The following is a 288,358-nucleotide window of genomic DNA, read 5'->3' as shown; positions in this document are numbered from 1 at the left end:
GGTGGGGGGGGGGGGGGGGGGGGGGAGCTAATGCTGAGTAGAAGGAGACGCTTCCTCCTGTATGATTAAGAATTCCCTCTGTACTTGAGACCCACTGCTTGATCTTAAACTCTCCAACTCATTCACTCATCCCTTGTGGGCACTTCCTTAAGTGTTTCCACTAAGTTAGCACCAGTTTGGTTGCTCCTTTCTTCTCCTCTCTAGTGAAATAGGTATCAATTCATCATCCACTGATCTTTCACTGGATGGCCAAATGAGTATCTTGAGTTGAGGGATACAGGGGTGTCTGAAAAATTCCACAAATCTCAGAGCAACCTGCCCTATATAACTTCTTTATCTCCAAACCCTAAACTATCCTTCTTGCAAGAGACAAGGCTCTAGAGCAGTGGTTCCCAAACTTACCCCTGGAAGACCCCAGCCAGTTGGGTTTTCAGGATATCAACAGTAACTAGATATAAGACAGTTTTAAATGCATTACTATGCAAATTGATCTCATTCATATTAATTGTGGATATTTTGAAACTCTGACAGGCTGGGGAGTCTCCCATGGCAGATTTGCGAACTACTGGCATAGGGGAACTCAGGCTATCTTCCTGATCTCAACCCATCTCTGTTCTCACATAAAAAGATGGGAGGAAAGATAACAATTACTCTTCAGGTGTTATCTTTCCATGAATAATGCAGCTTGTGTTATTCATGCATTGCTGTAAAAAAAAAATCCCAAGTTAAGCTGTGTTTTTGCCAAACAACATATGTTACTGCCAATTAATGCATGTTAATTAGTGAACAATGTGCACTATTGCCATAACACAGCTTACTAAACAGGGCCCTAAATTTTACATTTACAATCAAAAACGTGCTGTGACTATAAAAGTTTTCTTCTTTACAGTGGCTGCACCATGGCATGTCTTAGGTGAAAGTTCTATATAAGAAAAAGGAATGGATATCAGATACCTTTTCTGAAGCAAAGCTTCTTATGCCAGTTAGCTGGAAGGGCTGTAATGCAGTTGGCAATTTTTTTCTTTTTATTTTGGTGGGAATATCTACAAGTGCACGGTATATGCAAAATCGTGTATTATCAATTAGCATCAGAATTAGAAACTTATAAGATTTGAAGGCAGGACTTCAAGAGGAGCAGACTGCTTCTTTGCTTAGTGGCCTAAAGTTTTGGCACAGGGTAAATTAAGGTACCAGGGAGAATGAGTCTGATGCTAAGGCCAATAACCATAATCCCAGAGAACCTGATTGATTCTTTGACCTTAAAAAGAGGTTGCTGGGAATCAGAAACTGCTTCTCGGCAATGTGAAGACTACCTGGACTGACATCTATAACAAACTCCATCTCTGCACTAAGCTATGGAGGTATTTTACCGTGAAATCATGACAACTTAATTTCTTTGCTGATACTCTAACTCAGATTGAATTTAGTATTACCTGACTTGCCTACCACTGCTACTGCCAGACCAGCCATTGGCCAGCTATATAACCTGAAGTCCCCAACCCCAGCTGGGACCCCAGCTTCTTGACAGAGCTCTTTGCTGCGCTGTCCCAGTACTTAAGATAACCCTGGGTTGAGAACCTAGCATTTGTTTTAGAACTATCATCTTTTTGGTGAATCTAAACCCTGATATTACTTTGATGGTATACTATCAATATAATTAAGCACACAATGGTGGAGGCTACACTAGTCTTAGCAAGAGTCTGGAAATAACAGAGGACATTAAATAAATCCACCTAGCTATTTAAGATGTGAGAAATCACCACCATAGAAAAGCTGTGATGCTCCATTAGCTTGATATTTGATTATTTATTTATTTATTTATGACATTTATATCTCACATTATCCCAGCAACCTGAGTTCAAAGTGGCTAACAATACAGTGAAATCACATCACACTAGACTATAATAAATGGAGGGACATTTTTGATAGTGCGTCTAAGTCAGACTTCTGACATTTTGTGCTAAATGTACCAAATCCAAATAGGAAATACAGTGGGGGAAATAAGTATTTGATCCCTTGCTGATTTTGTAAGTTTGCCCACTGACAAAGACATGAGCAGCCCATAATTGAAGGGTAGGTTATTGGTAACAGTGAGAGATAGCACATCACAAATTAAATCCGGAAAATCACATTGTGGAAAGTATATGAATTTATTTGCATTCTGCAGAGGGAAATAAGTATTTAATCCCTCTGGCAAACAAGACCTAATACTTGGTGGCAAAACCCTTGTTGGCAAGCACAGCGGTCAGACGTCTTCTGTAGTTGATGATGAGGTTTGCACACATGTCAGGAGGAATTTTGGTCCACTCCTCTTTGCAGATCATCTCTAAATCATTAAGAGTTCTGGGCTGTCGCTTGGCAACTCGCAGCTTCAGCTCCCTCCATAAGTTTTCAATGGGATTAAGGTCTGGTGACTGGCTAGGCCACTCCATGACCCTAATGTGCTTCTTCCTGAGCCACTCCTTTGTTGCCTTGGCTGTATGTTTTGGGTCATTGTCGTGCTGGAAGACCCAGCCACGACCCATTTTTAAGGCCCTGGTGGAGGGAAGGAGGTTGTCACTCAGAATTGTACGGTACATGGCCCCATCCATTCTCCCATTGATGCGGTGAAGTAGTCCTGTGCCCTTAGCAGAGAAACACCCCCAAAACATAACATTTCCACCTCCATGCTTGACAGTGGGGACGGTGTTCTTTGGGTCATAGGCAGCATTTCTCTTCCTCCAAACACGGCGAGTTGAGTTCATGCCAAAGAGCTCAATTTTTGTCTCATCTGACCACAGCACCTTCTCCCAATCACTCTCGGCATCATCCAGGTGTTCACTGGCAAACTTCAGACGGGCCGTCACATGTGCCTTCCGGAGCAGGGGGACCTTGCGGGCACTGCAGGATTGCAATCCGTTATGTCGTAATGTGTTACCAATGGTTTTCGTGGTGACAGTGGTCCCAGCTGCCTTGAGATCATTGACAAGTTCCCCCCTTGTAGTTGTAGGCTGATTTCTAACCTTCCTCATGATCAAGGATACCCCACGAGGTGAGATTTTGCGTGGAGCCCCAGATCTTTGTCGATTGACAGTCATTTTGTACTTCTTCCATTTTCTTACTATGGCACCAACAGTTGTCTCCTTCTCGCCCAGCGTCTTACTGATGGTTTTGTAGCCCATTCCAGCCTTGTGCAGGTGTATGATCTTGTCCCTGACATCCTTAGACAGCTCCTTGCTCTTGGCCATTTTGTAGAGGTTAGAGTCTGACTGATTCACTGAGTCTGTGGACAGGTGTCTTTCATACAGGTGACCATTGCCGACAGCTGTCTGTCATGCAGGTAACGAGTTGATTTGGAGCATCTACCTGGTCTGTAGGGGCCAGATCTCTTACTGGTTGGTGGGGGATCAAATACTTATTTCCCTCTGCAGAATGCAAATAAATTCATATACTTTCCACAATGTGATTTTCCGGATTTAATTTGTGATGTGCTATCTCTCACTGTTACCAATAACCTACCCTTCAATTATGGGCTGCTCATGTCTTTGTCAGTGGGCAAACTTACAAAATCAGCAAGGGATCAAATACTTATTTCCCCCACTGTATATCCATTTCCTAAAAAAAAGAAAAACATCTACCTTTTTTTCAAAAATACTATTTTGAATGTTTTGTGCATTTATCTTTTTTGGCCATTAAAAAAAACAAAAAACAAAACACACAATCAGCCACTGAGATGTAGGAGGGGGCCAGCATTTTTAGTAGACTCCCCCAGACATCCCAGGAGAGCAATGGGGCACCCTAGGGGCCACTGCTGTGGACTTCACATAAATACTCCCAGGTACACATCTCACAATTGCTCCTTTATCTTGTCTGCTGAACCCTCTAAAAGCCATCCAAAACCACTACCCCAAAATATACACCACTATAATAGCCCTTATGGGTGAAGGGGGACACATATATGTGGGTACAGTGGGTTTCTGGTGAGTTCTGGAGGGCTCACAGTTCCCACCACAAGTGTAACCAGTTCCCACCACAAGTGTAACAGGTAGAGGGAGGTATGGGCCTGGGTCCACCTGTCTACACTGCACTGTACCGACCACTACACTACTCCAGGGATCTGCATGTTGCTCTAATGGACCTGGCTATAACATCGGAAGCTGTCATAGAGGCTAGTAAATATTATTTTTATTCACATTTTTTGGTGGTTGGGGGGGGGTCAGTGACCACAGGGGGTGTCATCCCTGAATCCCTCCAGTAGTCATCTGAGCATTTAGGGCATCTTTTTGGGCTCTGTTTACTAAGCTGTGCTAAGTGTGCACTAGCGTTTTTAGCATGTGCTAAACGCTAGAGACATCCATAGGAATATATGGGTGCCTCTAGCATTTAGCGTGTGCTAAAAACGCTAGCAGTCCTTTGTGTCTTATTCATTAGAAAAACAGGTCTAGAGCAAAATGCTGAAGTTCTCACCCTAGACGTTTTGATTTTGTTCCATTATGGCTGTAAAATGTCCACGTGGTAGGCCCACCCTAATCCTGCCTTTGAAACGCCATCTACATGCCCCCTTGTGATTTGGATGTACTGTAGACAAAATGCATACACAGAATACCGATTTGAACGTTTTGAGAAGAAATCCATCCAAATGGTGCTTTATGACACTTTTTGGATGTTTCTCTCTTTTGAAAATGAGCTTCATAGTACATTGCAATAGGAAGATAAAGTAAAAAAACAAAAAACAATACAGAACAATGAAAACAAAGATTCAGTAACCAAAAATTGACTAGGCAGGGAGATCAGTATCCACACCTAAAAATTTCCCAAAGAGGAAAGTTTTTAACATTTTACAGAATATCATGTAATCACACTGATCTCTAGTTGACTTCGGCAAGGAGTTCCAACATTTCGTGCCATGATAAGCAAATCCTGCTGCAAGAACTGGTTTGTAAACAATTTTCTTACAACTCGGATAGTGAAGCACTAGATAATCTCTAGTCCCAAGAACAGCATTACGTAGTGCTCACCTCAGTGATGTGAACTATACGAATTGCAGTGATTAAATGTGCTAATGACAGTAAGTATTCAAAGTTGTTAAATCACAAAAGAATTGTGAAAAATTGCAAAAGGACTTTATAAGACTGGGAGACTAGGCATCCAAATGGCAGATGGCATTTAATGTGAGCAAGTCCAAAGTGATGCATGTAAGGAAAAGGAACCCAAACTATGACTACATGATGCAAGGTTCCACATTAGCAAATGGAAAAGGATTTAGGTGTCTTTAGAAACATAGAAACATGACGGCAGATAAAGGCCAAAAGTCCCATCCAGTCTGCCCTTCCTCAGCAACCACTAACTCCTCCTTTTCCTAAGAGATCCCATGTGCCTGTCCCACGCGTTCTTAAATTCTGACACAGTCCTCGTCTGCACGACCTCCACCAGGAGGCCATTCCACGCTTTCACCACCTTTTCCATTTAAGAGTGTTTCCGCAAATTCCTCCTAAACCTATTTCTTCTTATCTTTCTCCTATGGCCTTTCATTCCAGAGTTTTCCATCATTTGAAAAAGGCTCACCTCTTGTACATTAATGCCACTGAGGTATTTAAATGTCTCTATCATATCCTCTCTTCCAGCGTATACATTCTTGCACTTCTTAGCACTAAATCTTAGTTGCCAATTTTTGGACCATTCTTCAAGCTTCACTAGATCCTTCGTCATGCTAACCACACCCTCAGGGGTGTTCACCCTGGTATCATCCGCAAAGAGACAAACCTTACCAAACAATCCTTCCATAATATCACTCACAAAGATGTTAAAAAGAGCTGGCCCAAGGACCGACCCCTGTGGTACACCACAACAACATCCTTTTCCTCAGCGCAAGTTCCATTTACCACTACCCTCTGTCTCCTCCCATTTAACCAGTATTTAACCCAGTCAGTCATTTTAGGTCCCATACTGAGGACACTCAGTTTATTTATCAGTCGCCTGTACGGGACCGTGTCAAAGGCTTTGCTAAAATCCAAGTACACCACATCCAGCGCCCCTCCCACATCCAACTGTTTGGTCACCCAGTCAAAGAAATCAATCAGATTTGTCTGATATGACCTGCCTCTAGTGAAGCCATGCTGCCTTGGATCCTGCAGTCTGTTCAATTCAAGAAACTTCATGATCCTCCGCTTTAGAAGCATTTCCATTTGTTTACTCACCACCGAGGTCAAACTGACAGGTCTGTAATTCCCAACCTCCTCCTTGCTTCCGCTCTTGTGCAGAGGGACCACATCTGCCCTTCTCCAGTCCTCCGGGACCACTCCAGACTCTAAGGAAGCATTGACGAGGTCAGACAGCGGAGCCACCAGAACATCTCCAAGTTCCTTGACTACCCTCGGATGTACTCCATCAGGCCCCATCGCTTTGTCCACTTTTAGTTTAGCTAGCTCCTCACAAACAGTCTTCTGAGAATCGGTCCTGTTCTACCATACATCCATCCACCTTAGCATATGTTTCCTGAGGTCCTATCCCCGGCTTTCATCCGTGAACACAGAACAGAAATAACTGTTAAGCAGTTCAGCTTTATCCTTATCGGCTTCTCCATATTCCTCCCTCTCAGCTTTGAGCCTTACACTTCTTCCTGTCACTTACATATCTGAAAAACATCTTGTTCTCCAATTTTACCGTATCGGCTGTCTTTTCCTCAATTTGTCTCATCGCTTTCCTGACAGCTTTTCCAGCTTCTCTTAGCGTTTCCAAATATTTTTGCCTGTCTTCCTCTTTCTGAGTACTCTTGTAACATATGAAGGCTAATCTTCTTTCCCTTACCTTTTCAGCTACTACATTTGAGAACCAGAGCAGCCTTCTTTTCCTCATACATTTATGTGATTTTCTAACATGATGAAAGGTTGAAACTCGCTGCTCAGTGTGCAGTAGCAGCTAAGAAAGCAAATACAATGTTAAGAATATTAGGAAAGGAATGGAGAACAAAACTGAGATTATAATGCCTTTGTATCACACCATGGTGCGACCACACCGCAAATATTGTGTGCAATTTTGATCACAGCATCTCATAAAAGATATAGCAGAATTAGAAAAGGTACAGAGAAGCATGATGAAAATGATGAAGGAGATGGGATGAGTTCCCTGAGGAATGGCTAAAGAGACACGATTCTTCAGCTTGGAGAAGAGACAGCTGGGGGGAAGATATGATAGATGTCTTTAAAATACTAAGTGGAGTGGAATGGGTAGCTGTAAATCATTTCTTTACTTTTTCCAAAAATACAAGGACTTTGGGGCATGCAATGAGGCTACTATGTAGTAAATGTAAAACAAATCAAAGAAAATATTTCTTCACTCAGTGGGTAATTAAACTCTGGAATTCATTGCCAGAGAATGTAATAAAAGTGGTTAGCCTAGCAAGGTTTGTAAAAAAAGGACTTTGGGGCATGTAATGAGGCTACTATGTAGTAAATGTAAAACAAATCAAAGAAAATATTTCTTCACTCAATAGGTAATTAAACTCTGGAATTCATTGCCAAAGAATATGATAAAAGTGGTTAGCCTAGTAAGGTTTATAAAAGGTTTAGACAAGTTCCTAAAAGAAAAATCTATAAGCCATTATTAAGATGGATTTTGGAAAATCCACTGCTTATTTCTAGGATAAGCAGTATAAAATCTGTTTTTCTGTTCTGACATCTTGCCAGGTACTTGTGACCTGGATTGGCCACTGTTGAAAACAGGATACTGGGCTTGATGGCCCTTCGGTCTGTCCCAGTATGGCAATGCTTATGTTCTTATGATCTATGTGGATGCATACTCTACATATCCGTGCTTCAAATATTTGTAGAACATGTAGCACACATTACATGTATGTTTTATCATAAGGCATGATAGTCGATAATACAAATCTGAGATTGAGGCCCAACAACGCATCTTGTGTCACTGTGTTAACTAAATAGTAGCAAAGGATAACAGCTGTGACAAAGTAGAAGGACAAGCACTGAAGATCTCTGACAGAGGAAGAGAGGGGCTACAAAGCTGAGCAATTGATGTGGATAGGCATACTGTATAAGCTGTATTGTCTTTATCTGTCTCATGTTTCTATGGTAACTACAGGGGATCCATCATTCCAATCCAATCAACTGTACTGTCAGATTGAATACTGCTGGTAAACTGTGTGGAACTCATCCATTTCTGTTTAATATTTATAGCCCTCCTACATTGTGCCTTCAAAGTTTTTTCAACTTCCTTTGGTAATGTATTTTAAGCCAGTCTTGCAGTACTTTGCCTCACCCAGTCTGGTTTTCAGGATATCCACAGTGAGAATGCATGATAAATTTTCATACCCTGCTTTCACTGTATGCAAATCGATCTCATGCATATTTATTGTATATATATTCAAGAACAGACTAGCTCAGGTGTACTCCAGGGGAACTTTGTAAAATATTGTCTTATGATACCTGATATTGTTCTCATCCAGTATTTAAACTTCACTGGGGTTAGTCACCCATTTTAGTTGCATTCCCAAAGAAAATATTTGTAAGAGATATACCAAAATTATAAAATACACAAGGAGCATACTGTTAAGATATGTTCTTTTAGCACAGGTAGCAAACACAGAGCAAGAGCTGGAGTGGCCTAGTGGTTAGAACACTGGTCTTGACATCCACAGGTGGCTGGTTCAAATCCCACTGCTGTGCCTTGTGATCTTGGGCAAGTCACTTAACCCTCCATTACCTCAGGTACAAACTTAGATTGTTAGTCCTCCAGAGACAGGGAAATACCTAGTGTACCTGAATATAACTCACCTTGACCTACCACTGAAAAGATATGAGCAAAATCCAAATGAATAAATAAAGTAACAGAATCACAAGTATGTCATAAAAGATCTGTTGATTCCAAAAAGTGAAAACTTGAAATACAGTGGAACCTTTTTTGGAATAAACAGATTTTATCACATTCTTGTGACTCCATTGCTTTGTTATTTTGGACCTCACTCTAAGTTTGCTGTTTGTGATCTGTGAGGATCTTGCTGTACTCTTTCCTGACTGGATTTTTAGCACAGGCCCCATTTTATGTGCAATGAGACCTAGTTACTATAACAGGAGTTAACAGTAAAATAGCATATCTTAACGGTAGCCCACATTGATAACTTCCCCCCTTAGTGTTACACAATGGTGTGTTTCTCCTTTCCTCCATTCATAGCCATGGGAAAGTGTGTCTCAGTACAGTAGCAGAAGATGGGTGAGTGGGAGAGGAGTTATAGGGATTGAGAAGTAACTCATGATGTGTGTGTGTGTCTATGAGTGGTAGGGTACGTATATTTATCTTTATGAACGCATGCTGAGAGGCGATGATCTGCAAGCAAGCTAAGAAGCAAACAACACGAAGCAGACCAACAGGTATAGAAGTAGACAATGTATTAAAACAAGCATCTGATGTGGCCATGTTTTGCCTAAAAAGCCTGCATCAGGGGTAGAGCTATTGATTCAGATATATAAATTAATTATAAACATGCAAATATATAGTAAATCATATCAAAGGTAATTTCAATAAAACATACATATATACATATAAAATGATCAAATAAAACATAGAATTCAAATAATATAATTGTGCAATCTTGAAATATAACACGAATAGAACAAACCTCTGCTGTGTGGCATGCAAAGAAAACAAACAAACCACATTGATAAGTGTACAGACTGTGCATAAAGGGGAGGATTCTATATATGGAGCCTAAAAAATCCACACGGAAAACATTTCCGCCTAAAAGTATTCTATAAGCAGCACCTAGATGTAGGCGCAATATATAGAATATGCTTAGTTGATATCCCAGCACCTAAAACTATGCGCGTCCATTTACATCAACAAAAACATGGTGGACATCCCAGTGCATAAATTTAGCGCACTGGGCCATATTCTATAACTATGCATCTAAATTTTAGAACGCCCATGAAACACCTATTTCTCCACCCATAACCATGCCCCCTTTTGCCTGCACGTGTTAGAACTTAGGTGCATTGCATTACAGAATATGCTTAGCGAGCGAGTAGTGTGAGTAAGGAGAAATTAGGTCCTATCTACTAATTTGCTTTTCTTTTGTCCTTCCGGACCAACCCAGAATGACTGATGGGTTATGCACGCATACCAGCAGGTGGAGACTGAGAAACTGATTTTGAGCCAGCGAATAAGAACCCTGCTCAGCCCCCTGGAAGCCTCAGTATTCACGTATCAAAGCACTGGGAAAGACAGGAACTAGACATCTCTGCGCCAGTCAGTTTACACAGCCATCTACAAACAGGCACTGTTGGCAACTGTTGAATAGTTTGACTACACCAAATTGAAAGATCAATATCAGTAAGGTACTTATGTGCAACCACATAGTACCGGTTGTGTAATTGGTCAATTTGTTGTGTTTTTTTTCTCAAATAATTCTCCACAGAGACAAGAGCGAACGGAACCACCATAACTACCACACCACCGAACCGAACGGAACCACGTAGCTGCTGAAACAAATCGAATACCGCATAGGGAGGGCTCTGGGCCAGTTCAGAGGGACTAAAGGAAAGCAAATTAGCAGGTAGGACCTAATTTCTCCTTCCTTAGCATCCCTCTGGACCGGCCCAGAATCACTGATGGGAAGTATCAGAGCAGTAATCCACGGGAGGTACCTAATAGAACCACTGACACGCTCCTGACCAAAAACTGGACATCTATTCAGCAATCCAAACAACAACAGATGTCAGGAATCCCTGAGTACAGCAGTGCCAACCTTTGCCAATGGCACCAGAGAACGATCCATTTAAGAGGAAAGCTGCCTTCTCACAAAACAAGAAGGAAAAAAAATATCTCTGAAACCAGACACAACCAAAGGAGCTCTCAAGTCACTGAACAAGGACCACCTGAGACCCCTCCGGGCCTTGTCACTCTCCCCCTTGAATGTGAGGAAGCTACCCTACTGTGTGCACAGCCAACTTACTCAAGGAACAGGGATTATGTGAATCCCAGGCAAAGCCAAGAAGAATAAGGACCCTAAACTGGAAATATGAAAGGGCAACCAGACCTTTTGCTGAAAGAAAGGAACTGGTCCACCTTATGTTCCTATGGATCCACAACACAGAAAGCAGGGGGAATCTGAAATATATATAAAGAGAGAGAGAGAGAGAGAGACTCCAACTGGGTCCCCTAACTCGCCGAGGAAAGCAACCCCAAACCAAAATATCCCGTCTGCAGAGGAAGGTACCCCAAAAGAATGAGGAGGGAGAGTAAAAGGCGAAAGAGAGCATGAAGCAGAGCAAAAAATCTAAGGTTGAAATCACAAGGAGTGACAAAAGGACCCTTCGAAAGACTGAAGAGAATAACACTTCACAACATCCGAAAGACTCGTAAAGAGCCTTCCAAGGGGAATCCAGAAAGAAGCTAGCATTGCCACCTGACTGAAAAGGAAACAAAGGCCATTCCCCAATCCAACCATTCTGCAACAAAGAATAAATCAAGAATCCCCTGAACATCCCATGTGGTCCCGCAGAACGGCACCGGGCAACCCCATGGCCATCACATTGATCTCCAGAACGTCCCAATAGATGACAGAAGGCAAGGAAGAGTGATGCCTGGAAGCAAGTCCCTTAACCATCACTTCCTGAGAAAAATCACCATCACTTAACAGTGCCTCACCAGAGCCATGAAAAAAGACAAATGAACTGGACCAGACACAGCCATTGGACCTGGAAGAAAAGAACTATCAACTTGAGAAGAGGAAGAAATTATTCCACTACTGGACACTGCAGCACCACAGAACAAGGATGCCCAAAGCAAGTCCCTTAACCATCACTTCCTGAGAAAAATCACCATCACTTAACAGTGCCTCACCAGAGCCATGAAAAAAGACAAATGAACTGGACCAGACACAGCCATTGGACCTGGAAGAAAAGAACTATCAACTTGAGAAGAGGAAGAAATTATTCCACTACTGGACACTGCAGCACCACAGAACAAGGATGCCCAAAGCATACCGGAACTAACAGCAGAACTAAATACTGAGCCTCTTCATCCACTAGAAGCCCCGGCCTAACCAAAGCAAGGAATGGCAATCAAACAGGAGCCTCCCCAACCCACGAGGGATGCTAACAGCTTCTCGAGGCAACCAACCACCAAATATATGAGGAGAACAGACAACTGATCATGCTGCACCGACAGATGACAATGACCGACTAACCTGGCAGAACCGTTATGCCGAAGAGAAGCTGAAAACTTGTGGTGCAACAGCCGAATCACTGCACTTGAGGAATCTGAGAACGTTCCACCAGCTGACTCCGAGAGTGGACCCTACATCAGAGAGATGTCCATCCCAGTTGCAGATCAGCCGAGACCAGCTGCCTAACGTTTGAAGGAACGCAACTGTGGTGACCACTCCAAAAGGAAAGGTGTCATCTGGGTTAGCAGGAACCCCGGAGACAAGATAACATCCATGTAGCGATAGACCTGTAGAAAAAAACAAGCAGAATTCACGGGGTCAGAATACAACTCTTAGGCCTTAACCCTTGCGAAAAATGATGGCGCAATAGCTGAGGAAGCCAATATGTCCCCAGATACAAGGGCAATAAGAAAATAAGAAACCAACATCTGATTCCAACCTGAGGAAAACCCACCAATATCTCAAGCACGGCATCCTGGTAAGGTTGCAAGCATCCATGAAGCTACAAGAAACTTGTATCCTGCAGAAAAAAGAATGCTTAAAATGGCAGGAAAACTTGGCTGATCAAAAGTACGAAATCTCCACTGGCTCCTTCTGCTAATCCCTCCTAGGTCTACAGGCTTGCACCTAGAATGAGTTAAGAAAGCTAAGGGGAAGGCTATAAGAGTACTATCGATGAAGGTATTGCTTCTGAATAAAAGGCACGAAAGGAACCTTAACTGCCTCCGGAGACTTAGGGGATTCACCATAACATTGTGTGGGGGACACTGCCCAACTTTTTGGATAATTGTGACTTATGGGCTCATTTTCAAAAGAGAAGGACGCCCATGTTTCGACATAAATCGGAAGATGGGCATCCTTCTTCACAGGGTTGTCCAAATCGGTATAATCGAAAGCTGATTTTGGACGGCACCAACTGCTTTCCGTCGCAGGGACGGCCAAAGTTCAAGGGGGCATATTGGAGGCGTAGCGAAGGCGGGACATGGGCGTGCCTAACACTTGGACATCCTCGACTCATAATCGAAAGAAACAAGGACGTCCCTGACGAACACTTGGACGACTTTACCTGGTCGTGTTTTTCTTACGACCTGTTACGTTTGTGGAGGAAACAGCGAGCCCTCCAAAACCCACCAGAAACCCACTGTACCCACATCTAGGTGCCCCCCTTCACCCGTAAGGGCTATGGTAGTGGTGTACAGTTGTGGTTAGTGGGCTTTGGGGGGCTCAGCACACAAGGTAAGGGAGCTATGTACCTGGGAGAAATTTATGAAGTCCACTGCGGTGCCCCCTAGGGTGCCCGGTTGGTGTCCTGGCATGTCAGGGCAACTAGTGCATTACAAATGCTGGCTCCTCCCACAACCAAATGGCTTGCATTTGGTCATTTCTGACATGGATGTCCTTGGTTTCCATTATCACCGACAATCAGAAACAACCAAGACCATCTCTAAGGATGACCAAATTTCTGGATTTGGGCATCCCTTACCATATTATCAAAATGAAAGATGGACGTCCATCTTGTTTTGAAAATACGGGTTTCCCCACCCCTGGATAGGGACCTTTCGCGAGGGCGTCCAAATCAAAACGAGGATGTCCCTTTTATTTATGCCCCTCTTAGTGGATTTAAAAGAGGAAGAACCACCAGAACGCAGCAGTCATTCCCCCACATTCTGAAAGAAGTGTGGTCTCAACCAGGTACTAGATCCTGAAAGATGACAAATGGGCAAGGAAGGAAGTGACTGGCCACCATCTGCAAACAGATATATTTATGACTCCCCTCTTGCAAATAGAAAGGAAGTGCTAATGGAGAAAATAATCATGGAGTTGAACAGAATTATAAAGTACGGTTCTTTCAAGACAATTTATGAACTGAAACCTTCAAATGCAAAATACATAGAAGCACCGAAATGCTCCAAAGTAGTGATGACAGAAGAAACTGTGATTTATCTCACTTATCTGTGACTAAAAACTTGTTAACGATGAATGATGTGCACTGTTGTGATTTTGAACACAAGGAAAAGACTGGCTCACAGATACAGAAAACAAGAGAAAGTGAGCTGCCCTTGCAGACTCCTGTTGATAAAAGCTTTCCTTCCCCAGAGATATGTCTGAAAAAGATGGTACAGTACATAAAAGAGAACCGGTCCTAGACTCCCCCCTTGATTACAGTCCGAAGCTAAACAGATTACTAAAGAATGAAGAAAAGAACTCCTGAATAGTGAATGAAGACAAGCTATGCCCATTTTCTAGCAAAACAGAAAAATGACCTTAAAGTCCTGAAGTTATCCAAAACGTTTCAGGCCATAGTCAGGAAGCAAAACTCTTTCAGGAGAGTTGGAATCAGGAGCTGGATGGTTATGCTGCACAAGCTCTGCCAAATGTGAAAATTCAGGTGCAAAAATCATGTGCAAATGGATAGAAATCAGGAGTAAATAGAAACGAAGGGCTAAGGACAACACATCCTCTTAGATCTTTCTGGGCTGGTAAATAACCATTTCCTGCTGAAAACTGGAGAGAGTAAAGCCCAGCCAAACCAGTTGTCAGACCTTGAATGTAAACAGACCCTGAATGTAAACTAACACCCTTGGAGCCAGCAGAAAAGACTATAATTCCAGCTAATTATACAAAGGGACATAAATATTAACTACACCACTAAATTAGGGATTTGCTATTGTAACATTCAGATTCTGGTATCTAAAAAGACCCAGGCTGGAAGTATTGCTCACCAGATATTTCCCTTTGCGATCAGAATACAGAAGAAAAATCAAAACCCCAGTGAACCACACCAAGGGCTTAAGGAACTGCTGGTTCTGAACCGAACCAAGTGAAGGGTTCAGTTCAGAACCAACTGCACTGTCCCCCTGGACATGCACAACAACCGAGACAGCCCTATGTCAGGGAATGGGCCTGACAGAGATGTCAACCCTCTTACGCAGGGGACTCTCACACACACTAATCATTTCTATAGCGCTACTAGACGTACACAGCGCTGTACACCTGGACATGAAGAGACAGTCCCTGCCCGACAGAGCTTACAATCTAATTAGGACAGACAAACAGGACAAACAAGAGATAAGGGAATATTAAAGTGAGGATGATAAAATAAGGGTTTTGAACAAGTGAAAAAGGGTTAGGAGTTAAAAGCAGCATCAAAAAGGTGGACTTTTAGTTATAGGAGCTACCCACACCTTACCAAAACAGTACTTTTAGGCTTCCGCTCTGAATCACCCTCACCGCTGAGGGTGCCTCAGAGAGAAACAAGGTTGAGAGAAGATTAATGTGCCTCAGCATACTCAAAATGCTAGTCTTCCAAGAGCTGATCCTTCAAAATTGCCAAAGTGGTCCCTGTGCACCTCCACGCACATTGTCCATGTCAGGTAAGACACCCCCCAGGAAAGGTCCCAAGTGAACCTCCTACCAGGGTTGGCAGATTGGAACAAAGGTCCCCCCATCAAGAGACCAAACTGTGGAGGAAATCACCCCCTGGGGAATCCTCACCACACTAGAGTATGGAGGGAAAGTAGCAGTCTGTTACAAAAGCCGCTAGGCCTGCTCCAATACCGCAACCGGCACAATCAAGATGGCGGAGTTCCTGCCTAAAAGAGCCCGCTCCTGACAGCTGCTCGCTTCCGAGCCAAATTCATTACCGCTGCAATAGCAGAAACCTCAAAGTCGGAAATTTGTTTTACTCACACTAAGCAAAACTAACTGAAGCAGCAGGAAAGCACACCACTCAGAGATCGAGCATCAGGACAACTGCCTGCCAAAGGATGAGTCCACGAACACCATCCGGAGTCCAAGACTCTGCAGGGAGACAGCCACGACAGCAGACTAACACCATTTCACCGCCCTGCTGAAAACAACAGTGCTGAACTGCCTCTTTTTTCTTTGAAACAGTGGCTGTTCCCCATGGCTCTGCAAACACCCTTCCCTCGAAGAGGTTGAGGACAATTATGGACCGAAATCCACCCTGGGCCCAGAGGCACTCAGGGAAACCTCAGGGATGGGAGGGGGAAGGGACTCAGACACCTGAGTTTAACACCCCCGAGAAACAGAGAACCCCCGCGGGCCTCAGCCTCTGCCAGCATATTAAACAAATGGCGCACAGATGCAGAAAAGAGGACAGGAAGGCAGAAAACGTTAAGTTCCCTACCATAACTAAGAGAATTATGTGCCTCTTCCACAATTACATTGCACTGCTCAGAAGACAGAAATTAGAAAAAGATTAGAAGAAGAAAATCCTTCAGACCAAGGGGCTCACCACATCTACCACCTGCTGGAGACTCAGAATACTGAGGCTTCCAGGGAGCTAAGCAGGGCTCTTATTGGCTGGCTCAAAATCAGTTTCTCAGTCTCCACCTGCTGGTAGGCGTGCATAACCCATCAGCCATTCTGGGCTGGTCCGGAAAGATGCTAAGAAAATTTTAATTATTGCCAATTAGTGCTCATTATTATGTAAGTGCTATTCAGAGCACAGCACAGAGAGGATTCAAAGTACAGAACAAAGTTCAAATAGCAAAAGAAAGCACCAAGAGCCTTCAAAATTGGGACAAAGTTCCTTTATTTGCATAACTTGGACAACAACCTTCCAAAAATGACCCAACACGAGCCATGTTTTGACGTACAGTGCCTGCGTCAGGGGCATAAAAGTTGTAGTAACCAAATGTACAGTAACAAAACTTGCTCCTTTGCACATGTATTAGAATAAAAGGCAGTCCCTTTGTGCTTCAGTCAGTGAGTCAAATAGCTATTAACAATGTTGATTGGCTTGTTAAGCCAATTAAGTTATGCAGGTTGTTAGGGAATATGCTTGGATTTCAGCACGGATCTCTAGGTGCACTATATAGAATCTGGGGGAAATTGGCTATAATAGCTGGAGGTGCAAGAAACAACAAGCTAATGTGAAAACAATGATTTGTAATGCAAGCATCATTACACTGAATTATATGGAGTTCTCAAACATGTCTATACTATCAAGCAGAAGGTAGCACCAGAAAGGACACATGCCTAAAGGAGAACTAGAACAAACGTCCCCTAATAGCAAATTTCAATCCAAAACAACCTAAAATTTCAAAAGAGTTTTAAAAGTAATTAAACTTGGTAAAAAATAAGCAATATTTTGCAATATTAACAAAAACACACTAATAATTTATTGGCTTAAAAGTACTCACAATTAAAGCACTCTTTCTCCAGAGCAGTAGCACTTCTATTCCACAAGCAGGAATGACGAATCCCCCATGCTGGGGAATAGTACTAGCTTATAAGTCTCCAGCAGAGGTCAAGGGTCCAGTAAAAAAGAACTTCTTGTAAAACTTAAACTAATAAAAATGAATCCAAACCAGCATAAAATCTCAACGGATTGTAAAAATAATGCCTGAAAAGTGCTCATATAATAATAAAATGTCAATTAAAATGCTCTAAGATATCAAATTATATTGATCTTTTTAAAGAATTCAAATCTTAACATCAATAGCAAAACTGAATGCAGCTGGTCTGCTGACCTGGAATCGCCATTTTTTATTTTTTAGCAAAAAATGCTGGAAAATTTGCTTTAAAAATGCTAAAATAGTGTACATAAGTATTGCCATACTGGGAAAGACCAAAGGTCCATCAAGCCCAGCATCCTGTTTCCAACAGTGGCCAATCCAGGTCACAAATACCTGGCAAGATCCCAAAAAAGTACAAAATATTTTATGCTGCTTAACCCAGAAATAGTGAATTTTCCCCTAGTCCATTTAATAATGGTCTATGGACTTTTCCTTCAGGAAGCTGTCCAAACCTTTTTTAAACTCTGCTAAGCTAACCGCCTTTACCACATTCTCTGGCAACGAATTCCAGAGTTTAATTACACGTTGAGTGAAGAAAGATTTTCTCCGATTCGTTTTAAATTTACATAAGTACATAAGCAATGCCACACTGGGAAAAGACCAAGGGTCCATCGAGGCCAGCATCCTGTCCACGACAGCGGCCAATCCAGGTCAAGGGCACCTGGCAAGCTTCCCAAACGTACAAACATTCTATACATGTTATTCCTGGAATTGTGGATTTTTCCAAAGTCCGTTTAGTAGCAGTTTATGGACTTGTCCTTTAGGAAACCGTCTAACCCCTTTTTAAACTCTGCCAAGCTAACTGCCTTCACCACTTTCTCCGGCAACGAATTCCAGAGTTTAATTACACGTTGGGTGAAGAAACATTTTCTCCGATTTGTTTGAAATTTACTACACTGTAGTTTCATCGCATGTCCTAGTATTTTTGGAAAGCGTGAACAGACGCTTCACATCCACCTGTTTCACTCCACTCATTATTTTATATACCTCTATCTTGTCTCCCCTCAGCGTCTCGTCTCCAAGCTGAAAAGCCCTCACCTCCTTAGTCTTTCTTCATAGGGAAGTCATCCCATCCCCGCTATCATTTTAGTTGCCCTTCGCTGCACCTTTTCCAATTCCACTATATCTTTCTTGAGATGCGGCGACCAGAATTGAACACAATTCTCAAGGTGCGGTCGCACCATGCAGCAATATAATGGCATTATAACATCCTCACACCTGTTTTCCATACCTTTCCTAATAATACCCAACATTCTATTCGCTTTCCTAGCCGCAGCAGCACACTGAGCAGAAGGTTTCTATGTATTATCGACGACGACACCCAGATTCCTTTCTTGGTCCATAGCTCCTAACGTGGAACCTTGCATGACGTAGCTATAATTCAGGTTCTTTTTTCCCACATGCATCACCTTGCACTTGCTCACATTAAACGTCATCTGCCATTTAGCCGCCCAGTCTCCCAGTCTCGTAAGGTCCTTCTGTAATTTTTCACAATCCTGTCGCGAGTTAACGACTTTGAATAACTTTGTGTCATCAGCAAATTTAATTACCTCGCTAGTTACTCCCATCTCTAAATCATTTATAAATATATTAAAAAGCAGCAGTCATAGCACAGACCCCTGAGGTTGTTGTTCTTTTTGTGATTTATACTGTCAAGTTCCCCAATAACATTCCAAAAGGTTGTTATCTGTATATGCCCCACAACATGCTTGAGAACTCAACATAATTCATTCTGCTTGTATTCAGTGTAATGATGCTTGCATTTCAATCATTGGTTTCATACTAGCTTGCACCTCCAGCTATTATAGCCAATTTATGCACAATCTATACACTTATCAATGTGGTTTGTTTGTTTGTATGCCACACAGCAGAAGTTTGTTCTATTCATGTTATATTTCATGACTGAACTATTATATTATTTAAATTCTTTGCTTTATCTTTATTTATATGTATGTTTTATTGACCTGCTGGTCTGCTTCATGTTGATTGCAATTTATCTTTATAGGCAGAATTTTTTTTTTTAATCATTGGGGATATGTGTTTGGGATTGGGGGTGTCAGGAATGTGTATCAGTGTGTGTGTGCCTGTCAGTGGTATGGTGTGCATATTTATATTTATGGGTAGAATTTAGTTGTTGGTCCATGGGCCAGAACCTGGCCCATTAAGTGCTGCTATCTGGCTGGTTTCAGCTGCATCAAAACTGCTCAATTTTGGCTTCTTTGCTGCAACTCTGGAAGCCAGAGTTCTCTGGTTTTGATGCAGCTGAAGTCAATCAGGTGACAAGAGAGGCTGGTGGAGGGTGCATGAGAGACTGAATAAAGGCTGAGGAGGTGCATGAGTGAGAGAGAGAGAGAGAGAGAGAGAGAAAGAAACTGGGGGAAGGCTGAGGTGGTACATGAGAGAGAGAGACTGGGTGAAAGCTGGGAGGGGACGACACACCATCTTATTTTGCCAAGATTCAAAAAAACATGCAGTAAAATATAACAGCGCATGCTTTGGCCCTCCAAATATTACAAAATATTTGAACAAAAGTGTTGCCATACTGGGACAGACCAAAGGTCCATTATGCCAAGTATCCTGTTTCCAACAGTGGCCAATCCAGGTCACAAGTACCTGGCAAGATCTTAGAACAGTAAAACAGATTTTATACTGTTTATCCTAAAAATAAGCAGTGGATTTTCCCAAGTCCATTTTAATAATGGCTTATGGACTTTTCTTTTAGGAAACAATCCAAAGCTTTTTTAAACCCTGCTCATCTAACTGCTTTTACCACATTCTCTGGCAACAAATGCCAGAGTTTAATTAGACCTTGAGTGAAGAAATATTTTCTCCGATTGGTTTTAAATTTACTACTTAGTAGCTTCATTGCATGCCCCCTAGTCCAAGTATTTTTGGAAAGAGTAAACAAGCGATTCATCTCTACCTGTTCCACTCCACTCAGTATTTTATAGACCTCTATCGTATCGCCCCTCAGCCATCTATTTTCCAAACTGAAGAGACCTAGCCTGTGGCCTCTGATAAAGGTTGAACAAGCCTCTACTATTGATTAAATGCACTGTCCCTTAAAACAATTTCAGTACTGGTTGCTGGCTTTGACAGTGGAATTGAGCCCTTAACACATTTTTGTTTTAATTTACAAAAGAACGGGGATATGATGAAAGAAGGCAGCATAAATGCAGAGCTCCCTGAGCCTTGAACTGAATGGGAAAATTAGGTTCTTACCTTGGTAATTTTCTTTCCTTTAGTCATAGCAGATGAAGCCATTACGTATGGGTTGTGTCCATCAACCAGCAGGGGGAGATAGAGAGCACTCAACTTTTCACAGTGCCTCATGGCCAGCCAGCTCCACTGCCTCTTCAGTATTTGAAGCTTCCAAAGCAGTATGGCAAACCGCAATGGGAATAACATGAACTTTCCTCACAGCGAACGATGGCCCCTTAACAAGGGCATGAAGTCAAAAGGAGGGAATAAACACATCCTCCTGAAGGGAATAAACTCGTCCTCCTTATTGTATAACTGGAGGGGATACGCGCAACCTCCTGGAGGGAATAAACTCATCCTCCAAAACATAAACTGGAGGGAATGGACTCATCCTCCTATAAGTGAACATGAATCCTGAAGACTGTTTTCCAACTTTCTCCCAAGGAAGGAACTTCAGGAAACAAGAACAGAACCTGTAACAGACTTACAGCATACAGACAATCATACAGGGAGGGCTCATGGCTTCATCTGCTATGACTAAAGGAAAGAAAATTACCAAGGTAAGAACCTAATTTTCCCTTCCTTATCATCAAGCAGATGCAGCCATTACGTATGGGATGTAACAAAGCAATCCCTATATAGGGTGGGAACAGGTCACACCACGCGCTAGCACTTGTGCTCCAAAACGCGCATCCCTCCTAGCAGCCACATCCAGCCTATAATGTCGGGCAAAAGAGAGCTTAGAAGCCCATGTTGCTGCACTGTATATCTCTTGATGAGAGAGTGCTTCAGTTTCAGCCCAAGAGGAAGGAATCGCTCTGGTAGAATGCGCCTTAAAGGCTACAGGCAGAGACCGGCCGGCAAGCAGATAAGCTGAAAAGATAGTTTCTTTGAGCCAGTGGGCAATAGTGGCTTTAGACGCTGGAGACCCTCTGCGAGGACCTGATAGCAAAACAAACAGATGATCATAGATCCTGAAAAAGATAGTAACTCACAGATACTGCAGCAGAGTCCTGCGCACATCCAACAGGTTCAACTGCCCAAAAGATTCTGGAAACTCCTCCTTATCAAAAAAGGGCAAGAAAATAGGCTGGTTTAGGTGAAACGCTAAAACCACCTTAGGCATGAAGGAAGGCACGGTCCGAACCGTGACCCCGGAGTCTGAGAATTGCAGAAATGGGTCTCTACAGGACAGCGCCTGGAGCTCTGACACCCATCTCGCCGAAGTAATGGCCACAAGAAAAACGGCCTTTAGTGTCAAATCTTTCTCCGATGCTCGCCGAAGTGGCTCAAAAGGAGAAGCCTGTAGGGCCTTCAAAACTAGCTCCAGGTTCCAAGCTGGACAGGGTGCTCGCACGGAAAGCCGGAGCCAAAGCACCCCACTAAGAAACCGTGCCACATCTCGATGAGCAGCTAAAGACACGCCTTCAACCTTACCACAAAGGAAGGCCAACGCTGCCACTTGCACCCGCAGGGAATTATAGGCCAAGCCTATTTGTACACCATCCTGCAAAAAGTCCAGAATCGGCGAGACAGGAGCCCGCATGGGTGTGATCACTTTTGAAGCACACCAAGACTCAAACTGGCGCCAAATCCTGGCATAAGCCACGGAAGTGGAACGCTTGCGGGCCTGCAGGAGAGTGGAAATGACTGTGTTTGAATAGCCTTTGTCCCTCAATTGCGCCCTCTCAATCGCCATGCCATAAGACCAAAGCGGCAGGCATCCTCCATGGCTACCGGGCCCTGTGACAACAGGTTCGGTACCAGAGGTAAAGGAAGGGGAGCCTCCACTAGCATCTATCGGAGGTCCGCATACCAAGGCCTCCTGGGCCAATCCGGGGCGATGAGGACCACTTCTCCTGGGTGCAGCCTAATCAGCAGGAGCACGCGCCCTATCAAGTGCCACGGAGGGAACACATAGAGGCATATTTTCAAAGCACTTTGGGAGGCTAAGTTCCATAGGTTTCTATGGAACTTTGGGAGGCTAAGTGCTTTGAAAATGAGCCTGATAGTAGGCCCGGAGGCCAGGGCTGAGTCAAGGCATCCAACCCTGCCGAGTGAGGATCTTTCCGTCTGCTGAAGAAGCACTGGACTTTGGCATTTGAACTTGTCGCCATAAGATCCATCACGGGCTTGCCCCATTTGGCACATATCTGCAGGAATACTTCGTCTGCTAGTTCCCATTCTGCTGGATCGATCTGATGCCTGCTTAGATAATCGGCTTGCACATTGCTTTGACCTGCAATGTGAGCTGCCGATAGAAACAGAAGATGCAGCTCGGCCCAGTGGTAAATCTGTTCGGCCTGCGCGGCCAGTGCTCTGCACTGAGTGCCGCCTTGTCGATTTATGTAGGCCACTCCTGTCGTGTTGTCCGACATCACTCTGACAGCCAATCCTTCCAGGGTCACTTGAAAGGCCAGAAGCGCCTGAAACATCGCTTTCAACTCCAGGCGGTTGATGGACCACTCCGACTCCTCGGGTGTCCATAGACCCTGGGCATGCTTCCCCTTGCAATGTGCGCCCCAGCCCTTCAGGCTGGCATCTGTCACTACTAGACACCAATCGGGGAGCGCCAGCGGCATTCCTCGCCGCAGCATGCTGTCTGAGAGCCACCACTCCATGCTGAGTCGGGCCGCAGGGAGCCAAGAAAGTCTGCATTGGTAATCCTGAGAAATAGGAGACCATCTTTGAAGTAGGGAATACTGTAGAGGTCTCAGGTGCGATCTCGCCCAGGGCACCACTTCCAATGTGGCTGTCATTGATCCCAGCAGCTGGACAATGTCCCCAGTTCGCGGGCAGGGCATCCTCAGGAGCAGACGGACCTGATTCTGAAGCTTGCACCGCCTTAGCTCGGGTAGGTATACATAGCCCGAGTCTGTGTCGAACCTGGCCCCCAAATATTCTAGAGATTGCGAGGGGGTCAGGTGACTTTTGGCCATATTGATGACCCAGCCTAGAGACTGAAGTACTGAGACCACTCTGGCTGTAGCTTGATAGCTCTCTGTTACAGAGTCTGCTCTGATGAGCCAGTCATCTAGGTACGGGTAAACCCTGATACCTTCTTGCCTGAGCAAAGCAGCTACTACCACCATTACCTTCGAAAAGGTTCGGGGAGCTGTGGCGAGGCCAAAAGGCAAGGCCCTGAACTGGAAATGTTTTCCCAACACCGCAAACCTCAGAAACTTCTGGTGCGGGGGCCAAATTGGTATATGCAAGTAAGCTTCTTTCAGGTCTAGAGACGTGATAAACTCTCCTGGCTGTACAGCAGCAATGGCGGAGCGCAGGGTTTCCATGTGGAAATGCCGCACTCTCAGGGACTTGTTTAATTCTTTTAAGTCCAGAATAGGGCGAAAAGACCCACCTTTTCGCGGCACCACAAAGTAGATGGAGTACCGGCCGTAGCCGTGTTCGGCGGGAGGTACCGGGGACACGGCCCCTAACTGAATCAGACCTTGCAAAGTCTCCTCTACCGCCGCCCGTTTGGCGGCAGAACTGCATCGGGACTCCACAAACACGTCTCTTACTGGGGCGTTGAATTCTATTCTGTAGCCATCTCTGATCAGGTCCAGAACCCACTGATCTGAGGAAATATTGGCCCACTCCTCGGCAAAGAGGGAAAGACGTCCTCCGATGACAGGAAGCGAGGAGGGGGCCGGCGCACCATCATTGAGACGGTCGCCCCTGAACTCCAGGCCTAGAGCCGGTGGCTGCGGAACGCTTGTCCGAGCGAAAGGAGTTCCTCTGCTGAAAAATGGGCACGAGAAGTGAACCCAGCAGAACGCCCCGAGCGGTACCTTCTAGCTTCATGGAAGCGAGGTCTATAAGAGGAGTGGACCGCCTAGCCCTTGGAGGAAGGCCTCGGCCTATCTTCGGGCAAGCACTGGGGTTTAGGATATCCCAGGCTTTTAACAATTTTTTTTTCCAACTCCTCACCAAATAGGAGAAGGCCTTGAAAGGGTAACTTCACCAACCTTTGCTTAGAGGCCATGTCCGCTGCCCAATGTCGTAACCAAATAAGACGGCGAGCCGCCACTGCTACTGCCATTTGTTTAGCCGAAGCTCTGACAATATCATAAAGGGCATCAGCCAAAAAGGACAAGGCCGACTCCAGCCGCGGAGCCACATCCGAGAAGGGCTCCGCTCCATCTCCGGGCTGTTCCACTGCCTGTTGCAACCACGCCAGGCAGGCTCTAGCAGCATAACTGCATGCAGACGCCCGAACAGTAAGACCTGCAATTTCAAAGGACCGTTTAAGTGCTGCTTCCAGCCTACGGTCTTGTATATCCTTCAGGGCAACTCCTCCTTCCACAGGGAGGGTAGTTCTCTTTGTCACCGCAGTGACTAGGGCATCTACTTTAGGCATTGCAAAGCGAGCCAAATGCTCCTCACGCATAGGGTATAATTGCCCCATAGCCCTGGAAACTTTCAAAGGTCCCTCGGGGTCAGCCCACTGAGCGGAAATAAGCTCTTGGATGGAGTCATGCAAAGGAAAGGCTTGAGCAGGCTTTTTGGTACTAGCCATCCTAGGATTCACAGAGGAGGCTATGCCAGGCTCTTCAACAGAAAGGACCTGTAGGGCATCTGAAATAAGCGCTGGCAACTCATCACGGTGGAAAATCCTCACCGCGGAGGGATCATCCAGATCCTGTGGTAATTCTGCACCTGACTCTGGCTCCTCAGACCACGAAGGCCTGCCAGAACTCTCCGAATCCTCATAGCCCGACCAAGGGGGGGGGGGGGGGGGGGAAAGGAGGTGCACCACAATCTGAAGGGGAATTAGCCCTACTACGCTTTTCTTTATGCCAATTATCAGGGAAAATAGCCTCAGCGGGCAGTCCCAGGCCAGAATCCACCGGGGGGGGGGGGGGGGGGGGGACAATAGAAGGGGCCTCAGACGACCCTTGAGGGAGAGCTCTTTTCAGCATGTATGCTTTATGCAATAATAACACAAAATCAGGGGAGAAAAACTTGCCCTGGGCACCCAGATCTTGTCCGGGGCTAGCCGCTCCCTGAATAGCCTCAATTCGAGGTCCCCCCCCCCCCGGGCTCAGGGCTCTCCGTCTCTATGGAGGCTGCGCCATGCGGAGAATTCAAAATGGCGTCCGCTGCCAGCGCTGAGTGGGAAGAATCATCGCTCGCCATGCTCGGGCCGGCTCTTACACCTGTACAGCACGATTTACAGAGCCCCGCTGCTGATTTGCGCTTGCCACACCGGGAACAGCGCTTTACATTCTCTGCAGCCATCGCCGAAAATGGCGGGAAAATTCAAAATGGCGGTTTCGCGCCAAAAACGCCCCGATCGCGGGCCCACCCCGGAGGAGTTAGAAAACACTCTTACCTCACCGGACCGAGTATCACAGCTCCGGTCCCATAGAAGAATCAAAGGAAAACCTCTGTTCCATTTTTTTTTTTAACGCTGTGAGGAAAGCAGAGGTAATAAGAACTCCAGAGGCACAGATGAGTGGGAAAGGCAGGGAAACGCAAGCCAATGTGCCTGCATCCACTGAGTGGGAAAGGACAGGGAAAAGCAAGCTAATATGTCCACATCCACGGGGGCATGGGTAAGGCAGGGAAAGGGCTAACCTATGTGCCTTCAAAGTGAAGCTGATATAGCCTCTAACACCCCAGCTAACAACTGGCAAGCCAGGAGCCACCCCCAGGCAGATTTTTGATGGAGCTCGAAGAAGTTGCAGCCACCCTGCTTGGGGAGATAGAGAATACTGAAGAGGCAGTAGAGCTGGCTGGCCATGAGGCACTGTGAAAAGTTGAGTGCTCTCTATCTCCCCCTGCTGGTTGATGGACACAACCCATACGTAATGGCTTCATCTGCTTGATCACAAGGAAATTATACTTCTCTGTATTCAGAACCCAGTAGCTTAGTGGTTAGAGCACCAGGCTTACTATCTATGGATGCCTGGTTCAAATCCCCCTGCTACTCCTTGTGATCCTGGACAACTTCCATTGCCTTGGGTACAAAATTAGGGTATGAACCCTCCAAGGACAGGAAAATAACTAGTAAACTTGAGCTACTACTGAAAAATATGTGAGCAAAAACCAAATAAATAAAATAAGTTCTCATAATAACATGTCCATACAGCAATTCAGTAAATTGGATTTCAATGGTGCTGTTAAACACAACACAGACTCCTCAGAAAATGAAAACAGCCAAGGACTTGGAGATAAACCTGTACTCCCTCAGAGGCACCTGACAGGTAAATCATCACATCAGCTGTTGCATAAACAAAACAGCCATATCAGCTTTAATAGGGGAAACCCTATTTGCAATGCAAATATGCATTGAAAGAGAATGCTAAAAAACAAGAAGAAAGGAAACAGTAAACATCAGCTTTTCTTCTACAGAAGATCCTCAGTTTCACCCCCCCCCCCCCAATTCAAAACCAAGTCCTGCTCAATCAATAGAATCAACTTGATCACCTTACTTCTTGTTTCCTTAGGGTCACAGAACAATGACTGGTTTCTCAATTATTATTTCAGCAAAATAGGGATTTGTTGAAGACTGAGGCTGGTACATAGAGTAAGTCCTCACCTCATTAAAATCAGACTGTAGCTGAGCATTGCAAGACTATCAGGCTTATTTTCGAAAGAGAAGGGCGTCCATCTTTCAACACAAATCGCGAGATGTGTGTCCTTCTCCCAGGGTTGCCCAAATCGGCATAATCGAAAGCCGATTTTGGGCGTCCTCAACTGCTTTCTGTCACGGGGACGACCAAAGTTCACGGGGGCGTGTCGGAAGCATAGCGATGGTGGGACTGGGGTGTGCCTAACACATGGGTGTCCTCGATCGATAATGGAAAAAAGAAAGGCGTCCCTGACGAGCACTTCAGCGACTTTACTTGGTCCATTTTTTCTTACGACCAAGCTTGAGGTGTCTGAAATGACCAGATGACCACCGTAGGGAATCGGGGATGACCTCCCCTTACTCCCCCAGTGGTCACTAACCCTCTCTCATTCTAAAAAAAAACTTTAAAAATATTTTTTGAAAGCCTCAAATGTCATACCCAGCTCCCTGACAGAAGTATGCAGGTCCCTGGAGCAGTTTTAGTGGGTGTAGTGCACTTCAGGCAGGCAGACCCAGACCCATTCCCCCCCCCCCCCCCCCACCTGTTACACTTGTGGTGGTAAATGTGAGTCCTTCAAAACCCACCAGAAACCCACTATACCCATATGTAGGTGCCCCCTTCACCCCTTAGGGCTATGGTAGTGTTGTACAGTTGTGGGGAGTGGGTTTTGGAGGGGGGGTTGGGGGGCTCAGCACCGAAGGTAAGGGAGCTATGCACCTGGGAGCAATTTGTGAAGTCCACTGTAGTGCCCCCTAGGGTGCCCGGTTGGTGTCTTGGCATGTCAGGGGGACCAGTGCACTACGAATGCTGGCTCCTCCCACAATCAAATGGCTTGCACTGGTCGTTTCTGAGATGGGCGTCCTCGGTTTCCATTATCGCCAAAAATCAGGGACGACCATCTCTAAGGTTGACCTAAATTTCACGATTTTGGCGTCCCCGACCGTATTATCAAAACGAAAGATGGAAGCCCATCTTGTTTCGATAATACGGGTTTCCCCGACCCTTCGCCGAAACGTCCTGTGAGTACATCCTCAGGAAAACTTGGGCGCCCCTTTCGATTATGTCCCTCCACATATATTTGGCCTCAGTTGCTCTTTGGGTCTCAAAAACAACCTTTTAGCTGTCACATCCCTCGCTAACTCCGTCTGTGCTCATCTGGAGGCTGGCCCGCGGCCATGGCCGGCCTTGACCCCGTCGCCGGGCGATGCGCCTGCTCCTCGCCCTGATGGCCGGCCATTCCGGTCTCGAGGCGATACCAGCCAAGAGCGAGGGCCGGCCGCCGCCGAGACTGCGGCCGAAGACCGGCCTGTGACTTCCAGTTCTCCATCGCCGGCTATGGAATCCACGCTTGCTCCGGCAGGGAAGATGGCGCCGGGAACCTGGCACCAGCGTCTCTTCCGCCTAGTGAACGCGGGAACGAAGATCCCACCCTGGAGGACCCTGATTGGGTGGTTGGAACCAAGGCTCCGCCTGAAGACCGGCCTTGAACCACTCCAAAGGGTTCCTCGAGGGAGATCATCCGAAGTCTCCACCCCTGTCAGCTGAGGCTCGCTTGCTGATCACTGGTAGTATTTAAGGCATCGCCTCCGGCAGGCATATTGCTTCGGCTTCTGTTTCGTGAGGCTCCAGCCTAGTGGTGATTCCTGGACTACTTTGCTTGTTGCCTGTTTTGACCTCCTGCCTGTCCCTGGACTACTCTACTCGCCGCCTGCCTTGACCTCCTGCCTGTCCCTGGACTACTCTACTCGCCGCCTGCCTTGACCTCTTGCCTGTCCCTGGACTACTCTACTCGCCGCCTGCCTTGACCTCTTGCCTGTCCCTGGACTACTCTACTCGCCGCCTGCCTTGACCTCTTGCCTGTCCCTGGACTTCGCTGCTCCTTGCCTGCTCCTCTCCCCTGCTGGGGTTGGGAGGCTAGTCCCCTGGTGTCCGGTCAGTCCGTCCACCCCCGCGGTTCCGGAAGTCCCGTTGGCCACCTGCAGCTGGGGGCTCAACCCCTGGTGAACGGTGGTCGCTGCGGGTGAAGTCTCGGGGTGCTCGGCTGTCCTTTGGGGGAACATTGAGGCATTCCTTACGCTCTCCTGGGGGACCCAAGGGCTCACAACTAATCAGTCAGGACATTAGCACTCTTAATAGGATTTTGGTATGGTAAGATGTGGCAATGTATTGGATCTCCAAAAATGTCTACAATTGTGGTGCACAAAGTAATTGCCATGCATTTGGCCACACAATGCACAAAAGCTGACCAACAGTATGATCTGAGTGTAATTCCCACAGAGTTTACAGACATCCCTGTCTGGGCACAAGACAAACTAGAATGTGGCAGAATGTGCACAGAAATCCCGTTGGAGAGGATCCTCCGCCACAAAAGCAATATCCAGTACCTCATCAGGCAATAGAACCCGTAGCTAAGATTATACAGGTACTGGAAGAGAGGGGCATAATTAGACCGATCTCCTTTACATGCAGCTCACCAGCTTGGCCAATAGTTAAACCAGGAGGCTCCTTTAGACTGACCATAGATTTCCATGCCTTAAATCAAGTATCAAAATCTGTGGTGCCGGTGATAGCCTTATACCCGGAAATGATCTCTAAATTAAACCCTATCTGTAAATTTTTTTCTGTCCTAGACATTTCAAATGGGTTTTGGAGCTTGCCCCTGACCCCGGAATGCCAGTACAAAACAGCATTTCAGTGGCTAAATAAACAGTACGCATGGCCTGTATTACCTCAGGGTTATAAGGATTCTCCATCCATTTTCCACAAATACATGCAGGGTCATTCCATGCCAAGTGGTCTAAAATTAAAAAAAGTTTCCACCATCATGTTCTCCAATTTTGTTCAAATTTTATCTGTTGCGCGAGTCAGGTGTTAAACGAAGTTTCCCAAAATTTGAAGTCTCTAACTGCAATAGATGCAGATCTAGACCCCCTTTTCTGAAAGGTTGTCAGTCCATGAGCGCGCGACATTTACCAAAATTCCATTTTGGGGGTCTAATAAAATCCAAACACATTTAAAAGAATGGCTAAAAAAATTCAAATCCTGTACAGTTTTTGATGCTAATTCCGATTAAATACATTTTAACATTATGGATGCAAAATCCAGTCAAACAAGTTGTCTCAAAGTGTGCATCAAAATTGGTTGCGACTCATCGGAACATATTTGGACCAATATTCAGACCGCAACAACTTCCATGCAAACAAAGATACGGATTTGAAATTTTGAACAAGCGTTATGCTTGTGCTGGACATAATACTGCCAGATTTGAAACTAACCAGCATCTATAACCGCCCTGCAGGATCTCTTCAAAGTTGGCACTGTCAGCGCAAAAGGTAAAATGTACCAAAGTTCAAAGCCAATTATTTAAAAAAGAGTCTGCCTGAATCAGCTTGTGAACAGTATCATCTGAAAGAGAAAATTGTGCTCTACAACACTGATATGTTTTTGTTTTGCAATGCCACCATTAAGTAGCCATTTACTCAGGTCAAAGTATGTTATATTTTGTTTGCGCGATGTATTGCGTTGGTCCATGATGGCTGAGCCATTACTGGTTATCACATTGAAACCAGCATCCCCATCGCCATAGGGGCCATGCTCGATAGCCATGCAGTAACAGCCACGGGTGGGTATCTTTATGGCAGGATCCCAAGCCTGATTGTGTGTTTCTTTACTGCAGGTTCTCAAGCCTGCCTTCTTCAGTTACTTCATCATTCTGAAAGCATCACTGATCTGCAAGAGAATGGTTTCAGGGAAACTATATTGCCGACCAGATGATGTCACTGATGGAGCTGGAATAACAGCAATGATAAGTTGTTCTGGGATCCAGCAAGTATCGCGTCTTACCGGCCAATAAAATGAAGTAGCGGGACCGTGAGGCTGCATAAAGCTTATGAAAGCATCTTTCTGTTCAACTGACATTTCACAAATGTTTCAATCCACCATAACAGCGCACAATAAACAATTGGACAATCAACGAATCAAATACAAATGAATAAATAATTATATCAATACTTTTAAGCGACTATTAAGACTCAATTTCCTAGAAATGAAGAAAAATTAGCGCATCAAGCGTACTAAATATAACATACTTTGACCTGAGTAAATGGCTACTTAATGGTGGTATTGCAAAACAAAAACATAGTGTTGTAGAGCACAATTTTCTCTTTCAGATGATACTGTTCACAAGCTGATTCAGGCAGACTCTTTTAAAATAATTGGCTTTGAACTTTGGTACATTTTACCATTTGCGCTGACAGTGCCAACTTTGAAGAGATCCTGCAGGGCGGTTATAGATGCTGGTTACTTGCAAATCTGGCAGTATTATGTCCAGCAAAAGCATAATGCTTGTTCAAAATTTCAAGTCCGTATCTTTGTTTGCATGGAAGTTGTTGCGGTCTGAATATTGGTCCAAATATGTTCTGATGAGTCGCGACCAATTTTGATGCACACTTTGAGTCAACTTGTTTGACTGGATTTTGCATCCATAATGTTAAAATGTATTTAATCGGAATTAGCATCAAAAACCGTACAGGATTTGAATTTTTTAGCCATTCTTATATATGTGTTTGGATTTTATTAGACCCCAAAAATGGCATTTTGGTAAATGTCGCTCGCTCATGGACAACCTTTCAGAAAAGGGGGTCTAGATCTGCATCTATTGCAGTTAGAGACTTCAAATTTTGGGAAACTTCGTTTAACACCTGACTCGCGCAACAGATAAAATTTGAACAAAATTGGAGACATGATAGTGGGAAGGTTTAGACCACTTGGCATGGAATGACCCTGCAGGAAGCCCTAGCCCAGGTGTCTTGTAGAGACAATATAATCCAATATGTTGATGACATTCTAATTCAATCTGAAACTGAATCTGACCACTGGGCCCATGTAAGAGAGATTTTAAAAGCTCTTTTGGAAGCTGGTCTTAAAGTAAATCCAACCAAAGCTCAGCTGTGTAAACCACAGGTTTCCTTTCTAGGAGTCACCATTGGCCAAGATGGTAAATCCATAGATTCTCAGAGAATAGATCTCATACAGAAATGATCGCTTCCTACAGATCAGAAATCCCTCCAATCATTTCTAGGGCTTACAGGGTTCTGCCGTGATTTTATGCACAACTATGCACTATACTCCCTGCTTAAACGTAAAGAATATGTTTGGGAGGCAGTGCCTAAACTCAAGCAAACTTTGACTTCTGCTCCTGTCCTTGCTCCCCCAGATCACAAGCAGAATTGTTTACTATACCCAGTGGCTGGAGAGAACAGTATAGGGGCTGCTCTAACACAGTGCTTAGGAGGGACAGACCGGCCAAGTGCTTTCTTTTCCAGAGTTCTCACTTCTCCAGAACTTAAAATGGGAACCTGTAAAAAACATGTTCTGGCTGCATATGCTGCTATGCAAAAATTTACGTATATCATTGGTGCTCAAACCACTTACATGTGTAGCCACCACACCCCCCTTAAATTCATTGTGGAGGGCAAGTTGGCTTGTAGTAGAATTAGGACAGAGAGAATAGTCCATTGGACCCTGATGTTGCAGGCACAGAATGTGAAGTTTGAATTACTAAAAGAGCCTAAAGTGCAGGTTGCAGGGATCTTACTGGAGGGACAACCTCATGACTGTCAGTCTTCACCCAGTACCCCCAATCATTTGATATTTAAAGAACTGGTACTGGACAGAATATCCCCTTTTCTTCCTACAGTATATACTGATGGCAGTAGCCAATGTGAGGGAGGAAGGAGACTAGCAGGTTTTGCAATTGTACAACTGGGCCCAGATAACCAAGTAATTCTGCAGAGGCAGTACTCCTGTGGGTCAGCCTCGGCACAATACTGTGAACTGGCTGACTTTGTGGCCTGTTTGCAGCAATATCAAGACTCCCATCCTGAAATACAGATAATCTTAGATTCAGATTACGTATTCAGAAGTACCATTGCATTGCTGCCATGGTGGTTAAGCCACAACTTTAAATCCACAGATGGGTCTATTGTAAAAAATTCAGTACTATGGGATATTGCACAAGAACTCAGTGAAAAATTTCAGAAAGTTCATTTAGTGAAGGTGAAAGCATACAGAAAGAAAGGCCCTTTAGTGAAAGGAAACACTTTAGCAGATTCACTAGCCAAGGAAGCATGTCATGTAGGCCCTATATGGCCCTGGTATGAGCAGACCCGGATGGTAGCCACGGCCACATGGTCCTCTGATTATGATCAGGTGGTACCACCAGATTATTTCCAGACACTGAAGGAAAATGACTCGGAGCGTTCCAATCTGAAGCAACTAGTGCAACACACCCCAGATAACACTTACCAGCACACTCTTTCTCATACTCACTATACAGAAAGACATGCTGTGTGTGAAGAAGGGGGAAGGATTGGTTATAGCTATCCCCAGAGCTCAAGGGAAAGACTGGATGCATTGGGTTCATGGAGCAGGTCCCATGGGGCACCCTAAAACTGAAGAGATGCTGGCAACCCTGAATATGTTAGTCTGGTGGCCAGAAATGAAACATGACATACAGGATCATGTGGCCTCCTGTGTGATCTGTGCTTCATTTGGGAGACAACCTAAAAAGAAGCTGATGAGAGCGCCAGCACGGGGCCCATTTGAGAGACTACAGATAGATCATGTGGGCCCTCTTCCTTTAACAGATAGGAAAAACAGATTTTTACTCATGGTAGTCGATTCCTTTTCCCATTGGGTAGAAGCATTTTCTGTATCAGATCAAACTGCCAGAGCCACAGCTGAGGTCTTAACTTTGCAATTTTGTACACGTTGGGGAATTCCTAAGACTATTGAATCTGATAATGGTCCTGCTTTTGTTTCTCAGCTAGTCAAGGAATTGTTTGATTTTCTAGGAACAGAACAGCAATTGCACATTTCGTATCATCCCCAAGCAGCGGGGCAGGTAGAACGCACGAATCAAACAATCAAAGCACATCTCAGCCCTATGCTGAATCTGACAGGGAAAAATTGTGATCAGGCCCTCCTTTTGGTCCTTATGCGTATCAGAGCCAATGTCTGTAAGTCCACAGGTTTTGCCCCCTATGAAGCCTTAATAGGAAGGCCAATGCCTTAATGGGAAAACCTGCTACATCCTTTCCTCCCAGAGGATCTGACTGTAGTTCTTGCAAATGAGTGGATGAAATCCCTGCAAGAACACCTAAAAGAAATCCAGACCACTGTGCTGGCAAACACAGAAAAGTCTAGGGATTATCTACAGGAGGTGCAGGCCAAAGGTTCTGATTTACGACTACTCAAAGTGGGGTAAGGTCATGCTCATAAACCCTAGACCGAACCTCCCCTTTGGCACAGCAAAGTGGGATGGACCGTACTTGGTTACAGATACTTTAGGCCCAAGCCTATATCAGATCCTAAGGCCAGACAACCAGCGATGTTGAAAACACATCACTCAGTTGAAACCATATGGATAATAAGTGGTTACCAGTTTCTGTTTTCAGATTCCACCCGAATACAGCACAGACGACTGATTCCTAAATACAGCACAGAAGGCTGCCCTCCGAACAAAAAGTGGTTTGAAGAGTGGTAACTATAGTAGTCACTCATGATGTATAGCCCTATACACGCATTCAATAATCAGTGTGCTTATACTTAGTAAACATTAGTAAACCTTATTTCTTTTGAGGTGGTATATAAGTAAGTTTATAAGTAGGTTAGTTATTTTACTGTGCTGTTGAGGTGTTATATAAGTAAATTTATAAGTAGGTTAGTTATTCTACTGTAATAATCAGTGTGCTTCTAGTATGGCACGTTTTCTGTTTAGTGTGGTATGTGTTCTCCTTTACCCAAGTCTCATTACAGGAACTATCGTCCGAATATGCACAATTGGTTGGGCCAATTCCACAGATGGGGTATATCGCTATCAAGAAATACCCCCACCATTCCCTGAAGGAAAAGACTTGGTTATCCTGAGTTTCTGTTTGGCGCAAGACAAACCAGTATACTATTCCTTAAACATCACTCACGCACAGTGGGCTCCACCAATTTCCACTTCCCTAGAAAGAACGCAAGAATTGACTGCACCACCAGAGAAATACTTTCTAGGCCCTCCTGCCTTGATTCTGTACAATATTTCCTGTCAGGATAAAGGGACTTGGCAGATCACTTATACGTGGATTCAAAGTAATCAACGGCACACTACTGAGACTTCATTCTTTTTTGATGTACTTTGCTTACCTACCACCCCTCCTCCCACCCCCCCTACCACTCCAGCTCCTCCTATTCTGTACCTCTCAGACATTAATTTGTTCCAGGAAGGGAAACCATTTCAGATTAAATACGATGCACCCCATGATGTTTTATATGATGTAAAATACCACTTTCTTACTTGGCTTCTGTTTCCTAAAGTATTTCTAGTCACTACCAAATATCCATACTGCTCTCAATTTGTTGCCAACCACATACATATGCTTAATACGTGGTTGGATATGCAGTCAGCCACACCCTCTAGATACAAGCGGGAATTATTGGACACCATTTTAGGGGGTACAGGAACTGCACTGGGAGCCTTAATACAGTTCATATAGAGGTGCTCCAGAATAAGATGGGATCCACAGCCCAACATGCTTCTGAAGGGTTTACCTCACAACATATTATTAATGAGGCTTCAGCTAAACTATCTAATGTAATTGTAGATACCTTTGCTCTTATATCACCCATTATAGAACAGAAAATTGTGACTTTATCACATGAAGAATACAGGTTGAGTATTGTGTTCAATTCTGGTCGCCGCATCTCAAGAAAGATATAGTAGAATTGGAAAAGGTGCAGCGAAGGGCGACTAAAATGATAGCAGGGATGGGACGACTTCCCTATGAAGAAAGACTAAGGAGGCTAGGGCTTTTCAGCTTGGAGAAGAGACGGCTGAGGGGAGACATGATAGAGGTATATAAAATACTGAGTGGAGTGGAACAGGTGGATGTGAAGCGTCTATTCACGCTTTCCAAAAATACTAGGACTAGGGGGCATGCGATGAAACTACAGTGTAGTAAATTTCAAACAAATCGGAGAAAACTTTTCTTCACCCAACGCATAATTAAACTCTGGAATTCGTTGCCAGAGAACGTGGTGAAGGCGGTTAGTTTAGCAGAGTTTGAAAAGGGGTTAGACGGTTTCCTAAAGGACAAGTCCATAAACCACTACTAAATGGACTTGGGAAAAATCCACAATTCCAGGAATAACATGTATAGAATGTTTGTACGTTTGGGAAGCTTGCCAGGTGCCCTTGGCCTGGATTGACCGCTGTCGTGGACAGGATGCTGGGCTTGATGGACCTTTGGTCTTTTCCCAGTGTGGCATTACTTATGTACTTATGTGTGAAAGGCCAGAAGCGCCTGGAATATCGTTTTCAACTCCAAGCGATTGATAGACAACTCCGACTCCTCGGGTGTCCAGAGACCCTGGGCATGCCTTCCCTGGCAATGTGCCCCCAGCCCTGCAGGCTGGCATCTGTTACCACCAGACACCAATCGGGAAGCGCTAGCGGCATTCGTCGCTGCAGCATGCTGTCTGAGAGCCACCACTCCATACTGAGTCGGGCTGCAGGGAGCCACGTGAGTCTGCGCTGGTAATCCTGAGATATTGGAGACCATCGTTGAAGCAGAGAACACTGCAGAGGTCTCACGTGCCCTCTCGCCCATGGCACCACTTCCAAGGTGGCCGTCATCAACCCGGACAGCTGGACTATATCTCAAGCTCGCGGGCGAGGCATTCTCAGGAGCAGACGGACCTGGTTCTGAAGCTTGCACCACCTTTATTCGGGTAGAAAGACAAACCCCGAGGCTGTGTCGAACCGCACCCCCAAACATTCTAGAGATTGAGGGGGGGGGGGGGGTGGGTCAGGTGACTTTTGGGTATATTGACGACCCAGCCCAGAGATTGAAGTACTGAGACCACTCTGGCTGTTACATGATGACTCTCTTCTGCAGAGTCCGCTCTGATAAGCCAGTCGTCGAGGTACGGGTGAACCCGGATACCCTCTCACCTGAGAAAGGCAGCTACTACCACCATTACCTTGGAAAAGGTTCAGGGAGCTGTGGCGAGGCCAAAAGGCAAGGCCCAAAACTGGAAATGTTTTCCCAACATCGCAAACCGTAGAAACCGGTGGTGCGGGGGCCAAATAGGAATGTTCATGTAAGCTTCTTTCAGGTCCAGGGACGTGAGAAACTCTCCTGGCTGTACCGCCGCCATGATGGAGCGCAGGGTTTCCATGCAAAAATGCCGCACTCTTAGTGACTTGTTGACTTCCTTTAAGTAGAGTATGGGCTGAAAAGATCCTCCTTATTGCGGCACCACAAAGTAAATGGAGTAACGACCGTAGCCGATCTTGGCGGGAGGCACAGGGACCACCGCCCCGAGGTGCAACAAGCCTTGCAAGGTCTCTTCTACCGCCGCTCTTTTGATGGCAGAGCCTTATCGGGACTCAACAAACACGTCTCTCACTGGGGGATTGAATTCTAATCTGTAGCCATCTCTGATCAGATTCAAAACCCACGGATCTGAGGTAATCTCGACCCATTCCTCGAGAAAGACGTCCTCCAACTGCAGGAATCGAGGAGTGGGCCGGCGCACCATCATTGAGAGGGTCGCCCATGAACTCCAGGCCTTGTGCCGGCCGCTGCAGAACATTTGTTCGAGCGAAAGGAGTTCCTCTGCTGAAAGCGGGCACGTGAAGTAAACCCAGCAGACCGCCCCGGGCGGTACCTTCTAGCTTCACGGAAGCGAGGTCTGGAAGAGGAGGGAACCGCCTGACCCTTGGAAGAAGGCCGCGGCCTATCCTCGGGTAAGCGCTGGGGTTTAGTTTCCCCCAGGCCTTTAACAATTTTCTCCAACTTCTCATCAAATAGAAGAAGGCCCTGGAAGGGCAACTCCACCAACCTTTGCTTAGAGGCCATGTCAGCCGCCCAATGCCGTAGCCATAGAAGGCGGCAAGTGGCCACCGCCACAGCCATCTGTTTAGCCAAAGCTCTGACCAGATCATAGAGGGCGTCAGACAAAAATGACAAGGCCGACTCCATCCACGCTGCCACCTCCGCAAGGGGCTCCGCTCCATCCCCGGGCTGTTCCACTGCCTGTTGCAACCAAGCGAGGCAGGCTCGAGCAGCATAACAACTGCACACAGATGCCCGTAAGGCTAGGCCTAAAATCTCAAAGGACCGTTTGATTGCTGATTCCAGACGTAGGTCCTGCATGTCCTTCAGGGCAACCCCTACCTCTACTGGGAGGGTAGTCTTTTTCGTCACAGCCGTGACTAGGGCATCCACTTTAGGCACGGCCAAGCGTGCCAAGTGCTCCTCACTGAGAGGGTATAAGTGCCCCATTGCCCTGGCAACTTTCAAAGGTCCCTCAGGGTCAGCCCATTGAGCCGAAATAAGCTCTTGGATGGAGTAATGCAAAGGAAAGGTTCGAGCAGGCTTCTTAGTACTTGCCATCCTCGGATTACCAGAGGAGGCTTTGCCCATCACAGGATCTTCAATAGAGAGAGCCTGTAATGCCTCAGAAATAAGCGCTGGCAGCTCCTCGCGGTGGAAAATCCTAACCGCAGTGGGATCATCTGGATCCACTACTACTACTACTTAACATTTCTAGAGCGCTACTAGGGTTACGCAGCGCTGTACAAAATAAACAAAGAAGGACGGTCCCTGCTCAAAGGAGCTTACAATCTAAGGAACGAAATGTCAAGTTGGGCAGTCTAGGTTTCCTGGGCAGAGGTTAGGTGCCGAAGGCGACATTGAAGAGGTGGGCTTTAAGCAGAGATTTGAAGATGGGCAGGGAGGGGGCCTGGCGTATGGGCTCGGGGAGTTTGTTCCACGCATGGGGTGAGGCGAGGCATAAAGGGCGGAGTCTGGAGTTGGCGGTGGTGGAGAAGGGTACTGAAAGGAGGGATTTGTCTTGAGAGCGGAGGGTACGGGTAGGAACGTAAGGGGAGATGAGGGTTGAGAGGTAAGGAGGGGCTGCAGATCGAGTACATTTGTAGGTTAGTAGCAGAAGCTTGAATTGAATGCGGTACCTGATCGGAAGCCAATGAAGTGACTTGAGGAGAGGGGTGGTATGAGTGTATCGGTTCAGGCGGAAGATAAGAGGTGCAGCAGAGTTCTGAATGGACTGAAGGGGGGATAGGTGGCTAAGTGGGAGACCAGTGAGGAGCAGGTTGCAGTGGTCAAGGCGAGAGGTAACGAGGGAGTGGATGAGAGTTCGGGTGGTGTGCTCAGAGAGGAAAGGGCGGATTTTGCTAATGTTATAGAGGAAGAAGCGACAGGTCTTGGCTATCTGCTGGATGTGCGCAGAGAAGGAGAGGGAGGAGTCGAAGATGACACCGAGGTTGCGGGCAGAAGAGACGGGAACAATGAGGGTGTTATCAACCGAAATAGAGAGTACATAAGTACATAAGTACATAAGTAGTGCCATACTGGGAAAGACCAAAGGTCCATCTAGCCCAGCATCCTGTCACCGACAGTGGCCAATCCAGGTCAAGGGCACCTGGCACGCTCCCCAAACGTAAAAACATTCCAGACAAGTTGTACCTAAAAATGAGGAATTTTTCCAGTCCATTTAATAGCGGTCTATGGACTTGTCCTTTAGGAATCTATCTAACCCCTTTTTAAACTCCGTCAAGCTAACCGCCCGTACCACGTTCTCCGGCAATGAATTCCAGAGTCTAATTACACGTTGGGTGAAGAAAAATTTTCTCCGATTCGTTTTAAATTTACCACACTGTAGCTTCAACTCATGCCCTCTAGTCCTAGTATTTTTGGATAGCGTGAACAGTCGCTTCACATCCACCCGATCCATTCCACTCATTATTTTATACACTTCTATCATATCTCCCCTCAGCCGTCTCTTCTCCAAGCTGAAAAGCCCTAGCCTTCTCAGCCTCTCTTCATAGGAAAGTCTTCCCATCCCCACTATCATTTTCGTCGCCCTTCGCTGTACCTTTTCCAATTCTACTATATCTTTTTTGAGATACGGAGACCAGTACTGAACACAATACTCCAGGTGCGGTCGCACCATGGAGCGATACAACGGCATTATAACATCCGCACACCTGGACTCCATACCCTTCTTAATAACACCCAACATTCTATTCGCTTTCCTAGCCGCAGCAGCACACTGAGCAGAAGGTTTCAGCGTATCATCGACGACGACACCCAGATCCCTTTCTTGATCCGTAACTCCTAACGCGGAACCTTGCAAGACGTAGCTATAATTCGGGTTCCTCTTACCCACATGCATCACTTTGCACTTGTCAACATTGAACTTCATCTGCCACTTGCACGCCCATTCTCCCAGTCTCGCAAGGTCCTCCTGTAATCGTTCACATTCCTCCTGCGACTTGACGACCCTGAATAATTTTGTGTCATCGGCGAATTTAATTACCTCACTAGTTATTCCCATCTCTAGGTCATTTATAAATACATTAAAAAGCAACGGACCCAGCACAGACCCCTGCGGGACCCCACTAACTACCCTCCTCCACTGAGAATACTGGCCACGCAATCCTACTCTCTGTTTCCTATCTTTCAACCAGTTCTTAATCCATAATAATACCCTACCTCCGATTCCATGACTCTGCAATTTCTTCAGGAGTCTTTCGTGCGGCACTTTGTCAAACGCCTTCTGAAAATCCAGATATACAATATCAACCGGCTCCCCATTGTCCACATGTTTGCTTACCCCCTCAAAAAAATGCATTAGATTGGTGAGGCAAGACTTCCCTTCACTAAATCCGTGCTGACTTTGTCTCATCAGTCCATGTTTTTGTATATGCTCTGCAATTTTATTCTTAATAATAGCCTCCACCATCTTGCCCGGCACCGACGTCAGACTCACCGGTCTATAATTTCCCGGATCTCCTCTGGAACCCTTCTTAAAAATCGGAGTAACATTGGCTACCCTCCAGTCTTCCGGTACTACACTCGATTTTAGGGACAGATTGCATATTTCTAACAGTAGCTCTGCAAGTTCATTTTTTAGTTCTATTAATACTCTGGGATGAATACCATCAGGTCCCGGTGATTTACTACTCTTCAGCTTGCTGAACTGACCCATTACATCCTCCAAGGTTACAGAGAATTTGTTTAGTTTCTCCGATTCCCCCGCTTCAAATATTCTTTCCGGCACCGGTGTCCCCCCCAAATCCTCCTCGGTGAAGACCGAAGCAAAGAATTCATTTAATTTCTCCGCTACGGCTTTGTCCTCCTTGATCGCCCCTTTAACACCATTTTCGTCCAGCGGCCCAACCGACTCTTTGGCCGGTTTCCTGCTTTTAATGTATCTAAAAAAGTTTTTACTATGTATTTTTGCTTCCAACGCTAATTTCTTCTCAAAGTCCTTTTTTGCCCTCCTTATCTCCGCTTTGCATTTGGCTTGGCATTCCTTATGATCTATCCTGTTACTTTCAGTTGGTTCTCTTCTCCACTTTCTGAAGGATTGTTTTTTGGCTCTAATGATTTCCTTTATCTTACTGTTTAGCCACGCCGGCTGACGTTTAGTCTTTTTTCCCTTTTTTCTAATACGTGGAATATATTTGTCCTGAACCTCCAGGATGGCGTTTTTAAACAGCATCCACGCCTGATGCAAGTTTTTTACTCTGCGAGCTGCTCCTTTCAGTCTTTTTTTCACCATTTTTCTCATTTTGTCGTAATCACCTTTTCTATAGTTAAACGCTAGCGTACTTGATTTCCTAGTTTCACTTCCTTCAATGCCAATATCAAAACCGATCATATTATGATCACTGTTATCAAGCGGCCCTCGTATCGTTACCCCCTGCACTAGATCATGAGCACCACTAAGGACTAAGTCTAGTATTTTTCCTTCTCTTGTCGGCTCCTGAACTAGCTGTTCCATGAAGCTGTCCTTGATTTCATCAAGAAATCTTATGTCCCTTGCGTGTACAGATGTTACATTACCCCAGTCTATATGCGGGTAATTGAAATCCCCCATTATTATTGTGTTGCCCAGTTTGTTTGCGTCCCTGATTTCCTTTAACATTTCCGCATCCGTCTGTTCGTCCTGGCCAGGCGGACGGTAGTACACTCCTATCACTATCCTTTTCCCCTTTGCACATGGAATTTCAATCCACAGTGATTCCAAGGAGTGTTTTGCTTCCTGCAGAATTTTCAATCTATTTGATTCAAGGCTCTCGTTAATATACAATGCTACCCCTCCACCAATCCGATTCACCCTATCACTACGATATAATTTGTACCCCGGTATGACAGTGTCCCACTGGTTATCCTCCTTCCACCAGGTCTCAGAGATGCCTATTATATCTAATTTTTCATTTAGTGCAATATATTCTAACTCCCCCATCTTATTTCTTAGGCTCCTGGCATTCGCATATAGACATTTCAAACTATGTTTGTTGTTCCTAAGTACATCATGCTTAGTACTTGACAGTATTAATTGGCAATCTTTTGTCTGATTTTTATTGTTATTTAAAGATACCCGATCTACTACAATCTCTTTTGCAACCTCACTATCAGGATACTCTATCTTCCCTGTTATGGTGATATCTTTGAAAGATACCTTATCCCGAACCATGCTCTTTTGAGCGACTGTCGGAGAAGTGGGTTTAGGTGGGAAGACAAGAAGTTCGGTCTTGGCCATGTTCAGTTTCAGGTGGCGGTTGGACATCCAGGCAGCAATGTCGGATAAGCAGGCCGATACTTTGGCCTGGGTTTCCGCAGTGATGTCAGGTGTGGAGAGATAAAGCTGGTTGTCGTCAGCATAAAGGTGATACTGGAAGCCATGAGATGAGATCAGGGAGCCCAGGGAAGAGGTGTAGATAGAGAAAAGAAGGGGTCCAAGGACAGAACCCTGAGGGACTCCAACAGAGAGCGGGATAGGGGTGGAGGAAGAACCATGAGAGTGTACTCTGAAGGTACGATGGGAGAGATAAGAGGAGAACCAGGAGAGGACAGAGCCCTGGAACCCAAAAGAGGACAGTGTGTCCAGAAGTAAGTTGTGATTGACAGTGTCAAAGGTGGCGGATAGGTCGAGGAGAATGAGGATGGAGTAATGACCTTTGGATTTGGCGAGGAACAGGTCATTACAGACTTTGGATAATGCTGTTTCTGTTGAGTGAAGTGGGCGAAAGCCAGATTGAAGCGGATCGAGGATGGTATGAGAGGCGAGAAAATCAATGCAATGGGACAGATGGGAGGGGTGATAGTAGGAGAGATGGTGACAAGTAAGTTGGTGGGAATGGGGTCTGAGGAACAGTTGGTGCATTTCGAGGAGAGAAGATGGGCGGTTTCCTCTTCGGTGATATCAGGAAAAGAGGAGAAGGAGGCATGGGTTGATTGGTTGAGTGGGTGATTGGTTGAGTGGGTGATAGGATGAAGAGGAGGAGAAGGTTTAGAGGTGAATTCGAGGTTGATCTTCTGGATCTTGTCGCGGAAGTAATCAGCCCATGATTGAGGAGAGAGTGAGGGGGGGATGGGAGCGGAGGGCACTTTGAGGAGGGAGTTGAGGGTGGCAAAGAGACGACAAGGGTTAGAGCTGAGGGAATTAGTCAAGTGAGTGTAGTAGTCCTGTTTGGCGAGGAATAGGGAAGACTGGAAGGAGGATAGCATGAATTTGTAGTGAATGAAGTCAGTATGGGTGCGAGATTTCCTCCATAGGCATTCAGCCGATCGGGAGCAGGAGCGAAGGTAACGGGTGCAAGGGTTAAGCCAGGGCTGGGGAGTAGTGCGCCTTGTGGGACAGGAAACAGATGGTGCAAGGGTGTCTAGGGCGGAGGAGAGAGTGGCATTGTAGTTGGAAACAGCCTTGTTGACGGACTCGGAGGACGTGATGGACGGGAGGAGATCAGAGATACTAGCAGATAAGGTGGGGGGGTCAACAGCCTGGAGATTCCTGGAGGTAGTGGTTAGTGTTGGGCGGGACTGAGGGGGAGGGTGATGAAGTGTGAATGTGATCAGGTGATGGTCAGAAATGGGCAGAGCAGAGACGCAGAGATTAGAGGGCGAGCAGGTAGAAGAGAGGACGAGATCAAGACAGTGACCAGACTCGTGAGTAGGGGTGGTGGAGCTCAGTTGGAGGTTGAAGGAGGAGGTTAGGGTGAGGAATTGAGAAGTATATGAATTAGATGGGTTATCAGTGTGTATGTTGAAGTCACCAAGAATGAGGGATGGGGATGAGGGCTCAAGAAAAACGGAGAGCCAGGCATCGAAGTCAGTAAGGAAGGAAGGGAGGGACTTGTCAGGGGGGGCGGTAGATGACTGCAACTCGGAGTGGCAGCGGGTAGAATAGACGGATGGAATGGACTTCAAAGGATGAGAAGCAGTGAGACTGTGGTAGGAGGAGGGGTTGAAAACTGCAGGAGGGCGAAAGTAGTAGGCCAACGCCGCCACCGCGGTTAGCTGTGCGGGGCGAATGGGAGAAAAGGTAGCCTCCGTGGCAAAGGGCTGCGACTGAGGCAGAGTCGTCGGGGGTGAGCCAGGTTTCGGTTTGGGCAAGCAGGTGGAAGGAATGGGAGATGAAGAGATCATGGGTGAAGGTAAGTTTGTTGCAGATTGAGTGGGCATTCCATAGGGCACACGAGAAGGGGAGGGAGGAAGGGGGGAGGAGGGGAATGGGGATGAGATTGGAGATATCGCGGTGGCAATCCTACACCTTCCTCTGGCTCTTCAGACCACGAAGGCCTGCCAGACCCCTCAGAATCCCCACAGCCCGACCACGTTGGGGAAAGGGGGGTGCGCCACTCTTTGAAGGGGAATTTACCCTTCTGTGCTTGTCTTGTGGCCAACTGTCTGGGGAAAAAACCCTGACGGCAATCCCGGGCCGGTCTCCACCGGAGGGGAACCAGGTAGCAACACAGAGTAAGACATCTGCGGCACAGCTCTTTTTAACATGAACGCTTTATGTAAAAGCAACACAAACTCAGGGGAGAAAGGCTCACCCTGGCCTCCCGGTTCCAATCCGGGGTAAGCAGCTCCTCTGGTAGCCTCCATCCGAGGCTCCCCTCCGGCCTCAGACCCCTCCACTCCTGCGGGGGTTGAGCCATGTGGCACATCCAAGATGGCGCCCGCTGCCAGCTCCACCGAACGGGAAGAAACCTCGCTCGCCATGCTCAGGCCGGCCCTGACGTCTGAAGAGCACGATTTACAGAGCCCCGCTGTAGATCTGCGCTTGCCACAACGTGAACCGTGCTTAACAACCTCCGCAGCCATTGCCGAAAACGGCGGAAAATTTCAAAATGGCGGATACGCGCCAAAACGTTCTGATCGCGAGCCCTCCCCAGAGGAGCTACAAGACTCTCTTATCTCACCAGATCGTGTCACAGAGCTCCGGTCATGCTGCACAGACAGAAAGAAGCCTCAGAATCGCAGTGCTAACAAGTGCGTCGCTTTTTTTTTTTTTAACGCTGTGAGGAAAGTTAGAGGCAACAGCTACAGAGGCACTCTGGAGGTCCAGGAGAGTGGGAAAGGCAGGGAAAGGACGAACCAATGTGCCTGCATCCACATAGAAGAGTGTGGGAAAGGACATACCAATGTGCCTGCATCCACATAGAAGAGTGTGGGAAAGGCAGGGAAAGAACATACCAATGTGCCTGCATCCACATAGAAGAGTGTGGGAAAGGCAGGGAAAGGACATACCAATGTGCCTGCATCCACATAGAAGAGTGTGGGAAAGGCAGGGACATGGCAAACCTATATGCCTGCATCTACATAGGGGGAAGGGTAAGGCGGGAAAGGACTAACCTATGTGCCTTTAAAGTGAAGCTGCAATAGCCACAACATCCCTGCTACAACTGGCAAAAGCCCAGGAGCCACCCCAGGCAGATTTTTGAAGGAGCTGAATAAGCTGCGTCCAACCCTGCTTGGGAGATAGAGAATACTGAAAGGCAGATGGAGCTAGCTGGCCAAGAGGCACTATGGTTTTTCAGTGCTATCTATCTCCCCCTGCTGGTAGGTGGACACAACCCATTCGTAATGGATTCATCTGCTTGATGACAAGGAATGTATCCTTTGGACTATCTCGCATGGGTACAGCCCCTGGACAATGACTGGACATCATTCAAACCAATGGACCCTGGCCTGTGCCAGCGGACGCCCTTTCATTTCTAGTGTGAACCTCATCAGTTTAAAGAGAGGGACAGCTCCTGCTGGAACAATTCATCCTCCTGCACTCTGACTGCCAAACTTTTGTATTCACCCACTGTCTCACATAGGGTATACTACCTTAGAGCTGGACACTTTTATTTTAATCTGTTCTTTCCTCAAAATATCTTTTTTTCCATTGCTCCCTAAGTACATGACATCCACCTCCCTAAGAACACTTTGCTGTACAGTTCGAACTATTTACAGAACAATACTTGGTGCAGTCATACACCGCTGATCTCCATCACCATTAACGAGACTACCACTACTACTCTCTGGTTACCAATGACTCTCTTGACATTCCAGATTTTATTCCATACGCTGTATATCCACTCCCTCTGGGCATGGGAGAAGAGACTTTACACAAACTACTGAACTTTACTGAACTCCATGCCTATATGGACCATCTAAAAACAACCTCCACAGAAGTGAATCATACCATCACCTATGAGAATGGACAAATTAGACAAACTGTTCAAAATTTGCTACAAGACTCCCCATGTCTCAGCATAGGAATTATTCTTTGGATATTCACCTACAGCTGATCATGTCTTTAATGCTTTAATTCACCCTATCATTATTTTAACTGGTGTACAAGTATTGCTATGCATTGTTATGATTTTCATGTGCTGTAAACTTAGACATATGTACAACTCTTTGCAAAGTTTAACCTATAAAATACCCTCACCCCTATAAGGCAGCCATACACACAACTACACACACTACTTTCCTTCCCATCTGAATTTTTTTTAAACTACTTTCTTCCCAGCCTGTACATTTTAATCTGGCATGTTAATTTTTTTTTTAACAGTCCCATCATCTACTTTGGAACCACTCTAGTCTGGCAGGTTAATTTGAGCTTTTTATCCCGGGCATCCTGGTACCTGTATGCCTTAACCTCCAAAGTGCTGCACCCCTTATGCACGGTTCATTCTCCAAGATGGGTAAGGGGTGGCATATTGGGTTATCCCCGCCCACTAATGACTGCCCCACCTAAGGCATGAGGCTTGGAATCATAAGGGGACTTAAACATGTCACTATTGTGGAGATATGAATAAGCAAGACAGGGAACCTGCTCAAACTAGCAGGAGCAATATGACTGGAGGTATGGGAACATGAACAGTCGTCACTACAGTGACAGATCAAGTATCCAGGTTTGCTTCCATGCAAAAAAAAAAAAAAGCGGTGGAGATGTCAGGATCACCGAGGATGGCAAATGGACCAAATGCTGCCCAGCTGCCTGCTAGCCCTGTTGTTTCTCAATTTACCTGATTAGCATACCTATGTCATCTCTGGGCATCTGGGAGCAGGGCTCTCTGAGAACATAGAAAGCCAGACAGATAGGCTCCAAAACTAGGGACTTCAAAGAGTAGAACCTGTGAAAATGGTCACCTTCCTTGCATCAAGGAAATTAAACTGGAGTTAGGCTAGAAAGGAAAGAGATTATTTGATCCCTTTCTGTTCCTGAGGTATATAAAGCAGGAGCACATGGCTCTGCTCAGTTTTTCTTTCTTTCTCTACACACACACATCTTCAGCCACCAAAGCCCCTGGCACTGGCCCCCCTTTCTCCTTCAGCCCTTCTCTCTCAGAGCACATAGCTCTGCTTTTCTTTCTTTCTCTGCACACACACACCTTCAGCTCTACCTCAAGGCTTATCTCTTTCTCTCCACCCCCCCCCCCCCCATTTTTACCGTTCTCTCATTGATTCCCATCTAAACCCACACACATTACCTGGCAGAAACCCAAATCGTGGCAACACCTCATACTACAAATCCCAGGGCAAGCAGTTGCTTCCCATGTCTGTCTCAATAGCAGACTATGAACTTTTCCTCCAGGAATTTGCCCAAACCTTTTTTAAACCCCAGATATACTAACTGCTGCTACCACATCCTCCAGCAAAGAGTTCCAGAGCATAACTATTCGTTGAGTGAAAAAATATTTATTTGTTTTGAGTATTTCCATATAACTTCCTCGAGCGTCCTCTAGTCTTTGTACTTTTGGAATGAGTAAAAAAATTGATGCTTTTCCTCATACGAGAGGAGTTCTAACCCCTTTTCCCCTTTATCATTTTGGTTGCTCTTCTTTGAACTTTTTCTAATTCTGCTATATCTTTTTTCAGATACGGCGACCAGAACTGAACGCAATACTCAAGGTGTGGACACACCATGGAGCGATAGTATTATAGTATTTTAGGCCTACCGCGCGCTAAAAGGGCACTACCACAGGATGCGCTGAAGTGTCCCATGGTAATTTTCTGTTCAGCGCATGCTAATCCCACACTGGAAAATATTTTTTATTTTCCATAGGTGAAGAGTAAGCATGTCTGTGCTAATTGGGTAGCGCAGGCCCACTGCCGTACACTACCCGATTAACACAGGATCGCTTACTCCCTCCTAAATAGGTGGTAATAAGGTATCCCGTGGTAGTGGCCACACACTAATTCGGAAATTAGCACTTGGCCATTACAAATACGGCAGAGAGGCCATTTTACCACCACACTAAATGTGGCCACAGCACATGAAAACACGTCAGTACTGGTCACTTTTTTGCGCAGAGGACCCCTTAATCTCTGCCCAGGTTGACGCAGCAAGCCTCATACTGACACATGCACAGGCCAGCTGCACCAGAGGGCATCACTTGATCTTCTAGTGGTGGGTGTCAGTCAACGTCCACCACGTGTAACGTCTGGCTGCCGTGGAGGTCGCCACCCAAATGCGCCAGTAGACCAGGTGACGTCTGGTGCTGGTGCTGCTGTTGCAGACTACTGTGTATGTCAGTGTGAACCTTGCTGCGTTAGCCGGGGCTGAATTATTGAAGGGAGAAGGAGGAGGAGGCGGTACTTGGACGCCTTGGAAAACCCTGGGTAGATAGGTAGTCACCGAGAAGCTCGTACACTCCCACGGAAGCCCCGCAAGAACTACTTTCATCCACGCAAACTCCTTCTCCCCATGCAGCTACTTTCAACTTCGCCCGCGCCGCCCGTGACAGACCACCACTGCAAGCTGCAGGGCTTGCTTTCCTTATCCGGCGTCCCGCCCTCCTCTGACGCTACTTCCTGTTTCCGGCAAGGCGGGACGCCTTAGAGGGAGAGAAGTTGTGTCATGGGGGACAGGGCACCGGAGAAGGAAAGCTGCGGGATTGTTGGTGGGCAATCTCAGGTATGAGTCTGACGGGCGGGAGATTTGAGAGAGAGGTGCTGGATCGCGGAAAAGAGAGGGAGAGATGGCAGACCACGGGGAGTGGTGGAGCCTGAGCTCCTGGTCCCCGAGTGCGTGTGAGGAGTGGTGCTCGGCGTGTGAGAGTTGCCGACCGGTATCTTTGGTAATATTTCCTACAGAGGCACTATATTTGACACGTTATCGCTGGCAGGGTGTAGTATCTCCCACAGAGGTACCATATCTGGCGCCTTGTAGCTGGCAGAGCTTAATTGATCCCATGCTGGCATTGTATCTAAGACGTTATCTTTGGTAGGGTGTAGTATTTCCTATAGAGGCACTATATTTGCATATTGTTGCCTGCAAGGTGTAATATCTGCCATGCAGGCACTGTTTCTAACACGTTAATGCTGGCAGGGTGTAATATTTCCTACAGAGGCACTGGATTTTCGTATTTTGTCGCCAGCACAGTGTAATATCTCCCACAGAAGCACCATATCTGGCGACTACTGCTGACAAAGTATAATGTCTCCCATTTTGACTGTGTATGATATTTCCTATAGAGGCACTCTAGCTGGTATCTTATTGTTGACAGTGTGTAATATCCCCCATTATCTCTGCAAAGGTGTAATATCTTCCACAGCATCACCTTATCAGTGGCAGGGTGTGATATTTCCTACAGAGACACTGCATCTGATGCCTTGTTATCAGCAGGGTGCAACATCTCCCCTCCTTGCCCAGTATCTGACACCTTATGGCTGTTGGGGTGTAATGTTTCCTCAGCTGGCCTTGTATCTGATGACTTATCAGCAAGATGTAGTATTTCCCACAGTGGCCATCACATTTGATGCCTTCAACACTGGCAGGGTGTAATATGTGTTACAGAGAGAAATGCCATCTGATTGGCTCAGGGGGCTTGTTGACACAGCTAAGAAGCTTCTTATCTTAGGTTACACTTTAGTGGTCAAAAATCATTACCATTTATTAAATAGTTTTTAAGTGGCAATGAAATAAGTAGGTCTTGGTGCATTTCCCAGTAGATGGTGTTCACATGCCTAAACCCACCATCACAAATTGCAATCACATGGTACAATTTTAGAAATCTTAGCATGGGGTCATAAATTGTACAGGTTTGGAGAGTGCACCATCTTGTCCCTATAAATGCCTTTACAGAGTAAGGCTGAAGCATATCTATAGAGCCTTTTGAGGAGCTTGCACATGTGCAGTTCTATTAATAAATGGATGATTTTTAATTCCAATGCCCTTACTTTCCACAAACGCTAAGGGAGTCTCTTTTCTAACAATAGACGTAAATTATCTGCAGCAGGGCCCATATTAGCAGAAATTGTGGGCAAAGAAAGGGATCCTTGGATGTGGAGCAGGGTTCAACCCTACAATTTTCAGCCCCTTTTTATCAATCAGTGGATACTCTTCCAAATTTTCAGTGCTCACACCAAAATAAAATAGTCCAAGATCATAAGACCATGTAACAGTAACACTCCCTTTCTTCCCCAGTAGTGTCCTCATGTATTTCTTAAGTTTGACATATGTGGTGAATTAAAGCATTAAGGGAGTATTTTACTAAGTCACGGTAGATTTTTTTTTTTAGCTCATGGTAGAAATCAGCTGGCGGTAAACGCTGAGACGCCCATAGGAATATATTGGGCATTGCGACGTTTACCACCAGCTGATTTCTACTGCAAGCTAAAAACGCTATGGCGGCTTAGTAAAAGACCCCCTGAGTAAGATGACAACACAAAAAGACTTGTGTGTCATGCAACATCCATTTCCACTACCAAGCAAACAAATTGCCAGCAATCTTGTATGAATGAAGACAGAAGTCTTCTGTAGATGAAAGTGCCCGTGTATTTGACATGGCTCAGCATTTTGAATCCTGCATCAGGAATCAGTCTGCACACACAGACGGTAGTCTAATGACCATGTCCATCGTTGAATTACTATTGTCTTGTGTATTTAATTGAAAATGAGCGCTGACCGTTGATGCAAGATTTGAAACCTGGTGCCACATCCTTGATCTACACAAGACTACTGGTGACATGTTTGCTTGGCGGTGGAACTGGACATTGCATGACACATGACATAAAGCATTAAGTAAGATAATAACACAAACTTAATACCCCCGCATATGATTTCTGATATATGAAACTTCAAACTTAAAAATATATGAGGACAGCACTGGGGAAGGAGGGGGAGTGTTACTGTTATATGGACACGATTATAGATTATTTTATTTTGGTGTGAGTATTGAAGAATTGCTAGGTATCCAATGATTGAAAAAGAAGAGCTGAAGGATCCCTTTCTTTACTCCTAATATTTTTGTTTTGTATTAGGAAGCAATTGTTTGTTTTGTGTACTCTTGAGAAAGCATGGTCTAATGTGGTGCTTATCAATGGAAAGGTGTTGTAAACATCAGAATGTTGGAGGAAGTGACGTCACCGCTGCTGATGGCAGCTTAGCTCGATAGCTCCCGATCCTCGAGGCCATAAAAAGCAATAAAAAGCAGCCATCGGGTGTTTTGAACGGCGAATAGCACGTTCCCACGGACTCTGACAACCATCCGAAATGAGCAAAGCACAGTCGTCGCGAATTAAAGAACCGGAGAAGCCTGCAGGCGGCGGTTCCAGTCGGGCCTCAAAGCGCCACGAGGTAATGGCGCCGGGCTCACCATCCGACTCAGATTCGGCGCTTTCGTTGGCAGAATCGCGCAAGCCACCGGCAAAAAAGGGAGTCTCAGCTGAACTTCGGCAGATTCTAACCGGCATTCAAGAAAACATTCAAAAATCAAAAGATGAAATACTGGAACGAATGGATGTTCTGAGCTCTGATTTAAAAGAACTGGGTGGCAGAGTGGAGGATGTGGAAGTGAGACTGGAAGAGCATGCGGAATCCCTGGTTTCACACGAGGCAAAATTACAAGAAATTGACCGTAAAACCCAGGAACTAACCTACAAAATTGACGATCTTGAAAACCGGGGCAGGAGAAATAATCTCCGCTTTCGTGGAGTCCCCGAGGGAGGAGATACGGAGGATGTTTCTCGAATTGTGCATACCTTATGTGCCTCATTGCTGGGTGACGAGGAGGCAGATGCAGCGCCCATTGAGTTGGACAGAGCGCATAGAGCCTTGGGCCCGCGACAAGATAATAAAGTGCGAGACATCATTGTTCGGTTCCATAAGTTTGAAGTTAAGGAGCAGATACTAAGTTGTGCTCGGAAAACACAGAATTTGGAATTTGGCGGAGCAAAGGTCTCTGTCTATCAAGATTTGTCCCAGTTCACTTTGCAACAGAGAAGGTTGTTGAAGCCTGCACTGGATGTCCTCATAAAGGAACGTATTGCCTATAGATGGGGCTTCCCCTTTTCGGTGATCTTTACAATCAAAGGGGCTAAGCATAGAGCCTGCTCACTGCCAGACGCCTGGGCGTCCCTGCATGCGGCGGGGCTGGTGAATTCAGGCACACCTCCGGGAGCGGTGGCACCCGCCACTAAAGCGAAATTGCAAAAGTGGCAACGGATTCCCGAACCCAATAAAAAGAGCAACTCGAAGCGGCGGGTTGCAGCAGAGGGAACCTGAACTTTGGTGAAGTAACTCATTTGGGGTCTGTAGTGCTTGACTTTGCAAATAAGAGGGTGAGACGGACAAGAGGTGAAATGGTGTGGTATAACTGACTGTTGATATTAAGCATAGAAGTTTTTCTTTCTCTCCTCTCTCTTTTGCTTCTAAATGTTCCGAGGAGGTCCTAACTTGGGATCCGAATGTACATCTGTTTAGCTGTTGGGGAGAACTTAAACTAGAGGGGATCTTAAGATGTGAAGGAGATTAATGTGATGTGGCGGGTGGGTAATGTGTAAAGTGGCATGAAGAAATGGGAAATAAATGGGGTTTGTATGAGAGCTGTTCAAATTGGAAATGTTTAAATGGGCATGGGGACCTGATGGTAATTGGGAGGTGGCTGATGGGATGGGGGGGGGGGGGGAGAGGTGGGATGCCTGGCATGTTGTGGGTTATTTTCTCTTTTTTCCCATTTAGGGGACTTGTTTCCCTGACTGGTGTACGGATGTGGGGGGGGAGGGGGGGAGGTCCGGACTTGCATAAAGTGAGGAAGAACGTAGAAGCATTTAGTGGGCCATGTTGGAATGTCCGTCTGGTCTTAAATGTCAGTTATGAGTGCAGATATAAAGGTTTTATCATATAATGTAAAAGGTTTGAACATGCCCCAAAAACGGCAAAAACTATTTAAAGAGCTCCAGCATTTGAAGCCTCATATAGTACTGTTGCAGGAGACGCACCTCCGCCAGCGGGATGAGAGACTCCTATACCAGTCACAATACTCAAAGGTTTTTTTTGCCTCATCTGTGGATGGTTCTAGGAAAAGGGGTGTGGCGGTTTTGATTCACAAACAGGTACCTGCCCAAATAGTTAAAATTAAACGAGACCCTGGGGGGCGTTTTTTGTTTTTACACATAAACATAGATCAGGTGGACATAACTTTAGCTTCAATATACGCACCTAATGATCACCAAGGGGCATTTTACACAAAGGTGAAGAATCTCCTAGCTACATTCGCCCGGGGCTCTCTGATCCTGGGGGGTGACTTTAATGGGGTCATGGACCCGGTATTGGATCGGTCTGGAACTGCCCAGTCAGTGGGGAATAGGGACTCTTTGGCCTTGGGATCGCTGGCCCTTTCCTTGGGAACCCTGGATGTATGGAGGCTTAGTTATCCACATGTGAGGGACTACACTTACTTCTCTTCAGTACATACATCTTACTCCCGTATTGACTATATCTTCCTTGATGTAACGCTCTCAGAGCGGGGCCCGAGAGCAGGCATTGGGAATGTGACGATTTCTGATCATGCGCCTGTCTGGGTGACGTTACCTTCTATTAAGGTGGAGGTTAAAGATCAGAGATGGGCACTTAATGCTAATGTGTTGCAAGAGGGGGAGGTAGTGGAGGGCTATAGGAGGGTGTTGAAGGAATACTTGGAACTGAACAAAGACTCGGGACCCTCCCTTAGTATTGTGTGGGATACAATGAAGGCGGTGTCCAGGGGCTACTTTTTAAAGATAGCTAGCCAACGGGCAAGGATACGTAGGAAACAACTGGCACAATGTTTGGAAAAGATTCGGGCGCTAGAGGCGAGACATAAGGCAAGTGGGTCCCAGGCCACTCTGGAGGAATTGCGTAACCAGCGACTTCAGCTAGACTCTATTTACTCAGACCACTTATGCCAGCTTCAATCCAAAATGACGGCCCGGACGTACGAATTTACTAATAAAGCAGGCAGACTCTTGGCCATACGGTTGCGCAAGCAAAGGGTGATACGGGCGGTCACACATATCCGGGGGAAGCGGGGGGATATTCTGAACACATCGGAGGCCGTACGGCGGCGTTTCGCTGAATTTTACCAGGAGTTGTACGCCAGGGAGATTAACCCTTCTGCGGAATCCATCACAGAATATTTAGCTGAGAGTGACCTTGCATCTTTGACACCTCAACAGAGAGCAACTTTGGAGGAACCTGTTTCCTCGGCTGAAATTCAGCGAGCAATCCAGCATTTGCCATCCTGTAAATCCCCGGGGTTGGACGGCCTCCCGAACGAATTTTATAAGAAATTTGCCCCCGAATTAGCACCACTACTAGCCGAGTTGTTTAACCAAATTGGGAAGGGGGAGTCGCTTCCCTCCTCTATGCTGGAGGCATGGATAGCTGTGCTACCTAAGCCTAATAAAGACCATGTGGAATGTGGATCGTATCGCCCTATCTCGGTCTTGAATGCTGATGCCAAAATATTAGCTAAGGTCTTGGCTAATAGGTTGGGACCTCTACTCCCTGCAATAATACATCCTGATCAGGTGGGCTTTGTCTCACACCGAAAGGCAACAGACAATACGCGGAGAGTACTCGATATCATGTATTTAGCTAAAAAAACTAGGTAGGCCTCTGTGTCTCCTGAGCCTGGACGCTGAAAAAGCCTTCGATAGGGTGCACTGGCCCTTCATGTATAAAGTGTTGGAGACATTTGGGATAGGGCCACAGTTTCGAGGGTGGATACAAGCGTTTTATAGCTCACCCAAAGCGTGTATTAGAGTGAATGGAGGTAACTCTGATATGTTTGCTCTACATAGGGGTACCAGGCAGGGGTGCCCTCTCTCTCCGCTACTGTTCGCTATGGTTATGGAATCGTTTGCATCAAGGGTCCGATCTAACCCAGGGTTCACTGGCATAACCATAGGGGGGAGAGAACATAAGTTGTCCTTATTCGCGGACGATGTGCTGCTGTTTGTCCCTAGACCACTAACTACCTTCCCTGAGCTCTTGAGGGACATTGAAGAGTATTCTGTAGTTTCAGGGTTTAAAGTAAATATGTCAAAAACTGAAGCCTTAAATGTGACTCTCCCAGTAGGAATTGTGGATGAGGTCAAATCATTATATGCTTTTAGGTGGGCCCCTCAGAGTCTTCGTTACCTGGGAGTGAATATCACTGCTCAGCTTTCGGAACTCTTTACTGCAAACTATAAGGGTTTGTCCCGGGTACTTGCTGAGGATATGGAGAGCTGGGGAGATATTGGACTTTCCTGGTTTGGCCGTATAGCCGCCATTAAGATGAATATCCTGCCGCGCCTGCTGTACCTGTTCCAGGCCCTCCCAATAGAGATGCCCCGAAAATTTTTAGCTGCACTGCAAGACCGTATTGTGCGGTTCATTTGGGCGGGTAAACGCCCTAGGCTAGCAAGAGCTTTTCTGTATCAGGAGAAAAACAGGGGAGGACTTGGGGTCCCCAACTTGGCTCGGTACCATCGGGCAGTGCAGGCTCGTGCGGCAGTGGAATGGTATCAGGATTACCCAGACAGGCAGTGGGTGCATATAGAACAGTCTACAGTGGGAGCACGGCCCTTGAAAGCGCTTATGTGGATGCCGAGTACTCTTAGGTCTTTGGGGGAGGGTTTGTGTCCTTCTGTATATGTAACCTTTACCAACTGGGATAGTCTTTTTCCAAAGCGTCAATGTACACTGTCTCGCCTGTCCTCGATAGCACACAATCCTTTGTTTTACCCGGGAACTGAAGTAGGACCATTTACAAGGTGGTATGAGGGGGGTTTGCAGACATGGGGTCAATTATTTGAAGGGGAGTCCCTTATGCCATACCAGACGGCTCGTGAGCAATTCCCGGTAGTGGGGACTGATGAATATGCATATCTTCAATTGACACATTTCCTTAAGACTCGGGCAGTTCAGGAGGTGATACAGAGGGAACACTCAACTTTAGAAAAACTTTGTGAGGGACAGACCATGTCAGGTGGGTTGATATCCCGATTGCACCACATTCTTAATCAGTCTATACCTCGACATACCATGCATAGGAAGAGTTGGCAGAGAGAGCTGGGTATAGAAATAGAGGAGGAGGCATGGGAGAGAATGGAGCGGGCTGCGGCGGGGGTGTCGTCTCATGTACCTTTTAAAGAAAATGCTATCAAAGTACTGTTTCGGTGGTATATGTCACCGGAGCGCCTCCAGCGCATTTACCCTGCCTTGTCGGGCTTGTGCTGGAGGGGCTGTGGTCTCAAGGGAACCATGGGTCATATCTGGTGGCATTGCAGGAAGATTAGAGCCTTTTGGAAAATGGTTCGAAGTAGACTGCAGATTTGGCTGGGTCGAACGATTCCCTGGCATCCAACCATTTTCCTTTTCTCGGCAAGAGTGGCGGGATTTTCTCCCACCCAACAGGCTCTTTTGCGCTATGCCACGTGTGCAGCTAGAATTGTAATAGCAGCCTCTTGGAAACTACCAGTGGTCCCACCGCTGGATAGATGGCTCCGAAAGATGGGGTATGTTTGCGAGATGGAGCGGCTCATGGCTGAAAGACGAAATCTAACGCCTAAGTGGCGCTCAACATGGGATACTTATCTCCGCCATACTCGCAAATGATGTAGGCGTGAGAATTAATGATGCAGGTCCGGATTGGGAGGGGGGGGGGGATTGAGGGGGGTAGGGGTTTGGGTCTTGTTATCCTTTGACAAAAGTTTTATAAACCTTGAAGTTTTTATGGCCTCGCAGTTCAGATCTCTTAGTTCTTTCAGTAGCCGGGATTGGGAATATGGATATAGCAATGAGTTGTTACCTGAACGATGTATTTTTCACTATGTTCTCTCTGATTTCTGTTCAGTTTTATGTACTAGGACCTAAGGCTTATCTTGTCATACTTTACTGGATTGCTATATTGTCTATCAATAAAGACTTCATACAAATAAAAAAAAAAAAAAAAACATCAGGATGTTGGGATTTCTTGGAGGCTGTGATTTTCTGAGATACTCATTGTTTCTGAAAATATTATAAAAGAGAGGATATTCTCTTATGTTTGAACTTTTCCATATCAAATAGTGCTAGCATCACCAGTCATTTCTACACTGTACAAAATTTGTATTAAATTCTGTTAGGGAACTGGGTGTATTTTGGGAGCGAGAGGTCGTGTTATACCTGCACTGGTTATTTATACAGATTTATATTCAGTCTTTCCAAAAGATATGCCTGAGTTGCTAGTATTGGATGGTTCTTTTATTAATATCCAGCGTTTTCATCCGTATTCAACTAGTATGACTGCACTTTAAGCTGATGCTGTTTGAGAATTGAAGAGCTTTAGTCCAAACCATGCAGGGATAATGCAGAAAATTTATACCAAAAATGAGGACCTGTAATCCTTGCCCTGTAGTACATTTTAAAGCCAAAATCAGTCTTGTTAAGCCTTGTTAGCAATGTGCTATTTTCTGTTCAGTAAGCAGCCATAGTTTGTTTTATTCAGTAGGAATAGTTACTTAGAGAAGTAGCTGAGAAGCTGTAGTTTTAGCCTTTTGTTGTCCAGATGGATACCTTCTCTTTGAAACTCATGACAGCATAGAAATGCACCTATAGATTTCAGAGAAGGTTTTTAAAATTCTGTTGAGAAGGCAGAGCGCAGTTCGTATGAATTTCGCAGTTGTGGGGTGAGTGTGCAGGCAGCTTCAGAATCTGAGCCACATGCTTGAAAGGGAGCAAGATCTGTGGATGTTAAAAGCAAGTCTTAAGGAGAGAGTCAGAAGTTCTCTAGTTCTTCTGAACCTTCCCTTGCAGGTGCACCTAGCCAGTTGGGTTTTCAGGATCTTCACAGTGAATATGCATGACATAAATTTGCATACAGTGGGTCTCCAAAGAATACAAATTTATCTCATGCATATTCATTGTGGAACCTGAAAGCCCCAACTGGCTAGGTATATTTCCAGTAGAGGGCTAAGAAGCATTGTTCATAATGCACTAAGGACAAAATTCTATATTATAAATGTTTGTAAATAAATATGATGTTGAAAAAAAATGAGCATTAAGCGCTATTCTATAAATGGCATTCTGAGTTGGGCACCGTTTATAGAATAGAGCCGGAATCTGTGCCTAACTTTTAGGTACGAAGATTTAAACCAGCTGAAACCTGGTGTAAATCCCCACGCCTAAATTAGGTGCGGACCTGGTGTGTTCTGTAACACTGCACGCAAATTCTTGGAATGGCCATGACCTGCTGATGACCCTCTCATGGCCATGTCCTCTTTTCAGATGCACGAAGTAGAATTTACACGCGCGTCTTTCTAGGCGTATTCTGTTACGGTGCATGTGTAAATTTGAATTGCTGCTAATTAACACCAATAATTGATTAGGACTCAATTATCAGTGCTAATTGGTTCATTCAGTTAAATTGCGTGCGGAATTTGGGCACATGACCACGCTTCTGTGTGCAATTTTGAGTGGCATATAGAGAATCTGAGGCGTAAGAGGGCAATTTTATAAAAGTGTTTCTGCATTAAAAGTCTTTTCACACACAACAAGCCTTTTTATGGAGTTGCTTAGTGGTACCTGCACACACAAACTACATGTGGCAAGAAATGTGTACATACATGCATGCTACATGATGGGCTTTGGGCAAAGTTGAAATATTTATAAAATTTGTGACTGCAAGCTAGCGTACATATGCATATTCACACACAAGGGAGGTGGTAGAGAAAAACAGTGACAGAATTCAAAATGACATGGTATGAACACAGAGGATCTCTAACTAGAAAATAGATAGTATTAAAAAAAAAACTCTAAAAGATTGCATGTGTGTGGATGTGTCAGTTGATGCTTAGATGGTGACTCTGGTTGTAATGAACTGGTGCTGGACAAACTTGTATGGTCAGTGTTCCATATATGGCAGTCTGGTTTAGGAAGGGCTTCGACAGCAACTTCAGTGGCTGGAACCTTAGGACAGTTCTGGGCAGACTTTTACAGTCTGTGTCCTGCAAATGACAAGACAGGCTGGAGTGGATTTCAAAGCAACTCTAGTAGTTGGAGCATAAGGACAGGGCTGGGCAGACTTCTGGGGTCTGTGTCCCAGAAACACCAAAGAAAGACCATGATCAAGTATTTTACATCACATTCATTGTTGATTTAATCATGAATTGATGTGTGACAGTTGAGCAGACTAGATGGACCATTCAGGTCTTTATCAGCCGTTACTATGTTCAGAATAGGTGTAAGTATTTGTGTTGGCATTTGTACTCTACAGGTGTTGCTGCTGGGCGTCTTATTTTATAAAGGCATTTAGGTGCTTTTTCAAAATAAACTTTGTGGATATTTTACATAGATGTGCTGTTACAAAATCAGGCCCTAATCTATAGAAAAGAAATGTTTTTCTCAAATTCTGTTTAAATTGAAGTGCAAATGAAATTGATGAAAATACTTCATTTTTTGGCATACTTCGCATCAGGCAATACCATTTTGTGGTTTTGGTCCATCTGTCTGATTGCCCAGCCACATGCATTGCTTTGTTTGCAATGAAAGGACAGAGCAGATCACAAATAATGAATAACAACAAACAGTAAAACCAAACATTTAAATTGCAATTCATTCAATAAAATAAACACACAAAACCACATACTCCATCCCTTCCCCACAAATTACTCGTACTGTATATAAAACCAGGCTTATAATCTTTGAAACGGTCATGTCTTCTGGGAGCATCTAAAGGGAATAATCCGCATCACTCTTTAATTCATCAGGCGACAGGTCCCAATTCCTTGGACTTCTTATGAAAACATTGGGGTCTTGTTTTCATCAGTCAATGATTCTCCGAAGACAAGCAGGCCATATTCTTATGTGAGTGAAGTCAGCCATGTCGCCTGATGCAGAACTTAAGCAAGTATAGCTTTAAGAACATGTGCAGCATCTCCACCGCTCATGCACGAGTGCCCTTCTGATCTCCACAAGAGTGTGGAACCATCGATTTCTTCTTACAGTGTCTGGTGCCTGAGCATTATTTTTTTCGATTTTATGGTTTCCCTTTGGGGTTTTTTTAAATTTTCTTTTTTTTGGAGATGTTCCGCTCCCTTCCTATAGAGATTTAGTTTGATTTTCCTCACTTTTACGTTTCCTTTATTTTTGGCATGCTCGTTAAGCCCTCTTAGGCCTGAGGTCCGGTCGGGCGTTTGTCCCTCGATTGCTATTTTTTTTTCCCCCTGGTATTTTGCCTTTTTTTTAAAGTCACCATATCATCAAAGGTTACTTGGCTTTAAATGCTGTAGCTGGTGCAATAGGACCATCTCTGGCAAAGACACTCATTCTTGGTGCCTTAGTGATTGGGACCTGAATATACCCCTTCCAGCGGTGTTCTTTGCCTTCATATGAAAAAAAAAGAACCCAGCTGGCCAGAGAGGATCAGAATGTGAATTTTTGGAGCCTGATCCGAAACCTCTGCATTGGCAGCATCAGTCTGTATGGCTAAGAGGCCTGTCTCTGACACTGGGATTGGATGTGCATTGAGTGGGTCTCCTCCTGCCTCGACGCTGACCTCTACGCAGGGACCCAGGACTGGTCAGCATCGGACCTGCCCCCGAAGCGGCGTGGGGATTTGACATTGTCCTCCTCGGCACCAAGGAGCATCTATGATTGGCATTGGACGAAGGCCCAGAAGCATTGGCATTGATCCCCCTCGACACACGATGCCGGGAGCTCTGAGGCACCAAGGGATTCGGTCCCCAAGATGCATTGGTGCTTTAAGGATCGCTCCCCCTCCATACAGGAGGTGCTGATGTGCAGGTTTCCACGCAGCCAGGACGTTGCATTCGTCATCCCCTGCAGTTCAGCAGTCTATCTTTGAATTGACACACCAGCCTTCTCCGATGGCATCTCTCAATGAGCGCTTCCAGGCCATGCTCCCTGCGCTCTTGGTGGGGTTTTTACAACAGTGTGTATCAGCGTCTGGGGTGCTTGCACCAGCTGTGCCTCTTGCTGCTGCCCTGCAAGGCCTTCAGCCTGCAGTGAAGTCTCTGATGCTGCTGTCGTGTCTCCCTCAACATCTGTTGAGGAAGCTTCGTCAGAGTTGAGAATGAAACCGACACCTTGATGCCCATCTTGAGGACATGGCTCCTCTGTTTCGAGGCAGGCTCGGTCTCGGTACTTTCATGAGTAGTTTTTTTGCCAGCACTGATAAGGAGGGCTCATGGGAGTCTGAGGATCCACGGTACTTCTCGGAGGAGTCCTATGGTATCCCATCTGACCCCTCCCCTCCAGAGGAAAGGAGGAAGTCTCCACCTGAGTGCTTTTCCTTCCCAGGTTTTGTTAGAGAAATGGCAGCAGCTATTCCCATTCATTTGCAGACAGAGGACAAGCCCAGGGCTAAGATGGTCGAGGTCCTGGACTACAGATCTCCTTTATAGAGAGGCTGCGACGGTCCCTCTTCACCGGATTGTTAAAGATGTTCAGATGAAGAACTGGGTGTCCCCTCTGTCTCTCCCTGTTTTGCCTAAGAAGATAGACACTTTATTTATTTATTGGGATTTTTTAACTGCTTTTATGAAGATACTCACCCAAGGCAGTGTACAGCAGGTACAATTTAACATAAAACTTAAAAATTTTGTTAACAGCATAATAATAGTAAAATAACCAAGAATAAACATAAGCACAATAAATGAAGTAAACTTTAAAACAGGAAAAAAATCTAATAATAGAACTACAGTGAAACAGTATCAAAAATATACACATTTGACAGCACTGGAATTCAAATAACAGAGATATAATACAATGTTAGCATAATACTAATGATATACCTAATAAGCATACATTACCTTGTATCAGATCCAGAGTTCCCCGGGGTTTGCAAGCCTGAGTTGCCTCATCGTTCCTTGGAGATAGAATCCACACTCAAAGGAGCCAGGAGTTCTAGTAACTGTACTTTGGTGACCCCTGGCAGAGAAGCTAGAACCCTGGATTCTTTTGGGCAGAAGATGATGTATCAGGCCTCTGTGTTCATCTCCTGTATTCAATCTTAACAGTTCTACATGAGCCTCTACTTTCGGAACTTGGTGTGCAGTGTGTCTGATTTGGCAGATTCTCTCCCACAGCAGCAGGCTAAATCTCTTCACCAGTTGATCAAACAGCAGAAGGTGGGTAGAAAGTTTTTGACCAGGGGTGCCTATGATACCTTTGATGTGGCATTCAGGATCTCTGCCCAGAGTATAGCGATGCGCAGACTCTCATCCTTAATTCTCTGACTTGGACCTGGCAGTCCAGCAGAGGTTGGTGGATGCCACATGCTGGGGATAGAAGGTAGAGGAGATCGCTTACTTCATCAAGAAACACATCAACACCATTAATATTCTCTCCTGCTGGATGTCTTCTGCACCTTCCTCATCTAGGAGATTTTTGGGCAAGCAGAGTCCCTACTACTCTGAGATGTAGGTATGCTCCTTCTCGCCAGCCTCAGCAGGCTTAGTCCCAGCACACTCATTCTCATCAATAGTGTGCGCACAAGGCCCATCCAGCTCCCCAGTCAATGCTGGCGACTAGCTTTTGATTGGCTCCAAGAAAGGTGGCCCCTTGTAACCTCCGACTGGTGGGTTCTCCTAATAGTCTGTCTTGGTTATGCCTTGCGTTGGCATCAATGACCAACAGATTGCCCACCAACAGTGTCTCACTTCAGCTCTCAGCACAAGCAGGTACTTGCAGAGGAACTCTTCACCCTTTTAAAGCCCATGCGGTCAAGCCCCTTGTACCAGGGTAAGAAGGGCAGGGATTCTATTACATGTATTTCTTTTGCCTAAACAAAAACAGGTGATTGATGCATCCCATTCTAGACCTAAGGCCCTGAACAAATTCCTGGTCAAAGAAAAGTTCAGGATGTTTTCTCTGAGCACCCTTCTCCCCGTGATTGAGGAAAACGATTGGCTATGCTCTCTGAACTTAAAGGATACTTATGCTCACATCCAGATACTTCCAGGTCACAGGAGTTAATTGGAACCCTGCTAGATATGCAGCAGGTGTGGGCTTTTCTCCCTGTTCCGAGGGCGGATACTCTTGTCACTCAGGTCCGAGCCAGCTAGCAGGTCACAACTTGGAAGATGTTGACTGTCCATGTCACGCCCATGGCACATTTTCACATGAGATCTGCCCAGTGTACCCTAGCTTCCCAGTTCCAAGCCTCGGGGACCCTAGTGGATGTCATCCAAGTAACGCCAGAGTTGATTCAGTCTCTCATTTGGTGGACAATTTGGTCTTATTTGACTGTGGGACTTCTATTCCAAATTCTTCAGCCCCAGAAGGTGCTGACGATGGATGCATCCTGCTTAGGGTGGGGGGCTCATGTAGATGGGCTTCGCACCCAGGGTGCTTGGTCAGCTCGAGAATCAGATCTTCAGATCAACCTCCTGGAGCTACGGGTAATCTGGAACGCTCTAAAGGCTTTCAGAGATGGCTGTCCAACCAAATTGTACTCCTTCAAACAGACAATCAGATTGCAATGTACTGCACCAACAAGCAGGGATATAATGGATCGCACCCACTGTGTCAGGAGGTCGTCCGGATATGGCAGTGGGTAGCCCAGCATGGGATGCTTCTCAAGGCCACTTGCCAGGTGGGCAAATCCAGCAGCCTGGCCAACAGACTGAGCAGGGTCATGCAACTACATCAGTGGTCACTCAACGTGGGTGTTGCCCGCAAGATCTGGGTGTGGGCACCTTCTCAGCGGATTATTATTATTATTGCATTTGTATCCCACATTATCCCACATCAAAGGTATCATAGGCACCCCTGGTCAAAAACTTTCTACCCACCTTCTGCTGTTTGATCAACTGGTGAAGAGATTTAGCCTGCTGCTGTGGGAGAGAATCTGCCAAATCAGACACACTGCACACCAAGTTCCGAAAGTAGAGGCTCATGTAGAACTGTTAAGATTGAATACAGGAGATGAACACAGAGGCCTGATACATCATCTTCTGCCCAAAAGAATCCAGGATTCTAGCTTCTCTGCCAGGGGTCACCAAAGTACAGTTACTAGAACTCCTGGCTCCTTTGAGTGTGGATTCTATCTCCAAGGAACGATGAGGCAACTCAGGCTTGCAAACCCCGGGGAACTCTGGATCTGATACAAGGTAATGTATGCTTATTAGGTATATCATTAGTATTATGCTAACATTGTATTATATCTCTGTTATTTGAATTCCAGTGCTGTCAAATGTGTATATTTGCAGGCTCAATGTGGCTTACATTGTTTTGTTATGACATTGTCATTCCAGAATATCAGATACAGTTAGTAGTGTGTAGAGATTAAATAAGGAAGAAAGAGGAAGTGATTAGGTGGGTGATTGTAGAAGTGGATTTTCATAGATGGTTGGGAAAGTGGATCAGTGAAGCTATTGGTTCTCGTTGTAGACCTTGTTAAAGAAGTATGTCTTGAGAGATTTGTGAAAGTTATTTGTTTCGACAACTGATTTCAGGTCTGTGGGTAGAGCATTCCGTATCTGCGTGCTCGTGTAAGAGAAGGTAGTGGCATGCATCAGCTTGTATTTTAGTCCTTTACAGCTGGGGAAGTGCAAATTGAGAAATTTGCGGGATGTTCTTGTGGCGTTTCTGGGAGGTAGGTACACTAGGTTCAGCATGTAGATCGGGGTGTCTGCGTGAATGATTTTGTGTACTATCGTACATATCTTGAACGCAATGCGTTCTTTAAGTGGGAGCCAGTGCAGTTTCTCTCTTAGGGGTATTGCACTTTCATATTTAGTTTTTCCAATTATGAGTCTGGCGGCAGTATTCTGGGCTGTTTGGAGTTTTTTGATAGTCTGTTCTTTGCAGCCTGCATATAGTGCGTTGCAGTAATCCAGATGGCTTATTACCATTGATTGTACTAGGGTGCAGAAGATGTATCTCGGGAAGTATGGTTTTACTCTTTTGAGTTTCCACATGGTGTGGAACATCTTTTTCGTCGTGTTCTTCATGTGGGTATCGAGAGTGAGGTTTCGATCAATAGTAACTCCGAGAATTTTCAGGTTTTGTGAGACTGGAAGAGAACAGTATGGTGTGATTATGGTAGAGAAGTTTTTTGTGTTATGTTGGGAGGTGAGTACAAGACGTGTGTTTTCTGCATTAAGTTTTAGTTGGAATGCATCCGCCCAGGTGTGCATGATTTGGAGGCTTTGGTTGATCTCGGTGATTTCATTTAGATCATGTTTGAACGGGATGTAGAGTGTGACATCGTCTGCATATATGTAAGGATTGAGGTTTGGATTGGCTAGAAGTTTGGCTAACGGTATCATCATTAGGTTGAATAAGGTTGGTGAGAGGGGGGATCCTTGGGGTATTCCACATTCGGGTGTCTGTGGGGTGATCTGTCTGTGTGCGTTGTTACTTGGTATGATCTTGTGGTCAGGAATCCTTTGAACCATTTAAGAACTGTGCCTCCTACTCCGAAGTATTCTAGTATATGTAATAGTATTCTGTGATTCACCATATCAAAGGCACTAGACATGTCGAATTGTAGGAGGAGTATGTTGTCACCTGTTGCAATTGCTTGTCTGAATGAGTTCATTGCGGACACTAGAATGGTTTCAGTACTGTGATTTGACCGAAATCCAGATTGAGAATCATGCAGAATTGAGTATTTGTTTAGGTATTCGGTGAGTTGTTTCATCACTACGCCTTCCATGAGTTTGGTTATGAGCGGACTGGATGCTACTGGGCGGTAATTGGTTAGGTCCAATGTGCTTTTCTTGGGATCTTTTGGCAGCGGTGTGAGTAGGATGTTTCCTTTATCCGTGGGGAAGAGCCCATTTTGAAGCCTGTAGTTTATGTGGTTCGTGAGGTCTGTTTTGAATTGTTTGGGTGCAGATCTTATCAGACTAGTAGGGCAAGTGTCTAGTTTGCATTGCGATTTGGCGTATTTTCCGAGCCAGTGAGAGATCTCGTCTGTTGAGTGTGTCAAATTTGGTCCAAGATCGATCTGCTGGGTATTCTCAGGGTTTTGGGTCTAGACATTCAAGGATGTCTGTGTACTCCGTTGTGTTGGTAGGTATCATGAGTTGGAGCTTTGTTATTTTTTCATTGAAGTATTTCGCTAGATTGGTTGCTGATGGGGTGTCTGTGTTGTTGGAGGTAACCGTTGTAGTATTTAGGAGATTGTTTATGAGTGAGAAGAGTTTGTGTGTATCCTTGTAGTTAGGTCCTATTATGGTTTTATAATATGTCCTTTTAGTTTGTCTGATAGTGTATTTGTATTTTCTTTGTAGTTGTTTCCAGTCTTTGAATGTGTGTTCGTCTTTTTTCTTGCTCCATGCTCTTTCTAACCTTCTGACCTGTGTTTTTAGTTCTTTCAATTCTTCGTTGAACCATGGTATTGAGTTTTTTTCTATGTGAGGTTCTGGTTTGCAGTGGTGCTATATTGTCTAGTACTGTTCTGCATCTGTTATCCCATTCTTGGAGAAACTGGGGTGAGTCTGTAGGTGTTGTCCAATCATCAGTGTAGAATTGTTGCCAGAATATTAGTGGGTCTATTTTACCTCTCGTTGTATAAGTTTGTTGTTCTCGTTTTTGTTGTATCTTTTTTGTTCTCCAATGGAGGGAGAGGTTTGCACTGTAGTGATTAGACCATGGCATAGGTGTCCATTTTGTGTCTGTTATTGTAAGATTTGGTTCTGATAAATTTGCCACTCCAATCACAAAGTCCCTCATTTCTGTTCCAAACTCCATTCCTACAACTGACTAGCATCGGATGCCTTCCTTCATTGGGGGGACAGGTCTTTTGTATGTGTATCCTCCCATTCCTCTTGTGGGGAAGACTTTGCTCAAATTCAAGCAAGACCAAGGAACCATGATCCTGATTGTGCCATATTGGCCCAGGCAGATCTGGTTCCCTCTTCTTCTGGAGTTGTCCTCTGAAGATCCTTGGAGATTGGCGTGATTTCTGACACTCAGAACGAAGGGTCTCTTCTGCATTCCAACCTCCAGTCTCTGGCCTTCACAGCCTGGATGTTGAACGCTTATAATTTGCTTCCTTTCATCTTCCAGAGGGTGTACTCTTTCAAGTGGAGGAGGTTTGACATCTGGTGTGAGGGCAAGGCCCTAGGTCTGCTTTGTTGCCTTACACAGACCCTGCTCGAATACCTTCTACAGCTTTCTGAGTCTGCTCTCAAAACCAACGCTGTAAGGGTTCACCTTAGTGCGATTAGTGCTTACCATTGCCATGTAGAGGGTATGCCCATCTCTGGGTAGCCTGTAGTTGTTCACTTCATGAGAGGTTTGCTTTTGAGAAAGCCCTCTGTCAAACCTCCGCCTGTGTCATGGGACCTCAACGTTGTCCTCACCCAGCTGATGAATGCTCCTTTCAAGCTGCTGGATTCCTGTCATCTGAAGTGCTTGGCCTGGAATTTCTTGTTTTTGGTGGCTGTAACTTTAGCTCGCAGGATCAGTGAGCTTCAGGCCCTAGTAGCAGATCCACCTTACACTACGTTGGACATTTGAAAGATTGTTCCTACAGATTGCTCTATTATTTTCAATCTGGATCAAATCATGCAGGACTAGTCTCTGAAAGGCTGCTATAGAGGCATCAATCGGACCCGGGGGAACCCATCTAGACCTACACCCCGTACGGTTCCATTTAACCCCATCATCAGATTCGATTTGTTTAGTCCCCAAAAAAAGCCGAAGTCTAAGCTCTCTAAAGAACCTAAAAAGGCCTTGACGTGTTACAAACCCATCATACTCAGTGGTGGGCACAAAAGAAAGCCCTCTATTCAAAACATCTTCTTGATCAGATGTCAATTGACATTTCGATATATTAATTATGTTTGCTGCCTTCTTCGTTTTTTTCAATTTGCTGGCTAATTTTGCTGGTTCTATTTTGGGATCGCTTACCACGTCTTGTCTTTGTTCTGTGATGCGTAAAAAAGAACTAGGGAGAGTGTTTGTTTTCCATTTCCTGTAAATTACTAGACAGAACCTCCTTACTTTTGTTTTTTAAGGGTCTTTCTTTTCTCCAATCCTCCTCCCCCGATGAGTCACTAGATGACATCTTAAAGTTGACTCTTCTACCTCCCCTTAATCTTCTGCCCCGACCTCATTTGTCCATCCAAGTATATGCATAGCCCTTAGTATAGTCATATTCGTCTCTCTTATATTTTGCTATTTTTAACGATCGTTGTCCCGTCCGATATATCTCTATCTTCTGATTATGATCACCATATTGTTTCTCAAATATCTGTCTATCCTGAATCGATTTAATACTATCTATTTTTTGTTGTAAATCATCCTGATGTACTTTAATCTCATCTTGTAGTGCGTCCACTGTGAGCAACATAAGATCCAGTGAACATTGTGTGATGACAGTGACAGAATTCCATTTCACCACATACTGGTCATTACCCAGAAACCTGGGTTCTTTGTTCATACATAGCCCGCGGGGTACCCGCTGAGCATGAATATATTCCAGCAATGCAGCTGAATGTAATTCCGTCCTAATTAATGTTTTATATATCCTGAGCACCTCATCCCACCCACAAGCCGGAGTCTGCTGTGCATCTGTAAACAAACGAACCCCTCCTAATAACTCAGAGATGCGGTCCTTAGACAGCCCCGACTTAGATTCCCAATAGGCTGTAGCCATCGCCCCTTAATTAACAATAACTTATCAATACTAGAGGGGAAAAAACCCTTTAATTAGAGTACAAGATCATCAACTAATTAATACACGTGTGTACTCTAATTTATCACAAATCCAATTTTTATTATTAATACATATACATATATCAACAAACCCTACCCAGTTTTCCGGTTCACACTCATTCAGTCAGCCAGTCATACCACAAACCCTCTTCAAATGTACAAATCAATACACGTTCCAAATTCAATGAACAATGTTTATGCATTGATATTATCTAATGAACCATTTCCCTCTTTCAGTAGCGCTATGCTGTAAGATTGGGGTGATATTTGTGAGCTGAGAAGGGTTATTATTAATGTTTTAGGATACGAGAGAATGTTCCTCCTGACGAAGGAGTCCCGAAATGCAGTCTCGCATTGAGGAACCGGAAATGTAAACTCAAGCGTTGCAGCGGGGTTTAAATGAGTTTCCAGAGTTCCACCTTCAGTCTTATTGATCTGCCGGCCATAATAATGGTTTAAAACAGACTGAATCTACAATTGTGGAATGCAATGCGGATGAAAAATTCATTGTAGAAGCGCAGAAGCTGCTATGTGGAAGAAAGTAATGAAAAATTAATGAAATAATTGCGGCGAAAATGGACTTTGCATAGCGCTGCTGAAAGAGGGAAATGGTTCATTGGATAATATCAATGTATAAACATTGTTCATTGAATTTGGAACGTGTATTGATTTGTACAAGGGTTTGTGGTATGACTGGCTGACTGAGTGTGGACCGGAAAACTGGGTAGGGTTTGTTGATATATGTATATGTATTAATAACAAAAATTGGATTTGTGATAAATTACAGTACACACGTATTAATTAGTTGATGATCTTGTACTCTAATTAAAGGGTTTTTCCCCCTCTAGTATTGATAGGATATTTTCTCAGCCAGAATTCTCTGGATCCAGCAGAGTGGGAGTTGTCGGAGACAGACTTTTGGTTGGTAACTCAGAAATTGGGCTATTCAATGCTGGATCTCATGTCGTTGCTCTGCAACATCAAGGCTCTCCAGTTTTTCAACAGAAGGGGACTTGGCTCAGAAGGGCTCAGTGCTCTCCTGCAGCCATGGCTGTCAACTAGTCTACTCTGTCTTCCTGCCTTGGCTGCTGATAGGGTCCTCCACAGGATCATGCTTCATCTGGGGTGGGTGGTCCTGATTGCCCCGGTTTGACTGAGGAGGCCATGATAGGCAGATTTGGTCCATCTGATAGTGGACGAACCTCTATGCTTGCCTCCAGCACTGAGGCTTCTTTGTCAGGGTCCATTTCAGATGGGCGAGCTGTCCTGCTTTGGTCTTAGGCCTGGCTCTTGAGAGTGGAAGTTTGAGAAGAAAGTATCTTCCGATTTGGTTATTGCTACCATGCTGCAAGCGTTAAAGTGCTCTACCTTATCAGCTTATGCCAGGGTTTGGAGAACTTTTGAGTCCTGGTGCTCACAGCGGGTGATTTTGCCCTTTCATTCTTCTTTGCCACAGATCTTGGCATTCTTGCAGGAGGGCTGTTCAAAGGGTCAGGCGTACAATTCTCTGAGAGTTCAAGTAGCGGCCTTGTCATGTTTCTGTGGTCGGCTGCAAGGTTCTTCTTTGGCCACACATCTGGACGTGGTCCGTTTTTTTTTTTTTGAAGGAGTTGGTCGCTTGATGCCTCCTCTTCGGTGTCCTTGTCCAGAATGGAGCCTTAACTCCATTCACTGGACCCTGCAGAGAGCCCCCTTTTGAGCCTCTTAAGGCAACATTGAAATCTGTGTTTGTCATCGCGATCTATTTGGCTTGGTGCATTACAGAGGTCCAGGCCCTCTCCTGTACGGACCTTTTTGTCCACTTTTCGGGGGGGGGGGGGGGGGTGTCACGATTCACATAGTTCTTTCCTTTCTACCTAAGGTTGTGTTGTCCTTTTATTTGAATCAGTCATTGTTTCTCTCAACATTTCAGGAGGAGAATTATCCCACAGAGCTCCACCTCCTTTGTTATTTGGACGTTCGCCATGGGCTTGTTCAGTACCTTCAACCACTAATTAATTTTGCCACTCGGATCATCTTTGTTTTCTTCGGGGGCCTTAATTTTTTTCCTTGTTGCCTGCTATACATTGAAAATGTTGCTGCAACGTTCTGAACTCGCCGCAGCTTTCTTTTTTTTTTTTGGTAGTCTTGTTCTATAATTTCAAATAGTATTATAGTAGTCCAAGTGGCTAAACACTGATGTAAAACTTGTGCTGAGATAAGATAGGAACATAATTATTGAGTTATTTGAGTGTAAGCAAAGCTCTCTGCGCTATCCTGTCTATTTGTGCCTCCAGTGTAAGAGCGGAGTCAAGTATCACACACATGCTTTTTACCTTTGAAGCTGCTTTTCACAGAAGTCCCCAATAAATTCAGAGAAACAAATTCTTTAGGTATGGGCACCACCCCTGCCCACAGAAATTCAGTTTTTGCCATATTTAACTTAAGATGGTTAAGTTGAAACCAAGAATTCAGGGACTGAAGACAGTCCTCACTGTCTGCCTTATTTGGGAAAATAAGCTGTAAAAGAGGCACAAAACTGTACATCATCTGCCTTCAAAAATGAATTGAATACAAATGCTTTTATGTAACTTCCCGTCCACTCACTCACTTTGAGTCCCCACCAACACTTATAATCCTGCATGCTTAGTCACTGAGCCCCGCTCCCACCACAGCCACTCATAACCCCATCATTTGCTCTCAGACTCCTGCCACTTCTCAGCTCCCACTCATATCTCATCTATCCACTCATGTGGAGTGGGATTTTAGAAAGGACTTTTCTGTAAACAAACCAACCAACCAACCACACACACGTCCAAATCAGGACGTCTGAAGCTCCATTACTATTTTAGAACATGATCTGATGACGTAGAGTCTGTTCTAAAATTCAAAGTAAAATGGACATCTGTGCCCGGCTATGTACAGCATGATCGTCAATTTTAGAAATAAAACGTCCAAAATATGGATGGCTATAACGCAGCTGCATAGACTGCATAGATGTTCCTTTCACAGCACATGAACATTTATGTTGTGAAATAACTTAAATGACCATAATGCTCCAAACTGTCACCTGATCCCAAACTCCAAATCCAGCCCCTCCTCCCTGACCTACTTCTGATGTGAATTGGGTATCCCGGATGTCCTGGGCTGCAGCAGTCCTGTACTGCTGGCTGAGATGGCACCAGGATCAAAGATGGTGTCCTGCTTTCCAGCACCGCTAGAAGGCACAGACACTAAGATCAAAGATACACATACTTTAATCAAGCACTCCATTAGCAAAACACACTTTATGTAATGCCTAGAATGTGTACTTTTCAGCTTTTTTAGATTTTTATGTTTCAAACCCAGGCTGAAGGTGAGTTTCTTCCTTGGAGCTTATCATCTAAAGTAATGCCTGAGGAAATAAAGAGTTATGTAACTTGTTCAAGCTCTACATTTCTTGTAATCTTGGTTTGTCAGTTCTATTCTGTTAGCACATTAAAATCTCAGGCAGGCTTTATACAATCTGCTATAAATATGATCACAAACTGAGTGTAGAGATCTGCAATCATTTCTCCCTTTCTGAGACACTCAAAAGTGGAATCGATGACTCCTGGATTCGGTGTGCACGTGCAAATATTTTTTTTTAATATCCATGCTCTTTTAATTTCTCACATCAATTACAGTAACGTGATCTATGCAGGGATCACAGTGTCCAACTGAGAAGACTTCAGACCTTGCAAATAGCAGCTTTATGCTTGCTGGCCATTGCTAGATAGAAAATATAATCGAATCACTTCATTGGCTGGCTGTTAATTTCAGAATAGATTTTAAATTATTGGTGGTGACTCATAGGGCCTCCCGTGATCAAGTGCCCTCATACCTAGCAGCACAGGGTATCTCCTAAACTCCTGCAAGGACACTGCTCTTTAAATGATCATCGTACGGCCGTACCACCTGTATCATACGCATGTTGAGAAGTAACTCGTGAAGGTGCATTGTTTTTGGTTACTACCTTCCCTGTGGAATAGTCTTCCAAACTCTATTTGAGCTGAGGCTTCTTTGAAATGATTTAAGAGAGCGCTAAAAAAACCATTTTTTTTTTCAATTGGCATATTGTCAGGAAATGGAGTATAGTCCATAGATCTGTAGCTTTGCTGTAAAATTGGAATTTCTTTTTCTCCTTGTTCAACTTTTTGTCTTTTAGTATGAGTGGATAGATCTGTTCTATTTATTATTGGAGTTCTTTCCTGGTTTGAATTGTATTTTTATTATTTTTATATCAAGTGCTTTGACCTGTTATGGGTAGGTAGTATATAAAATATTAATAAATGTAAACGCAAAGGTAGGGGGTGGCTTAGTAAGAAGGAGTTTTGTCATTTCTTAACGTTATCTTCAGAAGGATATGCAATTTGGAATTTTAGATGGAATGGGCTTAATACATGTAGCCATGTAGACTGCCTTTTGGCATTTCTCTTCTCTTCCCCCCCCCCCCCCCCCCCCCCCCCCAGAGTATGTGTGAATGTCAAAGGGTGGTTGATGCTTAGAATGTCCTCCTGGTGGAAATGGTGGGGGACAGAAACATTAGCTACTCATCCAATAAATATATTCTGTGACCTTCATATCATATGAGTGTTTGTTGAAAGGTCCATCTACACCGCTGCTGATCTCTACTACATTTGTTACTACTGTAGTAGTCTTATACGGTTCCTCCACCTTGGTGGCCACTCTGCTGGAAACAAAAGATGGGATAAACCCAGTTGATCTCTGTTTCTACTGAAAGCAAAAATCTTTCACACTACAAAAAAGAGTAGAATAAGGGCATAACCTGCACAGAGCGGCAGTAATAACCCTAACGGCTGGATGAGCCATGCTGGTCTTTTTCTGCCATCATTTACTATGGTTCTTAGCACACCCACTGAGTATTGCTGCCTTGGGTGAATTTCTTTAAAAAGGCGGTAAATAAATCGTAATAAAAATAAATAAAGGTGGTGGTAGGTTGGAGAAGTACATGCAGTGACTTTCATTTTGAAATAATTGTGTATTGGTTCTAGTGCTTAATTACTGTTTCAATTGAAAGACTCCTCTCTCACTGTCAGACTTGAATATGCCCTGCTTCACTGGATAGGAATCGGCTGTCAACTTTGTTGTAACTTTGTGTTGGAATGCTGTTATCGCCTCCTGCTTAAGTGAACCAAACTGATCTCGTTCAACTTCTCGTAGACCAGGCTGTCTAGATACCTTATTTTTGTTAATAACTGATATAATAAAAAAAAAATTTTTTTTTTTTTTTGGGGGGGGGGGGGGGGGGGGGGGGGGGGCAGTATAATTTATTAAAATGGTTCCTTGTTTTGCTAAGCTGTCTTTGTAAACCAATGAAAATGTTCAAGCTCCTTGACAGAAAAAGTATAAATATTTTGTATGTTGAATTTGATCTTTCCAGCATCTTTTGTTAGACTTTCTTCAGGCTTGCTTATTAAACAGTAAAATTTTATGTTCTGTTATACCTGTTTTTCAAGAGCGATTTGTGTGACAATAGGATCTTGAAATATCATTGTAAAGATGTCTTGATGTAATAGGATAGTCTAAACTTGAAGCTAAAATTAGAGGGTCTCCAGTAACCCTTCCAATGCCTAAAGACTCTGACTCTATCTGAAGATAATGTGGCGAAAATAAAAATGGAGGTGTTTTGTTTTGTTTTTTGTCTTGAGCAGACTCTTTTTCAAGATGGCTGCTGAAGGTTCTGTAATGTCTGATCAGTTTTACTGACAGCTGCTTTGACCTGTACAATTCTTTCTTTTCTTTGTGTACACACACTAGTGGTGCAAAAAGATCTGAATTACATGCTATGGTGAGGTTTAATGGGTGATCATGTCACCTGGTTTAACTAGTTAAGATGTACCCTTTGGCTATTTTCCATGTTTAGAAAGGTTTTGTGATGTGCTTTTAAATAAATTAAAAGGAAAATCCCTGATAGCAGTATATTCCCTGCTCAGAGGAGATAATTTTAATGCCTGTTCTGGTATGAGCCACGGATCTTAAAACACTTTATAAAGGGCATTCACTATCAATGCTGCATTGGGGGTTATTGCTTAATTACAGACCGATCCAGTTTTTCTAGGACCAGCATGACGGAAGACACCTTTGTACAGGACAATGCACTGAAGACATTCCTCAGATTCATTAGGGTGTTACCAAATCTTTTATTTCAGAAGGTGCAGCTTTAAGATCATTCCTTCATTGCACTCTGGCTAATGTGCTTCACATTCTTAATCAACTACAATTAAAACTTTATAAGAGAATGAAAAGCTGCCTAGCTGTTTTCTTGCCTCAGAAAGCAGATGCCTTGTATGAAGAATGAAGTACTTGTTGAACAAATATCTGTTAAAAATATATTTCTGTCCACCCAGCCAAATACTTGAAGAAAAATAGTGAAGCTCATTTAGGTGAATGCCTGAATAAAATAAAAACTTCTGAAAAGCAGCTAAACTGATTGACATAAAGTGATTGAATACTTGTAGCTCAAGGTGAGTTACATTCAGGTACAGTGGATATTTCTCTGCCCCAGGAGGGCTCACAATCTAAGTTTGTACCTGAGGCAATGGAGGGTTAAGTGACTTGCCCAAGATCACGAGCAGCAGTGGGATTTGAACCGGCCACCTCTGGATTGCAAGACTGGTGCTCTAACCACAAGGCCACTTCTCTTGTGCTATACAATAGCACAAGAGCTCTGTTTATGGTGCTGGTCTGTTGGCACTAGTTGGGAGTTTGGATGGATCATAGGGTATATGAGCTATTAGAGGGTAAAGAGAATGGCTGGGAGCAGTCCTAGGGGTTGATATAGAAAGCCACATGTTCAACCGCATAGCTGATGACTGCATGGCTTCTAATGCAAGAGTTCTGTAGAAATTTACTGTTGAGATTCAGTATTAGTGAGCATGCAATTGCTGCTGTGTGCACTATCAGACAAAAACAGTGTACACCAGCGTTTCCCAAACTGTGTGCTGTGACACACTCACAGGGGTGCCGTGCAAGGAGATGAGAGAGAAGGGCATGTGCCATGTGCACACTGCCACCATGCAGCTGGCCTGTAGCTTGGGAGAAGGCACAAGACTGCAAGAGCAGCGAATCCTTTCTTCCTGCTGCCGCCGCCCAACACATAGTTCATCCAAAGCTGCAGCTGAGAAACAATGCAGCAGTGATTCATAATCATTGCCTGCAACGGCCCCTCAGGTTGCCCTCTGCCGTGTCCCGCCCTGACATCACTTCCTGTTTTCTCAGTGCTGGGAATGCAGTAGAGGGAAGCCTGTGGGGCCCACGCAGGCAGCGAGTATGAATTGATGCTATGGCCGGTGATACCTCAGAGTGGGACGGAGTTCAGAAAAAGAGGCAGATGCAATGAAAACGACTCTCCAGCAAGCCCATGTATTTTTCTCACATTTCAAAGCTGCCAAAGCCACTCACAGACCTTCTGTCACAACTTACCACACCCATCCTCTCCCTCAATTTCCCACAAAATCTCCTCCTGTTTTCTCCATGCTCACTACCCTTCGCCCTCCTCCTTCTTCCCCACTCTCTTGAAAGCCCCTATCCCTCAAATGAGCAGGCTTGGGGCTCAGTCTTGTTACTGGCCCCTTGCCTACTACTCATTTAATCACATAGGGACCCTAATATATATGATTTTAAGACTAAATGATATTTATGAACATTATGAGTGGGAAAGCGCGGGGTACAAATATAACAAAAATAAATAAATAAATTATCACATTGCACTCATTTTTAATACTATCAACATTTTGATGGTAGTAGGCATATTAAATAGCTTGCCTCTGATGTAGTAGCAATAAGCCACCGGCAGTGGGGGGAGGGGGGCTGGGGGCGACTGTTAGATATTTCTTTTGACTTAGGGGTGCCATGAAAAAATGACTGACACACTAAGGGTGCCTTGAACCGAGAAAGTTTGTGAACCACTGGTGTACACTGTGGCAGTATTCTGCAGCTTATTAACTGTCCTCCTTGTCAGTGCTTGAGTGTGATTGTTTCACGCACTGACAGGAAGGGAAACAGTTAAAATAAACTGCTGCAGTAGGAGGGCACCTCCTGACCTAGTCTGGATGAAGTGTACAAAATAAAGGAATTTATCCTTTATTTGGCAGACCAACCCCCGTGTGGTGCTTCCCAGTGCTGTGGAGTCGGTATACCAAACCTTTGATTCCTACTGATATTAGGTTTTAAATTTTTTGTTCTGGATCTATACTGGTAAATATGTTATAAGTATAAAATGATAAATTTACCATATATTATAATCTTGTAAGTTTTTATTTTAAAGCTGGAGTCGGTGCATTTTTACTGGCCCATCTTCACCTGAAATTGCTTTCAGTTCCACAACTCTGACTCCACAGTCCTCGTGCAGGGTCAGGCACTATTGAGAGGGTGGGTTTAAGGGTGCTGGGGGAGTCGGAGTGCTATTAGACACTAAGGTTGGTTTGAGAAGGTCAGAGAAGGGTTAAGGACTTGGGGGGGTTCCACTAGATGCCAATGTATTTTTCAGGTTTTTTTTGGGTGCAGGGAGGTGAGTCGGATGGGGGGAGGGATTGGGGGATCATCTTGGTGACAGGGGTGGATCAGACCTCTCAGAAAATTTCTGACGTTGTTCTTACCTGGAAATCTTTGCACCTTTCTACATCAGGGCGGAATAGCTAATGGACAAGTTATTGTTCATTTTAATACGCCCAGTGCTATGTGTGTGTGTATGTGTACCATGCAATTTGCTAAACCCCCTTCTGCATCTTGCACCTAGTAAATTGAGGGCAGATGCCTTATTGAGCCACAAGCTTCTTCCTACAGTAGCTTTCTGTATTGGCTGAGGGTTCACTGCTGAGGTAGGTTTCCCCTTACAGTCAGCCTGGGATCTTCTGTCATCCAGGCAGTCATTCCAGGGAAGAGATGGGAAAGGGGGGGAGGGGCGTAAGTAAAAAATAAAAGGGGTGTATATATGCAATATAATGAGTCTTTCAGATTAATTTAGCTTGGTTTTGTTTCCCAAGTGGTAAACCGGGTCTGTGGCTATCTGTTCCTAGAGTCCCTTTTTTTTGTTGTTTTTTGCTTGGCTTTCAACTGATTGGGTTTGTGTAAACTCCTCCCGACATTTGGTTCATCTAGTCATACTGTTGGTTAATATCCTACAGAAAATTTTTAAAAATTCATATCTACTGGAAATTCACCTAAAGGGCAGTTGTGCTAGCATTCCAGAAAATGATCTGTTTCACTTGTTCTTAGCACATCAGGCTTTTTACTCCGGTCTCCCTGTTTATCTTGCAAAATGTTGGTTCCTTAATTGCCTCTTTGCTCTTTAGGTTCATCCAAGCAGAATCTATTGATTCTTCATCCCTTTCTAGGATTCGTCTTGAATCAACATGGCATTCCTCCTTTGTATGTTTGGCTCCCAAACCTCTGGAATATGCTTCCCATTGAGCTTACAACTGAATTGTTCTGTACTAAATTTAAAACTGGCCTGCTGCTGTTTTATGAATAAGACGTGGTTAATCACATGTAATAAACCTTCAAACCGTAAGCACCTGGTTTTTCTGCATGCATTCAATTGGTATGGTTTGGGGGGTTTGACAACTGGGGGGGGGGGGGTATCTTGTTTTTGCTTGTCAAAAATTGTATTTTAATGCATTACATTTTTTAAAGCTTTTGTTTGCATGTATGTTTTAAATATTGCTTTGTTCACTGCCTTGTTATGTGTTTTTGAAGGGTGGCTAATTGTATTTTAATAAACATAAACTTAATGATGAGAAAATAACCTTTCTTTTCAGCAGAAGGTTCCTAAACTGACTGAGGCACAGCTTGTGTTTATGGATGTGCAAGATCATCCACAGTTTTGAATAGGGTAGTCAAGAGTAGGGCTTCCCCAAACTTGTCCTGGAAACCTCACAGCTGGTCAGGTTTTAAGGATATCCACAATTGGTATGGATGAGAGAACATTCCATGTATTGGATGTTCAGTGGATATTCATTATGGATTTCCTGAAACCCTGGCAGGACCCAGGTTAAGATACTTCAAAGGCAGCCTTCCAGATATTTCATCATCAGTCCCACCTTGTTAACATTTTTGTTCCTTATTTAATTTGCTTCATTCAAGATGTTTGGCTTTTTTAAATTAATTTTTGAAGTCTCATTTTTTGATATGGATATTAAAGTAAAAAATGAAATAAGGAAAACATTTTTAACAAGGTGGGACCAATGATGAAATATCTAGAAAGCTGCATTAGCCTTGTATCATAAGATACTTCAAAGTTGATAGTGCTTGAGTTATTATTGATAAGGCTCTGTAGATGATGGCCTCAGTTACCATGTTTTTCTTTATAGAATTTAATGTATTTATTGCACTAATTGTTGGGTGTTTTTGGTTTATATGCAATTTTGATTACACATGGATATTTTACTGATGCTGATTTTTTTTTAAATAAGCAGTAATATATATTGAATTTCTTCTATGTATTAAAAAAATATTTATTTAAACAAATATAATGTAGTATTTTGTGGAATTATTTGTGACTTTTTTTTTTAACGTGAGCACTCCACCTGTAACTGGTTCGTATTGTTTTTAGTTGCAGAACATGGGAAAAGAAAATAAAGAAATATATTTAATCGTCTTCTAATCAAAATTTGTTTCCTGGATTAATGGAAAGCTGAGGAAGAGGCCAAGTAATGCCCTTTAACAGCTGTGTAAACCTGTAGCCTGTAAATCCTAGGTTCACATCCTGGTCTGATCAAGTCGGCTTTCATAACGATGAGCACTAGTTCTGAATGAGTCATAGTAATTACTCCATCTCTGCAAAGCTATTAAGGCACATTCTAAAATTTACCAAGTATTAACTGTTCATGTTGCTCACTGCAAATGAGACAAACTGAACAGAATTGCGGGCCTGTAATGTTAGCCATGAGATGCCTTTTGGACTAGATTTATGAATGTGAACTTATACTTTCCAACTTTCTTCTGGAGTCATACTTGGCTAGTGGGTTTTTAGGATTACCACAAGGAATATGCATGAGAGAGATTTGCCTATGTAAGAGACCCAGTAGGAAACACTGATTATGTAATGTTCTCCTCTTTTTGCAGTTTTAGACATTTCAAAATGCTTGAGGTCTTACTGGGACTGAAAGATAGCTTGCAAAACTGATGTCTTTGGGTGATCTCTCTGTATTTCATAACTTCCAACCCATTTCTGAATAAATTATGGTACTAAAACTCACTTTTTAACAACCAGTACTACAACAGAAAATGGAATCAGAGGCTCAGAGTTAGAGAGAGCTGCACGGGAATGGGGACAGTGGGACTCCTGCAGTTACTGCAGGGATCTCCTCTAGGTCCGCGGGGATCCTGCAGGGATGGATCCTGGTCCTGTGGGGTTCCTGCAGAAGCATAGACTGGGGTTCTTCTCCCCCCCCCCCCCCAAATCTCAGGACACCGTCCTCGTTCGTACCTCTGTACACCCAGGTGTAATGGCCCCTTCAGGGCAGAAAAGATTCCCATTCTTTCCTGTCCCATTGCTGCTTCTTCATTAAAATGGCTGCCAAGACTTCAAGCGGCAGCCTTGCAAGACTTCCGCAGAAGTCTTGGCTGCCATTCTAAAGAAGGGGCAGCAGCAGCAGGGCAGGAAAGAATGGGGATCTTTCCTGTCCTGAAGAGAGCACTAGACCACCAGGGTATGGTGTACAGCACTGTGTATGCCTTGAAGCGCTATAGATATGTTAAATAGTAGTAGTAGGGTATATAGATGTATATGCGGGGAGGGCAAAAAAAGAGTGAATTTTTTGTTTGTCCTTGGTGGTTGCCTGCAGAAATGAAGAGGGAGAGATGGAGACAAGCATATGAATGGTGGATGGATGAGTGGAGTCATTAGTGGGTGGGAGGGGGCTTTGAAAAGGTGGAGGAAGGAAGCTGGAAAAAAGATTGGGAAAGTAGGGGGAGGGGCTGTTAAAAAAAGATGGATGGGGAGGGCTAGAAAAAAATTTGGGAAGATAGGTCAGAGAGGGCTGTAAAGAAAAGATGGTGGAGTGTGGGTACAGGAAAGGAGGCTGGAAAAAAGAGTGGTAAGGGGGATGTACATGGAGGGGGAAGGGAAAACGGGGAAATAGAGCACATGGGATAGAAGGGAATGGGAAGGAAAAGAAAGGGGGACAATACTGCTCATGGATGTTTGCTATTTTGAAAATGTACGTATTTTAAAATTTTGTATTTAGCTGAGTACGGAAGAAAATGCATTTATTACTTTTACTGGTATTTTCTCTGCTTATAGAATCTGGATTTCTTTGGGAGGATCAAGGTGACTGAGTGGTGGGGTGCATGCAATGTGATGTGGTGCAGCGAGGCTGGGAGGGCCAGGGATGGAGGAGATTGCTTGTGGCAGGGACGGGTTAGAATTCTGTCCTCGTGCAACTCTCTACTCTGGGTATATTTTTGCTGTACCCGATATCATTTGACAACTGGAGAGTTTGCGGTAGCTGTCCTGCGACATTAATTCCAGAAAGAACACGTGGCAGATCTTATAACATGAGCTTGAATTTTTCCTGAGTGTACACTACTTTTGCTAGTGGTTGAAAGGAATTGTTAATGTCTACAGAACAGATAGAATCTTACTACAGCAGAGAATTACTATAAATTCAAATTATATTGCTAAGCAGTCTAGTTGTTTGCCTCATGTTTAAAAAGTTTTCCTCTATGCTGACAGTGTTCATTCATTTTTGTTTTCTTTTCAGCCATCATTGATTTCTGAAGGCTTCAAACCAGTTCTGTCAGGTAGTGCACATTTTCACCAGCATGCCAAGCAAGGGATGAAGCTGGAAGCAGTCATGGAGCAACTACAGAAGCAACAGCAGCAGGTGGCACGAGGGATGGAGAACAGAGAGAGACAGATTCGAGAGGCTCAGCGGCTTTATACCCAGCAGCTGGCAACACAGCAGGCTGTCCTAGCAGCCACATCTAAGGGAGGCTGCGGCCCAGTTCTGTCTTCAGGGGCCACAACCGGACCTTCTGCAGGGGTGGTACCTACTTATGCCGGGAGGAGTGTGACTCCTGAGCCCTCAGAAGATGAGGATGAGGAGGGTAGCTTGTTAGTAGATGAAACGGAACAAGATTATCTGGATGATGATGAGGTGGAGGAGGAGGAGGAGGAGGAGGATATAACTGAAAAAGACTCTGCTCTTTCCTTGAGGTACTTCCAATCCCCAAATACCATCCAGCATGACCAAGGAACAGCCTCTACCTCCAGGCACCTCCCAATGCTAGGGATTCAAGCACAACGACAGCAAGGACTAAAGGAGGAAAATCAGGATAGGACTACAGACTTCTCTGCAGGGTCACCATCCAGGCATCCAAACCGGAGCTTTGATGAGCAACTGAAACAGGTTAGTAGCAACAAATCTGAAGAAGTTTCAGTCTCAGAACTTATGTAAGAGTATAGAAATTGGTTCTTTCAAATTTGAAGGAGAGAGAACAGTGAGAGAGCTCTGGTAAATAAGCAAGAATCAGATGGATTAGCAGTTCTCAGATTCTGCATAGGGTGTTCATATCCACAAGGACAACATGTTCTGAAACACCGCTGCCATTTTCATGGAGAATAGGTGGGCTAATGGTTTCCTCTGCTAATGGACTTAATTGGCATAAGCACCAGTACCTGATATGTACAGAAAAATCCATTCAGTTACAGGTGTGGGACTTCAACATTCTTTCTGTGAAGCACCCATGTGTATTCACAGGTAACCTACATATTGGGAAAGAGATGTGATACCTTTTGTTAGATGGGCATTAGCCAGTTTCAGGAAGCTGTGCCATATTTCCTCAGAATTGTAGTTAGTGTAACCATGTGTGAACAGTAATTTTTGTATTGCACATCATCAACCTAATTTTAAAGTGATTTATTTTCAGGTTAGAGTCGTCTATAATTCCAGGATATTAGCAGCATTGAAAGCACTCTCGGAGCCATTCATTTCCTGCAGTCCCACTGTCACTGTGTCAGAAATGCTCTTTCTTTTCATGATTAATTACTGCAACACAGTTAAGGTTAGAAGGATTAGGAATTGTGAACAAAACCTATTGTTTTTGCAATTGAGAGAGTGAAATATGAATTTTATTTTGTGTTGAAAGCATTTGTTTAGCCTTTGAAATTTTGTCTCTTACAGAATCGTTGAATGAATGAATTGATTAATGCCCTTGTCTCTGTATCTGGTTTATACTACTGAGCTATGTTCCAGGCAGGCCTCCCTCCAAATTATCCATATTTGGTGTTCCTGCTATGTTTGTGATCAGTGGTGGAAAAATGATTTTTTTTCATTGTTAACCCTTGAGCACTAGTGCCTTGATCCCTACCTATGAATGTTTGGATATCAGTCGAGGTGATGCCACTCTTAAATCATCCGCGGTAATCAGGGTAGGAAACTTGTCAACATCTGCATCACCATGAAAGGCTACTCTGAAGGAAGTGTGAAACAAGAGGAAGCTCCCTTCTGGAGGCAGGAAAGCTGGCATTCGCTGTGAATATGTGACAATTTCGGACTATATGCTAACCCTTAAAAGGAAATGACAGTGCTCAGTAGGATGTTAGGTTGTAGTCTTAATTTTGTGCGGTTGCTGTAACCTTTCAGGTCAATATTCACTGCTGTAGTCAGCGTTTGTTTTTTTTTTAAAACTTTAGCTGTGGTGGTCAAAAAAAAAAATTCCAGATAATTCAGCACCACTATCTCTGGATAATGCAGTTACACTAGAACTTATCTGGATACTGGCAATGCGCACTCTGCTATCCGAATAACTTAGGACAAATATTCAGTCTATCCAGAACATAGGACAGCTTTCTATTGCCACTATCCGGATAAATGCCGGGACCATCTTTCCACCCCTGGCAATATCCGAATTGGACAGCGGCGGTTTGTACAGCCTTTCAGAGGCACTGTCTGGATACAGCCATCCCAATCAGCAGCACTTTCTGGATAGCAGGTGCTGTTGTCTGGTTAAGTGCATTTGAATGTTGACCCCTGTGTTATGATTACCTAAGTTTCTTATAGCCACAGGTCCAAGTTTTCTGCAGCAGAGTTTTCAGAATTCTGCAGCAAATGTCAAATACTTTGTCAGACTTTTTTTTTCATAATTGTGCTCAATATATAAAACGGTATGAAGTGGGATGGCTGTATGGCTCAAGACACACAGGTGAAGGAGAGAAGGTAGAAGGAAGCATATCTCTCCATGTGGTTGGGAATATGCACCCTCTCCTCCCCCGTCTTGGCTGAGTAGCCATAACTTCAGAGATATGTGCTGGAACCTGGGAGACAGGGGATATAGTTGATGCTGTAGCAGCAATTTCAGCCAGCGGTAGATCAATTTAAAGGATAGTCTGAGCAGACTTATAGGAGTAGCCTAATGGATCCTAGGGGAACTGGATATGATTCCTACTTCAGCTTCTTGTGAATTTGGGCAAGTCACTTAACCTTCCATTGCCCCAGGTATAAAAAGTACCTGCATTTTCTTTGCACCAGCAGTAGATGAATCCAGAATAGAGATCACTGACTTGAATCCAGTGGTATAGGATAGATAGCTCCCCAGAAAGTAAGTATATCTCTATCTTTAGCAGGCAGGTGGACGGTCTTCCACTAGCTTCTGGATTCTTCTGTTAGGGGTGCTCCTGGCCTGAGTCTCATAGTCATTGGAGCGTGGGGGTGTTCTGGCTGTTCAGCGCCAGCTTTAGGGGTATAACTGGTCACTCCAGGTCCCCTCCCCCATCTTTCCCCCACCCTTGTCCTCTTTGCTTGTCCCTCACTTTGCTTTTTAAAAAAACAAAAAAACAAAAACCCAGAAAATGCAAGAGGGCTATTTCTGCTCTGAAACACTTGTGGAACAAGAAAACATTTCTTAAAAAAAAAAAAAAATAGGCCTTCGCATGTATAGTGGCAGAGTTGAGAGGTACGAAGGAACTGAGGGTTAGCAGGCGCTGGCGGATCATCCACAGAAATATTAAGGGCAACCCCTCCTTGCGAAATATGCTCACAACTGTGGGGTCATCTGGCTCCAAGACCATTAATTCATGGGAAAAGGGCTCCTCCACTTCCGAAGACCATGGGGCACCCCCCTCCCCACATCCGCTGACACCACAGATCCAAAACCTGCCTGTTTTACTTCTGTAGATACGTTCTTTGCTATCAAAAGTCTTTTTAAAGACCACTTCGTACTCCACCACATCAGGATAATTGAAGTTCATCCACCCAATTATCCATACAGACTCCTGAAGTAGGCTTAGCGACTGAAACACAACGTTGGGTCGAGTCTTTTATTAACAAACGGTTTTCATTCAAGTTTGTGTCCATCCTGGTTGCTGTGGTCAATCTCCCACTTCTTTTTGTCTTGGAATGCTCCGTGGGACCTTTGAGTTCTCCGCGACTGCGGTTTCTCTTGACTATCCCTTCCTTTCAGCAGAAGCGACGGCACCTGCGGCCATTTTAGTTACTTAGTAGCAAGGGCAGCTATCGTGTCTGAGCCTTGGGGGGGGGGGGGGGGCTTATTCTGTGGGTTTTGGCTCTGTGGTGTCAGCTGATGCGGGGAGGTGGGTGCCTGTGGTCTTTGGAGGAGCTATTTTCCCCTGATTTTGTCCTGCTGCTTCATCAGGCTTATCTGATAAAGAGAACTCAGTTCTTTGCTTCCATTTACATTTGCAGCACCTTCTCAGATTGCGGTTTCTGCTCCTCTGGACATATGGAGGCAGTTAGGTGCTACTTCTGAGGTGTGGTCATTGAGGGCCCACCCAGTCTCCGCTGTTAGAGCCAGTGTTGACCAGCTTGTTGGAGCAGGCTGTGCTGGGGGAGGAGTTGTAGGAAGGAGAATTAATGGTCTTGGAGCTAGATGACCCCGCAGCCATGCGCATATTTCGCAAGGAGGGGTTGCCCTTAAAATTTCTGTGAATGAGCCGCCAGCGCCTGCCGCTGCTAACCCTGAAAATGGCAGGCACTAGGCAGTCGGCCTGGTCCTTCCTGGTCTACGAAGTGATTTAGGAACTCAGCGCAGTGGTCCAATCTGGATGCTGGGCTGTGGGTGGTGAAGGCAATGCTCACCTGTACCTGGTGCCACCAGATAATTTGAAGTGGTTGAAGCTCCCTATGGACTACCTTGCCTGTGGAGGAGGGTATCACTTTGGAGGTGTCTTTGAATTGGCCTTTGAGATCTTGGCTCTTTTCCTCCAAGTGATCATATGCAGCTCTTATGCTGCGAGAGTGTGCCTTTCTTGGGTACAACAGGTGGTGGACATAGTGTTGGGAGAGGACCAGCCTTTGGCAGATTTTCCCCCTTTGGAGTCCAGCTTGTCTTATTTGACTGATTCTTTATATGATCTTGTTCATTCGTTGGCCAAGCTGATGGCATTGGCAGTCATGGCCCTACAGCTGTTGCGACTTTGCCATTGGGTGGCGGATGCAGCTTCTAATCAGCGTCGCTCCCTTACGATCCGGACAGTTCAAATCCCACCCCGTTTCCCAGTCGGAGTGAGTGATGTTTCTCTATGCTACCCAGAGTTCCGTCTAGAAAATCTAAAATAATAAAGGAATTAATAAATACAAAGTTAATAGATAAAAAGGGGAAACAGAGTAAAAATATTCCTTATAAAACATATGAACAAAATAAATAGCCAAGTAACCTATTCAAAAGTTAAATACATAACCTCTGTTGGAGTTGAGGCAATAGAAGTGAGGAGTAGGCAATTCTATTTCTTTATCATTAGATGGCAGCAGCATTGCTAAAAATGGATCTGGACAGAGATTCTGATATCTCTGCCTGCACAATAAAACTTCTTACTGGCTGTGCTGATTGGATGTTAGAGAGAACCAGTCAGCTTGTTGTGCATTGTAGCAGTATGAGCAGCAACCCTTGAATCAGTCCTGCAGGCATATTACAGCTTACCCTGTGGGTGAGCTGTAGGTTGTAAATTATGTGGTTTCTCTTATACAGTCCTGGGAAACTGGGTGCAGTACCAGGGCTTCTTCCCTAGGAAGATGTAAATATTTCAGGCTGCTGTAAAAGCTGACATGGCTCAAATTTCGACGCAATAGACATCTTAAAATATTTGATGGAAAGGTATGAGAAATGGCATGTAATACTCTTGCCATATTTGGGATGGCCACCTGTTGGTATCAGATGGATCTGCTCAGATCAGATGATATAGATCAGTGGCAGTGCAAGCATCCATCACATTCCAATGCAGTGCCCCTCAGTATTTCTCCAGAAAGATTACCTCCCAACATGTGAGAGCATATTTGATTTATTGTGACCATTTTAGCCCTAGGCTGAGATTATCGACTAGCAGTTAATACCGCTTGAATGATGGTTGTAAGTTATTTGGACAGCTCTCCATTTGGATCTGGATTTGGACCATCAAGTCATTTCTCATCATTCGCCAAGCAAGCATCAGATGAGAAGAGCTTTCCACCAGCTCGGTTAGAATTTGAGCTTCCAAGCCACAGAGCCAAGTTTTAGCAAATATGTAGTTTTGTTGCTTTAAGCAGGGCTGTGGAGTTGGAGTCTAAAACAATTTTGAGTGGAGTTGGTCATTAAAAATGTGCTGACTCTGACTCCAGCTTCAAAATAAAAACTTGCAACATTACAGTATCATTTTATACTTTTTTTTTTTAATTCAGGTTCTTCAAATGTAAGTTAAATGTATTTTGTGATCTTAGTCCTAATTTTGATCATAAAATATCCTACGTTTCTGTAATTAATCAGATTTGCTATACATCATAGGAGCCAGGGTCAGACAGTAAAAAAAAAAAAAAAAGAGGCGTCAGAATTGAAGTTGAAAGTTTGGTGTACTGACTCCACAGCCCTGGCTTTAAGAGTTAAAGCCGTCTGCTTCTTAGAATTGCTCATGCTTGACCTGCGTAGGTTGGGTTTATGAAGTGCTGCTTTGCACAGTCCTTTCAGGAAAGTGCCGTGTTGTAGTCAGGTCACGGACCGAATTTTGGCTCTTTGCCACTCTGGTCTTTAGTGCAGTTTCCTCGAAAGAACAAGCGTCTTTCAGGAATGAAGCAGCAGTTCTAAAGCACAGGCACTGGAGAACATCATCAGAGGAGAAACAATGATAAACATTTATGTTAAGAAATATATACTGTCAAGTTAAACTGTGGTATCTACTGTCTTAGCGTTTGAATTATGTTCTGTTAACTGAGTACTTCACCAATGCTCTTTTATTTTTTATATTGTGTGAACATCCCAGTTATTGTTACTGGTTTTCTTATTGTAATCCACTCCAAACTGTTTTGGGTGTGAGCAGAGTATAAGCTCCAGGTAAAGTAAAGAAGCTTTACAAAGTCTCTCTTCTTCCAGTGGGTCTTTAATAAGGTCAGAGCTGTGGTGTTATATTCAGATATGTAAATCGGCAGAATAATTTTATAATGCTTTTTCCACATGTAAAGCCAGTATGCATGAAAAGTAGGTGTATGGAAAGTGCATCTGCTTTTACACGCTGTGTATATAGACACCCTTGGGGGTGTAGTTTGGGCAGAACTCAGGCAGACTTGTGTGTTATAAAATATTTTGGTATACACCTTAAGTATGCACGCACATACATTTCCACTTTTCTCGGAGAAGGTGCAAATTTGTGTGAGGGCATTTGCAAATTTGTGTGAGGGCATTTGCACACTAGTGGTTCTGCTAGTTGCATGTTTTATAAACACACATAGGTGCCTATGTTGCTTTTATAAAACAAGCTTAAAATAGATGGCTTTTTGGACTTCTCACATAGGCGTGCTGTTGTAGTATCTCTCCATGACTCACTTGCCAGGTACAAATTTCACTTTGAGGTCCTTTTACTAAGGTGAGGTAAAAATAGACCCTTGTGCAACCTTGCATGGGTTTTTCTTGTGCACTAAGGCCATTTTTACCACAGCCATAAAAATGCCTTTTAAAGTATTTTTTCCATTAATGTCTATGCACTTGTGTTGCCTTTAGTGTTCAGCTATTTTTTTTTTTTTTTAAATACTGCATGAGCACTTATCACCCATTTTGCAGGCAGTAAGGGCTACTGCATTATCCGTGCGCTAATGTTAGTACGCAGCAATGTAGATGCGCTAGTAGGTATTCTCCGAGGACAGCAGGCTGATTATTCTCACAATCCCTCTCACCTCCCCTTTGGAGTTATTTGTTATGCTTTTTGATTTAACTGTGGTACGCGCTGGCGCGGCCGGCGGGAAGTCAGTCTTCGTATGTGGGAACTCATATTAAAAAGTATCAGAGACAAAAGTGATCCCTGGGGGACTCCAGCTGCCAGGTGTTGGAGAAGACCCCTTTCTTTTTATAACCATATATTTCCTACGAGTCAGAAATTTTTTAAACCAATTCCGAACTAAACTTGAAATGCCTACTACTTCTAGAACTGCAACATATAGGGGTTTATATATCTATGTTTATTTAAATTTAATTTAATTTTAACATTTATATTACACTTAGCCAAATTGGTCCAGTGCGGATAGCAATAAGAGGAAAGAAATATATTCAGACACCAAATACATAATAACATTTATGCACCTGCAGTTACACCAGTGATAGACCTGGCCTAACTGTGACTGCCTAAATGCAGCATTCATATATACTCTCCTTGCTTTTAATATAACTAGAATCTCCATTTGTGTATTCCCCCTTTGCGTTTATGCACTATTGGGCGATGCTCAGCCTGGGCACAAAAGCCCACAATGCAAACCCCATAGCACAACAGCAGCGCAGAAAACTAACTAACCAATGTTTAAAGCAAATGACATTCAAATTTTATGCACAGATAATTCACACTATTAAATCGAAAGCAAGGGGAGTAATGTGTCTGGCCCACAAAAGTTTCGCAGTAAGCACAGCTCTTATGCCCATGCCAGACAAACCCGGAAGTGCAAGCACACATCGGTGCTGTTCTTCTGCTCCTTTTAAATATGAAGTTTTCAAAAAAATTTTTGACTTAAATATGAGCCTTTCAAAAAATGCAGAAAAACAGACGCCAGTGTGTGCTTTCACTTTTTTGCTTTTGCTTAGATTCGCACGTGTTTTGTTTTTCACTATCGGTGCTTAGCACATGCTTTGTTTTGCACTATTGGTGCTTAGAAGCTGCATGAACTTCCTTCCGCTTCCAAAAGAAGACAAAACTGGCAGATTAATCAGAGAAGTTGGCAGGAAATCCTATCTCAAACCCCTCTACACTGTCCCTGAGCTGGCAGTAAATTTTAGACATTATAGACCATCACTTGCTTTGGGCATTGTGGCTCTGTCATCTGAGCATTGCGAAGAAATAACTGACCTCATTTACATCCATTTGAATGCATTTCAATACATTTGTGGCAATGTTTAGCACATAAGTTAACACCTGCACTCCAGCTCTTTGAGTATTCTGTGCACAGTAATGTTCATGCAAATCAAGTGCTAACCTCTTCTTAGCATTGGCGTTAGTTTTGAGCACTTGGCCCCTATGTCAGTTACCGTGCTGTTACAGAATAACGCTTATGCTCCCTGTGGCATTTTCGTAAGTTCTAGTTTAATTATCATCATGCTGACCAATACTCTGTAATACTAAATGTTTATTTACTAACATTCCTCCACTACTTATGATGTATTGTAAGCCACTTTGAGCCTGCAAAGAGGTGGGATAAGGTGGGATACAAATGCAACAAATAAATACATAAATAAAATATATTTATGCATGTAAGGGGTACTTAAATGTGGGCACCTAGATGTTAGAATTGCCCTTCATGTGTCACCAGTGTTCTGTGGTGGGGACTTCTCCCCCTCTGGACCTGTGAACATTGCCACTACAGCATCTCAAGCTCCTGCTAAGGGAGCAGAAACTTGCTGGAAAATGTTCTTAATACTTAGAGACCAGATTTATTGTTCAACAGTTTTTATTGAGAACAAAAATTGCAAATTACAAGCATCAATAGTTGCGTATATTTCAAAACATTCAAATTGTTCAACAAGTTACCATCCATGACCGTTCTCATATTTTAACCTCCTTATCCCCCCTTCCCCCCTCCCTTACCCTCCCTATTCTCCCCACTTTTATATCTCTTTATGGGCACCAAAACATCTTACCAGCTGCATTCATAGTTTATTGAGGAATAGGCTTTTTCCCTGCTGTGTTAGCTTAGCTAAATAGGGACTCCAGATCTTAAGAAATCGGACTTTGCGTTTATATGAGCCTCTGGCCTCTAGAGACCAGATTTAAATTTGATAACAGGAATGCTGATAAGCTGCTAATAACGAACATTTTCTTAAGTCTTTGCCAGTTTGTATCATGTAGCATGCAACACTACTTGCTGCCTCAACAGACTACTACTACTTAACATTTCTAGAGCGCTACTAGGGTTACGCAGCGCTGTACAGTTTAACAAAGGACAGTCCCTGCTCAAAAGAGCTTACAATCTAAAATGCGAAGTGTCAAGGGGGGGGGCAGTCTAGATTTCTGAATAGAGGTATGGTGGTTAGGTGCCCAAGGCGACATTGAAGAGGTGGGCTTTGAGCAGGGCTTTGAAGATGGGCAGGGAGGGGGCCTGACATATGGGCTCAGGGAGTTTATTCCAGGCATGGGGTGAGGCGAGGCAGAAAGGGTGGAGCCTGGAGTTGGCGGTGGTGGAGACGGGTACTGAAAGGAGGGATTTATCTTGAGAGCGGAGGTTACGGGTAGGAACGTAGGGGGAGATGAGGGTAGAGAGGTAAGGAGGGGCTGCAGATCGAGGTCATTTGTAGGTTAATAGGAGAAGCTAGAACTGTATGCGGTAACTGATCGGAAGCCAGTGAAGTGACTTGAGGAGAGGGGTGATATGAGTATAACGGTCAAGATAAGACGTGCAACAGAGTTCTGAATGGACTGCAGGGGGGATAGATGGGAAAGTGGAAGGCCAGTGAGGAGTAGGTTGCAGTAGTCAAGGCGAGAGGTAATGAGAGAGTGGATGAGAGTTCGGGTGGTGTGCTCAGAGAGGAAAGGGCAAATTTTGCTAATGTTATAGAGGAAGAAGCGACAGGTCTTGGCAATCTGCTGGATATGCGCAGAGAAGGAGAGGGAGGAGTCAAAGATGACTCCGAGGTTGCGGGCAGATGAGACGGGAATGATGAGGGTGTTGTCAACTGAGATAGAGAGTGGAGGGAGAGGAGAAGTGGGTTTGGGAGGGAAGACAATAAGCTCGGTCTTGGCCTTGTTCAGTTTCAAGTGGCGGTTGGACATCCAGGCAGCAATGTCGGATAAGCAGACCAATACTTTGGTCTGGGTTTCTGCAGTGATGTCTGGTGTGGAGAGATAAAGCTGGGTGTCATCGGCATAAAGATGATATTGGAAACCATGAGAGGAGATTAGGGAGCCCAGGGAGGAGGTGTAGATTGAAAAAAGAAGGGGTCCAAGGACAGATCCCTGGGGAACTCCAACAGAGAGCGGAATGGGGGTGGAGGAAGAACCATGAGAATGTACTCTGAAGGTACGGTGGGAGAGATAAGAGGAGAACCAGGAGAGTGCAAGTCTTCTTAGGAAGAGTTACATTAAAAAAAAAAAATGAAGGCAGATAAAGACCATATGGTCTATCCAGTCTTCCCATCCATGCCATCTACTATCCATTCCTCTCACTTAGATCCCATGTACTTATCTTCAGCTTTCTTGAAATCGGATATAGTCTTCATCTCCACCACCTTCACCAGGAGGCCATTCTATGAATTCACCTCACTTTCAAAGTATTTCCTTAGGTTACAGTTCTGAGGATGATTCCTTCCTCTTAGGATCCCTATAGTCAGATCATAGATGCTTTCATCCATTGTCATCCATACTCATGGAATTGGATGGGAAAGTCTGGGCACTATCAGCTGAGCCTCTGAAGCTCAACGGGCAGTGACTAGTTTGGACAACCAGACCACTCTCCTAAAGGACAGGGTCATATAGAGGGAGAATGAAGTGTGTATCTATTGCCAAAGTGTCCTATATCAACTAACATTTTGATTTGTTAAGAGATCTCCTTGTTCTGTCAGTGAGAAGAAATTAAAGGAAAGAAAGAGAAGTTGGGTTCCTTCTGGCCATTTTATTTGGCATTTTACAGCTGACAGAGAGGTTTGTGCAGTGGTGAATTGCATGGGATATCTCTGTTTCAATACAAATTGATTGTGAGTCATCTGTTTTACCAGTTTTTTTGCATCAAAGATTAATAGACCCCTGAGGCAGGCCGTTAACGGCCGAAACACGATTCGTGTCGGATCATTTTAATTGATTTGAATAAAGACCCTGTTTAGGAAACACCATTTGTGAAGGACTTCTTTTTTGGATCCACTCTTCGTCTATTTGACTCTCATGAACATGTTCCCCAGTTCCAAGGTCAGTGTGTATGGTCTGTGATGAGGAGGTCTTAGTGTGTATGTCAGAACAGGAGCAGATGTTTCATATATATTTGATATTCTGCAAATTATGAAATTGCCATCTAAGCAATTTATATAGTAAAATAATAAGGAGCTAATATGAGGTACAAGTACACAAAGCTGACATTCTAGGACACATGTCAGGGGGTAGACAAGGAACAAAAAGGAAGACAAAAGGCCTATTCCTTTGCGTCCCTCCGGACCGACCCAGAATGTGACTGATGGGTTATGCACGCCTTCCAGCAGTGGAGACTAAGAAAAAAACTGTGACTCTAGCAAGCCAATAAGAGCCCTTGCCAGCTAGAGAAAGATCCAGTAATCTCAGTCTCCAGCAGGTGGAAGATGGTGAGCCCTTCAGTCTCAGTCTTTGTCTATTCTTTACCAAGCCTTTCTGCTGCACAAAGCTGCTCCTGTGTACCCTCCAGGAAAAAGATCTCTGGAGGGCTCCTCTTTGGCTGTAAAACGGGTAAGACACTCTGTGGACACAGAGCAGGATTTTTCTTTTGCCCCTGATCAGGAAATGCCTTCCTGAGGAGCAATTTTCTGAGGAACTTGAACAGCCAGAAGATGGGGGAGGATCCTTCGGTGGTAAGGATTTTTCATAAAGATGACCTTCAGGAGCTTATTTCTCAGGCTTCTTCTACTTTGCGTTTTGATGACCAAGATGTCCAAGTGGCCGAGCCTAGAAAGGTGGAGTTTTGCTGGTTAAGGGTATTTTCCTATGCATCAAGATATTAGGGATATTATTCAGGCTCAGTGGGAGGTTCCTGATTCTGCTTTTCGGCTTGCTAGATCTACGGTCAGGCTTTATCCGGTTTCTGACTTGGATAAAGACCTTTTGCGCCCTCCAGTAGTAGATGCGGTAGTTTCCGTGTTTACCAAGCGAAACACGGTTCCCGTGGACGGTGGAACGGCTCTGCGAAATACCCAGCATCGCCATATTGAATCCTTGCTGAAGAATTCCTTTTATGTTTCTGCTCTGGCAGTGCAGGCTGCAATTTGTGGGTCCTTAGTAGCGAGAACTTGTTTCCGCTGGTCAGAAAGAGTTTTGGACCGTTCTTCAGATGATCTTTCAGCTGTTGATGCTGAAGTGGCAAAGTTGGAAATGGATTTGGCCTTTTTGGCAGATGCTCTTTATGATTTGCTTCTTCTAAGTCTATGGCTCTCTCCATCCCGGCTCGTCGCACTCTTTTATTTATTTATTGCATTTGTATCCCACATTTTCCCACCTATTTGCGGGCTCAGTGTGGCTTACAATACATTGTGAAGGATGGAGATATAGTGTTACAGTGCAATTATGGGTTACATAGTGAGGAGTTATGGGAAGACAAAGTCAAGTCAAAATCGTTAGGGCGTGGAAACCATGTGAAGTTACAATGGAGAAAAGATAAGGCGATAGAACAATTTCAGGAGAACAAAGGGTATAACATTTTATCTGTGGGTGGAGGTTGAAGTGTGGTGAAGATACGGGTTAAGAGAAATTCAGAAGGGAGTGTATTGATGCACTTCTATTGGTATGTATGGATTTCATATGTTTTGATACTTGCAATGAATTTTCTCGAAGAGATGAGTCTTCAGTTGTTTGCGGAAGTCGGTTAATTCGTAGATCATTTTCAGGTTGCATGGTAGTGTATTCCAGAACTGCGTGCTCATATAGGAGAAGGTTGATGCATGCAATACTTTGTATTTTATGCCTTTGCAATTAGGGAAGTGGAGATTGAGGAAAGTTCTGGATGATCTTTTAGCGTTTCTGGGTGGCAGGTCTATTAAGTCAGACATGTATGCAGGGGCTTCACCGTGGATGATTTTGTGGACCAAGGTGCATACCTTAAAGGTGATACATTCCTTGAGTGGGAGCCAGTGTAGTTTCTCACACAGGGGTTTTGCGCTTTCGTATTTTGGTTTTCCGAAAATGAGTCTGGCTGCTGTATTCTGGGCTGTTTGAAGTTTCCTCAGTATTTGTTCTTTGCAGCCTGCGTATAGTGAGTTGCAATAGTCCAGGTGGCTGAGTACGAGTGATTGCACTAGGCTGCGGAATACGGACCTTGGAAAGAATGGTTTTATTCTTTTCAGTTTCCACATGGAGTAAAACATCTTTTTGGTTGTGTTACTCGCGTGAGTCTCCAGTGTTAGGTGGCTGTCAATAGTGACTCCAAGGATTTTTAAAGTATCAGAGATTGGTAGATTTAGTTTAGGTGTTTTGATAGCGGTAAATTTATTCGTGTTGTATTGGGAGGTAAGTACGAGGCATTGAGTTTTTTCTGCGTTCAGTTTTAGTCGGAATGCATCTGCCCAGGTATTCATGATGTATAGACTTTGGTTGATTTCGTTGGAGATTTCATTAATGTCTTGTTTGAAAGGAATATATATCGTTACATCATCTGCATATATGTAAGGGTTGAGGTTGTGATTTGATAGAAGTTTTTTCAAGGGGATCATCATTAGGTTGAAGATGGTTGGCGAGAGGGGGGATCCCTGCGGTACTCCACATTCAGGTGTCCATGCGGTAGACGTAGTTGAATTTGATGTGACTTGGTATGAGCGCAAGGTTAGGAACCCCTTGAACCAGTTTAGGACATTGCCTCCAATGCCAAAATATTCAAGTATGTGTAGTAGGATTTCGTGGTCAACCATATCAAAGGCACTTGACATGTCAAATTGTAAGAGGAGTATATTGGTGCCGGTAGCAATCATTTGTTTGAATTTGGTCATTAGGGTAATTAGTACTGTTTCTGTGCTGTGATTTGACTGGAATCCTGATTGGGCATCATGCAGTATTGAGAACTTGTTGAGATAATTTGTGAGTTGTTTGGTTACCATTCCTTCGGTTATTTTGGTTATTAGTGGTATAGATGCTACTGGTCTGTAGTTAGTTATTTCGCTAGCGTTTTTCTTTGTGTCTTTGGGTATCGGGGGGAGTAGAAGTTTTCCTTTTTTCTTTGGGAAGAGTCCGTTTTGTAGCATGAAATTCACGTGGTTCGTTAGGTCTGTTATGAATTGTTTAGGAGCTGCTTTCATGAGGTTGTTTGGGCATATATCTAATTTGCAATGGGATTTGGCGAATCTTTTGAGCGTCTTAGAGATGAGGTCTTCTGACAGTGATTCAAATTCGGTCCAGATCCTGTCTGCTGGGTATATTCCGTCTTCTGGGTCTAGACAGTTTAGGAGTGTGGCGTATTCAATAGGGCTGGTGGGAATTTTATTTCGTAGTTGTATAATTTTCTCCTTGAAGTGTTTTGCGAGGTCGTCGATCCCTGGTATGTCTTTGCTGTTGTTTGTAACTGGTGTGGTGTCTAGCAGATTATTTACAAGGTAGAAGAGTTTGTGTGTGTCATTGTAGTTTGGTCCAATCAATGTTTTGCAGTGTAGTCTTTTAGTCTGTTTTATTGTATATTTGTGTTTCCTCCGAAGTGATTTCCAGGCATTCATTGTGTGTTCATCTTTCTTTTTGTTCCATGCGCGTTCTAGTTTTCTGACTTGTGTTTTGACTTTTTTCAGCTCTTCGGTGAACCATGGTTGTGATTTTTTCCCTACGTGATGTTCTGGTTTGGATTGGGGCAATTGTATCCAATGTTGTTTTACATATGTCATCCCATTCTTGGAGGAATTGAATGGTGTCTTTATTCGTTGACCATTCGTTTTGGTAGATCTGTTGCCAGAATGTTATGGGGTGTATTTTTCCTCTCGTGGTGTATGTTGTTCGTTCATGTTTGTTGATTGCGTTTCTGTGCATTTTTCGCCAGTGGAGGGAGACATGTGCTTTATGGTGGTCTGTCCAAAGTGTGGGTGTCCATCTTGTGTCTGTAAGTAGGAGAGTTGAGTCTGAGTCAAATTTGTGTGTAATGATGTCTAGCGCGTGTCCCTTTGCGTGTGTTGGTTGAGTGTTAGGTGCATGTAGATCCCGGCTCGTCGCACTCTTTGGCTGTGTGGCTGGTCGGCGGATTCGGCTTCTAAATCCAAGCTTAGTAAATTTCCCTTAAAGGGTTCTTTTCTGTTTGGTGAAGAATTAGACAAGCTGGTGCATAGCCTGGGTTCCAAGGTTACCTGAGGATTGTCCCAGAGGTTCTGGCCATGGTAATTTTTCTGGTCGTGGTAGAGGCCGTGATTTTCGTTGTTATCGGCCGGGCAGAGTTTTTCCGGTTCAACGCTCCAGGCTTTTCCAAAGGACTCAGTCTTTTTGGGGAGGTCGTAGAGGAGGTCGGGAGGCAGGAAATTCCTTTTCCTCTTCCTCCCGTCCTCAACAATGAAGGTTTGCGGGCCCAGCCTCTAGTCCAAGTAGGTGCTTGGTTGGCACAATTTCAGGGGAGGTGGACCAAGATTACTTCGGACCAGTGGGTACTAGAGGTTATTCGAGATGGGTACGCCTTGGAGTTTGCTCATCCTTTGTCAGACACTTTCCTACAATCTCCTTGCCGTTCTCGCATCAAGGCTGGAGCCGTCAGAAATACTCTTTGCAGACTTCTGGACCTCTGAGCAATTTGTCCAGTTCCTTTGGCGGAACAGCGTCAAGGCCGTTACGCCATTTACTTTCTGGTTCCCAAGAAAGAGGGTTCTTTCCGGCCAATTTTAGATCTCAAGGCGGTCAATTGAGCTCTCAAGGTGCCCTCGTTTCGTATGGAGACTTTGCGGTCCGTCATTGTTACGGTCCGGTCTGGGGAGTTTCTGACTTCTCTCGATCTTACAGAAGCCTATTTCCATATTCCTATTCGTCTTGACATCAACGTTTCCTCCATTTTGCAGTGCTAGGTCAGCACTTTCAGTTTTGAGCTCTTCCCTTCGGACTTGCGACCACTCCTCGTACGTTCACCAAGGTCATGGTCATAGTAGCTGTGGCTCTCAGAATGGAAGGCATTTTAGCCCATCCTTGCTTAGACGATTGGTTGATCCGGGCAAAGTCTTACCACGAGGGTGTTCAGGTGACAGCTCGTGTGGTAGAATTCCTACAGTCACTGGGTTGGGTAGTCAACATGCAGAAGAGCCGTCTTCAGCCTTCTCAGTTGCTAGAGTATCTGGGAGTCCTGTTCGACACGAGGCAGGGCTGCGTGTTTCTTCCACCGGCCCGTGTCTTCAAGCTGCAGTCTCAGATTCGTCAGTTCTTGCAGAATTCAAGACCATCAGCAAGGGACTATCTACAGGTTCTGGGATCCATGGCGGCAATGATCGAGGCGGTGCCCTGGGCCAGGGCTCACATGAGGACTCTCCAGAGGTCACTTCTGTCGAGATGGTTGTCGCGGAAGGATTCTCTTCATCAGAGATTACCACTTTCGCTCCAGGTGAAGACCAATCTTCGATGGTGGCTTGCAGAGGCCAATCTGACCAAAGGTATGCCTCTAGATCAGCCCAGCTGGACAGTTGAGACGACAGATGCCAGTCTCCAAGGCTGGGGAGCTCACTGTCGGGGACAGTATGCTCAGGGTCTCTGGTCTCGTCAGGAGAAATCTTTCTCAATCAACCTGTTAGAGACCAGAGCAATTCCTCTGGCGCTCCAGGGTTTTCTTTATCTTCTAAGAGGCGGAGCAGTCCGGGTGATGTCAGACAATGCCACCGCGGTAGTGTATATCAAACGGCAAGGAGGGACGAGGAGCCTACCATTGGAGCGAGAGGCGTCGCTGCTATTTCAGTGGGCGGAGGTCCATCTGGTAGCACTATCAGCGGCTCACGTGGCAAGGGGTCCTAAATGTTAAAGCAGATTTTCTCAGTCGTCACTTGCTCGATCCCGGAGAGTGGTCTCTAAGCGAAGTTGCATTTCGGCAACTGGTCAGTTGTTGAGAGTGCCAGGATTGATCTGTTTGCCTCCACCTGCAATGCAAAACTTCCTCTGTTCTTCAGTCATTGCAAGGATCCCAAAGTGCAGGGCGTAGATGCTCTTCTTCAATCCTGGCCAACTGGTCTACTGTATGCCTTTCCTCCATGACCTCTGATAGGGCGTCTTGTTCAGAAGGTCGAGACTCACAGGGGGCGTCTGATCTTAGTAGCACCGGATTGGCCTCGCAGACTGTGGTACGCCAACCTGCGGTGTCTTCTGCTAGATGTTCCCTTCAGGCTTCTAATCACACAAGATCTGTTGACACAGGGCCCTGTGGTTCGTCTGGATCCAGGTCGATTCTGTCTTACGGCCTGGCTCTTGAGAGGGCTAAGCTGACTAAGAAAGGTTATTCCGCTAAGGTCATTGCTACTATGCTTCGCTCTCGTTGCCGTTCTACCTCTTTGAATTATGTGTGCACCTGGAGGATTTTTGAGGCGTGGTGTAAGGAGTTTAGTCTATCTCCTTTTCGTGCCTCTGTTCCGCAAATTTTGAATTTTTTTGCAGCGGGGTTATGACAAAGGTCTTGCTTTGGCTTCTCTTAAAGTGCAGATTGCAGCTTTGATATGTTTTCGTGGTCGTGTCCAAGGGAGGTCTCTAGCTAGTCATCCGGATGTACTGCGTTTTTTGAGAGGGGTTAATCTCCTTTGTCCCCTGTCTCAATGTTCTTTTCCTCGTTGGGATCTGAATTTAGTGCTTTCGGTTCTTACTAAGCCTCCCTTCGAGCCTTTGTCGTCCTGTTCTCTGAAAGACTTGACTCTGAAGACAGTATTTTTGGTGGCCGTTGCTTCGGCTAGGCAAGTTTCGGAGTTGCAGGCGCTGTCGTGTAGATCACCGTTTTTGGAGTTCTGTTCCGATCAGGTAGTTTTGCGGCCAATTCCTTCCTTTCTTCCCAAGGTTGTGACTCGTTTTCATGTATCTCAGCCGGTGGTATTGCCTGTGTTAGGTTCTTTCTCCTGGTCGGAGGAGCAGCGGCGTTTGAAGCGTTTGGATGTCAAACGGGTGTTGAAACAGTATATCAACTCTACGGATGACATTCTGCGATCCGATCGTTTGTTTATTCTGATCGGAGGTTCACGTAAAGGGTTTATGGCCTCTAAGCCCACTATTTCTCGGTGGCTTAAAGAAATGATTGCCTCAGCTTACCTTCTTTCTGGGAAGCCTGTTCCAGAGCAAGTTAAGGCTCACTCTACAAGAATTCATGCAGCCTTTTGGGCAGAGCGTTGTCTGGTGCCTCCGGAGGACATTTGTAGGGCAGTGACTTGGTCGTCTTTGCATTCTTTTTCTAAGCACTATCGCTTGGACGTCCTGAGTCGTCAGCAGGTTGCTTTCGGAGCGCACGTCTTGACGGTGGGGCTACTAGGGTCCCTCCCATAATTTCACTGCTTTTGTTACTTCCCATCAGTCACATTCTGGACCGGTCCGGAGCGATGCTAAGGGAAGGGTAAATTATACCTTACCTGCTAATTTGCTTTCCTTTAGTCCCTCCGTACTGGCCCAGAATACCTCCTTTCAGGTATCTGTGTTTTCAGGGGTTAAGAGATATTTCTTTATTCAGAGCTGTGTTGCTAGTTTTGTAGTTTATTTTTGTACTTAACCAGAAAAATACTTTTCTCTTTTTTTTTTTTAAATCTAAATGTCCTGTTATGTTTTTATTTATAGATTTTAAGTTTACATTTATGCAAAATACATAAATCATGGAATTTACAGAAAAAATATAATAAAATAATAACAATATATTTAACTAGGCAATTTGTATAATTTCAGTTAGTCCACATTATAAAAGATCCAAGAACTAGGAATTTAAAGTATTTATAACACAATTACTTTTGTGTAGAAGAAAATAATTTATGCTAAGGGATGGAGGGAATTAGGGTTAACGCAGCCGATATAGCGTATAAACCAGGGTTAATGCCCAGTTACTCTTTACTAACAATAAGTTCAAGCAACTTTCCTGGATCAAAAAATAAATAATTATTAGATTCCAAAGAGATATAACATTTACAGGGGAACTTAAGTATAAAGGTCCCTCCCAAATGGAGGAGCCTTCCTTTCAAGGCTAAGAAATCTTTTCTTCGTTTTTGAGTATCTCTGGAGAGATCAGGAAAAACTGTCCTGTTATGCAGGGGCATAATATGTTTGTAGGTACTCATCCTATGTTGGCAATGTGCTGGTGGCTGCTCAGGTTTTTGGATGCACAGATCATTTATTTCTTCTGTGGCTTTACTTCTGCTTTGGTACTTTATTACTGGATCTTTCTCTAGCTATCAAGGGCTCTTATTGGCTCGCTAGAGTCACAGTTTTTTTTCTCAGTCTCCACCTGCTGGAAGGCGTGCATAACCCATCAGTCACATTCTGGGCCGGTCCGGAGGGACTAAAGGAAAGCAAATTAGCAGGTAAAGCCTAATTTACCCATAACAGTTTATATAATGTGATTTAAAAATAGTCAGACGATAAGAGAAAAGGGAGGGGAAATACAGAATAAAGCCATTCCTGTCAGGGATGTGGGGCAACCTAGTGAGAGTAGAGAGGCTATGAACTATTGATTGGGGAAAAAGCTTTGAGTGAAGAAATGAGCTTTCAGAGATCTTTTGAGTTTCTTAAACAAGGATTCTGTTTGGATGCCACAGAGTACACACTAAAACATGAGTGGCAGGTGCTGTAAAGTCTAATGCTAGGATGATTTGAGGAAGGAAGATACTGAGGGAAATTTTGGACTTCTGTTGTGGATTGGACTTAATAAATTTTAAGTTAAACACACTTTGTTTCTTTATAAACTCTAGTTTCAATCTTAACAAGAAAGAAGAGCTTACTTTTGGCCTCTTATTCTCCAGATGTCTCATAATATGATTCCATCCAGGGAGGGATTTCCGTTATCTACAAGGGAGATGCCTGGTGGTTCGTAAAAGGAGAAGCAAACTGTAAGATCTAGTAGCGCTTTAGAAATGATAAATAGTAGTAGTAGTAATGATAAATAGTAGTAGTAGTAAGATCTCAGTTCTGAAAACCTCAGAAATAGGGCCATTGGTGAGATGAGTAGTATCTGTTCTGGTGTTATTAGCAGTTAGAGAGAAATGTTAGTGTTAAGACACAGGAAGGCAGATCCTGTGGTTGGAGAGTTTATAGGGGAGAAACTGAGCTGTTTGAATGCCTTTCCAAGCTGTTTAAATTACTGAAGGAAGAGATGAGCTTTACTTGTCCAGCGACTAAAGTAGCATTGTATGAGATCTATCAGAGTGCACAGTGTAGTCTCCCTGAAGTACAGTATGAACTGATGTGTGGAAATTACTCTAAAAATGATTTCTCTGAGACAAGCAGGACAGTGGTATCCTTACGTCTGGGTGACGACATTCCAACGGAGCCCAGCGCTCTGTAACTTTGAGGCTTTTGGCAGTGGCCTCACAGTGTTGCACGAGTGCCTAACGTGAGCGTGGAACCCTCAGTCTTGTCTTTTATTAGGAGCTAGGAGGTCACGTTCTGTTGATCTCAGCGCTGTTTTCCACTGCATGTTTGTGCCTTCCCATTCGGGTATTTTTATTTATTTTCCCTTATTTTTTCTGGTATTCATATTTTTCTTCCCTCCCTTGTACTTTTTAAATATTTTGGACACACTTAAATTTTCTTTATTTTCTATTTTTGCGGATCCCGAGGCCCTCTTAGGCCTGAGCACCGAGCTAAGTTTGAGGTAAGCCCATTTTTGGTCTTTTGATTTAGCTCCTGTTCTTTTTTGACATGCCCCAGAAGACTCCCATTGGCTTCAAAAGATGCACCCAGGGTGATCGGGTGATTATCTAGCATTGACCCACACAAGTGGTGTGTAGGGAGCTTGGGACCTAATGGTGCCCCATCTAACTGTGTTCTCTGTTCACAAATGCAGAAAAGAACACAAAAAGCATGTTAGGCCCACCAGAGGGAGCTTTTTGGAAACTCATAGTCTGATCCATCGGCATTGGAAGCATGAACCCCAGTGGCTGCCAGGGCACTGTCTGACACTGGGAGTGCACCAATGTTGAGGAGGTCTTCACCTCCCTTGGTGTTGGGCACTGCTAACAAGCCCTGGGATTGATCTCCATTGGACCTGATACTGAGGTCACATGTACATTCAACATCATCCTCATCAGCACTGAGGGACTCCTACATCAGTCATTGGGCATTAGGTCAAGAAGCATCAATATCGGTCCCCTTTGATATACAGTGCCAGGAGTTCTGAAACATCAGAATTGGATCTCCTACAGTAGTCTTGCAAAGCTACCACAGGATGTCCCGGCAGACATTTTGGTTTCAGAACTCACGGGGGGCAAGAGCAACTGGAGATCTTTCTTGCCCTGAAGACCCACGAGACCACCAGGAGGTTTAAAGGTAGGCCCATGGAGGGCCTTCAGATGGGAGGGTGGAGGAGTGTTGGGCATATTATGATCACAGAGGGAAAGGGTGTTTGATTTTAGCCGAAAATGCAAGTGCATTTTCGGCTGTCGGTTTTGGTGCTGAAACCGAAATTCAGTTGGGCTCTACCAGAGGAAAACCATGTTTTCAGTTTTTTGATTTCTCCCCCCCCCCCCCCCCCCCCCCCCAAACAGCAACTAGGTGTTGACTTCCCTCAATTCAGTCAGTAGCTGATTTTAAAGTTTAGGTTGGCAAACTTAACACACAATAATACCTTGTAGATAACCATCTAATCTTGGTCAAAAGAGGTAAGATGGCTTGTAAAGCTGTAAATAACATTCCCAAATAGCTTGGCATTCCTCCCCAAATATACTTAAAGATAAAACAGATAATTTTGAATGCAATTGTGGTAGCTACTGAAAGCCACTGAAATTAGAAAAAGATAGCAATTAGTTAAATCCCCCCTCCCCCCCCACACCTAACAGCAGGGCTGCGGTAGTTAGAACAAGCTGCAATAACTGTTCCTTGTCATCAAGCAGATGAAGCTATTACGTATGGGTTATGTCCATCAACCAGCAGGGGAGATAGAGAGCACTCAAACTTTCACAGTGCCCTCTTGGCCAGCTAGCTCCACTGCCTCTTCAGTATTCTCTATCTCCCCTAGCAGGGTGGCTGCAGCTTGTTCGAGCTCCAGAAAAATCTGCCGGGAGGTGGTTCCTGGCTTGCCAGTTGTTAACCGGGGTGTTGGAGGCTATAGCAGCTTCACTTTAAAGGCACATAGGTTAGCCCTTTCCCTGCCTTACCCATACCTCTGTGGATGTGGACATATTGCCTTGCTTTCCCTGTCCTTTCCCACCAACAGTGGATGCAGGCATATAGGTTCGCCCTTTCCCTGCCTTTCCCACTCATCTGAGCCTCCAGAGTCTTCAATACCTCTGCTTTCCTCACAGCTTTAAAAAAAAAAAAAAAAAAAGAACAGAGGTTTTTGACCTGATTTTCAGCAGGATCGTAGTTGTACACTAGATCCTTTGAGGTAAGAGTGTTTTCCAACTTCTCCGGGGTGGGCCCGCGATCGGGGCGATTTTGGCGCGAAACCGTCATTTTGGATTTTACCGCCGTTTTTCGGCGATGGCTGCGGACAATGTAAAGCGCTGTTCCACTTGTGGCAAGCACAAATCAGCAGCAGAGCTCTGTAAATCGTGCTGTACTGGCGTAGGAGCCGGCCCGAGCATGGCGAGCGATGTTTCTTCCCGCTCTGAGCTGGCAGCGGGCGCCATTTTGCTTACACCGCATGGCGCGGCCTCCGTGGACACGGAGAGACCTGAGCCGGGTGGGGCACCTCGAGATGAGGTTATTTCAGGAGTGGCTGGCACCGGACAGGATTTGGGTGCCCAGGGTGAGATTTTCTCCCCGTTTTTTGTGCTTTTGCTGCATAAAACATACATGATGAAAAGAGCCCTTCCTCAGGGGTCGCCTGAGGCTCCTCTGATTGCCCCCCCCCCCCCCCGATGGATTCTGGCCTGGGACTGCCCAGTGAGGCTTTTTTCCCGGATGCTTGGCCTAAAGATAAGCGCAGAAGGGTTAATTCCCCTTCAGATTGTGGTGCACCTTTTTCCCCCCCGTGGTCGGGGTGTGAGGATTCGGAGAACTCTGACAGACGTTCTTGGTCTGAGGAACCAGAGTCAGGTGCGGATTTACCACAGGATCTGGATGATCCCTCCGCGGTGAGGATTTTCCACCGTGATGAGCTGCCAGCGCTTATTTCAGATACCCTGCAGGCCCTCTCGATTGAAGATCCTGACAGTGGCATGGCCTCCTCGGGTAATCCCAGGATGGCTAGTACCAAGAAAGCTGCTCGGGCCTTCCCTTTGCATGACTCCATCCTAGAGCTTGTTTCGGCTCAGTGGGCTGACCCCGAGGGACCTTTGAGAGTTTCCAGGGCTATGGGGCAGTTATACCCTCTGCGTGAGGGGCATTTGGCTCGTTTTCAAATGCCTTCAGTGGATGCCCTAGTCACTGCGGTGACAAAGAGAACTACCCTCCCTGTTGAAGGAGGTGTTGCCCTGAAGGATGTTCAAGACCTTAGGCTGGAAACAGCATTGAAACGGTCCTTTGAAATTGCAGGTCTCACTGTTCGGGCGTCTGCATGCAGCTGTTATGCTGTTAGAGCCTGCCTAGCTTGGCTGCAACAGGCAGTGGCTCAGCCCGGAGATGGAATGGAGCCCTTCTTGGATGTGGCTCCGCGGATGGAGGTGGCCTTGTCCTTTCTGGCTGATGCCCTTTATGACCTTGTCAGAGCTTCGGCTAAACAAATGGCAGTAGCAGTGGCGGCTCGCTGTCGTCTGTGGCTACGACACTGGGCAGCGGACATGGCCTCTAAGCAAAGGTTGGTGAAGTTGCCTTTTCAAGGACTTCTCCTATTTGGTGAGGAGTTGGAGAAAATTGTGAAAGGCCTGGGTGATCCTAAACCCCAGCGCTTGCCTGAAGATAGGCAGAGGCCTTCCTCTAAGGGCCAGGCGGTCCACTCCTCGTACAGACCTCGCTTCCGTGAAGCTAGAAGGTACCGCCCGGGGCGTTCTGCTGGGTTCACTTCACGTGCCCGTGGTCAGCAGAGGAACTCCTTTCGCTCGGACAAGCATTCCGCAGCCGGTGGCTCAAGACCAGGAGTTCAGGGGCGACCCTCTCAATGATGGTGCGCCGGCCCTCTCCTCGATGCCTGTCATCGGAGAACGGCTTTCCCTCTTTGCCGAGGAGTGGGCCAAGATTTCCTCAGATCAGTGGGTTCTGGACCTGATCAGAGATGGATACAGAATAGAATTCAACGCCCCAGTAAGAGACGTGTTTGTGGAGTCCCGATGCGGTTCTGCCGTCAAACGGGCGGCGGTGGAGGAGACTTTGCAAGGTCTGATTCAGTTATGGGCTGTGACCCCGGTGCCTCCCGCCGAGCAAAGCTGCGGCCGATACTCCATCTACTTTGTGGTGCCGCGAAAAGGTGGGTCCTTTCGCCCTATTCTGGACTTAAAAGAAGTGAACAAGTCCCTGAGAGTGCGGCATTTCCACATGGAATCCCTGCGCTCCGTCATTGCGGCGGTACAGCCAGGAGAGTTTCTCACGTCTCTAGACCTGAAAGAAGCTTACTTGCACATACCGATTTGGCCCCCGCACCAGAAGTTTCTGAGGTTTGCGGTGTTGGGAAAGCATTTCCAGTTCAGGGCCTTGCCTTTTGGCCTCGCCACAGCTCCCGAACCTTTTCGAAGGTAATGGTGGTAGTAGCTGCTTTTCTCAGGCGAGAGGGTATCAGGGTTCTCCCGTACCTAGACGACTGGCTCATCAGAGCAGACTCTGCAACAGAGAGCTTACAAGCTACAGCCAGAGTGGTCTCAGTACTGCAATCTCTAGGCTGGGTCGTCAATATGGCCAAAAGTCACCTGACCCCTTCTCAATCTCTAGAATTTTGGGGGGCCAGGTTCGACACAGTCTCGGGCTATGTGTTCCTACCCGAGCTAAGGCGGTGCAAGCTTCAGAATCAGGTCTGTCTGCTCCTGAGGATGCCCCGCCCGCGAGCTTGGGACATTGTCCAGCTGCTGGGATCGATGACAGCCACGATGGAAGTGGTACCCTGGGCGAGAGCGCACCTGAGACCGCTACAGTATTCCCTACTCCGGAGATGGTCTCCTATTTCTCAGGATTACCAATGCAGACTTACTTGGCTCCCTGCGGCCCGACTCAGCATGGAGTGGTGGCTCTCGGACAGCATGCTGCGGCGAGGAATGCCGCTGACGCTCCCCGTTTGGTGCCTAGTGGTAACAGATGCCAGCCTGAAGGGCTGGGGCGCACATTGCAAGGGGAAGCATGCCCAGGGTCTATGGACACCCGAGGAGTCGGAGTGGTCCATCAACCGCCTAGAGTTGAAAGCGGTGTTTCAGGCGCTTCTGGCCTTTCAAGTGACCCTGGAAGGATTGGCTGTCAGAGTGATGTCGGACAACACGACAACGGTGGCCTATATAAATCGACAAGGCGGAACACGATGCAGAGCACTAGCCGCGCAGGCCGAACTGATTTGCCACTGGGCCGAGCTGCATCTTCAGTGTCTGTCGGCAGCTCATATTGCAGGTCAGAGCAATGTGCAGGCCGATTATCTGAGCAGGCATCAGATCGATCCAGCAGAATGGAATCTGGCAGGCGAAGTGTTCCTGCAGATCTGTGCCAAATGGGGCAAGCCCGTGATGGATCTAATGGTGACAAGTGCCAATACCAAAGTCTCGTGCTTCTTCAGCAGACGGAGAGATCCTCGCTCGGCGGGGTTGGATGCCTTGGCTCAACCCTGGCCTCCGGGTCTTCTTTATGTGTTTCCCCCATGGCCCTTGATAGGGCGCCTGCTCTTGCGGATTCGGCTGCACCCAGGAGAAGTGGTCCTCATCGCCCCGGATTGGCCAAGGAGACCTTGGTATGCAGACCTCCGACAGATGCTCCTGGAGGCTCTTCTGCCATTACCTCTGGTACCGAACCTGTTGACTCAGGGACCGGTAGCCATGGAGGACGCCGGCCGCTTTGGTCTTACGGCATGGCTATTGAGAGGGCGCAATTGAGGGATAAAGGTTATTCCAATAAAGTTATTTCCACTCTCCTGCAAGCCCGCAAGCGGTCCACTTCCATGGCTTATGCCAGGATTTGGTGCCTGTTTGAGTCTTGGTGTGCATCCAGAGCCATTGCTCCAATGCGGGCTCCTGTCTCGCCGATTCTGGACTTTTTGCAGGAAGGTGTACAAAAAGGCTTGGCCTATAATTCCCTGCGGGTGCAGGTGGCAGCGTTGGCCTCCCTTCGTGGTAAGGTGGAAGGCGTGTCTTTGGCTGCTCACCCAGATGTGGCACGGTTTCTTAGAGGGGTGCTTCGGCTCCGACCTCCAGTGCGAGCACCCTGTCCAGCTTGGAACCTGGGGCTAGTTTTGAAAACCCTGCAGGCATCTCCTTTTGAGCAGCTTCGGCGAGCATCGGAGAAAGATTTGACACTGAAGGCCGTTTTTCTGGTGGCCATTACCTCGGCGAGACGGGTGTCAGAGCTCCAGGCGCTGTCCTGTAGAGACCCATTTCTGCAATTTTCAGAGTCCGGAGTCACGGTTCGGACCGTGCCTTCCTTTATGCCTAAGGTGGTTTCAGCCTTTCACCTAAACCAGCCCATTTTCTTGCCCTCTTTTTCAGAGGAAGAGTTTCCAGAATCTTTTGGGCAGCTGCACCTTTTGGATGTGCGCAGGACTCTGCTGCAGTATCTGCGAGTTACTAACTCTTTCAAGACTTCTGATCATCTGTTTGTTTTGCTATCCGGTTCTCGCAGAGGGTCTCCAGCGTCTAAAGCCACTATTGCCCGCTGGCTCAAAGAAACTATCTTTTCAGCTTATCTGCTAGCCGGCAGGGTTCCGCCTGTAGCCTTTAAGGCGCATTCTACTAGAGCGATTTCTTCCTCTTGGGCTGAAACTGGAGCACTCTCTCTTCAAGAGATATGCAGTGCAGCAACATGGGCTTCTAAGCTCTCCTTTGCCCGACATTACAGGCTGGATGTGGCTGCCAGGAGGGATGCGCGTTTTGGTGCACAAGTGCTAGAGCGTGGTGTGGCTTGTTCCCACCCTATCTAGGGATTGCTTTGTTATATCCCATACGTAATGGCTTCATCTGCTTGATGACAAGGAAGGGAAAATTAGGTTCTTACCTTGGTAATTTTCTTTCCTTTAGTCATAGCAGATGAAGCCATGATCCCTCCCTGTATGATTGTCTGTATGCTGTGAATCTGTTTTTCAGGTTCTGTTCTAATTTCGTGAAGTTCCTTCCTTGGGAGAAAGTTGGAAAACAATCTTCAGGATTCATGTTCAGTTTAAATTTAGGAGGATGTGTTCATTCCCTCCAGTGTGTTGGGAGGATGTGTGATTCCCTCCAGGAGGCGCGTGTGTTCCCCTCCAGTTCTGTAAATAGGAGGATGAGTTCATTCCCTCCAGTGTGTTGGGAGGATGTGTGATTCCCTCCAGGAGGATGTGCATTCCCTCCTTTATGAGTTCATGCCCTTGTGATGGGCCATCGTTCGCTGTGAGGAAAGCTCTTGTGATTCCCATTGCGGTTTGCCATACTGCTTTGGAAGCTTCAAATACTGAAGAGGCAGTGGAGCTAGCTGGCCAAGAGGGCACTGTGAAAGTTTGAGTGCTCTCTATCTCCCCTGCTGGTTGATGGACATAACCCATACGTAATGGCTTCATCTGCTATGACTAAAGGAAAGAAAATTACCAAGGTAAGAACCTAATTTTCCCTTTTAAGGTTGCTTTTCGAATGACACTGATACAATTAAATTGCAGTAGTCCAGCTTGCTGATGATTAAGGCAAATATTCTCAAATTGTCTGGATCTAGTAAAAGTGGAAATTTGTGAACGGAATGTAAATTAAAAAAAAAATCATTGTTGAACAATGAAATATCAAAGACAATTGATATCCAGGTTGACTCCTAGTGAAATTCAACTTTAGTAGGATTTTTTTGCTGTACAAGTAGAAACCTACAAATTACTCCTTTTCTTGGAAAGCTAGGTCGCTACAGGTTTGTCAGGAGTGAATATCCACACATGTGGGCAGACTGGATAGGCATATGACCTTTATCTGCTTTCATTTTTCTATGTTTCTAACCAATCTGCTACCCTAGCTAAACATTGATTTAATTTAAAAATCACTGGTTATTGCTTCTTTGATATATAATTGACTTGCTGGATGTCATGTGAAAATCTATCCCAGAGCTCTCAATCACATCAATAGAAGTTGAACAGAAGAGGTTATAAAGTAGATCCCTGAGGGATACCAGATTGTAACTTGAAGGATTCAAAATAAGTTCCATCCCAGTAAACCTGCATTTTGTTTACTGCTTTTTCAACAAACGACTTCAGTAGAATCCTGTAAATCAATGGCTCCTGTTGTACGGTCAGATCCTCTCACAGATAAGGGCAAACCAGAAATCTAATCTCCCTTTTAAGATATCTGTGATATTTGTTGCTACCACATGAATAAAAAATGTTTTTCAAGGTTTGCAAAGGTGAGAACAACTTTTCAACTCTGAGATTTGTGAGAACTCATGGTGAGACTTTTGTAGCAAACCTTCAACTAAAAGAAAATCCTTCAGACAATGGAAGAAGGAACCAACTGAAAATAATAAATAGCATAAGGAATGTCAAGTCAAATGCAAAGCACTGATAAGGAAGACTGAGGTGGAGGCAAAAACATATAGTAAAAAATGTTTTAGGTATATTAGAAGCCGGCAAAAGAATCGGACCGCTAGATGACCGAGGGGTAAAAGGGACACTCAGAGATGACAAAAGCCATAGCGAAGAGATGAATTCCTTGCTTCGGTCTTCACTGAGGAAGATTTGGGAGATACCGGTGCCAGAAATGGTATTCAAAGCTGATAAGTCAGAGAAGCTGAATGAAATCTCTATAAACCTTGAAGATGTAATGCGCAATTTCACAAATTGAAGACTAGCAAATTGCCTGGACCGGATGGTATTCATCCCAGAATAGTGATAGAATTGAAAAATGAACTTGTGGAGCTATTGTTAATAATATGTAATTTATATTTAAAATCAAGCATGGTACCGGAAGAATGGAAGGTGGTCAATGTAACGCCAATTTTTAATAAAGTTTCCAGAGGTGATCCGGGAAATTATAGACAGTGAGCCTGACGTCGGTGCCAGGCAAAATAGTAGAGACTATTATAAAGAACAAAATTACAGAGCATATTCAAAAGCATGAATTAATGAGACAAAGCCAACAAGGATTTAATCAAGAGAATTTTTGCCTTACCAATCTATTACATTTCTTTGAAGGGGTAAACGAACATGTGGATAAAAGTGAGCCAGTTGATGTAGTGTAGCTAGATTTTCAGAAAGCTTTTGACAAAGTACCTCATGAGAGGCTCCTGAGAAAATTAAGGAATCATGGAGGAGGCAATGTCCTTCTCTGGATTAAGAATTGGTTATTGGGCAGAAAACAGAGAGTAGATATTTAAATTCCCTTTTTGTCAATGGAGGAGGGTGAATGAGTCCCACAGGGATCTGTATTGGGACTGGTGCTAATTAAAATATTTATAAATAATCTGGTAGTCATAATGGTGAGTGAAGTGATTAAATTTGCAGATGACACAAAACTATTCAAAGTTGTCAAAACGCATGTGGATTGTGAAAAATTTCAGGAAGACCTTCGGAGACTGGAAGACTAGGCATCTAAATTGCAGATTAAATGTAATGTAGACAGATGCAAGGTGATACACATTAGGAACAATAATCTGAATCATAGCTATCTGGTGCTAGGGTCTACTTTAGAAGCCAGCACTCAAGAAAAAGACCTAGGTATCATTCTAGACAATAGTGAAATCTTCTGTCCAGTGTGCATCGGCAGCCAAAAAAAGAAAACAGGATGCTAGGAATTATTAGGAGAGGGATGCAAAATAAGACCAAAAATATTATAATGCCTCTGTCTCGCTCAGTGGTGTGACCTCACCTTGAGTATTGTGTTCAATTCTGGTCGCCATATCTCAAAAAAGATATAATGGAATTAGAAAAGGCTCAAAGTAGAGCGACCAAAATGATAAGAGGGGATGGAACTTCTCCCATATGAGGAAAGGCTAAAGAGGTTAGGGCTCTTGAGCTTAGAAAAAAGACGGATGAGGGGAAGATATGATTGAGGTCTACAAAATCCTGAGTGGTATGGAGTGGGTGGAGATGAAACGGATTTTTCACTCATTCAAAAAGTACAAAGACCAGGGGACACTCAAAGAAATTGCATGCAGATACTTAGTATTTATTTAATTTCAGCATTTATACCCCACATTTTTCAAATTAATTGTTGGTTCAAACTTAGGAGGAAATGTTTTTTCACTCAAATAGTTAAGCTCTGGAAGTTGTTGCCAGAGGATGTGGTAACTGTGGTTATCGTACCTGAGTTTTAAAAAGTTTGGATAAGCTCTTGGAGGAAAAGTCCATAGTCTGTTATTGAGATAGACATGGAAGAAGCCACTGCTTGCCCTGGGATTGGTAGCATGGAATGTTAGCTAGTAATTGGCCACTGCTGGAAGTAGGATATTGTGCTTGGCGAAACATTGGTCTTGACCCACTGTGGCTATTTTTATGTTCTTATATCCAGTTGATCATTTGTAACTATTATTTCTTTCTTCAAAATATGTGGATCATACACCTCAAAAATACCTTCACTGGATCCTGGGTGTCTTGCTATTCGCCCATTTCTCTCTTCCCTTTTGACACATGAAATTAGGTTTTTGGTGTTTTTTTAACACATTTTTTTAGATTTTATCTTTATTGACGTTTTCTTTTAACACACTAAGGGCATGGTAGCCTCCCTCCCATTTGAGCTTAAGCCCACTCCAAAATTGTGGTACTGGTTGACTTGCTGGCGGAGTTTCTCAAGCCCTGCTAGTTGAAGAGATCCACTGCATGAGCCATCTAAGCAGTGTAGCAGTTGGCAGTGTGCTTCAGCCACCAATGCTGGCCCTCCTGCATATGCTCAGTTCAGGCACTTGAAAATGGAAAATATGATGATACCTTTTTATTTGGAAAATATGATGATACCTTTTTATTGTACTAGCCTTCTACCTTTTTCAGTTAGCTTTCAGAGGCCAAAACCTCATGCCTCAGATCAAGATAGTATACTTCTGTTATGGTATCTGAAGGCTAATCAAAAATGTATTAAAATTAGGCCAATATAAAGGTATCACCCTATTTTCTATTTTGATTTTTTTATTTTCATTTATTAACTTTTGCTAAAATAAAATTATTTTCTGTATCTTTGTTGTCTGGCATTTACTTTTTAAAATTGTGTTGGTCTCCTCTTATTCTCCAGTCTTTCACTAACTCTACCCTCTCCTTCTTTCTCTCCCCCTCTTTCTTTCTGCATCCTTCCATCCAGCATCTATCTCCCTATCCTTCCATCCAGCGTCTTCCCTCTTTCTCTCCTACCCTGGTCCATCCATTGCCTTCCCTCTTTCTCTCCCTACTCTTTTCCATTCAGCATGTCCTCTCTTTCTTTATCCATTCATCCATCCAGGGTATCCCCCTTTCTCCCCATCCTTTTCCTCAGCAGCTTCTCTCTCTCTCCTGCCTTTTTTCCGTGTCCCCGCTTTCTCTCCTCATCTTTCCACTCATCTCTCTCTCTCTCTCTCTCTCTCTCTCTCTCTCTTCCAGCCAGCGTCCCCACTTTTCTTTTTTTTTTTTATTTATTCATTTTCATTAAATAACAAGTTATTACACTTGACAGGAAATTCAGGAAAGAACAGGTTACAATAGCACCAGTTTAAAACTAAACAAAAACAATTTCTTCTTTAGACCACTAACTCAAGGGGTGGGCGTGTCAAGATGGCGGCACGCTAAGTTCTCCTGGTGCAAGCCCTCGAGAGTTTGGAGAACAAAACTTTTTTTTCTTCAAGAAATATGCCCCCTACAAAGCGTAAGGGGATAGTTAAGACGGTTTCCTCGGCCGCCATTAAGCTACCCCCACAACAACAAACTATCGAGCGCTTTGCCATGAGGCAACCGGTCCAACTCACCGAGAGGGGCCCTGCTGAAGCCACGGGGGAAGACACCCTTGGAGTCTTGGGGCTAGATGTGTCACTATCCCCTCCGGACCATCATCCGCCGCTGCCGCCCGATGGTCGCATCTTCAGGCGAGACCTGCCCGACCCGGAAGTGGAAGGAGTATTGGTCGACGATCGAGGAACTCGAGAGGCGAGCCATTCAGGAGGCCAAGAGATGGAAGCAATCCTGGTTGAGCCAGGAGCTCAGAAAAGTCGATCGACAGCGGTGACTCTGGAGAGCATTTGGGACGCTCTCCAGAGAGTGGAATTGACGACGGCCAGAACAGCACAAGAAATTGCAACCTTACTAGGTACAGTTGAAAATTTAAAACTTTCCCTAAATACTTCTAAGCAGGAAACTGCTGAGCAATTTAAGGCTGTTAAAGACGATATCTCTCAATTGCAAGGAGTATCAGCCTTGGTAATTAAGGATAATAGCATAATCCACCGTCGACTTGAACAAATAGAAAACTATAACCGTAGGTTGAATTTACGTTTCTTGAACTTTCCTCAGGAGTTTGGAATCAATCCACAGGAAGCTTTTAAAACATATCTTTCAGAAGTGTTGAATTTTACCCCAGACTCTTTTCCACCATTGAATAAAATATATTATATATATACAAAAAAATCAGTGGATGATACCCTTCAAGCCCTACCACCAGAGGCACCAGAGGAACAATTAAATATATCTGAGATATTAGAAACATCTTTAACAGCTGATTCAGCAAGAACTACTTTAATAGTGTCTTTTGTTTTTCAACAAGACCTAGATGCAGTAAAACGTATGTACTTTAAAAAGATGCATGTTTTGTTCCGGGGGAAAAAGCTATGGATGTACCCAGATATAACCAAGCAAACACAAGAAAGAAGGAAACTTTTTCTTTCTATGAGACCCGAAGTGTTAAAACTGGGAGCCACCTTTTATTTGAATTACCCATGTAAATGTGTCATTAAATATACCAGTTTGAAATATATCTTTTTTTCAACCAGAACAATTGAAAGAATTTATAATTGTAAAGAAAGTTGGTTAACGTCATTTCCCACTATGATGGTATAATATGATTTGATGGGACCGAGAAAGTGTGTTAAGCATATTTCCTCAGGAGCAGATATTATTGATTTAAGAAGTCTTCTTTTTCCTTACGCCCACCCCTTGAGCGTCCCCACTTTTCTATCATTTCTCCCCTCTGCTCTCTCCATTCCAGCACCTCCTGTCTTCTTCTTAACGCCCTTTCTCCTCCCTCCCCCATATCTGTTTCCTGGCCACTGCTGCTTTTCCCGATGAGCAGCAGCGGCCGTGCAAAACAACAAAAAAAGCAATTGTGGGGCCATCAGCCTTTGGGCATGTGCCTTCGGCTCTGCTGGTCCTCTTGCCCTGCTGATGTCAACTTCCTGTTCCAAGGGCAGAGGACCAGCAGAGCCGACAGCGCATGCCTGAAGGCTGCTGCTGCAGCCCCACACTTGCTTTTTTGTTGTTTTACCGCTGCTGCTGCTGCTCATCGGGAGAAGAAGCAGCAGCGGTGCTGGCAGTGTGAGAAAAATGTCCCGGCAGTGTGTCTTAGCGGGAGACTTTCCTCCTTTGGCGGGAGTGTAGGAGATCACCCACCAAAGTGGGAGACTTGGCAGGTTTGTTATAGTAGTTGCAGGGTTTCTTTTTCTTTGCTTTTTAGTAAAATTGTAAGGTTGAACGTCGAGTTATTGATGCTGTCTCTTAAGATCAGTTCTTCCCCCCACCCCCACCCACTCTATGACATAACTGGTCCATTCAACTAAGTTGGAAACTTAAGCAGAGATATGCTACAATATATGAAGGTTATATTTAAATCTATGGTAGATAGCATTTCAGTTACCTCCTGGTTGCTATACATGGTTCTTAATGACAGCTACATAAAATATCCATGGAGCTGCAGGCACAGCTGCCAAAACATAGGTAAAATGATTTCAGCGGAGAGATCTGTTCAGTTTACTTTCTTCATCTTTTATGGCAATGGCCTGCATGAAACTGAAAGTAAATGGTGATATCCTCTTTCCACATACACTTTATTGCTTCCCTATACCCCACCTACCCCTTCCCATGACTAAGTAAATAATTGTAGAACAAGCACTTTAATAAAGAGTTGGAACAGCTCCTGACACAGGGAGGGGTCTGAATCCTTTCACCAGAAGGGTCTGACAAGGTTGCCTGCTTGTCATGGGTCGTAGGCCCAGAGCTTTCATTCACTTTCTTGCTACGCTCTGCCAGCCCTGTCCAGATCTATTATGGCACTGACAGACCTACATTTACACATGTCCTGCAGACAGAATTCTATGGGCTGCCTGAACTAAAAAGAGGTCAGATACTATTATTACAGGGGTTCTATACATTAGTTTATTAAAGACTTATTTTGTCAGGGTTAGAAAAATACTGGTTGCCTTGGTAATTGCTGCTGACAGCTGAGGCCCCACCCAGCGTCAAGCCGCCACTGGGCTGAGCTATGGACTGGGGCAGCTGCCTGCTGTCATGCAGCAGGGTAAGAAGAGAACAGCAAAATATTAAAGTGAAATAAAAATATGTATGTCAGAATGAGAAAAAACACTTATGGGGAGAAAGTGTTTTTATGTACTCCTGGTTCCTAAACATTTTACCTAGTGGTTAAACTTTCAAAATATATTTTAAGCTTTGTATTTTGTAGTTCTGTAATCTGTCGTGGGAAGAGCACATTTCTGATTAACAACATCAAATTTTATTTGTACAAAATTCCATTTAACAAATAAAAGGGTATTTTATTAATGATTAGTGCTTCCTAACTGCAGCAGAGCCAATAAGAATAAAATGGGTTCCTATGCACTAATATTTAGTATAAGACCCCCAAGATGTGCAAAGTGGATTACAAAATGGGCAAAAGCAATGTATTTAACAAATGTAACACAGCAAACATCACTAGTTACAATATCATCATAAAACCATATTATGTATTGTTAATTTACAGTGATGGGTAATAAAATTGAAAAGAGCAGAATAAATAATTGAATTAAATAACAAATATAATAGGCAGTAGGGAATGTGCATTTATGTTCACATGAATGGTAAAACACCATGATGAATATGACCATTTTCTACTCATATACCTCTAAAAGAACCAAAATTAGAGTTAGATATGCTTGTTTTTAGTATCCATTGTCTGAGGAGCCAGAAGAACAGATTTTGTTTATACATGGTCAACATAAGGCTTACTGGGAATCAAACCCATGACTCTTGGGAGTGGAAGGTAGAGATTTGCAGCTGAAGTCATTTATGCCTGTTCAGTCTAGATAGAAGTTAGTGTTTAATAGTAGTTGTACTCTGGAAAGTGGAAGGAAACAAGCCCCTGGAAGAGTCTATTAGACTAGCATTTAATTTTTAAATCAGACACACCGTATGCTGGTCCAGTGGGTTCCTTTGGAGGCATGTTTCACCTTCTGCTGTCCAGAGGATAACTGTTTACTGGCTTATGCCTTGTGCAGCTCTTGAGGCTTGAGCTGTAAATCTCTAGCTCACTGGTTCTCAACCAGTGTGTCATCTCGAGCACCAGGGAGATGTGTCGTGGGGCTGGCACACACAAGCAGGGGGGAGAGAGGGGGCTGACAGAGGGCTGAGGGGAAAAGAGGAAAAAATTCTGAACTGAGGGGGGGGGGGCAAAGGGGAGAAAAGCAAGAGGTTTGGAGCTGAGGGGAGAAGAGTAAGAAATACTGGACTCATAAGGAGCAGCTGAGGGAAGGTGCTGGGGGGGGGGGGGGGGAAAGAGGGAAAGGTCTGTTGGGGCTAAGGGAAGAAGATGGAAGGTACTGGTCTCATGAATGGGGGCTAAGAGGGAGAGGTGCTGCACCTTCTGAGGGGAGAGGAGAGATGCCGGACCTGTCAAGGGGAGGGGGCAGAAGAGAGGGGGGGAGAACAAGTGTGAATAGAGAGATCCTTAACTGTGGGGGATTGAGGGAAGAGAGGGGGAGAGATACTGAACCCACAGGAGATGCGGCTACACCAGTGGTTCCCAAACCTCATCTTGGAGGCACCACAGCTAGTCAGATTTTCAGGATACTCACAATAAATACTCATGAGAGATCTTCATGCACTACCTCCACTGCACACAAATCTATCTCATGAATTTTCATTGTGGATATCCTAAAAACCTGACTGGCTGGGGTGCTTCCAGGAACAGGTTTGGGAACCACTGGGCTACACAAACCCCAATGCCATGCTCCTTCTCAGATAATAAACTGTGTAGATAATAAACTGCATGCAGCGGACTTTTACTTCCGATGAATGTTTTGCCATTTACACAACTGAGGAAGTAGCACAGCATCAGGATTTATGTAGCTGCATCTCCTGCTACTAGTCTGGGTTTCCTGTGGTCGCTCTCCCCTCCAAGCAGTGCTCTGCTCAACATTGAAACTGCACTTTTTTGAAGGAGGGGACAGGGATTTGTTGCACCATAGGGTGAAAGGGAAGCAGGAGGGGACAGGGAATTGTTAGACCATAGGTGTGGAGGGGAAGAGAGGGAACAGGGTGTTGTTGGGTTATAAGGGTGGAGGAGAGACAGGGACAGGGAGGTGATGGGCTATAAGTGTTGGTGGAGAAAGAGGAGATGCTGGGCTACAAGTTTGAGGGGAGGGATGGGAGATGCTTGGACTAGTGGAACTAGGTGGGAGAGACTATGGGGGTTCTCAAGAAGATGAGTGAGAGGAGGATGTGAGTACAGAGGGTTGAAGTGTAATAATGGGGAATGGGCGAAAGAGAATAGGAGGCCAGGGAAAGGGGTAAGAGGAGGAGATGGAAAGTTGATAGGTAAGTGAAATATAAGTGGAGGAGTGAAGAGTGAGAGGGTGAAATTTGAGTGGGCAGAGAGAAAAGAGAGAAAAAAGAAATGTCAGAAGTGTATGGAATGGAAGTAGAAAGGGAGAAAGCAGAGAAAGGATAAATGGACCATACCTGCTAGAAAGAGAGCCCAAGACAGACAGGAAAGCAGAAAAGAGAAACTGGTACCAGCATGCCAGACAACAAAGGTAGGAAAAAAGTGTTTTGAATTTATTAGGTGGAAAATGTTAGCTATGGGAAACATGCATCACAGATATCTTTGTATTTTGCTCAGTACAAGAGGAAATGCATTTCTGTTTTTATTTCTCCTCGGTTGTGGTGAATGCCTATTATAACATTTCAGGGTTTCCAACTCAGTTTTGTCTTTACGTTTCTATTTCTAATGTGTTTTAAATTTATTAGGTGATCCCTTGTTCTGTATTTGGTGAGGGTTTGTCTGTGTTTTGAGTGTGACTGAGGTGTGATATTCTGTTTGTATGTAGTTTCTGTGTTGAACTCTGTAGGTTGTTCTGCTTTACCAGTATTAAGGGGCTCATTTTCAAAGCACTTAGACACACAAAGTACCATAGGTTACTATGGTATTTTGTATGTCTTAAGTGCTTTGAAAATGAGCCCCCAAGTGTATTGGGGTCCTAGAATTCTATTTAAGATTTGTAGTGCTGCCTGTTCTTAGGGTAGGTTTCATGTTTGAATCATAGGCATTAATACTACTGTTGTATGGTAGGTTTGCTACATGTATTTTTGATTTAGGATTTTTTCAAGTTTTGTATTTCACAGTGTTCCTAGTAGTGGAGAGATTTATGTTGCTATTACTCAAATCCATTCAGTCAACAAAGTTCTCTCAACTGCTAGTTATTTTTGTGGACCATCAGAAGGTGGGCAACTTGGAATAATACTTTCTTGTACCAACACCAAAAATCCTCATTGGCCCCTTTATTTAGATACTAGTAAAAGAAGCCCGTTTCAGAGCAAATGAAACGGGCACTAGCAAGGCTTTCTTCACCAACACCCACCCCCCTCCCTGGCCAACCCCTTCGTTGTTCTGGCATTGCTCCGCGCCCAACGTCATAACGTTTGACGCGAGGGCGGGGCCCGGAGCGATTTCCCACCTCCCTGCCTCCCTCCCTGCCAACCCCTTCGTTCTGCCATTGCTCCGCTCTCAAGGGCGGGGCCTGGAGCAATTTCCCACCCCCCCCCCCAGCCTCCCTCCCTGCCAACCCCTTCGTTGTTGTGTCATTGCTCCACCCTCGAGGGCGGGGCCCGGAGCGATTTTGGTGGCTTCACCACCACGAACCTTCGAATCTTTTTGAAGGAAGTCAGAGCTTGGCTTCACAGACGTCAGTGTCCTCAGAACGTTGTACTAGACCACGTGTGGCTATTACCCAAATGACATGAGATTCAGAATTTTTTTTTTTTTGTATGGCAACTTCCGTGGAGAAAATATGCTAATTCTGATCTGCACCTGTTGTTGGGGGAAGATGGGGTTTTTGTAGTTGCACAGCATGTTTACATTTATAAGAAATTTGGTACCGGAAGATTGAGGGTGGCCAATGTAAAGCCCATTTTTAAAAAAGGCTCCAGGGGAGATCTGGGAAATTATAGACCGGTGAGTCTGACGTTGGTGTCGGGGAAAATGGTAGAGGCTATTATTAAAAACAAAATTACAGAGCACATCCGAGGACATGGATTACTGAGACCGAGTCAGCACGGCTTTTGTGTGGGGAAATCTTGCCTGACCAATTTACTTCAATTCTTTGAAGGAGTAAACAAACATGTGGACAAAGGGGAGCCGGTTGATATTGTGTATCTGGATTTTCAAAAGGCATTTGACAAGGTACCTCATGAAAGGCTACAGAGGAAATTGGAGGGTCATGGGATAGGAGGAAATGTCCTATTGTGGATTAAAAACTGGTTGAAGGATAGGAAACAGAGAGTAGGGTTAAATGGGCAGTATACACAATGGAGAAGGGTAGTTAGTGGGGTTCCTCAGGGGTCTGTGCTAGGACCGCTGCTTTTTAATATATTTATAAATGATTTAGAGATGGGAGTAACTAGCGAGGTAATTAAATTTGCTGATGACACAAAGTTATTCAAAGTCGTTAACTCGCGACAGGATTGTGAAAAATTACAAGAGGACCTTACGAGACTGGGAGACTGGGCGGCTAAATGGCAGATGACGTTTAATGTGAACAAGTGCAAGGTCATGCATGTGGGAAAAAAGAACCCGAATTATAGCTACGTCATGTAAGGTTCCACGTTAGGAGTTACGGACCAAGAAAGGGATCTGGGTGTCGTCGATAACACACTGAAACCTTCTGCTCAGTGTGCTGCTGCGGCTAGGAAAGCGAATAGAATGTTGGGTATTAGGAAAGGTATGGAAAACAGGTGTGAGGATGTTATAATGCCGTTGTATCGCTCCATGGTGCGACCACACCTTGAGTATTGTGTTCAATTCTGGTTGCCACATCTCAAGAAAGATATAGTAGAATTGGAAAAGGTGCAGCGAAGGGCGACTAAAATGATAGCGGGGATGGGACGACTTCCCTATGAAGAAAGACTAAGGAGGCTAGAGCTATTCAGCTTGGAGAAGAGACGGCTGAGGGGAGACATGATAGAGGTATATAAAATAATGAGTGGAGTGGAACAGGTGGATGTGAAGCGTCTGTTCACGCTTTCCAAAAATACTAGGACTAGGGGGCATGCGATTAAACTACAGTGTAGTAAATTTAAAACAAATCGGAGAAACATTTTCTTCACCCAACGTGTAATTAAACTCTGGAATTCATTGCCGGAAAATGTGGTGAAGGCTGTTAGCTTAGCAGAGTTTAAAAAGGGGTTGGACGGTTTCCTAAAGGACAAGTCCATAATCCGCTACTAAATGGACTTGGAAAAATCCAAAATTCCAGGAATAACATGTATAGAATGTTTGTACGTTTGGGAAGCTTGCCAGGTGCCCTTGACCTGGATTGGCCGCTGTCGTGGACAAGATTCTGGGCTCGATGGACCCTTGGTCTTTTCCCAGTATGGCATTACTTATGTACTTATATGTACTTATGTATCGGACTAAAGGTCTGTGAGGGTGAGGGCCATGTATGCAGTGTGTCACGTATGTGAGCATCGTGCGTCAGGTGTGTCCGACTGAAAAAAAGGTTGAGAACTACTACTGCCTTGGTGCAGAAGTGAATAGGACATTTAAGATTGGGTTAAAGACTACTATTTGCCCTTGGCTTTTAATGATATTTATTCCCAACACCAGTGAGGTTGATGGTCCTTGAGAGCTAGGCTGCGGACTGGAAGACCTGGCAGGCATTTTCTTTCTGTGTTTTATGTTTTCCTTTCCTCTGTTGTGTATTGTATGCTTTTGTTTTCATGCTAATAACTTTTGATTTGTACTGTAGATCACTTTAATTTTCTGGAATAGTGGTATGGTAAACTTACTAATAAATATAAACATAGTGATGTGGTGGTGGTGATGGTGACATACAAAATTGAATTCCTGTCTGGTAATGGGTTTTATTGGTAAAAGGAAGAATCTTATTCATTTATTTATCTTATCTCAGTTTTACAGTCAGGAGGCTTGCTTAGACCTGTTTCTCATAATGTACTAATTTCCAACTTGTAATGATTAAGTTTGCAATTTTTATTATTTATTATCTCATTTGTACCCCACAGTTTCCCAACAATTGATAAGGAAAGCAGATGTTAGAAGGCACCTGACCTTACATTACCATCCTCTTTACCCTTTATGTAGTATCAAGTCTTTTCTCTACTTTCTGATTTATGTGATTTTATTAGGGCTTCTTTGAGTGGATCAGCAGCAGCACTCGAAAATTCTTAATCTTGGAGGAGCCTTACTCCAAAAAACGAGATGATGCTGGGAAGAAGACTGCTGCAGCCTTTCGAAGAAGCCCTAATAAAATCTGCATAACTTGAGCTTCAGTCTCTTGGGCATCGTAGGAATCCATTTCTTGAATTTGCCCTATGATCATGACAACTTACTTACAAAGATCCCGAAGGGGTTTCTCTCTCTCTCTCCAATCATTTCCCTTTCAATTTGAAGAGAGATAAATCTTTGATACTGAAATTCCAATAAATCTTCTATACATCATGTTTCAGAGCGTCTTCAGTTGATGGCATTTCCATGCACATAAAATGAAAGAAGACCCTTCATGAAAATGTTCCCAAATAATAACTGACTAATTAAGCTGTCTTTGCAATGGAGGCTTATATTTACTTTGTATTTAGCTTCCCACTTTTTCAGTATGGAATTGAATTGAAATTACCCTTATATTCTGAAGGATTCCATCTAAGTGGTTCAATGCGGATTACAAAAGATTAGCCAGATAAAACTGCTGGGAAGAATACAATTTTGAAGTTAAACTACCCTAACATTATTCCAATAAATATTTGTTAATCAGATAAGTTTTTAATTTCTTCCTAAATTTTTCATAGTTTCTGATTTAACATCCATTAGTAGCGAGTTCCAGGTTAAGCCCACTTGATATGAGAATAAGAAACTATGAATTCATTTGTAGCGAACTTGCTTTGCTGATGGAAATGAGAGATTTCTGTACCTTGCTTAAAGTTTGACTGTGTTATCTGTTGTGTTTCATAGGCAACGGGTGAGAAAGGGAACGGGACTTGATATACCGCCTTTCTGTGGTTTTTGCAACTACATTCAAAGCGGTTTACATAGTATATACAGGTACTACCTGGGGCAATGGAGGGTTAAATGACTTGCCCAGAGTCACAAGGAGCTGCAGTGGGAATTGAACCTTGTTCCCCAGGATCAAAGTACACTGCACTGACTACTAGGCTACTCCTTCACTTAATTCAGCAGCTAGTTTTGGCCCCGCCTACTTCCGGAGCCCGGAAGGTGACTTCATTTTTGGGGGAGGCATAAAAAGCAACTGCCTTATGCATGCCAAAGGAGCACGCATAAGGAGCAGGCTGTGCTCCTTAGTGCACATCCTATTTTTGTTGTTGTTTTTTATTTTTTTTAAATATGATACTACTGTGGCTTTTTGTTGTTCATATTGATCTCTCTGTCCTGCTCTTTCATTCAACTCTTCCATGTGCAACATTCCACTGGTATGGGGACTCAAGACGGCCCAGCCTTCTTGTACAGTTCTTTGTCAGGTAAGGACATTGTTTCCTATTCCAATGTCTCAATCACCCATGGCTCACAGTGTCACTCTGGTTTTTCCAGACCTATAGATGGTTTACTTAACATCAAACATATAAACGGCAAGTGACCGACTCGCCTGCAAATGCGCAGTAGAGTCGGAACACTGAGAGTGTAGAAGTCCAAGCCTCGCCTCCACCAGCAGTACAGCCCAGTAGGGAGGAGGGCTTGGACATGGGTGTGGAAATCGGAGGAGGAGGGAGCAGGGAGGGAAGGAGGGGGTGGAACTGAGGGAAACAGATGCTGGGGGGAGGGCAGGGGAGAGAGCAGGGTTGGTGGATTGGGGGAGGGGGGGGAGGCCATAGGAAAACAAAAAACTAGCCCGTTGTTACGGGCTTAACGGCTAGTATGTTTTATATGTGGTAGACATCACTTGATTAGAGATCTGTTAGATACACATAGCCTTGTTTGGTTAGAAGACTCAGATTTAGATTACCTAAGCCAAGCCACCCTGTAGGTTTTTCCTTTCATTATGTGAATAGTCGGGGTAGGAGAGGAGGGGGCCTGGCTGTGTTGTTCTCTTCTAATCTTTCCATATATTTTCTAGCTCAAGAGCCGCAAGGGCTGACTGAAACATCATTCTTGCAGCTGCATACCCGGATTTGCTTAGATTTATTATTATTCTAATATTACCCCCTCCCCCCAATCACGGTTAGATTTTTTATGGAATTGCAAACCGTAATAGCACATCATGCACTTAAGGCTTCAAACGTGATTATGTTAGGGGACATAAATCTACATTTGAAAGATCTCCTGGCACCCTTTGTGTTGGACTTTACAACTTTACTAACAAATGTAGCTTTGTCTTAACACATTTCTACTTCCATACCCACAGCGGGCCATGTGTTGCATATTGTACTTTCTTCTCAGAATACTCAGAACAAAACATTTACTTTCAGTCCCAGATGTAGCTCCCCTACCCTACTCGTATCATTCCTTTATCATGTTTACTCTGGTGGGTTCAAAGAAGAGCTATTTGAACTTTGTTCTGTACTTTATACCCTCTCTTTGTTGTGCATAAGAAGGGCATAGACATGAGGAGTATAGATCAAGATATAGGAATTTGTCCTATTATTAAACTTCAAATGAATGCAGACTTTATCAATAAAGCGCCAAATTCTGAGAAACTATATTCTATTTTGAATGAATTTGTCTGAAGTTTGTTCTCACAGCTAATGATCTCGCTTCATATTTTCCCACCACGATTATTATTTTAATATGGTCACTCGTGAATTTTGTCTAGGCTCCAGAGTTTGCTCAACTCTAGCTGCCACAGAGCCTCCTGATCATTCTTCCATTGGCCCATCTCTCCAGTGCTTTCTGTTCCTCCCTGGGTGGAATCTGATACTTAGACTTGTGGACATACTGTGGGGCTCGAGATCCCAACATTAGCAGTGGTAGATTGAGCCATTTATGCCATTTGAACTACTACAGTGCCATCCGATCCAATACCAACATCTTTATTAAAGCATTTTGCGGGATTCTTTCTTCCTCGTATAACTCAGGTGGTGCAGAATAGTGTTTCAGACAGTTTGGTGCCATCAGTTTTGAAAGGGGCCACTATACAGCCAATACCTAAAGATGTTCATCAAAATAGAGATCTTGTGAGTAATTATAGGCCAATAGCTCAATTACCTTTTCTTTCTAAAATCTCTTATCTTAGAATATCTGACTGAATATGTGGAATCCCATAATGTTCTCCATCCTAATCAGACAGTTTTTCGTCCTCACTATAGCACAGAGGCTATGTTGGGGATGCTTTCAACTATCAAGTCAGAATTGGTTAAAGAAACGGTCTGTCTTCCTATTATCCTTGGATTTGACTGCAGCTTTCGATATGGTTGATCTTGAGTGCCTCCTATCTTGTTTGGCGGACATAGGGATAGTGAGCAAAGTGCTCTTAGGTAGGTCATGTCAGGTTGTTTGGCAAAGCAATGTTTCTGACCCTTTTGAACTCTCCTGTGGGGTCCCCCAGGGATCCTTTCTTGCATCTATGTTGTTCAACATATTTCTGTCCTCGCTGACCTCTCTGATACAATCTTTGGGAATGATGCCATACATCTATGCAGATGATGTGCAGATTTTGGTGCCTTTAGAGTCTGCAGATGCTCCCTCTCTGGCGGTGATTAGAGCCAGATTGCTCCAGATCAAGAATGGCTTAAGACAAATTACAGCTTAATGTTCAGAAGACAAGCTTTCAAGTATTTTGCATAGTTCAACAATCCTTTATACTGCTAATTCTTAAGTTTGGTAATGCTACTTTGCAGACTAGTGATACCATTAAAGTATTAGGAGTCATATTGGACTCTAATCTCTCTTTCAAGGCCCATGTGTCTTCCATTGTTAAGACCTCTTTTTTTCATATTACACAAATTAGGTCAGTGCAGCATTTATTTGACTGAGCTGCACTACACATGTATAGACTACTGTAATGTGCTTTTGAAGGGTGTTTGTCAGAGAGAGATCAAACGGTTGCAGTTAATACAAAATATTGCTGTTAAACTGCTGTATACTGCCAAAATGTTTGATCATGTGACTCTACTGTTAACATGAACATTGGCTTCCAATGGAACATCGTGAATATAAGACCTTGTTGTTGATTCACAAGATTTTATATTCAGGCTCCCCTTCATTTTTATCCTCCTACGCTATACCATATGCCCTGCCAAAAGCCTTCTGCTCTACCCAACAGCATCTATTGACTATACAGTATGAGGCCTACCCTTTACATAGTAACATAGTAGATGACGGCAGAAAAAGACCTGCACGGTCCATCCAGTCTGCCCAACAAGTTAAACTCACATGTGCTACTTTTTGTGTATACCTTACCTTGATTTGTACCTGTCCTTTTCAGGGCACAGACCGTATAAGTCTGCCCAGCACTATCCCCGCCTCCCAACCACCAGCCCCGCCTCCCCCTCCAAACCACCAGTCCTGCCTCCCACCACCGGCTCTGGCACAGACCGTACAAGTCTGCCCAGCACCATCTCCGTCTCCCGCCACCGGCTTTGCCACCCAATCTCGTCTAAGCTCTTTAGGACCCATTCCTTCTGAGCAGGATTCCTTTATGTTTATCCCACGCATGTTTGAATTCCGTTACCGTTTTCGTTTCCACCACCTCCCGCGGGAGGGCATTCCAAGCATCCACCACTCTCTCCGTGAAAAAATACTTCCTGACATTTTTCTTGAGTCTGCCCCCCTTCAATCTCATTTCATGTCCTCTCGTTCTACTGCCTTCGCATCTCCGGAAAAGGTTAGTTTGCAGATTAATGCCTTTCAAATATTTGAACGTCTGTATCATATCACCCCTGTTTCTCCTTTCCTCCAGATTATACATGTTCAGGTCCGCAAGTCTCTCCTCATACGTCTAAGTACATATCGAACATCGTTGTTTAGTGTAGTGGGGCCTACATTGTGAAATGCCTTTCCTATATCATTACATACAGAGGACACACTTGTCAGATTTAAAGTCATACTGAGGACTCACCTATTTTGTTTAGCTTTTAGTACATGGTCTAGGTCAGTCTAGGAAAGTGGATTGCTTCAAATCTTGGGGCCTATTGAAACGCAGCAGTCTAATGGTGTTTTGTGTTGCTTTCTATTTTTTGTTATATTTGATTGTAATTTTCTCCTTTCTATATGTTTATATTGCTTGTAATCCGCTTTGTTGGTTTGACCCTAAGCGGGTAATCAAATAAACGTAACCTTGAACCTATTAATTTTTCAAGTGCAAATGTTTTTAGCCAAGTAAAACGAAACCATAGACCTACAATGTAAAGGAGCTTCACAATGTACTATCCCCAGAATCCTGGTGCGAAGGTTAAACTTCACACTAGCTTCAATAGGTAACCAGTGAAGATTTCTCAAAAAAGAAACAGCTTTATCAAACTTTTTGCTTGCTTGCAATGTCTGTAACCCATGTCTCAGTCTTTTGGAACATCCTGCTTAAAGGGTAGTCCAATTGATTGATTGACTACTGCAACTTACTCCTCACCGGCCTCCCACTTAGCCATCTATCCCCACTTCAATCTGTTCAGAACTCTGCCGCACGTCTTATATTCCGCCAGAACCGATATACTCATATCACCCCTCTCCTCAGGTCACTTCACTGGCTTCCAATCAGATACCGCATTCAATTCAAGCTTCTCCTTCTTACCTATAAATGCACTCAGTCTGCTGCCCCTCACTACCTTTCTACTCTCATCTCCCCTTACGTTCCCGCCCGAAACCTACGTTCACAGGACAAATACCTCCTCTCAGTACCCTTCTCCACCACCGCCAACTCCAGGCTCCGCTCATTCTGCCTCGCCTCACCCTATGCTTGGAACAACCTTCCTGAGCCCTTACGCCAAGCCCCCTCCCTGCCCATCTTCAAGTCATTGCTTAAAACCCACCTCTTCATTTCTGCGTTCGGCACCTAACTCTTACCGTTCAGTAAATCCAGACTGCCCCAATTTGACTGCCCCTATCGGACTGACCGTTCACTTGTCTTCTAGATTGTAAGCTCTTTGAGCAGGGACTGTCCCTCTATGTAAATTGTACTACCAGTGAGAAGTGGTTAAAAGTAAGAAGTGTCTAATCCTTCAAAGTTGTCTTAATTTCCAAAATTTGTTTTGCTTAGTAAACTAGTATAATGTTCAAAAGTTGTAAGTGGAGTGGGGATTCCGAACCATTTTTGCCTTATCAGCAGTGCTTTTTTGTGCCAGTACGCGCCAGTACGGCATACTGACACCTTTTTTCCTAGGGCCAGCTCACCCTCCTGCCCTTAGCTCCCTGACAGCCCTGCTTTCTGTTCTTGTCGCCCCGCGACGTGTTTAAATCTTTTATTTTTTTTACCTGAAGTCGCAGCGGCGGCGTTAGTGAAAGAACCAGACTCGCCTCCTCCAGCCTTCCCTTCATTCCCTCTCAGTGGTCCTGTCAGAGGAAGGCGGGACACTGAGAGGGAACTAAGGGAAGGCTGGAGGAGGCGAGCCTGGTCCTTTCACTAACGCCGGTGCTGCGACTTCAGGTAAAAAAAAAAAAAAAGATTTAAACACGTCATGGGGCGGCAGGAACAGAAAGCAGGGCTGTTGGGGAGCTAAGGTGGGGCTGGTGTTGGTACTGGAACTCAACGGGCTTAAACCTTCACCACCCAAGCTGCAAAGGACTCAAATACAAATCAATCTATGCATCCAGCTTCTCCTATATAAGCACGCAACTATGGAACTCATTACCAAACGCCGTGAAAACAACGTATTACCTACCTAAATTTCTGGAAATCACTAAAAACTAACTTGCTCAAAAAGGCATACCCTAACGATCCAACTTAAACACCTGAATCCTGCAACACAACGAAACTAATACTCGAAATGGACATAACTTAACTCTTCCTCCTTTTGATTCCCTAATGTGTCTTAAACATGAACTTTACTATACCATAATATCACTCTGGCGATCGACTCACGATACTGTGTAAGCCACATTGAGCCTGCAAATAGGTGGGAAAATGTGGGATACAAATGCAACAAATAAATAAAAGGGGGGGGGCAAGTAGAGGCTGGGGCGAGTTACTGGATATGGAGGGGAGGATAGGGGCAAAGGAGAATCGCTGGACATGGAGGGGAGGGCAGGGGAGAGAGGGGAAATCGCTGGACATAGAAGGGAGGGCAGAGGAGAGAGGAGAATCGCTGGACATGGTTGAGAGGGGAGTATAGGGGCAAAGGAGAATTGCTGGACATAGATGGGAGGGGAGGGCAGAGGAGAATCGCTGCACATGGATGGGAAGGAGGGCAGGGGAGAGAGCAGAGTTGCTGGACATGGATGGAGGGAAGGGCAGGAGAAATGCTGGACACGGATGGAGGAGAGGGAAGACAGGAAGGAGATGCACATGGAGGGGAGAGAGGAGAAATGCTGGACATGGATGGAGTGGAGGGCAGGGAAAAGGAGAAATGTTGGAGGGAAGGAAAGACAGAGGAAGGAGATGCACACAATTGGAGGGGAAGGGAGAGAGGAGAAATACTGGACATGGATGGAGGGGAGGGAAGACAGAGGAGGAGATACTCATTGATTTAGGGGAGAGAGGAGAAATTTTGGACATGGATGCAGGGGAGGGAAAAGAGAGAGGAAGTGAGATGAACATGGATGGGGAGGGGAGGAGAGAGGAGAAATGCTGGACATGGATGGAGGAAGAGAGAGGAAAAATGTTGGATGTGGATGAAAAGAGGAAGGAGATGCATACTGACGAGATGAGGGAAAGGGAAAAGAAGAGAAAAATTGCACATGGATGAATAAAATAGGCAAAAGCTGGATCCACTTTTGACACTGTCAATCATGATTTACTTCTTGCCACACTGTCCTCATTTGGGTTCCAGGGCTCTGTCCTCTCCTGGTTCTCCTCCTATCTCTCCCACCGCACCTTCAGAGTTCACTCTCTTGGATCTTCCTCCACACCCATCCCCCTATCTGTTGTCGTTCCCCAGGGATTTGTCCTTGGACCCCTTCTCTTCTCAATCTACACCTCTTCCCTGGGCTCCCTGATCTCATCTCATGGCTTCCAGTATCATCTCTATGCTGATGACACCCAGCTGTATCTCTCCACACCTGATATCACCGCAGAGACCCAGGCAAAGGTATCGGCCTGCTTATCCGACATTGCTGCCTGGATGTCCAACCGCCACCTGAAACTGAACATGTCCAAGACCGAGCTCATCGTCTTTCCACCAAAACCCACTTCTCCTCTTCCCCCACTTTCTATCTCAGTTGATAACACCCTCATCCTCCCCGTCTCATCTGCCTGCAACCTCGGAGTCATCTTCGACTCCTCCCTCTCCTTCTCTGCGCATATCCAGCAGATAGCCAAGACCTGTCGCTTCTTCCTCTTTAACATCAGTAAAATTCGCCCTCTCCTCTCTGAACACACCACCCGAACTCTCGTCCACGCTCTCATTACCTCTTGCCTTGACTACTGCAACTTACTCCTCACCGGCCTCCCACTTAGCCATCTATCCCCCCTTCAATCTGTTCAGAACTCTGCCGCACGTCTTATATTCCACCAGAACCGTTATACTCGTATCACCCCCCTCCTCAGGTCACTTCACTGGCTTCCAATCAGATACTGCATTCAGTTCAAGCTCCTCCTTCTTACCTACAAATGCACTCAGTCTGCTGCCCCTCGCTACCTCTGTACCCTCATCTCCCCTTACGTTCCCGCCCGAAACCTCCGCTCACAAGACAAATCCCTCCTCTCAGTGCCCTTCTCCACCACTGCCAACTCCAGGCTCCGCTCATTCTGCCTCACCTCACCCTATGCTTGGAACAACCTTCCTGAGCCCTTACGTCAAGCCCCCTCCCTACCCATATTCAAGTCTTTGGTGAAAGCCCACCTCTTCAGTGCTGCTTTCGGCACCTAACTCTTACCTTTCAGGAAATCCAGACTGCCCAATTTGATGGCCCCTATCGGACTGACTGTTCATTTGTCCTTTAGATTGTAAGCTCTTTGAGCAGGGATTGTCTTTCTATGTTAAATTGTACAGCGCTGCGTAACCCTAGCAGCGCTTTAGAAATGTCAAGTAGTAGTAGTAGTATACCTCCTCCAGTCAAGTCCGTGGAGTACCCAACTTTTTACCTATGGATGTAGGGCAAGAAATGAAGAAGAAAGGGGGGAAGTAAAGAAATAAATGGAAAGGAAGCCCTGGAAACGGAGTTAAGGGAACAGATAGAGAGAAGCAGAATCAGAGACTGGAACCAACATGATCAGAAAAACAGTCACCAGACAACAAAGGTAGAAAAAATCATTTTATTTTCATTTTAGTGTTTGGAAGATGTCCAATTTGAGAATTTATATCTGCTGTCTTATTTTGCACTGGGTATACTAGAGCTGTAACAGCTTATAGAAATTACTTATAATAAAAAATCACAAGTTATTTTTTTGTCCTATACTGGTATAGTATTTTCAATGATACTGCTTATATGCACCATAGCTGGTATAAGGGGTGTGGCTACTGTGGTTGTGGCTACCATAGGGGTGGAGCAATAGATGGTGACCCCGTACATAACGAGTACCGGTACCTTTTTTCCTACAAAAAAAGCACTGCTTATCACTAATTTTCAACGATAGTAGCTCAGTGTGAATTAAATTCAGGTACACTAGGTATTTTGCTGTCCCCAGAGAGCTTACAATCCAAGTTTGTACCTGAGACAATGAAGGGTTAAGTGATTTGCCTAAGGTCACAAGGAGCTGCAGTGGGGTTTGAACCAGGGTTCCATGATTGTCAGTGCAGTGCTGTAACCACTAGACTGGTACCCCACATTGATAAACAGGATTTCAGGCTCTTTCAGGCTGCAATACTAAAAGCCTCTGGACAATAACATGTGGCTGGTAGTTTGCTTCCCTTCTTTGCTTGTAGGAATCATTTACATCCTTTGTGCAGCGGGAAGTGGGTAGGGCAGAAGGCCTGATGGGGCCTGTGTAACTAGATGAAGGATCTGCTCTGTTGTGACTAGTGTCTTTTCCCTCCTTGGATTCATGCTGAAAACGAATGTTTTATAGACCAAAGCCATTCCAGTTTTATTGTTAATCTCGGTGTACTTTGAACACATCAGGTTTGAAAATTCTGTTTCAGATTTCTGGTTTGATGTACTGTCAGTCAAAGCAGTTTATAATGTTACATATAGATATATTAAAAAAAAAAAAAAAGTAAACCCAGTTCTAAATATTTCAAACAAATCACTCTTTTCAGAATCAGTCATCTCTTCTGAACTTAATACCCTAATCATCTATGAGAAATTGTTTCATAAAACTGCAAGTCTCCACGGTTAGTAAGCAAGTCTTTTAAAAAAATTTAGAAGATATTTTGGGATTACTCTCCAGCTACCTGGAATATTTTATTAACTAAAGCTCAAATGTCGAGATCAATCTCAATGCCCACATCCCCCAAACCATCCAACTAAAGTTAATTATTTCTTTCTTTTGAGCAACTGTAATTATTTAGCAATTATTTAGTTTTTGTCTGCACTGTTTAAGATAGATGGTAAAAATAATGTCTGAAGTTCTTATACTCTTACGCTTCAGTAAAAATTCAGAGCTGCACAAATTGCAGAACGTCTACAGCTTTTTGGTCTGCCACACTTTCTCTTGCTGCTAAAAAGATTCAGACCAGTTGAGAGAATTCAGTGCCCTCCTCTCCCTTAGAGGTTTGAATAACCACAGGGAAACTACAAAGAGAGTGATGAAAAAGTAACACCAACAGAGATAACAAATATATGGATATAAAAATATCAGAGACTATGCTCTCATCAAGTTAAAACAATTTGTATCGTGTGAATATCAAAATATTATATAGTGTTTTGGGATCTTGCCAGGTACTTGTGACCTGGATTGGCTACTGTTGGAAACAGGATGCTGGGTTTAATGGACCTTTGGTCTGTCCCAGTACAACAACTCTTATGTATTTACTAGTAAAAAAAGGCCCGTTTCTGCCTGAAATGAAACTGACGCTAGCAAGGGTTCCCCCCTCCCTCCGTTGCTGTCTCCCTCTCTCTCCTCCGAGTCCCACGCCCTCCTTTCCTGTCCTCCGAGTTCCAGGCCATCCTCCCTCCCCTCTCCCACTCCCCTGTAACTCACCAGTTTGTCCATAAGTGTCCTGGTGTTCTGCATGCCCTTGCGGTCGTCCGCCGCCTACTTGTGGTGCTCCAGTGCGTTTGTGGTGTCTGTCATTTGTTTTTGTTGTAGTGGTAGAGAGTGTATGTGTGTGAATGTTTGTTGGGGGGGGGGGGGGGTGGATGGTGAAATGTGAGGGAGTGGCAAGGGGGTTTGAAGGGGGGTCTGAGTTCCTGTGGTGATGGGTTGAAAGTGAGAGATTGCTCAGGTCATGTTTTTGGTGTGTGTAAAATTGTTTTTTTTGTTTTGTGCTACACAGTGTGTCTGTGTATGTGAATGTTAGGGGGGTGGGGGATTGGGAAGTGTGAGGGACTGGCTGTGGGCTTGGAAGGGGGGTCAGGGGCTTGGAGGGGTCCAAATGAAAGAGCTGTAGATGGACAAAGAATAAAGAACAGGTTTGGTTGCTTTATTTTGAGAGTGTAGAAATGATGGCTGAGCAGGAGAGTGGAAACAGAGATCATCCAAATTGCCTTCCTTCCTTACAGGGAGCTAAATAGGCTCACGGCGTGTTGGATGGGCAGTGAGGGATTGGAGAGGGGTTCAGGGGTTTTGACGGGAGTCAGCGTTGGTTGGGGGGCAGGGGCGGGCCCTCACAGCGCCTTTCACATGCGTGTGAAGGCGCTGCAGCAGAGGCAACAGCTGATCGTTTCCGTTCGGCCCTCCCTCCTTCCCTCCGTGTCTCACAGGGAAGGAAGGAGGGAGGGTCGAAGGTAAACGATCAGCTGTTGCGTCCTGCAGGGCCTTGACACGGAGGTCAGTGGCATTGTGAGGAGCCGGCTGGCGTTCTGGTGGCAGACGGAGAGGGGTGAGTGGAGGGGGGGGAGTGGCGTTGATGACGACGACGACCGCGATTGTGGCTGTGCAATTCGTTGAGGGGTAGTGGGAGGGTAGCTGGGCTTTTGGAATCCCATTCCTGGAATGTTCGGTGAAAGCAGATGAGCAGAGACGGCACTGCAGGCAGCCAGCAGCCGTTTTCACAGTGGCGCTCCCCCCTCCTCGGCCGGAAAGAGGATCAGCAGAGACGGCACTGCAGGCAGGCAGCAGCGTTGTGTGGCAGTTGGGAACGGTCGTGTCGGGCGCCATTGTTGTTTCGTGGTGGGCGCAGTGAGGTGATTGTGAGGCATGGGGAGGAGTCCCCTTTCCGTTCCACGCGTAGAGGTCGTCGAAATGGCTGTGGCGTCATGACGTTGAACGCGAGGGCGTGACAGACAAACAGAGGCTTCACCACCATGAAGTTACGAACCCTTCACGGAAGTGGCTGGAGCTAGGGGCCTCAATAGAACGTTGAGGTAGCGAATTATGTCCGGAAGGGGCGTGGCTGGGGGAGTGGCTGAGGGTGGGTGTCTGAGTGAGAGTGAGAGTGAGTGGTGCTGACAGGCTAGGACAGTACAGGGCTTCACTGTTTCCCTGCCACACTGTGAGCTTCAGAATTGGAGGTGAGAATTATTAATATAGATGGTTGTAAGTATTAATTACAGACACATTTCATTGAAATTATAATCAGTTGAAGTTTCTTTTAAAAACATGTGGGTGGCCATGTTTCAGAAGGAGTGATCTTGTGGTTAGTGCAAGAGAGAGCCAGCAGTCATATCCTGCTTCTTGCACTAACCCCCTCCTCCCCCTTTATTACCTTTGGCAAGTCACCTCGCCCTCAGGTGCAAACAAGGAGTAGAGTGCCAACCTGCGAGGTTTTCCATGGGTTGCTGATCTGTTTGGGAATTACTGTAGTAACCCAGTCACATAATTACTGCAGTCCTTGAATTTTAAATCGCCTTGAGTATAGTCATAGCCACCAATTCATGTGCACTTTAACTTTTATTTACACTGATCTGGCCTTTGGTTTTACTCAAACAATTTCACATCACATTTCTTCTTAGTATAATCTTGCATGAATCTTCTGCTTCTACCAAAAATATTCAGCACATTCTTCTAACTAACCAGCTTTCAGTATGTCAGTTTGTTTATTCAAATCCAAGTTAAAACAACAGCTGCCACTTTATATTTAAACCCTGAGGGCCCACGTTTGCTAACAAAAAAATGTGTTCTTGTTTTCATCTGCCTAAATATTGTTGAAAAATCACCTTCCCAGGGGAGAACTCTTTTCTATAATGAAATAGTCTTCTGGTTGAGATGCTCCCAGTGTGACACGACAGGTGCCACTTCTTTAGACTGGTGAGTCACCGGACAGTGCTGAAAACATTTGATCTATAATTTTTCTTATATAAATCAACTTACATGACAGATAACAGCATAAACCACACTACTAGTTTTACAGTCTGTCATAGCTTTTCAGTTTAAGGCAGACCTTAAATTAAGGATGAATGGCACACCACACGCTTCCCACATTGAAAGTGCCCCTTTTGAGTCATATCTGATTGAATTTCTGTTCTCATTGTTGAATGAACCAGAGAATCTCTTAAGAATAATAAGCGTTGCCATACTGGGACAGACCGAAGGTCCATCAAGTCCAGTATCCTGTTTCCAACAGTGGCTAATCCAGGTCCCAAGTACCTGGCAAGATCCCAGAACAATAAAACAGATTTTATCCTGCTTCTCCTAGAAATAAGACGTGGATTTTCCCAAGTCCATCTTAATAATGGCTTATGGAGTTTTAGGAAATTATCCAAACCTTTTCTAAACCCTGCTAAGCTAACTGCTTTTACCCCATTTCTCTGAGAGTTTAACTACTCGTTGAGTAAAGAAATATTTTGTCCATTTTGTTTTAAATTTAATACTACTTAGCTTCATTGCGTGCCTCCTAGTAAATAAGTGATTCACATCTACCTGTTCACTCCACTCAGTATTTTATAGACCTCTATCATATCTTTGCTAAGCCGCCTCTTCTCCAAGCTGAAGAGCCCTAGCCGCTTTAGCCTTTCCTCATAGGGGAGTCATCCCACCCCCTTTGTCCTTTTTATTGAATTACCTCACTAGTTATTCCCATCTCTAGATCATTTATAAATGTTAAAAAGCAGCAATCCCTGCACAGACCCCTGGGGAACCCATTATCTACCCTTCTCCATTGAGAATTTAATGGTCCACTGACCATTTAACCCTGCTTTCTCTTTTAACCAGTTTTCAATCCACAATAGGGCATTGCCTCCTATTTTTAATTTCTTCAGGAGTCTTTCATGAGGTACTTTGTTAAATGCCTTTTGAAAAATTCAGATGTATAATATCAAATGGCTTACCTTTATCCACATGTTTATTCGCCCCTTCAAAGAAATGTAGTAGACTGGTGAGGCAAGATTTCCCTTAATTAAATCTATGTTGGCTTTGTCTCGTTAATCCATGCTTATGTATATGCTTTGTAATTTCTTTCTTTATAATAGTCTCTACCATTTTGCCCGGCACCAACGTCTGGCTCACTGGTCTATAATTTCCCGGATCACCTCTGGAACTCTTTTTAAAAATTGGTATTACAGTGGCCACCCTCCATTCTTCTTGTACAATACTTGATTTTAAACATAAATTACATATTACTTGCAATAGCTTTGCAAGTTTATTCTTCCTTTCTAGCAGTATTCTGGGATATATGTCATCTGGTCCAGGCGATTTTCTACAGTTTGTCAAATTGTGCCATTACATCTTCCAGGTTTAGAGAGATTTGTCTCATTTTCTCTGACTCATCAGCATTGAATCTCTCCTACATCTTCCTCGGTGAAATCTGAAGCAAAGAATTCATTTAATCTCTCCACTATGCCTTGTCTTTCCTGAGTACCCTCTTCACCCCTCGGTCATCTAGTGGTCTAACTAATACTTTTATTGGCTTCTGCTGTACCTAAAAAAGTTTTTATTATGTGTTTTTACCTCCCAACACAATCTTCTTGGAGAAGGTCTACCAAACTGAAAATGAACACAGAAAAGATCGTTTTTGCTGATTACTCATCCTGGAAAATCAAATTTAACTTACATGGCGCTGTCCATGATGATCAGTGGATTGGATTCTTCTCTGTAATTCTTTGTTTGTTCAGAAGTGTTTAAAATCTTCCTTTTAAAAAATTGATGAACATTCATACATAGTATTTATGTTGTATGTTTAAGAGGTTAGGAAGTATATGTATAGTGAGAGGACTTGTAACATTTTCGGAGAATATTGGTTGTATTTAGAGTTTTAAACAGAAGATGGGATAATGTCAGCTTTGAGGCTGCTTTAAGTGGTATAAAGCGGGGTATAAATGTTCTGAATAAATAATGTGAGTGTTCAATTTAGTAAGTTTGTAATAAACAACTTTGTAATAATCTATTCTTTTGTGGTGGAGGATAACACAACTTTAACTGACAACTTTGTAACTGATGGAACTACCTTTAATTGAAAATATTGGAGGTAACCATAGATAACACTCTTTCTTTTGAGCCTTATGTTCATATGGTATCCACCAAGATGTTTCATCTTCTTTGGAAGCTTAGACTTATACTGTCATATTTTAAAACTGATGAATTTTGTTTGCTTATTCACACGCTTATGTTAGGTTACTTAGCCTATTGTAACATCATTTATGTGGGATGTTCAGCAGCCATGCGTAGGCGACTTAAAGTATTGCAAAATACAGCAGCTTGGCTGATTTTTAAGACATCTAGATTCGGAAGTGCAAGACTGCTCTTGGTAGATCTTCACTGGCTAGCTGTTGAAGCCCATTCAATCTTCAAGTTATGTGGTCTGGTTTTTCTTATCTTGCATGGTCTAGCTCCATCATACATGCTAGCTTGATTTTGTTATTGGGTAAAAATTATGTACCTAGTTCAAGACATTACTTGTCTCTACAATTCCCTTCGCCTCAAGGATTAAAATATAAATCTGAATTAGAGACGTCTTTCATCTATCAAGCAGCCAAATAGTGGAATAAGTTACCAAAATTTATTAGTCATCAATATGACTACGTACTTTTCCGGAAAGTCCTGATTACTTGGCTGTTTCTGAAATTGATATTGTTTGGTCAATAGTGCATGATGATCTATGTAATATGATCATAGTTTTAATTAGCTTGTCATTTTGTTTCTGAGGTTAAAATTGAATGTATATTGTTTTAGGCTTTTTAATAATGTTGCATTTTCTAGGAGTATGTCCTGTTTCTTATATGTAAGCCACATTGATCCATTCTTGGTTACATGTGGCATAGAAGTATTGTCTGTAATATAATGTAAAATCTGTCTTTGGTTTCCTTATCAGTGGCTTGCTTTTGACTTGCCATTCTTAATGCTGTTTCCTATTATGAAATCATCCATTGCTATTGTGTTCACCAATTTGTTAGCTTCCCTAATTTCTGCTAACATTTCTGCATCTGTCTGTTCATCCTGGCCTAGTGGATAGTAGTACACTCCTTTTCCCTGTTACACGTGGAATCCCTATCCATAGGGATTCCAGGATTTGTTTTGTGTCCTGCAGAAATTTTAGTCTATTCAGTTCAAGGCTCTTCTTAACATATAATTCTACCCCTTCACCAATTTGATCCACCCTATCAGTATGATATAATTTGTACCCTGGTATGACAGTGTCCCACTGGTTATCTTCCTTCCACTGGATCTCAGAGATGTATCTATTTTTTCATTAGTGCACTATATTCTAACCCTTCTATCTTTATTCTTAGGCTTCTGGCGTTTGCATACAGACATTTCAAACAATGTTTGTTCCTGTTGTTCAACTTGTTCAATAGTTGACAGTGATAATTTGCAATTGAAAATCTGTCTGCTCTTTATTTAAAGACACCTGGCCTACTATGGTCTCTATTGCAACCTCACTGTCAGGATGCCCTACCTTCCCCGTTTTGGTGATACCTTTTTTTTTTTTTTTTTTTTTTTAATCTGTTTATTAAGACAAAGTCAGATGCATACAGTTTTAACAGTGTAACAAAAAGAATAAAATTTCTAACACAAGAAAAACTGCTTTTATTTGGTGTGTTTTATCTATTATGTCTTTTATATCTTCCCTCCCTAACCCACCCTCCCCCTGCGGTGGTGTTCTTGTCATTCATATATGTGTAAGTCCTATGTAAAGTTAACTGTCCACATTGTGTCCCTGCAAAGGAGAATGTTTAATCATGGAATGTGTTGTTTGGCGTTTTTTTTTAACAGTTCAAAATTCTGCTTCGTGCAACAGGAGTTAAGGAGTCCCAGTATGGTGACCAGGTCTTGCAGAATCAATCTCCCTGTCTCGAGGCCAAGTCTCCAACTCTCTTCTTTTCCAACATGCAACATTGCATCATTGCGCCTCGCCATTGTGACACAGTGGGCCCCTCTGGTTGCAGCCACAGCTGTAGGATTGTCTTCTTCCCCATCAGAATTGTCCGCCTCTAAAAATCTCTGAGACCCGTAGGCGACCGGCCTGCTACTTTAAATTTATCAAATAGTTGTCCCGGGGATGGGTACCACCGAACCTTCTACATCAGTGAGATCCGGTGTCCCAGTTCAACCCAAAAGGGTTTCACCACCGTGCAGGACCAGAACATGTGGCCCAGTGTCGCGCCCACACATTTACATTTTGGACAATCATCAGTGGGTCTCAGAGTCGCTCTGCATGCTCTATGCAGGGATATATACATCCGTAGTACAAACTTGTACTGCATTTCTCTCCAAACTGTATTCTCAGTCACATTATGTACCGATACCAAGCATGCAGCAACTTGTTCCGAATCAAGTTCGCATTGAAGCTCTTGTTTCCAGGCTTTGACCACCATAGTGTAATCGTTTTGTGTTTGATTGTCTCTTAAGTTATAGTGGATTGGTGATACCTTTTAAAGATACCTTGTTGCAAACCATTCACTTTTTTAGTGACGTTTGGCCTTCTCACAGTTTCTAGTTTAAAAGCTGCTCTATCTTCTTTTTAAATGTTGATGCCAGCAGCCTGGTTCCACCCTGGTTAAGGTGGAGCCCATCCTTCCGTAATAGGCTCCCCCTTCCCCAGAATGTTGTCCAGTTGCTAACAAATCTAAAGTCCTCCTCCCTGCATCATCATCTCATCCACACAGAGACTTCAGAGTGCTGCCTGTCTCTTGGGTCCTGCGCATGGAATAGGGAGCAATTCTGAAAATGCTACTCTGGGGTTATGGATTTGAGCTTTCTACGTGACAGCCTAAATTTGACTTCCAGAACCTCCCTCCTACGTTTTCCTTTGTCATTGGTACCCACATGTACCAAGACAGCAGGCTCCTCTCCTGCACTATCTAAAATCTTATCTAGGTGCCACGAGAGGTCCGCCACCTTCGCTCAGATGGGCAAGTGACCAAGCAATCCTCACATCCACCAGCCACCCAGCTATCTACATTCTTAATGAATCAAAACTACAGTGGCCATCCTAACCATTCCCACCTGGAGACACATCCTTGGTGCGAGAGGATATTGCATTTCCTGGAGGGCAGGTTCTGGCTACAGGCTCACTTCCTGCCTCTCCACAGTGATGCTGTCCCTTCAAGAGACCTTTCTTCTCCATGGCAGCACAGAGGTTGCCAGACTAGAGGTGGGATTGCTCTACTCTGTCCCTTTAGGGTTCTTCTGTAAACCTCTTTCCATTACATTACTTCCCACAATTCCAGGATATGTGGGTAGTAACATCCATCGACCAGCAGGTGGAGATAGAAAACTCAGAACTGAACTGTCCTATATATATACTCAGCCAGCCAGCCCAGTTCTCCAGTATTTTCTATCTCCAGCAGGTGGATGGGCATGATTTTCTGCTCCTGGTTCTGAGGCCCTGCTCTTGGCCAAGTTGGTTAACTTATCTCCGAGTCAAGCTTAGCGGGTGGCGGTCTACTGGAGTCATATCTAGTGGTGCCAGATCTCTGAGCCCTGCGCTTCCTTCTTTCCCCTCTGCTGTCTAGTGCTGCCTGGCCACAACTTTAAAGCTATATAAAAATAAATAATTGAAAGTAAAAAGACCCTGAATAATGGCTAAGAGAAGGGCGGGCTATCTTTATTGGAGAGGCAGTACAGGTCTGTGCTGAGATGGAGCTCCAGGACAGCCCCTAGCCGTGGGGCTGGGATGTGAGCGTATGTCTTAGAGGAAAGAGAGAGTTGGTGGGGTCCTGCCTTGGAACTGTGGTGCAGTCTTGACGGTTTAGGAGCACTTGCTGCTGGATATTCGCGTCAGCTGTTTAAAAAAAACCCAGCTTGGCGGTAGCTGTGGGGTCAGTAATTTCCTGCCTGTGAGGTTCTGGGTGAAGCAGCTATGGCTTCTTGAGTCAGGGCCTGTTCCCTACTTTGTGCGGTTCCCTTTTATAGCAGGGTTGTTTTTGTCGGTTAAAAAAAACGGTAGGTGTTTGGAGGTACCAGCAGAGGTGTTCTCCTGTCAAACTGGGACAGCAGAGGATGGGTGCAGCATCTTCTGGCGCTTCTCCATCAGCTCCTGGATGGGGTATTCCTGGATAGGCCGTGCTTCCCTATGGTGGAGTCTCCTGGACTTGTTTGCTTGGCGCTGGGATCAGTCCCGGTGGTTCTGGGTCCCTGCCCTTCTTGGCAGCATTCTTTCTTTGGTCTGATCTGGCTTTAGACACCCGGGTGCGCCCTGGGGGGCTGGCACGCCACTGTTTAATTTCTAGTGTTTAAAAAAAGAGAGAAAACCTCTTTACAAAGCACTGTGCCGCTTCACCTGGCACATTGTGTGGGCACCTTGGAGTCAGTCTGAGGCTCAGGTGGCGGGAGTCCGCTGGCCCTTCAGTTGGCCCAATGTCTGCTTTTGGGCCACTGCGGGTGTCTGCACCTTCCCAGGTTTTTCTATACAGCTTTTTTCTAATGGGCTACAGTGGTCTACCAGGGACTCTGGTGTCTTGAAGTCGGGGCCCCCGCTGTGGTCTTCCCCTTCAGTCATTGGGGTTCTCTGACCGCTGGTCATCTCTTTTCTTCAGGGCCGCGGTGGTCTCTTCTCTTTTGGGTGCAGACCTTCCTGAGTTTTGAGGTGACAGAAGTATTTCAGGGGGCTGGTGGCTCACATGCAGCAATCTCTTCTCTCCCAGGGGTTGCAGACATCCCCTAGGCTTCTCAACTGTGGCAGGCCAGTGGCTCACACGCAGCAATCTCTTCTCTCTCAGGCATTGTAGATGTTCTCTAGGCTTCTCAACCGCAGCAGTCTCCGCTGTTCGGAGTGGTAAAGAACTCCTGGGCTTCACAGCCACAGTGGTTTCCTCTTGTCGGAGTTGCAGCCACCTCCTAATTTGTACAGCTCTGGTTGTCTCCTCTCTGCGGGTAGCGAATGACTACTGGACTTCTCTCCACATCAGTCTTCTCTCTTAGAAGTAGCAGCCATCTCCTGCCTTCACAGCTTCGGCTGTCTCAGGAGTTGCAGACACTTCCTGGACTTCACGGCTATGGCAGTCTCCTCGCTTCAGAGTGCTGAACGCCTCCTGGACCTCTCTGTCATGGTGGTCTCCTCTTCGGAGTCGCAGATGCCTCCTGGGCTTCCCAGCCGCGGCAGTCTCCTCTTCGGAGTCGCAGATGCCTCCTGGGCTTCCCAGCCGCGGCAGTCTCCTCTTCGGAGTCGCAGATGCCTCCTGGGCTTCCCAGCCGCGGCAGTCTCCTCTTCGGAGTCGCAGATGCCTCCTGGGCTTCCCAGCCGCGGCAGTCTCCTCTTCGGAGTCGCAGATGCCTCCTGGGCTTCCCAGCCGCGGCATTCTCCCCTCTTCGGAGTCGTAGATGCCTCCTGGGCTTCCCAGCCGTGGCATTCTCCCCTCTTCGGAGATGCAGTTGCCTCCTGGTCTTCTGGCTGACACCAGCATTGCAGTCGCCTCCTCATCTTCACCATTAAGGCAGTCTTCTCTCGTCAGACTTGCAGATGCCTCCTGGGCTTTCCAGCTATGACGGGCCTCTCTCATCGGACTTGCAGACTGCTCTAGTAATCCTTAGCCTCAGCAGTCTCCCTTCCTGGAGTGGTTTTCTTCTCCAGGGGTCATCTCTTGAGGGCTGCATTTAGCTCTGGGGGGGTTCTCACAGTTTGCAGTCTCCTTTCTTTGTAGTTGCGGTCTCTTCTCTTGGGAATTGCAGTTTCATCTTCCACGGTCACTACTCTTCTGCATGGATGCAATTGGTGGTATTTCCTCGATTACAGGCTTCAGTAGTTCACAGCAGTGGCTATGGCAGTCTGCTTTCTCCAGAGTGGCGGATGTCGAGTGACTGGAGATTCAGTTAGATTCTGCAGTCTTTGAACTTGGCCTTTGTTCAGGAGCGACTGGCTCATGGTGCTGGGCTCCTGTCGACACTCAAGTGGAGTGCGTTTCCTCATGGCTCTGCAGCACAGGCTGTTGGTGAGAGAGATTCGTCTGATACACAGTGTGCTCTGTCCTAGAGCCTGGGACTCTGTGCCGGCCCTGAGGTCTATGTCTGTGGCCGGGGATGTAGCTTACTGGGGAAGGGTGTATCTGTGTCCATGGCAGTTTTCCCTTCTTTTAGTGGTTCCCAGTTTCCCAGGGTTTAAGCCGACGGTGGCCTTGGGGTCGGTCTGCCAAGCAGGGCATGCATTGGGGGGGGGGGGGGGGGTTCCCGCAGCCGCCCTTCCACAGAGTTCCCGCAGCCGCCCTTCCAGAGTTCCTTTTTTCCATTACGCATTGGGAGCTGCAGACCATGGATGCCATCCTTTAGGGTAGCTGTTTTGCCCTGCTGCTGAAGGGTCCCCCTTTGTGGGTGTTCTCCGCTGGGATGGCAACAGTGACCTGCTTCATGCAAGAGGGGCCATGCTGCACTCTGCTGGCATTAGAGGCCAGGCTGCTGCTGGTCTGGGTGCAAGAGCCTCTTCTTTGTCAGAGGCACACTGTGAGGGGGTCCTGTGTGTGGGGTGACCTTCCTCTGCGGACCCTCATTCAATCAGGAGCAGGGGAGATGTCTGACCTGGTCTTTCTGCTCCTCGTGAGTCACTGGGGGGGGGGGGGGGGTCCCTGAGCCCCATCTCTTGGTACCTAGAGGGCATACCTAGATTCTGCAACTTTTCTGTCGCTGGCAGGAGCAGGTGCTCTAGGTCTGACTGTGCTTCTTCAGCGGGGGCTGGATGTTGGGCTCTCATTTGTTTCTCCTTTTTCCAATGATAGGCCATCTGTGATGGCACGTGGCTTGTTACAACAGGAACAGGTGGTCTTGGTTGCCCCAGTCATTCCATACCAGCCTTAGTGTGCAGATGGTGCAGTTGTGGGGTTGTGTTCCACTTTGTCTTCCACAGGATTGGAGCCTGTTTTGGTAGGGGATGGTCCTTATGGCAATTCCCTTTTCCGTTGGTCTTTTGGCATGGCCCTTGGTAGGTCTTGGTTGACTAGGAGGGGTGTAGAGCTCTGTCCTAGTAGTTTGAGTGCACTCCTTTAAACTTTTTTTTTTTTTTTGGGGGGGGGGGGGGGCTCCAAATCCATGCTTGCTTTTCCGCTGCTAGTCCGAGGGCACTCAGCTTCCTATTCCAGGGTATGGCATACGTTTGAGGACTGGGGTGAAAAGCAGAGTTTTTTTCTCCACTTTCGCTCAGTTTTTGGAGTTTCTTCGACAGGGATCCAGAAGGTGTGGCCTTGGATTCCTTGCTGGTCCAAGTGCCTCCCTTGTCTTGTTTTTGGGGCCGGCTGCAGCTTTCATCCTTGGCTTTCCATTCAGAGGTGATCCCTTCTTGAAAGGGGTGGGTCGCCTTCGGCACCCCTTTTCGAGTTTCATGTTCAGTGTGGTCTCTACCTTGTGCTGCGGACTTTGCCACATCCCTACTTTGGTCCTCTCCGGAAGGCCAACACAATGGTTTGCAAGCTTGGCTTGCCCCGGCCCACCCCCACCCCAGCTGCGGTGTGGACCACATTGTTGCTTTGAAATATGAAAGAATACAATTTATTTTTTCTCTAACCCAGTGGATATTGAAAAGAAATTATTCTCTCTCTTTCTCTCGAAAGAATTCCATAAGCCATTCTCTGCATGCTTTCTTGTCCTGTACATTTTTTTTTTATCACCATGCATTGAATATTACCTAATTTGGGAATCATTTTTGAAAGTGTCACTACTGCTATTGACTTGTACACATTGATATGATACTATAATGTGTCATACAGCTAGTCTGTTTATTTCCTGTTATAAATTAATTAATTAAGAAATAATTTAGCACTGTTGTAAAAACTTGGTGAATTTCCCTTAATTGGCTACTTTTCACAAAATCAAGCCATTCTACTATCCTCTCTTGAAACGATGGCTCATCATGATCCCTTCCCAAATTCCTGCTACCTTTTGCCCACTGTATGTTGAAAGGGAGACCCTTGTTACCAGCTCCTTAAACCCATCATCATACCTCCCAATGAGTCCTTTGCCCACCGCCAACAGGGGCCATTTCTCATTGAACTCTGACATCCATGCTCTGTCTATGAGTAGCGATTAAATGCCAGATATAATCTTGAGCCTGTGTATATTGGTTCCAATTTTCCAGGCCATAGGTATGCTGTGTAGTTTGAAAATCTAGTAAATTAGTTTTCTCATCCTCTAGCAGATGAGCCACCAAAGTCACCCATTTCCAGTACCATATAGTAAAACAGGAAGCCTCTATTCCTGGAGCAAATTCCTTGTTTACGATCAATGATTGGTACCTCAACTACTGTGGGGTTTAGCCCATGTTGCTTACATAGTAAACCCCAGGCCCATTTTACAGGCTTAATTAACACTTGGTGTTTTCAGAAAATGGGGCAGGGAACTCAACTTTGATTGCGAGAGAGAGGACAAACTGAGTGAGACTCTTATATGGGGGAGTCTTAAGTCTGCATCACAAAATCCCTGAGTACCAATAATCCAGTCCCTTGCATATGACAAGCCAAATTGTAAACCCTTAGGTCGGGCAAACTCATTCCCCCTCATATTTTTGAACTTGCAGTGATCTCAAAGTTATCATAGATTTCCTTGTCATCAAGCAGATGCAGCCATTACAGATGGGTTGTGTCCATCAACCAGCAGAGGGAGATAGAGAGCACACTTTTTTCAGTGCCTCATACCAGCTTTCTCCACTGCCTCTCTTCAGTATTCTCTATCTCCCCTAGCAGAGCGGCTGCAGCTTCTTCGAACTCCATCTAAAATCTGCCTGGAGGTTGCTCCTGTGCTTTTGCCAGTTGTTAGCAGGGGTGTTGGAGGCTATAGCAGCTTCACTTTAAAGGCACATAGGTTTGCCCTTTCCCTGCCTTACCCATACCTCTGAGGATGTGGACAAATTGCTTAGCTTTCCCTGTCCTTCCCCACCAACAGTGGATGCAGGCACATAGGTTCGCCCTTTCCCTGCCTTTCCCAGTCACCTGAGCCTCCGGAGTTCTATTTACCTCTGCTTTCCTCACAGCGTTTAAAAAAAAAAAAAAAGGAACAGAGGTTTTTCCTTGCCTTTTTCTGTGGGACCGGAGCTGTGATACTCGGTCCAGTGAGGTAAGAGTGTTTTCTGAGTCCTCCGGGGTGGGCCCGCGATCGGGGCGATTTGGTACGAACCGCCATTTTGAATTTTACCGCCGTTTTCGGCAATGGCTGCGGAGACAGTAAAGCGTTGTTCCAAGTGTGGCAAGTGCAGATCAGCAGCGGGGCTCTGTAAATCGTGCTGTACAGACGTTAGAGCTGGTCCGAGCATGGCGAGCGACGATTCTTTGCGCTTTGAGCTGGCAGCGAACGCCATTTTGAATTTACCACATGGCGCGACCTCCGCTGAGACGGAGAGTCCTGAGCCCGGGGGGAGGCCTCTGAGTGAGGCTGATATGAGAGCTACTAGCCCCGGCAGAGATCCGGGTGCCCAGGGTGAGTTTTTCTCCCCTGATTTTGTCTTATTAATGCATAAAGCATGCATGCTTAAAAGAGCTCTCCCACAAAGCCCTGCAGGGGCCTCTTCTAATGCCCCCCCCCCCCCCCCCCGGTGGATTCTAGCCTGGGTATGCCCTCTGAGGCGTTATTCCCTGATAATTGGCAGAATATGAAACGCAGAAGGGCTCTTTCCCCTTCAGAGAATGCGACACGTCCACTCCCCCCCCCCCCCCCCCCCCACCGTGGTCGGGCTGCGAGGATTCGGAGGACTCTGGCAGGCCTTGACCTTTCTTGGTGATGCCCTTTATGATATTGTCTGGTGCAGAAGTGACTCAGGATCTGGACGATCCCTCCGCGGTGAGGATTTTCCACCGTGATGAGCTGCCAGCGCTTATTTCTGATGCCCTGCAGGCTCTCTCTATTGAGGACCATGCCAGTGGCCCAGCCTCCTCTGTGAATCCTAGGATGGCTAGTACCAAAAAGCCTGCTCGAGCCTTTCCTTTGCATGACTCCATCCAAGAGCTTATTTCGGCTCAATGGGTGACCCCGAGGGACCTTTGAAAGTTTCCAGGGCTATGGGGCAATTATACCCTCTGAGTGAGGAGCATATGGCGCACTTTGCTATGCCTAAAGTGGATGCCCTAGTCACAGCTGTGACAAAGAGAACTACCCTCCCTGTTGAAGGAGGTGTTGCCCTGAAGGATATTCAAGACCGTAGACTGGAATCAGCACTTAAACGGTCATTTGAAATTGCAGGTCTCACTATTCGGGCGTCTGCATGCAGTTGTTATGCTGCTAGAGCCTGCCTGGCTTGGTTGCAACAGGCAGTGGAACAGCCCGGTGATGGAGCGGAGCCCTTTTCAGATGTGGCTCCGCGGATGGAGTCAGACTTGACCTTTCTTGGTGACGCCCTTTATGATATTGTCAGAGCTTCGGCTAAACACATGGCAGTAGCAGTGGCGGCTCGCCGTCTTCTTTGGCTACGGCATTGGGCAGCGGACATGGCCTCTAAGCAAAGGTTGGTGAAGTTGCCCTTTCAAGGCCTTCTGTTTGGTGAGGAGTTGGAGAAAATTGTGAAGGGCCTGGGTGAGGTTAAACCCCAGCGCTTGCCCGAAGATAGGCCTTGGCCTTCCTCTAAGGGTGCGGCGGTCCACTCCTCTTACAGACCTCGCTTCCGTGAAGCTCGAAGGTACAGCCCGGGGCGTTCTGCTGGGTTCACTTCTCATGCCCGTTTTCAGCAGAGGAACTCCTTTCGCTCGGACAAACGTTCCACAGCCACTGGCTCAAGGCCTGGAGTTCAGGGGCGACCCTCTCAATGATGGTGCGCCGGCCCTCTCCTCGAGTCCTGTCATCGGAGGACGTCTTTCCCTCTTTGCCGAGGAGTGGGCCAACATTTCCTCAGATCAGTGGGTCTTGGACCTGATCAGAGACGGTTTCAGAATAGAATTCGACGCCCCTGTAAGAGACCTGTTTGTGGAGTCCCAATGCGGTTCTGCCGCCAAACGCGCGGCGGTAGAGGAAACTTTGCAAGGTCTGATTCAGATAGGGGCCGTGTCCCCGGTACCTCCTGCCGAACGTGGCTGCGGCCTCTACTCCATCTACTTTGTGGTGCCGCGAAAAGGAGGGTCTTTTCGCCCTATTCTGGGCTTAAAAGAATTAAACAAGTCCCTGAGAGTGCGGCATTTTCACATGGAAACCCTGCGCTCCGTCATTGCGGCGGTACAGCCAGGAGAGTTTCTCACGTCTCTGGACCTGAAAGAAGCTTACTTGCACATACCAATTTGCCCCCCGCACCAGAAGTTTCTGAGGTTTGCGGTGATGGGAAAGCATTTCCAGTTCCGGGCCTTGCCTTTTGGCCTCGCCACAGCACCCCCGCACCTTTTCGAAGGTTATGGTGGTAGTAGCTGCCTTTCTAAGGCGAGAGGGTATTCGGGTTCACCCGTACCTGGACGACTGGCTCATTCGAGCAAACTCTGCTGCAGAGAGTCAGCATGTAACAGCCAGAGTGGTCTCAGTACTTCAATCTCTGGACTGGGTAGTCAATTTGGCCAAAAGTCACCTGGCCCCCTCGCAGTCTCTAGAATATTTGGGGGCCAGGTTCGACACAGCCTCGGGGTATGTGTACCTACCCGAGCAAAGGTGGTGCAAGCTTCAGAATCAGGTCCGTCTGCTCCTTAGGATGCCCCGCCCGCGAGCTTGGGACATTGTCCAGCTGCTTGGATCGATGACGGCCACCTTGGAACTGGTGCCCTGGGCGAGAGCGCACCTGAGACCTCTACAGTATGCTCTACTCCAAAGATGGCCTCCAGTATCTCAGGATTATCAATGCAGACTCTCTTGGCTCCCTTCGGCCCGACTCAGTATGGAGTGGTGGCTCTCAGACAGCATGCTGCGGCGAGGAATGCCGCTGGTGCTCCCCGATTGGTGCCTAGTGGTGACAGATGCCAGCCTGAAAGGCTGGGGCGCACATTGCAAGGGGAAGCATGCCCAGGGTCTATGGACACCCGAGGAGTTGGAGTGGTCCATCAACCGCCTAGAGTTGAAAGCGGTGTTTCAGGCGTTTCTGGCTTTTCAAGTGACCCTGGAAGAATTGGCTGTCAGAGTGATGTGGGACAAAACGACAGCAGTGGCCTACATAAATTGACAAGGTGGCACTCAGTGCAGAGCTCTAGCTGCACAGGCCGAACAAATTTGCCACTGGGCCGAGCTGCATCTACAGTTTCTGTCGGCAGCTCACATTGCAGGTCAGAGCAACGTGCAAGCCGATTATCTAAGCAGGCATCAGATCGATCCAGCGGAGTGGGAACTTGCAGACGAAGTATTCCTGCAGATATGTGCCAAGTGGGGCAAGCCCATGATGGATCTAATGGCGACAAGCATCAATGCCAAAGTCCCGTGCTTTTTCAGCAGACGGAGAGATCCTCGCTCGGCGGGGTTGGATGCCTTGGCTCAACCCTGGCCTCCGGGCCTACTGTATGTGCTCCCTCCGTGGCCCTTGATAGGGCGAGTGCTCCTGCAGATTCGGCTGCATCCAGGAGAAGTGGTTCTCATCGCCCCGGATTGGCCCAGGAGGCCTTGGTATGCGGACCTCCGACAGATGCTCGTAGAGGATCCCCTTCAGTTTCCTCTGGTTCCCAACCTGTTGTCACAGGGTCCGGTGACCATGGAGGACGCCGGCCGATTTGGTCTTATGGCCTGGCGATTGAGAGCTCGCAATTGAGAGACAAAGGCTATTCCAATAAAGTAATTACCACTCTCCTGCAAGCCCGCAAGCGTTCCACTTCCGTGGCTTATGTCAGGATTTGGCGCCAGTTTGAAGTCTGGTGTGCTTCCAAAGAGATCACACCCCTGCGGGCTCCTGTTTCGCCGATTCTTGACTTTCTGCAGGATGGTGTACAAAAAGGCTTGGCCTATAATTCCCAGCGGGTGCAAGTGGCAGCGTTGGCCTCCCTGCGTGGCAAGGTTGAAGGTGTGTCTTTAGCTGCTCATCCAGATGTGGCACGGTTTCTTAGAGGGGTGCTTCGGCTCCGTCCTCCCGTGCGTGCACCTTGTCCAGCTTGGAACCTGGGGCTAGTGCTGAAAGCCCTTCAGGGTGCTCTCTTTGAACCGCTTCGGTGTGCTTCAGAGACAGATTTGACACTGAAGGCCATCTTTTTAGTGGCCATTACTTCGGCGAGACGGGTGTCAGAGCTCCAGGTGCTGTCCTGTAGAGACCCTTTTCTGCAATTTTCAGAGTCTGGGGTCACGGTTCGGACCGTGCCTTCCTTCTTGCCTAAGGTGGTTTCAGCGTTTCACCTAAACCAACCTATTTTATTGCCCTCCTTTGTCAAGGAGGAGTTTCCAGAATCTTTTGGGCAATTGCACCTGTTGGACGAGTGCAGGACTCTGCTGCAGTACCTGCGAGTTACTAACTCTTTCAGGACCTCTAATCATCTGTTTGTTTTGCTATCAGGTCCTCGCAGAGGGTCTCCAACGTCTAAAGCCACTATTGCCCGCTGGCTCAAAGAGTCTATCTTTTCAGCTTATTTGCTTGCCGGCCGGCCTCCGCCTAATGCCTTTAAGGCGCATTCCACTAGAGGAATTTCCTCTTCTTGGGCTGAAACTGGAGTACTCTCTCTTCAAGAGATTTGTAGTGCAGCAACATGGGCTTCTAAGCTCTTTTGCCCGACATTACAGGCTGGATGTGGCTGCCAGGAGGGACACACATTTTGGAGCGCAAGTGCTGGCGCGTGGTGTGGCTTGTTCCCACCCTATCTAGGGATTGCTTTAATACATCCCATCTGTAATGGCTGCATCTGCTTGATGACAAGGAAGGGAAAATTAGGTTCTTACCGTGATAATTTTCTTTCCTTTAGTCATAACAGATGCAGCCATGATCCCTCCCTGTCTGATTGCTGTCTGCTGTAAATCTATTTCAGGTTCTGTTCATGTTTCCTGTAGATTCCGTCCTTGGGAGAAAGTCGGAAAACAGTCTTCAGGATTCTTGTTCAATTAAAGGAGGATGACTTAATTCCCTCCAGTTTCATGTTTTGGAGGATGAGTTTATTCCCTCCGGGAGGATGAGTTTGTTCCCTCCAGTTATGTCTCAGTGGAGAATGAGTTTATGCCCTCCGGGAGGATGTTTCATTCCCTCCATTCTGAGTTAATGCCCTTTGTTGTAGGGCCATCGTTCGCTGTGAGGAAAGCTCATGTTATTCCCATTGCGGTTTGCCATACTGCTTTGGAAGCTTCAAATACTGAAGAGAGGCAGTGGAGCAAGCTGGTATGAGGCACTGAATAAAGTGTGCTCTCTATCTCCCTCTGCTGGTTGATGGACACAACCCATCTGTAATGGCTGCATCTGCTATGACTAAAGGAAAGAAAATTATCACGGTAAGAACCTAATTTTCCCTTCTCTCACCCCAAAGAAAATTCTGAAGCATTTTGTTCCAGAGCCTGAGTTCCTTGGGTGCCAGGATTATTGGTAAAGCTTGCAGGGGATCAAGCCACTTTGTCATAAATATCATCTTAATCACTTGTGCTCAACCTAACCAACATAAAGACAAGGCCCTCCATTTGTGGAGCTGGCATCCTGCTCCACCTGAAGGGGGTGATGTTTGCACTAATGTAAATGGAGAAAATGCCTTGAGATGATCAAGTGTTCCTAAATCTCACCTGCCCATCTGAGTAGGAAGGGTGAAGGTTTTGTTAAATGTGCACTTGGCATTTTGAAATGCCATCCACACAGCAGGTAAGAGTTCTTTAAAATTGTGTAAAGAAAACTGATTCTCATGGTGGTAAATGACACAGCCCTCAACTGCTTTATATTCTTGGAGGATCTGCCACACTAGAGGCTTTTTAAACTGTGCATTGTATATTGATCCTTCAGCAATTTTACCCTTGTGTGTTTGTGATTGTGTTCTCACTTTGCTGTTCTGGTGTGACCAAAGTTGTTCTACTGCTGTCATGAAAAGTGCTTACTACAGTTTGCGATGTTAAATAAAGGTTTAAATTTTTTATTTATAAATGTTTTCAAATTACATCACATCAGATACTTCCATGACAACAGAAAATCAGAAATATACTACTAGGAAAAATATAACAAGAAATAAATCAAAACCATTCATCCACAAAATTGTGATCCAAGAATCAGGAAAAATCAGGAAATCTTTAACCCTCCACTACCAGTGTTACATATAAAAGTGGCATTAAATATGAACTACAACATCATCTTTTTGCCTCAGAAATTCAATTAGTAGTTTGGGATTAAAAAAAAAAAGTACTCTGAGTGATTAGAAAAAAAGAAAAGGAAACTTAAATGAAAAGCTTGCGCCTACAGCAAAACTCTGGGGTGAAGAGCCAGAAAAGCTTGGCATCGCTTTTGCAAAAATCTAGAGAGACCAGGAAAAATATGAGCTATTGATCCTATAAACAGCTTATTATGTATCAAAAGTAAAGACACGGTATGTTGTTGTCCATCTGTAACACAAAAATTACATTAAGGTTGGTTCTTTGTGTAATAACATCTTGACATATACAGACTTACGACCTTTTAAAGTTAAATATTGTGCTCATACAATCGGTGAGAAATATTCAGCTGGTGCTGAGCATCTCCATGCAATATTTCTTGACCAAATCCACAGGTACCACTAATGGAGACCTGGGAAAGTTCAAAAGCTGTAAATTATTACATCTTAAAGTATTTTCAAGATATTCAATTTTCCTATACAGAAAGGAACTGTCTGTACTTAGTACTTGAGTAGTCTATTGTAAGTCCTCACCATCGTTTCCATTAGAATTCACTTTGGTTTCTCAAACTGTTGTGGAACAGAGGCAAGGTTCTCAGCAACGTCTCTGTAGCTGTTTCTCCACCACACTCCCAGGATGCTACTCTTTCTCTGTGGCTACATTTCCTGGCTGAAGGGGCACGGTCTGTAGGTCAGGGCTTGGTGAAACTCTTTCTTCACTGCTGCCCAGTGCCACATGTTCAGATAGGACAAAAGACTGAATGGATGTGGGTCCTGCAGACACCCAGAAACCTGTGAGGGTCGTCTGATGAAGTGAAGGTGGTAGACCAGCCTTTCCGGGAGCCTCCCAGGCTGCACCCTTTCTTTGACCCATCAGGAATTGGGAAGAACCACAAGGCAGAAAGATCCTTCAAGGGAACAGTGTCTGGCAATGGGTGCCTCTATGATGCCCTCTTGGATCCGACTCTCATATTTTTTAAATCCTTTTTTCTTTATTTGTGTGTTAATTTTACTGTATGTAATGATGTACCCTTGATGCAAGCCTCATAGCGTAGTTTTTTTTAGTTTTACCATTGTTTTGTTTTGTAAATTGTAGCTCTGAATTATAGAAGGGTTAGATGGTTTTATTTGGAAATTATATTGATTTATATATGTAATTTTTTAGTATTCTGTTTTCCAGTGGTTTGATATATTTTATTTTAGTTTATCTGTCGCTCCTGATAAGAGATCAGATAGACAAAACTGATTTATGAGAGGTTTAGAAAATGAAAGCTGCTGGAAATCTTTTCGCAGGTTCAATATGAATTTTTTATGGTTAACAATCCGAAACTTGGATTTACTTTCCTTGGTGAGTTAAGGTAGCTGAAAAGTAGAAAGCTTGTCAGAGCAGCTGGATGTTCCTGAAATTAGTAGAAAGCTATAATTTTATTTCTACTCTCGATAAACATGCAGCTGAATAATTCAGCATACAGACCATGTCTTCACATCCTTTTGTATAGATGGTTATTTGACTTTATGCAGAAAACAGCTGACATAACAGAACTGGCAATAATCTACATTGACATGTTTCTTTCATCTGTCAGTACTCACCATAAAATTGACTTCTCAGCAGGAATTATTGGTTCAAATTAAATCAACAGGTATTAGGGGCAGTCCACTGCCTTGCTATAAAAGGAACTTATGATATTGCCATGCCTTATGTTAACAGTAAGCTGTTACTAGCAAGTGACTTGAGGACTATTGTCCTCAGTGTGATTTTGACTATTAGCTCTACTTTTTTAATCTGCTGTTGGAATAGTCTGGGGAAAAGGCACTCAACAGGTAGCCTTGAGCAAGGAGATGGCCTGATATCTGATTCCTTCCTTTTATCTGCAACATGTTCTACTGATAAACAATATAATTTACAAGTGGAAAGAGCCTCTGGCCATCAGAAAAAGAAGTTTGTAGTTAGCTGCTCCCTCTGTACACACACACACACACACCACACACACACACACACACACACACTGCTGTAAGTTTCCTAGGGTGAATTTTGAAAGGCCCTTGTCAAATTAATATATTGTAACTGTCCATGTAGTGAAAGTAGACTGTTTCTACATCGTCTGACTTAGATTTTTTTTTTAGAGTACAAACCACAGAATTTAAAAACAATATGACCACATGAAGTGAGTTTCAATGTGTTTTTATTAACACTGGTATTGGCAGACAGCAGAGGCAGTGGTTAAGGAGAAAAACAAGAACAACATTGCCTCAAATACTAGAGTGCAAGACACCTATCAGCCATACCTGAATTTATGACTTGTCTAGAGCTTGAATTTGGAAAGGTGAATAATTTAAATCCAAAATTCGGTACCAATAAGTATTGCAGTATGTCTGCCTACATACCTCAGGTGAATTAATGTTCCCTGCTGGTGAGAACAGGTTAAATGCTACTGCCACTGCTGGCAAGCAAGAGAAGGGCAGTGAGAAACAACTCCCAAGTAAAGGAAGAGTGAAGAAGGGTGATGAGCTCCCAGAAAGCACCCCCCCCCCCCCCGGCCACTGACAGGAAGTAGAGTGTCAAACCCAGGCTGTGGAGAAAACGTCATCTTGGAAGAGTAGGAGGAGATATGTTGAGGAGCTAGGCTGCAGCACTTGCCAACTCTCCTTGCCAAAGAGGAGCGGAGGAGGGTGCAGCACCAGAACCCCCTCTTCACTTCTGTCTCCCAGTTCTCCTTCTCACTGCTCCAAAGATAGGAGCTTCAGCAGTTGTCTTGGAGCCTGGGAGGACAAGAGAGAAGGTTGGTAGGAGGGTAGAGAGCTTTAGAAAAAGAGGACTGTACTTGAGTGGGTAGGGTTTGGAGAGAGAGTGAGCATCAGATTGGTTGGTTGATTTCGAGAGAGCTCTGATATCAAGGTCAATGTCAAGTGCCAGCGAGTTGCTAACTACTACTACTACTATTTAACATTTCTAGAGCGCTACAAAGTGTACGCAGTGCTGTACAAACACAGAAGAAAGACAGTCCCTGCTCAAAGAGCTTACAATCTAATAGACAAAAAGTAAAGCATTTAAATGTAAAGTATTTAAACAGTCAAGCACAAGAGAACAGTCACAGAAGGACCGAAGATGTTGAAGGGTGGTCAGTGTGATCAGGTGTAACTCTGGTTGGAGTAGTGGGAGAAGGTGATAGAAGAATAGAAATAGGTGTACCTGGGTGAGGTAAAAGTAATGATTGGGTTGATAGGGAGGTTATATAAGACATGTTACTCTAGGGGTGGGTGGGACTAAGTCTAAAGCAGGAGAAGGTATTCTCTGAAGCCTATCTGTGAGATGGAAAATGCTCTCTGAAGCTGCTGCTATAAGCTGTTAGTTTTCTCTCCCTGAAAGAGATACAAGCCATAACAAGTTGCTAACATGGAAGCATATTTCTTGTTGATCACCCTTAAAAGTAAGGAAAAGCAATTCTTATCTGCCTAACTAATAATTTGATCTCTTCTCCAAGAAGTTGTTAAAACCTTTATAAACTCATCTGTACTAGAAGCCCCAGTCATAACTTTGAGCAGTAAATTCTACAGCTTAATGGTGCGTTGCCTGAAAAAATACTTTTATTTGTTCTGCTACCAGTTAGGAATGTCCCTGCATCCTAATTTTGTCTGAAAAGGGGTAGACGACCTTTCGCAAGCCTTCTCTGGAGTAGCCCCCACACTCTGGAATGCACTCCCTCAAAAGGCTTTGCTTAATACAAAGCTATCTCTAATTCAGGAAGCAGGTGAAAGCTTGGCTTTTCAACCAGGCCTTTAACGGAAGACGTAAGTGACACCAACTGCACATACTATAGCAATGTTTATCCACTCCTTCCCAAGCTAAGTTAATGTTCAAGCACCTTTCTGACCTTATTTGCAACTTTCTTTAAATTAGTCCCTTATTTTCTTACGCCTGTTACTCTATTTTATCTATATGTTCCATCTTTGCTTACACCCTGTGCTGTCTGGTTTTTTTTTGTTACATTTATACCCCGCGCTTTCCCACTCATAGCAGGTTCAATGCGGCTTACATATTATATACAGGTACTTATTTGTACCTGGGGCAATGGAGGGTTAAGTGACTTGCCCAGAGTCACAAGGAGCTGCCCGTGCCTGCATTGGGAATCGAACCCAGTTTTATTGCATATTCTGTTGACATTGTAATGTAGCATACTATGCTGTACTTCCTAGGGCCCATTTCCTCAGCAATGAAACGGGCCCTAGGAAGGCTGTGATGTAAGCTTTTATTTCCTCTCTCCCCTACCCTGCCCTTCCCTCCATGTCCAGCGATTCTTCCCTTCCCTCCCATCCCATCCCCTCCATGTCCAGCAATTCTTCTCTTCCCTGCTCTCCCATCCGTGTCCCGCGATTCTCTCCTTTACTGTCCTCCCATCCATGTCCATCAATTCTCCTCTGCCCTGCCCTTCCCTTCCCCTCCCTCCCTCCCCTCGATGTCCCACGATTCTATCCTCCCCTCGATTTGTACCTGAACGTTCTCTGGCTGGCTGGCGCTGGCTTCCATTCTGTTCCTAACATCCCTCCTGATGTCAGCTCGCCTCCAGTGTTCCCTTCCCTCTCACTGTTCCGCCCTCTGACATCATTACGTCTTGACACGAGGGCGGGAAAGTGAGGGGGAATGGAACGCCGGAGGCTGGCTGATGTCAGGAGATGTTACGAACCCAGCCAGCCATGGAACGTTGGAGGTGCAAATTATTATATAGGATTTCTACTGCTGTTAGTTGTCTGTTGCTTATGTTTGACTTATTCTTGCTGTACACTGCCTTGAGTGAATTCCTTTAAAAAGGTGGTAAATAAATCCTAATAAATAATAAACACAATTTTATAATAAATGCCCCATTTCAATCATCTCTTCTGCAAGCTGAATAGCTCTTACCAGTTAAGTCATTCTTCATAAGGCAACCGCTCTGTCCCCTCTATCACTTTTTTGTTGTCTTGCTCTATAACTTTTCTAGTTCTGCTATATGTTTTTAGAGATGGGTTGACTAAACTGTAAATTATTCAAGATGGCTTTTAATCTTTTCTTTCTTGTATTATTGTAGTTCCTTTCTTTTCTTTTTCTCATAATTTTGTAAACTGCTTTTGATAGTTTTCTCTTAAGCGGTGTATTAAGTCTGGAATAAACTTGAAACTTACAACATAGATTGATACAGAGGCATTAAGATGTTAGTTTTATGCTCCTTTCTCAAATATTCTAGGTTTTCAGGTTTATTAGACATTTAATATCCCACCCATTTCAATGAAATTCAGAGAGGCTTATGGTCTAATTAGATAGAATAGGTAAAGAGAGCTGTTTAGGTCTGACATATATAAGAGGTCATCGTCTTGACACAAAGAGATCTTATTTTCTATCTTCCCCACAACAGTTCTGTGGTTGCCCTGTGTGTTTCTGACAAAGTACCTTGTGAAAGTCTCCTGAGGAAATTAGAAACTCATGGGATAGGCGGTAATGTCTTATTGTGGATTAAAAACTGGTTGAAAGGTGAAAAAACAGAGTAGGGTTAAATGGTCAGTGTTTTCAATGGAGAAGAGTAGATAGTGGGGTTCCCCAGGGGTCTGTGCTGGTACTGCTGTTTTTTCACATATTTATAAATGATCTAGAGATGGCAGTAACTAGTGAGGTAATTAAATTTGCTGAGAACACAAAATTATTCAAAGTTGTTAAATCATAAGAAATTTGTGAAAAATTGCAAAAGGACCTTATGAGACTGGGGGACTGGGCATCCAAATGATTGGTGACATTTAATGTGAACAAGTGCACAGTGATGCATGTGGGAAAGAGGAACCTAAAGTGATGCAGGGTTCCACATTAGGAGTTACCACCCAGGAAAAGGATCTAGATGTCATTGTTGGCTTCCAGTGAACCAGAGGATTCAATTTAAGTTTCTAACCTTGACCCACAAAACCCTTTATGCCAGTGTCCCAGAATATTTAGCCAGATTGACCATACTATATTCTCCTGCTCGTGTACTCCATTCTACAGGCTTATCTTACCCAACCCATTCCAAGCGTATTGGGAATCTACTTGAAAGGGTGCATTTTATTTTTTGGCCCCTTTCCTATGGAATAATCTTTCTCTCTTCCTAAGATCTGAATGATCTTATACATCTTTTTTTTTCTTTAGCTTTTGAGTGATTTTTCTAATTTATGGAGTGTTTTTTTGCTGTCGGCTAGCATGTTTGGCAAAATGGTGTGGAATGGCTATGGTGAGTGATGGCTTCTATCCTATATTTTAATGGAATTCTCCCTTGCTTTGTTTTGCTGGCTCTTTAGATTGTGCATCATTTTGATTTGCTTTGCAGCAAAAACAATTTTATCAAATCGCAATAAACATACTTTGAAACCCTCTGCACAGTGTGAAGCGACATCTAAGAAAGCAGATAGAATGTAGGGGATTATTAGGAAAGGAATGGAAAATAAAAATGAGAATGTTGTGATGCCTTTGTATCGCTCCATGGTGCGACCTCACCTCAAATACTTTGTGCAATTCTGTTTTCATCTCAAAAAAGTTATAGTGGAATTAGAAAAGGTACAGAGAAGGCAACGAAAATGATAAAGGGGATGGGATGACTTCCCTAGGAGGAAAGGCTGATGTGGTGTGTAATCCTGTCCCTTGCCCCTGGGGAGGGGAAAACACTTCAGCCCTAGAGGCTGGAATAAGAGAGACAATCAGACTTAGATATAGGCACAACCAGTACAAATCTTTATTGGTATCTCACTAAGCCAATACAAAATAATTATTCTCTCTGGAGCAGGTTGTCACCCAGTAGGCAGACGCACAGACTGAATAACAAAACTGCTGAGCAAAACTTTCCTAGCCATCACAATATACTGTTGAGAGTTTCGTTTCTCCTAAATCATGTGATTTCTCCTAAACTAACTTATGATCATATATGGATTTTCCTGTTTCCTTCCATCACACAATATAGTAATATACAAAAATGGCAATTTCCTGTATTCTACCATCCTCTCCTACTTGTGTTCACATGCATACTTTGTGGCAATTGGCTAATTCCTTATCAGTAGCGCATGCTCACAGTGTGTAAAAACCATATAGCATATAAGTAGTATGAAACACCCGGTGTCCTTCCTCTCTGAACACGTATTTCCGTTGGAACATCTTGGAGTCTGCAGAGTCCTCAGTCTCTCATCACCACCAAGGTTATATCCATGTGTATCTGCCATATATGGGCCGCATAGTCTCAGTTCCTCCTAAGTGTCACCTTGACATGTAACATGTACTTTCCATTTACTGAGAAAGCACTGTAGCTTACATGCAGGAATTCTAATAACAGCAAGACAAGGAATACTGAGGGCCATCAGAGCCATATTACAGGTCTAGTATAGGAAGGAATATACAGTGGCTAGGGCTCTTCAGTTTCAGATATGATAGAGGTCTATAAAGTACTGAAGGGCCCATTTACAAAGCAACGGTATGCCCAACACAGGTTTACCGCACACTAATCTGGAGCTACCACTGGCCCAACACGGGCACCAGTGATAGTTCCTGTGCCCGCCATTTCCCGCACTGGGGAAAATAGGTCTTTATTTTTTAGCAGGTGCTAACTTGGCGGTAATCGGGCAGTACCGTGTGCTACCCAGTTACCACCAGGTTAGCGCAGGAACCCTTACTGCCACCTCAGTGGGTTGCAGTAAGTGCTCCCTCTCGCTATTTTCAGCCTTTTTTACCCACTGCGTTAAAAAGGGCCGTGGCACATGGCAAAAAGGTACCCCGCTGCTAGCACAGGGCCCTTTTTATTTTATTTATTATTTATTTTAGAACATTTATACCCCGCTCTTTGCCACTGAAAGCAGCTTGGTAAAAGGACCCCTGAGTGCAGTGGAACGGTAGACGTGTATTGCTTGTTTACTCTCCAGTTATCCCTGGGACAACAAAGGAGGCACGCAATGAAGCTACTAAGTAGTAAATTTAAAACAAACCAGAGAAAATATTTCTTTACTTAGCATGTAATTAAACTCTGGAATTCATTGCAAGAGAACATGGTAAAAGGCGATAGCTTAGTAGGGTTTAAAAAAAAGTTTGGATAACTTCCTAAAAGAAAAGTCCATAAGCCATTATTAAGATGGACTTGGGAAAATCCACTGTTTTACTGTTCTGGGATCTTGCCAGGTACTTGTGACCTGGATTGGCCACTGTTGGAAATAGGGTACTGGGGTTAATGGACCTTCGGTCTGGCCCAGTATAGCAACACTTATGTTCTTATGATATCATATGTAAAGGGTTCAATATTAAATGCAAAAGCAAGGTGAAAGGGAGCACAATAGCCTTAAGGTACCCTTTTTGATTTTAAACATTTTAAATTCCATGCCGCTTGCTTAGATTCTTGGTGTTAAACTACTGTAAATGGTCTGAAGCTATACACAAACTCTCTAGAGAATACTAGTCTGAAAGAAGGTAGTGCCAATGGATTATGTCCAAGCTTTTTTTTTTCTGTATCCAGTGAAGAAGTGACTTCATAACCTTGGTGTTCAAGGAAGACTGTCTGTACAGTCGCTGGTCTCCACATATGGTCAGCTCCTCTATTTTTAGGGATAAAACATTTGCAAAAATATTGTAGAATTTTGGGAACTGCATTCAGTAAAGAGATCAAGGGCCAGATGCACTAAACTTAACGAGCCAGCAACGTGGTTTTTAAACTGGTTCTAGCCAGTTTAACGCGCAAGTAGTAAACTGGGACATGCAGAAAAGGGTTCTCCGAGCCATTTTCCTGTCACGGTAGCAGCTAACGAAAACGGAATGCAGATGAGCAAATTAGTATTATAATGTGTAAAAATCGTATTACAATGAGATGCACTACCGTTTTCCGATCCCCTCACCATGGAAAACCTAACGGGAGGTCTGCACCTCTCATTGGGGCTGCTGTGAGGGAATCGGAAGGAAAAGAAATTCTTGCAGAGCTGAACTCGTCAGGGACGTCCTTCTAAAGTGCCTAACATAGACGTCCTTCGCTCACAGAAACAAAAAAGGACGTCCCTGACGAGCATTTGGACGTTTGCGGCTTAAGTGAAGGGCTACTACTCTGCCTTCTCTCTGCAAAACACGAGAAGCAGCGATCAGACGGGCTATGAGGATGCTCTCTCTTCCTGCGCTGCTTATTTGTCTTGGCCACTGGAATTCTGGGTAGTTTGGAGGGTTTGTGTGCCTCGGATTCTGCTGTCCCCACACAGGGTGGTATAGCAGGGTCTCTTCGGCTGCTGTTTTCCTTCTGAGGAGCATGGGGAAGAGGCTGGAAGGACGACAATCTGGAAAAAAAAAATATCCAAGTGCTCATCAGGGATGTCCTTCTAAAGTGCCTAATATGGATGTCTTTCACGCACAAAAACAAAAAAGGACGTCCCTGTCGTGCACTTGGACGTTTGCAGCTTTCTCCATACAAGTGAAGGGCTTTGTAGCACTATAGAAGTGATAAGTAGTAGTAGTAGTAGTAGTACTACTAATTTTAATCATTGCCCATGGCCTCTCAGCCAATCACAGGGCATTTAGCTGACACCAGTGACAGCTAAGCGCGCTGCGATTGGCTGAGAGAGACCTGGAGGAGGGGCATAATCGAAAGAGTGAATGAGCAAGTGAGGGAACATTTTTCAGGGTTTGATGGCATGGTTGTTCATGTTCTGACTTGCACAATACATTAGCAACTGCCAGGTTTCTCTGGATTTGTTTACAGAAAAACATTCAGTTTCCTGTAACTGCTCAGAATGCTTAATTAGAAAAACAGGGTATTTTGGTCACCGGAGGATTAACCCCTGTCCTTTCCATTGTGGGGTTTGAAGTACTAGAAAATCTTTGGGGAACTGACAGATGGGTAAAGAAAATCCAGTTTTCTGTATTAAAAATCTGTAATATCCACTGGAAAGTTTTGGTAAGTCTTCTTTGCTTTTATCTTCAATTACTGCTCGTCAGGGACGTCTTTTTTTTTTTTTTTTTTTGGTGAAGGACATCCATAAAGGACGTCCTTGCCATGTGCAGAGCAGCCAGCATAACGCTTGGCTGCTGTGCGCATGCTCAGCTGGCCGACTGGCTTGGAAGGAAATCCCATGCAAATGAGCTAGCAGCAACCAGCTCATTTGCATGCGATTTCCTTGATGCATTCCTGTTGCTTACCGATTCGCTAAGGAATCGGTAAGGGAAGGGCTTTAACGATTTTTTTTTAGTGCATCTTCCCCTAAGTGGTGTGGTAGTGAAGAGATTGAGTTAAAGGAAACGTACCCTCCATATTGTTTTAAATGCTCACATTCATTCTCCTACCAGCCTTATCCTACCTCATCTTGGGGTCATTTTACTAGCAGCAATGCTAGTAGATTGATTAATTGCTTGCATTAGGCTAGATGATCTACATATTTAAAAGCTTTGTAAAATTCTGCTGCATATATATGCCTGGATCTGTGCTCATGTTTGATAAAGAGGTTTTTACTTCAAGCAGATATTCTAAGGTTATGAGGTCTATAACTATATGGCTTGTCTATCCAAATGATGCATTCAGCTTGAAGACCTTTCCCTATCTAATATCCTTTGTTCTCTTCCTTATAAGATTTGCCGTAGAATTTTGTAAGTTTCTCTCTCTTTGAAATCTCATGTTCTAATCAATCTATTTTTTTAAGTGTTGCTAAAACATCAATTATTGTATTCATAGATGTAAAGATGTAAAGCTATTCACTTTTAAATCATTTTTATAGAGTTCTTTTTCATTTTAGAGTTGGATTTTTATGTGAACTGCTTTGATTTGTATATGCAACTAAGGTGTTATATCAAAACCTAATAAATGGTAAACAATAAATCCAAGAGGATTATCATGTGGTGGTATATATTTTTTTTTTAAGTGAAGGGAAAAAAGAAGATGCAATAGATTAAATTTAGCAAATGTTTGCAGCCATTGATTCTACTTTTTAAAAGGAAAAATGAAACAGTATTCTTTACTTGATTAAAATAGTATTTATTGATACCTGTGGAAGTGTATTTTCAAAGCACTTAGACTTACAAAGTTACATAGTTTAAGAGCCCGGAAGTCACTTCATCATCCCAAGCTATAGTGTTGTATGCAATTTCAGAAAACATTTGATTTGTATCAGATAAGTTCTTTATTTAAAAAAAATCCCATTTATGCAAAAAGTTTTCCTTTGCAATAAAGGCATCTAAAGACTACTTATCAAGCATTATTAGTTCCTTCATTTTAAAAGTTTAAGTGTCACTTAGCCATCTATCCCCCCTTCAATCCGTTCAGAACTCTGCTGCACATCTTATATTCCGCCTGAACCGATATACTCATATCACCCCTTTCCTCAGGTCACTTCACTGGCTTCCAATCAGATACCGCTTACACATATAAAAGGGTATTCCTTATCCTCCTGCTAGATCAGTCCAGACTAATGGGTTGTGTTCCTCCATCTGGCAGATGGAGGCAGAGAACACTGAGTTTTGGTGCAGTCCTGGTTTGATGTCTGGAATAGTGCAGTGTTTCTGAGAGGTCTTGCTTCCTGTGTCTAGGGTCCAAGGCCCATGTCCTGGATTGGTCAGTATCGCAGAATTCACTCTCACGGTTGGTGTATGGACTTTTGCCTGATTGTGAATGTAGATCCAGGCCAGTACTAAATTACAGGCCTTCTCTGGTGGGCTTTGTAGTCGAGGAATGAAAGTCATGGATTCCCTGCCAAGATGGGACTTTATAAGTTGAGGTAACCACCTTGGTGGCCCTTCCACTTTTGTCCATTTTGGGCTTGCCCTCCCTCTGCTGTCCAGTATCTGGTCATGGTCCCTTTGTCCTCCCCCTTCCCTCCTAGAAGTGGAGGGTCCAGTAAGGCGGCTTGCCCAACTTACTGCGCCTTCTCTTTGTAGGGATTCCAGGGAAGAGCTTCACCAAAGGTAGTTGGAGCCTAGTGGCAAGAGCTTCAACCTTGCAGTTCAGGAGTCTCTTGCAGCCAGCTTATTTCAGTCAGGGCTGTGGTTCTAGCTGGGTGTGAGGGGGGAAGCTTTGGAACAGACCCAAGGAAGAGGAGGTGCATGGGGGGGATGGGGGGGAGGTGATAGCAGCCATGCAGCCAGACCATGCTGGAGCATGGCAGGCACGATGGCACCAGTGGTGAGCACAGGATGTCTTAGGCAGCAGGCTAATTTTGCCCTGCCTGTGATAGAGAGGTGGTGGGACATTTGACAGCAGCAAAAATCAGCATTTTGGAAGGTGGCTCAGGCACAGAAGGATGCCCCTAGTAGTTACTGCTAAACTACTGCTCAGAATCATGGGGGCCATTTTAAATCCCAGCACATTCCCAGGTGGGAGCAGAAGAGGACTGCTCCTGTCTGGGACCACTGGAACTCCAATGAAGACCCCCGAATAGATCCTGGGAGGGGGTTAGGATGTGTACTGGGAGGTACATATGCACAGGGGTAGGATTTTAACCCAGGGTATTGCGGTACTACTCTTTGAGATGGCAGTAAGTGCAGCTGCACTGTCAGCAATCATGACAGCTAGCGAGATGAACTGCCTGTTCGCTGTCAAGGCAGGCTACTCTTTTGCACTGCCTCCATCATGCCCATGACCCATCCATTCCCACATTAAATAGCTAGTGCAGATTTTGTACTGTGGTGTTTATACTTGGCTGTTTTCACATGCGTTAAGACATGCAGTAAAACCCTGCTAGCTGTTTAATGCAGCATAATAAAAGGGTCCCTGAAAGTTGATTTTGATCCGTATCAGAGAGCTTGGCTGTATAAAAACAAGGCTTTGCGTGTAAGGTGCACCAAACCTGCTTTTCGCACTGTTAAGTAAAAATGACAGTCTAGCAAAGACAGAATTGATAGATGTGGAGCAGAATTTTGGTAAGGACATCCAAGTCAGTACTTCAGATGTGGATGTCTGTCTAATGTATTTTAGAACAGCATCTGCTGACATATATATAGTCTGTTCTAAAATACATGAGAAATAGATGTCAGGTGCTGACTATATCAAGCATGAACATCCATTTTATAAACTGAAACGTCCAAACTATAAACGGGGAAAAACAAGGCAAATGGACAACTTTATGGCAGCATAGGAACGCCCATACTACAAAATGGCTACACAGATGTCCATATGGAGCAGTGCAGCAGCCTGCTGAGAGCAAGGTCAGAGAACCAGAGGTTGCTAATTGAAGTCCCACCGTAACCTTTTGCAGTTTTTGTTTTTGTTTTTGTTGTGTTTTTTTTTTCTTTTTAAATTGTGACTGCTGCATTTGAGGTTGGACAAACACTCCAGTGGGCAAAGAAAATAGGAGAATAAATGAAATAAAAAATCACTGAAATGAAAAACAATACTACTACTACTTAGCATTTCTATAGCGCTACTAGGGTTACGCAGCGCTGTACAAGTTTAACAAGGGGAAGGACAGTCCCTGCTCAAGAGAGCTTACAATCTAAAGGTAACAAACTATGTAGTCAGTGTAGGTATCATGAATGGGGAAGGTGGTTAGGCGCCAAAAGCAAGGGAGAAGAGATGGGCTTTGAGTAAGGACTTGAAAATGGGCAGGGAGGGCGCATGGTGTATGGGCTCGGGAAGTCTGTTCCAGGCATAAGGTGATGCGAGGCAGAACGGGCGGAGTCTGGAGTTAGCGGTGGTGGAGAAGGGTACAGATAGGAGTGATTTGCCCTGAGAGCGGAGGTTACGGGTGGGAACATAGGGGGATAGGAGGGTAGAGAGGTAATGGGGGGCTGCAGATTGAGTGCATTTGAAGGTCAGTAAGAGAAGCTTGAACTGTATACGGTAGCGGATCGGGAGCCAGTGAAGCTACTTGAGGAGAGGGGTGATATGAGAGTATCGGTTCACACGGTGGATAAGACGTGCGGCGGAATTTTGGACAGATTGAAGGGGGGATAGGTGGCTAAGCGGGAGACCAGCGAGGAGAATGTTGCAATAGTCAAGACGAGAGGTAACGAGTGAGTGGACGAGGGTTCGGGTGGTCTGTTCAGAGAGGAATGGGCGAATTTTGCTAATATTATAGAGGAAGAAGTGACAGGTCTTAGCTATCTGCTGGATATGGGCAGAGAATAATACTGCCAGAGACAAAATTCTCTCTTAGTGCATTGGTGAAATAAAATGCTGAAATTGGAGGGCATGGAAAACACACTGATTTTCTGAATAAACTTGTCTGTAGAACTTATCAGTGGAGCGAGAAGAAAAGTGGGAACAAAGACCACGGGTTCCAGAGACTGGAGCACACAATATCATAAATTAAAACAAGGTATTTATGATATTTCTCCTGGTAAAGTCTTCAGACCTCTTACTAGTTGAGTTTGGGGTGTTTTTCCTACTCATGAGGGCAGTACTCAGTGTGGCTGAGTCCCTTCCGCCCCACCGCCTCCTGAGGTACTGCAGTCTTCACTTCAGTTATAGACCATTGTTTTTACCTTTCTTCTCAGCAGGGTTAGTCTCTATGAGGCTGTATTTAGCTTCCTCCACCTATCTATATTTGAGGTTCTTCCTCTCCTAGAACCAGTGTTGCTTGGCCTTTGTTTTTTATTTTTGCCTGTATTCATTTAACACTGTTTCATCGATCAGTTCTCTGACATTATCCTCTATATGATTGGCTGATTAAGCCTTGGATGTGTGATGTCCTTTCTTTCACAGTCATGTATGTCACTCAGTTGTCATTTTCAAATAGCTTCTAATCCTTCCTGATCTGCTTTTTCCATTGGAAGATGAATTATTTTATTTTTGGAACTTTGGTTCTATCTTGGCCTATCAGGATTGGCTGGCCCTCGCTAGTTCCTCTTCCATTCTGATATTTTTCCTCAGAATTTTATCTGACACCTTTGGTTCAGAGAGCAAATTTCTAGTCTTCGGTTTGTTCTGTCCCTTATCATTCACTTCTTCCACCCTATTTGGAGTACTGCTTTGCTACGTTCCATTAGTGTGGATTCATCTGTTGGGATGACAAGGAAGGAAAAATTATGTCTTACCTAATAATTTTCTTTAGTCCCAACAGATGAGTCCAGATGCTCACCCTTCAAGATCCTTAGTGCTTGTTCATTTTATTTCTATTCTAAGTATTCTTTGTGGCTTCTTTGATTAAAGACTACCTTGTCATATCTTGGAAACTAATGTATTCATACTTTTATTTTCATTGTAAAGACTCCATTTCTATATCCTTCTGTTTCTTTTTCTCATAGTATTTTCTGGGTATGTTTTTTTTTTTTTTTTGTTACATTTGTACCCCGCGCTTTCCCACTCATGGCAGGCTCAATGCGGCTTACATGGGGCAATAGAGGGTTAAGTGACTTGCCCAGAGTCACAAGGAGCTGCCTGTGCCTGAAGTGGGAATCGAACTCAGTTCCTCAGTTCCCCAGGACCAAAGTCCACCACCCTAACCACTAGCATTGGTATATATTTGGATTCAGGTAGCTCTCTTCTTCTTTTCTTGTCACCTTCATGTGTATCCAGAGTGCCTTTAATTGTATCTGTGGATCACTTGACTGACATAACCCATTAGTCTGGACTCATCTGTTGGGACTAAAAGAGAGAATATTATCAGGTAAGATTCTCCTTATTGTGGATGGGATGCTAAATATGTCAGGGGAAACATGATGACAGACGGATGAATTTTTTTTCAGATTCATTCTTATTTGAAGACCATAGATGTGAATGTTCTGGAATGTATTCTTCTTTTATTCCAGGCGGAAGTTCTTGTTTCTGTTCAAAATTTATCTTTGTACACATAAACCTTCAAGAAAGGTGGAGTCCTGTGGCATAGAAAAGTTTTTGGTTTTTGAGTAGAAAATATTAGTTCATATTTTTGCTACCTGATAGTTTTTGCAGAATTATTAATACCTACAAAAAATACTTTCTTTGCTTCTCTTTTCAGAACATAAATCTGCCGTGGAATGAGGATGCTGATGGAGGTCGAGGACGGGAAGCTTCTCGTGACTTTGCCAAGGTTTGACCTGATTGCTTTTGTTTACTTTTGTGGTGTTTTTCTTTTTGAAATTATTATTATTTTTGACAGAATTGGAGGTAGTACATGATTTTTTTTTATTTTAAAAACTCTGAATATTTTTAATAATGGATGTGTGTGTTAGAATGTGGATCTCAGCCTCTCCTAATGGCAGGCAAGACTACTCTAAGATTGGAGACAAAGGCAGATGGCAGGTATTTTGTTACCGTGAAAATGTTAACCCTTTTTTATTAGTCTTTTCATAGCATGAGACTCGGGGGCATTATGCCTTTGTGACTGTAGAGGTAAGACCTAGGTATTGTACCCTCTTCTGTATAACATTGCTATTCATTGGTTTCTTGTAATATTCCTCCAGCTTTATGAATTGGATAGTGACCCAAAACGGAAGGAGTTCCTGGATGATCTTTTCATCTTCATGCAGAAGAAAGGTGAGTGATTGTTTGTTCACTTCGAGTGGATAATTTGGATGTATAGTAGTTTTGATCCTGAACTTGCCATCCACATATCTAATTAAGTCAGGTGCCAAACCGATTGTTGGACTCCAGCACTACATTGCTTGATCCAGGTAAAGTTAGACTGGTGGGTAAACACTTGCAAATGAAACCATCATCTGAAGAAAGAAGTTCTGCTTATTCTTGAAAAATACTGTGTTGTGGTTGGTTACCACAAACCCTGAAGGACCAACATTATGAATACAGTGCCATTACCCAGTTAGTAACACCCTCACAAATAGAATTTTAGGAAAAGAAAGAACAATAATGAAAAGTGAGCAATTTTATTTCACAAAATGTAAACATATGCAGGGCAGTTCTCTAACAGTGCTACTATATATAAGTGCTTTGTGGACAGCTGATTGGAGCCTACTTTCCTTTACAGAATACAAGCATAACTGGGTATATACACATGTATGAGGTTAGGTTCATGCCAACCATAGAGCTAGTGTAAATGTTTGCACCAAGATACTGGAGATATACGCTTAACTTGTAGCATTCTATAACTTACATGTATAAACACAAGTGGACAAATAACCTGACTTCAAAATACCTTTTGGGAAGCATAAGCGCCCCTTAAAATCACAGGGCAGAAATCTTGGGATACTGCTAAACTCATCACTCATTCTGATCCCACAAATGCAAACCCCTTCAAAAATTCTCTCTCACACCTATGGCAGCTACAAAATCTCTCTCCATATATTACAAAGACGAGTCTGACCACAGTGGTTCATGCCATGATAACAACATGACCAGACTACTGTAATGCCCTGTATACTAGCCAAACCAAAAAGAGTTTTATCAGCTCCAACTAATTCAGAATGCGGCAGCATGACTGATAGAAGGCTGCAAGTGGCGTGATCATATCACACCTTTTCTGCTAAAACTACACCGGCTACCAGTACATTACAGGGCTAAATTTAAAACTGTGTGTTTGATTTTCAAAGTCCTCAGACCAAATGGGCCAGAGTACCTAAAGAATAAGTTAGCCCTTTACACACCTTTGAGACCTCTAAGGTCCTCTCAAGGATCATCATTATCTGTACCCTCGTCAAAAGAAATTGTATGATGTGATACCCGCCAGTGAGACTTCTAAGGAGTAGTCCCCACGCTCTGGAATTTACTCCCAAAGGGGCTACATATAAGTCAAGACTACCTCTAATTCAGGAAGCAGGTAAAAGCTTGGCTCTTCTCCCAAGCCTTTAATACATAGGGTGACTGACTATACACTCATTCTACACCCGGACTGGCTTGCTACACATGCCATAACTTTAATCAGTTCCTTATCTTTTGCTTAACTATACACAGAACTTGCTTTGAGTTTAGCTAACCATGTAATTATCCCAACTGACTCTACACCACACATTTTGTTCATCATATATCTGAACTTGGTCCTCAGCTATATGGTAAGCTGTATTGTAGAAAATCTTTAGCATCATATCTGTTAGTTGAATGTTCTAATACATGCTTATTAGGTGTATCATTAGTATTATTCTGACATTGTATTGTATCTCTGGTGTTTGAATTCCAGTGCTGTTGTGTGAATATTTTTGATACTGTTTCACAGTAGTTCTATTATTAGGTTTTTATTTTCAAGTTTATCTCATTTATTGTATGTGTGTTTATACGTGGTTATTTTACTATTGTTATGCTGTTAACAAAATTGTAAGTTTTATGTTAAACTGTACCTGCTGTACACCGCCTTAGGTGAATCTCTTCATAAAGGTGGTTAATAAAATCCCAATAAATAAATATGAGTCCCACTCAGACTCTGCCCATGTGCACTTCCACCTGTAAAGCACATGCTATGGAAGATGTGCACATATTTACAGAACAGTGCGTAGCTAGAGTTTTGGCATTTGCACACACATGTACCTATCTGCCAGTGTTCTGTTCATTTCTTTCTTTATTTTGACATTTGTACCCCACATTATCCCAAACATACTCAAGTTTATTGTGGCTTACAATAAGTAAAACGGCAGGCAAGGTTTACAATACTATAAAAAAAGTACCAAGTAAGAGCAGAGTAACACAAATAAGATACAAATGAGAACTAAATAATAAACCATTGATGGCCAGTTATAATCTAACACCCAAACAAAGTAAAAGCAGATCACATACAAAAAAACCCCCCAAGTAAATAAAAAAGAAATGGTTTATTAAACAGTTACCCGACGTGGCCACGTTTCGTCCTGGGGCAGCGTCAGGGGTAAAAGACCTACAAAATAAAAAATCAGAATATATATATATATATATATATATATATATATATATATATATAAGCGTCATATAAAATGTACAATGTTCCTTAAAACTTAAAAACATGAATAAATAATGGGTAACATTAAAACTAATACATTTGGCTCCTAAACCCATAAAATTATTACAAATCATAATGAAATCACTTTAATAAAAAGAGTAATCATAAATTAATAAAAACAGAAATTAAAAACCATGTGCATTACAAACTGATAACAGGAGGGCACATGGTGAAAACATATGTGAAAGCAAAAGCAGACAATTTAGTGTGCTGGGATGTCAAATATTATTTCATATAATGTAGATGTTAGTGTGCTCACATTGAGAGATAGACTTCTACATACCTAAGAGGGGTAAAAACACAGTATACCCCTAATAGTAAAAATCAAACCATCTGAAAAGTAAAATTCAAGGTAAGATGTCAACATATGTCATTGATTGGGTTATAACGTTTCATATTCATTTTATGCAAAGGAGTCCTTAAAAAACAAAGCTATTTAATTGCAAGCTTAAACTTTAAAAATGTCCAAGAGGTCAAAACATGCTCGGGGGCAAAACATGCTCTACAGCCAAAGTTATCTACCACAAGACTGTCTCAATTTTAGTAAGAACCTAACTATTCTTAACTGACTTGAATAATTGAACAGCAGAAGCTGATAAATATTTCTTCCACAGCTAACAGGAATAAACCCATTAGTATAGGATTAGCAGTATAGAATGTTTTGTACTTTTTTGGGATCTTGCCAGTTATTTGTGACCTGGATTGGCCACTGTTGGAAACAGGATGCTGGGCTTGATGGGCCTTTAGTCTTTCCCAGTATGGCAATACTTATGTACTTATGTAACCCTTCCAAAACATCTTAGTTCAGAGCGCATCCCTTATTATCTCTCTCTTAAACCACTGAATTTGGAAGAAAATTTTTCTGACTTACCTATTCCACTACTTCACACAAACAGATTCACTTGATTCAATGAACTGGCAGCATTAGTACATGCTAACTAATTGGTCCTTTATTTTTATTTTTGTTACATTTGTACCCCGCGCTTTCCCACTCATGGCAGGCTCAATGCGGCAGGCAATGGAGGGTTAAGTGACTTGCCCAGAGTCACGAGGAGCTGCCTGTGCCGGGAATCGAACTCAGTTCCTAAGTTCCCCAGGACCAAAGTCCACCACCCTAACCACTAGGCCACTCCTAGGCCAATCAGTACGTGCTATCTGATTGGTCCTTTATATACATGTCAGACAGTTCAAAGGTGAACCTAGAACCAATCATTATCCAGATTAAAAATTGAGTTTATAACAGTGCTGTGCCTTAGAAACTTCCACAATACTGTGGAAAACGGACTGAACCTTGGTCAAATAAAAAAATGAAGCTAAGGCAAATAAAACTAAATCAGAAATTGAAACGTTTAAAAAAAGAACCTTGACAAAATCATTTTCAAGACTAAAAATCCTGTGGCCGAGAAATATTATAATCCCAATCAAAATGCAAGTTATAGGAGACTTTTTACACATATACATTTATATATGTAAAAATATAAAATAATCCACAAATATATCTAAACTGAAAATATGTGTGATAAAAGACAGATATAACTTTATAAAAAATTTTTTATAAAAATACAGAAAGGTCACTCCCTTGGTTTAAACCAAATGGTTTAACAGTCTTAAACCTAAAAATAAACCTTTGTTCTGCCTGTAATAATAATCTATTCACATCTCCTCCTCTCCAGTGCGTGTCTATTCTTAAAAGAATTAAACATCTTAGTTGTTTAAAACATGTTTTTGTTCAAGCATGTGTGTCACTAACGGCTTATCTACTGTCCCTCTTTTGATAGCGTTTCTGTGCTCAATGTTGCGTTTATTAAACACTCTTATTGTCTTGCCAATATAGATCATTCCACATGGGCATAATATTGCATATACCACCTGTGCAGTTTTGCAGTTTGAATGCTGTTTTAGCTGAAATTTCCATGGTGGTGGAATTCGCAATCAAAAGAGCCAGGCTTTCCAGAGACTATGCCTCAGCACCTGCAGGTAGAGAAGCTAGAACCTTGGAATCTTTTGGGAAAAAGATGTTCCAGGCTTCATTGCTCATCTCCCGAATACAATCCTACCAGCTCTTCATGAGCGTCTACTTGCGAAACTCGGTGCGTAAGTTGTCAGACCTGGCTGAGATGCTCCCTCTGGAGTTAGCCAAGTTACTTCACCAGTTGGTGAAGCAGCAGAAGGTGTGTCGAACGTTCTTGGCCAGGGGCACTTATGACACTTTTGATGTGGCATCCAGGATCTCTGCTCAGAGTATAGCAAAGCGCAGACTCTCATGGCTGCGTGTTTCTGACTTGGAACATTCTGTTCAGCAGAGGTTGGCGGATGCCCCATGCCGGGGGGATAGCCTTTTTGGAGGGAAGGTTGAGGAGGTCACAGACAAAATCAAAAAACATACTAATACCTTCTATTCTCTCTCCTGCCAGGCACCTTCTCCATCTACCTCCTCAGCTAGGAGAACATTTGGCAGACCAAGAAAGAGTACCTATTACTATCAAAGGCATAGATACAACTCCTCAGCTCGCCAGCCTCCTCTGGCTCAACCCCATCGTACTTGTTCTCATTAACATCATTCGCCAAAAGCCCCTGCTGCTCCCCAGGAAAAGCAAGGGACGAGCTTTTGACTGGCTCTAGCAGAGCATAGCCACAGTAAAAGTATCCGTCCCAGATGACTTGCCAGTCGGGGGAGGCTGAAGCTTTTCCATGAAAGGAAAAACACCTTTATGACCTCCGACCGGTGGGTTCTTCAAATGGATATGCATTTAGTTGGTATCTAAAATCTCTAAATTGCCCACCGAGAGCCCATTCATTCAGCTCTCAGCACAGGCAGATACTTACAGAGGAACTCTCAGCCCTTCTGAAGGCCCACGCTTTACCTGTTCCACCAGGGGAGGATGGGCAGGGATTATATTCCAGGTACTCTCTTGTACAAAAGAAAACGGGGGAATGCATCATATCCAAGACCTTGAACAAATTCCTAGTCCGAGAAAAGTTCAGGATGGTTTCCCTGAGCACCCTTCTCCCAATGATTCAGTAAAATGATTGGCTTTGCTCTCTGGACTTAAAGGATGCACACCGGAAGTATCTTCAGTTTCAACTGGGAACACATCACTTTCAGTACCGTGTGTTGTCTTTTGGCCTTCCGTCAACTCCCAAGGTTTTCACCAAATATTAACGGTAGTTGCAGCATCGCTGTGCAGACTGGGAGTCCATGTTTTCCCATATCTTGACGATTGGCTGGTAAAGAGCATCTCTCTGGACGGTGCTCAGGAGTCCATGTAGATGACTGTTTGGTTGCTCAAGCTACTAGGGTTCATTTTAAACTACCCCATGTCTACCCTGTCCAGAGATTGGAGTTTATAGGAGCACTGCTTGATAACGCAGAGGGTTTGAGCCTATCTTCTGGAGATGAGAGCAGCCACTCTTATTGCATTTGCTTCCAGGGTTCGAGCCTCAGAGCAGGTCACAGCTTGACAAATGTTGAGATTGTTGGGCCACATGGCTTCCACAGTGTTTTTTTATGCCCATGACATGTCTTCATATGATATCAGCTCAATGGACCCTGGCTTCTCAGTGGTGTTAAGCCACAGGGAGCTTAAAGGTGTCATCCAAGTGTCCCTAGAGCTTGTACGCTCCCTTCAGTGGTGGACCATTCGATCCAATTTGATTCTGGGACTTCCATTCTAACTTCCTCAGCCACAAAATGTCTGATGATGGATATGTCTCTCCTGACACCGGGGGCTCATGTAGATGGGCTTCACACCTAAAATGTTTGGTCCACCTGGGAAACGAATCTTCAGATCAATCTCCTGAAGCTCCAGATCGATCTGGAATTCTCTAAAGGCTTTCAGAGATCTGTTATCTCATCAAATCGTGCTCATCCAAACAGACAATCAGGTTGCAGTGTATTACACCAACAAGCAGGGGGGCACCGGATCATGCCCTCTGTGTCATGAGGCCATCCGGATGTGGCTTTGGGCTCGCCACCCTGGCATGTTTATTCGAGCCACTTATCTGGTGGGCAAAAACAGACTGGCTGACAGACTGAGCAGGATAATGCAACCAAATGAGTGATCTCTCAATATAGGCATAGCCCGCAAGATCTTCCGAGCATGGGGCACCCCCTTGGCGGATCTTTTTGCCACTCAGATCAACCACGAAGTCCCTCAGTTCTGTTCCAGGCTTCAGGCTCACAAAATACTAGTGTCAGATGCCCTCCTCCTCCATATGGGGACAGGTCTTCTGTATGAGTATCCTCCCATACCTTTAGTGGGGAAAACTTTGTTGAAACTCGAGCAACACTGCGGAACCATGATTCTGATTGAGTCGTACTGGCTGAGACAGATATGGTTCCCTCTACTTCTGGAATTATCCTCTGAATAACCGTGGAGATTGGATTGTTTTCCGACCCTCATCATGCAGAATGAGGGGTCTCTTTTACATCCTAACCTCCAATCTCTGGGTCTCACAGCATGGATGTTGACAGCCTAGAATTCGCTTCCTTGGGTCTTTTGGAGGGTGTTTCCTGGGTCTTGCTGGCTTCCAGGAAAGACTCCCCCAAGAAGTGCTATTCTTTCAAATGCAGGGGGTTTGTTATCTGGTATGAGAGCAAGGTCCTAGATCCCCTTGCTTGCCCTACACAGACCCTGCTTGCTTACCTTCTACACTTATCCAAGTCTGGTCTCAAGACCAACTCCATAAGGGTTCATCTTAGTGCAATTAGTGCATATCATCAATGTGTAGACTATCCCTGAACAGCCTTTAGTTGTTCGCCTCATGAGAGGTTTGCTTTTGTCAAAGCCCCCTGTCAGACATCCGCCCGTGTAATGGGATCTCAATGTCATTCTCACCCAGCTAATGAAAGCTCCTTTTGAGCCACTGAATTTCTGCTATCTGAAGTGCTTGACCTTGGAAGGTCATTTTCTTAATGGCTGTTACTTCATCTCGTCGAGTCAGTGAGCTTCATGCCTTAGTGGTGGATGCATCTTATGCTAAGTTTCATCACAACAGAGTAGTCCTCCACATGCACCCTAAGTTCCTTTTGAAAGTGGTGTTGGAGTTCCATCTGAACCAGTCGATTATCTTGCCAACATTCTTTCTCTGACCTCATGCCCATCCTGGCGAAAGCACCTTGCACTCCTTGGATTGCAAGAGAGCATTGGCCTACTACATGGGGGTCGCTATCGGGGAAACATACTATTTCTAATTGGCTGGCAGATTGCATTTCCTTTACTTATGCCCAGATTGGGCTGGCCCTAGAGGGTCATGTCACAGCTCACAATGTTAGAGCCATGTCTGCATTGGTAGTAGAGACCTGCATGGGAATGAGGTTTGCAGAAATCCCACGGAACCTGTGGGGTTCTTGCAGGGACGGAAGCAGTTCTGTGGGGTTCCCACGGGGACAGAAGCAGTTCCTGCAGGATTCCCTTAAGGATGGAAACAATTGCTGTGGGGTTCCCGTGGAAGTGTAAGCTGCACCTGTGCCAGCCTCTCATCTATTGAGTACCAAGTTCTTTGAGTGCTGTCTCCTCCTCCTTGCTTTAACAGCACAAATACGGAAAGTCTTCCATTAAGGAGGTGGTAGAGACACAAATGATGATGGAATTCAAAAAGGCATGGAATGAAAACATGGGATCTCTAATTAGAAAATGGAAGTTATAAAAACTTAATCTTAAATGCCTACATGTAACATAGTAACATAGTAGATGACGGCAGAAAAAGACCTGCATGGTCCATCCAGTCTGCCCAAGACAAACTCATATGTGTATACCTTACCTTGAATTTGTACCTGTCCTTTTCAGGGCACAGACCATATAAGTCTGCCCAGCAGTATTTCCCGCCTCCCAACCACCAGTCCCGCCTCCCATCACTGGCTCTTGTACAGACCGTATAAGTCTGCCCTCCCCTATCCTCGCCTCCCAACCACCACCCCCTCTTTCCCCCACCTGCTCCGCCACCCAATTTCAGCTAAGCTTCGGAGGATCCATTCCTTCTGCACAAGATTCCTCTATGCATATCCCACGCATGTTTGAACTCCGTTATCGTTTTCATCTCCACCACCTCCCGCGGGAGGGCATTCCAAGCGTCTACCACCCTCTCCGTGAAAAAATACTTCCTGACATCTTTCCTGAGTCTTGCCCCCCTTCAATCTCATTTCATGTCCTCTCGTTCTACCGCCTTCCCATCTCCGGAAAAGATTCGTTTGCGGATTAATACCTTTCAAATATTTGAACGTCTGTATCATATCACCCCTGTTCCTCCTTTCCTCCAGGGTGTACATGTTCAGGTCAGCAAGCCTCTCTTCATACGTCTTGGAACGTAAATCCCATACCATCCTCGTAGCTTTTCTTTGCACCGCTTCCATTTTTTTAACACCCTTCGCAAGATACGGCCTCCAAAACTGAACACAATACTCCAGGTGGGGCCTCACCAATGTCTTATACAGGGGCATTAAAACCTCCTTTCTTCTGCTGGTCACTCCTCTCTCTATACAGCCTAGCAATCTTCTAGCTACTGCCACCGCCTTGTCGCACTGTTTCGTCGCCTTCGGGTCCTCAGATACTATCACCCCAAGATCCTTCTCCCCGTCCGTGCCTATCAGACTCTCCCCGCCTAACACATACGTCTCCCTTGGATTTCTACTCCCTAAGTGCATCACTTTGCATTTCTTCGCATTGAATTTTAATTGCCAAACGTTAGACCATTCTTCTAGCTTCTTCAGATCTTTTTTCATGTTTTCCTCTCCCTCCGGGGTGTCTACTCTGTTGGAAATCTTGGTGTCATCCGCAAAAAGGCAAACTTTACTTTGTAACCCTTCGGCAATGTCACTCACAAATATATTGAACAGAATCGGCCCCAGCACCGATCCCTGAGGCACTCCACTACTCACCTTTCCCTCCTCCGAGCAAACTCCATTCACCACCACCCTCTGGCGTCTGTGTGAATGTGTGTGAATGTGTTGAGTGACGCTTAGATGGCAACTCTGGCTGTCATGAACTAGGGCCGATACTGGACAGACTTGTATGGTCTGTGTCTCATATATGGCAATCTGGTTTAGGATGGGCTGGAAAGGGCTTAGACAGCGACTTCGTTGGCTGGAACATGAGGACAGTGCTGGACAGACTTTTACAGTCTGTGTCCCACAAATGAGAAGACGAATAGACTGGAGTGGGCTTCGACGGCAACTCGAGCAATTGGAACATAAGGATAGGGTTGGATAGACTTCTATGGTCTATGTCCCAGAAACAGCAAAGAAAATCCATAATCAAGTATATAATATCACACTCGTTGATTTAATCATGAATTGAATGAGTGTGACTATTGGGCAGACTGGATGAACCGTTCAGGTGTTTATTTGCCGTCACTTACTATGTTACTATTAATCCTCTTTGCTCCCGGGCTGATGTGTGGACCTCAGCTCTGACACAGGCACGAGCATCAGATGTCACCTGACCTACTGGCGCTACATGTGGCGACCTCAACACACAGTGCCAGTGAACAGAAACAAATCTTACATGTGTGCAACAGTGTTCCAAGTTCCAACTTCCATTCCTTTCTTGCCTGCAGTGCTGTGGCTCAAATCCAGACAGAGTCTGAGAGAGCTGACCGCAATTTCTTTTATGCACCATTAAATTCTTGCGGGGATGTGTGTGGATGGTTTGGGACGGGTTAAATTATTCCGGGGATGGGTGGGGATGGTTAAGATTCCAGGGACGAGTAAGATTCCTGCAGGGACAGGTGGGGATGGGTAAGATTTCTGTCCCCATTAACTGTCTAGTCGGTAGTCCACTTGAGGTCAGCCTCTATGGAAGAAATTTGCAAGGCTGTGGCGTGGTCTTCAGTCCACACATTCACATCACACTACTGCCTTGAGCAGGATGCCCAAAGCGACAGTCGGTTCGGGCAGTGTTGCAGAATCTGTTTGTGGTCTAGAATCTAACTTCATCCTCCTAAATCCATTTTATTCTGTTCCAGGCTGCATTCTCATTCAGATTGTATATACTTTCAACTTAATCTGTGTTGTATCCTCGCCATTGCAAGGCCCAGTTGACCAATGTTTGTTGTTTTGGGTGAACCTGGATGCTAGGGATTCCCCACTTATGAGAATACATAAGCCTTCTTGCCCTCAGAGACAGTGAATATATTTGCCTATAGCAGGTATTCTCCAAGGACAGTAAGTTTTATATTCTCACAGTCCCTCCCACCTCCTCTTGGAGTTGTCTCCTTTATTATTTTTACTTTTTTGCTGTAGTATAAAATTGAGGAGACCTCTTTCTTGCGGCAGGTGGGAAGGCACTCGCGCATGTGTGGTGGAGTATGTCTCATTTTCCACAAAGCTCTGCTAATGCTTTTCTTAAGTCCCGGACTGTGCAACATGGGTCGGCGTCACCCACTTGTGAGAATATAAAGCCTGCTGCCCTCGGAGAATACCTTTACTTAAGCCTCAAGCCTCTGTATAAGTGTATCCAAATCTAAGGAAGGCAGTTCTTCTTAAGAAGAAACGCATCCAATATAGCACCAATACAGAAAGCTCTGGAAAAGATGCTACATTCCTGCCTTGCTTTTCCCTATTTTCATAAGTTACGAACAGCTGAAAGAAATTAGTGTCTGGGATAAGAAGTTATTTGCTGTAAAGGCAGTATTAGAGGAGTAAGAGAGTTATTGGAAGGAATCACCTTCCATTCTTGCTAGTGATGGATCACAAAAACTTACCTCCCAACTGAACTTCATTTTTCAGGAAACCCAAAGAAAAAAGGTAATACACTGCTCACACCAATCCCAATAGACACCACGAAAAGCATCAATGACACCTCGAATTACAGGCCAGTGGCTTCCATACTTTTTAACGACTAAAATAATGGAAGTAATAGTGGCCAACCAATTAAGAACATAAGAGTATCCATACTGGGTCAGACCAATGGTCCATCTAACCCAGTATCCTGTTTTCCAAACAGTGGCCAAGCCAGGTCACAAGTACCTGGCAAAATCCCAAATCGTGGCAACACTCCATACCACAAATCCCAGGGCAACTACATTAACAAATTCTCCATACTACATGATTCCCAATCAGCCTTCAGACCCCATCACAGCACCGAAACAGTGTTGATCACACTACTGGCCGACTTAAAAAGGGAAATCTCGAAAGGAAAAAGCATACTCCTACTACAATTTGACATGTTGAGTGCATTTGACATGGTGGATCATCAAATCCTCAATAGAATCTTCAATAAAATTGGCATTGGAAGGAAGGTGCTCAGTTGGCTCCTAGTCTTCCTGACTACAAGTAACATAGTAACATAGTAGATGACGGCAGAAAAAGACCTGCACGGTCCATCCAGTCTGCCCAACAAGACAACTCATGTGTGCTACTTTTTGTGTATACCCTACTTTGATTTGTACCTATGCTCTTCAGGGCACAGACCGTATAAGTCTGCCCAGCACTATCCCCGCCTCCCAACCACCAGCCCCGCCTCCCAACCTCCGGCTCTGGCACAGACCGTATAAGTCTGCCCAGCACTATCCCCGCCTCCCACCACCGGCTCTGGCACAGACCGTATAAGTCTGCCCCGCACTATCCCCGCCTCCCAACCTCCAGCTCCGCCTCTCACTACCGGCTCTGCTATCCAATCTCAGTTAAGCTCCTGAGGATCCATTCCTTCTAAACAGGATTCCTTTATGTTTATCCCACGCATGTTTGAATTCCGTTACCGTTTTCATCTCCACCACCTCCCGCGGGAGGGCATTCCAAGCATCCACCACTCTCTCCATGAAGAAATACTTCCTGACATTTTTCTTGAGTCTGCCCCCCTTCAATCTCATTTCATGTCCTCTTGTTCTACTGCCTTTGTATCTCTGGAAAAGGTTCGTTTGCGGATTAATACCTTTCAAATATTTGAACGTCTGTATCATATCACCCCTGTTTCTCCTTTCCTCCAGGGTATACATGTTCAGGTCAGCAAGTCTCTCCTCATACGTCTTGTTACGCAAATCCCATACCATTCTCGTAGCTTTTCTTTGCACCGCTTCGATTCTTTTTACATCCTTAGCAAGATACGGCCTCCAAAACTGAACACAATACTCCAGATGGGGCCTCACTAACGACTTATACAGGGGCATCAACACCTCCTTTCTTCTGCTGGTCACACCTCTCGCTATACAGCCCAACAACCTTCTAGCTACGGCCACCGCCTTGTCACACTGTTTCGTCGCCTTCAAATCCTCAGATACTATCACCCCAAGATCCCTCTCCCCGTCTGTACCTATCAGACTCTCGCCACCTAACACATATGTCTCCCGTGGATTTCTATTCCCTAAGTGCATCACTTTGCATTTCTTGGCATTGAATTTTAATTGTATCTCCACTAAAGACTCCAGAACTCCAGTTCCGGAGTCTTTAGTGGAGATACATATAATAACTGACTCCGGTTTTTTAACAAAGAACCCTATAGAATATTGGTTGTTTAGTAACATTGAATTTTAATTGCCAGACCTTAGACCATCGTTCTAGCTTCTTCAGATCCTTTTTCATGTTTTCTACTCCCTCCGGGGTGTCCACTCTGTTACAGATCTTAGTATCATCCGCAAATAGGCAAACTTTACCTTCTAACCCTTCGGCAAGGTCACTCACAAATATATTGAACAGAATCGGCCCCAGCACCGATCCTTGAGGCACTCCACTACTCACCTTTCCCTCCTCTGAGCTAACTCCATTCACCACCACCCTCTGGCGTCTGTCCGTCAACCAGTTCCTAATCCAGTTCACCTCTTCCGGTCCTATCTTCAGCCCATCCAGTTTATTTAAAAGCCTCCTGTGGGGAACCGTGTCAAAAGCTTTGCTGAAATCTAAGTAGATTATTACATCATCTTATTACATCATGACAACCTCCTCTCTTTCCCCCTAATGGAAAACGGAATGTGGGGTCCTCCCGGGATCACCGCTTTCACTGATGCTGTTCAATCTAATGATGGTCCCCCTAGCCCAAATACTATCCAAACAAGGCTTTAACCCCTTGATATACGCCGATGAAGTGTCCATCCACATCCCCTTCCACAAGAATCTGCACAAAATTGCATCTAGGATCAAGAACAGATTAAACAATGGAATCCTGGGCTTCATCGTTAAAGCTCAAACTGAACAAAGAAAAACACACTGCCTGATTATCACATCACCACACAACGAACACTTACCCAAACATTGACACCATCCCTCCCAATATCTGACATTCTAAAAATCCTAGGAGTTTCCATTGACCGTAATTTATTCTTCAACAAGCAAATCTCAAACACAATGAAGAAAACATTCCATACCATATGGAAACTGAAACGTATAAAAAACTACTTCCCAAGAGATGTATTCCGCACGCTAGTCCAATCCATGGTCCTTACTCACACAGACTATTGCAATGGAAGTTAAGCCGGATTCAAGGAGCAGTTACTAAGGAAACTGCAAACAGCACAAAATACAGCTGCTACACTAATATTTGGAACAAATAGATTTGAAAGTTCAAGACCATTGCTCCTCAAACTTCACTGGCTACCCTTCAAGATTTTCTCTGTGGCCCATAGGATAATTTTCAGCCCTTGCACCTGAATACATGACAAACCTAATAGAACTTCCCATACGAAACGCAATCGAACCTACCTCACACTACACTTCCCAGCTGTCAAGGCCTGAAATACAAATCTGCATACTCAATCAGTTTCACATTCATATTACTACTACTACTACTATTTAGCATTTCTATAGCGCTACAAGGCATACGCAGCGCTGCACAAACATAGAAGAAAGACAGTCCCTGCTCAAAGAGCTTACAATCTAATAGACAAAAATTAAATAAAGTAAGCAAATCAAATCAATTAATGTGAACGGGAAGGAAGAGAGGAGGGTAGGTGGAGGCGAGTGGTTACAAGTGGTTACGAGTCAAAAGCAATGTTAAAGAGGTGGGCTTTCAGTCTAGATTTAAAGGTGGCCAAGGATGGGGCAAGACGTAGGGGCTGAGGAAGTTTATTCCAGGCGTCCCAAAATCTGGAACATTATACCAAAAATCCTAAAATGCATGAAGATTACATAAGTTTCCGAAAACACCTGAAAGCCCAATTCTTCAGACAGTCTTTCATCGAACATCCCGCACAGACAAAATAATCAGCAATGTAACACACTATGGAACCTGAACACCAGCAGAAAAACAAATAATGACACACGCCATCTACTAATGATAATGTTACTTGTCTAACTATATCAAACTGTAAGCCACACTGAACTGACAACCTGATTGAAAAATGGGCACAAATGCAGAAATAAATAAAATGTATTTGAAAAGATGACATTGGAAAGAAAGCGGTTCCCATTCTTCTCCTGATTCCAGTTTCCCGTGGTATATAGACCAAATAAACAGAAGAAAGTGGCAGCTTAGTAAAAGAGAAGATGATGTTGAAAAACGGGAAAATACATTAAACCAGAGAATGGATCCATGAGTACCAAATGATTTTCTGCTTGGTTTGGCATTAGAAAAAATATTCTGTGCCAGTATAAATGTTATTTATAAGTTAAAGGCATAGCAACAGGTCCATCAGGGGCTTCTGATAGTCAGTTTATTTGTCAGCACTTTGAAAAGTAGTGTTTATTTCCATCAGGCTTTGAACTTTGGAAGAGAGAAGTCAAAGATGACTCTTTTTAAAATTGTGGTCTGGTAGTCTGTCTCAATTAGATGATTTCTTCTTTGTTTAGATCAATGATATTTATAATTCACATATTTGGTTGCGATATTTTCTGTTGTCTGGTTATTAGGACTCAAAAATGCAAACTGATTTTCATTTGCAATTTTGCATTTAAAAAGAGAAATATGGATTGTAGCATGTTTCTTCATGTTATTAAGGGGACTTTTCACTAAAGTGCATAAAACTTAACACACAAATTATGGAGTATTAACCACTAAAGCTGTAGCATGCTGATTCACTTGTTAACAGCATATTGTGTTGGGGGCAGGAATAAGGCAGATCATGGGTAGAATGGGTGTGGAGGAGTGGCCTAGTGGTTAGAGCACTGATCTTGACATCCAGAGGTGTCAGGTTCAAATCCCACTTCTGCTCCTTGTGATCTTGGGCAAGTCACCTTCCGTTGCCTCAGATATAAACTTAGGTTGTGAACCCTCCAGGGACAGGGAAATATGCAATGTACCTGAATGTAATTCACCTTGAGCTACTACTGAAAAAGGTGTGAGCAAAATCCAAGTAAATAAATAAATGAATAATGTGTTTTGAAGGTTCGCATAGGACATCAGATACCCTTGGGCTAGCCTGGGTGAGGATCTGTGTTCTACATGTGTGAAAAAGATTAAGTGTACTGCAAATGCAAAAGCAGTCCAGCTTGTTTTATTTTTGCTTTGTCCTGGCATTTTGTCTTCTGATGTAATATTTCCAATACTGTCTTTTCATAGGTATGGTTGTTACTGTTTGAATCATTTTATTTATTTTTATTTATTTTAGTTACATTTGTACCCCGCGCTTTCCCACTCATGGCAGGCTCAATGCGACTTACATATACAGGTACTTATTTGTACCTGGGGCAATGTAGGGTTAGTTCAAATATTTGAAAGGTATTAATCCGCAAACAAATCTTTTCCGGAGATGGGAAGGCGGTAGAACGAGAGGACATGAAATGAGGTTGAAGGGGGGCGGCCTCAGGAAAGATGTCAGGAAGTATTTTTTCACGGAGAGGGTGGTGGATGCTTGGAATGTCCTCCCACGGGAGGTGGTGGAGATGAAAACAGTAACGGAATTCAAACATGCGTGGGATATGCATAAAGGAATCCTGTCCAGAAGGAATGGATCCTCAGAAGCGTAGCCAAAATTGGGTGGGGGGAAGAGGGATTGGTGGTTGGGAGGCGGGGATAGTGGAGGGCAGACTTATACGGTCTGTGCCAGAGCCGGTGATGGGAGGCGGGACCGGTGGTTGGGAGGCGGGAAGTACTGCTGCGCAGACTTGTACGGTCTGTGCCCTGAATAAGGCAGGTACAAATCAAGGTAAGGTTTACACATATGTTTGTCTTGTTGGGCAGACTGGATGGACCGTGCAGGTCTTTTTCTGCCGTCATCTACTATGTTACTATGTAAGTGACTTGCCCAGAGTCACAAGGAGCTGTGCCTGAAGTGGGAATCGAACTCAGTTCCCCAGGACCAGAGTCCACCACCCTAACCACTAGGCCACTAGGAATTAGTGCTGTTGTTTTGCTCCATAGGTGGTGCTAAATGAATTTTAAGGGGTTTTGATTTATTTTATAAAGTGACTGGTATTGGAGGACGATATTGAAGCAGCACCTGAATGTGAAAATAAATAAATAGAGATATATAATATCTGTAATTATTAATTGTAATAAGCTTTTGTGTGGATATCAGATGTGTGCTTGCAGAGCTGGTGGTATATGATTTGATGTTCGCTTCCATTCTGTACAGTTTTGAGCTAATGATAGACCCCAAGCTTTACTTCCATGTGTGAGAACTGGTCGAACAATGTGATCAAATAATTTTAAAAGTATACTGTAAAGTTGAGACTGGCCAAGAGTTTCTTTATTGCAGAAAAGGCCCTTAGAATTTTCTCATTTGACAATATTCTGAGTATTTTATTTTGTCTTCAATTATATTATTTCTTATAGAATAAAAGGTGTGCATCTGGTATCATAACTTTGCCCTCTTGTTTTTTTTTTTAATAAGAAATTTCTCACCCTGAGTTTATTCTCCGACTGTGCATTTGTCACATATTGGTGAAATGCTGCATCTAGCTCAGTTAAGAATAAAGCATGTAGATATATTTAAATCCCTAGTTTTGCAAGAGGTTAAGGAGAGAAATACTATAAAATACTATCCATGTAAGAATGAAATAAAAATTCATTAACAATGAGGATTAATGATTTGGTTGTGTGATGTTTGCATGTCCATTGATAGTTAAAAGTTCTAGTATCCCTGCATTAAATTGTGCTGGGTTTCTGTTGCTCTTCTAATTTGAGTGAGAATTTCCGTAAACATCTCTGTGTTCTTGGTGTAATGTATACAGCAAACTGACTGCTAATGGCTCTTGGTGTTTATGGTCAAACTGGATGAAGCTTCATGGAATGTGGGCAAGCCATTCACAGGTGCTTTAGGCTGTGAAAGATTGCTGTTAGGAAGGATGGTGTGAAAAATAAACTGCAGATTTCACAGGAGGTAGTGAAATGGAGGTGGTAGGTATCAGCTTCTTAAGACCACCCTTTGCAGCTGTGCATGCTATGAGGAGTGACAGAACCAGGTAAAAATAGGTCAGTCACTGTTCTTACCAGCATCCAACACAATAGACCACCACTGACCCCCTTAAGGTTTTAAGTAATGGAAAATGTGGGACAAGCTCATGTTTGCAAAGGATATTCAGAATGAATGATTGTTTTTAGATTATGATGGCGTTTTGAGAATAGTCTTGATGTGTGTTAAGAAAATAATGAGCAATAAATTGTTCTGCTAAGCAAAGTGATCAAGCTTTGTTTTTACCAATTACTTACTCCTGGGGGAGTGCTGTGCAGTGTAGAATTTGGCACAGGGGCCAGGCAGCAGCATCTGTATCCAGTCTTGTGCATAGTAAATGAAATGCAGGAAAGAGAGGCAGTGTTGACTGAATGGGCTGGAAGATGAGGAGGCTGCAGTAGTAGCATTAGCTTGCACATCAAAAAAAAGAAGGTGAGGCTGTGTAGGGGGACACCTATTGCTGTATGCACATACTATCCCAAATACCTTTATATCAGTAGTGGGAGACGAACAGTTGTGCCTTAATGTGAAGCGGCATGCTTCTCTATAAAGCCAGGAAGGCGTGAGATCACTGCCGGAGTTTAGAGCAGATGATTCAGATTCACTCTCTGGCTAAAAAGGTCTGTTGTGCAGGGGAAATTGGGATGAGTTGAAGCAACTGGTGGCTGGTTGGAATTGGGAAAGAGAAGAAACAGCAAGGAGTGACTAGGCTAGAGCAAAGCAAGTTAGGGGTCTTGCAGGGGGTGGGGAGAGAGAACTGGAGATAAGGGATTTAAGGCTTTTGGGAGAGGGGCTGCTAGAAAGAGAGAGAGAACTGGTAGTCTTGGTGGAGGGAGATTAGAGACAAAGTTGAGATAGGGACTTTTAGGGGCAGATGCACTAAAGCTAAATGAGCCTTTAATGACTCTCCAACGAGGAAAATTTGATCCGTTGCATGCATCAAAGGGCTTTTACCGAGGAAGCCAGCAGCTAACGAAAACGGAATGGAGATGAGCAATTAGTGTGAAAACCCCATTGAAACGACATGCACTAACCTTTTCCGATTGCCTTTACGCAGGAAAAAGGCAGGAAAACTAACGACAGGTCTGGACCACTCGTTAGGACAGCTCTGTGCCAGGAAAAATCATTAAGAGAAAAAAATAAACAAACTTTGAGCCAATCCCAGCGCATTAGCAGAGCTAAAAGCGCTGTGATTGGTCCAAAGGACGTCAGAAAAACATAAATAAATAAAAATAAAAAAAAAGGGTCGGGAGGGGGCAAGGGCGCTCATCAGGAGCGTCCTGTACGGACGGCCTTGCCCCCCCCCCCCCCCGCTGCTCCCCACTTTCCGCCGCTCCCCCCACCCCGAAAAAGCAAAATTCGAGCAGCCCCTGCCCCCCGCCCTTCCTCACTACTCTCTCACCTCAGCTCCGCCTCCCGACATCCTCCGTCCTGTGCCCCGCCCCCTTTTGGGGTCGTCGCCGCCATTCCCCTCCTCCATCGGGCCCCCTCCCTCTTACCGGGCCCGTGCAGCGCCTCTCTCCTCTGTCCGAAGGCGCTGCACGGGCAAGAAGAAAGCCTGATGCCTGCCTTCGCCCAGCTTCGATGGCGCGTCTTTCTCCTGCTGGGCCCGCCCCTGTCTGACGTCAGTAACCTACGTAGGTAACCGACGTCAGACAGGGGCGGGCCCAGCAGGAGAAAGACGCGCCATCGAAGCTGGGCGAAGGCAGGCATCAGGCTTTCTTCTTGCCCGTGCAGCGCCTTCGGACAGAGGAGAGAGGCGCTGCACGGGCCCGGTAAGAGGGAGGGGGCCCGATGGAGGAGGGGAATGGTGGCGACGACCCCAAAAGGGGGCGGGGCACAGGACGGAGGATGTCGGGAGGCGGAGCTGAGGTGAGAGAGTAGTGAGGAAGGGAGGGGGGCAGGGGCTGCTCGAATTTTGCTTTTTCGGGGTGGGGGAGCGGCGGAAAGTGGGGAGCAGGGCTGCTTGAATTTTGCTTTTTCGGGGTGGGGGGAGCGGCGGAAAGTGGGAAGCAGCGGGGGGGGGGGGGGCAAGGCCGTCTGTACAGGATGCTCCTGATGAGCGCCCTTGCCCCCTCCCGACCCTTTTTTTTTTCTTTTTGTTTTGATTTGGGAGCCATGTGCTTGTGATTTGACTGTGTTTTGACTGTTTGTGGCATGCGCTGAGCAGCTAACATAACGCTTGGCTGCTCTGCGCATGATTTGGGGGGCCGATTAACGATGTGTATTGTGATTCTTTGATACATTGTACGTTTCTATACCGATCTGAGCATGTGTGACTTTTTTTTTTTGGTGCATTCTTCGTTTTTTAAAAATCGTTAGGGCCTTTAACGATTTTGATTTTTTTACGTTTGCTTGATGCATCTACCCCTTAGTCTGGAGGGAGCAAAAAGAGACATAGCTGGATGGGAAACATAGAGCCTGGGTAGGGAAAGAAACCCTATGTGTGTGTAGGGTAAATAGAAATGGAATGGTGGAATCTGGAGGAGAGAGGCAAGGAAGGCCGAGATTTAAGATGGGAGCCATTCTGAGCATGAATTTTAAACAATTCTCCTTTGAGCGATGGTTTTCTCTATTACATTTTAATTATTATTCAAAGGCAATGATTATATTGTATTATGTGGATAAATAGTGTAAAATCTTCCAAATTTTAAAAGATTGTGCACAGAATTTGAGTAGTGCTTTTAAAATTGAAAGAGGTAGAATGATGCAACATTATAGGGTCTTTTACTAAGGCACGCTAAATAAGGTGCCCATTATATTCCTATTGGGGCTTATTATTTAGCACACACTAAATCTTTTAGCATGCCTTAGTAAAAGGACTCCAATATGACAGAGGAAGCAATGGTGAGGAAGTGGATGAAGATGCACCCTTTGAAATAAAGGAAACGATTGCACAGTGTTTAGACAGAACACTAAAGGATATGGGATTTGATATACCGCCTTTCTGTGGTACTTATTTTGTACCTGGGGCAATGGAGGATTACGCGACTTGCCCAGAGTCACAGGGAGCTATAGTGGGAATTGACCTGGTTCTCGGGCTACTGCACTAACCATTAGACTACTCCTCTACTCCAGCAGATTCCAGCATTGCATTCCCTTGACTGATCACTGTTAGCAGAAATATACCAAGCCCACTTGCCATTAGTGTGAAATTTCTGCATACCTTCATACTTGTGAAATATTTATGCTAATTTCTTCCAGATTTTTCCATGGGCTCATGTGATACTTTGGAATAAAAGAAGCTGCTTTGATCCTAAACAAGAAAAGAGAGTATACCAATATCATTAGTTAGTAATTGATTATGGCAGAGTTTTAATCTTCAATTGATTATTTTCAGTTTATATAGTAAGGAAATTGGGCTAATTTAAAGGGAGATTGGTATGATTTTGTTTCTTTTAATAGCCAGCTATAATTAATTAATATTGATTGTTTTGGTTTTGATTTCAGTTTTGAGTGTATTTTATTAAATCCACAAAAAGCAACACATTCTACACTTCTGACTTGACATAGGTGTGCTAACCAGTCTGCCACAGTGTAACAACATTGCAACATAGAATGAGTTCCTCCAACTTTCTGCACTACAGTGGTGGAGTCGCCTAGTGGTTGGAGAACTGGGCTGACAACCAGAGAAGCCCAGTTTAAATTCCACTGCTGCTTCTTGTGATCTTGGGCAAGTCACTGAACCCTCCATTTTCTCAGGTACAAACTTACCCCATTGTTTACTAAGCCTTGCGGCAATGCCGACACAGCCCAACACAGCATCTGTTAGTACGGCTTAGTAAATAGAGGGGTTAAGATTGTAAGCCTTCCAGGTACAAGAAAATACCTGGTGTACCTGAATGTTATTCACTTTAAGGTACATATGAAATAAATAAGCAAACCTACATAGAGAGAAAAAGGTGATTTTTCTCTGTAGGCAAAGGAGCATAGCCCTCGACTTCAGTGCACTGTGCTCTACATCTAGTGGTTAGGGATGTAGAGCACAGTGTTTTTACGCTTTACTGTGGGTTTAGCTTCATTTTATAGCTAGTTGCTAGTTTGGCAGGGAAAGCCATCATTAGCATCAGTTCTTCACTGCTACCTAGAGGCAGTACTGTTACTACTTGTCTACCCTGACAGCCACATTTTACCTTAGATTTTGAGAATGACATGTGGTTGCTGCATTTGGTGAATATCGATATACGTAAATAAGGGTCAAGTTAATGAAGAAGTTTCAAATGGTACCTTGTTATTGGATTGAAGCTTACTGTTGATATTATACCTGCGGTTAACCACCTGGAGCTATACTTGGAAAGACAGTCTAGAGTTCCCAAATCATTATTATTGAATCGGTGATTGCTTTTAAGAGCTTTTCTCCATCAGATCACTCAAGGTCTGAGATGTTTTTAGTTTGACCTAATGCTGGTTGTAGATATACTGAGTCCAGTAAAAAGATCTAACCTACAACTTGTTGTTTGACCTTTGTTTTTACAAATTGAGAGTAGAATTTGAGAAGGGAACTTGATCTAAAACTGAAACAATGGTGTTTGGATGTAAGGATGAAAATGCCAGTCCCTAAGGATCAGTGGAAATGGGAATAGTACACATCACATGCCTAGGGGGGCACTGCTTCCTGCACACAACTTGATGATTGGAATTTTTGGCAGTAGTTTGAGAGGGACAGAGTTCAATGAGGGTAGGCTTCCTAATCAGTAGAATGGGATCTCTTGTCATGCTAGAACTGAGCCTTTGTATACTACCCCTGCATCAGTGGCTGTCAGCATCCTTTATTCAGCAGGCATCCTGACTTCTCTTGGCTTTTTACTAAGGTGCCAATAAGATTAGGGATGCCTGTTGGCATAGATAATGATTGATTATACTACCTGCATTTCTCTTTATTTTTCACCCCTCCTAGGTCACAGCTCCTTCTGATGTGTAACCAAACACATCAGCTGGTGAAAATTGATCATCATATGGTGAATGCGAATTTAAGTGGAGCGGTTATAGATTAAGACAGTGAGCAGCTGGAGGTTCATTGGTGGATTAGATTAGGAGATGAGTTAGGGCAGATGAAAAAAATGGTAGAAAGGTGGATATACCACTTAATTTTAAAGCAGTATTTGTGAAGAATGTTTTTGATAAACTGTTCCTTGAATTTAATTTCACTTTGCTTTTTAAGTGCACATTTTTAGTTTTGTTGGAGTAGAGATTGCCCAATGGAAGAACTTGCAACCAGTGTGAGGGAATAAAAAAATTTCACATATATGAAATGTCCCTTTAAACCTGTTACAGCTTCAAAGCCATACAAATCATCACTGCCTGCTGGATCAGTAGTTTGATGATCTCGAGATAATCTGAAGGAGTCGTATGATGGTGATGTCTACAGTGTTTTCCTTTCCATTGTGGAAAAAAATAATTATTTCCTTATTTTATTATGAGTAATCTTGACTTTGATGATATTAAGAGTCTTGCAGTTGAGAGGTCTCCGATTAAGCCTTTATGAATAGTTTATCAAATTTTGTACAAGTGTAGAAGAAAATTATGCATGATGATTTATTAACTATCAAAGGTTTTTTTTTGTCACCAAAAAGTACTTTCCTTCCTATGTTAACTCTCTAACCATTTCATGACATTCAGCTTTTTTCCCTTGCTTTCTGTTGACATATGTACTTACACAGCCAGATCACTTTCCTTCCTTTAATTCTTGTTTTCTGCTTAGTCACAATCCCTCCTTCTTTGTACGCCCACTCCTCACACACCCATTAACATCTTGGTGTAGATTGCTGCCCTTAATAACATATCAAGAATGTTAATTACATGAAGAATGTGCTGCCTTGAGTATAAAATCTGTTGCCTCTTTTCACAGTTGCAGACTTCCTGCATATTTGCGCAGAGGGCCTAACATCCATCAGTAGTTTCTACCGGATGAATCATTAAAATCTAACAACCTCATAAATGTCTCTGGTCTATAATATAATAATGGCTCAAAAATATTAAATTGATCATTTGTGAGCAATGTAGGTTGTATGACTGCATCACAAACCATGCTCCCTGTCAGTTCTTTGTCCTCAAAAAGACAAAATCTAATTATAGAAAGCATTTGTGTGTGTGTGAGAGAACTTGTACATGGTTAATTTAAAAGTCTGAAAATCTCACATCTGTTATACACGGATGACTTCAAACTATATGGAAAATCTAAGACTGAACTTGAGTCACTACTCAATAGTGTTCATTTTCATTAAGGATAGTTCAGTGGAATTTGGACTAAATGTGCAATTGCATCATTAAAAGAGGAAAAATTGGATTTCTGAATGGTAACCATTAAAGGACTACCAGCAGAAGAAACTTACAGAAATTTTCAAATTCTCAAAGCATCTGAAATCATATATGATCAGATTAAAACGAAAACTACAACAGAATATGTTAGGCGTGTTTGGAAAATGTTAACATCAAAGCATAATGGAGGAAAAACAGTAAAAGTGATAAATACATGGGTTGTACCCATTATTGAATGGACACAGTAAGACAGTCTAGACCAGAAAACTAGAAAGCTAATGACTGTACATCATGTTCTTAACCCATGCAATGGTAGCAATAGGCTTTATCTTTCACAGAAGTGAAACTGCAGAAGAAGAGACAAGAGGCCTAAACAACAAAAAGCAACTGTTAAAGTATGAAATGAAAAATAGTTTAAATGTATGGAAACGAAACAGGAATAACAAAAAGTTTAAAAAATTGGAAAAATAAGCAATTGGTTGGACAATATTTGAAAATTATAGAAGGAACTGCAGACAACAACTTAACATGGAAATAGGTACGGAATGGAAGTCTGAAGAAAGAAACAGTAGCAGTAGTTTTTTCTGTACAACAGTAACAGGCATATTTTCAAAGCACTTTGGGAGGCTAAGTGCTTTGAAAATGAGCTTGTAAGTGATTCAAACAAATTGAAGACAAAAATCAAAAACGTTTGCAATAGCAATAAATTTAGACTGGGTACAGAAAGAGGAAACTAAACCAGATTATCAATAAATGCAGCAAAGTTGCCTGTTCTGATTATAGGAAATGGCACAATTCAGTCATTATTGGGAACATGACATATAGGGGCCCTTTTACTAAGCTGCAGTAAGCAGCACTAATGCATGCTTACCGCAGGGTAAAAAAACACTACCACAGGGCATGCTCAGGTGCCCTGCGGTAGTTTTGAAATCACGTGCTTTCCACACACTAAAAAATAGAATTTATTTTTAAGCGCTGGAGGTGTGCCTAGGGGCGAAGAGTAGGCGTATTCTGCGCTAATCTGTTAGTGTAGCTACATCGCCGCACGATAACAGATTAGCGCGTGGTTAGTATGTGAGCCCTTATTGCCTTGAAAATTGGTGTCTGTAAGTGCTTATTCGCTAATGGGAAAATTAGCGCACGGCTATTAATAAGAGTAATGGAAAATGGGGCCATTTTACTGCCGTGCTAAAATTGGCCTCAGTGTGTGGGAAAGACCCGCAGTGGGGATAGCAGTGGCCACTTTTTAGCGTTGCTTAGGAAAAGAGCCTCTAAGGATGAAGTCATAGAAAACGAAAATATAAAACTATTGTGGGATTTTGGAATCCAGACTGATAGATTACAATACGGCAGATATAACAATGATAGAACTGAAATATGTATGGTTTGGTGAAATGTCATTATCAGGTGATATGTTGGGGAAAGAGTTCAAAAACAAAAGTACCAGGATTTTCAAATTGAAGTTGAAAGAATAGGAAAAAAAAATCAATAGTCTTATCAAAAATTGTGGATTTCAGAGACATAGCACAGTTTCTTACAAGTTAGAATTGCTTAACCTAAAATGACTACCACTGTACCAGCTACAAAAATTAGCCTTATTTGGAACTGCATATATTCTGCGATGATACCATACAGCTCTTAGGGTTCTGTTTACTAATCCGTGCAGTATTGCTAAATGGGCTGTGTCGGCACTAGCGAACAGCCAGCTGCGCCAGCAGTTTAGTAACCCCAGTGTTAGTTTCTTGGATAGGACTTAATTTGTGGAGGACATAACCATTCAAAGGATTGTGGTGGCTTTTCAAGTTTTAATGATTCATTGTCTCTCTCTCTCTCTCTCTCATATACATATATATATAGACAAAAGGATTTGCTCGGAAAAGCTTTTTAAAATAGGAAAGAAATATTTTGACAAGGTTCAGTTGTGAGTTTTGCGATCTTGAATTCAGTCAGGAAATAAAAATAAGTTGTAAAGCAGACAGACTATTGTCAACAAAAGTTTTCAAGCTGCTGGCTGGTTGCATAGATCAGAAAGGATTTTAAACTTTGCTGAGCTACTTTATAGATTTAGATTTTTCAAACCTTCTGAGTAATAAGTGAGTCTTTTAATGTTCCAAAAAGAACAGAGACAGAGTAAAGCAGTAGTTCAAGGGAAGTGCCGTTGAAATTTGGAAAATAATTCAAGTGATGAAGGTTTAATCTAGAAAATGGGGTGTGTGGTGAGGGTGGGGAGATTCTTGCTGCCATAAGGAAGAAAGCATTTTTAATTCTTACAAGTACACCAGCCATTTTATATGTATGTTAGCAAAATTTTCTTTAGTTGTTTCTTGCTCAAGCAGTAACGCCTCTTATGGAAGGTCTGTCTGACTTTTCCTATCTATCCATATGTATGCGTTTGTTTTCACTTGTGCTTGCTTTTGAATAAAGGCAGACACCAGCAGCCTGAAGGTATTGGTGCATCAAGGGCTGTAAACTCCTGTGGACCAAGGAAAAAGAAGACCTGAAGCAGCAATGTACTAAAGTGCTGATGGACCTCTTCCCCCATTGAGAGAAGAAAAGGCTGCTGCCATGGTGAAGCGTTCCAGTGTCTATTGATGGGGAGCCCCTGCCAGCAGCAGCAGAACAGAAAGCTACTGCCAAAAGCGAGCTTGATTCCCACTGGTAGAGGAAACAAAAAGGCTACTGTCATGGCCAAAGATCTTTCGGATGTAAGGAACTGCAAAGCTAAGGAGAAGAAGGATTAAAGGGGAGAAGGTTTGGGAAACAAACGTGAATGAGAAAGGAAGGAGGGGAGACAGCATTCAGAGAAAGAGAGGGAATGGGTGAAGTAGGTGGGGGGAGTGCAAGGGAAGTGAGTATAGGCAGGGCAGAACAGACTACATGGTGGAGTGGAACACAATATATAGCAAGAGGTACACTCCCTCCCCTCCCCCCTCGTCACCACCTATCTACCTTTCTAAACACACACCCACACTTATGTCCAACCTCGCTTTATTCCATTGACACAAAAACCTCACCCATCCCACTTTACCCCACATAAACATGCACTCACTTCAATATGGCAAAGCAGCACCAACATTGGTATGAAGACCTCAAATCTTTTGGATGGAGAGAATAGAGGAGAAGGGGCAAACAAACACCAAGAGGGTTAGGGTAGAGTCAGAGTTTTGTGGGGAACTCAGTGTGTCCGTAGACAGATTTGTCTGGGAGAATTTGATGGCAAGGCCTTGATGAAATTAAGGACTGCTTCCTTGATGAAATCAAGGACTGCTTTATGGAGCAGAAGGGAGAACAATTCTAGACCTAGTCCTTAGTGGAGGCCATGATCTGGTGCAGAAGGTAATGATGCTGAGGGCCGCTGCGTAACAGTGATCATAACATGATCAGATTCAATATAAGCTCTAGAGTTAAGTACACATAGGAATTCCAATGCGTTAGCATTTTACTTTCAAAGAGGAGACTTTATAATATGTATAAATGATCTAGAGATGGGAATAACTAGTGAGGTAATTAAATTTGTTGATGACACAAAGTTATTCAAAGTTGTTAAATCACAAGAGGATTGTGAAAAACTGCAAAAGGATCTTATGAGACTGGGCATCTAAATGGCAGGTAACGTTTAATTTGAGCAAGTGCAAAGTGATGTATGTGGGAAAGAGGAACTCAAACATAGCTACATGATGCAAGGTTCCATATTAGGAGTCACCGCTCCGGAAAAGGTGTCATCGTTGATGATATGTTGAAACTCTGCTCAGTGTGCAGCAGCAGCAGCTAAGAAAGCAAATAAAATGTTAGGAATTATTAGAAAAGGAATGGAAAACAAAAATGAGAATGTTATAATGGCTTTGAATCGCTCCATGGTGCGACTGCACCTTGATTACTGTATGCAATTCTGGTCATCCCAAAGATATAACGGAATTAGAAAAGGTACAGAGAAGGGTGACAAAAATGATAAAGGGGATGGGATGACTTCCCTATGAGGAAAGACTAAAGCGGCTAAGGCTCTTCAGCTTTGAGAAGAGATGGCTGAGGGGAGATATGATAGAGGGGAATGCAATAAAGCTACTAAGTAGTAAATTTAAAACAAATCAGAGAAATTAAACTCTGGAATGTGATAAAAGCAGTTAGCAGAGATTACAAAAGGTCTGAATAATTTCCTAAAACAAAAAAGTACATAAGGCATTATTAGGATGGACTTTGGAAAATCCACTGCTTATTTCTAGGATAAGTAGCATAAAATCTGTTTTACTGTTCTGGGATCATGCCAGGTACTTGTGACCTAGATTGGCCACTGTTTGGAAGCAAGATACTGAGTTTGATGGACCTTCGGTCTGTCCCAGTTTGGCAACATTTATGTTAGTAACCTATTTTCTGTTGCACTGGCAGAAAGTTTCACAGGAAAGCAGTCGAGGCTCCTATTTAGAAAGAAAGATTTAAATGTTTAGGCTTTATTCCAGTGTACAGTTCTTTGTCACAAAGGACCTACTGTTTACCAGTCCAACTACAGCTTCTGGGATTTCCATTATGTTGTAATTTCCTTGCTGCTGATGCTACTTGCAGTTCAAGATGGAGTTTCCTGTTATCAGCACCCTCCCCTGAAATTATCTCTAACTGATCTTGTTAGATAGCCCAGTAGCTTTTCTCTGCTGATAGCTTTCTAATGGCAAATGCATTCTGCAAAACTTTGATCCTGTTGGAATACATCTGGTCTGGGCTTCCGTGATGTTATTTTTGAACAATATGCATGCCTATTGTAAATCCTTAACTTTTCCTGCTGCTACTTTTAATTTTTTTTTTTTTTTTTTTACAATTTTTCTCATTTTATCGTCTCACTTTTGAAAATAAAATGCCTGTAGAATCTTGGGTAGCAGCAGCTGAGGCATACCCTCAGATTTGCCCTTTGAGCCATCATAGAAAGTTATAAGAACATAAGAATTGCCATACTGGATTAGACCAAACGTCCTTCAGGACCAGATTCCTGTTTCCAGCCGTGGCCAATCCAGGTCACAAGTGCCTGGCAGGATCCTAAAAAGTAGCTAGATTCTAATCTACTTATCCCAGAGATAAGCAGTGGGTTTCCCCAGGTCTGCCTTAACAGTTTATTAACTTTTTCTTCAGTAATTTATCCAAACTTGTTTTTAAACTCAGCTATGGTAACCACTTTTACCACCTTCTTCAACAGCAAATTCCAAAGCTTTAGCTATGCAATGAGTTAAAAAAATATAAAAAATTTTTCACTACTTTGTAACTTCACAACTTGTCCCGTATTCTTTGCATTTTTGTTGTTTGAAAGAGGTGACAATTTATGTGTACCTGTTCTACTACACTCAGGATTTTATATACCTCTAATCATATCTCCCCTCAGTCATCTCTTCTCCATGCTGAAGATTCCTAAACTATTTAGCCTATCTTCATAGGAGAGTTGTTCCATCCCCTTTATCATTTTGGTCACCATTCTCTGTACCTTTTCTAATTCCGCTATATCTTTTTTTTTTTTTTTTTTTGAGATGAGATACAGCAAACAAGTCTCAAGACGTATCACAGATGCAATACAGAGACTCTAACTAACTACTAACTAAGTAACTACTTAACATTTCTAAAGCGCTACTAGGGTTACACAGCGCTGTACAATTTAACATGGAAGGACAGTCCCTGCTCAAGGAGCTTACAATCTAAAAGACAGGTGTACAATCTAAAAGACAGGTGTAAATCTAGAGACAAGTGTACAATCTAAAAGACGATCTGATAGGGCATACTATATTTCTCGAAAGGTTAGGTGCCGAAAGCAGCATTGAAGAGGTGAGTTTTAAGCAGAGATTTGAAGATGGGTAGGGAGGGGGCTTGGCATAGGGTGAGGCAAGGCAGAATGAGCGGAGCCTGGAGTTGGCAGTGGTGCAGAAGGGTGCAGAAAGGAGGGATTTGTCCTGTGAGCGGAGGTTACGGGTGGGAACATAGGGGGAGATGAGGGTAGAGAGGTAGTGAGGAGCCGCAGACCGGGTGCATTTGTAGGTAAGGAGGAGAAGCTTGAATTGTATGCGGTAACTGATCGGAAGCCAGTGAAGTGACTTGAGAGGGGTGATATGAGTATATTGGGTCTGGCGGAATATAAGACGTGCGGCAGCGTTCTGAACGGATTGAAGGGGGGATAGATGGCTAAGTGGGAGGCCGGTGAGGAGTAAGTTGCAGTAGTCAAGGCGAGAGGTAATGAGAGCGTGGACGAGAGTTTGTGTGGTGTGCTCAGAAAGGAAAGGGCGAATTTTGCTGATGTTGAAGAGGAAGAAGCGACAGGTTTTGGCAGTCTGTTGGATATGCGCAGAGAAGGAGAGGGAGGAGTCGAAGATGACTCCGAGGTTGCGGGCAGATGGGACGGGGAGGATGAGGGTGTTATCAACTGAGATAGAGAGTGGAGGAAGAGGAGAAGTGGGTTTAGGTGGAAAGACGAGGAGCTCGGTTTTGGACATGTTCAGCTTCAGGTGGCAGTTGGACATCCAGGCAGCAATGTCGGATAAGCAGGCCGATACCTTGGCCTGGGTCTCCGCAGTGATGTCTGGTGTGGAGAGATATAGCTGGGTGTCATCAGCATAAAGATGATACTGAAAACCATGAGATGAGATCAGTGAGCCTAGGGAAGAGGTGTAGATTGAGAAGAGAAGGGGTCCAAGGACAGATCCCTAGGGAACTCCAACAGATAGTGGGATGGGAGTGGAGGAAGATCCATGAGAGTGAACCCTGAAGGTGCGGTGGGAGAGATAAGAGGAGAACCAGGAGAGGACAGAACCTTGGAACCCAAAAGAGGACAGTGTGGCAAGAAGTAAATCATGATTGACAATGTCAAACGCCGCAGATAGATCGAGGAGGATGAGGATGGAATAGTGGCCTCTGGATTTGGCGAGGAGCAGGTCGTTGCAGACTTTAGAGAGTGCTGTTTCTGTCGAGTGTAGAGGGCGAAAACCGGATTGAAGTGGATCGAGGATGGCATGAGAGGAGAGAAAATCAAGGCAGCGACTGTGAACTCAAGTATTTTGGAGAGAAAGGGTAGGAGAGAGATGGGGCGGTAGTTGGAGGGGCAGGTAGGGTCAAGTGATGGTTTTTTTTAGGAGAGGTGTGACTACGGCGTGCTTGAAGGTGTCAGGGACAGTTGCAGTGGAGAGAGAGAGGTTAAGGATGCGACAGATGAAGGGGGTGACAGTATGGGAGATGGTGTTAAGTAAGTTGGTGAGGATGGGATCGGAGGAACAGGTGGTGCATTCTTTGTTTTATTTTATGTTCTCGTCCTAATACTTCGCATTATGTTTGCTTTTCTGTCTACTACCATACACTGAGCTGTAGTCGGGACAAAAGTGATGCCCCCCAGTCCTGGCAACCATTTTGAGAACAGAGCTGGAATGGGCAGAAGTAACTGTGAAGCTTTCCTGCCCCAACTGTACCCCTAGACCACGAGGGATTGTAAGTCTATTTGGGGAGGGGGCCCCAGGAAGAAGGGCAACCCCTGTTCAGGGGGAGGGAGGAAGGAAGGCAAAGCACAAATTTCCGGCTTCCACCAAAAATGTATTCTCATTTTCAACTGAAAACATGGCTGAAAATTAGAATAACCTTTCTGCCAAAACCGGGCAGAAAAAAGATTTTGGACTGGTTTTGGCACTGTTTCAGCTGGTCTGTTTCCCATGGCTTTTATAATTTCCTTAGAAGCCTTACTTTGTTAGATTCTTTCTGAAAATCCAGATACACTGTCAACTGGCTCACCTTTATCCCTATGTTTATTCATTCTTTCCAAAAAAATAAAATGTAGCAAATTGGTGAAGCAAGACTTCCCTTGGCTAAAATCCATGTTGACTTTGTCCCATTATACCATACCTACAGTGTGTTCATTAATTTTGTTCTTTGTATTTACCTTTTTACTGGCACTGACTTCAGGCTCCACTGGTCTATAGTTTCCTGAATCACCCTCTTTTAGAATTAGGCACCCTAGACAATTTATAACGATAAGTTATAGATTACTAATATTAGGTTGCCAGTTTCATATTTGAGTTCCTTCAGCTCTCTTGTGTATACCATCCTGTTCAAGTGATTTGCTACTCTTTGTTGATTTGTCCTAATACCTTTTCCAGGTTCACTGTTTATTCTTCTGAATTGTCACCATTAAATACCATTTCTGGCATGGGTGGTTTCCGTTACATTTTCCTTAGTAAAGATTGAAACAGATCATTAATCTCTCCACTATTGCCTTGTCCTCTCTGAGTGTCTCACTCAGACTCCCTCTTCTTGTTTTGAATGTACCTGAAAAAAATTGAGTTTTTGCCTCTACAGCATGTCTTTTTTTTTTTTTTTTTTTTTTTTAAACAAATCTTTTTGCTTTCTTAATGCTCTGCATCAAATTTGCCAGTGCTTAAACTGTTCTTGTTTTCTTCATTTGGATCCATTTTTTGAAAGATATTGCTTTGGCTACAGTAGCATCTTTCACCTCACTTTTTAATGTCATTTGGCCTTCTTTCTGCATTTTCTAATACGTAGGATACATGTGATCCGAAGTCCTAAGATAGTATTTTTGAACAGCATCCATATCTGATGTAAACTATTAACCTTTGCAGTTGTTCCTTTTAGTTTCTTTTCTTGTTTTTATTTTTTTAACCATTTTCCTCAGTCTCCCTTTTGAAAGTTAAGTGCCAGCACAGTAAACTTTCCTTGTGTCCTCCTTTCAGTTTTAAATCGGATTTGATCTGGTTACCTCAAAAGTGAGGGCATTATAATGTCTTTGTATCGGTCTATGGTGCGACCGTACCTTGAATATTGTGTTCAATTGTGGTCAGTGCATCTCAAAAAAAGATATAGTGGAATTAGGAAAGGTACAGAGAAGAGCGACGAAAATGATAAAGGGAATGGGACGACTTCCCGATGAGGAAAGGCTGAAGCAGCTAGGGCTCTTCAGCTTGAAGAAAAGACGGCTGAGGGGAGATATGATAGCGGTCTATAAAATAATGAGTGGAGTTGAACGGGTAGATGTGGATCGTTTGTCTACTCTTTCCAAAAATACTAGGACTAGGGGGCTTGCGATGAAGCTACAAAGTAGTAAATTTAATATGAATCGTAGAAAATGTTTCTTCACTCAACGTGTAATTAAACTCTGGAATTCGTTGCCAAAGAATGTGGTAAAGGTGGTTAGCTTAGCGGATTTTAAAAAAGGGCTGGGCTGCTTCCTAAAGAAAAAGTCCATAAACCATTATTTAATTGACTTGGGAAAAATACACTGCTTTTTTCTGGGATTTTTTTTTGTTACATTTGTACCCCACATTTTCCCACTCATGGCAGGCTCAATGCGGCTTACATGGGGCAATGGAGAGTTAAGTGACTTGCCCAGAGTCACAAGGAGCTGCCTGTGCCTGAAGTGGGAATTGAACTCAGTTCCCCAGGACCAAAGTCCACCACCCTAACCATTAGGCCACTCCTCCACTCCTATGGATAAGCAGCATAAAATGTATTGAACATTTTGGGGATCTTGCCAGGTATTTGTGACCTGGATTTGCCACTGTTGGAAACAGAATGCTGTGCTTGATGGACCTTTGGTCTGTCCCAGTGTGGCAATACTTATGTACCAGCATTGCCAAGTGGACATAACACTGTTAACCTGTTGCACCAAATTCTGTGTTCCTCTAAGGAATATGTCTAAAATAGCTCCCCTTATTATTTGTCCCTGGAGCAGGCTGCTCAATAAAGCAGTCATTTATTTCAACTAGGAACTTTACTTCCCTAGCAGGTCTTGACATGACATTTATCCAGTCAATATTGGGACCATTTTGAAAGCAATTTTGCCAATAGGAAAGTTTGCAGTTTCCCCTGACTCAGCTATGAAGCAAAACAGGGCCTCTTTTGGAACCACTTTGTATCCCTTCTGATGATGTGAATGGTACATTTCAAGTCTCATTGGATAAGTATTTTAAATGATGGAATGTTTTGAAAACTATTGAACTTAAGGCTTGAAGGGGGGGGGGGGGGGTTAAACACCTCTCTGACAGGCAGATGATCAGCGCTCTAAAATCAGCGCTGGAACAGGGCATTAACACCCATATGATCAGAGCTAATAGCATGCAAATTTAGGCACACTATTCGCTCTGATGATAGGGGTAAAAGTGCAGGAGGATTGTGCCTGAGCATTGTGCACTAAGGCACAATCCTCCTACACTTGTTTGACAGGTCCAGGCTGTCAAAAGCCCGGACCTGTCAAACACAGGAACTGCTGGTCCCGGACCCCCGAAAAGCAAGACCCTGGTGGCCTAGTGCCCCCAAAACCCTCCGGGACAGTGACATGGGGACTGGAGGAACAGTGGACCTCCAGCCCCCCCAATCCCGCCTCAATATGAGAGCATGGGGGGGGGGGGCTGGAGGTCTGATGGATATCCACCCCCCCCCCCCCAACACAAAAAAAATACTCAGGTGTCCCAGTGGGCTAGAACCCCCACCCATCCTGGAGGTGTGGCAGTCCCCTTCCTCCCATATATTTCATGGAGGAGGGAGTAGCACTCCATTCTCTTCCAGTGCTCTGCCCAGTGCATCCTGGGATGCTGTGGGTGAGGCTTTCCTTATATGGTAGATAAGCCCTGCCCATTGCATCCCAGGATGCACTGGATAGGATGCCGCCATTTTGTAGATGGCACTGGAAGAGGAGGGAGTGCTTCTTCCTCCTCCATCGAATGATGAGATATGGGAGGAGGGTTGGAGGGGACCACTAGACCACCAGGGCTGGTGGGGGTGTAGCCCAGTGGGCCACCAAGTGTTTTTTTTTGGGGGGGGGGGTTAGGGGAGCTGGAGGTCCACTGGACCTCCAGGCCCCCGTGCCCTCGTTTTGTTGGGGGAGCTGAGGGATTGGGGGGCACTAAGCTACCAGGTCAGAGCTGATGGTGGTATCCCGGGCTGCCTGACTTTGGACCGGAGATGGGAACAGAGCCTTAACCCTAATGCCAGCGCTGGGCTGGCATAGGGTTATGGTGCTATTCCATCCCAATGGTCAGAGCGCTGTTCTCTGACCATAGGGTGGAATACCGCAGAGCTTATTTAAATCTAATTTAAATGAGCTCTGCACTATTGCCTGGCAGAGGCACTGTTTGCCCTCTGATCATGTGTGTGAAGGTAAATGCAGGCACTAGTCTGGCGCTAGTGGCGTCTAGCCACCTGCATTTACCTTTGATCATTGGGCCATGAGTGGCCTATGCAGAAAGACATAGAGCTGGCTGAGCATTCTGGTTTTACCACAAAATAACTAAAATCTATCTATCTATCTATCTATCTATCTATCTATCTATCTATCTATCTATCTATCTATCTATCTATCTATCTATCTATATATGGTGGTATGCTATATGCAATGAGCATGCAAATTACTGGATCATTCCATGTCAAGTGGTCTGGTGGTCCCTGCGCGACCATCACGGATTTCGATGAAATTTTGTCCCCAATGAACATTGGTAAAGTTTTACATTCGCTGATGCAATACTTGCTGAGATATAATAATCTGTTTGACCCCATACTGCAGCCTTCTATGGTATGACTCCGAGATTTCGGCAACTTTGAGACACTGTATCTCCGGCAATATTTTGTTGAGAGAAACAAAACTTGGCCATCTTGTACACCTTTTTGCGCTCTATTAAACAAAATGATAAAAAAAAATCTTCATGAGCGAATTCCATGAAGAAAACTTGGAGCAAACTTGGTCCGAAAAATTTGCGGCACGAAAAAATTGTAAAGTTAGGCTTTTTATATCTCTGGAATTAAAGGTGTGATAAACGTGAAACTTTGCACACAACAACTTATCAACACAAGGTTTTCGAATTTAAAATTTCATTCTAATATTTTCCATTAGTTCACAAATTTAGTGTAAAGTTGATGATTTTTGCAAAAACGCCAAAAATAGGGTATTTTTAGACCACTTTTGCAAAAAAAGACCTTCTGGAAACTCTTTTTAATCATTTTCATTAGAAAGAGCATGTTTCAAACCCCTTAAAAAAGTAGGGTTGGTTTTTCATCACTGCAGCTCACAGTAACATTCTGCATTGGCTCTTGAAAAAACTGTTGCTGGTCTCCATGTTGGGTGTTTTCTATTTTTGAAAGTATCTGGGATTTCAAATTGGAGAAGCGGAAGGTGTTTTGTTTGTTTGTTTTACCAATAATTGATTTCACTCTTCCCCATTGAAAGTTATTCCCAATGGGATATTTTGAGCCTTGAGAATCTGAGGTCTTTTTTGCCCCATTTTATTTTATTTTAGTTGCCTAGAGACTGGAACAGTTTATATTTTCAGCTATGAGTTGTTTTGATTTTCTGATTTTCGCACAGCGTTTTCCATTACTGTTCGTGTCTGTTACAGTAGTGTAGTAATTGAAATTACCCATTGTTATTGCCAATTTTATTAGCATCCCTAATTTCTGCTAAACTGTTCATCATCTGTCTGTTCATTTTGGTCAGGCAAGCAGTATTATTCCCCTACCATTATTCTCTTTCACGTCATACATGCAATTTCTATCCATAAAGATCCATGGTTCCTTCTGTTTCCTGCAGAACTTTATTTGACTCAATTCCTCTCTAACATATAGCCCCAGCTCCCCAGCACTGTAGGTGACTGTGTCTTGTGATTAGGCAGGATATAAACAAATCAAATGCTAGTTTAGTGGGCTTCTCCTGGGGAATGTGTCCTTGTTATTCAGAGAGTAACTATTCACTCACTATGCAGTTCTTGTGGCTTCAGCTCTAATTCTTTTGTAGCCTCCACTCCCAAGAATTATGTGTTCAATCCCTGCATTAGCCAAGTAAATACAAGTGCTGCTTTCTTTGTCCTATAGACTATAATGGTGCATTTATTTTCAGGACATTCAGAACCCATGTCCACTTGGTTTGTTTGGAGAGAACGAGCCTACAGTGGTCTCATTCATCATGTTTTAGCTCTTTATTTATTTTTTTTTTTTCAAACAAATACACATCCCTTCAAAGCAGTTCATTAATTTTTGAATGTCACAAAAAATGGCACCTGTCAAAGATTGTTATACCATTTTTCATTTTTTAAAACCTTTTTGGCTGTTTGAAAATCAGCATTTTGTATTAAATTCTGCTACTCGGTTCATTTCATGAATAGCAAAGTTGCATGCAAATGAGAACACTGACTCGTGGGAAATTTACAAATGAGCATGTCAGCATCACAATAATTGTCAATATACAGCTTCTTTGAAGAGTTTTTCAGGCCATTACTAGGCAAGTTACTTACAGCAAGCGTAGATCTTCTAAATATAAATGAGTCCATATTTAAAAGCACTTATCTAGAAAAGCGGATCCGTTATTCAGATATACTGCTGACCAGGGTATTCAGAGGCACTATCCATTATGCCTTTTAATATCCTTACAGACCACCTCTGTGCTATGCAGATAGTGCCGAGATGGAACCAGAGTGGTCCCAGAACTTTTATTTAGATAGTGACAATACTCGGTCTGCTATCCAGATATCTTAGCTACCTTATGCCGGCTCCTTATCTGGATTTTCAGTACCAGCCACTATCTGGATACTGGCACTGAATAGTTGGATATTTTCTGATTACTGCAGCTGGCATTTTGAGAAAAATGCCGACTCTGGTGTCTAAATATTGACCCATTAGATTTTATTTGGAGAAAAGAAGTAGTTAAGAGCAATGTCTGTTAACAATGGAAAAATAAGTAAAAACTCAGGCAGTGAACGATGTCATTTTGTTCTGCTTAAATTTTAGATGTATATATGTATAGCCCCTACCCATCTGTCCACACATTTCTTGTCAAATTGTTTAAATAAATTGGTATGAAAATTGAGTCACAAAGGATAGATGAGTATCCAGGCACTCTAGATGATGGATGATGACACCATATGCCACAGTATTTTATAACTATGAAATAAAATGTTTAAAAAAATTGTAAGTTTGATTGGACCACTGCATCTGGCCTGTCAATGTTTTATGAATGAAGATGTCTCCTTGCCAGTTGCTAAATACATTTGGTGACTTTGAAATGAAGGGGTATTAATCATGCCTTCCATCTGCTAATGTTTTCCTTTAGATTGTCTGTGGGAATTCACTTCCATTTTAAAGCCTATATAAATCTATAAATATACAGGGCTATAGTGTCTCACAGCTTAATTACATGCACTTTGAAGACATGGTTGCCTTATAATTTCATCTTATGTGAACAGTACATGGAGAATTTGAAACATTCATTGTGAAGTAGGAGTATAAATTAAGGATTGACACACAAACTATTTTTGTTTTATTTGTGTGTGAAAACGAATTGTTAAGAGAGTGCATTATATGTCCATAGTGCATTCTCTTCTTAAAAAAGAAACCAGGAGAGATGGATAGATGATCAGAAAGTGATAAAAGCAGTATATGTTTGTGATTTATAATGTGATAGGAAATCTAGATCAAGTCCTCTCTTGTTGGTGTTGAAGTGTCTTATTTTAATTTCAAACATCCTGTGTTCCTGGATTCCTATTAGTATCCTGACTTTTTAAGGTCATTGATGCAGTGATTTGGCCCTGCCAAAGCTCACCCACAGAGGTGTCACCTTGGTTTGCTTTTTGGTGTCAACTCAGACACTACAAAGCAAACCAAGGTGACACCTCTGTGTGATCGTTTTTCAGGACTTGAGCACTGCAGCAACAACTTTATAGTCAGAATACTGAAAGGAAGTTAAGCCAGGAAGTTAAATTTTAGAGGTTAAAATGATAAAATATTTTGACACCAACAAGAAAAGACTTCACAAAGATCTGGGTTTCCTATGGTATTATAAACCATACAGTTATACTGCTTTGTCACCTGGTCACCCCATCCATCTCTCCCTGTTTAATACCCCTTCACTCACTCTCTCTCTCTCTCTCTCTGTCTCTCTGGTTCTAGCCTTCAACAGTTAGATAAAAAAATGTATTTTCAATTCAATAAAAAAGAGTATAATTATCCCTTATTTGTTTTCTTTTTATTAACCAATTAAAGGAGCAGTTTCTTCATCTGAAAAAAGGTGTTAAAAGGTCCCAGTATGCCTTTCTGGTTTCCCTGGTTGGTTCACCTAGTCACAGAATCTTTAATTAGCTTTCCTGTATGATTTACGGAGCATACGTTTTCTTGATTTGGGAGCTTGGGAATGGATGAAAGTTGGGGTGGCTATTTTTTCCACTCTGGAAAACTTGAAATTCTGTGAGATTAGGAGTCAGCAGTGGCTGACATTTTCCTTTGTTCTGTTATTTTGTTTGTCCAAAGGTATTTTTTTGTTCAGTTTACACAGGTTTGTGCGCTATTTCTGACCATATCTTTCCTGTTTTTATATACCATCCTGTGTGGTGGTCTGTAAATAATAAATAAAATCACACCCTGAACACAAATCTGTGCAATCCATCTGCATGCACATATAACTAGCACCTCTTCTAGAATTGCTACTTATTCCTGTATGTGGATTTACATATATAAATAGCGTTTTTTAACACATGTAATGTTTCTAAAATTGCCTCCTAAAGCTGAGTAGAAATACAGTTTATTGCACTTCTAAATGTACACAGCACTGTACATATATCCCTGCCTCGGAGTTACAATCTAAATGGGTTCCTGAGGCAATGGGAGATAAAGGAGGTCTTTTACTACAGCATAGCTCACACTAACAGAATTAGCAGGCACTAAATGCTAAGAAACTCATTTTATACCTACGGGCGTCATAGCATATAGCATATGCTAAGCTTTACTAAAAGGGCCCCAAAGTGACTTGCCCAAAGTCACAGTGAATCAACCCATTGATTTTTAATAAAGAGAGGATGGTTATACATAAATGTAGCTTTCACTAGATGAGATTTGTTCTACTTTATTTTTAACGAGATTTTTTAGCTATATAAAGACAGGCCTCAGTAACCTCTTTCAGTGGACTGTAAGGCCATCATTCAAGTTTGATTACTTTTCAGGAGAGGCTGCCTAGGGCAAAGAGCTGGATTTGATTTCTGGGGCCGCCTGTGGTGAAAAATATTCATTCATTCATTCATTGACACAAACAGCATGTGGAGAGCAGGAAAAGTCCTTATCAGATTAAAAAAGAAATTTCAGCCTCAGCCTAGAATAAAAGGATTCTGAGGCTCCACCCTTAGGGAATGACTTTGGCTTGAGCATACAGTAAAATTAGATTGCCATAAAAAAAAGAAAAAGAAAGCAAGGTCTGCCCTTAAATGGTGACCTTTCCCTCTGGAATTCTGCCCTTTGACCTCTCTATCATTAATCACCACGTGCCTATTGACAGTAATCCATCACAAAGGTGACAGGACCTGAAACCGGCTGCTCAAAGGATTTGATCTGGCACTGGCATCCTGTCCCACGATGCTCATTTTCAGCCTTCCTGTTCAATTCCTTGTTATTTTTTTTAATACTCGAAACTTGAATCACATTCACATGTTTACTTCCTTTCAAATCTGTTAAGGTGGGATGCTCCCTCCCCCACCCTTCTCTCAGGGACTGACTCAAAGGCATTTCCTCAGTACTGGCAATTACATTTTTCAATCTGGCTCCCCTCCCTCTTGGAATTTGCTGTTCTTCTCAAGCTTCTGGTAAAGATAAGCAGGGAGCACTGCTCCACTTAGCCAAGTGGCAGCAAGTCTTAGTGTTCTCAGGGAGGAGTAGTTTGTATATGTGAATAACTGCTGAGTTAGCATGAACTTTTAAAGAGCATGTTAATACAAACTTTATTTATTTATTAGGATTTATTTACCGCCTTTTTGAAGGAATTCACTCAAGGCAGTGTACAGTAAGCATAGATCAAACATGAGAAATTGGCAATTACAGCAGTAAAAATATTCAAAAACAAATACAAAACTATGTAAGCCACATTGAGCCTGCAATTAGGTGGGATAATGTGGGATACAAATGCAAAAAAATAAAATAAATAAATATACTACTTACAATGTCAACACAATATGTAATAGAACATTATAATTGATAGTGAAGGGTAAAGCAAAGATGTAACATATAGATAGGTAAGAAAGTAGGAAGAGTTAGAAAGTAAGGAAAATGGGACTTAATATACCACCTTTCTGAGGTTTTTGCAACTACATTCAAAGCGGTTTACATATAGTCAGGTACTTATTTTTGTACCAGGGGCAATGGAGGGTTAAGTGACTTGCCCAGAGTCACAAGGAGCTGCAGTGACTGATTTAAAGAAAGTTGTACATGAGGTCAGAGAGATCGTTAAATATTATCTCAGCTAGGTTATGAGTGGATAAACATGTCCTACTGCAGTATGTGCAGTCTGAGTCACTCGTTGTGTATGTGAGTGAGACTAACAAGTTAGTTACTTTTTCCATTAAAGGCCTGGTTGAAGAGCCAAGTTTTCACCTGCTTCCTGAAGTAGAGATAGTCTCCTGTTAAGGGCATCCTTTCAAGCAGTGCATTCCAGAGTGTGGGGGCTACTCTGGAGAAGGCTCGCTTGCGGCTATCACATCGTGTAATGTCTTTTGGAGAGGTTGTGGTTAGTGAAAGTCCTTGGGGAGGACCTTAGTGTCCTTGGCGGTGTGTGGAGGGTCATCCTATTTTTCAGGTACTCTGGGCCATTTCTTTTCAGGGCCTTAAAGGTCAGACATAGAGGCTCATTTTCAAAGCACTTAGCCTCCCAAAGTTCCATAGAAACCTATGGAACTTAGCCTCCCAAAGTGCTTTGAAAATATGCCTCTTAGAGTTTTAAATTTAGCCCTGTATTGTACTGGTAGCAAATGAAGTTTTTGCAAAAATGGTGTGATGTGCTCACATCACTTGCAATCTTCTATGAGTCTTGCTGCTGATAAGTGTCCTATTTAGAAAATTGATGCAAAACTTGTATGAAATGGCATTGGGATGTTTTATGGTATTGTGACTGACTGCTTTAATCATTCGTAGTGAATTTGTTTCAATTTGATAATACAGCATTTCACTATAAGCCGTAATATGATATATAATAAAAACTATACGTACAACTCATGTACATGGAAAGAAACGATTTAAAACATAATTCAAAATTTTGCAAAGATAGTAAAACAACTCCTGATCCCGCCTTTATAGAATAGATTTATCAACTTTCTAGCACAATTAAGTTCATAAGTTGTTTTGGGGTTTTATTTTTATTTTTTTCTGATGGTTCATCTTCCGATACCAGGGTATGCCATTGCTGCCTTCCACTATCACAAGCATTGGACCAGCCATTGGTGATTGGTTTGAATTATCAGTACAGAGGAAGCTGAACTTCAGTGACTGTACTGACTATTTGATGTTTATTTCCCTTCTCCTCTTTCTTCCACACTTTTTTGTTTTCCCTATTCCTGGTTTTCTAACTTTCCTTTGTCTTTCCTTGTTTCTGGTTCTCCTTTCCTTCTTTTTCATTTGCTGGTTTTGCTCTTGATATTTCTCTTTCTGGCTGTTCCTCACCACATGCCATTTTATCTTTTGTTGCGTTTTAACTGCAGGAACACCTATCAGTCGGATCCCCATCATGGCGAAACAGCTGCTGGATCTCTACATGCTTTACAAGCTGGTGACTGAGAAGGGTGGGCTGGTGGAAGTTATTAATAAGAAGATGTGGAGAGAAGTCACCAAAGGCCTTAACTTACCAACCTCTATAACCAGTGCAGCGTTCACACTTCGCACACAGTGAGTGGCAGAATGTATTAATATGAAAAGATCAGATAAAATGCCAACACTGATCTACCAATGAAAAAGTGAGCAAAACCCAAAATAAAATGTTTAAAAAAATTCTCTCTGGCTTCTCACTAAATAAAGAGCGAAATATTGTCAGAAAAAGACTGTTCTTAAAGCAGTTAGTATTGAGCAGGACAAAGGGTATTGGACACCTTACATATGACTCCATGAGGCCTAGCAGTTGTATTACGTCAGGAGAGAGATGGCGGGCATGAATAACATTCCTCCATCTAAGCATTTTGTTTGTCCTACCCTTTATTACCCCTAATGCCAGTAAGTTTCATTGTTCAACTTAGAAAGATACAGTATAATGCTTTTTTTCATTTTGAGGATCATTTACTAAATGTTAATTTATACTGTCGGGAATTATTTACTGCAAGGCCCATTTTATGCATTGGATCCTGCATCAAATAACGCTCATGGTAGGTGACGCCACGATTATCACTTGCAGTGAAACCTTTTTGAACTTAAGAATTGCCATATTGCATCAGATTTAAGGTCCTTCAAGGCCAATCCAAGTAACGGGTACCTGGCAGGATCCTAAAGAATAAGCATTTACAAGTATTACTCGCTTTTATTTATCACTGAACGGACCTGACAGTTCTTTCTATCTGCCCCAGGTATATGAAGTATCTGTATCACTACGAGTGTGAGAAGAAATCGCTAAGCTCTCCTGCTGAGCTCCAGGCTGCCATTGATGGGAACCGACGGGAGGGGAGACGACCCAGCTACAGTTCAGCATTGTTCAGTTATTCTTCAAACACAGCAGTACGACCACCATCCTTACTCTCGCCTCCCAAACACCACCTTCCCCTCATTGCTGTCCATCCTGGAGGCACTAGCACCTCTCGTCTTTCCCAAGGGATTACACCCAAAAAAGGTTTGCATTTTTCCTATAGTACCAGATGGCTCCTCAATCCCCTTCAGAGAAGATGGGAGGTTTGTTTAGTTAGCTTTCAGGTGGTATATAAGAATTATGGAAAAGGTGTGCACTTAGTTACAGTAGGTATTTTTCTGTCCCTGAAGGGCTGCAATTGAGGGGTTGGGAGGAGGAGGGTATGGGGAGCTTCAGCTAGCCAGCAGTGGGAAAAATTGTTTAACTGATCACTTATAAACTTCTGTTTATGAACTAGTATAACTGATTACTTTGGCATCTAGGTAGTTAACTTTAGGAAAATTTCTTTGTAAAGCAAGTTTGACCCCCTTCATTCTTATTTACAATGACATCATAGCCTTTTCCTGGTTTACAACTGTTCAAAGACTGCTGTTAAATCTGGAAAATTTGATTGTTTGTGGGGTTTGTTTCTATTTCTAAGCTCCTAACCAGAACAATATACATTATTTTCGAGTAAATAGGGATCACCTACAAAGTTACCAGTTGCCTTGATTTTTCAGGAATTGTCTAGTGTTCATTTTGTAAAAGTAATAAATAGCTGTAACTAATTACAATGCTGTATATTCTGAACTCTGACCCTCTTGGTACTGGCCTTCACATGTCTTAATGCTCTGCAGGGTTGCAATAAACTTGCCAAGCCTTTTTTTTTTGTTGCCAAGTTATAAAGCGCTGCTCAATAAAAGCACTCAGCACATTCAGAGTCCAGTTTATATTGATGACCAGTAAAGTGTTTTCCCATTGATTAGAGCATGTAGCTATTAGCTTCTGGAAATTTCACCCAGTAATGAAAACCAAACGGCAGGTGCAGAAAGCAAACCTAATCTCATCCAACCTTTGGGAGGTGCATGCTGATGTCAAGTCTCCACATATAAATGTATAAATAGATTCAAAACAAGTTTCAGATTATTTTTGTGAGTGTATTTGGTAGGTCAGAAAGTGTATACCAGTTCTGTCTTCTCGCTGGTACAGCCTCTTATACTATTATATATTTATATGCTGGTGAATATCTGTCCTTCCTGCTGTCATAAAAGCTTTAGTTGCAAGGTGTGCAGTGTGATGTCAGAAGAGTACATTAGGTCTCATGCAGCAAGAGAAATGGGGGAGGGGGTGTTTAAAGCCTTCATTTCAGGGTACTAAATAGCAAATTCATAGATTCAGTTAATAATCTGCGTTAAAGCACATTAATATGTATTAATGAAATTTAACATACATTATTTAACACGAACCCCATAATTCTCATTTGAACTTATTTACCGAGGGGGTAATTTCATAAAGGATTTGTTATGTGTAAGAGAGCTTTTAGATAATTACCCCAGGAATTGCATATGTAAAAGTATATCTAATATAATAAAAGGCACCCTCAACGTTCTGAGGACAACGTTCTGAAGTCACTCAGACTCCCAGAACGGTTCGTAAGTTCGTGGTGGTGAAGCCACTGAACGACTTGCTGCCCCGCCCTCGCGTCAAACGTCATGACGTCGAGGGCGGAAAACCAACAGAAAAATGAAAGCAGGGACCGCATCAAGGAAGGTGTTTCCCTACTCCTCCCCCTGCCAAGGAAACGCTGGCTACCAACCGCGCCGCGCGCCTCAGGTAGCCCCGCCCCGACCGCCCGAGCACCACTCTCCCTCCCTCCCTCCCAAGTTCAGCAACGCGCGACGGCGACGTGGTGGGGGCGCTCCGCCCCAGATGTCAGCGGGTGGGGGGTGCTGCGAGTCCGCTCCCGGCGCTGTCCTGCCTTTAAAACCCAATTTGAAGCGCTGGAATAACAGGCAGCAGCGCCTCGCGTCTGCCCTTCTACTAAAAATCTCTTCCACGACGTCATTGGGCCTTCCCACATTGAGTCCCACCCGCCCTCGCGGTAATTGGAAGTTACCTGAGAGGAGGGCGGGACTCAATGTGGGAAGGCCCAATGACGTCGTGGAAGAGATTTTTAGTAGAAGGGCAGACGCGAGGCGCTGCTGCCTGTTACTCCAGTGCTTCAAATTGGGGTTTTTTTAAGGCAGTGAGGGTGGTGGGCCTGGGCGGCAGGAGAATGGAGCTGGTAGGTGGGGAGGGACTCAGATGGGAGAAGGGTGTGGGGCTCTCAGGTGGGGGGGAGGGGGTTCTCAAATGGGAAGGAGACTGAGGTGGGAGGGGTTCATGGATGGGAGAAGCAGAAGGGGGTGGGGAGGGGGTTCTTGGATAGTTGAAGGGGACGGGTGGGGAGGGGACTGGGGTTCTTGGATGGGAGAGACTGGGGAGGGGGTTCTCGGATGGGAGAAGGGGACGGATGGGGAGAGGACTGGGATTCTTAGGGTGGGGGCGCTCCGCCCCAGATGTCAGCGGGTGGGGGGTGCTGCGAGTCCGCTCCCGGCGCTGTCCTGCCTTTAAAACCCAATTTGAAGCGCTGGAATAACAGGCAGCAGCGCCTCGCGTCTGCCCTTCTACTAAAAATCTCTTCGACGACGTCATTGGGCCTTCCCACATTGAGTCCCGCCCTCCTCTCAGGTAACTTCCAATTACCGCGAGGGCGGGTGGGACTCAATGTGGGAAGGCCCAATGACGTCGTGGAAGAGATTTTTAGTAGAAGGGCAGACGCGAGGCGCTGCTGCCTGTTACTCCAGTGCTTCAAATTGGGGTTTTTTTTAAGGCAGTGAGGGTGGTGGGCCTGGGCGGCAGGAGAATGGAGCTGGTAGGTGGGGAGGGACTCAGATGGGAGAAGGGTGTGGGGCTCTCAGGTGGGGGGGGAGGGGGTTCTCAAATGGGAAGGAGACTGAGGTGGGAGGGGTTCATGGATGGGAGAAGCAGAAGGGGGTGGGGAGGGGGTTCTTGGATAGTTGAAGGGGACGGGTGGGGAGGGGACTGGGGTTCTCGGATGGGAGAAGGGGACGGATGGGGAGAGGACTGGGATTCTTGAATGGGAGAAGGGGACTGAGGGGGGAGGGGTTCATGGATGGGAGAAGCAGAAGGGGGTGGGGAGGGGGTTCTTGGATAGTTGAAGGGGACGGGTGGGGAGGGGACTGGGGTTCTTGGATGGGAGAGACTGGGGAGGGGGTTCTCGGATGGGAGAAGGGGACGGATGGGGAGAGGACTGGGATTCTTGAATGGGAGAAGGGGACTGAGGTGGGGAGGGGGTTCTTGGATACTTGAAGAGGACGAGTGGGGAGGGGACTGGGGTTTTTGGATGGGAGAGACTGGGGAGGGGGTTCTTGAATGGGAGAAGGAGACTGAGGTGGGGAGGGGGTTCCTGGATGCTTGAAGGGGACGGGTGGGAAGGGCACTGGGGTTTTTGGATGGGAGAGACTGGGGAGGGGGTTCTCGGATTGGAGAAGGGGACGGGTGGGGAGGGGACTGGGGTTTTTGGATGGGAGAGACTGGGGAGGGGGTTCTTGAATGAGAGAAGGGGACTGAGGTGGGGAGGGGGTTCAAGGATGGGAGCGCTTCATGAAACCCCATACACACTCACTCTCTCATCTGGCAGCGCTTCCTGTACCCCCTGCCCCCCCCCCCCCCCCCCCACACACACACACTCCCTCACTCTGTCATCTGCCATTGCTTCCTGAACCCCCCCCCCCCCCCCCCCCCACACACACACACACATACTCACTTACTTTCATCTGGCAGCGCATCCACAATCCCCCACAGCCCTCTTCTTCCAAGCTGAACCCCTCCAACACATCCCCCCCACCCCACACACACACTCTCTCTCTCTCTTCCTCTCCTCCAGCACACCAATTGCTTAGGTGCAGTGGCAGCAATCTCAGACACCAGAGAAAGAGGGGGGCCTGACACCATAGAGAGAGGGAGGGAGGGAGGTATCTCTGTCACACACACACACACTCTCTCTCTCACAGACTATGTGTTTCTGTCTCTCACTCTCATACACTCTATGTCTCACATTGTATCACATTCACTCTCTATGTGTCACACAGTCACTTACATACTCGCTTGGTTTCATACACTCAGTCTCACAGACAATCTGTGCCTCACACACACTCTGATTCACGCACACACTGTATCTGTGTGAAACACACTCTCTCTCTCTCTATCACACTGTGTCTCCCATACGCAATTGCACACACTCTCATTCTCACACACACACTCTCTCACAGACACGCTCACACCCATACTCACTCTCTCTCTCTCACACACACTCACACTTTCACTCTCTCTATCACACACAGTCACTCTCGCATACACTCTCCAAAACATACACATTATGAGGAAAACCTTGCTAGCGCCCGTTTCATATGTGTCAGAAACGGGCCTTTTTTACTAGTATAATTGATAAAGTGCCTACTTTTATGTGACCTATATGTAGACATGTTCAGTGGCAGAGTTGCGATATGTACACATACTTTGTAAAATATAAAGGAAAGGGGATAGGATTTGATATATCACCTTTCTGTGGTTAAAATCAAAGTGGTTTTACATATTATATATAGGTACCTATTTTGTACCTGGGGCAATGGAGGGTTAAGTGATTTGCCCAGTCACAAGGAGCTGCAGTGGAAATCAAACCCAGTTCCCCTGGGTCTTAGGATACTGCACTAACCATTAGGCTACTGCTCTAACACTTAATAGTTTACATGCTAATATTTTCACTGCGCATCAGCAAGCATAGATATACGCAGCTTCAATCTAGGTGCAGTTTACTCCTAGTATTTTATTAAAAAAGCATATATCCAGCAATGTGCCTTTATAAAATAGACTAAAAAAAGGCACCTGCATGGCCTCCAAATAGAGGCAGCTTGTAAGAAATTGCTTCCCAAGCACATAACTCGCATTAATGTGTGTTAAAATTTGAGCACGGGTTAGTAAATACGGCCGTTGGTTTGGATTAGTTGAAAAAGCTGTTGTCTTCTTATTTATTGCCTTAATTCAAATATTTGCTATATTTATTTTCAGTAAATTTTATTAAAGTTTAAATTGAACAAAGACTGTGCATATAGTTCTCTGTAACAGGGGTCCGTAGTATTACATCTAAAACATATAGACACCATACCAAATAAAATGTGTTACAAAAATTTAGGGGTCCTTTAATTAAACTGCAGTAAGCACTAGGGGCGCTTACCACAGCTTAAAATGGCTTACCATGGGACATGCTCAGTTGTCCTACAGTAAGTTCCATATCTGCACATTCTACCCATGCACTAAAAATTATTTTACAATTTCTGTTGGAGGGATCATGTTGAGGCAGAGATTAGGCATTTCTGCATTAATCAGTGTGTCCGCATTACAGCACACAAACTGGTTAGCGTAGCATTGCCATATGAGCCCTTACTGCCTACAAAATAGTTTTCCATAAGTGCTCCCACGGTAATTCTTTTTAATGGCCACATGCTAATGGCAACATTACCATATGGTCAGTAATAGAAAAAATAAGAAATTGGCCATTTTCCTGCTGTGGTCGAAATGGCCTTAGCACATGAGAAAAACCCACGTAAATGCATGCACTTTTTACCACAGCTTAATAAAAGGAACCCTTACTGCACAATGTTTAAAATATCACAACCCTTCCATGCTTCGTAAATAATTCAATATGCAGCAATCCCTGTGACCCTGCTTTGGATATCAAACTGTAGAGTTATAACCAACATCAACATTTATAACATCCCATCCCTCCCCCCTCCCCCCCACCGAAGAGCAACAGAGACAGAGTCCCCTTAGTGTTGTAATGCTGTTTTTCAGTTATACAGAGAAAAAGAAGTTGGAAAAAATATAAACCACCCTAGTTTATAATTTCTCTAAACTACCTGCTATTCCAGAGTGTTATAGAAGCTGATCAAGAGAGCCTCTATTTGTAATCCACATAGAGAATTCAAGATTGAAGTTTTAGAAAGGGATCCCAGTTTAATTATCCAGATTAGCTTTTCCATCTGGGCCATATCCCAGACTTTTTGCAGCCAAATTCCTTTCCAGGGTGGCCTGTTGTTTCTTCAGAATTTGGCTGTACAGCTTTTAGCAGAAAGCAATAACTGGTAAATGAATGTCAGCCTCTCTAGGGTATTCTCTAGAAAATCAGATAAACCCAAAAGAATAATTGAAGGGTCCATCTGTATCTGTTCTCTCCTAATCTCTTTAATGACTTCCAAAACCATTAGCCAGTAATGTTGAATATGTGGATATTCTTACCAAGAATGTATAAAGCTCCCAGTGGATTCACATCCTCTTCAATGACTAGGTGATATAGTTGGATCCCATTTATTAATTCTCTCGTAGATTAGATATCCTCCAAAGAGGATAATAGTGACCAGTGAAAGAGAGATTGAGCATCAGTGCCTATATACTCATACAAGTACCCAGAAGTCTTATAAATCCTGTGCTCCTACAATTTTCCATTGAAACATATAGCCATAGTGATGGCTAGGTACTATATGTGCCAGACTTTTATATAACTGTGACAAGTTTTTAATGCTAGTTTTTTCAAATAAGGTCTCTTCAAGCAACCATAGAGGATATAAAATCTGCACTTTTCTTTGTGTCAGCAGATTAAAAGTATGCAAGATATCCTCTTTTATTTGAAAAACAGTTTGATTAAACAATTTAGAGAAAGAGAAATAGCAAAGTCACCAGGAAATTCCATATTTGTAATAAAACGTTTAGCCAGAATTATTGTGACTGGTGAACTGTGGGAATCTTTGCTAATTTACAAACTTGTTGCCAATAATTTGAGATCGGAAGTAAATGAATGATCAACAAAATGAGTTAATTAAAAAAAAAATGAATGTGAAAAAAGTGTATGGCCGGACCTGTTCCTCTAATCATATCCAATGAATGCCAGTTAGAGGATTTACCCAGTCGTGCAGTGCTTTTAAGACATGCTACCCAATAATACCATAAGATTGGGAGTATCAACCTCACCTAACTCTTTGGGTAGAAAAGAATACCTCCTCTCAAATTATTTATTTGGATTTATTTGCTGCCTTTTTGAAGGAACTCACTCAAGGCGGTGTACAGTAAGAATAAATCAAACATGAGCAATAGACAATTACAGCAGTAAAAATATTCAAACAATACAAAGTATGGCATAGTATACTACTTATTATATCAATAAAATATGTAATAGAGAATTTTAATTGGCAGTGTAGGGTATAAGCAAAGATGAAACATATATATAGGTAAGAGGAGTTAGAAAGTATATATATAGGTAAGAGGAGTTAGAAAGTATGGTGACTAATTTAAAAAGAAAGGAATCTAATTAATAAGTCAGTTATTTTTATAGACTTCAATAGACTGGGGTAATAAGCTCCAGCAAATAACTAATAACCCAACATCTCCAAGCTTTCATGCTACATAGGAATAATGAGTCTCTTTGTAATAAATAAGTCACAGACCTCGGTAGCGACTCATTTCACCAGGGCAAAAAGCTCTTGACTCGCCTTGTCTCCTCACTGGTCTGTATAGACTTCTAATATTTTTAATTTTTTATGTTTAAACGGTTTTTATTGATGATCCACATTGAAAATAACTGTTATGAAAAACAGGCATTTTATAATCCTAATAACATATCATATGCATTTAGATATATCTAACTACATCATCAATTTTAACAACCTTTTCTCCCCTTTCTACCCCCCTTCCCTTATGTTTATCGATTTAAGTAATAACAATTTTATGAATGACAGATCAATACAAACAAGCTATAGATAGAAAACCAACTTTGCTCTCCTTAATACCTCATATATTGATAAGATTCCACTCGGATATATATTCATCATTTTGTAACTTTTACATCTCCGCCCCAACTTAATCATCCTTATACAGTACACATCAACTATACACATGTTATCCTACTGCTTAGTAACACAAAGAACTTCCAAATAGCACATTAGAGCATCAAACTACTTTACGTTAACTGTTTTACTCACTGTAACAGTTCCCAATCTTTCTATCCTCCCTCCCACCCTCCCTTTAGACTCCCCCCCTTCTTCCCCCATCCCAATACACTTATTGGAGATCCTAGGCATTATGTCTCTATATCATTCTAATGTACTTAGTCTAATGTTAAGATCTTATCATCATACACATAGCCATAAAAATCCCCATATCATTTAAGTAGCTTTCCCCCCTCCCCCCTTCCTCGCGCACTCTATCACTGAGCCGTGATATCTTACTTGACTAATTAACTTCATACATCCTTCCACACTCATTCCGAACATTCCAACTAACCTAAAGTATTCAGGACTTGACTTCGCGCTCTTGGGGATATTTTGTTTATGTACGCCTTCCAGATTTTCATAAATCGCATTCGCCTTTTTGGCGAGTTGCGGGCATCTTGCATCTCCCATAACATGAGCTCGTGTACCTTATTTCTCCAATACCAAAAGGAAGGTCCCTTATCTGCAGTCCAATAATTCAGGATACATTTTTTCCCCAGAATACACAACTTACAAAGGAATATCTTCTCTTCGCACGTTCCCTTATTCCATGCCCTTATGGAACTCAATACCGTCCCCTCAAAGGACATATCTATTTGCCTCCCTAGAACCCAATTCCAAAATCGGGAGAGAGCTGACCAGAACCCTTGTATCTCTCTACATTGCCACATACCATGGAAGAAGGAGACACCCACTTCCGCACATTTAGGACACTCACTTGTTTCCACCACTCCAGCATACCAGGCCTGTTTCACCGAGAAATATGCCCTGTGAACCGTGCGGAAGTGGCATTCCTGTAATTCGGCACTATGCACCACCTTCATACCTCCCTGAAGCGCTGCTAATATCTTTTCCTCAGCTATTCGGTTTCCCACCTCCCGACTCCATCTATCAGCAACCTGTTCAACATTTCTTTTAGGTTGTTTCCCCACCAATGCTTTATGAAACCAGGACACTGATATCTGCCCTGCTGCATCCCCAGTCAGAAAATCCTGGATTTCCTTCTCAAATCCTGGCAGAAGGCTTACTATGGGAAGACTGCGTACATAGTGGGAAAGTTGATGATAGGCTAATTGTGCTAACAGCCCTCCCGCATACTGTTTTTCAAACTCCGAATAAGGCATTATCTTCCCATCTTTTAATAAAAAACTCCCCAAGAGTGTCACTCCTTGTTTCCCCAAATCTCTAAAAATTTTACTTTCCCGCCCAGGTGGAAATTCCACGTTACCTACAATAGGTAGCATCACACTACTCTCTGAGCTGTGTCCCCATAACTTCGTCATCTCTCTCCACATATATCTTAATGGTTGTAAAAGTATACTGTGTTTGACCTGCTTTGGGAGCTTTCCAGTTTTTGCATGTAGCAAGTAATTAAGGTGCCAAGGACTAAAATACTGATTTTCTAACTGTAGATCTGTATATGTTCCGGTTCCCATAACCCAGTCTCTTAAGTGTCTCAGAAGGCATGCTTGGTTGTATATTCTCATGTCAGGCATTCCTAATCCTCCATTTCCCTGAGTTCCCTTAATATAGTCCCATTTAAGCTTTGCCTTCTTTCCCGCCCAACAAAATCTTGCCACCTGCCTCTGGTGCGCCCTCAAATCTTTTTTCCATACCCACAATGGTAATACTTGCAATGTGTATAACCATTTTGGGAACACTAACATTCGATATAAGTGAATCCTACCAAAAAGCGACAGTGGTAGGAAATTCCATTTATCCAATTGCTCCTTCGTATCTCGTAGTAATTGTGGAATATTAGCAGCATACAGCTGTTGGAGATCCAGTGTTAATTGAATGCCCAGGTATCTGAATGACCCTGTCGCCCACCGCAACGGAAACTGTACCCAGGCTTCCCTCCTAACCTCCCGACTCGCCAATGCCTCCGATTTCGTCAAATTTAATTGAAATCCAGAAAAATCCCCATATTCCTTTATACTTTCCATAAGGGGTCCCAGAGAAGTCGTGGGGTTCGTTAATAAAACTAATAGATCATCCGCAAATGCTGCCAATTTAAATTCCCTATCTTGAATATGTACTCCCGTTATATCAATGTTATTACTTATCTCTCGTATCAATGGATCAAGTGTTAAGACGAAGAGAAGTGGTGATAAAGGACATCCCTGGCGCGTCCCTCTACCAATATGAAACCAATCCGAGACCCCACCATTTACCAATATTCTCGCCTTGGGATCAGTATACAAAGTTTTAACTGCCTTCAGGAAAAATCCGCCTATGCCATATGCTTTAAGTGTTTCAAAAAGAAATCCCCAGTCCACCCTATCAAATGCCTTTTCGGCATCAAAACTAATTAACATTGTTGGTAACCCTTCCCTCCGCGTTTTTTCCAGCGCTAAAATTATTCTCCTCATATTTTTTACTATTTTCCTGCCCCTGACAAATCCCACTTGTGGGTCTTCTACCAAAGAGGGAAGGTATTTAGCTAACCTATTAGCTAACAATTTGGACAGAAATTTTGCCTCCGAATTTAATAGTGAGATAGGTCGATAAGATTCTGGATGTTGAGCTGATTTACCTGGTTTTAATAATACCGTTATATGGGCCTGATTCATATACAATGGCATTGATCCCCGTTGGACTGCTATGTTAAAGACCTCGGTTAGTATCGGGCCAATTTCTGTCTGCAATAACTTATAGAACTCATTCCTCAGTCCATCAGGGCCTGGTGCCTTCCCCAAAGAGCTCTGTTTAATTACCCACATCACTTCCTCTACCGTGATGTCTGCATTCAGTACCCTCAGTTCTTCAGCATCAACTTGAGGTAACTCGACACTAGCCAGATAAGCCGCACTAGGCGTAACCAGATCCTCCTTTGATTTATATAATTTGGCAAAAAACTCCTTAAAAATGTCTAGAATTTCACTATCTTTATTTACAAGTAGCCCTCGGCTGTCTTTTAACGTTAGTATCTTCTGATAGCCTGCCTTCCTACCCATGACCCGCGCCAAAAAACCCCCTCCTTTATTAGCAAACTTGTAAAGATGGTATTTATAATATGCCATAGACCTTATAACTGTGCGATGCAACAATTCATTGAGACTCTGCTGCGCCTCTAATAACAATACCCTTAGACTCTGTGAGTGATTTATATTATATTGTCTCCGTAACTTAGTCACTCTCTTCTCCAGTCTAAGCATTTCCTGTTTTCTCACTTTCTTTTTGAAACTTGTATAAGCTATGATCTCCCCCCTAAGTACAGCTTTAGCTGTCTCCCAATAAAGCACTGGGTCTGCCCTATGATTCTCATTATCAGTGCTAAAATCCTTCCAGCATTTCACCAAATGAGTTACAAATTGATAGTCCCGGTATAACCAGGTTGGGAATCTCCATACATAATCCTCTCTCCTCCCCCCCTCTATCTGCAGTTTCACCAATACCCATGCGTGGTCCGAAATCATTATTGGGCCTATTTTTGCTGCTTCAACTTGTGTAAACAATTCTCCAGTAACAAATATATAATCTATACGGGATAGAGAGGCATGCGCTCTCGATAAATGGGTATAATCCCGTTCTAAAGGGTTTAAGGTTCTCCACACATCTACCACAGCAAACACCTCTTCTAACCCTGCTATACCTCTCCCAGGCCTGGCCAGCTCTCTCCTTGAAGGGTTAGACCTGTCTAATGATGGGTCTGCTGCCTCATTAAAGTCTCCACCCATCACAATCTGGGCCTTCCCTAGTCCCTGCAATATCTTAGTCAATTGTGTATAAAATTTCTTTTCATATGTATTGGGGGCATAAATATTGCAAAGCACTACTGGTTGTCTGTCCAGTATTATGGATACTAGCACATATCTGCCACGGGCATCTCTTATAATCTTACGAACTTGCACATGTATACCTTTACGTATTAATGTGATCACTCCTCCCTTTCCCCCCACTGCTGGGGAGTCAAAAATTTCTCCAACCCACCACCGTTTCAATTTGGCATGTTCAGCTCCTGTTAAATGGGTCTCCTGTATAAATGCAATTGACGCCTGCTGGTCATTTAGGGTTTTAATATTTTTTGTCTTTTAATAGGCGAGTGAATACCCCCTACATTCCAAGTTATAACTTGTAATGAAGTCATGTAATCCCTATCTGCCTGTCGATACTTTCATACAGTCTTCCAACAAACATGCCAGGGAGGCGTCCCAGCCACCACCTCCCCAGCACCAACTTCCAAGTCCTCCATACTTTCCCACCACTCCAGACATCCTGCTCAGTCTCCTTGTATACATTCAAATAGCTTGTATCCCTCCCACTCCCTTCCCCTTCCCTTCTTCCCTGCCCCATGCTTCCTTCCATCCCTCCCTTCTTCCCTCTTCCCCTCTCATCACATTTCCAGGTCCCCTTCATACCCGAGACTTCTCTCGCTCCACGAAGCCCCCAACCTAGTTACAATCAGTTATTAAATTTCTGAACCCCTCACCCCTCGAAGGTCACAATCCAGCAACCCAAAAAGGACCATTCATGACAAAATTAAATGTCCTTTGGGTTTATGCTTTACCATCTACCACTATTATATTTTACATCAATGATCGAAATCGAAATCCATGCTCCCCATGCTCCCCACCCCTTCCCCCCAAGGTTAGAACCTGAAATGAGCCTTCAAATGTCCTGCTCAACTCCCTTCCCCCACAGGATTCATGTGTCTGGCTCTTTCATTTCCACATCTAAGAAATGCTGGGCCTCTTGTACGTTTTGAAAGGATCTCCATTGACTTCCTTGTTTGATCTTTAGGACAGCTGGGTAGAGTAGCATAAACCTAGTATTCTTAGAGACTAGTGCAGAGCATATTGGATGGAAACGGCGTCGTTGTTCTTGAACCCCTGCTGAATAGTCCTGGAAAATCTTAATCGGGTGCCCCTCATATGTTAGAGAGTCCCTTTTCAGTCTAAATCCTCTCAGGATCTCTTCCTTATGTAGGTAGTTGAGTATTTTAATAATGACTATTCTCGGTCTCTGCAGATTGGGTTGCCATCGTCCCAACCTATGGGCTCGCTCAATGCACAATTCTCCTCTGCTGTCAGAAAGAGCCAGTTCTTTTTTTAGCCATTGTTCTAATAGCTGTCCAAGTGATTTTTCTGGAATTTTTTCTGGTAATCCTACAATTCTCAAATTACATCTTCTGGCACGATTTTCTATGTCTTCTAGTTTTTCCTGTTGCGATTTTAGCTGTGCCCTAAGCCTGGTTATCTCCTGTGAGTTTTGGGAACAAGAGTCCTCTGTGACTGCAATCCGATTTTCGGCCTCTCCCACTCTCTTCTCCGTTTCGGCCCCCGACGCTTCCAAGTTTTTCAATTGTCCAGCCAATAGGTCAAATCTTGGATTTAGGGCAGCGCTCACCGCTGCTGTTATTTGTGCCAGTTGTTTATCTGTAAATTCTCTCTCAGATAAATTTTTCGGGTCCGCCATTTTATGACCAGACTTAAGGGGTGAATTTTTTTCCTTATCAAATTTTGTTCCTCTACGGGTGGTCCCTGATGACATGGGCTTCAAGTACTGCTCCATATACAAATTAAGCAATTCACTTCTGACCTCCTCGTATCTTGGAGCTCACTGATCTATTATATAATATAAGGTCTCCTTCAATAGATCTTCCCGAGCCTCAGACTGCCCTACATTTATATCAAAGTCTCATTTCATGGCCCCTCTCGACTAGTACGATATTTCTAAGGCGCTCTTCTGACCCAAGCAGGTAGCCAAATCAGTATAGGATTTTATTTCTTATCTTCTCCCAGGCTTACAATTGTATTTATAGGTACCTTTCTCTCAGGAGGTCATAATCAATCATGCTTACTATTCGTGGCGTTTTCCACCCTTCGAGCCTTTTAAGTGCTCCTTTCACCCCGATATTTATTTTGGGCCTGGCAGCTCCCTTGCCGTACCTTAGTAAGAATACTGCCCTTTCTCAAGTCTTCGTCTCAACCGTCTTCCTTCACTATCGCTGCCTTCCACAGCCGATTCAGGTTACTTCTTCCGCCTGGCCTGACTCTTCTCGCGCTCACCACCCTGGATCGCCATTATACACCTCGCGGCTCTACCACCGCCGCCATCTTGTATGGTTATTGCATTCATTCAGGTAATATTTGGCTACTCCGGAGGCTGCATCGACGACGCCAGTTGAGCATTAAAGTTCGTTTTTGGCTCTTGCTTCTCCCCTGTATTCCTGTGCGTTCAGGAACGGGTTCAGCAGCTTTCAACCGCTTTTAAATCGGGGACTTCATGTGAGCGGGATAGAGCTCACAGCGCTACGTCCATCCCGCTGCTCGGCTCCACCGGAAGTCCATTTTTAATTTTTTAATATTCAAACTTATTTTCATATTGAAAACTTTTATACATTTTTGCATTTTTCATAAAAAGCCTTAAAACTAAGGACTTAATCAATTGAGGAACCATCATCTGCATCAGGGACTGGTCCTCTAAAAAAATATAATGAAGATCATTTATAAAGTCAAAAGTAAATAGTTAATATTTAATCCATTCTATGTAGTACTCACCAAACTTAGCACGCCATAAACCTGTCATCTTTACAATGGCGGCACGCACCACATATTTAAGTATCTTATAGTCACCTGATCCCCTCCAAATCAGACAGAACCCAAAGCAAACCCCTATTACTTCAAGGAATTCCAATCCAGTTCATTATTTAACCCACCCCCCATCATTGCTCTTTATAATTTAATAATTTATCAATATTATGAAGTCATTGAAGAAATTGATGTTGGGCAGGAGGGAGGTGATATTGCTTTGGGTTCTGTCTGAAATCTATACAGACCAGTGAGGAGGCAAGGTGACCCAAGAGCTTTTCGCCCTTGTGAAACGAGTCACCACTGAGGTCTGTGACTTATTTATTACAAAGAGACTCATTATTCCTATGGTGCATGAATACTTGGAGACGCTGGGCTATTAGTTACTTGCTAATTTAAAGAAAGGTGCAAATGAGGTCAGAGAGATTGGTTAAATATTATCTCAGCTAGGGTAAGAGTGGATAAACATATTCTGCTGCAGTATGTGCAGCTCGTGTCACTCCTTTAGGGGTCTAACATCCTGATGTGTGCCCACTTGGGCAGTAGTGATCATCACACACTATGGTTTGATATAAGAGCTAAAGTGGAACACAAGCAGTGAAAACTCAAAGTTCTGGATTACAAAAATGCTAACGAGTAAAATGAGGGAGTACCTGAAGAAAGAGTGAAGAGGATGGGAGGACATAAGAGAAATTATAAAAAATGGCAACAGGACTTTATGGAGGAAAAGGAAGCAGATAAGATTCTCCAAACAAGTGACTAAAAAAATAAAGACAAAAGAGGTGGCATTCAAGAAATACAGAAGAAAGCAGGAAGAGGAACACAGAAAAGAATACAGAGTAAAACTCAAAGAAACAAAGATTGATCTATGGTTAGCAAAGCACAGGTGGAAGAAAAATGTCTAGAGATATAAAGAGAGGTGACAAGACTTTTTCAGGTGTATTGGGGAAAGGAGGAAGGTTAGAAATGGAATTTTAAGACTGAAAGATGCTAAGAATTCCTGTGCGGAGAGTGATAAGGAAAAAGTGGATGTGCTAAAAATACTTCTGTGTTTACAGATGAAAATGCTGGAGAATGGTCTCAGTTGACTGACAAAAGTATATGTGGCAGTGGAGTAGATATCAAAGACATACACTAGATGTAGTATACTTGAATTTCAGGAAAGCCTTTGATATGGTTCCTCATAGGAGGCATATTAATAAACTGAGCAGACTGAAGTTAGGACCCAAAATGCTGAACTGGTTCTATTCAATATATGTGAGAAACATTTCCAAAGGGTTAGAAGGAAAAGTTTTGCCTTTTTGTGGATGACATGAAGGTTTGCAAAGGAATGGACAACATGAGAAGTGATCTACTAAAGTTAGAAGAATGGTATTAATGTTTAGCAGTTAAAATTTAGTGCCAAGAAGTGCAGAGTGATGCACTTGGGGAGTAGAAATCCAAGGAACTGTTTGTGCCTAGGGTTGAAGAGGCTGATATACCCGGGCTGGGAGAGGAATCTTTGGGTGATAATGTCTGAGGATCTCAAGGCAGTGGCTGTAGCCAAAAGAATGCTAGGCTACATACAGAGAAGCATAATCAGCAGAAGAAAGGAGGTGTTATGCCCCTGTACAAGTCATGGGTGAGGCTCACCTTAGAGTTTTGTGTTGAGTTCTAAAGACCATATCACGCTAAGAACATAAAGACAAAGCAGTTCAAAGAAAAGCATCTAAAATGATATAGGATTTATACCAAAAGATGTGTGAGAAGAGAGGCTTGAAGACATGAATATTTATACCCTAAAGTGTTCATTCTATTTTTAACACCTTTCTGCATGATTTAATTGCTACAGTTTATTTGCTTTATTCATGCTTTCATGGAAGTTGTGTTTAGTTAGTCATATACCCCCAAAATCTATATATCGTGCCTTAATTTCTAGCGGAAATCGAAGATTATTCTATAACAATGCACATAACTTAATTGGTTAACTAGCTAATCAGCACTGTTAATGGGACACTAACAAGCATTAAAACTGTCATTAATTAAGATTTACACGCACAACTCACTAAGCGTAATCTGTAACGTGGTGCACCTAAATTCTTAGTCACATAGTTGAAAATGGGGTGTGCCATGGGTGGCGCATGGGCACTTCTAAATTCTATGCGCGTTGTTATATAATTCACCCACTGTTCGCCTAATTTAGGTATCAGAATTTATGCCAAGTAGAATATGGCCTAAATGGCCACAACCATATTTGGTCGCATGGATAGGTGCTCAGTGTATTCTATATACTGCGTGGAAGTTTAAGCCTATTCTATAAAATTTAGGTGTATTTTTTTTACTGCGCGAATCTATCCCATATGGGCCCTTTTACTCAAGCTTAACGCTTACTATGTAGATAGATTCCAAGACCACTAATTTCCCCATTAGTTTTCATTAATTTTTGGAAGATGTCTTTATTACCTGTGCTTTCGTAGGAATATTCTAATTTTTCTAAACATTCTCATAGGTCAAAGAGTTCCAACAATTTTTGTTTCTTGGTACAGTCTTGATTATCCATCCTTCACTGATCTGACCATCCATCATATCTGACAGACCCCCGGTGACATCACGCTGCTTCTCTTTCCATTTTCTGAACCTAGGACCCTACTTTTACCACCATTGTAAGTGGGGACCCTGCTTTTACTGCCTTCATTTCTGCATTGTTTGAGGGGTTACCATTGTTTTCCATATTATCCGACTTTTCATTTATCTGACAACGGGTCGGTCCCGTTTAGGTTGGATAATCAAGACTTTTCTGTACCTGCGGAAATCTGATTTGTGATTTCTGAGTAATGCCATGGCTGCATCCCAGATTTTTTTATTTATTTATTTATAACATTTGTACCCCGCACTTTCCCACTCAATAGCAGGCGCAACGCGGCTTACATAGTAAAACAGATTATAAAAAGTTGTGTGTTTTTATTGTACTTACAGTGGGCATACTGTATTCAGGCTATGAACAGTTTTTCCATAAAGACAGAATTTAACAATTGTCTGTTAAAAGAATGTTACTGAGGTTCTGCAATCCCTCTTATCTCTTAATTGAAAACTACCTGCTGCATTATCAGAAACGTGTATATGCCCAGTATGATTAGAAATAATTTTGTTGCATAGATCTCTTGAGAGTAACCAAAAATGTAATGCGGTGAATCTTTTATGGCCTGCAGAATAGAAAGAATAGTCATGTTCACCTCTCTCCAGACATCCAGTAAACTTAAATCCTTTATATGGGTTAGGATTGCCTTGGCTTTAGCAGTTAATTTAAAATTCTCATGCGAAAACTATCTGTCTCAGCATTCTGTTGAAATTCCCTTCCCACTAAAAGGGCCTTTTGTGGTTTTTAGAGTTCTGAATAATTTTTTTGATGAAACTTGGAGAGCTTTCATTGGGGCATATAGGTTTGCCAGTGTTGCTTCTTCCCCATCCAGCATTCCTAAGGCACTTAAAAATCTTCCGAGCTGGGAATTATTTGCCTAGAAGAAAAAGAGCTATTCTTATGTGTGTTAAAATTTAATATACCGCCCATACTAACTGGCAGACCCGAACGGTGTACAATAATACAATAAAATTAAAAAGAGTAGAAAAGAACTCCAATGTAAAATAGGAAAGGTACTCAAGCATTCATTCTATATGAGCAAAGGGATCTCAACAAACATACTGTCTAAGAGTTATAGAAGAGGGCAAGCAAGTTGGGAGAATAGGAAAAGAGTAGGAAGGGGAAGAAGAAGCAGGAAGGGTAAGGAGGAAATTATAACCTGTATGAGTGCTCACAAAACTCAAGTAGTCATAGGCCGGATTGAAAAGCCAGGTTTTTATTGCAATCTTGAATTTTTTGAAGGAAGATTAAGCTCTGATTAAGATAGGGAGGGAATTCCAGGAAAATGGTATGGCAAAGAAGAGAGCACGGCAGCGAGTAGACTCGAGTTGGGCAAATTTGGGGCCGGGAAGGATCAGGCGGAAAGCATTGGTGGAACTCAGCAGACGAGCTGGAGAGTAGGGAATAGTTAGAGAGGCTAAGTAATCAGGAAGACCAAGTCTAAAAGTCAATATAAAGAGTTTATAAGTAATTCGCTGAGCCAGGGGAAGCCAGTGAAAGTTTTGTAAAAGGAGGTAACACGATAAAATTTCTTTGCATGGCAGATCAATTTAATAGCTGTGTTTTGAATTGATTGGAGTTTATTTAAATTAGTCCATGTGCATCCGAGATGGATAATATTACAGTAGTCCCAGCCTTGATACCAAAAGAGAGAGAACTAAAGAGTGAAAGGTGTTCTGGTCAAAATAACAACGTACGAAGCGTAATTAACGAAGTATAAAAAAGCAGCTTTTTGATAAGTAGGAAATATAAGGAGAAAAGGTCAAATGTGAATCAAAAATAACCCCTAGATAGCGAAATGACTTAACTGATGAAATTGATGAACAGATTCAGAGTCGAAATGGGAATATTCAGACCACCCGTAAACCAACAGGCTAAAGTCTTTTCTTTATTAAGTACCAATTTGTGTTAACCAATTGGAGACTAAATCAAGACAGTTCTGAAAAGGACCCAGAGAAGGATTTGTGGGGAAAGGAAGTAGAATGTCATCCGCATAGCAATGAAAGGAAATACCTGTGGATCAGATGAGGGCAGCCAGAGGACTCAAAAGTAGATTGAAGAGAAGGGGAGATAAAATTGAACACTGGGGAATACCACAGAGAAGTGAGCGTGATGAAGCTGTGGATTCAGAAGTTATTACCCTATAAGACCAGTTGGAAAGAAGAGATTGAAACCAGGTAAAGACCACTCTAGAAATAACCAAGAGAAGAGAGGTAGGAAAGCAGCAAATCATGATCAACCAAGTCAAAGGTGGTAGACAGATCTAGAGAAACTATGCTTGTCCAGGTGGGAATAAACTTCAGAAAGGACTGATGTAATAACAGTTTGCATGCTATGATGGGCCCGGAAGCCTGACTGTCTAGGGTGCAAAGCAAAGGATTTTTTGGCGAAGGAAGATAGTTGCTGATAAACAGCCTTCTGTAGAACTTTAGAAATAAAACATAAGTTGGAGACAGGTTGATAATTTCCTGGAATTTGGGGGTCTAAAATTGGTTTCTTCAAGAGGAGGCACATTATAGCTGATTTCCATAGAGTAGAAATGAGTCCAGAATATAGACTGGCATTAATTATTGTAAGAATCTCGAAGTTCAGGAATCTTTAACCAGAAGGAAGGGAATGGATCAAGAGAGTGGAAGGTAGGTCTCATTGAGGAGATAGTCTTCGTCAGTGTGAGGAGAGAGAGTGACTGAATGACTGACTGAAGTAAAAACGATTTCTGGTGATAAGTTGTGCCCTGCGGATTTTGGGCTCCCTGAGATAGGGTTTTGTGAGACTAGCGAAGGAGGAGAAGCTACAGACAAGGTATTCCTTAGATCCAAAACTTTAAGGAAAAATATAGGGAGAGGGATTCTGCAGTCGGAGTAAGGGGACTCCTTACAAAAGAGCCTGATGACAAAGTCAGTGACCAGAAAACAGAATAAAGTTCTTTAGAAGGATTGGGTGCTGTTTTTAAGGCGACTTTGGAAATAAAGACTTAGCCTTTCTTAATTGGAAATTGTAATTTTTTAACTTGATCTTAAAACAAAGAAGATTGTCTTCTGATTTATGTTTGGACCATTTTCGTTCTGCTCTGCAGAGCTCCCTTTTAAGATATTTAAATCATTGTGATACCTTAGACTGTTTCAAAGGAGCAATCTAGTCCAAGGCAGCCGACAATGTGGAGTGAAGACACAATGTTTGATCTTCAAAGTCACGAGTACCAAAATCAGAGGGAAAAGAGAAGAGGGAAGGGGAAATGGAACTTGAAAGAAGTAGTGAAATGGAAAAATGCACAAGAATGATCTGGCCAAGGTACCTGAACAAAAGATAAAGTGGAAGGGGAAAGCACAGAAATTTTCTGAGATATAATGAAATCTAATGTATGACGTGCCTGATGCGTGGGAAAAGTAACCCAGTGAGACAGATCAAGATTTTCTAAAAGAGATGTAAAAGAACGTAAGAGGATGAGTTCCAGATGAATATTGAAATCACTTAAAATAAGAATATTGGGTAAATGTACAGTCGTGTTGATAATCGTTTGAAAACAGGCATCCAATTGGGCACTAGTCAGCGAAGGCAGACAGTAAAAAAGTAAAAGCACAAGAGACGTGGGAGAGCAGATACGAACAGCAAAGACATCAGGATATGGGAAATTTAATATAGCCACTCCTTTTTTCGTTTTGTCATGAGAGTTAAACAATACTTGTTCTATCCATCCACATGTTGTTCTGCTGTTAGATGTCTCCTGCATTAAAAAAAAAAAAACTACCCTCACCCTATGGATCTCAGAAAGTACTCTTTTCATTTTGATTGGATGATTTAATCCTTTTCACATTTCAAGACATAAATTCTATAGACATAATATCTAATTCTGCATTTAACATTCAACCTATTCAAACAGTGCTCTTCCTTTTCCCTTAGTTGTCTCTTTAATACCTCAACCTAAACAACAAAAATGAGTCCATCGTTCTTATATTCTCAACTATTCTCAATGCAATGATTATTGCCCAGGACCAAGAGAAACACGTCCTTCCTCACCCCCAGATATAACTACCTGGACCACAGGATTCAAAAGGTTTTCTCACATTCACAGGCTAGGAGGGATGTAGGGTGGGCGCCTTGGCTCAGATTTTCTTTCAAGGATTTTTATTTTCCCCATCTCTTTCTTACTTTGATGGAATCAAAGAGTTAAGGATGATAAACCTGGTGATTGCTTCTCCACATCCCTCAAAAACGAATTTTCCTAGTTTGCAAGATCATTAAAGTACTCCAAAAGTACAAGGAACACATACTGGGCTACTGTCAAAATATCTCTCTGAGTGTAATTTAATTTCTGAAATGGACAGTTGACTATTATCCATCTTTCTTAAACAACATGGCAATAACTATACAACAGTTAATACAGAATGGGTTGAGGGTTTTTTAACGTTTCCTAGTTCTGGGGATTATATTTGAGGGGGGGGGGGGGGATTTTAAAGAAGTGTTATGTGAAATTCTGTTAATACATGTATGTGCTATACTGGAACTGACGTCGCCATCAAGGTTATTATGTAAGCCACATTGAGCCTGCAAATAGGTGGGAAAATGTGGGATACAAATGCAATAAATAAATGTCAGTATAACACTCTCTAAGTTGTCAATAGAGAGCTTCTGGAGGTAAATATCACATTTCGTTACTCCTCTCCAGCAAGCCATTTTAACACATGTTGCCATATACATTGAAATTACAAATCTTTCAGGAGCTCTAACTTACTTCTCAACAGCTGGAACTACACACATCAGCCCTCATGCTAATGCTTCCCTTTCCAGTTCCCCAAATATCTGACATCAGTCACTCGTTTCCAAATATAGTAAACCACACACCCTCACGCCTTTGGATTATTTCAATTAGCACTGCAGAAAAGTTTGAAGTCTTGAACAAGATAGTGAGAAAGGAAAAAGACAAGTGCACTATCAAGTGCTAATTTTCTATTCTGTGTTCTCCATGATCTCTTGTCAAGTTAGATGCTTTTTCCCCTCTATCTTGTCTATCCATAACATGCAGTCCTCCATTTGAGAGATTTGACATGCCCCCAGGGACAACTTCTTCAAAGAACCTACAAAGCTTATACTCCAATCCAGTGCGCAGTCCTTCCTGATCAGTGAATGAACATAATGAGCCAACTGTACATAGGCATATTAGTTCCCTGGTCCAGTGAGTGCTCACATTCAAAAACCAAAGCAGAGATGAATTTCCTGTATTTAATTCCTTTTTGTCTTAACAGTTGTCTCAAAGGACAAAAATGTTTTCTCCTTTGTAACATGTATTGCCAAATGTCTGCGAATACACAAATTTCCAGTCTTCAGAACTGAATAACATCTTTGTTACAAAGGCTGCTTAGTAAGGTTTGTTTGTCTTAATAGTTATGAAAACCCATTACCACTGACCAAGAACAAGCAATCATGATGACCAGTTGCTTAAAACACTTTATGGGCTCGCTCTAGCCATATACTCATTTCTTGAGCCTCAGGAACAAAGTGCACATAAAATTCTGAGACCAGCTGATAGAGATCTTCATTATCAGTCTCTGGTAGACCTAAGATTGAGATACTACAGTGTCTCTGTTTTCCATGTCATCTTGCTTTTCTTTAAGGTCTTTGCTCATTGACTCCAGATGAAAAAGCTTAACCTGGAAGATTGCCACTTCATCTAAGTATTCTCCAATGTTTACCTGATTTTGCATAAGCTTGTCATCTAGAGATTTCAGTTGTGCCTGTAAGATCTTTCATTGCATTTGTAACGTCAAGTCACAACTTAATTTCATTTGCTTGTTCTCCTATTCAGGAGAGGGTCCTACAAACTTGGGCATCTGGAAGCTTTTGGATGCAAGAACATATTTAAAATTGCAGTGTAAGCAAGCTTACTTTCCATGTCTGTCTGTCTGTCTGTCTGCCTGCCACATTGGTGCTTGTTATAGCGAGCAAGGTTGCCCAAGGAGTATAAAGAAAAGGTTTTTTTTTTTTTTTTTTAAATCTGCCATGTCAAAATGATGAATCCTAAGGAGCCACAGGACTGAGCATGGTTTTTTGCTGACGACATTCCTTCATTTTGTGCTAACTTCTCAGAGACCTGGGGAAAAGAAAAAAGAGAGCACTGGCTTTTGTTTCTAACTCTGGACCATCTTGATTTCCTTGGCAGATGATGCTTGAGAGCTTTTGTTTTCAGTCTGTAACTGAACAGAGATGTGCTTCATCTGGGTATGTGGTAAGTCTCGTGACCTTAATACAGATGGTGCTTCACTAAGCCCAAAGAGACGACTTCTCCCCTGGGACCCAGAAGTGATTGCTATAGTCTTAAGTCACTGCTCCCTGCCCCTGAATTGAGTCAGGTTGGTAACAGACTGCTGGAAGAGTTGCCTGTGGTTGTCTGTTCTTCCTTTGGACAGCTTCAGGAGCAAAAAAAATTAATAATTAGTAGTCCCCAGAGTCTTGAAATAAGTTCACTCAACGGTGAAAGTTCTAAAGGGAATTCGCTGTTTAGTCTTTGTGTGAATTCTGAACCAGCCATAATGTCTATTGAGTCACTCTGGAACGCTATGGGGTTGTGGATTCCCACTGCAGGCACGGGCAGCACCTTGTGACTCTGGGAAAGTCACTTAACCCTCCATTGCCCCAGGTACAAATAAGTACCTGTATATAATATGTAAGCCGCATTGAACCTGCTATGAGTGGGAAAGCGTGGGGTACAAATGTAACAAAAAAAATAAAATAAAAAATGTGTCCCTCCTTTCTGTCATTGGCACAATTAAAGAGGATATTTTTGTGACTTTCATCTTGGTTATCTGATCATAAATTGGTCCTTAACCTGGATAAGACAGTTGCATGTTGAATATTGAGTCCTTTACCACAGCCTACCATTGATCTAGTTCTTTTTGGCCTCCCCATTAGTCCTGTCTCATCTTTTTGCTATCTAGGTATCAATCTGGATGCAAACCTAAATTTCTAAGCTCAGATTTCAGCTTTAGTTAAAAAGGGTTTCCTTATTTTGCAAAAACTTCACGGTGTACAGAGCATATTAAACTTCTCTTCTTTCCACACTTTGATTCAGGCATTTTTAATATCATGCCTTGACTATTGTAATATTGTATATGCTGGCATTCCCTCTTCTCAGGAGAAACATTCTACATATTGTATTCAATTCTGGTCGCCGCATCTCAAAAAAGATATAGTGGAATTAGAAAAGGTACAGAGAAGGGTGACGAAATGATAAAGGGGATGGGACGACTTCCCTATGAGGAAAGGCTGAAGCATCTAGGGCTCTTCAGCTTGGAGAAGAGATGGCTGAGGGGAGATATGATAGAGGTCTATAAAATGAGTGGAGTGGAATGGGTAGACGTGAATCGTTTGTTTACTCTTTCCAAAAATACTAGGACCAGGGGGCATGCGATGAAGCTACAAAGTAGTAAATTAAATATGAATCGGAGAAAATGTTTCTTCACTCAACTTGTAATTAAGCTCTGGAATTTGTTGCCAGAGAATGTGGTAAAGGCGGTTAGCTTAGCAGGGTTTAAAAAGGGTCTGGATGGCTTCCTAAAGGAAAAGTCCATAGACCATTATTAAATTGGCTTGGGGAAAATCCACTGCTTATTTCTGGGATAAGCAGCATAAAATGTATTGAATTTTCTGGGATCTTGCCAGGTATTTGTGACCTGGATTGGCCACTGTTGAAAATAGGATGCGTCTGTCCCAGTGTGGCAATACTTATGTACTTATTCGTCAAAATGCAACATTTAGACTACTTTCTCAAGTCAAGAAATATGATCACCGTACACCGTAATTTATTGGGGTACATTGGTTAACACTGCATTACTATGTTCTTTTTAAGGTTCTCTGCCTAAGATCTACTATGTGAACCAGCCCTCCTACCTCACTTCCTTAACCATTCCTTATACCCCTGTTAGAACTCCGCAATCACTTGATACTCATTGACTAGTTTTACCCAGAGGAAGATAATCTACTTTTTATTATTTGGCTTTGAAATTATGGAACAATCTGCCTCCATCTGTTTGTTCAGAACAATCACTTTCCAAATTTTAAAAAAATTCTCAAAAGCCACTTTTTAAATTTGGATTTTGCTATCAGGTAGGGTTGTACTTACCTTGCCCGACTAATCTGCTTGCAAATACTTAGTATGTTGTTTTGTTTTCTTGATGTGGATCAATATTTTCTTTTCTATCACTGAATGGCGTTCTTTTCTAAATTGATTTATTGTCTTTTTTAGCAATTGTAAACCACCAGGACCCTGCTTACTACTACTACTATTTAGCATTTCTATAGCGCTACAAGGTGTACGCAGCGCTGCACAAACATAGAAGAAAGACAGTCCCTGCTCAAAGAGCTTACAATCTAATAGACAAAAAATAAAGTAATCAAATCAATTAATGTGTACAGGAAGGAAGAGAGGAGGGTAAGTGGAGGCGAGTGGTTACGAGTCAAAAGCAATGTTAAAGAGGTGGGCTTTCAGTCTAGATTTAAAGGTGGCCAAGGATGGGGCAAGATGTAGGGGCTCAGGAAGTTTATTCCAGGCGTAGGGTGCAGCGAGACAGAAGGCACGAAGTCTGGAGTTGGCAGTAGTGGAGAAGGGAACAGATAAGAAGGATTTATCCATGGAGCGGAGTGCACGGGAAGGGGTGTAGGGAAGGACGAGTGTGGAGAGATACTGGGGAGCAGCAGAGTGAGTACATTTATAGGGTTAGTAGAAGAAGTTTGAACAGGATGCGAAAACGGATAGGGAGCCAGTGAAGCGACTTGAGGAGAGGGGTAGTATGAGTAAAGCGACCCTGGCGGAAGATGAGACGGGCAGCAGAGTTTTGAACCGATTGGAGAGGGGAGAGGTGACTAAGTGGAAGGCCAGCAAGAAGCAGATTGCAGTAGTCTAAACGAGAGGTAACAAGGGTGTGGATGAGGGTTTTGGTAGAGTGCTCAAAAAGAAAGGGGCGGATTTTACGGATGTTGTAAAGAAAGAAACGACAGGTCTTGGCTTATCTGCTGGATATGAGCAGAGAAGGAGAGAGAAGAGTCAAAGATGACCCCAAGGTTTTGAGCTGAGGAGACAGGGAGAATGAGAGAGCCATCAACAGAAATAGAAAACGGGGGGAGTGGGGAGGTGGGTTTGGGGGGAAAAATGAGAAGCTCGGTTTTGGTCATGTTTAATTTGGTCATGTTTAATTTATAACAGATTCACAATAAGCATACTTTAGTGGCTTCTTCTGCATTTGAAGTTGATAGGAATTTGGTCCTGCGTTTATATTTCAGACATGTGAATGGGATTTTTATTGGCTTATTTGTGCATTTCCTGATTTGTCTAAGGCTGCTTAGAAGAAAAACCAGGATTCTGGAATTTGAACAAGATCTGAATTTTATTTATTTATTGATATTTATTAATTGCTTTTATGAAGAGACTCACCCAAGGCGATGTACTGCAGGTGCAGTTTAACATAAAACTTACAATTTGTTAACAGCATAACAATAGTAAAATAACCAAGAATAAACATAAATACAGTAAATGAGGTCATGGTCATAGTTTGACTGTTTCATTGGGGGGGGGGCAAAGGATGGGGTAGGGCATATTAGCATATTCATTTGCATATATATGCAAATGATATGCTAATATGGAGGAAGGAAGGGAGGGAGAAAGAGCTAGCTTTTTTGGGAATAACCATAATGAATATGTATGCGATATCTCATGCATATACATTATGGTTATTCCCAAAAAAGCCAGCTCTTTCTCCCTTCCTTCCTTCTTTCCTCCTTACCCAGCACTCCCTCTTCCTCTCCAGTAGTATTTCCCCATCCCCTTTCCCATACCATGCCAGTGTAGACCTTAGAAATCCATAAGCTCTATATGTAGATCCTTCAAGAGGTAGTGTGTCATGATTTAGGCTCTAAAACCCTTTCTGATATTTTGCTGCCACCTCAGTAAGGCCAACACACAATCTGTCCACTGCAGAACACTATACACAAACTTGTGCAAAAACATAGCCTTACCAAACCATAACAGCACTAATTCCAAGGACAGGACGAGCTACAACCTTATGCGTGGAAAGGCAGCACTGTAATTACACAGTGCTCTAAAAGACCAGTACACTACCTAATGAAAAAAAACAAAAAGGGCTGCAAATACTACACACTAGCAGAATACTGCACCTTGATCACACATGACAACATATGACACAAGGAACTAGAAATAAAAAAATATGAAGGCAAATACTAAACTGGAAAGTTACCTCAAGAAGTTACTCGGCATGCAGCAATACTAGGAAAATTGAAATTTACATGCAAAATATCACAGATGCACATTTCCAAAAGCTGACATATTCCAATTAATAAATTCTGAATAAAATACTTTTTTCTACCTTTGATGTCTGATCATTTAGTTTTTCTATTCGCTTTATTCCCAGTGTCTTCTGTTTTATGCAGTGTCTTCTTTCCATTTGATATTTTTTCACTCACCATGTCCACCATCCTCCTGTGTCCTTATGCGTCCTGTCTACCATCTGTAGCCCTATCCCTATCCTTCCTCGAGTTTCAGTATCTGCCCTCAAAGTGTTCCAATCCAGCCCTTAAACTCAGCAGTTTTCCCTCAATCCATATCCAGCACTTCTCCTCACTGCCCTCCATCCATGTCCAGCATTTCTCCTCTCTCCCTTCCCCTCCATCCATGTGCATCTCCTTCCTTTGTCTTTCCTTCCCGCCATCCATGTCCAGCATTTCTCCTTTCTTCCCTCCCCTCCATCCATGTCAAGCAACTCTCCATTCTCCCCTGCCCTCTCCTCCATCCACCCATATCCAGCATATTTCCTCTCCCCTGCCCCCTCCATTCATCCATCCATGTCCAGCAGTTTTCCTCTCTCCCCTGCCCTCTCCTCCATCCACCCATATCCAGCAAAATTTCTCTCTCCCCTGCCCCCATTCATCCATCCTTGTCCAGCAATTCTCCTCTCCCCTGCCCTCCCCTCCATCCATCCATGTCCAGCAGCTCTCCATTCTCCCCTGCCCTCTCCTCCATCCACCCATATCCAGCAAATTTCCTCTCTCCCTGCCCCCATTCATCCATCCATGTCAGCAATTCTCCTCTCTCCCCTGCCCTCCTCTCCCCTCCATCCTTCCATGTGCAGGAACTCTACATTCTCTCCTGCCCTCTTCTCCATCCACCCATATCCAGCAAAATTCCTCTCTTCCCTGCCCCCATTCATCCATGTCCAGCAATTCTCCTCTCTCCTGCCCTCTCCTCCATCCATCCATGTCCAGCAAATTTCCTCTCTCCCCTTGTCCCTCCATCCACCCATGTCCAGCAATTCTCCATTGTCCCCTGCCCTCTCCTCCATCCACCCATATCCTGCAAATCTCCTCTCTCCCCTGCCCCCATTCATCCATCCATGTCCAGCAATTCTCCTCTCCCCTGCCCTCTGTTCCAGCCATCCATTTCCAGCAAATTTCCTCTCTCCCCTGCCTCCTCCATCCATCCATGTCCAGCAGTTCTCCTCTCTCCCCTGCCCTCCCCTCCTCTCCTGTCCAGCGATCCCTGCCCTCCCCTCCTCTCCATGTTCAGTGATCTCTTCTCTCCCCATTCCCTCCCCTCCTCTCCATGTCCAGCGATCTCTTCTCTCCTCTTGCCCTTCCTTCCTATCCATGTCCAGCAATCCTCCCTGCCCTCCCTCAGCTCCCTGACAGCCTTCCTCTCCATTCCTTCCTTCCCCCCCTCCCCCGTGCATTTAACCCTTTTATTTTTAGTGGCAGCGACGGCAGTGAAGAAGAAAGCACTGCGGGCTCGCTTCCAGCTTCTCCTTTCCCTAACACAGTGTCTCGCCTTCTGCAATGATGTATTTCCTGTTTCTGCGTGGGCGGGACACTGTGAGGGAAGGGAGAAGCTGGAGGCGAGCCCGCAATGCTTTCTTCTTCACTGCTGTCACTGCCACTGAAAATAAAAGTGTTAAATGCGCGGGGGGGATCCAAGATGGCCGCTTGATCAGTTTGCTGCACCAGACGCGCTCGATTGAGCACAGCACAGCAGTTCGGAAGGAACTGATTTCCCAGTTATGGGGAAGCGGAGGGGGAAAACTCGAGTGTTGCCCTCTACACCGAGCGGAACCCACCTTCAGAATCAGCCGACGCTGGAGCAATACGGGGTGCTTCTGGGACCGAGTAGCACTTCTTCCCCTGCTGTCGGGACCGGCGTGAGTGGGCTGGCCAGCAGTGATGACGGGGTGTCATTCAGCCCCTTTGAACGCACGGGGCCCCTGCAGCCAAGAGGATTGGAAGGAGAAACGAGGTCTGCGTTGCTCTCTCCAGAGAGTGAAGGGCTAACGCAGCGAGGGAACTCGCTTTCTCCGTTGGAAGGCTCAGGAACAGTCACGGGGGAAGAGGAGACCGTGAGTAACCTGAGAAAAATTGTTAACGCCCCCCTCTTGGCTTTAGAAGCGGGAGTAATTCAAAAACCTCCCGTGGTGACTTTAGAAGCACTCTGGGACCTAACTGCAACCATGCATGCCTCTTTACAACAACAGACTTTGAAAAATTCATCAGATATAAAGATATTATCCACCGTGTCCCTCCAGCAAGCACAAACAATTACAAACACAGTTTCTAATCTGGAGAAAATTGGAGGAAAAGTGCAAACAATGGAAGTCCTTAACCAGGGAATGATTAAGGACAGAGAATATATGGCAAGACGTTTGGAATATCTGGAAAGTAAATCAAGAAGATTAAATTTGAGATTTATAAATTTTCCTAGGTCTCCTCTAATTTCCCCCATTGATATGGTAAAAAAATATTTGATTGAGACTTTGGGTATGTCGAGTGAAAACTTACCCCCTATTGTGCGAGCACAATATTTGCCTAACAGAACTAGTGCGGAGAATATTACCTCTCAACTCAATAGAGGGAATGAGATGAACTTGACATCTTTTCTAGAATCCTCTTTGGAGGTTGTAACTCAAAGATTAACATTATTAGTTGTTTTTGCTTTGGAAATGGATCGGGACACTGTTTTGAGGCTTTCCTTTAGGCATTTACAATCAACCTTTTTTGGCTCAAAAGTAAGGTTATTTCCAGATTTGGCGAGAGAAACTCAGAAACGGCGAAGTGCTTTTTTGGCACTACACCCGAGAACTCTCACCATAGGAGCTAACTTTATTTTAAAATGTCCTTGTATATGTAGAATTGTGTATCAAACAAAAATGTTTCAGTTTTTTGACCCAAAACAGTTGATAGATTTTTTGGTTTCTAAAGAGGATGTTAATGTAACAGTCGGGCCACCAGACGACACTGCTAGATAGGCTAAGGGGGGAGATGCTTTTTGGCAGCAGCAACTATTATCTTATTTTTTGTATTTGGATCAATTTGCCTTAATTTTATGGTCGATAGTTAAAGGAAAATAATTTCTGTTTATATATTTTTTTTTTTTGAAGGACACTTGAAATTGCTTGTATTTCTGTGACTCTCAGGAGTTTGTTTAAAATAAAAAGTTGATAAAAAAAAAATGCGCGGGGGGGAGGGAAGGAACGGAGAGGAGGGCTGCTGGTCGGGGAGCTGAGGGTGGGACGGAGGGAGAGCTGCTTGCAGCGTTGCACCGGCCCTGCGTTTGGGGGGACAATGCCCCCTCCCCCCCAAACTACGCGTGATGTGGTCATGCCACTTGCAGCCTTCTATCAGTCATCCTGCAGCATTCTGAATTAGTTGGAGCTGATAAAACTCTTTTTGGTTTGGCTAGTGTACAGGGCATTACAGTACACTTGTTGTGATGTTAATCATGGCATGGATCACTGTGGTCAGACTCGTCTTTTCAATATTTGTAGAGAGATTTTGTAGCTGCCGTAGGTGATGGAGACATTTTTTGAAGGTTTGAATTTGTGGGATCAGAGTGAGTGATGAGTTCAGCAGTATCCCAAGACTTCTAATCTGTGATTTTAGGGGGAGTTCATACTTCCCAAAAGGTATTTTGAAGTTGGGTATTTGTCCACTTGTGTTTGGTACCCAAAGAATCTCTGTTTTATTTGTGTTCAGGCAACGTTTGTTGTTATTTGCCCATTTCTGAGTCGCGGTTAAGCAGGCAGTCAGTTTACTTAGAGCTGTAGGTAGATCTGGTTCAGTAGGTACGAGAAGAAAATTATTTCTTGCTATGCATACTGAGATTTGTAGTTTTGGTGGTTCATTTTTCTTTAGATATCCCTATGTGGAACAATTATGTTTATTTACCTGATAGTTAAGGCGTTTTCTTGATGTTAAAAAGTCTTTAATTCCAGTTGTTTCCACTGGTATTCTTGTAGGGAATTCAGTTGGCTGATGATTTAGATATGATATTTTGTATCAGTGTTAGGGCCATTTCTTTTTGTTTGATATAATTTGCCTTCTATAACTCCCTTTATCATTATTTTGTCTTCCCAGTGATAGGGGACTAATAGTTATTTGCTTAATTTACTAAGAAGGTTCTTTCCTTTTCTTTTTGTTTATAATTTTCTTTGATAACTCGATTTGCTTATGAAGCAAGAGTGTTTATGCTGATTGAAAGTTTATAATAATGTAAACAAAGATATAGTTTAAAAAAAAACAAGGTTTTTCGTTTATAAATCTAGAGTCTTGGCTCTGGGAACAAACTTTTTGTTGAAATTTCCTTTTATTCGTTTGGCTATATTTGAGGGTAAATAGTATATGTTTTTTTATTCCAGGCAACTTCTAGAAATTTTACTTGGGAAGGGAGGCAGTTAAGATTGATGGTATGGTACCTCAGGATTATTGCATGTAGTCAGCAATATGCTATGTGGCTGTTATTTCCTTCCCTTTATTTCTTAATTCTTGACCTGTTATTTCTTTGTTGTAGTTTTCTTTGTCCTATATAGATTTTCTTTTTTATTGGAATTTATATTATTATTTTCTTGACACATGTATGGAATGTATTGTTACATTGAAATAAAGATAAAATTAAAGAGAGAATAGAAATCTTTTTGCTCAGTACAGACTGGCTTCTAAATTGAATCTCAAAGTCATTGCATATGCTCATTTAGTATATAGAAGAGAGGTAGACCCCAGTTAACCAGCCTTCAGAATCAGTTCATATGCTGCCCTGCTTAAGGGCTGAAACCTGTTCATTAACGTGAAATAGGAATCTGTACATAGTCTCTAAATTTAGTGTGTACCTGTGATTTACCACATCAATGCAGGAAGTTCCAGACATCTACATCCATTCTTTGTGGCCATAAAACGAGGTTCCCAATCACACTTCTGATTCTTCATTTTGTCTGTTCAAGGCCTGAACTCTATTGAAATCCACCTTTCCAAAGCACATGTTTAGACAGACAGATAACCAATAACCACTCCCTGAACTCTTAATGTTTGACTGAGAACTTGCTAGCACCTGAGGTCACAGCAGTGGAAGGGCTGTCATATTACTAGGGCGTGGTTATTATTATTAGCATTTGTATAGCGCTACCAGACGCACGCAGCGCTGAACAGTCCCTCCTCAAAAGAACTTACAATCTAAGTAATACAGACAAACAAGACAGTTACGGGTGAGGGAAGTAATGGGTGAGAAGGGAGGAAGGGACAAGGGGAGGGCAATTGTGGCTAGGAGCTAAAAGCAGCAGTGAAAAGGTGGGTTTTCAGCATAGATTTGAAAACAGGTAGAGATGGAGCTAGACGTATAGGTCCAGGAAGTCTATTCCAGGCATAAGGTGCCGCGAGAGAAAACATACATACATAGTAACATAGTAGATGACGGCAGAAAAAGACCTGCACGGTCCATCCAGTCTGCCCAACAAGATAATTTCACGTGTGCTACTTTTTGGGTATACCTTACTACTACTACTACTACTATTTAGCATTTCTATAGCGCTACAAGGCATACGCAGCGCTGCACAAACATAGAAGAAAGACAGTCCCTGCTCAAAGAGCTTACAATCTAATAGACAAAAAATAAAGTAAGCAAGTATAATCTCCACCAGACCTTACCTTGATTTGTATCTGCCATTGTCAGGGCAAAAGGAGCGAAGCCTGGAGTTAGCAGTGGAGGAGAAGGAGGACGACAAGAGAGATTTGTCAAGCGAGCGGAGTTCATGGGGAGGAATGTAGGGAACATACTTAAACCTCCATCACCCTAGTTGCAAAGGACTCAAGTACAAATCAATTTATGGATCCAGCTTCTCCTATATAAGCACCTAACCCAGCACTTCCAAAAGCCATAAAAACTACGTACGACCACCTCAACTTCCGGAAATCACTAAAGACCTTCCTATTCGAAAAGGCATACCCCACTGACCTAACTTAAGTGCCTGAACCCAGCAACACAAAAATACCTAAACTTGTATTGAACATTATGAATACTATATGACTTCCCTCTTTACGATTCCCTAATGTGTCTGTACTCATTTATCTCATTGACAGTATCATTACTCTGTATTTGTTTTCCACTAGAGGTGGCTATCACCTCACGGTACTATGTAAGCCACATTGAGCCTGCAAATAGGTGGGAAAATGTGGGGTACAAATGTAACAAATAAACATCAGCCTGCTGCGCAGCACTGGTGTCGAAAAGGAGGGCATCATGAGTATTCAATTCAGTCTTCTATGGATGCTCAATTTGGTTAAACAATTGCAGCCACTAGATGCAATTTCATGTTGCTTGTGCATGTTTGACTCTTGCAGAATCTTTCTAGAGGTTGGGTAGAAAGTGAAGAAATGATTGGGCAACCTTCTTATCAGTTCACCTTCACCTCCCCTTTAATGGCAGATATATCAAGTTGCATCGTTGATGAGGAATGGGTTATATGAGTGGTTGCAGTTAGTTGGGCTGTACAAATCAAGGCACAAAATACCAAGTGGTGCAGTAGGCCAACGAGACGTGTTAAAAGCCAGCCATATGTAATGCATGTGAGCATGAGTGGGACTTTATCACATCAGAAATCATTTCACTTTTCCTAGGTAGAATTCAATAAAAACAGTTGCTATGTTAGTCTAGTTATTTTTTTTTTAAATCAAAAAATACAAAAAAGCCATCAAAAATAAGTTATAGGTAGGAACGTTTTATTGGACTAAGTCACTACATCTGTTACTAGTTTTTGAAAGCTATATTCCCTTACCAAGTCAGGACATGCTCAAACACTAGTCACAAATGTATTAAAATTAGTTAATGAAAAGGAACTGCTGTTTTTAAATTGCATTTTAAAGAAAATTGAATGATGTGTTTTGCATTCTTTGGTAACCAAATAAAAACAGAAAAAAATTAATATGCTGAAAAAGCATTCCTTTCAAAAGAAAAATACTGTGTGTCTTATTTATATTTTTCAATTTTGTATCCCAAAACTTACATTTCAGATGTAATTCAAGCCATCTATTTGGTGTGTGTGTGGTGGGGGGGGGGGGGGGGGGGGGGGGAGGAGAGAGAGACCTTAAATCAGATAAACTACACTTTTTATACTGTTTCACTTTTTAGACCACACTCTTAGGCAGTTTTCATACTATTTGTTCATTTACACCAGCAGTATTAGTAGAACCTCCAAACTAGCAATTTCATTTTGTCTTGTCTGTATTTCCTTCTGAGTTGGTCCATGAAAGTTTTTCCTATAGATACTAACTGGGGAGACATTTTCTATTGTTACTATAGAATGGCAAATACTGACTTTTGAAGTATTTTTACTACAGTATCTTGTTTTTAAAGCTTTGTTACAACTAATACTAAGATACTACTCTGTATTCAGTTCTGTGCCTAAGCATTAACAATATTTCAAGCATATAAGAACTGTACAGGCAATTGTGTTGACATTTTTGCCGAGCATAGTGTTGGTAAGTTAATTTTACTTGTAACTAGTTGCATAACCCAAAGTTAACTAGTTACTCTACAAAAGCATTAATTTTATAAGTAGCTACAGTTGCATTTAAAAAGTGACTATGATTCCTTTTTAGTTTGGTTTTGGAACCTTTTTCTGTCATTTAATATTTTTCTACACGGACAACAAAATTAACAGCAGTTAGATTTGTGAAACACTGGTGACTTTGATTAGAGCATTAAACATTAATAAGTTAATAGCACTGATTTTTTTTTTTTTACATAAAAGAAGCTGGTGTTCAAAAAAAAAAAACTCAGTTTCTTAGAGTCAAAATTTGACCTCCAAAGCTAAAGAGCCATTCCACTGGGGCACTAGAATAGAGTATTGTGCAGAAAAAAAATTGTCATCAATGATATTTTTAAGGCATTCTAGACCTCTTAAATTGTCAGACATACATCATTTTCAGCATGGGCATCTCATCAAAGCAGAAAATTCATCTTTACATGTGCAGCTACTTGTGGATTCATTTGGAGTTGTACTGCTTGGCAGTGTTTGCTGCAGATTGTGGTGTTCTAAACACAAACAGTGACTAAGTTCGTTCTTTCTTACTGATGATATCAAACTAGCACAGTCAAAACTGTGGCAAGCACAAGATCTCAGTTAAAATACTCACTGAAATGAGTAGTAATGCCAGATAAAACTGCATCAACTAATGGAACTGCAGGTTTTAGTTTATTTATTTATTAGGATTTATTTACCACCTTTTTGAAGGAATTTACTCAAGGTGGTGTACAGTAGATCAAACATGGGCAATAGGCAATTACAGCAGTAAACATATTCAAGTAACAATAAAAAGTATGGCATAGTATACTACTTACAATGTCAACACAATATGTAATAGAACATTTTAATCGATAGTGAAGGGTAAAGCAAAGATGGAACATATAGATAAGTAAGAGAGTAAGAAGAGTTGAAAGTAAGGTGATTAATTTAAAGAGAGTTGCACATGAGGTCAAAGATGGTTTAATATTGTATCAGCTAGGGTAGGAGTGGATAAACATGTCCTACTGCAGTATGTGCAGCCCATGTCACTCCTTGTGTGTGAGAGTGAGACTTACAAGTTAGTTACTTCTTCCATTAAAGGCCTGGTTGAAGAGCCAAGCTTTCACCTGCTTCCTGAAGTAGTTTAGGTCACAACTGCTTAAGCTTAGTATTTAATCAAATTAAAGTGGGCAGCAAATTCCCATGAACATTTGCATTCAGCTTGCCGAATGTTTAAGGAACCGGCAAGTGTCTGCATTATACAGTACCACTCATTCATCTTTGTTAATGAACTTGGATAAATATCCTCAACATGTTTCTTTTAGGGCTGCATTTTGATTAAAATTTCCAATCTCGGTTAATGGCACGATCAAAGTTTTAATCTCGTGATTAATCGGACAGTTAAAGTTGGCCCATAGTCTGCTGTTCATGGGGGGGACACATTCCCTCTCCCTCCCCCATTAGGTATCATACCTTTGCTGGTGGGGATTCCGAAGCCGGTCGAAATCTACTGCCAAAGTGTCCCCCTCGTGCTGCCTCAGCAGTGAGGAAATCAGCGGGGTGCTTCCCAATCATGCTCAGTTCATGCACAAACTGACTTCCTTGCTCCTGAGGCAGTACGAGGAGGAAGGGGGTGATTCAGGAAGTGGATTTCATCAACAGGCAGGGCTTCCGCTACCCCACCAGACATTGAACAGGTATTGTAGCTTTTTTTTTGTGGGGGGGGGGGGCCTTCACCCATTCTCTCTCTCCCCGTGCCCCCCTGTGCCTTCACCCATTCATTCTCTCCCTCTTTCTGTGCCCCTCCATGCCGTCACCCATTCTGTGTCTTTCTCTCTCTCTCCTCTCTATCTCAGTCTTTTTCTCTAACATGCCTCCCCTCCCGCATTTTCCCTAAATTCCCCCTGCCCTCCTATGTTCTCCGTCACTCGCCCACCCGTCAGCAATCTCTCCCAGGTGGCGGCTCTCCCCTCCCCTTCTGGTTTAACTCATCAGTTCTCTTGCAGTAAATCTTCACCCTGCAGTGGCCGGTAGCATATTGAAATGCTGCCTCGGCCTGCACTGGTCCTTTCCTTCTGACCCGTCACCCCTTTCTGAAAATAGGAAGTTGCATCAGAAGGGGGTGGGATGGGTCAGAAAAAATATGCAGGCTGAGGCAGCATTTCAATACACTGCCGGCCACTGCAGGGTGAAGATTTACTGCAAGATAGCTAGAGAGGTAAACAGGGAGTTGAGGGGAGAGCTGTTGGCAGTCCCGGAGGAGAGCACGAGATGCTGGCCTGAGCGGGGAGGAAGGGAAGGTGGTTAGTCATCAACTGCGATTAATTTTTTAATCATGATTGATGGTTGCTGCTTTAACCACAATGTACAGCCCTAAGTTTCTTTAAATTGGAACTACTGCTTTTGGTACTGATAAGCATTTTTTTTTTAAATTTGCATACATGGCTTACAAGCAACATCTTTGATTTTAAAATATTCTTCCAAATCTTGTCTTTTCTGAACTGGACATCTCTTCGGTTCCAGAATTACTTGCCATCACTGCACTGAAAGAGGTAATTTTATATAAAGGGTAACAAGCTTAGAAACTAGCTACCATTAACAGCCTAAATGTAGTTAAGTTACTAAGCTCCATCACAGATTTTAAATTTATCTCATCATGTTAGAAGTTAACAAAATTTGTAACGTGTGTGACAGTAACAACATTACTACCCAATATTGGTAGTGGGCATATAGTGCTTTATTTTTAGCTGATAGTTCAGTATAGTTGTAAGTGTTCTAATGTAAATCAATTAAAATTTGTAAAATTAGAATGAAAATCTAGACCTGCTGTCCCTGCAGCACTTTGAAAGATTGACTTTTCTGTTGTAACCCTGAGATTAGTATGGCCGCCTATGACTCTTTCTTCTTTTTTTTCTTAGGTGATGGAGCCTCCGTTATGGTGTCTGTGCCAAGCCGTATGAGCATGCCAGTGGCCTTGGCCAGCCAGCAGGCAGCAGTCGCAGCAAGGATGGCCACACTGGAGCAGTTGAGAGAGAGGTTAGAATCCGGCGAACCACCAGAAAAGAGGGCATCCCGTGTAAGTGAAGAAGAGCAACGCCTTCTCCAACAGGCGTTCCAGCACAACCTGCTCAGCATGGCCAGACAGATTCCCATGAAGCTCAGAATCAATGGCAAGGGTGAGTTCTCCTTCGTGCAGGCTTACAAAGTGTGGTGAGCATGAGTCATTGCTAGAAGCATATTTGAGACTGCGTGAACAAAATTTGGAGGGGGCGTGCCATGTGTTGTAACAAGAGGGGGAGTCCAAGTGCCCCAGAAGCTAGTGGAAGTGTTCTTACATTGTAGCTTGAGAAAAAAGGGAATAGTTATTTCCCTGTTATAATCAGATTCAGCTGTTTCCCTGGCAGGCACCATAAGTACCACCCTCGGTAATTTACAGAAATCGCCCAAACCTATCCAAAACTTGTGCATGGCAGATTTATCTAAACAGAATTATCAGCCTATACATGTTTAGAACGAGAACTGATAGTTTTTCTAGAGCAAGGGTTCTCAACCCAGATCTTGAGACACACCTAGCCAGTCACTTTTTCAGGATATCCACAACGAATATACATTATTACCTATATCAATTGTTGATTTGAAACATTTTAAATATATACCTTTGCACAGAACATACTAAAGCAATCCTTTATTCAACACATATATACCATTAACAAAATAGTTTTTGATGTTTTTAAGCCCAAGGCACAGGTACATTTTCAAAAAAAAGTTTGTGCAGCACACCAGCCTCTGCTAACTAAGCAACACTGACATGGGAGAGGCTGAACGAAAAGCTAGGGAAGCACTGGTGGCCCCACCAGAGGCTAGAGGAACTTAGAGAACGCTTGGATAGAGAAGGAGGTGCAGTGAGTATGCTGCACGCATAGGTACCACCAGTAACTTCTCACATTCCAGTGTTCCTGCTGTATCTAGGAAAATAAGAGGCATGTATCACTTTATATGTTCTCAGACAGAAAAGTGCTCCTGCATGCCTAAGAGCCACTGCTAATGTCTTAGTGCTGCAATGTGCTGAGAGCAGAGCCCATGTTGTGGTCTGGTCCAGAGCATTAGGCAATGGTCACTTTTTCTGTGGCACATCTGATCAGATTGAAGGCAAACCAGTTAGGAAACAGTGATCTAAAAGCCACAAAGGGCTTTCTTTCTGTATGCTTTGTGTTAGCAAGAACACTTTGAATGTTGGGAGGTATTGGTTACCTTAGAGACAAGCTGAAGTTATGATTAGGTGAAACCTTGAGTTCTTAAAGGTCACATACTGTTGGAATGAAAGCTATTTCAAATGCTGATTCTAAAGCACTGGGTCCCGGCATGCTCTGCCTCAGGACCGTATTATAATTAAAGTGAAGTTATAAACAACACTTATTGCTGGAATCTCAAGAATGATTGATTGCAGTCCTCCCAAATAGCCCTGTAACAGCTGGTTTCTCATTCTTCAGACCTTCAGGTCTCTATAATGAGAGAGTGTAACTTTTTTTTTTATTCCATTTGCAAGTTTAGACACGGATTTGGCATTTATATGAGACAAGGGGGTGACAATTCTTCAAATATTGTAGTAGTTGTGTGGGCAAGTATGTAAAGATACTAGCTTTAACATTAGGTAGCCATGTGGCGAGCAGGTGTCCATGGGACTACTGCCATCCTGTGTCCATTAAACAACATTTTCTTACATATGCAGAGTTCATCTGATACTGTGTTGTCTTGGTGTCTAAATAGAAAGGACAGATATCAGACTACAAATATTCTCAAGTGAACAAGGCTGCCACGTTTTAATCCTTTTAAAGAATAAACAAAGTAACTGAGATCTGGCAGGTCCCATTTTGACAAAGTGACTTTCAGGCATTGAAAAAAATATTTAGTCTCACCTGCTAATTTTCTTTCCTTGAATACTACTGGATGACTAGGTTATACCCAACAGCCAGAGATGGAGGACAAATGCTTGTGAGCCTTACCCTGTATAGGATGCTGTGTAACAAGGTCCTCTTCAGTTTTATTATGTAACAAAGCAAATGAAGACCTCGCTTAATCCTAGTAGACAGGATGGGGATCCTAAGGCCTCCACACCCATAGGAGACCTCAAAAGCTCTCAGCTGTAACTTACTAAATGCTAAACTAATTGAAACTCAACTTTTGAAATAGGGAGGGACTCTGGATTGATCTGGTAGGGCTAAAGGTAGGAAAGTTTAAAAGACCAGCCAAATTTTTCCTTCTTTCTCCGAGGACAAGCAGGCTGCTTGTTCTCACTGATGGGTGACGTCCACGGCAGCCCCTCCAATCGGAAACTTCACTAGCAAAGGCCTTTGGTAGTCCTCGCGCGCTCATGCGCACCGCGCATGCGCGGCCGTCTTCCCGCCCGAACCGGCTCGTGTTCGTCAGTCTTCTTTTGTCCGCGCTCGGTACGGTCATGTTTTCACCGTGTCGGGCCCCGCAAAGTCGACCTCGCGCGTTCGTCGTGTGTTTTCAAAGAGAAAAAAATTTATAATCCTTTCTGTGTGGGAAAAGACTCTTGATCTTTTCTTCCCCCGCTATTTTCAGCTTTCGCCCCGGTAAGTTTTCTTTCGTCGTCGGGGTAGGCCGCTTTTAGGCCTCGGGTCGAAGTTTTCTTCCCCTTGTTTTTTCGGTGCCTTTTCCGCCATTTCGACTTTTGATCTCGCCGGCGTGATTTTTCCGCCCATGACATCGAAGTCTACCAGCGGCTTCAAGAAGTGCACCCAGTGCGCCTGGGTCATCTCGCTCACTGACAGGCACGCGTCGTGTCTTCAGTGCTTGGGGGCTGGGCACCGCCCGCAGGCCTGTAGTCTGTGTTCCCTTTTGCAAAAGCGGACTCAGGTAGCGAGATTGGCCCAGTGGAACGTTTTGTTCTCGGGCTCTTCGTCGGCATCGGCACCGGGGGTATCGTGTGCATCAACGTCTTCAGCGTCCAGAGCTTCATCCTCGGCCGCCAGTGCATCGAGTGCATCGAGGCATCGGCCCTCTGCATCGGCGCCGAGACATCGGATAGCTGCATCGATGTCGGTGGTACCGGGACCTCGTCTGCTGATGTCGTCGGACGGTGGTGCTTCGTCTGGAGTGCAGGTGAGGGCTGTCCATTCCCCTGCTGGTGGCGGTGAGCCTTCGGGTGGGTCTCCCCCTACCCTGAGGGCTCCTGCGGTACAGCCCCCCCCCCCGAGACCGACCTCCTTCGGCCTCGGCCCCGAGGAAGCGACGACTGGATTCTACGTCCTCCTCGTCGGTGCCGGGAAGCTCCGGTGACATGCTTCGTTCCAAGAAATCGAAGAAGCATCGTCATCGGTCTCCTTCCCGGGTCGGCACCGAGAGCTCTGGATCGCCGAGGGAGTCGGCACCCGCAAGGCATCGGCACCGAGAGGACCGCTCACCCTCTGTTCAGGAGGTGTCGATGCGCTCCACTCTGGACAGCCCGGAACAGCCTCCACGCCCGGAACAGGTTCTGACGTCGACGCCTGCATCGACCTCCATGCCTTTCTCTGCAGCCACTCTGAACGAGAGCCTCTGGGCCGTTCTCCCAGAGATTCTGGGAGAGCTGTTGCGCCCTACCCCTCCGGTACCGGCGGTGCTTGCGCCACCGGTACCGTCGAGCGTGGTGACGGCTGGCCCATTGCCCGAGGTGAGGTCTCCGGCGTCGGTGCCGCGTGCGGTACCGGCTGCCGTCGCCTCCCAGGAAGGCTCCCCGACTACGTCGGCGGAGGGAGCTTCGCCGATGCGGGCGAGGGAGTCTACCTCTCGACGCCCCCATCGTGGACGTGGCTCCACAGAGTCGAGTCGGGCACGGTTGCAGACACAGGTCCGTGAACTTGTGTCTGACACCGAGGGTGAGGCCTCGTGGGAAGAGGAAGAAGACCCCAGATATTTCTCTGACGAGGAGTCTGAGGGTCTTTCTTCCGATCCCACTCCCTCTCCTGAGAGACAGCTTTCTCCTCCCGAGAGTCTGTCTTTTGCTTCCTTTGTCCGGGAGATGTCTACGGCCATCTCCTTCCCGGTGGTTGTGGAGGACGAGCCCAGGGCTGAAATGTTTGAGCTCCTGGACTATCCTTCTCCACCTAAGGAAGCGTCCACTGTACCCATGCACCATGTCCTAAAAAAGACATTGCTGGCGAACTGGACCAAGCCTTTAACTAATCCCCACATCCCCAAGAAGATCGAGTCCCAGTACCGGATCCATGGGGACCCAGATCTGATGCGCACTCAGTTGCCTCATGATTCTGGAGTTGTGGATCTGGCCCTAAAGAAGGCTAAGAGTTCTAGGGAGCATGCTTCGGCGCCCCCGGGCAAGGACTCTAGAACCTTAGACTCCTTTGGGAGGAAGGCCTACCATTCCTCTATGCTCGTGGCCAAAATTCAGTCCTACCAGCTCTACACGAGCATACACATGCGGAACAATGTGCAGCAGTTGGCGGGCTTGGTTGATGCGCTCCCCCCTGAGCAAGCCAAGCCTTTTCAGGAGGTGGTCAGGCAGCTGAAGGCGTGCAGAAAATTCCTGGCCAGAGGGGTGTATGACACCTTTGATGTTGCGTCCAGGGCCGCTGCTCAAGGTGTGGTGATGCGCAGGCTCTCATGGCTGCGTGCCTCCGACCTGGAGAATAGAATCCAGCAGCGGATTGCGGACTCGCCTTGCCGTGCGGATAACATTTTTGGAGAGAAAGTCGAACAGGTGGTAGAGCAGCTCCACCAGCGGGACACCGCATTCGACAAGTTCTCCCGCCGGCAGCCTTCAGCCTCTACCTCTACAGGTAGAAGATTTTTTGGGGGAAGGAAGACTGTTCCCTACTCTTCTGGCAAGCGTAGGTACAATCCTCCTTCTCGACAGCCTGCGGCCCAGGCTAAGCCCCAGCGCGCTCGCTCTCGTCAGCAGCGTGCGCCTCAGCAAGGCCCCTCGGCTCCCCAGCAAAAGCAAGGGACGAGCTTTTGACTGGCTCCAGCAGAGCATAGCCGACATCCAAGTGTCAGTGCCGGGCGACCTGCCAGTCGGAGGGAGGTTGAAAGCTTTTCACCAAAGGTGGCCTCTCATAACCTCCGATCAGTGGGTTCTCCAAATAGTCCGGCAAGGATACACCCTCAATTTGGCCTCAAAACCTCCAAATTGTCCACCGGGAGCTCAGTCTTACAGCTTCCAGCACAAGCAGGTACTTGCAGAGGAACTCTCCGCCCTTCTCAGCGCCAATGCGGTCGAGCCCGTGCCATCCGGGCAAGAAGGGCTGGGATTCTATTCCAGGTACTTCCTTGTGGAAAAGAAAACAGGAGGGATGCGTCCCATCCTAGACCTAAGGGCCCTGAACAAATATCTGGTCAAAGAAAAGTTCAGGATGCTTTCCCTGGGCACCCTCCTTCCCATGATTCAGGAAAACGATTGGCTATGCTCTCTGGACTTGAAGGATGCCTACACACACATCCCGATACTGCCAGCTCACAGACAGTATCTGCGATTTCAGCTGGGCACACGTCACTTCCAGTACTGTGTGCTACCCTTTGGGCTCGCCTCTGCGCCCAGGGTGTTCACAAAGTGCTTGGCTGTAGTAGCAGCGGCACTTCGCAGGCTGGGGGTGCACGTGTTCCCATATCTCGACGATTGGCTGCTGAAGAACACATCCGAGGCAGGAGCCCTGCAGTCCATGCAGATGACTATTCGCCTCCTGGAGCTACTGGGGTTTGTGATAAATTATCCAAAGTCCCATCTTCTCCCAGTGCAGAGACTCGAATTCATAGGAGCTCTGCTGGATTCTCGGACGGCTCGCGCCTATCTCCCAGAGACGAGAGCCAACAACTTGTTGTCCCTCGTCTCGCGGGTGCGAGCGTCCCAGCAGATCACAGCTCGGCAGATGTTGAGATTGCTAGGCCACATGGCCTCCACAGTCCATGTGACTCCCATGGCCCGCCTTCACATGAGATCTGCTCAATGGACCCTAGCTTCCCAGTGGTTCCAGGCTGCTGGGGATCTAGAAGACGTAATCCACCTGTCCACGAGTTTTCTCGAATCCCTGTATTGGTGGACGATTTGGTCCAATCTGACTCTGGGACGTCCCTTCCAAATTCCTCAGCCTCAAAAAGTGCTGACCACGGATGCGTCTCTCCTGGGGTAGGGAGCTCATGTCGATGGGCTTCACACCCAAGGAAGCTGGTCCCTCCAGGAACGCGATCTGCAGATCAATCTTCTGGAGTTGCGAGCGATCTGGAACGCTCTGAAGGCTTTCAGAGATCGGCTGTCCCACCAAATTATCCAAATTCAGACAGACAACCAGGTTGCCATGTACTACGTCAACAAGCAGGGGGGCACCGGATCTCGCCCCCTGTGTCAGGAAGCCGTCAGCATGTGGCTCTGGGCTCGCCGGCACGGCATGGTGCTCCAAGCCACATATCTGGCAGGCGTAAACAACAGTCTGGCCGACAGGTTGAGCAGGATTATGCAACCTCACGAGTGGTCGCTCAATTCCCGTGTAGTGCGACAGATCTTCCAGGTGTGGGGCACCCCCTTGGTAGACCTCTTCGCATCTCGAGCCAACCACAAAGTCCCTCAGTTCTGTTCCAGGCTTCAGGCCCACGGCAGACTGGCATCGGATGCCTTCCTCCTGGACTGGGGGGAGGGTCTGCTGTATGCTTATCCTCCCATACCTCTGGTGGGGAAGACTTTGTTGAAACTCAAGCAAGACCGAGGCACCATGATTCTGATTGCTCCTTTTTGGCCGCGTCAGATCTGGTTCCCTCTTCTTCTGGAATTGTCCTCCGAAGAACCGTGGAGATTGGAGTGTTTTCCGACCCTCATCACGCAGGACGAAGGGGCGCTTCTGCATCCCAGCCTCCGGTCCCTGGCTCTCACGGCCTGGATGTTGAGAGCGTAGACTTTGCCTCTTTGGGTCTGTCAGAGGGTGTCTCCCGTATCTTGCTTGCTTCCAGGAAAGATTCCACTAAGAGGAGTTACTTCTTTCTGTGGAGGAGGTTTGCCGTCTGGTGTGACAGCAAGGCCCTAGATCCTCGCTCTTGTCCTACACAGACCCTGCTTGAATACCTTCTGCACTTGTCTGAGTCTGGTCTCAAGACCAACTCTGTAAGGGTTCACCTTAGTGCAATCAGTGCATACCATTACCGTGTGGAAGGTAAGCCGATCTCAGGACAGCCTTTAGTTGTTCGCTTCATGAGAGGTTTGCTTTTGTCAAAGCCCCCTGTCAAGCCTCCTACAGTGTCATGGGATCTCAATGTCGTTCTCACCCAGCTGATGAAACCTCCTTTTGAGCCACTGAATTCCTGCCATCTGAAGTACTTGACCTGGAAGGTCATTTTCTTGGTGGCAGTTACTTCAGCTCGTAGAGTCAGTGAGCTTCAGGCCCTGGTAGCCCAGGCCCCTTACACCAAATTTCATCATAACAGAGTAGTCCTCCGCACTCACCCTAAGTTTCTGCCAAAGGTTGTGTCGGAGTTCCATCTGAACCAGTCAATTGTCTTGCCAACATTTTTTCCCCGTCCTCATTCCTGCCCTGCTGAACGTCAGCTGCACACATTGGACTGCAAGAGAGCATTGACCTTCTATTTGGAGCGGACACAGCCCAACAGACAGTCCGCCCAATTGTTTGTTTCTTTTGATCCCAATAGGAGGGGAGTGGCTGTGGGGAAACGCACCATATCCAATTGGCTAGCAGATTGCATTTCCTTCACTTACGCCCAGGCGGGGCTGGCTCTTGAGGGTCATGTCACGGCTCATAATGTTAGAGCCATGGCTGCGTCGGTAGCCCACTTGAAGTCAGCCTCTATTGAAGAAATTTGCAAAGCTGCGACGTGGTCATCTGTCCACACATTCACATCTCATTACTGCCTGCAGCAGGATACCCGACGCGACAGTCGGTTCGGGCAGTCAGTTCTTCAGAACCTGTTTGGGCTTTAGGATCCAACTCCACCCCCCGAGGGCCCTGTTTGTTCTGTTCCAGGCTGCACTCTCAGTTAGTTGGTAAATTTTTTAGGTCAATCTCAGTTATGTCCTCGCCGTTGCGAGGCCCAATTGACCATGGTTGTTGTTTTGAGTGAGCCTGGGGGCTAGGGATACCCCATCAGTGAGAACAAGCAGCCTGCTTGTCCTCGGAGAAAGCGAATGCTACATACCTGTAGAAGGTATTCTCCGAGGACAGCAGGCTGATTGTTCTCACAAACCCGCCCACCTCCCCTTTGGAGTTGTGTCTTCCCTTGCTTTGTTTTGCTACATATGGGACTGACGAACACGAGCCGGTTTGGGCGGGAAGACGGCTGCGCATGCGCGGTGCGCATGAGCGCGCGAGGACTAGCAAAGGCCTTTGCTAGTGAAGTTTCCGATTGGAGGGGCTGCCGTGGACGTCACCCATCAGTGAGAACAATCAGCCTGCTGTCCTCGGAGAATACCTTCTACAGGTATGTAGCATTCGCTTTATTGTCAACTGGAGCATTCCATGTGTGATGTAACAATGGCCCTGTGCTGGACTGGATTATGCAACACACACTATTAACACCTCCTCTCTGAAAGCAGCATTTTCGTCAGCGAGGACACCATAAGTACATAAGCACCGCCATACTGGGAAAAGACCAAGGGTCCATCAAGCCCAGTATCCTGTCTCCGACAGCGGCCAATCCAGGCTTCAAGAACCCGGCAACCCCCCCCTCCCCCCCCCAAAAAAAAAATTAATAATGTTTAATGGACTTTTCCTTCAGGAATCTGTCCAAACCCCCCTTAAACTCCAAAAGGCCAGCTGATGTCCCTACATTGTCCAGCAACGAGTTCCAGAGTCCAACTTCACGCTGAGTAAAGAAATACTTTCTCCTATTTGTTTTAAATCTACCATATTCTAGCTTCATCTTGTGTCCCTTGGTTCTGTTATTGTTTGAAAGTATAAACAAACACTTCACATCTGTCCACTCTACTCCGCTCATTATCTTGTAGACTTCTATCATATCACCCTTCAGCTGCCTTTTCTCCAAGCTGAAGAGCCCTAACCGTCTCAGTCTTTCCTCATAGGGAAGTCATTCCATCCCTTTTATCATTTTCGTCGCCCTTCTCTGCACCTTCTCCAATTCCTTGATATCTTTTTTGAGATGCGGCGACCAGAATTGGACACAATATTCAAGGTGCGGTCGCACCATGGAGCGATACAGCAGCATTATAATATCCTTGTGTTTGTTTTCCATCCCTTTCCTAATAAAACTTAACATTCTGTGCGCTTTCTTAGCCGCCGCAGCACACTGAGCACAAGTTTTCAACGTCTTATCAACGATGACTCCCAGATCCCTTTCTAGGTCTGTGACTCCTAACGCGAAACCTTGCATGACATAGCTGTAATTCAGGTTCCTCTTACCCACATGCATCACTTTGCACTTGTCAACATTGAACTTCATCTGCCACTTGGACGCCCAATCCCCCAGACAACCCACCTCTAATGCTTAGAGAATGCTTGAAAGAAGAACCATTCTGCTACCTTACAGATTTTTGCAAGAAGCGCCATCTGAACTTTTGCTCACAAAGTTGCATGTCCACTGGTCACATAGGCCCTTAGCTCTTAAGTCACAACACACTGTTTGAATATAGAGGCCAAGAAGATTACTGCCTTGAGCCAAAGCACTATGGTTGATTTAGATGCGATCTCACCCTTTTTTTTAATTCTCTATCAGGTCAAAAGTCTGACTGACTTCCAAAACCATTGGTTACCTCCAAGCATCACAATAGTGCCAGACATGCATCTAGGCAGTGGAGAATATGAAAAGCTTCTCCACAAACTCTCTTCCTGAAGGAAAGCAATAACACTACCTGATTGACATGACTTTTTAAGATTACCATAGGCAAAAAGGGCATCTGACCCTGTTTCAGTGAAAAGTAGAGAGGATTCCCTACAAGAAAGAAGCCAGGAGCTTGGAAATTCGTCTTACCGAGAAATGGCCACAAAGAGCACTATTTCATAGATATTCATTGTGGGCATCCTGAGAACCTGACAGACAAGTCTTGAGGACTGGGATGAGAACCATTCTCCAGAGTATCCTGTGTATCTTTAACACCATGTTATGATCTGAAAATTGTGAATTTCATCTGAGAAATGGCCATCAGGAATGCTAGCTTAGGAGTAAAATCCTTCAAGGAAGCTCCCCCGGACATCTCAAGAAGAGAAGAATTGTGTGTGTTAAGAACTGAAACAAGATTTCCAGTTTGGGCAGACCATTCGAACTGGAGGATGAAGGTGAAGTGCATTTTTCCAGAAAACACGATGACACAGGATGCATTGACAAAAACAGGCAACTTCAGGTAGTCCCCAAAAACAGACCAGTGTTTCCATTTTCAACCTCAACATACGTAAGGCTAGGCCTTAAGAACTTCCTGCAGAAAAGCCAGAATGAGAGGAATGGATGCCCAAATTGGAGAGATTCCCCACTTGCTAAACCAAGCATCACACCAGATTCTTGAATATGCTAAAATAGATCTGTTTTGAAGCTTCAGGAGAGTGGAGATAATGTCAGAAAAATAACTTACACCTCAGATGAGACCTTGCAAAGGTGACATCATAAAATAAAGGTGAGATAGTTTATCCAATTGAACTGGCCCCTAAATAAGAGAGGCCCCTTTCCTGCAGAAAACCTCAGAACCACTTTTACCTTGAGTCCAAACAAGACCCCCCCCCCCCCCCCCCCCCCCCACCAAATGGCAACATGGGCCAATCCTAAGCCAATAATCAATCAAACAGTTCAGGATATAAATCCAACATCTAAAAGTGTGTATAAAAAAAGTGCTCAGAAATAATACAGTGCCCCAAAATGATGTAAACACATACTGGCACCTGTATCTCAATCATTGCACTTAGCAAATTGTCCATTTATGTATGTAGGATACATCTTTTTATAGTATAAGGGTACTTAGCTTGAATAGAGGTATTCATAGTGAGAAGAGATGGTGTCTGTTGAATAATAAATTGCCCCAACTAGGATCCACGTTTCACCATAAATATGACTTCATCAAGGGTCTGTAAACTAAAAAGCAAACAATAAAAGAAATCAAAAATCAAACATTTTTTCAAAATAAGCCAGAATTATTAAACTTGTACTGTCTTTCCTGATTGCCAAACCAAGACTCCTTTGCATTCCTCTTTATGGTTATAAGGGTCATGTCCCCCAAGTGCTACACTGGACACAGATAGGAGAGGAAATCTGCACTAACAACTTTACATTCCCCCAGATCCTGACCTGAATATTCTAAGTCAGTGATGGCGAACCTTTCAGAGACTGAGTGCCCAAACAGCAACCCAAAATCAAATTGTTTATCGCAAAGTGCCGGTACTCATTATGGGCGGGGTCACCACATATGACTCCACCCCTATGATAGCCACACCCCTTACACCAGTCATGGCGCATATAAACAGACATCATTGAAAATATTATACTAGTATAGGAGAAAAAAATAACTTGATTTTCTTCCATTATAAATCATTTCTGTAAGATGTTACAGCTCCAGTATACCCAGTGCAAAATAAGACAGCAGATGTAAATTCTCAAATTCGACATATTCCAAACACTTAAATGAAGATAAAATGATTTTTCCTACCTTTGTTGTCTGGTGATTTTGTTTTTCTATCCATATTGGTTCTAGTCGCTGATTTTGCTGCTCTCTATCTGTTCTCTTAACTCCGTTTCCAGGGCTTCCTTTCCATTTATTTCTTTACTTTCCTCCTTTCTTCTTCATTTCTTGCCCTCCATCCATTTCCAGCAACCATCCTCTCCCCTCCAGGCACAAATGTCCAGCAACCCTCCTCTCCCCTCCAGCCACAAATGTCCAGCCACCCTCCTCTCCCCCCTGCCCTCCCTCCCAGCACCCGGCAGCACCCAGCACCAGGCCTCCCTCCCACCCACCATCAGGCCTACCTCCCACCCAACACCAGGGTTCCCTCCCACCCAGCACCCACCATCAGGCCTCCCTCCCTCCCAGCACCCACCATCAGGCTTCCCTCCCACCCAGCACCCACCATCAGGCCTCCCACCCAGCACCCAACATCAGGCTTCCCTCCCACCCAGCACCCAACACCAGGCCTTCCTCCCACCCAGCACCCAACACCAGGCCTTCCTCCCACCCAGCACCCAACACCAGGCCTCCCTCCCACCCAGCACCCAACACCAGGCTTCCCTCCCACCCAGCTCCCAACATCAGGCCCCCCTCCCACCCAGCAGCACCCAGCACCAGGCCTGCCTCCCACCCTCCCTCCAACCAAACAAGCAACCATCAACCCGCCCGCCCGCCCGTCCTCCCTCCCTCCCTTCCAGCACCAGGAACCCCCCTTCTCCTCTTAAATTTTAAAAGCGTACCTCCTCGGAGTTCATTCAGGTGGCGTGCGTCGGCAGCGAAGCGCGTGTTCTTCGCTCGGCGCACCTTGCTTTCTGTATCTCAAGCTCTGGTCCGAGGAGGTACGCTTTTAAAATTTAAAAGGAGAAGGGGGGTTCCTGGTGCTGGGAGGGAGGGAGGACGGGCGAGCGGGCGGGTTGATGGTTGCTTGTTTGGTTGGAGGGAAGGCGGGCGGGAGGCAGGCCTGGTGCTGGGAGGGAGGGAGAGTGGGCGGACCAGCGATGGCGCGCATGCCAAGGGAGAGTGCTCTGCGTGCCCTCTCTGGCACGCATGCCATAGGTTCGCCATCACTGTTCTAAGTCCTCATAGTATAATCCACTATAAATCCACTATTTATCTGGGTAACTCTCTCTTATCTGCACCCTTCTCCTCCACTGCTAACTCCAGACTCCGTTCCTTTTATCTTGCTGCACCATATGCCTGGAATAGACTTCCTGAGCCGGTACGTCAAGCTCCATCTCTGACCGTCTTCAAATCTAAGCTAAAAGCCCACCTTTTTGATGCTGCTTTTAACTCCTAACCCTTGTTCACTTGTTCAGAACCCTTATTTTATCATCCTCACTTTAATATTCCCTTATCTCTTGTTTGTCCTGTTTGTCTGTCCTAATTAGATTGTAAGCTCTGTCGAGCAGGGACTGTCTCTTCATGTTCAAGTGTACAGCGCTGCGTACGTCTAGTAGCGCTATAGAAATTAGTAGTAGTATAAAGGATGCTCGCCTCCTAAGAACCTCTAGACCATTTAAATGGCTCTCACCTCCTATGAACCTACTGACCATTTGGTGTCCAACATGGGCCAGCTGCCCTATGCCACTAGGTCCCCCCCCCCCCCCCTCCAGATGAATATGGGGGGGGGGGGGGGGAAGTGAAGTTATAATCTAAAAACTGTTACATAGTTACTCAGATTCCCTTCGTCTAATATTACATTTTGTTTAAACATCAGAAACCATTCAGCGTGGCATGCATGCAAAATAGCGGGAATTTCTCACATCATCTGTACATCTAACCCAGGGACTCCCTGACGCAGATTACAAAACCTGCAGTGTTGGGCATTCAGGAAGGCTGTGAAGATTGTTTAAAGCTCAGTGAGGCAGTATTAAGAAACATTTGATTTTCCAAAGTACTGTGATTGTGGAGCTGCTGGGTTGGATTGTCTCTTACCTGGCAGCATGAAGATAAGTACATGCTTCAAATTTTTTCATTTGGATCTGTAGTAAAGAACTAATTTTGAAGGAGTATTTCTGCATTTTAATATTCTATCGGCCTTATTTTCAAAAGAGAAAGACGCCCATATTTCGACCCAAATCAGGAGATGGTTGTCTTTCTCCCGTGGGCGCCCAAATCGGTATATTCGAAAGCCGATTTTGGGAGTCTTCAACTGCACTCCATCGTGGAAACGGCCAAAGTTGACGGGGGCGTGTCGGAGGCATGGTGAAGGCAGGACTGGGGTGTGTTTATTGGCTGAGGAGAGATGGGCGTCCTCGGCCGATAATCAAAAAAAGAAAGGCGTTTTTAGCGCGAATTTGGGTCACTTTTTTTGGACCCTGTTTTTTCACGAACAAGTCCCAAAAAAGTGCCCTAAATGACCAGATGACCACCGGAGGGAATCGGGGATGACCACCCCTGACTCCCCCAGTGGTCACTAACCCCCTCCCACCCAAAAAAAAAAACAACTTTAAAACCTTTTTTTTCCAGCCTGTATGCCAGCCTCAAATGTCATACCCAGCTCCATCACAGCAGTATGCAGGTCCCTGGAGCAGTTGTTAGTGGGTGCAGTGGACTTCAGGCAGGTGGACCCAGGCCCATCCTCCCCCTACCTGTTACACTTGTGGTGGTAAATGGGAGCCCTCAAAACCCACCAGAAACCCACTGTACCCACATGTAGGTGCCTCTCTTCAGCCATAAGTGCTATGGTAATGGTGTAGCGTTTTGGGCAGTGGGTTTTGGGGGGATTTGGGGGGGGCTCAGCACCCAAGGGAAGGGAGCTATGGACTTGGGAGGTAGTTAACTTTTTTTTTAATTGTTACAAGTGCCCCCTAGGGTGCCCGGTTGGTGTCCTGGCATGTGAGGGGGACCAGTGCACTACGAATCCTGGCCCCTCCCACGACCCAATGCCTTGGATTTGGTCGTTTTTGAGCTGGGCACCTTCGGTTTCCATTATCGCTGAAAAACGATACCGCCCAGCTCAAATCCGCACAAATCCGATGCATTTGCCTGGATCACACCGTATTATCGGAACAAAGATGGACGCCCATTTTTTTCGAAAATACGGTTTGTCCCACCCCTTCACGTACCTGTTCTCGGAGATAGACGCCCATGGAGATGGGTGTTCGCGTTCGATTATGCCCCTCTATGTGTATAAAAAAAGATTATTGCTACATTGATTTATGCTATATTAGTGCTTTTTCACAGTGTATTCATTCAAGTTTGTTTGCTTTTCCACACTGCTTTTTGTGAAGGGAACATTAGTTAAGGGCTTTGTTTTACAGTGTGAAGGACCCAATGTAGTGGTTCCCAAACCTGATCCTGGGGGCACCCGAGCCAGTCAGGTTTTCAGAATATCCACAATGACTATTCATGAAATAGATTTGCATGAGATGGAGGCAGTGCATGCAAATCTCTTTCATGAATATTCATTATGGATAGCCTGAAAACCTGACTGGCTGGGGTGCCTCCAGGGTCAGGTTTGGGAACCACTGACCCAATGATTAAAAAAATCTTATCCACCCTCTTTAGCTACCAGATTTCTGGTAAACTGCATGGGTGAGTTATATTTCTGAGGGTCTTAAGTGTTTAATTTCAATTTTAAATGATTACACTCTGTGCATGCGCATTATTGTATTAGTTATGTGATTGATTCACTTGGTTTGTGGATATTATTGGATACCAGAGGGGTTTGAGGATTTGTTATATGGCAAAATGGAAAACTTTGATTTTTAGATCGTTTAAATCTAGCACCTTATACAAATACTAAGCTCACAACAATTTAAGGAAATAATAAACATTCTCCTTTCACAAAAAAAACAAGTGACTTCAGTTCTGCCCAAAATAACCTTTCTTTATAACTTGCACACGTGAGATGAGCACTAAATTCACTTTTCTGTTTCTATTTAAAAGTTGTTGGATTTTTTTGTCACTTATCATAGGTTTGGGTGTTTTTAACTTCATTTTTAAATTAATATTAAGATTTTATTTTCTTACAGTTGTGTTCATTTGGTTTGATATATTCCTATCCGAGAATTATAATCTACAGAATTATAGTGTCCTCTTCTGGCAAATTCGGGTAGTGCAACAAACATCTTGATGATTACTGTGTTTTAAACGGAGAAGCAGAATGGGATGGCAGATAAAGATTACCAGGTTTATTTTGACTGCCCATCATCATTTCCCTGTTACTATATCAGTCTATTTAATATCTGACTTTTACCTTCATTCTTCTCAACTAAGAATCCTAAGTGGTTTTTTTGTGTTTTTTTTAATTCTGTTACTGTTTTTGTTCCTATTACCACCTCTGAGAGGTATACATTTTCTATCTTCAATTATTTGCAATTGATCTGGAAGTCTGGCTAGGGATGTGTATAAGTAGATTAAGGGGCTCAAGAGAAAAGCGTTCAAAAAGTGGTGGAACATTTTATTGTTGTCGAAAACGTCCAAATCGCTATTTTTTGAAACCCATTTTTAAGAAGTTTTTCTATACAATTCGTCTGCAGTGCTTCCATATCACAAGGGGGTTTGATGGTGGTGGGATTTGGGTGCTCCCAAAACTTGGAAGTTGTTCTGCCATATTGGAACGAAGCAAAAATGTCCAGGACTAAAAGTTAGACATTTTGGTCTATACCTGTTTCAATCACAACCGAGTCACAAAAAGGTGCCCTAAATGACCTGATGACCACTGGAGAGATTAAGGCATAACTCCCCCCCCCCCCCCCCGCCTTACTACCCCAGTGGTCACTGACCCCCTCCCAGGGCTGGTGTTAGACATTCAGGGGCCTAGGGCAGAAACCAGAGAGGAGGTCCCAAAAGCTGGCCTTCAACCTATGCCTCCTTTAGCTTGAGGCAGGTTTGGGGTCCCCAGTGGTATGGGGGCCCAGGGCAGTTGCCCTGTTTGCCTCTCCTAATGCTGGCCCTGCCCCCTCCCACTCCCAAAGTTGTAAATGAAAACAGTACATACCAGCCTCTGTGACAGCTTCAGATGTTTAGGCCAGTCCTGATAGAGCAGCAAGTAGGTCCCTGGAGTAGCCTAGTGGTCGCTGCAGTGCACTGTAGAGAAGGGGACCCAGGTCCATATCCCATTCTAAAAGTTACACTTGTGGTGTAAAGTGTGAGCTGTCCAAAGCCCACTAAAAACCTATTGTACCCACATATAGAGCAGTACTTCCCCCATATTGGGGTCATCTTCGACTCCTCTCTCTCTCCTTCTCTGCTCACATTCAGCAGATTGCCAAAACCTATCGTTTCTTTCTTTATAACATCAGCAAAATCCGTCCCTTCCTCTCTGAGCACTGTACCAGAACCCTTATCCACACTCTTATCACCTCTCATCTTGATTATTGCAACCTGCTTCTCACCGGCCTACCTCTTAGCCATCTCTCTCCTGTTCAATCAGTCCAAAACTCTGCTGTGCGACTCATTTTCCGCCATAGTCGCTATGTTCATATTAGCCCTCTCCTCGTCACTTCGCTGGCTCCCTATCCGTTTCCGCTTTCAATTCAAACTTCTCCTACTGACCTATAAGTGCATTCACGCTACCGCTCCCCAGTACCTCTTCACTCTTGTCTCTCCCTACGCCCCTCCTCGGGTACTCCGCTCTGTGGATAAATCTCTCTTGTCTATCCCCTTCTCCTCTACTGCTAATTCCAGACTCAGTTCCTTTTATCTCGCTGCACCTCACGCCTGGAATAGACTTCCCGAGCTGGTACGTCTAGCCCCGTCCTTGGCCATTTTCAAATCCAGGCTAAAAGCCCACCTCTTTAACGCTGCTTTTGACTCCTAACCACTACTCACTTGCACTGTACCCTTTTATCCCCACCTCTTTAATTCCCTTACCTCTTAGTTGTCCTGTTTAGATTGTGAGCTCTTTGAGCAGGGACTGTTTTCATGTATGGTGTACAGCGCTGCGTATGCCTTGTAGCGCTATAGAAGTGATAAGTAGTAGTAGTAGTAGTATATAAGTGACACCTGCAGCCATAAGGGCTATTGTAATAGTGTACAGTTAGGTACAGTAGGTTTTTGGTAGGTTTTGGAAGGCTTCCTATACAATATAAGGGAGTAACGGTGAGATTTGTACCTGGGACCTATTACGTGAGGTCCTCTGCAGTCCCCTAGGGTGCCTCACTGCTGTGCTGGGATGTCTCTCTGGCCAGTCTACTAAGAATGCTCTCCCCCCCCCCCCCCCCCCCCCCCCCCATATATGTCCCCATGGATTGTTTTTGTTTTTCCCTTGGGGTTTTTGTTTTTTTTTTTCCAAAAATGATCACAAAAGAAAAATACACTGAGCACAAAATGTCTAGGAAATGACCATTTTCAAAACAAAAAGATAAGACATTTTTCTGGTTCGAAATTTGCTATGTTCATCACTTGATTTTTGGACATTTTGAGCAAAATGTCCAAAATCGGATTTAGACGTCATGTCAAAAATGTCCCTGCATGTGGCTTGTGCAAGCTCATCTAGTATGTGGCAGAAGTAAGAACTAAAAGTGTGCCTGAATATACCAGATCTGAAGACTGATGCTTGAGTGGAGGAGTGGCCTAGTGGTTAAGGTGGTGGACTTTGGTCCTGGGGAACTGAGGAACTGAGTTCGATTTCCACTTCAGGCACAAGCAGCTCCTTGTGACTCTGGGCAAGTCACTTAACCCTCCATTGCCCCATGTAAGCCCGCATTGAGCCTGCCACGAGTGGGAAAAGCGCAGGGTACAAATGTAACTAAACTAAAATAAATAAATGGATAGCTGTTCCAGGGCTAGCTGGAAAATCATAAAGACCTTTACTGTCCTATTGAGGCAGACATAGGAAGCAACTGTTTGCCCTGGGATTTGTAGTATGGAGTGTTGCCACGATTTGGGTTTCTGCCATGTACTTGTGACGTGGCTTGGCCACTTGGATAACAGGATACTGGGCTAGATGGACCGTTGGTCTAACCCATTATGGCTACTCTTATGTTATGTGTGGGAATTTCCAAACAACCAAAACCCTGTGATCCCTTCAGTGCATTCTTTTTTTTTAACTTCTGTTTTAATTTAGAAATGCAAATTATGAACAAACAAAAACTATACCTACAACCCATACACCATGTACCAGGTGGTCAAACAGTCATACTGAAACAGAATATCCAATACACAGTCTATGCAGATTCTCCCACAGCATAATCTCTGACTGTTACCTCCTCCTGTGTCCTCCAGCCCCTCCCTTATCTCCACCTTCTCCATACCCTTATATGAGTTGGGTGACAGGTTTCCTGTTCACAAGCAATGTAACTGTAATGAAGATTTTCAGCAACAACTACTTGGATCTGTGTGCAGTGCATTCAAAGGACTATACAATACCACCTCTGTTTAAGTGACTCATCAACATGGAACTCCTTTCCATAGGGGTGTGTGTGCCCCTGTCCCCATTAACTCCTTTGTAATCTTATCAAACTTTCAAATTTTACAAATGGCCTGCTTCCACTCGTTCCAGGTGGGGCCACCACACACTCTCCATGTCTTGGCTATTGTCATCTTGGCAGCCAGAATCAGGAGGTGTAACCTGCTTTGTGACCTCTCTCCCTTAAGAGAACAATGAATTCCAACCCCCCAGTAGATAAGCCACTCTATTATTAGCCCAATGCTCTCCCATTCACTGCTTGGTTTTATCCCAGACTATCTGCCAAAAGATTTGTACCACTGGACAATCCCACCATAAGATGCTCAAAGGGCCCCGTAAGCCCACATTGTCTCTAGCATATGTTGTAGGCTTTACAATCGGCCTTCCCGCTCTGGGCCAGGGTCCAGTAAGTCCTATGCAGTATCTGAAATTGTAGTCGATTTATATTGGGTGATGTGTGTTCACTTATATGCATAGAGAGAGGCCCTCTACCATTCTTCTACTCCCAACTGAGTTCCAAACCACTTCTCCCACCCTCCTCTCTGCCTCAGTTTTCCGAGGAGGTATCAAATGTGTCATTTCTTTATACAGATGAGAGAGAAGGTTGCATTGGGAGCCTGACTTGAACAACACCACTTCTATTTTGGTCGGCTCATGATGCAAATTTGACTTAGCATCTGGACTTACTAAAAAAAAAAAAAAATCTCTTCGCTGAAAGTTTTGATAGAATGGAATTTTCCTGCCTAACATATCCTGTAGTTGCCCATGTGCTAATAAGGTTCCCTGGAATAATAAGTCCTTACAGTAGTAGAGCCCCACCTCACCTATATTGGGATCTCAATGTGGCGAAGTATCCCAAAGACCAAGGTTGATAATCTTTAAGGAGACTCTACAGGTAGGTAGATCCACTCACTTTATACTGGTTCCGCACCCCCAGCAGAGAAGCAAGAAATATGTGTGACTGAACTATAGAGTTCTTCCTGCCCCTACCCTCCCCAGCTAACCCCCCCCCCCCCCCCCCCGCCATCTCAAACAGGGAGCAGAGATATAAGTGGGACTTTTCTAATGGGACTTATCTTATTATTTATTTATTGCATTTGTATCCCACATTTTCCCACCTCTTTGCAGGCTCAATGTGGCTTACAATACATCATGAATAGTGGCAATGAATTAGAAAATATACATTTAGTGTTACAGAAGGGTCTTGGGTAACATCATAATGAAAAAGAAAAAAAGAATCATAGTAGTGGTATAACAAGCAGATATTATAAGACAGTTCTGAATATATGTGGAGGGGTTGTGTATATTCACATTTGTTGATCTTTTTGGTGGTGCCTTGTTAAAGAGATAGGTCTTCAGTAGTTTGCGGAAGTTAGTTAGTTCGTAAGTCGTTTTTAAGTTGCGCGGCAATGCGTTACATATCTGTGTGCTCAAGTAGGTAAAGTCAGGTCCTCTACATAATGTTCCTTAAAAGCCTTAAGCACCGCCGTCTGGTAATATGTTCTTCGATTTGGCACTCCCATCCATCCTTCTTTAGAGAACTGCATAGTCATCCACCCCACTCTGGGCCATCCAACTCCCCAAATAAACTTTCTCTACAACTTATCCCATACTTTAAATTGTTTTCCAGGGATTTTTATCGACAACCGTGCAAATAGGAATAAATGCACAATGTGATTAGATATGACAGTACCCAAATATCTGAACCGCTTGGCAGCCACCTTGAAGGGGAAGGATGAAAACTCTGAGAGGACCACATTAAACAGCAGTGTTTCTGTTTTGTCAGTATTTGCTTTAAAACCCAACACTGTGCCAAATTGAGACAGTTCTGTCAGTAGGTGTGGCAAAGATTGCTGGGGGTTCACCTTAAAAATTAAGGTGGTATCTGCATAGAGCAATATCTTATGAGGGTCTCCCTGAACCGTAATTGGAGCTAGTGAAGATTTGTTGCCTAATGTGAACCGTAAAATTCTCTATGTTATAGCAAACAATAGTGTGGACATACGGTACCTCTGTCTGGTACCCCTCTCAAGCAGGAATTCCTCTGACCTAATCCCATTTCACCAATATAGCACTGCTAGGTGCAGCATTTAAGGAGCACACCCAGGTGCCATATGTACCCCCACAACACCGTAGTGTCCATCCCTGCAAACAAGTACTTCCACTTCACCCTATAGAGAACACTTTCTCCGCATCCGTGGCCACACACATCACTTTTTCTTTTCTGCATGGGATAATATCAATAAGATTAATGGCTCAGCATACGTTATCCCTCAGCTGGCGACCCTGAACAAATCCTGTCCAGTTGTGATATATCAATTTGTGGAGATTTTCATATCGCAGTTCAGTAGGGCAATGGGATGGTAACTTGCACATCTTGAAGGGTCTTTTTGGGTAGGACCACCAAATTAACTTTTTACATGGAACTGGGCAGGAGGTTTTCCTCTAACACCTTCCCAAATAGCTGAGCTAGAACTGGAGATACCTTATGATTAAGACTCTTGTAGTATTGGGAGGCGAACCCATCCTCCCCTGATGATTTCCTGTGGGAAGACTCGATACCTCTTGCTAACCCCTGCAGCTTTGATAGAAGAATTAAGGGAGATAGCATCTTGATTTCCTACCCTCAGTAGATATAGCCCTTACAGGTATTGGACAGTATGAGCTCTAGAGCATTTAAGTTCCGAGGAGTACAAAGAACTAGTATAAAAGAGCTAGAACTCTTTAGCTATGTCCTCATCAAAACTTTTGTATCCCCAGACTCCGTTAGGATTTTAGTTACCCAACGTTCACACTGTTGCTTTTTGAGCTGCTATGCTAGTAGTTTACCCATCCTATTCCCCCCTTCCATTTAATCTTGTTTAGTTCTTCTCATGGCATACTCAATGTGCCCAATATTCAATGCCGCAAACTGAGCTTTTAGAGTCCTAATCCACCCCCTGAGTAGTGGTGAGGGATATTTCTCATGCTTCTTTTGGATAAAGGCTAAGCGTGCCATCACCTCTTGCCTTCTTTGTAGGTGCACCTCCTGAATGAGTATGCCTCTCATATAGGCTTTGCCTGAGTCCCACAGTGTTCCTGTGTTTACCTCCCCAGTGTCATTCAAGGTTAGATACTCCTCCCACTTCTGCAGGAGTAACTGTCTTATGTTTGGACAGGAGATTCACATTAGCCATTCACTTGCTCCCTCTGAAGCGTTCCTGGAGAAACCTACCCTGGCAGTCACTGAGACATGATCAGAGATACTAATGAGGTATATAGTTAGGTCCCTCCATCGACCTACTAGGGACTTGTCCATGCATCCACCATTAATCCAACCCAGAGTAAGACATATGCCTCCCTGAATAGCATATAAATTGCTTATCCATTGGGTTGTATAACCTCCATACATCCTCCAAGGCATTGTGCAGCAAACTTCTGTTAAATACCCCACTGCCTCTGATTTCTTCCCTACTTCTTTTGTGTCCTATCCAACTTCCCCACAGCAGTGTTCATGCCCCCTCCTATAATCAGATCTCCTGTACACTGAAGACAAATCATATTAATTAGATCTTTAAACTGGTGCATATACATTCAACAGGGTAAATTCCCACCGATTTATCATACCCGAGAGCCAAATGTACCTCCTCTGGGTATCGCCCCCTGAACCATATTTCACAAATGGCACATTCCTATTAATCAAAATAGCGACCCCCTTCGATTTTGATCCACTAGACGAGAAGTATTCCGATTACCCCCTTTAAGTTTTATCATTTCTTGAGGGCCTAACTTCAGTTCTTGCAACATTGCAATGTCCAACTAGAGATCCCGCAAATGCTTCAAAATATGTTTACGCATGATCCGGTGATTTACCCCTCCTGCATTCCAAGTAGCTAGTTTAATGCCACCCTTTGACATTATAAAGCCTTACCCCACCCCATTGGAAACCCTACCCCCGCAACCACTAACAGAATACCTCTGTGCTGCCTTCACCCTAGCATCCCCCCTTGTCTCTTCCTTTCCCCCTCAAAACCTATGTCCTTTCCTGCCCTCCCGCCTACCCCCCCCCCCCCCTTCCCGGCAGTCCTGACACAAAAAAAACAAAGTTCCACATGTTGCCACTGCAGCTTAGATATTCACGAAAAGATGACCACCAAAAAGAAATAGTCCAATCAGAATTAGGGGTTCCAATAATGCCCCAGATGTAGTATGTCAACTCATTCGTCCTGGCCTTGCAAGGCCCAAATTTCTCCTGAATTTGCCTCATCATGTGGGCCCCCTCCAGATGGCACTAGGATATCTGAGCTGGGTCCCTCTGTTTCCACACGCTCGCTGCCATGAAGCCCAGTCTCATCTGATTTCCTCTAATATCGTGTCAGCTCTTGGGCTTGAGATTGGATCTAGAGGCCAGACAAATCTTTTGGCAAGGGCTGTAAATCTAGCATTTTGTAGCAATTGTGAGGACTTAGCCTTAATTTTGTGGGGGGAAACCTCCTTCACTTTTTTGTGAAGAGTAGCCGCTACACCAGCAAACTTGAAACTTGTTTTGTCCCAAATCGGCTGCACTCTGCTTTTTTGTAGAGTCCAATGATTTGATGAAGCTTTCAATGTCTTTTAGAAGAGTCAAAAAAAAATCTCACCTCTTTCCATTTTTGAAAAAATAACTAGCTTGGCCGAGTGCCAGTTTCCCACCAGAACTCCTCTAGCAAGTGGCGCCTTCTTATAAATCCAGAGCTCTTTCCTGTTACACGTAGTTTCTGTGCTTAAATTTGGGAAAATCATTTCTGTATAGTTCTCATAAGTGCATGTTTTCTGTTGATATACAGTCCTCAAAATATAATCCACCTCAGGATATCTGTGAAGTTTAATTACAAACATCCTGATAGGCAGATTGTGATCTAGTCTGGGACGAAGCTTCCTATGGGCACGTTCCAGTTCAAATACAGGTTGTGCAGGGAAATTGGGAAAGCAAGCACACAGAATTTGTTTTTTTAAATAAAAGATATAGATGCCTGTCCCTCCATCCCCTCTAGGATACCATATATACGGAGGTTAGATCTGCGGTGCCTATTCTCCCACACTCCATTCACCTTTTTTTCCAGCCTTGGTCCCTGCACCCACACTCTGGCCATCCTTTTTCCAGCACACACCCCACCGTATTTTTTCAGCTCTCCTCCTTGCACCCAAACTAAATCCAGTTTTTTTCCAACTCCCTTCCCTCCGCATTTTTCCATAGGCCTCCCCCCCCCCCCCCACCCCCTTTTGCATACTCACCAGTCCAGTGCTGCAGAGCCGCAGGTCAGACTGCTTTCTGCTCCTCTGCCGTCCCAGGACCGACTGTTCTTTTGAGCCACACGGGCCTCCGTACAACCATGCGGATTAAAGGAACCCACCGGGAACCAAAGTAGCAGAGAAGGGAAGCAGCTCGACCATCCAGGAACATAGTGGGATGGATCAGTATACTATTGCAATGCTTACCTTAAAATAAAAGCTTTCAGTCCTACCTTTTGATTAATTTAATTTCTGTAAAGCATTTTTCATAGCCTTCGTCCTCCAAAGAAAACACTGTAGAATAGTCTTAATTTTGTATAAAAGGGAGAGTGTGCAAGTGAAGGCAGCATACTTAAAATGAAGTTGACCTTAGGGCAAACATCATTTTGATAGTCTGTAAACACCCTCACCACAAAAAGTGCTGAGGGGACCAGTGTGGTCTGTGGCTATTTGCAAACACAGAAGTCGTACCTCCCACTTCCTTTTTTCCCTAGCTTCCTCCCAGTTAAAGCTCTGCAAACAGAATAGAGAGGTGCACTGAATCTACAGTTGTTTAGGAGTTCCCATATATTTACAATAAAGGTCTCTAGGTCTTTCGAGAAAGCTGTGGAACTGATGTTTGTTCTGCATTAAGCACAATCTGATGACCCACTTCTGTGCTGTCTTCCGATAACAGATGTTACCAGTAAGCTACTTTGCTTTATATATCAATCCATTGCAAAATAATATATGCAGTACAGAAATGCCCCTGCCTGTGTGGTAAGGTGTCTAATGTTCTTCTGGCTTAAAGTGAGCTGTTTTCTTAACACTTGTTTTTAGGCTGGAGGATGGAGTATTCAAGGGAGGAGTGTCTCATTGGCTTTCACAGTGTCCATTCCACTCAGTCTGCTGAGTGTCTAGGTGATGAATAGGCTCAGGCTCTTCACAGTCCTCTTGAAGAGAGCTTATGCTGTATAGACTGGTATATGAGTCTGTTGAAAAATAGCAACAATGACTCTTGTCGCATAATAGAGCAGGGTATTTTGTGCTTGCCCAATTTTTCTAGTAGTTAATTTTAATTTTCTTTTTTTCCAGCAGACGATAGATCGGAGGCAGCAGTTAGTGCATCACTTGGCAACATTGGAAGCATTAATATGTCCATTGAGATCAATGGTACAATGTACACAGGTATGGAAAAGACAACATTACAGACACACTTTCATGCATGATCATGTAGGCTTGTACAGATTGAAGTCCATTTTTAAAAGCCATATACTGAGGTAAACATGCATTGGGATCAGTGGTTCCTTTTTTTTTTTTTTTTTTTACTTTGGGGGGGGGGGGGGGGGCTGTGGAGCAGTTTTTCCTAGCAACAGGTGTATGAAATCAAGCAAATCTATAAGGGAGTTGGGAGTTTAGTAAATATGTTAAATAATCTCAGCTACATCTCTCTGGATCTATCTAGTTTTGCAGAAACCCATACCTCAATGCAAAATCTCTTATAGTTTACCAGCTGCATGTTTTCTACAAGCCCTTGAGACATGCATATGTATATCTATCTGTCTATATATATTTTTTTTTTCTTAGAGATAGGCAATGGTTATGAATTTTAATCACAATTGCGCGATCAAAAATTTTGATTGTGCGCTTAATGGCAGCATACATTTTGGACACATGCTTAACGTTGACCCAAACATCCTTTTGAACAAATGCTCAGTGTGGCTGATTATCATTCACAGCATGTTATTCAATTAGGAGTGGACAACGATAAAAAATTTAAATCAAAATTAATTGTGGTTTTAAAAAATAATCACATGATTAGTCACACCTCTGGGCTGGATGGCATAGTACTAGTAAATTCCCACTGCATAGAAATTTTATTAAACCTGCTGGATATAGTGAAATTTGCATACACACATTTCCTTCCAAAAGCACATTGCTCCCCCGCCCCTCTATACAGGTGCCTACCTTTCTCCTCTCTTGCTGCATCCTTCCCCTGTACATACACCCAAGTGGCTCCTCTTCTACTTTTAAACATGTTACCTATTTCTCTCCTCTCCTGCTGCTGACCTTCCCCCCCCCCACCCCCCCCCCCCCCCCCCCGCCTCCTTGCATTTATCTGGCTCTTTATTGGATCTTCGGCAGCGATTCCTACATGCTGCCTTCAGTTGACTTTGATGTCTTCCCTCTGCTACGTTGTGCCAAAGTGAAATAGGATAGGCAGAGGAGAGAAAGCAATTCTGGACAACAGATAGAAGTTAAAAACTTTGATCATGATAAGTTAATCATAGTTAAAACTTAAAAAAATCGTATTAATAGTTCACTAAATGCCCACTTAAAATAAATAAATAAATGTATGGGTGTGTGTATATATATATATATATATATATATATATATATATACACACACAAACACACACCTATTTGCACTGTGTTCATATGTTCTTGCATGTACATAGCCTCACACATGCCACTCAGATGTGTGTATATATATAGATATATATATATATAGATATATATATAGATATAGATATATATATACCACCCATACATATATTATTTATTTATTTTAAGTGGGCATCTTGTAGAATTTCCAAGTAGGAGTACTTACTGAGATGATGTTTTAAACTGGAGAGGGAAGGAAATTTGCAACCAGTACAGCAGCAACTCGTACTGGCCAGAGAAATTACACTCTGGGTACATTTCAGTGGAGAGTCATATGTTGTCTGGATTGGGGGGGGGTGGGATGTGGGACAAATAGAAGAAAAAAGAAAAAGTAGTAGTAAAAGAACTTGAAAAAACAAAAGGAATCTATTTCAAAAAGGTGTCATCTTTCTACTAATCATTAGTGCAAATTATATTCCTGGGGTAAATCTTTCCAGAAACTTTGAAAATTCTACATTATTTATAATTTTGTTGTATAGAATTCGCTCATCATAAAAACCTTGTTCTCCCTGCACCAAGCATGACACCCCATAGCATTCTTCCTACTCAGGCTAAATTACCCCCCCCCCACCCCCCCCAGCCGTCTCACTCCCCAGCTTAGCTAAAAATCCATCCTAGGCTTGATTTCTCTCCCCTGAAACTCCCTTTCTCTCAACCCCAACTTTTCTCTGCCCCCTCTCAGGTAGAAACCTCCAGCTTTCTTTCTCCCTCTCTCTGTTCCCTAGCAACTCCCCTGCAGTTCTCCATCACTTTTTCTCAGCCCCCTCCCCAGAACACACATTCTTAAAGCTCTCTCAATCCCCACTTCCATACACTCAGCCATAGCGCTTTCTCAAGTTCCTCCAACACAGCATGTTCTGTCCTCTCTCTCTCTGGCACACACTCATCCGTAGTGCTTACAAACCATAAGGCGCTCACTCCACCTTAGCACTCTCTCAAACCCCCATGCATCCACTTCCCATATCTTATTCTCCTAACTACTGCTGTGGCACTTCCCCAGCTCTCTCTTCTCCCCCACCTACAAATACTCTGAGCTTGGCTTTCCCTTCTCCACCACCACCCCCCCCCCCCAAATGCTTTATTACATACAGCTTGAAAAATAAAATACTAAAACTTTGCTAACACAAGGCATCAAATTATTTAATTGCTGAAAGCCTTTTCAAAAATCCAAGTTTTCAAGATTTTTCAAAATCCAAGATAGCTAGAAAAATTGCTGACTGTAGTTGGCATAGAGTTCCATAAAGAAGGTCCATTGCAACTAAAAGCTCTATTCCTTGTGGAAGCTGTAATAAACAACGTTGGAAAGACCATAAGGAATGTTGCTGTTCTTGTTTAATCAACTTTTCCATAAGGTATTTAGATACTGTCAACCTAAAAGCCTTAAAAACCAGACAAAGTTTAAATGTGATCCTGGCACAGATTAGTAGTCAATGTAGGTCTCTTAAGATTGGAGTAATATCATCTGGTGAATCAATCTACGTTGAAAATAAGGTGATTTAACCATAGAACCAATATGTTTATCAAATTTGTAAAACTGTCGCAAATAAATCCTGAAATAACTCTTATCATTCTTTAATGGAATTGGCTTGCTTTGCAACACTGGCTGAACAGTCAACCAGTTTGATTTATGGGGTAACCACATCACAGATTTCTCCACATTTAAAAGTAAATCGTGATCGTTTAACCATTTATACAATAAATCCAATTTGCAATTCAAATCAGTTGATGGCTGATGATTTATTAAATGTTAAGACCGGAATCATTCCAACCCCTAAAGAATATTTTCCTGTCTGAAAGCAAGCAGTTTACCGTAATCACACAAAGTTACATATATACTTCCTTAACCTTTGTGGCAAAGACTATAGGGTTTTAACTTTACTTTTGCAGCACAGCTTAGCCAGTTCAACTAAGGAATACAGAGCTGATAGTCACAGGAAACCCCAGTTTAAAGAAATTGGTTATTACTCTATTTACTACTACTACTATTACTACTAATCATTTTGATAGCGCTGCTAGACATTTGCAGTGCTGTACGCATTATATACAGGTACTTTCTCTGTCCCTAGAGGGCTCACAATCTAAGTTTTGGTACCTGGGGCAATGGAGGGTTAAGTGACTTGCTATCTGGGATGAACCCTTAAAGGAAATTACTATAACTGTATTTCATTTTCAAAAGGGCAACTATAATAAAATGAGGAAAATGGTTAAATAGAAGCTAAAAGGATTGGCTGCAAAGGTTATGACACTAAATCAAGTGTGGACGTTATTCAAAAATACCATCTTGGAAGCCCAGAAAAGATGCATTCCACGTATTTGCAAAGATGGAAAGAAGAGAAAACCAGCATGGTTAGAAGGTGATGTGAAAGTGGCTATTGCAACCAAAAGAATGTCCTTCAAAGAATGGAAAAAGTACCCAAATGAAGAAAATAAGAAGCAACATAAGCACTGGCAAGTCAGATGCAAAGCATTAATAAAGAAGGCTAAAAGAGAATATGAAGAGAAGCTTGCCGCACAGTCTAAAACTCACAGTAACAACTTTTTCAGGTACATCAGAAGCAGAAAGCCTGCAAGGGAATTTGTGGGACCGTTCGATCACAAAGGGTCACAAGGGGCACTCGGGGAGGACAGAGCCATAGCAGCGAAACAGAATGAATTCTTTGCTTTGGTCTTCTCAGAAGGAGATGTAATAGATCTGCCTGTACTGGAAATGGTTTTCAAGGGTGATGATGCGGAGGAACTGAAAGAAATTTCAGGGAACCTGGAAGATGTACTGGCCCAAATCCATAAAGAGTAGTAAATCACCTGGACCGAATGGCATACATTCATGGGTACTCAAGGAACTCAAGCATGAAATGGCTGATCTGCTGTTAGTAATATATAACCTGTCATTAAAATCGTCCATAGTACCTGAAGGTTGGAGGGTGGCCAGTGTGACGCTGATTTTTTAAAAGGGTTCCAGGGGGAATCCGGGAAATTACAGACCATTAAGCCTGATGTCAGTGCTAGGAAAACAGTGGAAACTATTATATAGAATAAAATTACGGAACACATAGACAACATGATGTAATGGGCCACAGTCGGCATGGGTTCAGCCAAGGGAAGTCTTGCCTCACCAGTTTGCTTCATTTCTTTGAAGGCGTGAATAAACGTGGATAAAGTTGAGCCAGTTGATCTAGATTTTCAGAATGCCTTTGATAAAGCTCCTCATGGGAGACTCCTGATTGCACTAGACTAGTTTGTGATGCAAATTTTTTTAAACCATCTGCAAGTTTGTTTATTTTATTATTTATTTTAAAAACTTGTACCCCTCTTAAACCTGAGCAGCTAACAAAGGAAACATACCTGATAATAATTATAAGCATACAAACAACAAATGTGCTGTTTCCCCCCCCCCCCCCCCCCACCTCCTCCAACAGATTTCTACTACCTGCCAACATCAAAATGTAAGAAAGGCTTAGACAAAAAAAGTGGGTTTTTAATAACTTCCTAAATTGTCCTACATTAGCACAAAAGCATAAATAGCCAAGCAGGGCATTTCACATTAGTGGACCCTGCTACTGGGAATGCTGCAGCCCTCGTCAGAGCGTAATGTATGGTCACTTAACAAATCAACTGCTAACTTCTTTATTGTAGACTTTCTGGACAAGATAAGAACAAGCCACTTTTAGATTTGATTTACAGGCCCCCCCCCCCCCCTCCATAGAAATAGTACAACTTGTGCAAAATTCATGCTGAGGATGTGACCGACCAACCACGACCGACCGTGGGGCCCCTGTTAGTCCAATGCCCTGTGCGGTCGCCCCTGCCTAAGACCAGCCCTGATCAAATGCACCCTCCTGCATCCCCTGTTTCAAATTGTTTTCCCTAGTCAAAATTATATTGTCAGAACTAAGGGGTGCAATGAGGCTTCAGCAACTTGAGAAATCTTATGAATGCTTGGTAAAAGCCTTTTAACCTTTTCAGATAGATTTGAACAGAGTTCAACACTGACAAAATCACTTGACCTTAGTTGTGAGACTGATGAACTACTGTCTAGGTTGGAACACTTGTTACATGTCAGCAACGTTTCTTCAGGCTAACATAAATCACATTGATAGGGTAGTATAGAGGATGCTTACACTTTCGCTAGCCCTGCTGCCCTTATCTTTGAATCAGTAAAAAGCTTACCGGTAAATTTCTATCACTGGCTACTTGGAACATAAGCTTTAAACAGCTTCATTTTTACTAAAATACTATCGTAAATAAGTTGTTTTCTTCTTTATTGTAGTACAGTCCTCTCTTGTTCTTTGCTTGCTTTGCAGGAGTGCTCTTTGCTCAGAAACCTGTGGTCCAACTAATTGGAGCATCCGGCAGCCAAAGTAGTAGCAGTAGCAGCAGCAGCAGTGTCAGCGGCTCACATTGCTCTCAGAGTTCTACCTCTTCGAAGGGTGCAGTCAATGCTGAGCCCTCCACTAGCTGGTCTCTCTAACAAGCAGATGTCAGGAAGCTGCTTCTTCTGGGACATAACAGAGGGAGAGCCAAGCAGGCGGTACACACATTACCTCATCTCCAGGAACTTGCTTAGACAATTATCCAAGACCACTTTTTGGACTTTTTTAGGGGCCTTCCAGTGACATTCAACATTTGGACCCCTGTGAAATCCACAGAGGCATTTTACATTGACTGGTCCTCTGACAGTATTCATGCAAAAAAGCAAATCTTTTCATTTTAAAAACAAAGGCACTGTAGACAATGTAGAGAATCAGGGTTGTTGAACAAGCGCCCTCCTGCTCCTTAATTATACACTGGGGGCTTTTCATTTACCTCAAACCTTTTTTGGGTCATTTTGATGCTCAAGGACCCTGGAAAGCATTCCTGTCTGCTACAGTTTAGACTGTTTGCATTCTTTTTTATTAGCAGGAGGTTGAATCTGCTTGAGGGTGGGGAAGTCCTTGACATCAAAGGATTGCCAGGTGCATAAGAATAACCCAGAGCTAGCCAACCAATGTAGGCAGCTAAGCCCTATGGAACTGTGAGCTGTCTTTGGGGAAAGGTTTGTTTGACCAGTTTGACTGCTGCCATTGCTATGTCCTGAACTCACATGGCAGCTGCACTCAATCAGGGATTGTGTAGTCTTTAAGGCCTGGATGCCTAAAAGATATGACTGATGCATTGCAATGGGGGGGAGGGGTGGGGGTTAGGGTTTGGGGCTGTGAATGGTAACCCAGTGAGTGTCTTACCTCACCAGAAAGTAGAGTATTGACAATCCAGTAGCCTCAGGGCATTTCAGAGATTTTATTGTTTTTCATTGAAACTATTATTATTTTGAAGTTGTGTTTTATGCCAGATATTTTAGAATTGGGGCCCTTCACAGGTCAGTCTTTACTGAGATTTACTTTACTTTTTCTTTCTTTTTTTTGTGGTGACAATGCTTATGATTGGCTGCAGTGGCTTGAATGAGCCACTGCACCTTGTTGTGTGTTCCATGCCCTTCCCAGTGTGTTTGTGGGCAGGAGACTGGTTGGCTCAGTGACACGAAATTCTTGATCCAGTAGTCACCAGGGCTGTCTTGAGACTATATCCCTTGCAGGTGGAGGGAAGACATTATTCCCAGGTCAAAACATCACCCTCATTAATATCATAAGCATTCTAACTGTATGATCTCTTCAGCGGTCCTAAGAGCTGTTCTACTGCTGCTATAGTGAAGAAAATCTGAAAGAGTGGAAGCCACTACTGAACTAGCCCATATTGCAGAAGAGGTTCAAAATGTATTCCCTTGCAAATGAATGCATCCTTTAAACATTTGAGTTTTTTGGGTGAGTAAAATAATTAAGGTCCTGTTTTCCTTCTACTTTTGATTGTTGAGAATCTATAGTTGCTTAAAATGTTTGAAAGCTCCTCCCACTTAACACCATTATGAATCTTACATTCATCAAAGCCTCTTGCACTCATAGGATGCATGAAGAGTATGAATACAGGATAGAAAACTTGAAGAGTAGACTGGGGGAATGAAAGTTTTTAAAACAGGGCTTATAGCCATGAAGTAAAAAGGATGAACATATAAATAGTAAAATATTGGAGCTTAAAGCAAGTGGGATCAAAGAATAATACCCAAAGAAGAATCAATTCAGCTAAGAAACAAGACAGGCTTATGTGCTGAACGTTCTCGGTGGTATTGTTGCAATGAAGTTTTTTGCTTACATCCATAAACATGTCCATGAAGTCTATAGAAGAAAATAGAGGTGTTTTGCATCACATTGTGAACAAATAACCACTTCTGTTTGTACTATAAGCCCAGAAACTGGGCATTACTGGAATATGAACACTTCTCTCAAGGATGGAAGGGAAAAATGCCTCTGCATCCATTCTGCACCTCTTCAAGCTCTGACTTTTGACTTAATCCTGAGAGGTGAAATCAGTAAATCAAGTCACAGATAGACTCCTCAGTCAGTGTTGTCAATGTCTGTTATGCATTGGTGACCACCTATTTTCATATCTGTACAGCTTGTATTCAGCTGATGATTGAGGCTAATACTTAGCAACATCTTATTCATCTAGCCACAAAACCCTACTGGAGTGTTTGTGGTATTACTATACAAGCTTTACATTTACTTGAGTTTTACTCCAATGTTGCCAGCCTCGTTGAATGATGATATAATATTTCAGCCTGTTCTACATTGCCTAGTTAGCATCCCCTGTAGCCTTGATGAAACAAAAGATAGAATTTGATACCACTTGATGGCATGGAGTCAAGTTAGCATCATCATCACTCCCTTTGTATTTGGTCCCCAACCTCCATCTCTCATATTTTAAGCCAAGAGAATTTATTTGAAACCATCAACATAGGGCAAGATTTCCAGGCTTCTAAAACAATCTGAGAAATACTGAGCAGATCCCAGTTTACCTGAGCATTGTCCTTCTCTGATGTTGCTTTCAGCTAACATGGTTCTCTGAAGTCATCAACTGTTACTAAAAAATGCCAAGAGGCATTGTGACTCCCACTGACCTCAGGACTCTTCTTTCCCAGTGGTGAGGCCTCCAGCAGGCTCCACAGCCACAGCTGTGTGATGCCCTAGAAAATACCTCAGTTTTCATGTTTCATGTTTACCTCTTCTAAGAAGTATTTGCATACTTTTAAACTTTTTGAGAAGAAAAAAAAAAAAAATATATATATATATATATATATGTGTGTGTGTATGTGTGTGGGTGAGTGTTTGCTGACTTTGCTTTTTTGTAACACCAAAGAAAATCTAGGATGGTGAAACATTTTTCATTTCTAGAATACAAATTCCTTGCTGACAGGTGTTGCTGCCGCTTTTCTCAAAGGTTTAGACTCAGTCCCTTCTACATTCTGACCATATGTTGCTTTAAGCTCAGAACAGAGAGTTTAGAACACAAGTCTCAGCATAACTGTTTTTAAATTATTCCTGTGCTAAAGTAAATGTTAAGGGCCACATTTTCAAAGAATTAAGGCCTGATTCACAAAGGCTTTTTTTTCCCCCATTCTCTGACTAGAAGGCATGAGGTGGGGGGAAGCTTGGTACATTTTACCTACTAGGAATAAAGTAAATGCATTTAAATGTTTTTTCAGTCATTTGAAAACACACATACTTATAACGTGCACAGATATAACTGCAGAAAACAGAGTTTCCAGGAATGTATTAGACCTGCATGCTTGCCTTACATTTTCAAAAGGCATGCACATTGACAATAAGACAGTAATGCACCTAACCTCCCCCATTTTATTTCTCCTAAACACATGCGCATACATCCAGTCACATAATTCAGTTTCAAATTCAGTTGTTGGAAAATTAACTTGTTCTGTACAAATGTAAAAATATGCACAGTAGTTGTGCAGTTAAGTTAAATTTTCAATAACGCACTTCAGTGTGTTTTCAAAGTGCCTCTTAGTTAAGCTATACCCATCAAAAAAAGATCTAATAAAGTATGGATATTGTCATGCTTTGTCATAAAAAATGTATGTAATGCATATACACATGAAAGTGGCTGACTGTAAAAACAGATCTTGTATTCTGGGACTTGTCAGACTAGGGAGGGCAATTGGTGAGACAGAGGAAGAAAGCCAAGAAACAGAAGTTGACATGTTGAAGAAACATGGCTGGTTTAAAATTCATCAGTCTTTTCACCAGAAATAAGCGAAGATAAAATGGCTAAAATACTGACTGGAAATAATTTCCAGTGTGGGGAAGAAATATAGGTAATCAAATGCTCCCATATGTTCTCAGTTTGCTTTAATGATGTAAAGTAGTGGCTTTCAACCTGCTTCTCAGGGACCACCTGGCCAGTTGGGTTTTCAGGGTATCCACAATGAATATGCACAAGTATTAGCATGCACTCCATGGCATGCAAATATCTCTCATGCATGTTCATTGTGGGTATCCTGAAAACCTGACTGGTCAGGTGCTTCCTGAGGACAGACTTGAAAATTACTGATGTAGAGAATAGCTTCCCAAACTATCTTAATGGTGAGGTTCCATTAAGCAGCAATTAATCCTCGGGCTTCCCATATAATGAAAAGTCCAGAATATTTGGCTTGAAACTTAATCTTTTCATCTGTCTTCAGTGGCTTTCTTGTATATGCATCAGATATGAATACTTAACTGTCAACTGCAGACCTTGTATTTGATCAGTCAGTTTCAGGGAAGTATATCATAAATTCATTTCCAGAACTTAAAACAGTTTTCTGAGGTTAGAATACAGTGATGCTGTGGGCCCTCTCAGATGTGCTGGATATAGAGTTCATTAATTTACCGCTGCACTCAGTTGTCAAACCAAAATATACTGGGGGCAGCATCAGCACAAATTAATGTTTTTTTGTTTTTTGTTTATTTTTTTAAGGGTTTTATCTGTTACATTTAATGTTTGTTCCTGTTCAGTTGTATACAAAAAAATTTCCATTTCTACTTAGTTTTCCCATTTACGACTTACAGGTACATTTTCAACAGCTCAATTGCTGAGAACATATCTAATGGACAGCCAATATGGATTCTGGCATTTTCTCGCTCATGTTGTGAGTTTTTAAACTTTGCAACACTCTTAACTAAGAACATTCACATTGAGAATTAATGGGATAGATCACTGTAACCTTTCTCTGTCTGTATGCCTATCCTACTTCTTGACTTTGGAGGAGCAGCAGCAGTAAGGAAAAGCATTGAAATAAAAAATCAGCTACTGCAAAGGTGATTCATAACAAATTCTCCCACTGTTCACTCCATATCTTCTCTTACAGATTGAGGTAATTTTGGATGGGCCTGAATGCAGTGGTTGATTATGAAACAGCATGGACTAGGGGAGCTGAGTTAATCAGTGCTACTAACACTGCAGTTGTCCCATCCCCTCCTTGATTTCGTACAGAAGATAGGCCCTAGGATTATATATCAACTTATCCCATGACCCATATTGTGTAATAGCCTTCTTCCATGGTCAACAGTGGGATTAGCCCACTTTCTAAGAGATGAGCTACAGGATGGACAAGGAAACTGAGATGGTCTGTGGGCTAGTTTTAAGAAAAAAGCACAGGCTCTCTGACACTATTACTGGAGGCCATTAAAGCTTTAATTGGAAATATATGAAGTCAAGCAAATTAGACACCAGTGGGTAACTTACATATTTATGTAGGATTAAATAGGTTATAGTAAAGGCAAGAATGACTCTAGCTGTAGTGCACAAGAATCTAATTTGAACCTCTGTGCTGTAGAGTATGTACTTGTTTGGTAGATATTAACCACCCTGTTTTGCTGTTTGAACCTATTCGAGAACTACTTAATAAAACTCAATTTATTGTACATTGAAGAACATTAATCTAAAAGTCTAGCAGCAAGTAATAATATATAAATCTGGCAGTTTTTATCAATTATACTGTTGATCGATAGGAAAAGGGTTGTTAGCAGTTACTGTCATATAAGTGGTTTTGACCTTGGGTTCATCTCACTTGAGCATTGTTGAAGAGTGCTTGACTTAGGTCATCAAATTACGATGGAGAAACTAAAAGGAGTTAAACATTGGAGAGTCCTGAAATCTGTTTTGCCCTCAGCTCTCTGAAGAGGGTCTGGTGTTCTTTTGTCTTGTGTCAAACTACATTAAAAATGGAAAATCTCTTGAGCAGAGATGAAAAATGTCAACATTTATCCCTGGTCTATGAATCGTTGAAGAAGAAAATGATAAATTTGAGCTATCCATTATATTTGTGCAGTTGTGTTGTGACAGAAACAGTGCGGCAGAAATCTTTTGTGTC

The 288,358-nt window shown here is 43.8% G+C and overlaps 1 protein-coding gene across 2 annotated transcripts; it reads left to right on the top strand.

The window, feature by feature from the left end:
- Positions 1–49,457: 49,457 nt before the first annotated feature.
- On the top strand, positions 49,458–287,142 carry ARID3B (AT-rich interaction domain 3B). 2 transcript variants are annotated; one of them, XM_030187552.1, is made up of 9 exons: positions 49,458–49,544; positions 82,277–82,924; positions 169,647–169,718; positions 170,092–170,164; positions 212,519–212,702; positions 213,371–213,630; positions 251,395–251,652; positions 276,778–276,867; positions 282,426–287,142. In XM_030187552.1, the coding sequence occupies exons 1-9, from the start codon at positions 49,488–49,490 to the stop codon at positions 282,590–282,592; spliced, it is 1,809 nt and encodes a 602-aa protein (XP_030043412.1). In that variant the 5' UTR covers positions 49,458–49,487; the 3' UTR covers positions 282,593–287,142. The 2 variants fall into 2 exon arrangements, with proteins under 2 accessions (XP_030043412.1, XP_030043405.1); XM_030187545.1 differs by having other exon boundaries at positions 276,775–276,867.
- The last annotated feature ends 1,216 nt before the right edge of the window (positions 287,143–288,358 follow it).

This window comes from Microcaecilia unicolor, chromosome 1, assembly GCF_901765095.1.
Source record: "Microcaecilia unicolor chromosome 1, aMicUni1.1, whole genome shotgun sequence".
Classification (NCBI taxonomy): domain Eukaryota; kingdom Metazoa; phylum Chordata; class Amphibia; order Gymnophiona; family Siphonopidae; genus Microcaecilia; species Microcaecilia unicolor.
The sequence above is the reverse complement of the archived record's forward strand: the minus strand, read 5'-3'. Positions and strand labels throughout refer to the sequence as shown.

Bases quoted from the DNA above. Each gene is read 5' to 3' on its own strand.
- ARID3B (XM_030187545.1), top strand. From the start codon at position 49,488: ATGGGGGACAGGGCACCGGAGAAGGAAAGCTGCGGGATTGTTGGTGGG. The intron at 169,719-170,091 runs GTTTGACCTGAT...ATATTCCTCCAG, and splicing joins CTTCTCGTGACTTTGCCAAG to CTTTATGAATTGGATAGTGA. The intron at 276,868-282,425 runs GTATGGAAAAGA...CTTGCTTTGCAG, and splicing joins CAATGGTACAATGTACACAG to GAGTGCTCTTTGCTCAGAAA.